The sequence below is a fragment of the Sarcophilus harrisii genome, chromosome 1 (genome assembly GCF_902635505.1).
Source record: "Sarcophilus harrisii chromosome 1, mSarHar1.11, whole genome shotgun sequence".
In the NCBI taxonomy this organism is placed as follows: domain Eukaryota; kingdom Metazoa; phylum Chordata; class Mammalia; order Dasyuromorphia; family Dasyuridae; genus Sarcophilus; species Sarcophilus harrisii.
The window spans coordinates 709,801,670-710,083,198 of NC_045426.1; the positions used below are offsets into that span (position 1 = coordinate 709,801,670).

A 281,529-nucleotide genomic window follows, 5' to 3' on the forward strand; every position below is an offset into this window, starting at 1 on the left:
TCCTGATCTGTAAAATGGGGGCTGGGGGGCTGGATCCGATGCCTTCGGCATCTAAACCTCGGATTCAGGGAACAGTCACAGCCTCAGAGTCCCGTTGTCCCTTGCCCTGGTCATTCTGCACCTGCAGTGTTGGGAAAGAAATGAAGGGAAGGGGATTTTTTTTTTTTTTAAATAAAGTGCCTATTTTGTGCCAAGCACTGTGCTTGCATTTGTTATTTTTTAAAACCAAATGTAATCTCATTTGATTGACTCTGCAAGATAGGAGCTATTATTCTTCCCATTCTACAGCTGAGAACATTGAGGCAAAGGGAAGTTAAGTGTTGGATTTACTGGGGTTCTCCACCAGGGTGCCATGTTCTAGCAAGGATGTGTATGAATTGGAGAGAGGCCAAAAGAGGGGAACTAAGTCAACAGAGGGCCCTGAATCCATGACACGGGGCGGGAGGTTCAACTGAAGGAAACAGAAGACTCAGGGGCCCATGGGAGCTGTCCTTGGGAGGAGGGCTCAGCCTGGTTCTCAGAGGTTCTCAGGCAGAACCAGGTGCTGTTCAGAGCCACAGGGACCAGTTTAGCCAGCGTCCGGAGACAGTCTGAGAACTCTGCCCATCACCTTCCTCAGGAGATCACCCTAAGTCTCCTTCCCAGGCCGGGAATACAACTTTTCCACGTGGGTTCAAGACTTCCCCTGCTCGGGAGCAGGATGGCACGGGGCTCACAGGCAAGGAGTTCAAATTCTGCCTTAGCTGTGTGACTTTAAGCAAGTCACTCAATCACCAGTTTGCTCGCCAGAAAAATGGGACAGATTTGCAAGCACTAATGAATACACTTGTTCAATGACATTCAATAAGCAATTATTAAGCGCCTTCTGTGTGCCAAGGACTCCATCTGGGGATACAAAAATAAGCTAAATCAGCCTGGTAATTTACTGTTTATGGAGTTGTGTGTGTTTAGAAACACTAAGAACATAATATGGAGAGCTGAAAGTTATCTAACATTTGTAGAGTTCTTAATGGAATAAACGTCACGATGTAAGGAAAGAGCACAAAAGAAAACAAAGAAAGAGATGGAGAAAGCTTTCTGATAGGAGCAACCGCATAAGATGAGCCTTGCGGGAAACAGGATTTTCTGAGGTGGGGAGAATGAAGTGAAGCATCACAGCAGCGGGGCACTGCCCAGGCAGACGCACGGAAGGGGGAGGTGAAGTGTTGAGTTCAAGGAACAGCAAAAGGAGACCATGGCAGAGCGATGTGCGGTACCCAGGCTGGCGCCAGACCGGGAAGGGTCTCAAATGCCACTGCCTCGATGTGGTGGGTCCTGGTGGTGAGAGGGGCCGCTGGGGGTTTCGAGCCAGAGAGTGACCTGGCCAGTCCCTATTTTCCGAAGATTGTGTCGGCAGCTTTGACGAGGGAAGACACTGGAAGCGGGGGGCTCCGATTCCGAGGAATGAGAAGTTGGACTGGAGTGGCTGTGCTAAGAGTGGACAGGAAACAGATGGGGGAGGGGATGGCTTGTCCTCCAGGTGTCCTTAATTCTATTAAATGAGGACGTCATTACTAGACATGTGACCCTGGGCAAGTCACTTTATCTCTGCACTTCTGTTTCCAAAATTGTGTAAAAAAAAAAAAAAAAAAAAAAAAGATCAGGGTAACGATAGTAGCTCTCTCCCAGGATTCTTGTGAAGATCAAATGTGACATTTGTAAAATAACCAGTACAATGGCTGGTGTGCAGTAAGTGTCTGTGGCCGGATTTGAACTCAAGGTCCCCCTAACTTCAGGCGCGGCCTCCGTCCCCTGGGACCTACTGCCTCCAGACCCGGTGGCCAATGCTAGGGAGACGGGGGAGCTGGAGAGGAGTTGAGGGGGTTTTTTACTACAATGTGGGGAGACACCTTAGAGTGAGGCCCAGTGAATTAATCAGGGAAGATGGGGGGGGGGGTTCTGAGCTGGCCATGGTGGCTGGGAGCTGTCCATCCCCGTGGAGACGCCCCCCAAGCACTGGATTTTCAGGGCCAAGGGTAGGAGTCAGAGGTCAGGGAGGGGCTGCAGAGGGAGGAGGACCTGAGCCGGGGAGGGGAGGGGATGTGAAGAAAGAGGGCTTGGAGAGACCAGGGAGGGAGCCAGGCCCAGAGATGCAGGGGACATCCTCGGAGAGGGGGGAGGGGGCCCTTCTGCTCTCTGAACAAGCTCGGAAACATGCTCAGGGGCAAGGCTTTCTCTTCCCGGAGAGCAGTTAAGGGACTCGTCCAGGGGCACACGGCGAGGGTTAAGCAAGGGGGTGGAAAGTTCTGCAGCAAATTCTCCATCCGTTGTCCCACGTTGCCTCTCCTAGTACAGATGGATAACTCCAAGGGAGGCAGGGAGAGATAGACAGAGACGAAAACAGACACAGAGAGAGGAGAGGGAAGGAGGGAGGGAGACAAGAGACAGAGACAGACAGAGACAGCGACAGGAGAGAGAGAAGAGAGACAGAAACAGACAGAGGAGAGAAGAGGAAAGGGGGGAGAGGGAGACAGAGACACAAAAGAAGGGAGAAGCAGACAGAGAGGGAGGGAGAGGGAGAGACAGAGACAAAGAGATATGCGGAGACAGAGACTGACTAACAGAGAAATGGAGAGAGACAGGATAGACAGAGACTGATAGGAAGAGGGAGAGACAGTGAGACGGAGAGAAGGAGGGGTGAGGAGGGAGGAGGAGAAAAAGAGGGAGGAGAGAGAAAAGTGATTTGAACAGAAAAGGCAATTAAGAGAAATAAGCTTAATAAGGAAAGGAAAATGGCTTTGAGGCTGTTGGGAGCAGAGGGTCACTCAGTCTCCCTTTCCCTTCCACCTTCTTCCCTGCTCCAGTGCCAAATCTTCCTCTCTACCCCCCCTTCCTCATCCTCTCCTTATCTCCCTTCCTCTTCCTTTTCCGCCCGTCTCCTTTCTCCATCCCTTCCCCTCCTGTTTCCCTTTCTGTTCTCTGCACTCATAGGGAACAATGTAAGTGAAGGCGCAGAGGCATTCTGGGCCAGACTGAATAGAACACGTTGGCCAGAATATAGATTATGTGCAGGGGAGTAGTGGAGACCAGGATGGGAAATAATAATAATAATAATAATAATAATACATTTATGTAATACTTTGAACTTTGATTTGACTCACACAGCCCTGCAAGGCAGGTGCTGTTATTTCCATCTTACAGTTGAGGAAACTGAGGCAGATGAGTTCATTGACTTTCCCAGCATCACTGAGGGAATCTTTCTGACTCCAGCACTCTATTATTACACACTTGGTTGGGGACCGATCATAGAGAGTTGCATTAGCTGGATTAACCCAGCTGTCCTTCAGAGGACGGGTTAGGAAGACTCCCAGAAGGCAAAGCTACGGTGTGTCCCAAACAACAGACAAGGGGAGGTTAGGAGAAGGACCCGGCTCAGGGCAAAACAGAATGAGTTTTGTTTTGGATCCATTGAGTTTGAGTCGATCGTGGGAAATCCAGGCGAAGACGTCCAGCAGCCAGTCAGGTGGAGATGTGAGGCTGGTGGAGCTTAGGAGAGAGAAAGGGGCCAGAGATCTGAGACAGAAAGAGGGAGTGGGGGCGGGACAGGAATGGCGACCATAAGAGGAAGTTGAGAAGACTGTAATGTTTGTGTCTACTGCCCAGGCTGTTTGCTGGGGTTCTTGACTATACTTTATTCAATCAATGAACACTCATTAAACCCTTACCATGAGCCAGGTCTTGTTCTAGGAACTACTAATATGCAGAATGGCTGCAGAAGTTTTATTCTAATGAGAGGAGAACATAAACCAAGAGTGCCTGGGCAGAAAAGATATATGTAGTCTGAATATTCGATATATACATATATGAATGTATATATGTCTGTACAAATGTACTATTTTCACCTTATTTTCTTATATTTTTTTCTCGTGATTTTTTCCTTTTGTTCTGATTTTTCTTTCCTATCATGATTCATAGGAAATATGTAAAAAAAAAGAATACACACATAAAACCAAAAAATGGTTTTATATGTAACCAGGGAAAATAAGAAAAAAAAAAAAAAGATATATGTGGGACAAACTGGAGGAGAGGACCTTCATGAATTGGATTTAAAACTAGAATATCTGGGTTCAAATCCCAATTCTATCCCTTACTATCTGTGTGATCTTGGGTAGGTCATTTCCTTTCCATGAGCCTCCATTCCCTGTTCCAACATTAGACCTTTCCTGCCCTTTTCCTTTTTCCATGCTATCTTTTATCTATCACCCATCTCACTACTTAAATCAACTTTAAAATAATATTTTGTCCCTTTTCACATTGCTAACCCTAAAAAAAAATTGCATCAAAGAAATAAATTGAAACAACTCAACACATTGGCCATGGCTTCCTCCTCCTCCACCTCTCTGATGAGGGGCTTCACTATCAGAACTCAAAGTCGTGACTGGTGACGATGCTGATCATAGTTCTGACGTCTTGATGACGTGCTCTTCTTTTGAACATTAGTGTGATGAATGTGTCGATTATTTGATTGATCCTGCTTATTTTGCTCCACATCAGTTCATTTGTGGTTCTCTGGATACTTTGTAGTTTGCCGTGTGAGGGCGTGCTAGGATAGTTGATCACCTTTATAAATCACGATTTGTTCAGCCATCCTCCAACAGGTGGGTGCTCACTCTCCTTCCAGCCCTTTTCCATTGTAAAAAGTGTTTAATATATTTGCATATATGAGATCTTTTTTTTTTTTTTTTTTGCACTCTTTGGGGCAATTGGTCTGACTGTGTCAGAGGATGAATACTGTTGAGTGCCTTATTTGAACATTATTCCAAATTGTTTTCCAAGATGCTTGGATCAACTCCCTATTCCACCACCTGTGAGTTAGTCCGCCCATCTTCCCCCTTCTCCAACATTGAACTCTTTCATTTTTTGTCACTTTTCCTAATTTCATGGGAACCCTGTAGAATGTCAGAGTAATTTTAAATTGAATTGATCTTAAAAAAAAAAAATAAACCCTAGCCATCTGAAGTGTTCTTTTACATGGTTGTTGACATTTCGTATTTCTTCTTTTTTTATTATAGCTTTATATTGACAGAACACATACCTGGGTAATTTTCCACATTGACTCTTGCAAAACCTTCTGTTCCAATTTTTCCCCTCCTTACCCTGCCCCCTCCCCTAGATGGCAGGTAGTCCCATACATGTTAAATATGTTAAAATATATGTTAAATACAATATCATATTTCTTCTTTTGAGAAATGCCTGTTGAAATCATTTGATAGCTTACCTATTAGGGTTAAAGTAACTCTCCCCACAGAACTGTAACTAGTGTGGGATGAATGAATAGGGCTTTGCCTCAGGAGGCCAACGTCTGAAAGAGGAAGTGGGCTTCCTCTCCTGGTAGACCATTTTCTTCATCTTTAGTCTTCCATTAGCCTAAAGTGACCATGGTGCACTTCTGCTAAGAAAGGAGGCAGCACAACCTTCACAGCTGTGAATGTGGAGAGGAAGGGCCCTTGGGGAAATGTGACCACTAGGTACTTTCCTTCCAGCCCTTATGAACCTATGGGCCTAGTCTCAAGCTCCGAGGTGGGGGATAAGCTTGATTCCAGTTAAGAGATGCTTCCTCCTATCTCCACATCGATGTTTGTACAGGTTCCAGGCAGCTTGCTGCACTAACAGGATACACGGTGAAATCAGGGGTCTCCAACGCCTGTGTGTGTTTTGGAAATGGAGATGGGTCATTTTCTGGCAATTGGTGGCAAAGGGACCACCTGGGGCTCACTGAGAACTCGCTAGGATTTATAACCTGACGTTTCCAGCCAGCGTGTGTTGGGGCATTTTGTGGGACAAAGGCTATCCAACAAAAATGATTCCCTGTCCCTAAAAACACAATGTGAGTGGCCGGTTTATTCCATGGCAGGGTCCCCGTGTTCCTTCACAAAATGTCCCATGCCAAAATAGGAAATAATGAAAATGTGGAAAAACCACTTCATGTCCTGACACATCCTATCCGTATCAGGTGTGAAAGTAAATGTGGGGAGTAACCGGGGGAGGGTGCAGCAGGGTGGAGACGGGAGTTTTAGGGGAGAGGTTATTTAAAGAGATAGTTTATTGGAAAATGGATGAGTTAATTTAGGACTAGAGAAGAACAAGTCAAATCAACAAGCTTCTATTATTGGGGGACATTGGGGAGTGGCGGAGACAGAGTGAAGGATATAAAGAAGGGGCTTTGCCCTTCAGGAGTTCATGGACTGACTAATGTGGGGCACAGAATACAGATGACTCTATAAACTATAGCCAGGACGAATCAGGAGATACTCAACAGATGAAAGGGGATAAAAGGCTTCTTATAAAAGGGGATTTTTGCTAGGACATGAAGGAAGCCGGGGAAGGCAGGAGATGGAGATGAGACGAGGAGAGAGAGCGTTCCTGGCAGGGGGCACCGCCAGAGAAAAATGCCTGGAGTCTGGAGATGGAGTGTCTAGTGTGAGACATCGCCAGGACTGAAGAATACTTAGGGGTGAGTAAAGTTTAATAAGATTGGTAAGGGAGGGAGGGAATAAGTTATGAAGAATTTTGAAAGCCAAATAGAGAATAATCTATTTGATCCTGGAAGTGATAGGGAGCCTTTGGAGTTTATTGAGTGAGGGAGGTGACACGGTCAAACCTGTGGTGAACTGATCCGACCATCCTGGAGAACAATTTGGAACCATGCCCAGAGCACTATAAAACTGTGTATACCCTTAGACTCAGCAGTGCTGCTAATGGGTCTATGCTCTAAAAAAAAGGGGAAGGATGTACACAAATATTTATAGCAGCTCTTTTTGTGGTGGCAGAGGATTGTGGGGATGCCCACCAACGGTTAAAATCTCTCCTACAACTCTTGCGCACTAGATGGAGAAATGGAGACTGGGAATATTCCACTTAGATCCTTGTGAACAGGTAGAATGGCCAGTCTCAGAGATTAGCCACCGATGGTTTCACATCAGATTGGAAAGTCTCCCCTGAGGTGCCCCAGAGATCTGTCCCATTTACCTTTTTGTCCACAACTTGAATAAATTCATAGAAGGCACGTCCATCCAATCCGTAGACACAAAGTGGGAGGAATCGTTATTCCAGGGGATGAAGGAGGTTAGAATGTGAGGGGGCAAAAGGCTGATTGGGACAGAGAGCTCTAGGATGGTTTGAGGCAGGAGAGTGTCAGAGGGGTCAAGGAAGGCTTTGAAAAGGGGGAGCCTGAGCTAGGCTCTAAAGGGCAGAGCAGGTTGGGACAGAGGAAGACCTCACGGAACATGAGAAAGACTTGTCTCAAGAGTTGGAAGAACTGGATTTTAATCACAGAATAATAGAAACTGGAAGAGGCATTGGAGGCCATCTGCTTCAGCCTCTCATTTTACAGATGAGGAAACTGAGACCTCTGCAGGTGTGACTAGAAATGCTCTCACTTGGGAGTGAAGGTGGTGTTTGGGGAAGAAACAGCATCAGTTATGGTCTGACCAGGGGTTCACTGCCATCAGGGGAGTGGGTGATCTGGCCCTCACCCTCTAGTGGGTTGAACAGTAAGAAAGGGCATGCTGGGGAATGATAATTGGGCGTGGCAGTCCAGATCCAAGTGTCCCCCCAAACATGTTGTTGCCTTGAGGTGAAGACCCGATCTTACACCCTAGTTATGGATGTGAAAATGATCTTTGTGTTTTCTATCTTGTCGAGTCATATATAGGACCACAGACTTAGAAATGAATGGGACCTTAGAGGTCAATGGGTCCAAGCCCTTTCTTTTATAGTTCAGGAACTGGAAGTCCAGGGTGAGAAGCTTGCCTAAGGTCACATAGGGAGGAAGTAGCAAAGTCTAGACTCAGACCAGGGTCTTCTGCTCATGGCTTCAGCCCTCTTCCTATGACCTCAAGATATTTTCTATTTGGGAAGAAAATGCCAACTTTGCATTATGATGATCCATTAAAGGTTTGAGAAACACAATTTGTGTGTAATTACTTTGTTAATCATGCTAGGAGAAAATTAATAAAAAGGTCAGGGACATTCTCGATGGCCAAAGACCCCTCATGAACCCACTCAAGATCTATATGCCTTTGGAAGAATGGGTATTTTTGAGGGTGGCAATCAACTCGGATTAACAGTGAATCAGGATGAATGAGGGGTTGGGGTGTGTGACTGAGCGCTCTTACTCCCAGACCACCCCCAGCCTGGACAATCTGGGCAATGGATCTACTCCCACTCAAGCCTGAATAGAACACAAAGGGTCAGAATTACCTCAGATGAAATTTTGTAAGGTTCTCTAATTGGGCGGCTCCTGGGGATCGGGGCAATCTCAGGCATCAACAATGTCCTTCAGTTCAAAGTCCTGAACAATTTAGAGGTTTCTGAAGAAGTCCTGGTCCTAATTCAGTTATTGAGTCATAATATACAAATAATCGTTTCTCTTATTATGGAAACGTGAGTCACTCTTTTTATTGTTTTCCATCACATCCACCTTCTTCTTGTTCTCTTTCCTCTCTGATCTCTCTTGTCAATCTTCTTTGATCATCACCCAAGTCCTGCCTCCCAAGGACTTTGTCATGGACCCACTTCTTCCTCTACTCTGTCTTTGTGGATCTCATCAAAACCCACTGAATCTCAGCTTTATATATTCTCCTTATAGACTCCCCCAGATGTACTCTCCCAGCACTCATCAGACCCGATAGGCTGCATTTCCAGAAGGGCTGAGGCTCCTCAGATTCTTAGTTTTCAGGTTCTGTCCATTCCTAACACTGCAGCTCATGGCCCCGACCAATCAGCTCTTGCTGGATAGGTAGTTCAGGTACTTGGGTGCACGAGAATTAGCACCTCTGGTGTAAGGACTGCATAGGGGGGAGGAGAAAAGGAGTAGAATGGTGTGGGAGGGGGTCAGATTTCCAAGTGGCATTTCCAAGAGGCAGCAGAAGTATGGAGTCCATCCAACAACATTGGATTTAATCAAAAAATATTTGGGCTAAAACCTTCTGTTATTTGTGGCTGCCCAATTTTGAGCAAATTCAGTCTTTCCCCAGCCTCAGTTTCCTTCTGTGTAGAATGAGGGTATCAGACTAGGTAGTTTTAAAGTTCCAAATCCTATGTTCCTCTGACTCCTTTCTGTGGCTTGAGATATTTCTATCTTGTTTTAATTTGTAATTAATAACAAATTTATAATTTTCTTTTTTTCTAAATTTCTTTTTCTTTTTCTAAATTTAATTTTTTAATTTAATTTTTACCTCGAGAAATTCCCCTATACTCTTCTCTCTCCACACACACAAACACACACACATACCATCCATATACACATTCACACACGTACATGCACGATTTAAAAAAGAGACTATAAAAACGGCCAAACGGCCTTTTGCCCGGGACAACAAAGAGTCGGCGATCCACTTAGTGCATGTCCCGTCTCAGCTTGGGAAACTCCCTCCCTGCTCGGAAAGTTGTTGGCTCTCCCCCCTTGGCCATCTCTCTTCGATGAGACCTTGCTCTTGGGCCTTTGTTACTTCAGGATGGGAGGAAAGATCCTGGCTTCCAGGGGGAAGATCGTCTTGGCGTTTTGGCAGAGTTCAGTCTATCGGCCTTGGATACTCCCCTTCAGGCAAGGCTCAAGGTCTGTGTTAAGAAGGTCCCTCAATCATCCTCCAGGAGCAGAATGGGTGGACGGATGGACTTCTGGGAGGAATGCATCTGAAATCACAGGGCCTCCAAGCTGGAAGGTCCAGCCCTTCCCTGACCAAGAGTCCCTTCACTACCACCCCCTACCACTGGCCAGCCAGCTTCTGCCTGAAGCCCATTAGTGAGGGAGAGCTCACTGCCTCCGAGGATAGCCCACCCTACTCTTGGATAGTTTTGTAAATAAGTCCCTTCCTCCACCTCCCTCAAGCTTAAATGTGACTGTAACTAACTCCTACCCATTCTTCCATGATCTCCCAACTCCAAGCCTTTGCTCAGTGTTCATTTCCACTTCCTGACTTGCCAAGCTCTTTTCAAGCCTCTCCTGAAATCCTGCTTTCTGTAGGCAGCTTTCCCCACTCCTTCCCCACCCCCCTTAATTCTAGAGCCTTTCCTCTAGCTAATCGCTGATTAATCCTGTCTATATCTTGTTTATACTGAGTTACTTGCCCATTCTCTTCTGATGAGATTTCCAACCTCTCTTTACAGCTGCACTAACAGGCACATAGTAGGTGCTTACTGCTTGTTGATATGGTTTGAATTTAACAGATAATCTCATTTGGGTCTAAAACTTCAGGTGATCCTCAAAGGGAATGCATGATCTCAGGCCCTTTGAGACCCTCACTGGCTCTGCTTGGAAGCTCTCCCAATTCATCAGGATCTCTCCTCAAAGGAGGCACCCAGACCTGAAACGGGCAACGATAACATCATGGCGGAACCTTCCTGGATATCACTGCTCCCGGTCCAGTGGGATGAATTGTGGGACGTCAGCCCTTGTTATTGTTTAAGTCAGTTGGATTCCAGACAATACAAAATGAATTCGTTTACATTTCGAAGGTTATCTCTAGCACCAGAAGGGCCAGAAATCTCCTGGGTGGAGGGAGGTGGTGAGAGGGCCCGGGGGTAGCCGGGGCTGGGAGAACCCTGGGAGTCGGCAGCTTTGGAGATTTCTCACACAGATGGATTTCTGTTCGCCCCAAATGCCTTTCTGGACCTGTCCCCCACGGTTTTAAGTTCAGTATTTTCTCGGGATGGGGACGAGCGATCTGAATGAGACGGAGAGGTTATTTTAGTCCTTATTGAAAGGGACAGCAGCCGGAAGGAAACGGAAGACTGGGCTTTTTCCTGATTTGCTAAGAGACAAAAGGATGAGAGGATACCTACCTCTTTGTAGATGTTTGCCAAGATCGTTTTCCCCCCCTAGAGAAATGACTGTTCTCATTTATCTCAAACTTTTAAAAACCGAGAACATTCGTGATACATAATTAAATCGGGATCAAGATAATTAACCGCATCATCTTGGAGGGGAAGATTTACAGGAATCTTATAAGTTCATTCATTCATTTGTTCAAATATTGACAGATTACCTAACTGTGATCGCTCTCTCCTTTGGTTCTTCATGCTCAGGAACGATTTCCCACTGGTCCATAGCCACATATGTCCTGCTCCTCACCGTGTGCACGCGGAACAAGCCCAGTTAATTCCATTTGTCCTGACCTGGAATGCCCCTTTCCTCTTCCATCCGCCGGACAGAAGCAAACCTGTCTTTCAAGTCCCATCTCCTCCATAAAGTCTCCCCGTCCTGCTCTCACCCTAATCCCCAGAAGTCCGTCAATATTTATCAAGCTCTATAAGCCCCATAGTATCAAAAGTCAATCCCTGAACTCAAGAGGCTTATATTTTAAAGGGGAAGACAAGAAAAGGGAGCAGAGAGGGTTTCCGCTTGTGAGTAGGATGAAATCCGGAGCTGTGAAGCCTGGTGGAAAATGGGGACGATGACATCTTTCAATGGAGCTTCTGGGGGGAGCCGTCTGCTCCCCAATCAGAGGGAGGGGCCCTGAGGTAGAGGGGACAAGTTTATTCCAAGTGTGGAATTGTGGGAAGAATTCTGATGCAGACAGGAAGAGTCTGTGGCTTTGACAAGGCTAAAACACACAAATTATGCCTCAGTTTCTTCATCTGTAAAATGGCAGTTGTACTTAGGCTCCCTATCATCTATTTGTAGTGTTGAGAACTGAATGTGACCTTAGAGATCATCATTAATCACCCTACGTTACAAAGGAGGAAACTGAGGCATTTTACAAAGGAGGAAACCACCTTGCCCTTGCCTAACCCTTTCAATGATTGCCTTGGTGATTATATGACTTAATGTGCCAAGATAGATTTATATTCCTCTCTTCCCTCTCCCTCCCAGATTAAGTAAACAAGTGAGAAGTTCCTTCCTGGTTTCCGGACTTCGGAAAGAAGGAGGCCGGGCCCTAAACTTCCCAGATACCTTTGGGCCAGGGCCACTGGCCCCTCAGTGGAGGGACTGGTGGGGGGTGGGGTGGGCAGGGCACCGCTCAGCACTGGGAGGCACCACTGCGGAGCAGCAAGAGATGTAGAGGAATTCAACACTGGCCATTTAAAAAAATGGTATTTGTTTGAGGGTCACTTTGGAAATTGCCCCAATATACTTTGCACAGATGAGTTGGAGGCCTCCTGTCACTGGACTCTGATGACTGGAGGAGTGAAGCTGGTGAGTTTTTAGTCAGATGCACCCCCCCCCCCTTCTCTTTCCTCTCTTCTTTCTCTCTTAAATTTTATTTAATTTTTAAAAGCTTTTTATTTTCAAAACATGGGCCTAGATCATATTCAACATTAGCCCTTGCAAAACTTGTGTCCAAATATTTCTCCCTCCCTTCCTCCCCACCCTCTCCCCTAAATGGCAAGTAACCCAATATAGGTTCACCATGTGCAACTCTTCTAGACAGATTTCCACAATCATGCTGCACAAGAAAAATCAGCTCAGAAAGGGAGAAAATGAAAAAGAAAAGAAAATGCAAGGAAACAACAAAGAGTGAAAACCTGATGTGCTCCACACTCAGTCCCCACAGTCTCCCTCTGGGTGCCGGCGGCGCTCTCCATCACAGCACCATCGGAACTGGCCCGACTCACCTCGCTGTGGAAAGGAGCCAGGCCTATGGGGATTGATCATTGTATCATCTTCTTGTTGCCGGGTGCCATGTTCTGGTTCTGCTCACTTCCCTCAGCATCAGTTCACGTCAGTCTCTCCAGGTCTCTCTGAAATCAGCCTGCTTATGTTTCTTTTTTTTTCTTTCTTTCTTTTTTTTTAATTAAATGATCATTTCCTAGAGAAAATCATATTCCATCACGTTCTACCTCACACCTTATGCAGCCGTTCCCCGGCTGATGGGCGTCGCTCACTTCCCAGTTTCTTGTCACTACAAAAAGGGTTTGCATGAGGGTCCTTTTTCCCTTTTTTAGGATCTTTGCCATCCTCCCTTTTTTCTCTCCCCTCCTTCCCTTTTCCTCTTCTTCCTTGTTCTCCATCCCTCCTTTCTCCTCTCTCTCCAGCATTTATTATGCACTACATGCCGGGCCCTGAGCTAAACTCTGGGGATGCCAAGGAAAAGTAAACCGGGCTCGCGGTCTTGGAGCTTCCACTCTTTTAAAACATTAAAAAAAACTCTGCCCTTGTCAAATACCCACCAAGGTGGGGGGTGGGCAAAGAGGCCTGAGGACGGTGGTGAACTGGCCAACTGCCTAGAGCTGGCTGTCCTTACACAGACCATCCCCCCGGAGCCTCTGGGCCTTCCCCGGAGTCCCCGACCTCATCCCGGTTCTCTCCTGCATGTCTCCGCATCTCTGGCCTCAGAGACAAAGGGGCTGAGGCTCCAGACCTGGAGGTGACCACCTGGCCCTGGGCTTCCCATCTCCTGCTGACTCAGTGCAGGCCCTGGGCGTGAGGGGTGGATACCTGCTCCAGTGGAGGGGCTAAGAGGCTGCGGAGGGCCAGCGAGATGGGGGACGGTGCAGACCATTTCGGGTCAGGGGTTTGCACCCTTGTGGCTCCGTTTCCCATCACTTTGGGCACTTCCTCACCCCCCTCTCCCCGCGGCTGTGGGTAAAACACCCTCACCCCGCTCCTAGCCTCAGTTTCCCCAGCCGTTGGGTGAGGGGCTGGGCTAGCGGCCTGTCCCCTCCCCCCAGCTCCAGGCTCTGGGGGTGACTTCTGGGAGCAGGATGCAAGGGCGGGGTGGGGGCTCCGGGCATGCGAGGGGCGAGGGAGGGGCACGGGAGGCGCTGAGCGGGACGAGGGGAATGGGGGGGGCGAGGGTTGGCGGGGCCCTAGGGCGGAACCACCCCGGGACAGCCGTGCGCTCCGCCGAGGCGGGGCGAGGCCGGGCGGCACGTGACAGGTTCTGGCGCCCGGGCGCCGCAGGGGCCGGAGCCGGGGCCGGAGCCGGCGCTAGGCCGGCGCGTGCCCGATCGCTGTGGGGAGCGTGCGCGTGCGCGCTGCGAGGGCCGGTCCGGGGAAGCCGGCCCGGGTGCGCGCGGTGCTCTGTGGGAAGTTGGAGGAGCGGGCGGGCGGAGGGAGGCGCGGACTCCGGAGCCGCCGCCCCCTGAGGAGCCGCAGCGCAGCGGAGGACTGAGGTGAGCTCAGGAGGGCCGGCGAGGGCGGCGTGGCGAGGCCCGGGCGGGCGCCGCCGTCCGGGGGGGGGGGGGGGGGGGGGGGGGGGGAGGGGGGGGGGGGGGGGGGGGGGGGGGGGGGGGGGGGGGGGGGCGGGGGGGGGGGGGGGGGGGGGGGGGGGGGGGGGGGGGGGGGGGGGGCTGCCGCCTGTGGGACGGGGGTCCGGGCGCTCGCTGCACCCCGGGAGCTCCCCGCCCCTCCGCTCCCGGGTCCCGGCGGGGCGGGGCTCCGAGCGCCAGGTGAGCGCGAGGACGCACGAGGGCGGGGAGGGGGGCACGGCCCGGGCAAAGGCGCGGCGGGCGGCTCCGGGGGAACGGGCGCGGCGAGCGGGCGGCTCGGAGCGGGGCCGGGACGAGGCCGCCCGTCCTCTCCTTGTCCCAGACGCGCGCCTCACAGGCTGCCTCCGGCTGCGGGCTCCCGTGCCCAGCTGGGTGCCCACCTCCCCCCTCCTTCCTCCCTGCTCCGCCCCCCTTTTGGTAACGTCTGGAGTGGGCAGGGGCCGGGGGTCCTTTCTCCCACATCCTTGGACCCCTTGCCCCACTCGCTGCCCTCGTGGGTGGAAAAGGAGACTCGGGAAGCGCAGCTGGGAGCCGCCCGTGCCTGTCACCCTGGGGAGCCACTGACTCACGGAGTCCTGGCATCAGGAGCATCCCCTGGGAAGGGGCGGGGGGAGGGGGCCCCTCCCCCTCTCCTTGGCCCCTGAGGGTCCCATGAGCAAACCTCAGCCCCAGAGCGGGGCAGGCCCTGGCCGTCTGAGGGGAGCCGCCCCCCTCGGTGCTTCTCCTGGGCTCGGTTTCCCTCTGTCTTAGAGAAAGAGTGATCAGGGGTGGCAGGCTCAGCTGTCTGGTGGCTCCTCACTTTAGTTAGGGGGAAACTGAGGGGCATCAGTGACCCCAGGGTCATGCAGGCAGGGATGGCAAAGGTGAGATTTGAAGTCTGGTTGTCCCAAGAAACCTTCCATAGAGTGTTTGTCTTTGGGTAAAAAGAACTGGCCAGATGACTGTTCTTTTTGAACCGTCTTGTTCTTGGCCTCGTTAATAAAGTGATTAAGTTGCTGAAAAAAATAAAATATGGTAAAATGAGAGGGTTTGACTGGGGTCTCTGTGGTCCTTTCTATCCTTCCCTCCCGCCCTCTCTCCTTCCTTCCTTCCTTCCTTCCTTCCTTCCTTCCTTCCTTCCTTCCTTCCTTCCTTCCTCCCTCCCTCCCTCCCTCCCTCCTTCCTTCCTTCCTTCCTTCCTTCCTTCCTTGGGTTCAATGACTTGCCCAGGGTCACACAGCTAGGAGGTGTTAAGTGTCTGAGGTCAAATTTGAACTCGGGTTCTCCTGACTTCAGGGCTGGTACTCTCTATTCACTGCACCCCCCAGCTCCTTCCATTTCTAAAGCTCTTGGGCTGTGGCCACTGTGCCGTAGTGCCCTTAACCCTCCTCTGCCTGGGCCAATAATGTCATTCCAGCGTTTCCCCTCTGGCTACAAACAAGCTTGGGTCTCCCCAGGCCTGTGTCCAGTCCCCCCCCCCTCCAAATTCTGTCCTCAACTCCTGCCTCTGCTGAGATCTCCCCCAAAGCCGCCGGCCCGCCGCTCTGCACACAGCCAGTGCCTAATAAGTGTTTGGGGAGCAGTGCGAGCAGTGCCCACGGAAAGCCCAGGCCCGCAGGGGCTCGGCACAGCCGGGCGTGGTGGAAGCGCCGAGGAAGCCTTACCTTCCTCCCCCGGGCGCCCTTTGTGCCAGTCAGCTGTTGTCTCAATCTTCCCTTATCAAGATGTGGCCTGGACACACCCACGTCCCCATTCTGCCGCTGACCAAATCCGATTTCTCTTTAAAAACAATTTTGTTTCCAGCCTCTCCGTTTACATCAGCACCTCCATTTCCAAGTGCGCCCTTCCCCCCTTCTCAGATTCTTGTCGTTCAGTCACGTCTGTGGCCCCATTTGGTGTTTTCTGGGCAGAGATGCTAGAGGGGTTGGCTCATTTTACAGATGAGGAAACTGAGGCAGGCAGGGTGAAGTGACTTGCTCAGGATCACGTGGGCTATATCCCTTGGCTCCTTTTCCCTACAGAGCCTGGGGGAGGAAAGAGCTTCCAGGCCCATAGGGCAGGTCCTTCCTGGGTCAGAATCCTTTCTTTAGCACCTGGACATGTGGTGTCTGGTGTGGATGGGGACCCGGCATGGATGGGCATAGGGAGGTGCCAGCATGAACCCCAGGCTGGTTCATCTGACTTCTCCATGGCTCTCATCAGTAGCTGTACATCTCGTCGAGCCCTTCTTGTTCTGTCCTCTGGGGCAAAGAAAACAAAAGACGGGACCACAGCATCCTTCTCCACCCGTTACATCCCTCTCAGAAAGAAAAGGAAGAGAAGCTTTTTGCCCAGGCTGGGCGGCTTCTTGGTGGCCGTCTCCTCTCTGTGTACCCGGCGGCCCGTCATCTCTCACCATCCTCTCGAGGATTTCCCCGGAGAATCACTGGCTCGGTGTTTTCCCTTTTTTCAAAATTGGGGCATCTGACCCCCAGGCTAGAGGTCCTGCCTCTTCTCCTCCAGGGTCTTTTCAGTGCGTGGTAGTGGCTTGCCATCACATCGGCTCCATTTCAGTAGCCCAGGGTATGGTTCATCCAGGCCAGAGAAATATGAATTTATTAATCAGGCATTTTACAAGCAAGTCACTGAGGGCAGCACAGAGACAAAAAGGGAAATAGTCCCTTCTCTGAAGAAATGTTATTTTTTTAAAATCCCTAATTAAAAAATTAAAACTTTTTTTTGCAGTTGCATGACAAAGGTTTTAACATTTGGTTTTAAATTTGTGAGTTCCAAATTCTCTCCCTCCTTCGTCCTCTCTCCCTCCACCTCCCTGAGGGGGTGAGCCATCCGATGTCGATTATAGGTGTGCAATCACGCCAAACAGATTGTGAAAGAAAATGCAAACAAACAAACAAACAAAAAAAACCCATGAAAAATGGAAAATAGCACATTTCAATCTGCATTGAGATTTTCTCAATTCTTCCTAGGGAGGTGGATGGCCATGTTTCACCAGGAGTTCTTTGCAATCTTCATTGCGTTGCAGACTTAACTCATTCATGGTCGATCACTTGTCGATGATGCCGATATATAATATTCTCCTGGGCCGATGATACCGTGTATAACATTCTCCTGGGCTGATGCAGTGTATAAAACAGTCTTCTGTGCTGATACAGTGTGAACATTGTCAGGCTAATGATACAGTGTATAAAATTCTCCTGGGCTGATAGTGTGTAACGTTGTCCTGGGGCGATACATTGTTTAAAACACTCTTCTGTGCCGATACAGTATATAACAGTGTCCCGGGATGATACAGAGTATAACACTCCTGGGCCGATACAGTGTATAACACCCTTCTGTGCTGATACAGTGTATAATATTGTCCCAGGATGATACAGAGTATAACACCGCTGGGCCCATATAGTATATGACATTCTCCTGGACCAATACAGTGTGTGACACTCTCCTGGTTCTGCTCACTTCAGTTCATCATGCAAGTCCTTCCATCACAGCATTACGCCCCGGCTTGTTCACTGTTCCCCAGTCGATGGGCCTCCCCTCGATTTCCAGTTCTTTGTTACCACAAAAAGAGCTGTTGTAAACGTTTTTGTACAAGTAGGTCCTTTAACTTTTTTGGGTTCTCTTTGGGATACAGACCTAGAAGTGGTGTTGATGGGTCAAAGGTCATGCACAGTGCCAAAGTCTTCTTTGCACACAGTTTCAAATTGCTTTCTAGAAAGGTTGAAGCTAGAGATTCTAAGAGTTAGAGGGGAAGAGTCATGGACGGGGAGGCTTGTTTAACTGGGCAGTCAGTTGTGTTGGGGAGTATCGTGTAATGGGTCTGGGAAAGAGAGTGGAGGCCAAAGGGTGAAGACCTTCAAATGCTGAATGGAAGAGGTTAGGTCCCGGAATGATGGGGAGACTTTGTGTGTCTGAGCGACAGGACCAGACTTGGCTTTAGGAGAATCACTTGGGGGGCCTATGTGGGGGAGGCCTTGGAGAGCTTAGAGGCCAAAGACACGGGAGGAAGCAGGAGGTGGAGAGGGTGTGGGAGCATGGACTCGGGCATTTTGTGGGTTTGCTTTGTATAGATTTGTTTGCTTGCTGTCTCCCCCTTTAAATTGTAAGCTTCTTGAGGGCAGGGACTGTGGCTTTTGTATCCTAGTGCTTTGTAGTGGCATAGAAAGTCCTTAATAAATCTTGATTAATGAATGAATGAATGTACTTTGGGCTGAGTTTCAGCCCAGTGCTGGGATACTAAAGAAAGGAAGCCTCAGCCTCTTCTTGTGGGGAATTTGGAGTCTCCTGTGCCTCCTGAGTTTGGCTGATGGGACGTTGGAGGTGAGTGAGTGAGGAGGAAAGGACAGAGCTGAGATTGTTGACCTGGGAGCCTGAGGGATGGCAGTGCCAATTAAATGAAGTGGTAGAAAGGGCGCCACAGGGCAGTCTGGGCTGGGGGAGAGCACTAGGGTTTGAGCTGGCCTGGAGCATCACAAATCCTGAGAGCATCCAAGATGGTAAAAGGCCTCATGTAATATTCTCTCTAAATTGTAATCTTCTAGGGGAGCAGGTTTCTTGGGGGGCTTCTGAGGGCAGCCTTCCTTTCAGTTCAGTAATCACCCCAAACGCAGCCAGGGATTAAGGTCCAAATCCTTTATTGTCTCTTTCCAAGTCTTGGCTCCTTTCCTGGGGCCCTGTTAGCTTTCTGAGAGCCCTCTCTCTCCTTGGTTCTGAGAGCTTGAGCTCCCGCCTGCCTTCTCTGGCTTCTGAATCTCCCAGTCTGAATCCTGGCTGAAGCTTCTCCCTTATATGCCCCACACTGAGCTTACACCAATCATTATATCACTAGGAAACCATTACTTCTTGTAGGATTAAATCGATGCTAAACTAGATTTGACCATTATCTCCTCACTTCCACTTAGTAGCTTGTTTCAAGTTCTGGCCCATCACATCTCCTTGGAGGATTAAATCAATCCTACTGAACCATGCTAAGTTAGATAACTCTTGTCTCTATCAATCCCACTGACTTAGCACCTTGTTTCAAGTTCTGGCCCATAATAGCCTCAGGTTCACGTCCTAGGAGCATCAGGTGAAGAACCTGGGGCTGTTTCTCCTGGAGAAGAGATTTTTGTGGGGACAGATGCGGCTTCATGTTCTTCTAAGGCCGTCATCCTGGGCAGGAGGGCTTCGACTTGGTCATCTTAGTGCCTGAGGACAGAATTAGGAGGGAGAGGCAGAAGTTCCACAGAGGCAGATCTGGGCTCCCTTTGAGGAAAAACTCCCTGGCCAGAGGAGGTGGCCACGAGGAGAGGGGGTTGCTGGGGGAAGTGGGGAATTCTTTCCTGGAGATTTTTCAGTCCAAGGCCGGTGGTCAGGTGGAGCCTGCGGCTCTGGTCCTTTCAAGGCACAAAGGCATCATTTAGATGTCACTGCATGACCCTTCCTTCCCCGTGCAGTTTCTGACTTGGCCTTAATTTCCATGGCCCCCTAGAGATAGGAGCACACCTTTGGGATCCTGGAGTGGCGGGAACTTGGCCAGGATTGGACCCCAGCAGGAACAGGCTAATAAACAGTGAGTGTCATGGAGCTGCCTTCAATTGCCACAAAACTGGTTCCCTGCAAGTTGGCATCCCTTCACTGTACCGGACGTACAGCAGAAGCACATGGGCCAGACAAGCCAACCTCCCTCAGTCCCCTACCCTGACTGTCTGCCCTCCTGGAGTTCACTGCCCTCGGCCTTCACCCTGGGAGGCCCCCCTGCCACTGCTGCTGGAGATCCAGAGAAGGGCAGGGGTGGGAAGAGCCGCCCCACACAGACGTCCATATGATTAAGCCCCTCCTGTATGCTGGGCACCAGGCTAAATGCCTAACAGACAGGCTTGCCTTCTCACGACAGCCCGGGAGATCCCGTGATTAGTGCTGCGCCCATTTTACACATGAGGCAGTTGAGGCAGACAGAGGAAGTAGCTGGCTCAGGGTACCCGGCTAGGAAGTGTCTGAGGCTGCTTTTGACCTCGGGGCCACTGGGTCTAGGCCCATGTTTTACACGCTAGTCCTTGGCGCAGTCGGATGGGTCGGCATCAGGAGCTGGTGGGACTTTGACCAGTGGAATTGCTGCTCCAGAGAGGCCTGCCATGAGGGCCCCGGGCCCGTCCTTTGACCTGCCGCCGAAATCTCGATGTGTTGTCTCCCCCGGCAGCCTGTGGGCTCCTCGAAGGCCGGTCTGGCTTTTCTGTTTGTCTGCTCGGAAAGATGCTGAATAAATGCCTCCGTCGTTCTGTCATTCGTTCAGTCAGGGCGACGAGGGGCAGGAGGGTGTTTTAGAAAGGACGTGAATCTTGGGTACCGAGGAAAGCATCTCCGGGTGGTTTGGTTTGCCACCTCCCCTCCCCCCTCCCAGAACTGCAGGCCCCACAGGTAGGCCCTGACTCCCCCACAGCACCAGCTGTTCTGTAACTATGGGCGAGCCTCTTTCTTCCTTTGTTCCCCTGTGTGCCACTGAGGGCTTTGTCTTTCTCTGTCTGCGGGCAGTGATAAATGTCTGTTATGTGCCAGGCCCTGGCTGAGGCTCCGGGGTCACCAAGTCATAGTGAGATAATGGCAGCCTTCTGCAAGCTTTTGTCCTTGGGTCGGGTGGGGTGGGGATGGGGAATAAGCATATATCCAGACTCTAAATACAGGCGGTGTACAAAATAAACCCCGAGCCATTTGTGGATAAGCCCTAAGCAGCAGCAGCCTGGGAAATCAGCAAAGACGCATATTTCTAACACTGAGAAATCATGTGGCTGGAAAAAGAAGATGGGAGGGGATGATGAGGAAAAGGCTCTAGAATTAAGGAGGGGTGGCCATCGTGTTCCAGCCTGTCCTGGAGACATGGAAGGAGGCCTTCAGCATGTGGGCGGACCCTTGCTACTGAACAGGGTGGGGGAAGGGCATAGACACGTCCCCCAGGACAGGCTTTGTTGGAAGAACCCAAATCAGTGAACACAGATTCCCTGGAGCCTTTGGGTACAGCTTAAAAAGGGCATCGCCAAGTGTCAAGTGCTTTGGAAATCCACCTGGTTTGGTCTCATTGAAAGGGGAACAAATAGAAGATGCAACCGGACAAACCAGTTTGGGAAAGAACGTTTTCTTTCTTCTGAAAGAGAATCAGTTGAGCCCAAACGCAGGTTACTGTTGTTCTAAGAAATGCATACTTAGCCCCCGGCGTTATTATCTTGTCACATCCCCTTTTTGTAAAGAATGATGAGCTTGGGATCCATCGGCATCGCAATTACCAGGAACGTCAAAGAACTCTGCCTAAAGCATCTTTCTGAATATGGTATCTCCACAGAACATGTAAAGGGTCATATAACAAATGGGAGTCAGTGTTCAGTGACTGTAATATTAAACGTTGGCCACGTGCGAGAAGGGGAGCTAGGCACGGGATGCCAGATCCATGCCAGATCGGCAGCCTCCTTATTCTTCCTTCTTAACGTGGCAGCCCTCCGCTGTGATCGGCTCACACCCAGGGTGCAGGTCACAGTCCCTGCTGCTGACCCAGCTGGGGGAAGGAAGAATGGCCTCTGGAAGGGGACGTTGGGGTTCTTGGCAGGTATAAATGAGGTGGTTTGTGGCTAAGAGAGTATCGGCAGACAGGCAGAATTTCTCGTTCTTCCAAACACTTCGGTGTCTTTTAGTCATCTCACACTTGATCTGTGTTTGTTATCTGAGTGCCTGTTTTATGGGTCTAATTGGCCCATAAGCTTTTCTGGGCTTGAGTTTTCCTTTTGTTTGAATCTCTTGAGTTCCTCTCCTGGACCTGCCCAGGGTTCCATATCAAAGTGATGCTTTAGGAACATTGGTCAACTAACCCTGGAGTGGGCTTGCTCACCCCCAAGGTTGCTTTAGGTGGCTCTTGTCTTGTGATGGTTATTCTTCCCACCTGCTCCTCTAGGGAAGGAATTGGCAAAAACCAACCAACTTATGGGCACGGCACACGCACTATTCCAAACCCATAAGCCCTCACTTCTGCAGTGAAGGATGTTTCTCCACTTGGTCTTGCTTTAGTTTGCTGCGCCTGATACTTTTGCTTAGTCAGCTGTGGAACGGCCTTTGCATGTATCTCATTTAGCGGTATGAACTTGAACAAATTTCTTTCATTTCCTAGATCTTAGTTTTCTTTCCTGTTGGATGGACCTGATAATATATGTCTCTTCACTGGCTTGATGTGAACATTGTCTTTTCGGAATTCTAAACTCTATAGCATTGTTATCCTAATTACTTTAAGGCCTCTTGACCTCTCAGAATTGACAGACAGAGTCAGTTTTTGGAACTATTACCTTATCCCCCTCCCTCCTTTCTTCCCTCCTTTCCTCCCTTCCTTTCTTTCTTCCATCCTTCCATCCAGCCTTCCTTTCTCTCTCTCTTTATTTCCTTTTTAAAAATTTCCACGTCATGTTGTAAAAGAATAAGAAAAAAGGGGAAACCACGAGGAAGAAAAAAACAACAAAAGTGGAAATAATCCGCTTTGATCTGCATCAATGCTCCATAATTCTTTCTCCAGATGTGCTCAGCATTTTTCATCCTGAGTCTTTTAGAATTGTCTTAGATTCTTCGAGTGCTGAGAAGAGCAAGTCTATCAAAGGTGATCGGCCATAGGATGTTGCTGCTCCTCCATACAGTGTTTTCTTGGTTCTGTTCACTTCACTTTGCATCAGTTCATGTAAATCTTCCCAGGTTTTTCTGAAGTCCGCCTGCTCATCATTTCTTATAGAGTAATAGTATTTTATTATGTTCATACATGTTGAGCCGTTCCCCAATTTCCGTTGCTTTCCCAATTTTTTATGATCTCTTTGGGATACAGGCCTGGCAGAGATATTGCTGGGTCAAGGGGCTGCACAGTTTGGGGCATAGTTTTTGGAGTGATTTTCAAAAATGTCTTCTCCTTCCCTCCCCCATTCTTTCCTCCCTTGAAATACTTTCTGTTGGGGCCATCCTCGGACATTTTCCATAATTGGTTTTGATTTGTGGTAGATGACATTAGGAAAATCCCACACTGGCCCTGAGAAGTTTACTTCTTGTATCCTGAAGGAAATGACCCATGTTCCTTCCTCCCTGATTTATTGGATGGGCTAGTTCAGAATAGTGGGTGATACGATGACAAGCTGCAGCCTTTGTGTTTGCGTAAGTGGGAGCTGTAATTAGCGTTGGGTTTTCTTCTCCAGAGGCCAATCAGATGATGAGTTAAGATAAGATTCCCTTGAGGGGAGGGGCCGTGGCAGTTTAGCACGTGTGGTAGCAGCTGAAGAGAAAACCCTCCATGTCATCCTGATGGCATGTGGAGTGCAGGGAAAACACTCGTAAAAAACCCCTTTTGGCTCTGAAATGTGGAATTGTAAATGAATTCTTGCCTGTGCCCTACTTGGAAGCGCCCCTTGTTGTGGGAGTGACCCTGGAGGCTAGGCCAGTGGAGTGCCAGCCCCACTGGTTCTACCAAGCCGGACCTGGCCGCTCCAGGTGATCAGCTACAGAGCCGCTCGGCCAGTGTGGAAGAGCTCCTCCCCCCATGAGGCCCATTGGCAGGTGGCCACATGGACTCGGGAACAGACCCTCCCAAGGGTCAGAGGGCCTGGGAGATGTGGGGATGCAAGAAGCAGGCAGAGAGCGCCCAGTGCTGCTGAAGGCCCCCGTTCTTTGGTTCCCCTCACCATGTGTCAGGTGTGTCTGGGCACATTTGGGGATAGCCTTGTCTCCAGGTGAGGTTTTCAGCAGTGGGAGCTGATCCCGTGAGTGTGTCCCCCTGCTCACCGTCCTTCCCGCGGTCAGAGCCTTTCCCAACTGCCCTCACACGTCGCCCCTAATGCACTGACCCCGGTGTGTCTGCACGTTTCATATTCGAGCACCAGTGTCTGTTAGATGGTAAGCTTCAGGAAGGCAGGAGTTGTGCATTATCGAACGGTGGTGACTTTCCAATAGAGTGTTCCATATACACTGGGGGGTTAATAAGTCATGAATACCATTCGAGGGAGATCTGCTTTTTCTTCTGTTTATCAGTGACGCGGTGGAGCTTAGGGGATGGGAGCTGGCTTTCTAAATGGGATCCCAAAGTCTGAGTACTGTGACTGCTGAGGTGGCAGCTCATTATGGTCCTGAACAGCTTTCTAAGACTAAGAGCTCTGGATCTGCACAGGGGGAAAGCGTTTTCATCCCAGGTGTTTTCTTCACAAATGAAATCATCCTTCCCCTTCACAAAAAGTTCCCACCTGATAAGTCCTGCGACATTTTTATTTATCCCACTGCCTCTCTTCTCTCTGGAAAACAGATGCTGTTTTGTTTTCCATTGGATTGAGGGCGCTGAACGCAGTGGCGCCCCACGACAAGGGCGCGGGCTTCGGGCACAGTGGGATTGGCTGTCATTGCCACCAGCCGGCTCTCGCTTTTAGTCCGGCTTTGCAGGGGGACTGATAATAGAGCCCAGGGGGAGGTTTCTGGTCCGGGAAGGTCGCACGGGTGGTTCAGCCAACTGGGTCACCGAATGAGGTGAATTTCTTCGTGATTGTTTCATATCGGGAAGGGTGTGACAATGCCTAATGAGAAACCGGGCCAGGAGCCAAATAACTTTACCACCTGAAATGTGAGGTAATTCCTTAGAAATACCATTCCTGGAGCTTTTCCTATCCGGTACTTTGTGAAACTGAATATGTAGGAAAACAAAGATGGGTAGCTGTGTGTAAAGCTGCCATGTGGGGGCCGTTTTGGCTCCTGTGCCCTCTCGACACCTGGAATCTGGAGAAGGCGAATCCCTCCTTTCGACACAGATGCACGTAGATTTCCTTTGGCTTTTTTGTCTTCCTGCCTAACCCTTTTTCTGTTTCAAATTTTCAGTCACTGCGTGTGTTTTCTGGGGTCCTCAGAACTGAACATGAGTCCTTACTTATCTCACCAATAAGTGATTCCTTATTCCTTTTGCCTCCAGAAATTCTGCGGGGACTGATCGCCATTTATCCGAAGATCTTACAGCATATGCTTTTTTGGCACCTGATAAATGCCCAGCCAATTGAATCTCGGCTCCTCCAAGCCAACGAGCGGTTTTTCCTTATTGATTGTGTGATCTCTTCGAGGTTCTGGGGGTCCAAAGGTAGAAAGGAAGCAGCTGAGCCTTAAAGGGCATACTGAGACACACTCAGCCCTTGCCCTCGGAGTGTAATAGAAAGTAAGACACAAACCCAGGCTGCTGTTAGGTGGGAATTGTCCATGTTAGCTCAGCATAAAGGCTAAGAAAGGTCCAAACAAGTGCCAGTTGGTGATCACTGTCTGCCTTGGGCTGGGCTGGGCTGCTGATGGGTCAGGCTTCCTGCCCTCCCAGCTCAACTCTGCTCCGTGCTCCTGGCAGCCTTACCCCAACATGGAACCTCTCTCCTCGGCCCCCTTCCAGCATGGAACATCTCTGCTTGGCCCTCCTGATCGCAGCCTGGTGCCATTTCTAGTGTTGGGCATGCTGGGCAAAGATTGTGCCCGTGTGCCAGCTCTCCTTTCTCTATTGTCTTCTTGAGAGCCTGGGTGAGGACAAAACTATATTAGGGCATTTCTACCCTAGCATTTAGCACACTTTCTGGCACGTAATAGGTACTTTACAAATGCTACCTGTGTGTCTGTATGTCTCTTGTGAGTTCAGGCCACTTCCCAGGTCACCTGCAATGGCACGTCCTTCCCAGATAGATTTATTTTGAAGCAAGAACGCTAGAGAGGTCTTAGTCCAGCTGCCTCCCACTTTCAGCTGAGGAAAGCGAGACCTAGAGAGAAGGGAGGAGTCCAGCTCTGCTGGCTCGGGAAGCCAACTCTTTCCCGATGCTCAATACCCCAGGGAATGACCGTTAGCCTTTGAAAACGAGGACTCCATCCCAGGATATTTGTCATGAGAGGTCTTCGTGTACCCACAATCGAGTGATTCACCGAGCTTTGCCCGAGCCCAGGAAGCTTGATTAATTGCAGGAAGCTAGGATCCTCATTGGATGAGACCAGGTGGGAGGCTGTGTCATCCCTTAGTTCAGGAAGTCTAACTCACAGGGACCGGGAATAGGAATGAGGCCCCCTTCTCCCTCCCCAGCCTTACCCCAGTCATATGATCTCTATATCCAGTGATTTTCCCACTTTGCTTATTGGACGGGCGGGCGGCTTGTCACCCTCGGTTGCCTTGGCTTTGTGAACTTCCGGGGCCGGCCAGCTGGTGACTTGCTTAGGAGCGCTCCCCTAGACTCAGTTCTTGGCCATCTCCAGGCTCTTACCTTTTGATCATGTGCAGTCTCCCCGCTGACATCCTGAGTTGGGAAGAGCAGAGGATGGAGGCGATTGCCCCATGCTTGTCTGCCAGGCTCCTTCCCTTGCCTCCTCCTCGCCCCGAGGAATCGCTAGTTCCCTCCCTGTGCTCCAGGTTCCCTCCCTGGGTTGTACCCAGCGGGTAGTCTCGCATCCTTTCCTGGAGAGCCTGGTTCGGACCAGGAAGACTCTGCCTCCCGTTCAGTCCTGGTGGATCCAACTAATGTGCCTGCCCGGGGCTCTGAGTATTAGGCCGTGCAGAGCCTCTCTTCTCTCCTCACTCCTGCTTCCTTTCCCCTTCCCCCTTATTTGCCCTTTCTCTGGCTGCACGAGCAAGAAAGCCACAGGAGGCTGGAGGGCTCCTTGAGGAGGCGCAGGCCTGAAACTTGGAAAGGCCGTCAAGCATGTAATGAATAATTTAAAAGCACTTACTGCGTGCTAGGCCTGGTGCTTGGCACCCGGGGGGGGGTGGGGAAGAAGGAGCGAACTTCCAGTTGGCAGATGAGCCAGGGGCACATACTCACCATACAAATTGGAGGGAGGCGAAAGGCCACGCGGGGGTCGGAGGTCGTGCTTCCCCTTCCTTTTTACAGTCTACTCTCCCTTAAGTGGGGCCAGTTGTTGGGGACATTGTGGAGGAAATTTGTGTTGGGTGTGGACAGAGTGGGGCTGGAGCTGGGGGGAGGTCTCCAAGGTTCTCCCAAATCCACACAGACTGTGGTGGGGGGAAGGATCCCCCTCTAGCAAGGGTCGGCTTCAACGTCAATCACAAGAGGGACCATATTTATTCTGCTCAGTCGAGGAAAGTTTCAGGATTTCAGCTCAGTAGAAGGCCAAGACCTAATAGCTTCTGTCAGAGGGGTTCATCAGCTGGAGAGAACAGCTGCAGGAGCTGAAGTTCTGAGGCGAAGCCCATAGGTTCTGCCCCAAATGTACTGTCCCTCCGATTTGTAACAAACCTGGCGTGGGACGTGGCTTGCCCTCTCCCGAGTGGCCCTTTGGGGTCTCGGCAGCTTCCAGAGAAGTGACGGGAGGTCTTTCCCCTGGTCTGGGGTCCGTCACGGTCACTGACGGGAACTAGGCCTTCAGTCCTTGCTTTTGCTGGAGCGTCCTCCATCCAGCTTTGCTCCCAAGCCCAGTGGCATCACTGGCTGTGCCCTTTTGGTCTTCCCTTGGTCTGTTGGTGTTCCTGTCCAGTAGCAGTGGAGGGTGCTGCCCTCTGACCGCGGCCTGGCGCCATTTCTAGCGTTGGACACGGTGGGCAAAGAGTGCGCCCGTGTGCCACGGAGCTGTTGTTGAGGACAGTAGGGAGCAGCTCCTGCTGGGCTCCCAGGTGGAGGGGGGCCCAGGCTTGGCCACCCACCCTCCCATGTCTTTAAGCCATTGATGTGCTTGAGGACTGAGCTTGGGAGTTTGAGGTGTCCACAGGGAGCTCCTGGTTGTCGCCGCTTTTCCTTAGTGGGCTTTGCTGATTTCAGCAGTTGGGCAGCGCGGGGGAAGGAGGCCGAGGTCCCGGGCTCTGCGCACGTATCGGCTTCCTTTTCCATTTCTGTCTCTGCAGCGTCCCTGTTTTCTAATTGAGTCTCTATTCTGGGGAGCTACAATGGGGCACAATGGGGCTCAGGCAGACCTGAGTTCAAATGCAGCCTCAGATCTTTACTAGCCACAAGGTCCTTAAACTCTCTCTGTTTCCTCATCTATAAAATGGGGACATAATAGTGCGGGTGTCTTAGGGGTAATGGCTAGAAAGTGCAAACAGACCTTAGGCTGCTCTTAAACACTAGCTTGTGTTAATAATAAATGTTGTTGCTGCTTATTTGGTAAATGAAATGTAAACCAGTCTGTTAGCTGGTGTTTCTATGTGCCGGGCACTATGCCAGCCTCTGGAGGCTCAAAGAATGGCAAAAACCAGACCTTCTTGGAGCAGGGGTGAGTGAGGAGCTGAGGGTGGGCAAGCGGGGGGATGGAGGAAGCCTTGACAGTAACAGGGAGACTTGGATGAGGAGCTTTGGGGGAAAGATGAGGCTTTTGGACCTTAAGATTCCTTCAGGAATCCACTTGGAGATGTGAGCCTGGGGCCCGGAGACCTGAGAATCATCAGCCACGGGCGCCGATGAGATCCCCATGAGGCATCTGACTCTCAGGTTTATCTGAAAAGTTTTGAGTTCCAGGTTCTGTCCTTCCCTCCCTAAGGCGGGAACCCATCAGATAGAGGCTATCCCTGCGCCATCATGTCAGACATTTGCCTTGCTCAGCATCCAGACTCCAGTGGGTCTGTCAGGAAACAGCATTAGTGCGGGAGTCTGAAGGGAGAAGAGGAGGGGGCCCAGGGCGGAGCCCAAGGGGAGACCCAGCAAAGGGGCACAGGAGAGATAGGAGAGGGAGTCCTTAGCACCTAGAGAGGAAGGCTGATTGCCAGGGTTCAAGGCTGTAGCCAGGCTGAGGGTGGACAAGAGGGTGGGACAGAAATGCACAACTGTCAAGGTGAGCCTCCTGCTAGTCTTCTCTCTCCACAAGGGCAGGGCTGTGGCTGAGGAGCTGGAAAGGACTTAACCAGGGCTTTGGAGTCCTAGGATGTCCGTTCAAAGTCTGTTTCTGGTGCGTGCTCCAAATCTGCCCTGAACAGTTCACGAGCACATCTGTGAAAGGAGGGACTTGGGCTGTGGGGCTTCCCAGGTCTCCCGGCTCGCGGTCGGTGATCTTCTGCCAGCGTGAGCAGCAGGATGGCTTACCGGACAGAAGCCTGGCCCCTGCTTCAGACACGTACCATTTGTGACCCATGGCTACAGGCAGCCAGTAACGCTCCCGAGTGACTCCGGAACCAGATTAAAACATTGCTGGGAAATATTTCACCAAATAAATGCAAGAAAACTAACATTGCATTTTAAAAATCAGGCCACGTGTGACCCCTAGGAATCCTTAGGGCCTGAAGGCGCAAAGTTGTGCCCTACGTTGGGAGAGGGAGTTCTCCAGAGTCATGAAATTGTCAGCCTGGTCCCCAGTCCTGCCCGCCAGCACAGATGTGGAGCTGTCCCTGCAGTGGCTACATCCCGTTCGCTCTAGGGATGCTGTCTTCACGCTGCTGCTTCTGGGATGCTCAGTTGTATGGATTGTTTACATTGTGGCTGATTGAGAATAGAGAGGCTCTGGACAAAGGAGCAGGAAGGCCTCTTAGGATACAGGCACAGGTGTCCTAAGAAAGCATTTCCTCCCTTTGCTGGCCAGTAGCTGAATTGTCAGAAAAAGAGTCCGGCTTACAGATGTTCTTCCTTTTTCATTTCCTGTCCCTGTTTTTTGTAGCTTTTGGGTTTTTTTGGGAGGGGCAGGTGGCAGAGAAGGCCCTTTCCCTGATCCTTTAACATGTAGCATCCAGTTGTGATTTGGATTTGTGGAAAGGGGAGGACCCTCTGCCGTTCACTGATGGCAGCTGCTTGGGAAAGCAGATGTTCCAGGGTTCTAGGAAATAACTCCGAGTAGTTGAATCTCGCTTTTCTTCCTCCACCCCCTTCATTATTGGGGGGGGGGGGAGGCGGAGTGGGAGCAATTCTCCTGGGTGATACGGTAGATGATACCGAGAAGAAAGGTCCGTCTTTTATTCCGGATGGATTCTCCATCCTCCTCCATGCTTGAGGTCCTTGGGTGGAATGGGTGGGAAGCAACAATTTGGCTTTGGAGGTGACTCATGATTTTTCTCTTCCAGAACCCAAAGCTCAGAAGTGACTCAACATGTCCCAGTCGGGCGATAAAAAGGTAAAGTATTTTTGTTTTGTAGGTGAATGCTTGGAAAGGGCATTCTGTCACTGCAAGGAAAGGGCTTGTCTAGAGAAATTCACCACTAACCTCACTAATTCTGTGAGGTCACGGTGATTCTGATGACAAAACATAGAACTTTATGATGTATGTTAAGTCTCCAGGCTATTAGAGTGATGGAGTTTCTTTTTTTCTTTAGCAAGTAGAGTTGGTGTAGACTGGAAGATGGGGAAGATTAGGGAAAACATTTCTTGTAGACGTTTCTCCAAGAGAATGAAGGAAGCCTGGCGGTTTTTAATGAATTGATTATCTGTGTATATTGATAGCCTCACACCTCTATTTGCTATTTTCACTAATAAAGCATCCAGCTCTGTGCTCTCAGGCTGGAAGCTTCCTGTCCCTATTGTTTCTGCGGGTATTCCACAGGGGGGTGCAGGACCTCTTCAGTCTGAATTGGAGGAGGCAGTGCAGGAAGACGGGGCTTCACATTCTGGCCCTGATGCTCAGGGGGCAAGTGACTGGGAGCAGGCCTTTGACCCTTTCTCAGAGTCTCCTCCTCTGTGACATGAAGCTTCTCATTGCCTTGCCTCCCTCAGAGAATTGATTAAGGTGACCTTGATCCAAGGGAGAAATGTGAATCACCATTCAGCTTACGGCCGCTTACCTTTGTGTGTCTACCCGTTGGGACTCGGACCAGCGGACTGCGGCTTATCAGTCGTTAGAGACGACCTGGCTTCATGAAGCTGGCCCTTTTTATATGCAGTTTAATCACTTGAACCTCAGCAGATCTGTGATCCTTTTAAAGCCCGCTCTCCTCCACTTGGTTCCTCGTTCTTGTGGACAAAGGGCGGCTTCGGTCACATCTTCTCTCCTCAAATTGCCTTCATTTGCTCAGGATCTGGAGGCTGTGGCCCCGAGAGGTTCACCTTCCAGCTGGGGCAGCAGCCCAGTCCCTGAGGGTTCCTGCCTTCCTGGCTCCGCCCTCCTGGCTGTCTCTCATGAGAGATTCTTGTAACCCCAGATCTTACACCTTCACTTTTTGCAGGTGGACCCCGCAAGTGCTGCGGAGGGTTTAGATCGGGGCACCATGCATTTATCTCCTGGGAGGAGGTTGGCAGGATCCCCTTACCCGCTCACTGTTCTGGCTCCTTCACATCCAGCCATCCATGTCCTAGCGCTCTCCTTCCTGGGTCTTGCCAGCCTCCCTCTGCCCTCCCATTGTGCCTCCGGGGGACGTTCTGGGCCGAGAAGGGCGGGAGGCGGCTGTCGCTCCCTGCCACGGCCAGCCCTCCCTTCTCTGGGATGTGGTGCCTGCACTTGCTGGCTCCCTCAAAGCTTTTTCATGATGTCCTACTACACTGTATGAATTTGAGAATTCTGTGGCTGGCGTCCACATGCCCCCAGATTCTGTTTCTCCAGTGGCTCTCCAGGCCATGTAGTGGTGGGATGAGTCGTGGTTGGCAAATGGAGCAGGGAGAGCTGGGGGTGGGCACTGAGGTGACTGGGGGAGGGCAGAGCCTTGGAAAGGCTGGCAGGGGAGGGTGGGCACAAGGTGAGCAGACAGGTGAGGCCCCTGGGCCGGAGCTTACACCCCGCCCCCTCCGAGGGGCCCGGGCTTGGCGGGGGGGGGGTGCCCACTCACATGGCACGAGGACCATTGTGACAGTCCCCCTCATCCCTGACCTCCGTGTGCCGGCGCATCGTGTCCTCCTAATTAATTTAGAACCTTCTTTTCCAGCTTCCTTCGGAGACGGCGGGCTACGTGGGATTTGCTAATCTGCCCAACCAGGTGCACAGGAAGTCTGTCAAGAAGGGGTTTGAATTCACCCTCATGGTGGTTGGTGAGCAGCCTTCTTTATTGTGACTCCAGGGGCCTTCGGCTTTAAGTGAGAGTGAAAGTGCTCACTTGGGTTCTGTCCTAATTAGAACGAAACTTAACGGGAGACTTGATAGTGTCAGGGGGACTTTCCTGACACTGCTGAGCTGGGGCCTGTTTCCTCGAGGTCTGGCCTTCCAGACCACGCCTTTGCTCAAATGACACTTAGCCTGGGGCCTCTTACTGGTCCAGAAACAAGTGTCGAAAAGCCTTAGTCATGTGTTAGGCCTTTGCTAAGGAGAAAGGATGGGGGGGGAGGCAGTGGCTGCCCTCAGGATGGGGGAGAGCATGTGCACACCCAGAATTCTAGGGGCCTCAGGGAAGGAGTGTGATGGTGGCTTGGGGGACGGCACAGACCCTGAGTGGGGGAGGTGAGGGCGGCCTCGGTCTGGGGGCCAGGGAGACCTTGGCCTGGGGGCCAGAGTGACCTCGGCCTGGGGGCCAGAGTGACCTCAGCCTGGGGGTCAGGGCGATCTTGGTCTGGGGGCCAGGGTGACCTTGGCCTGGGAGTCAGGGCGATCTTGGTCTGGGGGCCAGGGTGACCTCAGCCTGGGGGCCAGAGTGACCTCATCCTGGGGGTCAGGGCGATCTTGGTCTGGTTGCCAGGCAGTGCAAACAGCGGGAGGTGAGAGATCACAGCAAATATGCAGATCCGGGGGCTCGTCTGACTTTCGTCTCCACCGAGCGTCTCCCTTCCTGCATGTGGTGGGTTGGGGGTGACTGGTGCCACGTGGAGAGGCTCTGGGGACGCTTCACATGGAGAGGTTGTGGCTGGTTCTCCGAGGGCCATCCTGACTGACAGGGAAGGCATGTATCTGTCTGCTGTGAGGTGGGTCTCTCAGAGGGGTCCGGGAAAAGGGGCTGTGGGAAATCTCAGAAGGGAGAGGGCGGGCTGCATGGGGGAGGCGCCATCGAGGGGAACCTTGCCTGGAGGAGGCAGTTGGGGAGGGGGCCTTTATTCCAGGTGTGAGAGAGCAGAGGTAGAGAGATGGGCTGGGAACAGAGAGAAGGGGGGAATAGCTTGACTGGGAGCCTGAAGATGGGGAAGAGACTGGGGGAGGGAGGGCTGGTGTGCGGTTACTTGAGGAAGGTCTCAAATGTCAGGGCCGGGAGGGGACATGGCAGAGGAGGAAGCCTGTGGTGACAGAGCAGGTCTTGCAGAGGAGGTGCTGGAGCAGAGAGAGGGGACAGGCGGGAGGCCTGGACGTCCCCGGAGAGCCAGGCCCGGGCCTATATGCCAGCTGCGTCCTGTGGACGTGGGGGCACGTGGAGAAGCCTCTTGGGGGGGGGGGGGGAGCCTGAGCCGGCCTGAGGCCTTCCAGGCGGAAGAGTCTGGACACGGAGCCCCCCGGGGGAGCAGCTGCTAGTTCTTTTGTCTGGGAGGCCTTGCTTTGGAGAGATGGGCAAAAATGGCCCATTCCCAGTTCTGACAAACAGGCTGGGGGTCCCGGGGCGGTCTCGCTTCTGGGGTGTGGGGAAGTGGGGGCGGCTCCAGGAGCAACAGACGTGCTTCCTCTGCCCCACACAGGCTCCAGAGGCGGATTCCAGACATACTTTGGGCCAAATTGGGGGGTGAGCTCAGCCCCGGGCCCGGGGAACCAGTGCCCGCCCTGTTCCCTAGAGAAAGTGAACCACCTTCTGGTGGGTGAGGGCACCTCGGGGGGCTCAGGCAGGGAGGAGAGCAGACAGCAGGACCCAGGGCAGAGTGGGCCGGGCAGAGAGCCCCGTGTCTGGGCAGTGAGCTCCATGTCCGGGCAGTGAGTCCCATGTCCGGGCAGTGAGCTCCGTGTCCGGGCAGTGAGCCCCGTGTCTGGGCAGTGAGCTCCGTGTCCGGGCAGTGAGTCCCATGTCCGGGCAGTGAGCTCCGTGTCCGGGCAGTGAGCTCCGTGTCCGGGCAGTGAGCCCCGTGTCCCGGCAGTGAGCCCCGTGTCAATGAGCTCCATGTCCGGGCAGAGAGCTCCGTGTCCCTGGGGGCTCCCAGGTGGGGAAGGTACAGAGGGAGTTCCCGCTCAGGCCTGGCCCATGGAGCCCCCCCTCTGAGGTCCCTCCCGGCTCCGGGGGTCTGGGATCTGTTTGTACCTTGTCCTGAATCGGAGGAAGTCTGTGGCCAGTTTGTGCGAGGTGGTTTATAAAAAGCAATCAAAGCTGGGGTTTGATTTCCTGCTGGGCAGAGCGGGGCAGGGCAGACTTCAAAGCCGGCGGGGAGGGCGCACGTGAGAGATGGGGCCTCTGCCTGTGCTGGAACAGGGGGACTCCCCTCCCCCGGCCCAGGAGCCCCTCCCCGAGCTTTGGAGGGCGCAGCAGGGGCCAGTGGGCCTGGGGGTGGGCGCTTTGATCTCCTCCCTCGGTGCCGGGAAGGCCCTCTGTTGTTTCCCTGGGGCAGGGCTGGGGGGGCACACGGGGGTCACTCTGGCCGGAGCAGTGCCCTGAAGTGCTGCTTTTACTTCCAGGTGAATCCGGCTTGGGAAAATCCACCTTGATCAACAGCCTGTTCTTGACGGATCTGTACCCGGAACGCTACATTCCTGGCGCTGCAGGTACGTGGGGGGCACGAGGGGAGGGTGGGGTGGGGCGGGGCTGAGCCCTTCCCGGGGGCCCGCTGAGCTGGCCGCTAGTCAGCCCCGGTCCCCACGTGTGCCTGCGTGTGTGTCTGGTGTGTGTGCGTGAGTGTGAGTGTGTGTGTGTGCGTGTGAGTGTGAGTGTGTGTGTGAGTGTTGAGTGTGAGTGTGTGTGTGTGTGTGTGTGTGCGCGCGCGAGCTCTGGGGGACGGCCCCACTGCGGGCAGAGGCTCCTGGCAGAGCCCAGTGGGCACCGTCGGGGGAGCCCCTTGGGAGTGCGCAGAACCCCAGGAAGCCCTTCCCTCAGGATGTAGCCCAGAGGACACACCTTCGGCCTTTTTTTTTTTTTTTTTTACAATCCACTAAGTGTCTGAGGCTGGACTTGGAACTCAGGTCCTGCTGTGCTCCCTGGTCCCCCATGTCCTCTGCTCTTGAGGAGCTGGCAAGACCCCCCCCTTCCCCTGGTGGTCTGCTGGGAAAGGCTGGGTGGGGCCTACAAAGGGGGCGTGTCTGGGTGGGCTTCCTGCAGCGGCTGAGCAGCGCGGCCCCTGCTCCTGGAGCACTGGCCGACCCTCGCCCTCGGTCCCCTGCTTCGCCGCCTCTTGTCATACTCCCGTCCCCACTGAGCAGCCAGTACACCCGGGTCACCAGGGTGTGTGGTAGAGGGGGGGCCTTGGAGGCTGTAAGACCTGAATTCAAATCCTGACTCAGACCGTGCTGGATGACCAAGCACTGATCTTCCCCTCTCTGGGCCTCAGTTTCCCCATCTGTTTACAGATTGGCGAGGATCCAGTGCTCACGGAGCACTCTGCACCCTTTAAGAAACCTTGTCCCTGCGGGGATCAGTGGGGCTGTCGGGGTCAGTCCCCAGGTGCCGTCGGCCCCCGGAGGCTCTTCCAGCTCAGCCGGCCTGGGGGCCCGGACTCACTTCAGGGGCCCCCTTGTTGCCTGGCAGCTTTTGGCCCGCACTCCCTCGAAGCGCCGGCTGCTGAGGCTCTGGGGCCGGGGCCCACCCCTGGGGCTCTGCCTGGGCCTGCGGGGAGGGGCTCTTAGCCAGCCCCTTTGTCTTGGCCAGGAAGCGAGACTTGACCTGTTTTCATTTCAGAAAAAATTGAGAGAACGGTTGAGATCGAAGCATCCACGGTGGAGATCGAGGAGCGAGGAGTGAAACTCCGGCTGACGGTGGTCGACACGCCGGGATATGGAGACGCCATTAACAGTCAAGACTGGTACGTGGGCTTGGGCTTGGTGGGCGCCAGTCCTGGCTGCAGAGAAGTCCCAGAGGGGAGACCGGCTTCCCCGGGGCAGAGGGCGCTGGCTTGGAGGCGTGGGCTCGGCAGCTCATGGCCCACCTCGGACTGCCTCTGCCCGCCTCTGCCCGCCTCTGCCCGCAGGACGCTCGCGCCCCGAGGGGAGTCTCTCTCCCAAGCAGATCACTCTCCTTCCGCCAAATGGGCAAGCCCGGCCATGGTGCCTAACAAGTGAAGGGGTGAAGAACAATTGCTGATGAAAATGGAGGTTCAGGGCTCCTCTTTCAGGGGGCTGCCTTCGGATCGTCCTCCCTGGGGCTCGCCAGGGGCTGTGGGGGCTGCCGGCCTGCAGGCCCTGCGGCGCTCAAGAGAGAGTGGGGCCGGGTTAGATTGGCCAGTCAGACAAGCTGCTCTGAGCTTTTATCAAGTGCCCACTATATGCCAGGTGTAGTGCTGGGGGTATAGGGACAGAAATGGAGCAGGCCCTGCTCTGCAGGAGCACATGCACACACACACTCGCACACACACACACACACACACTCATACTCACACTCACACAGACTCACACTCACATACACATTTACACTCACACAGACTCACACTCACACACGCTCACACACACAATCACACTCACACAGACTCACACTCACATACACACTCACACTCACAGAGACACACACAGACTCACACTCACACACACATGCTCACACGCACACACGCTCACTCACATTCACACTCGCACACATACACACTCATACCCACTGCATAGCGTCCGGCCCAGAGCAGCCTTGGCAGGGAAGGCATGAGCAGTCCGTGGGCTGGCCGAGGCCTCCCGTGCCAGGGGCACCTGCGCTCAGTCCGTCAGGAAGCAAGGGGCTCCCAGAGGGAGAGGAGAGGGGGTGGCCAGCGTGTAATAACAGGGAACGGCGGCTTCCGTGTGCCAGGCACGGCGACCCCCACTTGATGTTCCCAGCCCCCTGAGGGGGGCTCTCCCTGTGTCCATTATACAGATGAGGAAAGGAGACACACCGTGGGGGGGAGATGGCTTGCTAGGGTCTCACGGCTGGTAAGCGTCAGACTCCCGGCCTGGTGCTCTGTGCCACAAGCTGCCCAGCACAGGAATTAGTCGTTGATCCCAGAGAAGGACCTAGAGACCCAGAGCTCCCTGGCCTTGACCCCTGCTGAGTAGGGGAGGGCCATGGTCAGCCTTGTACCGTGACCGCTGGGGAGGGGCCGGGTCAAACAGGGAGTCCGTGGACCGGCTCCGTGAAGGTGATGGAGTCAAGGAGAGGCCCAGGGCCGTCTCCACCGCAGTAGGAAAGCCTGGAGGGACATCCTGGGGCCTTGGGGTGCGGCCAGTGAGGGCTGGACAAGCCCGGCCCTGAGGGTGACGACCGGCGCTTCTGCAGCTGCTCCCAGCAGGCCTCAGGGCGGGCAGGGCAGTATTGCGTCTGAGGACCTCAGGCCTTGGGCCCCTCGTGCGGAAGGACTGGAGCCAGCTCCTTGTGGCCTCTCACTGCTCCCTGTCATCTTAGAGCCGGGGGGGCTGCCAGGAGGGTGGCCTTTGGAAGCAGGGAGTGACTGCGTCGGAGAGCTTTGAGTTTGAGGGAAGGGAGAGGAGGGCACAGGATGGTGCTGCTCGCCTGGCACCCGGCTGTGTCGCCGGCCTACGGGCCACTAGTTGCCATCTCAGGCGGCTCCCCTCCTGCTGAAGGGGCTGACCCGGATTATTTCCCCTTAACGAGGGTGGCAGTTGGCCTGGGTACTTTAATTTCCGTTTGGAAAGCAAGTCCCTGAGCCAGTTGCACCCGGATGGGCAGATTCCCCACGTGCTGGGCCGTCCCTTCAGGCAGGAATGGCCCGGGAGGGCCGGAGCCCGGCCTGGGCCTGCAGTGTCAGCACTGGGAGCGCGTCCAAGGGTGGGTGGGCCCGTGACCTCTCTGCCTCTCTGTTTACCGCGGCTGCTTCCTCTGAAGCAGATGTCTGCGCTGGAGGAGAGGGGCTGGGCAGGAAAGTGTGGGGAGGGTCAAGGGGAAGGGCAGCCTGTGGCTCTGGGGGGTCCGAGCAGCGCGCCTGCTTCCCCGCGCCTTTGTCCTGGGCCTCCCGGCGCCTTGAGCCACCAGTGCCGTGCTGAGTGGGGCCCGACAAGGCCGTAGCAGCGACCCGAGAGCCCCTTCTCTAAGTGCCCCTGCAGGTCCCCAGCCTTCGGGGGTGGCGGGAGGGGAGAAGGCTCTCGGGGCTGACCGGGACCCTATGAGCCACGGGACCCTATGAGCCACGGCACCCCTGCTTAGCGGCAGCTGTTGGGGCTGTGCCTCTGAGCCCCCTAGAACTGTGGGAATAAGAGGGTGTCTCTCAGGTCTGGTTTGTGTCGTCAGGGCCCCGGGCCGAGCTTCCCCCTCAGCGGGGACTTAGCGGGGTTCTCGCAGGCGGTCAGCGGCCGTGATCGTCGGGGCCTCAGTCGCTCTTGTTTTTTGTTGGGAAGTTTAACTCCTGCAAGTGCGTCCCCATCACTGCTCTCCCCTCCCCCTCTCAGCATCCCGTGTGTCAGCATCACTTTGCTCCTGGTACGGCTGGGACAAGGACGCCCTTGTTTCCTCGTCTCTGGTCCTCTAGAAGGGGCACTCGTGGCCCCAGCTCTGCGCTGGCCGCCCTCTCCTCTGCGTGTCGGACACCTGGGGCGAGGAGAGCTGACCTCCGAGGACCCATCTGTGCTCCTGCAGTGAAGGCGCCTCCCATCACCCACCCTGGGAGCACTCCCCCTGTACTGTCTGTGCTCCTGCAGGGAGGGCTTGTCCCATCACCCGCCCTGGGAGCACTCCCCTTGTGTTTCCCCGTGTCCATCCGTGTTTCTGCAGTGAGGGCACATCTTGTCACCCACCCAGGAGCACTTCTCCCTCCTCAGCACTCCTCCCTGTGTCTGTCCGTGCTCCTGCAGTAAGGGCACATCTTGTCACCCGCCCTGTGGAGCACTCCCCCACGGACCCATCTGTGCTCCTGCAGTGCGGGCTGTCCCGTCACCCGCCCTGGGAGCACCAGCTGTCTCTCTCCTCCCATCTACTAGGGTGTCAGGCAGGCGGTGATGGGCTTCCCAAGGCTGGGCCTGGGCTGACGGTCAGTCAGCAAGCACTTATTAAGTGCCTAGTCCTGCTTGGCCCTGAGCTAAGCAGTGGGAAAGTAAATGCAGGCAAAGAGAAAGCCAGTCCCTGCCCTCGAGGAGCCTCCGTTCTAATGGGGAGATGGAGCAGAAAGGGGCTGGGGGCCCCCTTCAGTGGTGCTTCCCAGAGGTTGAGGCCCAGGGGCTGCGGTGACTTCCGTGGTGTGAGTTCTAGGGGAGGAGGGGAAGTCTGCAGGAGGGCCTAGGGCCGGGCTGTTCCCCCAGGCCGACCCAGAACACACGGAGGGCCCCTTGCCTCCATTGGGAGAGGGCACAGGTTGGTGGGGGGCTGCTTGTTGCCAGGTTGTTCGTGGCTTCTCACTGAACCCCCTTCTCTCCTAGTGGCCTGGCCTGCATGTGGCCACCTCTCGGGAGAAGGACCCGGTGTTCTTTAAAGCACCCAAACTTAGGGCAGCTTCCAGGGGAGGAGGGGGTCAGCATGGCGCAGATGAGCCAGGGGCCTGGTGGGTCTCCCCCAGCTCTGGGAAGGCTGAGCAGCAGCGCGCTTGGGAGGAGAATCCCCGGGGAGGCGTTTCATTGGCCCCCGGAGCTGGATGCTTTGTGGCCTGCGATTGTTGCCGCTTAGTGAACGATGGGATCCCTTGGTGGCCCTTTTCTTTCAGTGGGATAGTCCCGTTCTTCTCTGAAGTCCCTCCTTCCAGGCTCTGGTGCCACCCATACCTACCCACCATGCGCCTCCATGCGCCTCCCCCGCCCACCAGGTGCCGTCCGGCTCTCGCTCTGAGTGGCCGTGCTGCTGCGGAGCGCCCCGGGAGATGCCCACACTGAAAAGATGGCTCTGTCTTCGGGGGCCAGCCTTTGTATCCCCCTCAGCTGCGGGCCCAGCCCCAGGGTCCGTCTGAGACATCCCTCCTGTCATCTCTGTCACCTCCCTACCTCCCCAAATCCTCAGCACTTTGGTCTACTGGAGAATAAATTACAGCTAAATCAGAATTGTTTTTTAAAAACCCCAGTGGGTGCTTCATGTTAACTGAAGAGCTGAGCTTTTGCGGGGCTGATGCTGGTCATTTCGAGCTGGCCCTCCCTGGGTCTGACCCTCCTGGGCTTGACCCCCACTGGGGTGGACCTTCCCTGCAGCACAGCCTCCTTCTCTGGGCAGGAGAGGGGCTTAATCAGTGCTGATTGCATAGGGAGTGCCTGGGGCATCCCTATTTTACAGATGAGGAAACTGAGGCTGGAGAGGAGATGGCAGGGACTCGCAGCCAGTCACTCCACCTCTCAGTCTCGGACTCTTCCTGTGTGTGATGGGCGCAGTGACCAGCTCCTCTCGGGACAAGCGTGACGGCACCGGGCCAGGGTACTGAGGCTCCTGCCTCTGAGCCCGGCTCCGCCTTTGTGAGCCCGTCTGCGTCCGGGATTCTGCCGCAGCTGCCCTTTGACCTCCCTGTCAGAGGCCTGTGGGACCTGACGTGATAGGGTGCTTGTCAGTCAGAGCTGGTCCGCTTTCCCCCCAGGGTGTTGTCTCGGCACGAAGCTGATCTCTCTCTCCCCACGAGGCGCCCGCCTGGTTACTCCCCTGCAGCCCAGTGGTGGTAGGAGGCTCTGACCAAGGGGCAGCGCACCAGTTCAGCAGCTGATGGGGAAGCGTGGGCCGTGGATTTTTAATCCTGGGCCTGTGGCTCCATGATGCTGTGCAAATGGAAGCAATTTGGGGCCTTTTTTCCTCCAATATTTTTGTTTCCCTTTCACCCCAGAATTATGACCCCCATTTTATGGATGAGAATTAGAGAATTATTCCTTTGGGGGCTGATATTTTTCTCCTCTCACCCACAGCTTCAAAACTATCATTTACTACATCGATAATCAGTTTGAACGGTACCTTCATGACGAGAGTGGGTTGAACAGGCGCCATATTGTGGACAACCGTGTCCACTGCTGCTTTTATTTCATCTCCCCTTTTGGTCACGGGTAAGTACGGATGGCGGAGACTTTGATCAGAGGCATTTCCTGGATTTAGTTTCCCAGCTGCCCCCTCCCCCTGTCCTCCCCTCCCCCCCCCCCCCCACCCCCGCCCCAAAGAATGCAGAGGCATACCCTTCTTTTCGAGAACTAGGTCATTGCAGCCCCCTGCGGCTGGCTCAAAAGCATCCTTGGGATCAGTGCCGCCTTCTGTTTGGCTGCATTCTTGGAGGAATTTGATTTCACTCTAGAGCGGGCATTGAATTATTGCTGGAATGGATGAAAATTGACAGGAAATGGGCAGTTCCTCCCAGAATCCTTTTGGGCGCGACTTAACCATCTGAATGAATGCTTGTTGCCACCACGTGCATTTTTCTCCTTGGTGGCGGCCTTGAGAATGGCCCTCTCTGCTTCTGACTTTGTTAGAGCCGGGTGTCCCTCACTGACCAAACCGCTGACATCAGTTCTTGGGTCCCTTCCAGGCTGAAGCCCTTGGATGTGGAGTTCATGAGAGCACTTCACAGCAAAGTGAACATTGTGCCAGTGATTGCCAAGGCAGACACCCTGACGCTGAAGGAGCGTGAGAGGCTGAAGCACAGGGTAGGTGGCGCGTGTGGGAAGCTGCAGGCCCGCGGCCAGCCTGGGAGCCGGAACCATCAGCAATGGCCAGGCGGGCGCTTGGTGTGATTAAGAGAAGATTTTAGAAATTAATGCAGGATCACTCATAGGGAAAGTTTTATAATGAGGCCACTGTGGGACTGAGTCGGACCCAGCTCTTTTTCAGATGCACGAAAGATGTAGGAGTTTAATGATCCATTTAAAGAATTGCCGGGTTGTTGGATCAGTGTCTCATTGGCCATTTTGATGGAAAGCCTTCATGTTGGAATTGATTCTTTTCAAATTGTCGATGGTGAACTCCACGTCCACTTTTTAAATTCAGTAACATGTCAAGAAAAATTTTAGCATTCATTTTTACAAGATTTTGAGTTCCAAATATCCCCTCTCTTCTTCCAAAGAAGGCAGCTCGTTTGATCTAGTTTGTACTTGTGCTGTCATGTAAAACATGTTTCCATGTTAGTCATAGTTGTGAAAGAAGTGACAGAAAAAGGGGAAAAGACCATGAGAAAGATCAAAGTAAGTGAGAAAAAAACTGCTTCGATCTGCATTGCAAGGCCGTCAGTTCTCTACCTGATTGTGGAGAGTGTTTTCCTTTGTGCGTCCTTTGTACTTGTCTTGGGTCACCCTGTGACTGAGAAGAGTTGAGTCAGTCACGGTTGAGTCATGTGTGGCATCGTTGATCCTGTAGACGGTGGTTTCCTGATTCTGCTCACGTCACTTTGCGGCAGTTCGTATCCGGGTCCATTTCTTCATTTTGACTTTGTGTGGTGGAGGTGGCCCGGAGGTTGGGAGGATTGGAATGGGGAGGAAGGGTTTCCCGGGCCTCAGACGTGTGTGAGTAAAGGGTCGGCAGCAGGGGACCTGGGTCTGACGCTTTGTTGCGCAACACATTGGGCGGGAATCTCGGCTCGTCTCGGCCCGAGTTTCCTTCTGTGGCAGTTGGATGTGACGCTACGTTACAGACTACCTCATGAAGGAGCTGGGGATAAAGAATCTAAAGCGCGACAGAAATAGAAGATATTAACGTAATAACATTGCTCGAAGGCTCTTTTTTACAAAAATCTTTACAGGAAATAATCTGTTACAATCAGTTTCCTTCCCCGTTCACATCAATCCTTCGTGATGCCTTAATTAGGCTGCTAGACATCCTGGTGGATGGAGCTCTGGATGAGGAGTCAGGAAAATCCAAGGTCCGGTCTTGCCTCTGGCACTCTGTGGCCCTGTGACCCCGGGCCAGTCTTTTACCTTTTACCTTTCAGCATCTGACCTTTCTCAGATCCAGTGTCTTTATTTGTAGAACATTATCTCACTTACAGGCTTGTTGTGAGTTAATAAGCATAGAGGGCTTTGCTCACTCTCTCTCGTGATTATTAATATCTCATTGTAAACTATCGTTAGATAAATTTTTACCTGATAATTTGTTATTTAAGTTATAGAGCTCCCAGGGGTCACTGGTAGACTATCTACACTTTGCATCTGTGACACCTCCCATCTGCAGCAGCCCCCAGCTCTCCTAATCTGAAGTGCCCCTGCCACCCTTCCCAGAGTCACAATTCACTAGAGAAAACAGACGCTCGGAGGGCTGGAGGCACATGGCAGGTCCTCTTTACTTCTGCCATCTTTAGAGGCCTTACTTTCCCTTGCTAACTCAACTTAGGCAGAGTTGGGCACCCCAACTCCTTACAAAATGGGAGTGGGCTTTCCTGTCATACCCACAAATGCTGTGGGACTGCTCCCCCCCATGATAATGATCCCCTCCAGACTCGCCTGCCCATTCTGTATGACTCTTTCTGTTCATTTCCTACTGGGGCCTTCCTCCATTTCCCTTGACATCACTTATGTGCTGTAGACTATACAGACCTTACTCTGCACAGATGGCTGCCCGTCTCTTTGGATTACACATCTCCTTGATGGATCCCTTGTCTCTATCGTTAGCTATAAAAACATTTTTGATTCAGTACCATTGCCTTATGGGTAAAAGGTCTTAACGTGGGATTTGGAAACTTGTTTTTTAAATGTTTTGATAACTATTTCAATAGAATTGGTTTCTTTAGTAATCCTGTGTATTTTATGTATTGGCAAACGTGATTCTGAGAAGGGGCTCGTGGGTTTCTCCAGATTCTCAAGGGAGTCTAGCCCTACAGAGATGAAGAAGTCCTGCTTTATGGGAAAACCGGGAAACTAGACAAGTCCAATTTATACCAAGATCAGCTCAAATGGGTCCATGGTTTAGACATGATGATCATATAAACAAATTAGAGAGGAGCACGGGGAAAATGACCTGTCAGATCTATAAATAAGAGAAGAGTTTATTTATTTCTTCTTTTTTAAAAAATTTAAATTTAGTTTTTCATTTTCCAGCTTATGGTCAAGTAAGAGTTAAGATCATGGGAGGTAAAATGGACAATTTAGATAGTGTGTAATTAACGAGTTTTTGCACAAACAATACAAATGGTGCCAAAATTAGGAAGGAAATGGGACACGGGGAAAAAAAAATTTATAGCAAGCTTCTGATAAAGGCCTCATTTCTCAAATGTATAGGAAACTGAGCCAAATTTATAAAAAATGGGACATTTCCTAATCATGTGGTCAAAGGACACAGACACCTTTCAGAAGAAATCAAAACTATCTGCAATTCTATTAAAAAAAAAGCTCTAAATCATTGTTGATTAGGGAAATGCAAATTAAAACAACTCTTATACCCATCAGACATGACAGCAAAGGAAAATGAGAAATACTGAAGGAGATGTGGGGAAATGGACATGGATGCACTGTGGAGGGAGCGTCCTGGCTGGAGGGCAAAGGTAACGTGTAAGGGCACACCTCGGTCTGTAGGTTGGAGTACATTCCAAAAGCCGAGGTATACCTGAGAAGAGGGAGCTCAGAAACATGACTGGGAAAGGACCAGCTGCAAAGGCCGCTCTCTTATTTGTGACACTTTGGTGGGTCCTGAGGAGGGTCACTCTTGCTTCCACTGGAGTTGCTCTAGATGACAAGGTGTGGAGGGGCTGCCCAGGTCAAGAGTGCTGCGATCCTTATAAGAGCCTTCTCTAAGATCTGTTTCAGGCAAGACTAGAATTCTTGTCTTGATAAGATAAGGCCTGGTGAGGCCCTAAAGGATGCTTCGCTTAAGATCAGTGAAATGGGGGCATTTTTTCCTCAACCAAAATTAAAAAAAAACCCAAAAAACTAGCTTTTCTTTTTTTCTTCCTTTGCATCTTACTCTTTTTTCAAAATAAGTTATTAACGCCTTTTGTTTTTACATCATCTACATTTCCCACTGTGTTCCGCCTCTCATCCTTTCCCAAAGAACCATCCTTTATAATAAAAAACCTAAAGAGGGGGAAAAGTTGAGGAAAAAGAAACTGCCTCTGGAAGAGCTCAGGAGGAGGAGAGCTGCATCTGACTCCTGTGGTCTCTGCTTTGGGGCCAGACCCGGGGTTTGGCAGCCTCTGGCTCGGCTCTGGTGGTGTTACTGTTCCCATTTCTGTAGGGGCCGGAGTTGTGGCCACGGTTTGTCCCGGCTCCGCTTACTTCACTTTGTATCAGTTCCCAGCGAGCTTTTCCATCCTCCTCCACACGGTTTCTGGCAGCTCTCCGTGCCACGGTGTGTTTAGCCATTCCCCGGGCAAAGGGCCTCTGCCTTGTTTCTAGGCCTTGGCTGCAGCCAAGAGTGTTGCTGTGAGCGTTGGGGGCCCAGAGGCCTTTCTTGTTCTCGCTCTCTTGCTGAGATACCTGCCTTGCCTCCACGTCTTACCGGTTAACGTTGTGCTTGGAGAGCGCGCTGACGTTAGCACCGGACGTGGATTTTCTGCTCTAAGGCGCCATTCTCTCCCTACAGGTCAGCCTTTCAGTACCGACAAGTCGTCAGAAGCTTTGAGCAGGGCATCCTGTCATGAACGGGTGCGTCTCCTAGTGAAATGCCACTTAGTCCTGCCCTTTGATGTCTCATGCCGTTGGCACCCATTCAGTTTCAGTTCTAAATAGAAAAAAAGGAAGATGAATTTAATGTCAGGGATCTGACCCAGCACCAGGGTCCTGCAGGGAGCCTCTTGGGGTACAGGGGAGGCCACCATTTTCTGCAGGGGTCTGATCCTTGAGCCACAGCCCAGGTCATGGGGCCGATGGACACCGAGGGCTGTGACATTGAGCTCCTTCCTGTCGGCTGAAGGAGTGGGAAGGAGGGGAGCCCTCTCTGTCCTTGGGCCGCGGTGACCCATTTGGGTGAGGAAAGACGTGTGTTAGGTCGTTCCAAGCGTCCGTTGCTTCGTGGAGGAGTGTGTCAAGTCGTTCCAAGAAAGCCGCGGGCGTGTTTTCCCTGGGGAAATGACTGTATATTATTCCAGCTCCCAGCGTCTCGGTGAGAAGGTGACTAATCAACTGTGAGAGCCGAGGTCTTGGCCGCCATGATCACAGGCCTGATAGGTTTTAGAAGTCGCTGCCATTTGGCGGCCAATCTGAGGCCGGGACTTTTTGTTTTGATTTTTCAGAGCAGGCATCGAGTTCTTGAGAAGGAAGCCAGGCCCGGGGCCGTTCCTGTTTGGCCTTGCTGGTCCGGCGAGCCCTTTCCCCCGACCTCCCCCCACTCGAATGGGAAGCTCGGGAGGAAGCCCGCCCGCAGGCATGACTTCATGAGAGGGAGCGGGCACTGGGTGTTGGCGTGAGTCCTTTCTTGTTCACGTTTCCCAGGGGAAGCTAATCTTCAGAAACACAGAACCTCTGGAGACCAATAAAGCGGACGCGAGGAGAAGCAAAAGGGTTTCATTGTTGAACCATGAAATAGAGTTTGTTTTTATTGCTTCTCTTTTATCCTTCAGGAAGGCCCGGGCTTGAACAGCTGCGATGTGTTGTTATCTCGCACCCCTGCCTTTGCCTTTCCCTCCATTGTTTCTGCTCCTTTTTATCCCGGCCACTGCTGACAAGTCAAATGGGCTTCGTGTTTCATGTGCTCACCTCCTGTTCCCTCAGAGACAGCAGCACTGCCGAGTGAGCATCCCCCCGAGGATGGCGGCGGCCTGGGTCTGAGCTTTGTGTCCCTTCCCAGCTGGCTCTCTGGTGTCTGAGAGAAAGGGCTCCGCTTTCCTGCTTGGGTATTCTTTAGGTGTGTTCTGAGATAGAGGTTTCTTGAGCTGAAAAGCAGCCTGGGAGAGCATCTGGTCCAACTCTTTGTCTTTCGGCACTAACTGTTGTCCAGGAAAATGACTGTTTGTTCTCTATCTCTGCCCCCTTTGTGCCCTGGGTAGCTTTTGCCCTCATCTTTCTTTTTTTGTTTTTTTTTGTTTTTTTCATTTTCTTGAAAGTTTTCTTTTTTTTTTTTTTTTTTCTTTTCTTTTCTTTTATTTAATAGCCTTTTATTTACAGGTTATATGTATAGGTAACTTTCCAGCATTGACAATTGCCAAACTTCTTGTTCCAATTTTTCCCCTCTTTCCCCCCATCCCCTCCCCTAGAGGGCAGGATGACCAGTAGATGTTAAATATATTAAAATATAAATTAGATACACAATAAGTCTACATGACCAAACTGTTCATTTTGCTGTAGAAAAAGAATCAGACTCTGAAATATTGTACAATTAGCCTGTGAAGGAAATCAAAGATGCAGGTGGGCAAAAATATAGGGATTGTTGCCCTCATCTTTCACAAACTCCCAAGGACCTTCCCCTTGGACTTCGGTGGGCTGCACTGTGACTCACAGGATGCCCAGTGATATTTGTCACAGGCATTTAGTGGCTGGTTTCTCCCTTCTTCCAGCCATGTGTGTCCATGTAGCTTTCCCCACTTCTTGTGCTCAGACCCCGGTTGGTAACTGGCTACCTCCCATGGGTGCTCCTTGGGGGCCTGTGCCTTGCCTCCTTTGAGGCTGCTCCTGGTGCTTAGTCTCCGTGCCATCCACAATGTCTCCCTTATGTCTAATCAAAGCTGTTCATGGCCAAAAGGAGGCTACTGGATGCTTCAGTGAATGGAGCACTTGGCCTGCAAGACATGAGCTCAAATCTGCCTTCAGAGCCTGACTAGCTGTGTGGTCCCGAGCAACTCAAGTAACCCTTAATCCCCTGGAGAAGGAAATGGTCAACTACTCCATAGGCTTTGCCAAGAAAACCCCATGGATAGCATTGGTGTGCTATGGTCCACCAGGTTGTGAAGGATCATTCACTCAGAAGGACTGAGTCCCACCACCACCAGGTGGTTATCCAAGACGGTTGTTTACGTCTTGGTCGGGCTCATCTATGATAAAACCTCAAGAATTGTTTTGTTTGACTGTTTATTCTTGTCCCGAGGGTTTTCTTTTTCTTTTCCCAGTAAAGGGAGGATAGGAGAAAGGAAGAAGAAACTTTCAATAAAAAATTAAAAAAAAAATATTGCTAAGAAAGAAAAATGAACACTTAGGAAATGACCCTTGCTAATGTGGGCCAGTTGGAGGGAGAGCTAGTGCAAATCTTTGTTCTTTTCATCTGAGTAAGTAAACATTTTCAAGAAAAGAATTATTTTTAATTTCAAGAAGCACTTATTAAATGTGTAGTATGGGCAGCCCCGTGCTCATTAATGAGGACATGCAGACAAAAAAGAAATATTTACGCTGTCTAAGAAGCTTACATTAAGGATAGGAGTGTCTATATTTGAGGTAGAACATGTCGATAGAGAATCAAAAGCAAACTTCTTTTTGTACAGCAAAATAATGTTTTGGTCATGTATACTTATTGTGTATCTAAGTTATATTTTAATATATTTAACATCTACTGGTCATCCTGCCATCTAGGGGAGGGGGTGGGGGGGGGTAAGAGGTGAAAAATTGGAACAAGAGGTTTGGCAATTGTTAATGCTGTAAAGTTACCCATGTATATATCCTGTAAATTAAAGGCTATTAAATTAAAAAAAAAAAAAAAAAAAAGAATCAAAAGCAAACTATCTTGGGTCATTTCCAAATTGGGAAGGCAGGACTGGGAATCAAGGAATATGTCAGAATGCTAGGGCAAAAAAAAGCAAGAGGTGGGAGCTTTGATCTAGCAATGTCTCTACTGGTTTTTATCCCAAAGGGAGCATAAAAGACAGAAAAGGGCCTACATGTGCTAAATGTTTGTAGCAGCTCTTTTTGTAGTGGCAAAGAACTGGAAACTGAGGGGATGCTCCTCACTTGGACAGGGCTGAATAAGTCATGGCATATGAATGTGATGGAATATTATTATTCTATAAGAATTGATGAGCAGCTGATTTCAGAAAAGCCTAGAAAGACTTCCACAAACTGGTGCTAAATGAAGTGAGTAGAACCAGGAGAACGTTGTACACAGCAACGAGAATTTGTGATGATCAAGTCTGATAGATGTGACGCTTTTCAACAGTGAGGGGATTCAAGGCAGTTCCAATTGACTTGGGATGGAAAGTGCCATCTGCATCCAGAAGGAGAGCCATGGAAGCTGAATATGGATCAAAGTATAGCATTTTCACCTTTTAGAAGGATTGTTTGCTTGGGGGGGCTTTTTTTTCCTTTCTCAGGTCTTTTTCTCCTTTGATCTTTTTTTCTTGTACAGCTGACAACTACAGAAATATATTTAAAAGAATTGCACATATTTAATCTGTAAAAGATTGCTTACTGTTTTAGGGAGGGAGAAAATTTTGGAGCATCAAGTTTTACAAAAATGAAAAATAAATACTGTTGGAAAAAAAATCAGGAGGTGGGCCTCTGAGTAGGCCAGATTGGATGAAATATAAAGTGTGAAGGTGAGTGATATGGCACTTATGACAGGCTGGAGCCTTTAAAGTCAGGTAAAGGATTATTTTGTGTTTGCTTCTAGAGGTGACAGGGAGCCATTGAAGCTTCTTGAGGAGGGGAATAATATGAACAGCTAAATATTTTAGGAATATCACTTTGACACTCGTGTAGAATGGAGAGAGGCCTTGGTTAGGAAGTGATGAAGGTCAGATTTAGGATGCTCGTGTTGTGAATGGAGAGAAGGGGAGGTGGCAGGTAGAGACAAATATGGAAACAGAATTGACAAGACTTATTGGAATAGAAATTGTGTGTGTGAAGGAGAGTGAGAAGTTGAGGGTAACCCACATTGTGGACCTGGGTGAGTGGCAGGGTCATGGTGGTCATAATGAAAATACAAATTCACATGAGTCTTTGAGATTTCCTCTGTGGACATTCTGTCCTCATCTGAGTTTGTGTTTTGCTCTTTCCTGTCACCATAGTAGCTTTCTGCGGTCAAGGGTCTTTTTTGTTTCTTGTTCATTTTCTTTCTTTCTTTTTTTTTTTTTTTTAAACTTTTAAGGTCGAGCTCTGCTCCTGAGCTAAGAAGTCCCAACCTTTCTTTGAAGCTCTGAGCTACGCCTTTGAGCACAGAGGCCCCTTGTGTTTGTGTGTGTGTGGGGGTAGTTTTGCCTACTCTTTTCAGGAAACAGTCTGGTTTCCCACAGTTTGCCTTCTGAGCTGGAACTAGGACTTCCCCCACTGTTTTACTCCTCTACTGAGCCAGGACTGAGGGTCTTAGTTGCTGATTTGCTGTGATTAAGACCCTGTCACTGGCTTTTCCACAATTTATCTGAGCTGGGCCGAGCATCTTTTTCACCCCAGTGAGACTGACCTTTCCTGAAGTTTTTTCAGTCCATCTTGAGCTGGAGAGCGGTTTCGTTCCATCAGATTCTATTCAAAGGTTTGGTTTCATGTGGTTTTTGAGGAATGGTCATAATAAAAATAGCAAATTTAGGGAGGGGGTGGATTTGAGGAGAAAAATAATGAATTTGTTTTGGATATGTTGAGCTTGAATATCTCAAAAGATAAAATATAAAAAAAAATCTAATGTTTAAAAAAAGCATAAAATTCATTTATGTGCCTTAACTCATTTCCCTGATCATGCCGGATAAGTAGGGACTCGGCCAGGCACTTCTGATGTCTCCATATGGTAAACCCAAGCTTTCCCAGGCTGATAATAGGGGCTGGGGCAGACTCTCCTCACCTCTCCGTGGTAGCCCAGGCTCTCCCTGATAGGACCCAATATAGCCTCTCCTCACCTCTCCAAGGTAGGCCAGACTGTGCCTGATTAGGGGCTGGTGCAGCCTCTCCTCACCTCTCCATGGCAGACCAGGTCACCCTTGGCAAGGGCTGGGCCTTTCTCTGGGTCCTCTCTTGGAACTGGCCGCATAAGTCATGGTATACGAATGTAATGGAATATTATTATTCTATAAGAATTGAAGATTCATTTCCACAGCCTCTCCTGCTGTGCAGCACTTGAGTCTCGGCCCCTTTGTAGTCTTCAGCCGTAGGCCAGTGTTTCTTTGGGGGTGAGAGAGCCTTGGCAGGAGGTGACCTTGGGGCCGGCTTCCAAGCCCTCACCGGTGCTGTCTGTCTCTGCTGCTCTGTCATGATGCCATTTCTCTTTCTCCTCCCCTGTAGATCCTCGATGAAATCTCTGAACATGGCATTCGCATTTATCACTTGCCCGATGCAGACTCTGATGAAGATGAGGAGTTCAAAGAACAAACCAGAGACCTGAAGGTGGGTTTGTCTTTGACTCTTGCTGGGGGTTTTTGTGGACTGTATTTACCAGCTTCTACTTGACCAAATCATGGCTGTGAATCGAGGGCTTTTATTCTTTGAAGACCTGGTTCGGGAAGAAAATGGATGAATTCATGGTAAAATCCATAGGCTTTTATGGCGTGGCATGAGCAGGTGTGGCGTGGCTTGTCTTGTTCCCCCGTTGGGAGCCCAGGAGAGGTTTAGAAGACAATCACTATTTCTAGGGGCCTCAGATCCTGGCTCTGCCATTTCTTTCTTGGATGAAGTCAGACAGGTGATTACCTGCTACGGGCCTTACTTTTGCTCATCTGTAAACCGAAGGTTCACTGAAAGTTCTTTGGACTTGACTTTGTGCTTCTCTTGTGAGAAGCACAAAAAACTCAATGTGGTAGCACAGTTTCAGGATTATTATCCTCATTTCATATTAAGGAAACGGAGACTCAGAAATCTAGAATTGGAAGGGACAGTGTCCTCTTCGATAGAATCAAAATTCCCAAGAAGTTAAATGGAGACAAGTTAAGTGGGAATTTGTGCCCAGCGTCTCCACAGGGCTGTCCTCAGTATCTTGTCCTTGGGACTTTGTGATGGCGGCAGCAGCAGGTCGAGCCTCCCTCTCTTTCATCAGCTCCCCTGTGTTTGGTGCCACTTTTGTGAATTAGTTCTCCCAGAGGCACTTGTGCCCCAGGGATATTCAGTAGCCAAGATTTTGGACTGTACACAGGACCAAAAGAGAAGAAAAGTTAAAAAAACCCCAACTTGCCCATGCCAGGTGATTCTGACTCGTTTCCCAGGAGTGGAGGCGAGTGCTCTCAGGGCATTCTGTCCTGTTGCAGGTCTGGCCTCTGGGATTAAGCAGAGGCCTGAATTGTTGAGTGGGGAGCAGGGAAGTAACATGGCAGATTATCTGATCCCCAAACCCTAAATGCACTTCAAAGCCTCTCCTGGTGGTGTTTTCTCAGCCCTCCTCTGGCCCACCAGCTCAGACCCCAAGGGGGCTGATTACAGGGAGGCCCTGCACTGACCTTATAGAGTTTGCTCCATGAATACGAACAATTTATTATCGGTACTGTTGGGCTCTGTATGCGTCCATTTGTGAATGATGATGACAGGTAACCTGTGGAGGGGAATAGCAATTCATTCTGATAATCCCATTGATAAAAATAAGGATGGTCATAACCTGATTTGTATGAGAGGCAGCCTCAGAGAGAGAGCCCTGGGTTCAAGCACCACTGCAGAGTGGGCCTTCTGACCCCCAGCAGCACTTGGAGAAGAACGAGCAAAGCCATTGGTGGTCAGCATTGGCAAAGTGTTTCCTTACTGGGCATTTCCTGCACTAAGGTAGCCATAGGTCAGAACCAAAACACCCCGCCACCCGGATAGCACTTGGGAAATTTTTTTAATAATATTTTTTCAATTATATATAAAAACATTTGTTAATATTTATTTTTTAAAAATTTGAGTTCCAGGTTTTCTCCTCTTCCTTCTCCTGATAAGGCAAGCAGTTGGATAGAGACCCCAAAGTGCAAAGTGTATTTCCATATTAGCCATGTTGTGAAAGGAAAAAACAGACTAAACCACCCCCCCCCCAAAAAAAAACCCAAGAAAAATAAGGAAAGTTTAGAAAGTATGCTCCAATCCACATTCAGATGGTCAGTTCTTTCTCTGAAGGCTGATGGCATTTTTCATCAAAAGTCCTTTGATCATTGTATTGATCAGAACATCTACAACATTCTCCTGGTTCTGCTCACTTCACTCTGCATCAGTTCATGTAAGTCTGTTCAGATCTTTCCTGCTCATCATTTGTTATAGCACCGGCGTGTTCTGTCACAGTCACATACCACTGCTTGTGCAGCCATTCCCCAAGACATGGGGAATAATGTCTGTTTTACTCCTCTACTGAGCCAGGACTGAGGGTCTTAGTTGCTGATTTGCTGTGATTAAGACCCTGTCACTGGCTTTTCTACAATTTATCTATTATCCACAATCTAATCTGAAATCTGATTGATTTCTAATTCTTGGCCACCGGCCAAAGAGCTGCTAGACATAGTTTTATAAATCTAGGTCCTTTTCCTTTTGATTTTTTAAATCTCTTTGGGATATAGACCTAGTAGGGGTATTACTTTGTCAAGGGGTGTGCCCAGTTTTATGACTCTTTGGGCACAGTCGCAAATTGTTCTCCATAATGGTCGCATCAGTTCACAACTCCCCAAACAGGGCATTAGTGTCTGAATTTTTCCCCATTTTCTCTAGCATTTGCCATTTTCCCTTTCTGTCTTGATGTGATGGTAGTATGTAAGAGTTGTTTTAATTTGCATTTCTCTATTCATTGATTTAGAGCAGGGGTCCTTAAACTTTTTAAATAGGGGCCAGTTCACTGTCCCTCAGACTGTTGGAGGGCCAGACTAGAGTAAAAACAAAAACTTTGTTTTGTGGGCCTTTAAATAAAGAAACTTCATAGCCCTGAGTGAGGGGGATAATCATCCTCAGCTGCTGCATCTGGCCCACAGGCTGTAATTTGAGGACCCCTGATTTTTAGAGCATGTTTTCATATGATTATATATGTATGTATGGCTATCTATAGCTTTGATTTCTTCTGAAAACTGCCCGTCCATATCCTTGGATCATTTGTCAGTCGGGAAATGAGTTATTTTCTTATACCTCTGACACAGTTCTTTGGGAAAGGCCTTATTTCTCAAATATACAAAGAAACTTGCTATAAAAATTGTTCCCTCTGGCCTCCCACCACCCAGTTTTCTGCTTTCCTTCTAATCTTGGCTGCATGGATTGGCTGGGAAATTTCAGAGCACTTTAACAAACATTATTGGATGTGACGATTGTTGGAACCCCCCCACTCCTCCAGAAGCAGTGGTTATCCATGAGCACCAGCTCACAGATTAGGCAGCTGAGGCTCAGTGAGCGTGGCTACTCACTCAGTGAAGGGCGCAGGCTGAGAAGGGAGCCAGTCCCTCCTGATTGGTTGACTAGAACACTCCCCATGGCACTGGGGCCTATTTTCCTGAAGCTGGGCCATAATAAAGAAAGGCTCATTCAGAAACCCACGGCGTATTTGGAGTGAAGGTTTGAAAACACCGAGCATAATATTGACGCATGTGTACTGCAGAAACTTGTGGGGAGCCAGAACTGGGAGCAGGGTGTTCCTGCAGGAGAGAAGGACCCACTGGGCCAGTGGAGAGTGTTTCTCTGCACAAGCAGATCCAGGGGGACAATGAGCGCCTCTCATCCTGTTGAAATCCAGTTTTTAGGCTTGGTTTTTGTTCTCTGGGCCTCAGAGGTCACCAGGCTCACTAGTGCTTTTCTCTAGCTGGGATTCATTGGAGCCACTGAGATTGGATGACCCAATTTCCCAAGGTCCTTTGCTAATGGCTGGTTGTGGGCGGTGTGGATGGAGTGACCTGGCTTTGGCTGTTTCCCAAGACCTCCTCCTTTCCACTTAGCTCTGATACCAGCGTGGCTGTGAAGCTGGAAGGGGAGTAGAGCCCCAGAGCCAAACATCAGCCAGGATGCCCTTCTGGGCAGCAGGGGCAGGAAGGATGAGGTCAAGAGTGACCCCCGGGAGGCTCCTGCTCTCATTCCCTTACATCAGGTAGAGCTGACTGCCTCGTACAAGATTCGCTCCTTCCTTTTCAATCTTGGCCATGGCCCTTCCCTAGTGCCTGAGGGGTTCTCTAAGGACCCTGCTGGCTCTCAGTCCCTTCAGCCTGTGATCAAAGCGGGGCAGCTTTTGTGCCTTGCTTCCTGTGCCCTTCTGTCCATCCCTGTGGAGGGTTCGGCCGCCGGGCCAGAGCCTTCTCTGCATCTGCCACGGGAGTCCCCTCTCCTGGCCTAGTCGGGTCTGCACTGAGCAACAGCACTTCTGTGCAGCCTCCCGGCCGGCTTGGCCTCCACTGCTTCCTGGCTTCTCCCAAGCCCAGCTCAGTTCTCTCTCGGCTCTTGATCCCAGTGGTTCTGCCCTCTCTGGGACTTTGCCTTTATTCTTCCCCTTCTCTTGCTCACAGCTTCAGTCTCTATCAGCCGACTTCCCTCTTCTGCCTACAAGCCTTGGGTTACTGCTTACTGTGTGCCAAGTGCTGTGCCAGGCCCTGAGGGCGCTAGTGCAGGAGCAAGAGCATCCCTGCCTCCCAGCAACTTAGTCAGTCAGGTGATCTCAGAAAAGTAAATGAGGAGGGATGAGAGAGAGAGAGAGAAAGAGAGAGAGAGAGAGAGAGAGAGAGAGAGAGAGAGGTGTATATTTGCACACTCAGTTGGGTATAGAAACCTATTGTATTCAAGGGGGAAATAGGATGGCAAGTGGATAAGAGAAAGAAAGGGGGAGAATAAAAGGAAGGATAAATTAAAGGAGGCAGTAATCAAAAGCAAAACAGACTTTTCAGGAGGGATAGGATAAACTGAAGAAAATGGCTTGCTTTAAGGTAATACACATTTAGTAATCTGTGCCTCAAAGAGAGCAAAGAAAAACGTTTTGAGCAGCCCTTTCTGTGAGGGCCAAGAATTGGAAATGGGAGATGCTCATAAATTGGCATAATGGCCAAATAAGTGGTGGCATATATTTGTGATAGAATATTGTCATGCTATAAGACATGACAAAGGGGATGGTTTCAGAAAATCCGGGGAAGACTCATATGAGCTGATGCAAAGGGAAGTGAGCAGAACCAGAAGTACATTGTACATAGTAACAGCAACATTGTAAGATGATCCACTATGAGTCTCAGCTGCTCTGATCAATACAGTGGTTCAAGACTTCTGAGGACTCGTGATGAAAAGTGCTGTCCACCTTCAGAGAGAAAACTAATGAACTCCAAGAGCCCATTGAAGTATAATTTTCTCTATTTTCGCATTAGAGCTAACATGGAATTATATTTTGCATGATTTCATCTATCATATTGTTTGCCTTCTCAATGAGTAGGAAAAGGGTAGGATGGAGAGAATTTAGAACTCAGAACAAAAAAAAAGTTTAAAATAAATCAATAATATTTAAAAAAATAAAATTAAACAACTCCTCAGTATTTTATGGCGTGCACTAAAAGTCTCCTTCACCGAGAAGTGTCCGGACTTCACCAGCCTCACCGCCCAAGGGGTCTCCAAGAGGTTAAGACTGTTAGATTAGCCCGTTTGTCTCACTCTCGTTTGTATATAGTTGTTTTCTGTTGTTTCCCTTCAAAATTGTAAACTCCAGGAGGGTGGCGACCGCTTTTTCCTCTCTGTGTTCCTAGCTTAGCCCGGTGCCTGGCACACAGTAAGCACTTAAAATGCCTTTCAGCTTAGCCACGTCCTTCCTAAAACGTGGTGCCTTGAATGGAACACCGTGGTGCTGCTTTGGTATGCCCAGGGCACCGGCCAGAAGCCCCGTCACCTCCTTATTCCTGGAAGCTGTGCCCCAGATGGCATCAGCCGTGGCCTTGCGAGCTCCCACCCAGCCCTGCCTTCCCATTGTGTGCTGGGAAAGGTCCTTCTTTCTGACTCTCTTTCTCAGTCTCCTTTGGACTAGTTGCCCCGGCCCTTAGCATACAGTAGGCACTACATAATGCTTGTTGGCTTTTTGGTGTGTTGGATCCTCTTAGTCTCTGTCTTTGACAAACCTCTGTCTTGGGTCCTTTTTGTTTCTTTTTTACATTTGCTCTCTTGGCAATCTTAGGATCTCTCATAGGAAGCTTTTTGACCTATGTATAATTTGTCACCTTCATATGTATAACTCCCCCATTCAAATATTCCTCCTGAAATCTAGGCTATTTTCTAGCTATATCTATATCTGTCTGTCTGTCTATTTATCCATCCACTTATCTATCTGCCTACCTACTTGCCCACCTACCTGTCTATTTATCAGTCTGTCTGTTTAGCTATTAATCTGTCTGTCTGTTTCTTTATCCATCCATCCATCTGTGTGTCCATCCGTCCATCCGTCTATCTATCTATCTAACCATCTGTCCTTGGGCTGAACTACCTGGATTTCCTCCTAGAATTTTAAATGCAACACGAGCAAAACAAAAACAATTTCCCACTTTTTAAAGTGGGCTCTTTGTCGTTATTGATCATGATAATAGTTCCCATTTGTAGAGTACTTTAAGCTTTGTGAAGTTCTTTATAAATATCTCACTTTATCCTTGCAACTCTCATGATGTGGGTGCTGTTATCAGCCCCATTTTACAGGGAAGGAAACTGAGGCAAACAGTGCGATGACTTGGCCAGAGTCAGAAAGTATTTGGAAGTGTCTGAGCCCATTTGTGCTTCCTCTGTGCTTCCATTTCTTCTGAGGAGATTTCGTACCAGTCCCTCAGCTTCAGGCAGGGTAGAAGGATCCTTCTGGCTTTGCTGCCCCTTCTCCCGGAGGCCCTTGCCATCTCTGGCACATCCCTCGTGTCCTCCCCCGGCCGGCCCTTGGCGCTGCTGCAGCAGCATCTTCAGAGGCCTCTGGCCTCTTCTGCCCTCGCTCAGTGGCTGAAGCATCTTCTCCCGGCCCAGGTTGGTCGGCACCTCTCTGCCCGGGAGCCTGCAGAGGAGCCCTCTGGCCTTAGGGTCAGTCACAGGGCCCCCTCCCATCAGTCTGATCCTGGCCCATGTTCCACACTTCAGAAGCCGAGCGCTGTCATGGGCCTTGGTTCGGATCTTGCCTTTGGACACTTCCTTCCTGGGTGGCCTTGGATAAGGCACTTCTCTGTGCCTCAGTTTGCTCATCTGTAAAAGGGGGTTGGACTCAGTTCCTTCTGCCTGCAACTCATTTCCTGTTGGCATCCTTTCTGAGGCTGCACTTTCTGTTTCTGCATCCTTTCAGTGGCTGCTCCCGGGCCTGTGGTGCGCCCTTGGCCCCTTTGTGTAACTGGGGCCCCATCCCTGCCTTCCTCACTCCCGCCCTTCCCCAGAACATTCTTGGCCTTCTCACTCTCCTGCCCAGCAGCCACTTTGGGGCTGCTTAGCTTCGCCTTCTGTTCAAGGGAACATGAGCTCCTCGAGGACAGGGACCAGTTTCCTTCTTGCCTACCCAGGGCCTGCACTCTTTGAACCAAAAAAGATGGCAGCCGGTTACAGGTAGCGAGTTCTGGGCTCCATTCCCAGCCCTGCCACTCGCGCCTCTCAAGGCCCTGAGCTCCTGCATCCTCTTCTCTACGATGAGGGGACCGAGGCTCCGTCCAGCCCTGAATCTGACCAGCTCGTGGAAGGGCCACGGTTTCCCAGTCCGGTCTTCCGGCCTCTCATCTTGCTCACCGTCTAGCTGGAGCCGTGTGTCCCGAGTTCTTTGACTGGAGCCGTGTGTCCCGAGTGCACTGGCTGCCTTCCCCTTATGGGGTTCTCCCCATAATATTTTTTTGTTGTTGTTCATTCATTTCAGTCACGTCCAGCTCCTTATGATCTCAGATGGGATTTTCTTGGCAGAGACCCTAGAGGGGTTGGCCATTTTCTTCACCAGCTCATTTTACAGATGAGGAGCTGGAGGCAAGCAGGGTGACGTGACTTGTCCAGGGTCACACAGCTAATAGGGTCTGAGGCCCGATGCGAACTCCGGAAGACGAGTTTTCTGGACTGCAGGCCTGGCACCCTGTCCGTTAGGGCGTCATCTATGATCCCCATCCTACAATTTAATGACAGGAAACTGTTATTCTGCCATTTCCCTTGGCTATTCATCCCCGACACTCCTTACTCACTTGGGTTCTGGCATATGGATTTTCACTGGGCTTTCCTGACGATACTTTCCTCTATTAAAATTGTTGTTATAGTATCTGCAAGCTCCTGTACTGCCTAATCTTTTTCTATTTTAAAATCGAAATTTATTCATGTAAATTCTAAGTAACTCACATTTTACAGTTGAAATTTACCAAAGGATCTCTTAACATTGGTGGATTTTGAGTCCAAAGACCTGTCCTCTAACCCTGGCTGAGCCGCCTGCTATCTGTGTGACTTGGGCCTTCCCAGGACTTCATTTTCATGTTCTGCAAAGAGGCTCCATCAGGGTGTCAGGCACGCAGCCTGTGGCCCCCAACATCCCTGAGTGTGGCCTGAGCCACATGAAAATATCCGTGGGAGATATTTAACACAATGGCTAATGCTTAAAACAAGTCAGTAGGTGGGGCTCTGGCAGGGATCCTCACCGGTGATTTAGTGACCCCATTTCTAGTAGACTCTGACCTCACTGGGTCATCGATCTCTTAGGTCCAATCTGACCGAAGCCTTTAAACCCACAGTGGTTCAGATACGCCCGGCGCAGATGCCCCCGAGAACTGATCTGGATTTTCTCTTCTTTCAGGCCAGCATTCCGTTTGCTGTCATTGGCTCTAACCAACTCATTGAGGTCAAAGGGAAAAAGATCCGGGGCCGCCTGTACCCTTGGGGGGTGGTAGAGGTGGAGAATCCGGAACACAACGACTTCCTAAAGCTGCGCACTATGTTGGTGTAAGTAAGATGGCCCCTAAGGCGAGTTGGGTTTTTGGGGGGGAACGTTTTCTTTGAGGGGCCTTTGAAACATTAGGTCTCCCTTTTTTTGTGTGATGTCTTGTGGGTGTTTTTCCTTCTACATGCGTAAGATAGAAAGTCACTTAATTATAGGAAGGAGGAGTAAGTCCTGACAAGCCAGTTGCAGGCTCCTAGGAGGGCAGCCGGGCTGGGGTTTCCCGTGATCCAGCGTTATTGTTGGGGGTCCCCGCTGGTGGTTGCCAAAGTTTTGTTCTTCCGAGTGGAAGAAGGTGCCCAGAAAGGCACCGAAGAAGGAAGCAGTGGGTGAGGGGGGACCGAGGGGAGCATCAAAAAAAATTTTTAATAGCATTTCATTTTTTCTAATTATATGTAAAGATAATTTTCAAAATTCATTTTTCGAAAGCTTTTGAGTTCCAATTTCCCCCCTCCCCAAGAAGGCAAGCCGTCCGATTTTGGTTATACACGTGCAGGTCGGTAAAATGTATTTCCACATTAGTCAGAAGTAGAAACAGAACCAAAGGAAAAACACAAAAAAGCCCAAAAAGCAAAGGGAGTCTGTTTGCTCTGCATCGGGACCCTTCTTTCTCTGGATGGGGAGGGCGCGTTCCATGAGGAGTCCTTGGGAATTGTGGGGAGGCCTCCCTCTGAGAGGGAGAAGGCCTTTCCCAGCATTGCCTGCTAAGAGACGGGAGTATGGACGAACTTTGGGGGTCTGTGTCTATGTGTAAGGAGGCTTCATTAACTAAGTCTAGCAGGCCCAGGGGGTGGCGCCAGCGGGAGAGGCCCCCGGACCTGGGCCCCTCTTGGGACCTTGGTTTCCTCTTCTGGACGAGGTGGGGGCCCAGGGGAGATGGTCCACCCGCTGTTGGGTGCCCCCGGGCTCTGAAAGGGCTCTGATTCCGGGAAGGCCGCAATCGTGGGCAGAAGGGGAGATGCCCCCGAAGGTCACCTCTGTTGGTCTGGCTCTGCTTCCACCTGCCCCAGGAGAAAGGCTGGGAGTCCTTGTCCAGGAGGGAGCACACCCAGCACTTCTGGGAAGCACATTGTGACCCTCTGCTGCCCTCTCGTGGTGGCCCGAGGACGCGCCAGCTGCGGTTACCGACAGAACCTGACAATGGTTGAGGAGCCCTGAGGTCCTCCCTTTACAGAAGGGGAAACTAAGGCACCGGGAGGGGGAGGAACCAGCATCGGGATGTGATTCCGGTGCTCTGCTCACTGCTGCAGGGAGCACTGGATGGGGGAGCACTGGGATGGGGGAGCACTAGGATGTGATGCTGCCTGTGTGTCTGTCTGAAAGTGAGGACTTTGGGCAGCTTCAGGCCACGATCTCTTCTGAACTGGAACCCCCGACTCTCCTCCCGAGCCGGGCTTCGTGGTGGGTGTGGCAATGAGATATCAGCACGTGCTCTTTTTCAGGGGGAAAATCACAGTGCTCTACACTCAGTAGGTGCCTAATAATGTGTGAATTTGTCGAAAGCCCACATGGACGTGCCCAGGCCGTCCCAGAACTCTCTGTGAGACGTTTGTCTGGGCCCGTTGCAGGGGACAATAATAACTCGCTTCTCTCGGGCTTTGAGGTTTTTAAAGGGCTTTCCTCAGGCTGTTAGGAGACAGGTAGAGGAAGAATTATTGTCCGCATTTGGCAGAGGAGCGGGCAAAGTTCAAGCGAGGTAATTCCTGCCCATGGCTGCATCGCCTGCCAGCACGGGCAGAGCCGGGGAAAGTCCATGCAGGGGCCCCCATGGGGGGCTCCCTGTGACACCACCGGTGAGGGAGGACTCCCCGTCAGTCACCGAGCGCTGCCCCGGCTGCCGGGAGCCTGAGGGACTTGAAAGCCCTTTCGGTCTCCTCACGTACAACGTGCGGCGGTGGGAGCCGGGAGCCTGCGGGCTGGGGTCGCGGCCATTCTCCTGACCAGCTGAAGTGTCAGGGCCGCGATGGCCAGAAGGGGCCGGTACCGGGTGCCAGTCACCGAGCGAGCTGAGGCTGGCAGGGTCATGAGAGGCGCCTTAAGGAACTTTAACGCACCCTTGGTGGGAAGAGAGAGCCAGGAGCCCCGGGGACAGTGCAGAGAGAGAGCGGCTCCGACGGGGCCCTGAGAGGGGGCCGCCCTTGCTTGCTGGTGCAGCCTCCGGGAGGCTGTCAGGGAGGCACGATGAGCTGAATAGCCCTTAGGGCTCCTTCCAGCGATATGGGCTGTGCCTGTGGATACGGCCCTTGGGCAAGAGACGGGCTGGCATCTCCGCTTTCTCCCAGAGGCCTTGGGACGGCTCATGGTTAGCAGAGGGAAATCCCCCATCTCTAAGTCCTGGCAGGGCTGCTCCCCTCCGAAGTTAGCTTGGTGACTCAGCGCGGGGATCTCCGTTTGCTGGCCCCAGGATGAGGGGCTCCGGGGGGTGTTCTGGGGTGAGAGCTCACGAGCCCTTTCAGGGCTGATCGTCTGCTTTTGGCGGCAGCTTTTTACCCAGCTCTCCCCTGACTCCAGGGACCGGGACCGCAGCGGTCACACCCCGTGGGTCTCAGCAGATGGGCCGGGCCATGACCTGTCGGTGAGAGGGGAATATCCAGGCCAAGATCCCCTCAGGGAGTGGGTGGGTGAGGATAATTGGTGGCTGAAGGGGGCGCTGTGGCATCCCTGCACCTTGGGCATCCCCCAGAGGTGCCCCCTGTGCCCGGGGCATCACCAGGGGCTGAGGCCGATGTTGCTGCAGCCCTGCCTTACGTGCAAGTGAAGCACAACAGCTCCGGGAGTCCCTGGGGAGGAGCCGCCGGAGAGGCTCATAACCTGGGCCTGTGGGGGGGGAAGGGCTTCAAGGAGACCTCCTTGCTTTAGCCTTTTGCAAGGGCGAGGGTGGATGGGCCCGTGCCCTGGAGTAGCCGAGACCTCGGCAGGACTTGGCGGGAATGCTCCCCGCAGCAGTGCAGCCTCAGCCAGGACTGCCACCTGATCCCCTCCCCCATGCTGACCCGGCCGGACTGGGCCAAGGGCCCGATGGAGGAAAGACGTTTGTGGGCCCCAGAGCTGACCCAGCTTCCACAGCCTTCCCAGCTCCCGGGCCCTAGGACCCGGCTTCCTGCCCCTTCTCCCTCCTCCCAGCTCCACGTCCCAGCCCAGCCACTGCTTCAAGCCCAGCAACCAAGGCCGGGGCCGGGCTTTCAGACAAAAGAGTCCTTGAGAGGCCCCTCGGGTGGTAGGAGGGCGAGGGACCGGAGACGGGCACACGGCCGCCCCCATCACTTTCAGGAAAATGACCTTGGACTGGCGATGACTGTGTGGGCAGAGAGACGGGCGCACCTGAGGGATGCTGGGAGGAGGGGCAGGGCAGAGCGGACGGCCCGGCTGGGGCGGCCCTGGGGTTTCCAGTGCCCTCCATGGCAACAGCACAGCTGGGGGAGGACCAGGAGGGGTCTGATGGGTGTCACCTCAGGTAGGCCTGGGTCCCCTCACACTGGCTTAGACAATGACCAGCTCGCATTGTCTGTGTTGTTTTGGCTTTTTTCCCCTTTCCCAATGACATTTTCATGGTCCGGGGGCGACTTGAGTGTGTCGGACTCCCGGCCCTCCCCTGCCCCCGGCACCGCGGCCCTGCCTGGACGCCCTCCCCCGGGCGGCCGGGCCCAGCCCTTGGCCCCCTCTCCGCGGGTTGGCGAGTGCCACGTTCCCCGTTGTGGGCAGCAGGCGGGACTTGGCCGAAGGGGCGCGGCCGTTCCGAACGGCATCGGAGAGACGGGGCCAGTTACCGACCTGCCCGTGCCCTGTGACCCACCGCTCACAGGGGCCCCCGAGGGACCAACCCAAGGCCGAGGTCCCTGAGCCCCCGCAGGGAGCCCTCGCATTAGGAAAGCGAGGGGAGCCAGGACGCCACTAGGTGGTGCCAGAGGGCCTGGAGCACGGGCTCCCCAGGAGGAGGACCCGGGTTCAAATCCAGCCTGAGACATTTACGGCTGCCTGAGCCTTTGCCCGGGAGGTCCCTCCATGTAAAATGGGGGTGATGATGGCCCTTCCCTCCCTGGGCCGTGAGGAGCCAATGGGGTGATGACTGTGCCGCCCTTGGGCCCTGTGGGCAGCAGGAGCTCCCCCCCCGACCTGGAAAGTGGCGGAGGAGGGTGGGACGTCTGTGCAGAGAGCAATGAGAGGGGAGGGGATCAGAGAAACGGGGACCTGCGACCCGAGGCAGCCGCGGGGCGAGGAGGACTCAGTGGTGGGACGGGAAGATCGGCCACCAGAAACTCTGATCACCGAAGGGAGCCGGCACAGTCCGCAGATATTCTCTCTCGGGCTCTTGCTGACCACCCCGGAGGGAAGGCGCCGTTGTGGTCCCCATTTCACAGACAAGGAGACTGAGGCAGATGGTGGTGAAGCGGCGTGCCCAGGGTCACGTGGCTGGGAACGCGGCCCCCCCGGCTCCGGGCCCGGCGCCGTCTCCTACTGATCTCCTGGACTGTGAGAACCAGAGAAGGCCCTGGTGGTGAAGCCCCCTCTCCCCCCAGAGATGGAGGCTGTGGGGGTCTGTACTCAGCCATGGGCCGACACCTTCTGGTCTTGCTTAAGTGCCTCTCCTTGTCACAGTGTAGTTTGGGCTGAGGTGAGTTGACGAGAGGACTCGATGGCCGGGCAGCGGCGCCCAGAAAATCCGGGTCTGTTTGGTTTTTGGGAGGTGACAGTTGGGGGAGAAATCTAGACTGCAGCTTCGCCTCTCGCCGATTACACTCCCCATCTCTGAACCTCAGTTTCCTCATCTGTAAATTGGGCGCAGTGATCTCTGCGGCCCCCTGGCTCCCGGCTGGGACGAGGAGCTGGGTTTGAAGCCCTCGGCACAGCTGGAAGGGCTCTGTAGCTAGAGGTCCCTCACCTGTGTTTTGTTTTGTTTTTAAATCCAACTTTACTTCCAGGTCTGAATTTCCTCCCTCTCTTCCCCACCCTGAGAAAAACCAGATTATCAGAAATGTGGACATTTAGGACATTCTGCCCAGTCAGGCGTTTATTGAACCCCTCCTGTGTGCCGGGCTGTGCTTGGCCCGGGGCGGGATGCTCGTCAGCTTCCCGAACTGGAAGAGGATTGGGGAGACCGTGGCTTGGTTGGCAGGAAATCCGGTTCCGATGCCACTCGTCAGTCAGTGTCCGGGCCAGGCCGGGGTGGGCATTTTTGCCCCGGTGATGGTGCCCGGTGTGGGGTGGGCACCGTGGGACGGAGAGAGCATCGGGAGCGGCGGCAGGGACGGGCTGGGGCGGACTTAGGGGAAAAGCGTCCTGACGCGGCCTGTGCTGCGGACTCTCCTTAGGACGCACATGCAGGATCTCCAAGAGGTGACCCAGGACCTGCACTATGAGAACTTCCGCTCAGAGAGGCTGAAGCGGAGCGGCGGGTGAGTGTGCCAGGGCTGGGGCAGGGGCGGGGCTGGGGGCGCTGGGCAGAGCCCTGGCCCAAGGCGGCAACTGCTCTCCCGGCTCCTTCGGCCTCTGCGGGGCTGGGTTTTCCCTCCGGGCCCTGGTATCTCCTCTCTGGCCCTAAGCTCGCTGGTCCTTCTGCTCCGTTCTGGCCCCGAAGAACTTCCCCCAAGGACGCCGAGTTTAGGAGATTCTCTTCTGTGCTATTGGGGAGCCCTTTCTGCCTCAGCTTGCTAAGTTTGACATTTTTGTTTGATTTTTAGCAAATCTACACTTGAAAAGCAAAAGAAACTCCCATTTCTATAAAGCTTTAAAGTTTACAAATTATTTTCCTGGGACTTGGACAGGGTAGGAATCATTATTCCTATTTACTCACGGGGAAACCGAGGTCCCAAGAAGAAAGCCGTGTGGTCCCAACCGGGCAGTGTGAGAGCAGGGATTTGGACTCGGGGCCTGGGCAGCTCGGTGCACTTCCTCCTGTAAGGAGTTGAATGAAATTCTTGGCAGGGTCACCTCCCCCCCCCCATCTTCTCCCTGTTTTCCCTTATAAAGAAGCCCCTGGAGGAAGGAGCCGGTCCCAGGAGCACCGAAGGCCAGCTTCATTTGGCAGGGAACAGGCTGGGGCAGGGGAGGAGGGAGAGGGCCTCCTCTGTGAGGCTCCTGGCTGTGTCTGACCAGGCCGGGCCCTTGTGTCTTTCAGGCCAGATGGGGAGGAGGTGGTGGACAAGGATCGGATCCTCCAGCAGAAGGAGGCTGAGGTAAGGATGCTGCAGCCCACCTGCAGCCCCCCGACTCCCGGCTCTGGGGACGTGGCTCGGCTGAAGGGAAACAAGGCGGTTTCTAGGTCTGCCTTCTCAAGGATGGGGATTGTTATAAACTCGGCAGAGAGGAGGCTGCAGGCCTGGGCCGGGCCTTGGGACCCCTTGTCCCCGTCAGCCAGGTGCCCCTCCCAGGACTCCTCCCTCGGTCCTCCTTCCTGGGGATCCCAAGCAGAGGGGCCTGGTCCTCTCCGTGCTCCCAGGAGGCCCCGAGGGGCCGCGGCAGGGCCGAGGAGGGTGCTTTTGGTTAACGAGCACCTCAAGGTGAGGAAGGCGCAGAAAGTCACCCCCGTGTTACTCCCCAGCATGGGAGACTGTGTGCATTTGGGGTCCAGATAAACACACTCTTGTGTGCCCATCCCTGCACCCTCACGCACATGTGCACGCGCGCTCTTTCCATGATGTCTCTCAGCATAAACACCCCGTGGGCAGCCCCTCCCCCGGGCCTAGGACGCCTGCCCCCCATACCCCCCATAAGGCTGTTCGGATGCGCTTCTCTCCCTGGGGCAGCAGCTGCTTTGGGCCTGTGTGTCCTTGGCCTGGCCTGGTGCCCCCCCGGGGGGGTGCTTAGTCAGTGCTTGTGGAGCTGACGTTTCCCTGGGGGGGGGCCCTCACTCAGGAGAGGCTTCTGTCCATCTGAACCGAACCTGTCCCACGTGTGGGGCTCAGGGTGTGGCCCCGGTGAGTGGGCCCAGGGTGGACCCTGGCATGGGGACCCATAACCTCCTCGAGGGGGTGCAGGTCATGCCCCCACAAACCTTCCCATCGTGTGCTCTCGGTGCTGGGGGACCTCGGAGATAATCCACCCCCTGACCTTTGATGGAGAGCGACACTTGGTGTCCGGCCTTGGGTCCCACAGAGTAAGTGGCAGGGCTGGGCTCGCAGCCACTCCCCGGACCATGCCTGGGCTTGTTCCCACTGAAGCACCTGCCCCTGGCCCTGGCCCTGGAGCATTTTCATCCTTCTGTCCAGGCGAGCACTGGGCCCCTAGCCAGGAAGAGGAGCTCAGTGTGTCCTGGGACACTTCCCAGCTGTGTGACCCTGTAGTTCACTAACGTGCCGCCTGCCTCGGTTTCCTCACCTGTAAAATGGGGACAAGCTCTTCCCTCCCAGGGTGCTTGTGAGATTTCTGAGGCACCTGGCACGGTGCTTGGCACACAGTAGGCATTGTATACTCTCTTCCTTATTCATCTTGCTGGAGACGCTCTTCTCTTCCCTGGGCTTTGGGCAGGTTACCAGGTAGCTCTGGGGCCGTTCTTCTTCTGTCTCTTCCTTTTATGATCTTGCACTTGTACATGTCCCTGAGATTTTTTTTAATAATACCTTTTTATTTTCAAAATATTTGCAAAGATAGTTTCCAACATTCACCCTCGTGCTACATAAAACCTCGTGCTACAATTTTTTTCCTCCCTCCCTTCCCCCACTCCCTCCCCTAGACGGCGAGGGATCCGCTATATGTCAAACGTACAATTCTTCTGTACATATTCCCACACTTATCCCACTGCACAGAAAAGTCAGATCAGAAAGGAACAAAATGAGAAAGAAAAAAAGGCAGCAAGCGACAGCAAAAAGGGTGAGATGCTGTTTTTGGCATCCATAGCCAGTCCCCACAATCTTCCAGTGCCTGATGCTCTCTCCATCCCAGGTCTCTTGGGATTGCCTGAATCTCCTCATTGTTGAAAAGAGCCACGTCCGTCAGAGTTGACCATCACATAGTCTTGCTGTTGCTGTGTAGGTCCTGGCTCTGCTCATTTCTTTTTTGTTTGTTTGTTTGTTTTTGCTGAGGCAGTTGGGGTTAAAGTGTCTGAGGGCAGATTTGCACTCAGGGCCTCCTGACTTCAGGGCTGGTGCTCTACCCCCTGCGCCCCCTGGCTGCCCTGGTCCTGCTCACTTCCCTCAGCATCAGTTCATGTCAGTCTCTCCAGGACTCTCTGAAACCATCCTGTTGGTCATTTCTTACAGAACAATAATATTCCATAATATTCATATACCACAGTTTATTCAGCCATTCCCCAGCTGATGGGCATCCCCTCAGTTTCCAGTTTCTTGCCACCACAAACAGGGCTGCCACAGACATGTTTCCCCACGTGGGTCCCTTTCCCTCCTTTGAGATCCCTCTGGGATACAGGCCCAGCAGAGCCACTGTAGGATCAGGGGGACGCACAGTTTGAGAGCCCCCGAGGCCTCTGACACGGTTCTCCCCTGCTGCTCGTTGTTGGTCTCCGGCCGTGTACACACACGCCCTCTGTGCAGCTTTCCCTCGCTTTGGCTCACCTACCATTGGGGTTCTTCTGAGGTCGCGGTATCCATGATTCGTAGCCACGGAGCCTCCCAGCCAGAACGTGGGTGATCGTTAGAGGGGCTTTTGTGGCTGGGAACAGATTGAGATACTTAAAAGTCCTACCTGGTTTTCCACATACAGCCCGGCCCCTTCCCTTCTCCTCGGTTCTGGGCCCTGCTCATTGTCCCTCTGCAGCTGTGTCCCTGTGAGGGTTCCACATAATAATAAATTGTTTTCAGATTGACTCCGAAATGGAACACAATTCCTGCTTGGAATCTAGCAGCCCCTTTCATTCTTTGTCGGTTCTCGATGTTGTGTTTCTCTGGCGTGGAGCCCTACGAGACGGACGTGTGCTCCTGGGGGCTGTCTGTCCCTTTACATACTTTGCTGGTGGGTGGTCTCTTGGAGAAAGTGTACTAAAGCAGGCGGCCGGTCTCCCCTCAGGGTGCCGCGGGAGGTCTGGAGCCCCTCATCCCCTCCTGCCATTTTTCCTCTGGCTGTCACCACCATGAGAAGTCTGGAGCGTGACCCCCCCCCCCCACCCCAGCCACTTCCCACGGTCCTGACTGCCATCCTCCAGTGGACTGGACTGATGCTGTTCTGTAGGAACACAGGGGTTACCCGCTAACACCTCACTTGTGCTGATGCAGCCCCATCCAGGCCTGGCCCAAACTACATTGATTTTCCTTTTTGTCTAATTGTAAGTTTATTTATTTTGATACATATTTTTTATGAATCATGTTGGGAGAGAAAAATCAGAGCAAAAGGGAAACCACGAGAGAGGAAAAACAAACAAACAAACAAAAAAGAAGTGAACATAGTATATGTTGACTTATATGCAGTTTCCTTCAATCTTTTTCTGGATACAGAAGGCATTTTCTGTCCAAAGTCTTTTGGGATTGCCTTGGATCACGGAACCACTGAGAAGAATCACTTCTTTCATCGTTGATTATTGCACGATCTTCTCGTTGCCGTGTGCAATGTTTTCCTGGTTCTGTGTACTTCCCTCGGCATCAGTTCATCGAAATCTGTCCAGGCCTTTCTATAATCAGCCTGTTCATCATTTTTTATAGAACAATAATATCCCGTAACATTCACAGGCCAGAACTTATTCAGCCATTCCCCAGCTGACGGGCATCCACTCGGTTTCCAATTCTTTGCTACCACAAAAAGAGCTGCTACAAACATTTTTGCCCATAGAGGTCCTTTCCCCTCCTTTGTGATTTCTTTGGGATACAGACCCAGTAATGAGCCAAACTACCTTGAGAGCTTGCCGGGGCTCTCAGGATATTCTGTAAAAAGCACCTGTCGGGATGCAGGATCTGGGCGGTTATGGAGAGTCAGGTCCTTGTTTCTGAAGTTCTGTGGTTCTGAACAGTGAATGTCTGTCTGGGATGGAAAAATGGGCTAAACCTGCTAGGGTGTCAGCTTGGGCCGAGAGATTATTGTCACTTGCCTTTTCTGTATGTGGCAGCAAGGAGCTAGGCCAGAGAACTGCAGCTTGGTCCTGTTGGCTTGGACACGTGGCTTTTCCCGGTGGAGCCCCCTCGTCCCTGGGGCTGATTGACAATAACATATCCTCTGGCTAGGGCTCTGTCATCTATTGGTAATCTCACTAGCTAGGTCTCTAGTATTTACAGGCAGTAACAATAGCTAGGGCTCTATCAGCTGTTGGTAGTAAAGGCATCTCACTTAGCTAGAGCTCTAGCATCCATGGGCAGTAATGTCTCCTGTAGCTAGGGCTCTATCATCTATTGGCAGTAACAGCATCTCCCCTAGCGAGGGCTCTAGCATCCATGGGTATCTGTGTCTCCCGTTTCTGGTGTGTACGCTTTGCTTTTGGCGATTTGTGTGTGTGAGGTGCGTGCCATGTCCCCATGTTGGCAGAACATCGGGTTGGAAAGGGCAGCTGGCCCGGGCTCTGCCCCAGCATCTCTGTAACCAGGACAAAGCCTTCTCAGCCACCTGCACTCTGAGTTGGCGATTGTGGCCTAGCCCCTGCCTCACAGGGAGAGGATGAGCAGAGCCCTTAGGGAGCCGGAAAGTCCTGGGTGAGGGAGTCGGGCTGCAGGGGGCTGCCTTGGGGGCAAATCAGGGCCTCCTTGGGCCTCTTCTGTCCACCCTTGGTCTCCTCTCAGTTCACGGTGGAAGAGTCGCTTCTTCCAAGTGACATCGTGCTGTTGTGCCAATGGTGACTCCATCCCTTATTCTCCACTTTGACTCCGCCATCGTCCGCCACCGTCCCATCTCTTTTCATGATACATTTTATGGACAATATCCTTTATTCTGATCTTTCTGCGCAATTCCTTATCTCTTCTGTGTTACCGCCATTAAAGATAAGAAACAGTAAGAATGAGGGTGACAATTATCTCCTAGCTATGAGATACATGACCTCTGAGACTCAACTTTTTCATCTTTAAAATGGACTGTTATCCGTGCACTACCTCCCAACGTATGGCAAAGTCCTACAAGGCTCCTTGAAAGTCATCCCAAGAGAGCTGTGTGATCCTGCCAGTATCGAGAAGGGACCAGGAAGTGGATGCCCCCCAAAGGCCCTTGTCACGGTCACGGAGACTGTCCAGTGCCAGTGAGATCCCCTCCAGGTGCCCTTGTTCTGATTTCGAGCCTGCCCGGTGAGATCCCTGATTATGTTTAAAAGGGCAGCCTCGTTCTCCACCCGGGAAAAATCAAGTGGATGAAAAGGACCTGAGAAGTACCTGGGCTCCGATAGGCTGTCGGAGCAACCGAAGGAGGGCGTCTCTCGGTCTGTATCCCGGGCCCAAGGTTCGAGAATTAACAGCTTTGTCGTAATTGCTCATTTGAGAGTGCAAACATTTAATTCGGAAGGAGAAAGGAGCTTCCAAAGTAGCAAAGAGGAGCTGCCCAAGCCCCAGGGGGAAGGAGATTGGGAACCGTTGGCCTTGTCCTCTCAGAGGAGACAGATGGAGGAAGGAGCCTGGACCCGGAGTCTGGCCTTTTGTTTGCTCATCCTGACTCGGGCTTGGAGCGTGACCCAAAATGGGCGAGCTTCCTTATGGGTTCGAGTCCGAGGTGAAGGTTAACTTATCAAAATTAACTGGGGAAAGTGTTGAGAGAGGGGATGGCTGAGACAGCAGGCTCTGGGCCACACCTGGAGAAGGCTGCCAGCTAGTGCTGCTGATAAACAGGGGAGAGATTTCTGGGGGAGGGGCGTGCCTAAGATCGGTAGACTAGGAAGACTCCGTTTTGTGTTTGCTTAGAGTCCCTTGGAATGGCACGCCCCCCCCCCCCCCCCCCCCCCCCCCCCGCCCTGGACATGGGTCACAGTGTGAGTTGGGATTCTGGGGTCCCCTAGTTTCCCCAGCAGCCTTGAGGTCCCACTCTCAGAGTCGGGGAGTCGGGGAAGGTGGGCCTGTGGGAATGGCGTCCCCCGGCTGAGCCCCATCTCCCGACCTGCCCAGGGCCCATGACAGACGTTTTGGGGCTTGAGATCTTGTGTGGTATGTGGGGTGGGGCGGGGAGGAAATGGGCCCGCATTCCTTGGCTTGGGCCAAGAAAATAAACAGCCGATTCCCTTCTGTTCTGTGTTCCGGCCAGTCTGGACGCTCCACCTCCTAGCTACGGCTCCACGGGGTTTGCGTAACTCCAGGGAGGATTTGGGTTTGGGGGGGAGCCAGAGACCGTCATTGTCAGAGCATCACCTCCGCTTTTTCCCCTCCAAGACCCCGTCTGTGCCACTTGGTGGCGTCCGTCCCCGTCTCAGCTCCTCAGAGGGGACACGTTGTGGGGGCTCCCCTGACCGTGGGACTGGTCGTAGGTGGGAGAGGAGGTGGGGGGGTGCAGAGACCACTGTCCTGGGGCCCAGAGGGAGCCTCCTGCTGCTGACAGTAGCCACCGCTCGCAGCCGGCAATAATCTTTCTTTCAAAGTGATCTCTTGGCGGTCTTCCCTTCCCCCCGTGACCCTGGGGAAGGAGCCTGAAAAGTGGGGAAAATCTTGTGCCGGGCCCAAAATGCCCAGAACACAGTGGAAGTAGCGGTCGATAGTGGATCGCCGGCACCCAGTGTGTTAGGGAGGAACGTCTCCAGCCGGGTGCTGTAAGGGGGCCAAACGGGCCGGGTCACGGAATTTGGGAAGGCTGGAGGTGGAGAAAGATGCCAGGTCATACAGAGTGGGAGATGCCAAGCAGAAGAATCGCTCCCTGCCGGCTCTGATGCCCGAGGCTGTTGGGAGTGACCTGGCTCTGTGGGCATTTGAGGAATGCACTTGGGAGACGGTGTGGAGAACTTGGAGGTCATAGGGGCACAGCAGCCAGGAGGCCGGGGCATGGCGGGGGCTGGGAGGGGGAGAGAAAGGAGAGTGACAGGAGGCAAAAATAGCCCGATTTGGCAGCTGGGATCAGGGACACTGCCCGTGGTGTCTGTGCCTTGGCTTCCTGAAGCAAGGGGCTGCCCAAGGGAGCCCCTTCCAGTCTGGGCCCTAGAGAGCAGCCCTTCTCTTTGTGTTTTGCTCTATTTCCCTTGGATGATCTTCGGGTATCACAGTATCAACTCTTCCTGCCGTCCAGTTTTCTCTGATCGTTCTGTTTATCTGTAATGTAGGAACTACCTAGAACTAAAACTGGTGGATTGGGAACAGAGTGGAACTAGAACCCCCTTCCCTAGGCTCGGGCTGCGGTTCGCATCATCATGGACCGAGTCTGAGGTCCATTTAAATCCCTGGCTCTTTTTCAAAAATACTCGTCTGGCCGTACCTGCATCTTCTGCAGCTGCTTTTTTGAGCCAAAATGTGGAACTTTGCTTTTTTAATGTCAAATTGTAGTCAGCAGTCAGCCAACATTTACTAAGTGCCCAACAGTCAGCGATTATTAAGCGTCTACTGTGTGCCAGGCAGTCCACAAGCCAGGACCTGCCCTTAAGGAGATGCCAGTCTAATGAGGGACAGTGCTTGCCAGCACATGGGTGCAAAGTAAGCGCTCTGCCAGAGGAATGATCAGCACGGGGAAGGTGCTGAGGCCCCAGAATTGGGGGGGGGGATTTAATGGAAGTCAGTAGGCAGAACCAAGGAGGAGGAGAAATGTGGGAGAGGCCAGAAGTGCCCGGGGCTGAAGGGTCCTGGTCATGGAACAGCCGGGAGGCCAATGAGTGAGGGGTGGGAGGGGCTGCACAAGGGAGGCTTTGGAGGCAACAGGAGCATTTTGTGTTTGATCCTGGGAGCCATGAGGAGTGTGTGTGTGTGTGTGTGTGTGTGTGTGTGTGTGTGAGAGAGAGAGAGAAAGAGAGGTCGGGATGACGCAGTCACATCTGAGCTTTGGGAGGGTCACTTGGTGGCTGAATGAGGCCAGCTGACGTTGGGGAGAGACTGAAGGCCTGCCCATGGGTGGGCTGTGAAGGGATGCTGGTACAAGTGTGGGCGGTGTCAGAGGGGGCGGGGGCTGTAGTGGTCAGGCCTTGGTAACAGCTTATTGAGGAGGGGGGGAGTCCACAGCGACCCCTTGGTAGTGAGCCTGAGGGACTGGAGGGAGGCTGCCTCTGCAATAAGGGAAGTGTGTGTGTGTGTGTGGGGGGGGGGGGGGGGAGAATGGCTCCGTTTTGGACACAATGACCTATTGGTCCACACTTGGACCTCCGGCTGCAGATGTTGGAAAGGTGGTGGGGCGGGGTGCAAGGTTGGTGGTGGGCAGAGAAATTGGGGGCAGAAGAGGTCAGACTGTCTGCAGAGATGGTAACAAAGTTCCAGCCGCTGCTGAGAGGAGAGGAGGGCCCAGGCAAAGCCCTTGCAGAGGGCAGCCCAGAGGAGGAGGATCCCACGGAAGGAGGCTCAGGGGGGGGGGAAGAGAGCGTCTGGGAGGGAGGCTCCCGAGTCTGACGCCCCCGTTCCCGCCAACCAGCCCTCCACACTTGGGTTGTCGGGAAATGCAACAACCGTACGGCTGTCCTTCATCAGAGCCTCTGACTCAAAAGAGACATGACTTAGACCGGGAGTTGCTCACTTATGTTTATAACAGACTTTGCTCACTTATGTCTATAACAGACTTTGCTCACTATAACGGGCCTTGCTCACTGTAGCACTTGCATTCAGCTGGGGACGGCTGCTCGGGGGCAGATTCCCCAGACACACCAAAGTAAGCAGTCATTTGGGCCAGGGAGGCTGCTAACAGCTGGCTCTGATGGACTCAAGTGGGAAGCCCCACCTGCACGGGGCCTTGGATGGCCTGGTTCTCTGAGAAGTGCAGGGGAGGAGAGCGTTCCAGGCGTGGGAGAGGGACACTAATATCCGGGGAAATTCTAGAGGAAGCAGTTCGGTCTGACTGGTGCTTGACACAGGAAACCAGTCTACAAAGAGATGGGAGCCAAACTGCCAAGGGCTTTAGATGCCCCAAAGAGAAATTGTATTTTTCCCGAGCGGAGAGGTGCAAGCTTCTGGGAGGAGAGTCCAGCTCTGTGTTCTGGGAAGCCCACTTTGGTGAGGGTCTGGTGTAGGCGCTCGAAGAGACAGTAAGTTTGGGGGCCATTTCTGAAAAACAATTCGGAACTGCACCCGAAAAATTGGGCGTGCCCTTTGACCCAGTGGTCCTGATATTTGGTCTATACCTGAAAGAGATCAGAGAAAGATTTAAAAGTACATTTATAGCACTTTTTTTCTTCTAATTTTATTTTATTTTTTATTATAGCTTTTTATTTACAAGACATTTGCATGAGTAATTTTTCAGCATTGACCCTTGTAAAACCTTCTGTTCCAACTTTTCCCCTCCTTTCCCCCACCCCCTCCCCTAGATGGCAGGTAGTCCCATACATGTTAAATATGTTAAAGTATATGTTAAATACAATATATGGATAGATATTTATACGGTTATCTCACTGCACAAGAAAAATCAGATTTAGAAAGAAGGTAAAAATGACCTGGGGAAGAAAATCAAAACTGCAAGTGGACAATAACAGAAGGAGGAAATGCTATGTTGGGATCCACACTCATTTCCCAGAGTTCTTTCGCTGGGGGTAGCTGGTTCTCTTCATTACTGAACAATTAGAACTGATTTGGATCCTCTCAGTGTTGAAGAGCCACGTCCGTTAGGATTGATCATCATATAGTCTTGTTGTCATCTATAATGATCTCCTGGTTGTTCTCATTTCCCTCAGCATCAGTTCGTGTAAGTCTCTCCAGGCTTCTCTGAAATCATCCTGTTGGTCATTTCTTACTGAACAATAATATTCCATAACATTCATGTACCCTCACTTATTCCGCCATTCCCCAACTGCTGGGCAGCTACTCAGTTTCCAGTTTCTGGCCACCACAAACAGAGCAGCCACAAACATTTCTGCCCATGTGGGTCCCTTTCCCTCCTTTAAAGTCTCTTTGGGATATGGGCCCAGTAGGAACACCATATAGCACCTTTTTATGGTGCAGAGAACTGGAAACTAGGGGAGTGCCCATCAACGGGGAACGGCAGAACAAGTTGTGGTATAATATTGGATCAGAACCCTGTTGTGCTGCAGGAAATGGTGAGTGGGAGGGCTTCGGAGACCCCAGCACAAAGTGGAACGAGAGAACCAGGAGAATCATGTCTACAAGCATGTAAACTCAGTCAGTTCTGAAAGACTGGGGAGTCTCATCAACACAGCGAGCAACCATGATTTCAAAGCACTCATGATATCAAATGCTTCCACCTCCAGATGGAGAAGTGAGAGAATCAGTGTATCCTGAAGCATATTTTTTCCTTCTTTTCCTTTCTCTTTTCTTGTCTTTCTCTTCTCCAAGTCCGATTTTGCAGCGGGCGTTGTTTTCCTTGCTTTCTTGAGGAGGGAGAGGGAGGGAGTACTAGAGGGATTGCAGGCCTTGGGAATCTCATGTTAGAGTTAACTCTGTGGCGGACCCAGTTGCATGATCGCGTGACTTTATCTGCATTTCTGAGTGCTCGGATTAGATAGAAGGTGGTCACTGAAGGTGATTCAGGTTTGGGACTTAGGAAGAGAGGCCCATGGAGGGCGGGGGGAGACTCCAGGGAAGAAGCCCAAGTCCAAATAAGGAACTGACTCTCAATTGTGTCAAGATTCTTACAGACAAGAAGGTGACTTCAAACCACCGCTTATGCCCTGGGAAAAGCCAAGGAGGGGCAGGGTGTTTGGAGGCTGTGGGGAGGTTACAGGATGATTGTAGGAAGAAGGACCAGGGAGCTATGGAAGGATAGGGAGTGATGGACACAGAGGCATTTCCTCATTGAGGACTTGGAGCTGTTGTAGGTAATGACAAAGATCAAGGCCTTGATCATCCCTTTGGGCAACAGAGTGGGAGGGAGGCCATGCTAGGCAAACTAGGTGACCAGGGTGCTCCTAAAGATGGGGTGGAGATGGGAACAGCGTGAGCCACAGACTTCATTAGCTTAGTGACCCGTAGTTACCTGCTGCCAGGTGCCAGAGACAGCAGTGGGACTGGATGCCCTTGACCTCTAGGGAGAAAAGCTGCTGGGAGATAGCATTGGGGGGAGTACCTGGAAGGGGCCGTGAAAAACCAGGCTGGAGGGGAACAGAGGCAGGGGGGCTGGTCTTTGTCTTCTTGGGGGACCGGGTTTCTGTGAGCACAAAGTGATGGAGAATGAAAGGAAGAGGCGGGGGGGGGGGGGGAGGGAGAGAGACAGAGAGAGAATGTGAGTATGCGTGTGTGTGTGTGTGCGCGCACGCACATGTACATTGTTATAGATGTCTTTCAAAGAGCTAAAAGATACTGGGTGTTACAGCGACTGATGGGTAGTGCCGTGTCCCATGCCGAGAAGCTTCTAAGAATGTGTCCTATTTGAGGGGAAAACCTTGGATTGGGGGGTTGGGAGGCTCGCTCTAGAGTAACTGGATTTCTCAGAACAAAAATCTCCTTGGTCCCAGGGGAGGGATCCCGATATTCCCCAGGAAGAAGCGCTGACCTAATTGGCATCAGTGCTTGAGCGGGAGCCTGGATGTGCCGTTGAGAAAGGCCTCAAGAGTCAGGGATCCTGACCCTCCCAAACTGAACGTCCAGAGACTGATGGGAACTGGTGGGTCGGCGGCAAATGTTTTCCTAGGAGTTCAGCTCTCATGGGCTTCCTTCAGCCAGGCTCGTGGCCACAGTGGCGCAGCAACAGTTAAAAACTTGGGGAAAATATAGTATTTCCAGTGCCAATATACGCGGTAAAGAAACCAGTGACACATTTCTTTTCTGGATGGAAGGGCCTCTGTCGGGGCTGGGGAATGGCTCGGACTCAGATGTATTTTTCTTGGCTTTAATTAACAGGATTAGTTGCACCCTTTGTCATTTTTGGTATTGAAGGTATTTTTAACACACACAGTGAGTATCGTGGGAACATCCTGAAGTTCCCGGCATGTCTGTGGTCCAAGATCAGCCCTTTTTCCCACCATCCCCCAGCCTTCCTTTTCAGAGGCTAAAGCACTTGATTGGGGTCTGCCTATTTTTGTCCACTTGTGTTTAAAATTAAAACCTAGATAAAGCTGGAAAAAGTCAGTGTTCAGTTACAGTTCCCCTTTCCGTGGTTCGGTTATCAGCTGTCTTGAATAACTGTGTTAGCTAGAGAGGGCGATGACAGGGATAGGGGGCTATTGACCACAGCACGGGAATGGTGTCATTCACCAGAGAAAGTCTAGTGAGAGACAAGGAAAAAGGGGGATCTTCCCAGGAGCCCAGAAAGACCCTTCTTTCTGGGGGGAGGGGCGTTCTCCTCGGGAAAGCACCCGATTTGCTCCTTCTTTAATGAGGGTTCCTCAGTTTTATGAGGAATACATTATATCTGGAATTATTATCATTAATAACAATTAACTCTAGCAAAGATGAGATGACAGTAATGGAGAGGATGATGATGAGAATGCAGAAAACTTTGGGGCTTTATAAGGATTCTACAAAAATCATCCCCCTTGAGTCTTATAATACCGTGAACTTGTAGTGAAAGTGTCATTATCCCTATTTTATAGGTAAAGTAAGTGAAGTCCATAAAACTGTGTATATCCTTTGATCAGCACTGTCTCTACTATAATCCCAAAGAGATCATAAAGAAGGAAAAACCCACATGTGCAAAAATGTCTGTGGCGGCCCTTTTTGTGGTGGCAAGGAACTGGAATGTGAGCGGATGCCCAGCGGTGCGAGAATGGCTGAATTGTGGTATATGAATGTGAGGGGATATTATTGTTCTGTAAGAAACAACCAGCAGGAGGATTTCAGAGAGGCCTGGAGAGACTGACAGGAACTGATGCTGAGGGAAGGGAACAGGACCAGGAGATCATTGTACACAGCAATAACAAGATTATTCGATGATCGATTCCGATGGACGTGGCTCTATTCTACAATGTGATGATTTAGGCCAGTGCCAATGATCTCCTCCAGGCCGAGGAGAGAGCTGACTGCACCCAGGGAGGACTATGGGAGCTGAGTGTGGATCACAACAGAGCATTTTCACGCTTGTAGTTTGCTTGCATTTTGTTTTCTTTTTCCTTTTTTTCCTTTTTTCTTGTACAGCATGATAAATGTGGGAATATATGTAGAAGAATCACACATGTTTAACCTATATTGGATCACTTGCTATCTAGGGGAGGGGAGATGGGGAGAGAGGGGGGAAAAAATCTGTCATAACGTTTTGTGAGGGTGAATGTTGGAAACTATCCATATGTGTATTTTGAAAATTAAAAAAAAAAAACTTGTTAAAAAAAAGAAAAGAAATGGAAGAAACAGAAGCCCCCAAAGGTAGTATTGGGATCCAAATTTAGGTCAGAGAATTCTAGGATTAGTGGTAGAAGAGGTTTGAGCGCTCACACCCATTGAATCCTTTCATTTCACAAATGACAGGAGGGAACAAGTATATATTAAGCACCTACTATGTGCTGGGTACTCTGCCAAGTGCTTCACAGACATGTCATTTGGTCCATACAACCTCCTGGGAGGTGGGTGCGAGGAGGACTCCCATTCTGTGGAGGAGGGAACAGAGACAGAGCTGCACGCAGCTCAACATGTCTGAGGCTCAACTATTCCTGCCTCTGAGCCCAGCGCTCAGAGCCTCTGGGGATGAGGACTGAGCAACCCCTGGAATCTTGGATCTTCAGGTAGAAGGACCTCAAGCCCAGAGGGGAAGGTCCTGCCTAAGGTCACCCAGGTGGTGACAGGACTTGAATCCCCAGGGCTCTCTCCAGAGCAGTCCTCGTCCCCCTGCACCATTCCACCCTGACAGGGCAGGTTTCTTCTTTAATGGAAGAGTCTTTTACTTGCCTAGGGCTGGCACCCACTGCCCAGGAGGTGTGGACAGATCTCCCATTCATCCAATTCACCCTTGGTCTGAAGCAGAGGCGAGGCTAGAAGACCTGGCAGGGGTCCAAACTCTGGGCAGCAAGGAATCCACTCTAGTGCAAAGTGGAGGGGGAGGAGGATAAGCCCAGAGAGGGAAGATGGAGCCAGATCTTGGAGGCTTTTCTATGTCTGGGGAGTGTGTGTTTTATCCCAGGACAACTGGGAGACATGGAAGTTACTTGAGCAGAGGAATAGCATGGGTCAGAACTGGGTTTTCGGAACACTAGTTCTGTACTTGTGTGGAGAGAAAAGGGAAGAATCTGGATGCCAGGAGACCAATTATATGGCTGTTGTTCAGTTGGGGGAAGTCACTAAGCTGTGATCCCTCATTCCTACTTACTCCCCCCCACCTTGCCCTCCACGTAAAAGCTTTTTCTTGCCTCTTCTATGTGAGATAATTTACACCTGCTTTTCCCTTTCTCCCAGTGTATCCCTTTCTCACCTCCATAATTTCATTTTTAAAGATAATATTCCTTCATATTCAATTCATACCTATGTACTCTATATATATTCCTTCTGTCTTAATAGTAAGGTCCCATGCAAACAATTTAACCTTATTAAGTCCCTTCTGATTTCCCTTTCCTGTTTCCCTTTTTATGTTTCTCTTGAGTCTTGTATTTAAAAGTCAGATTTTCTATTCATCTCTGGTCTTTTGATCAAGAATGTTTGTCCATTTTGCTTGAAATGCCCGTCTTCTCTTTTGAAGGATTATATTCAGTTTTTCTGACTCTTGGTTGTAATCCTAGTTCCTTTGAGCTCTGGAATCCCCCAGAAGCTTTATAATAGAAGCTGCTAAATCTTGTTATTCTGACATTGGCTCCATGATAACTTGAATTGGTTCTTTCTGGCTACTTGTAATATTTTCTCCTTGACCTGAGAGCTCTGGAATTTGATGCTGATCTTCCTGGAATACTTTCAAGAGTTGACTTGTGGATTCTTTCAATTTCTATTTTCCTCTGATTCTAGAGTATCAGGGCAGTTTTCCTTCATAATTTCTTTTTTCTTTTTTTTAATAGTAGCTTTTTATTTTCAAAATACATGCAAAAATAGTTTTCAACATTTACCTTTGCAAAACCTTGTGTTTCAGATTTTTCTCCCTCCCTTTTCCCCACTCCCCTCCCTAGATAGCAAGTAATTGAGTTAAACATGGGCAATTCTTCTATATGTATTTTCACATTGATCTTGCTGTGCAAGAAAAATCAGATCAAAAAGGAAAAGAAATGAGAGCAAAAAAACAAAGCAAGCAAACAACAATCAAAGGTGAAAATCCTGTGCTTTGATCCACATTCATTCTCCATGATGCAGACAGCTCTCTCCATCACACGTCTTTTGGAATTAGGCTGAATGACCTCATTGTTGAAAAGAGCCATGTCCATCAGAATTGATCATCATATAGTACTGTTGTTGAAGTATATAATGATCTCCTGGTTCTGCTTATTTCACTCAGCATTGGTTCAAGTCTCTCCAGGCCTTTCTGAAATCATCTTGCTGGTTGTTTCTTAAAGAAAAAGAATATTCCATCACATTCATAGACCATAACTTATTAACCAATCCCCAACTGATGAGCAGCCTCTCAGTTTCCAGTTCCTTGCCACTACAAACATCCTTCATAATTTCTTGAAAGATAATATCTAGTTTCTTTTTTTGATCATGGCTTTCAGGTAGTCCAATAAGTCTTACATTCTCTCTTCTAGATCTAGGTCAGTTGTTTTTTCCTGTTTTTAAAAACATTCTTGGGGCAGCTAAGTGGCACAGTGGATAGAGCACCAGCCCTGAAGTCAGGAAGACCTGAGTTCAAATCTGGCCTCAGATACTTAACACTTCTTAGACCTTGTGCAAGTCACTTAACTCCAGCTGCCTCAATTAAAAAAAAAAAAAAAACAACAGCAACAAAAATTTTAAAAATTATTATTATCATATTTATATTATTATTTTCAACATTATTTTTCATAAGATTCTGATTTCTATTCAGTTGTTTTTCCAATGAGATATTTTATATTTTTTCCTATTTTTCATTCTTTTGGTTTTGTTTGATTGCTTCTTAATTTCTGAGTCATTTACTCAATTCTAATTTTTAAGGAATGATTTTCTTCTGAGCATTTTTTGTACTTCCTTTTCCATTTACCCAATTCTACTTTTTAAAGAGTTTTATTTTCCTTCAGTGCATTTTTTTGTACCTCTTTTTCTATTTAGCCAATTCTCCTTTTTTTATTTTTTACAGCATTCTTCTCATTGGCTTTTTTTTTTGTATTTCCTTTACCATTTGACATCCCTCATTTCTCTTCCCAATTTTTCCTCCATTTCTATTACTTAATTTTCAGAAAATGTTTTGAACTCTTCCAATTGATGTATTTTTTTGAGGCTTTGGATGTAGGAGCTTTGACTTTGTTATCTTCTTCTGAGCGTGTTTTTTTTTAACTTTTCACCATAGTTTCTTTTTTCCTTCCTTCCTTCCTTCCTTCCTTCCTTCCTTCCTTCCTTCCTTCCTTCCTTCCTTCCTCCTCCCTCCCTCCCTCCCTTCCTTCCTTCCTTCCTCCCTTCCTCCCTCCCTCCCTCCCTTCCTTCCTTCCTTCCCTCCTTCCTTCCTTCCTTCCTTCCTTCCTCCCTCCCTCCCTCCCTCTTCCTCCCTCCCTTCCTCCCTCCCTTCCTCCCTCCCTTCCTTCCTTCCTTCCTTCCTTCCTTCCTTCCTTCCTTCCTTCCTTCCTTCCTTCCTTCCTTCCTTCCCTCCTTCCCTCCTTCCCTCCTTCCCTCCTTCCCTCCTTCCCTCCCCAGGGTCACAGAGATAGAAGTGTCTGAGGGCAAATTTACACTCAGGTCTTCCTGACTTCAGGGCTGGTGCTCTATCCCCTGAGCCACTTAGCTGCCCCACCATAGTTACTTTTTATGGTCAGAATTTTTTTCTGTTGTTTGCTCATTTTCCCAGCCTTTTACTTGATTTTTTAAAATCTCGTTATTAAAGTAGGACTCTGTTTCCATGGTAGAAAGAATTTTCTACCCCCAACTTCAGAATTTTTGTGTAACTGTTTTCAGAGATACTTCTAGGGACTTTTCAATTTTCAGTTCTTCCAAGACCGTACGATCTAAGGAGCGCTGTTTACTACTTTTCTGCCCTGCAACTGTGAGGAGGGTTCTCTCCACTGTGGCCACAAGCTCTGGTGTGTTAGTGCTCCTCCTCACCCTGCAGTCTCCTTCTGAGCACTTGTTCAACCATCTCACCATTATCTGTGGGCTGAGAGTTCCAAAAACAGTTTTTGCCACTGATGCTGCTGATTTAGTGGTTCCCAAGGCCTGCTTCTGTTTGCTGGGGCCAGGCTGTGCTGGTGCAGTTTGGGCTGGACTCTATGCCACTCTCACCCTGATGTGATGAACTTTTTCCTGCCAACCTTCTAAATTTCTTGGGCTAGAAAATTGTTTTACTCAGTCTTTTTATGGATTTTGCTGCTCTAGAATTTGTTTAGAATCATTAACTAAAAGTATTTGGAGACATTTGGGGGAGAGCGCAAGCAAATCCTTGCCTTTACTCCATCATCTTGGCTCTGCCCTTTCCAAGCTGTGTTTTTTAATCTCAACTGGGCTCTCACCACAGCAAGGCAAACCTTTTGTTCCTGCCTAATCGATTCTCTGTTTCACTCTGGTCCTTCAGAGCAGGGGCCTTACAAACCTTCTTTTCTCTCCAGCCTCCCACTGAATTCCTGTCCCCTTAAACCCTTCCCATCTCCTCCTTTCTCTTTTACTGTGGCAACCAACATCAAGAGACTCCTTTTTGCCTCCTTTTGTATTTCTAGAGCTAACTCAGTATCTGGGTCAAAAGTTATGGACATTTTCATTCAAATTGCTTTTCTGAGCTGGTTGTACTGTTCGGCAGCTCCGCTGACAATGTATCAGTGTGCTTTATCTTCCCCCAACTCCTCCAACTTGACTAGTCTCATGATTTTTCTTCTTGAAGAAACCTGACTCATACTAGCTATTTAATAGCTGTTTATTGATTGAATGAAATATCTATGAAAAACAGCAGAAATAAGGGTCAGTTTACACAGATTGAGAGAATGCTTTGTTCTCGGAATTCTCAAAAAGTTGAAGGGTTATCATTATAGTATCTTATATATAGTTATATAATTAATTTTTTTTTTTAATGATAGAGAAGTCGTGTGGGAGGCAGGGAGATCCTAGTCTTTTTTCCTCCCAATCCCGGATGGTCTCTAGACCTGTGGCAGATTCTTCTCCTGCCAGAGGGGCACCATTTTCTCAGTGAAGTGCAAGGGGAGACCCTCATTTGAGGGGATCGGAGGAGAGAAGAGGCTGGGCTGTATTTGAGAGATGGTGAGTGGGTCTTGACTTTAGCTGCAACCTGGGGGCTGAGAGATAGTGAGGAGAGAGAAGGGGACCTAGATTGTGAGCCTGGAGGATTGGGAGAAAGCTGTCGTTTGCCATAGTAAGAAAGAAGGAGGTAGGAAGGGAAATCATTGGTCACTTCGGAGAGAGCAGTTCCAGTGGAGTGGCGATGTCAGAAGCCAGATGTCAGGAGTTAAGCAGAGGACAGGTGGAGGCCCCTCTTGTAGATGTCTTTCAGCCTTTACAAAGAGTTTAGTGACAAAGGGCAGGAGGATGTATGAAGATAGGGAGGTGGAAGGTGACTGAGGATTTGTTTGGAATCTCAGAAACAGAATCAGGACTAAAATTGTCCCAGCATCCCACAGTGCTTTCCTCGCCCAGTGTGGGGAGGAGTTGCAGCTATTGTTCCATTTACAAATATTAGGCAATTGAGGCTCGGAGGAAGTGACTTACATATGGGGCAAAAAGCTGCAAGTGTCAGCTAAGATTTTCAATACAATTGATCCAAGAAATATTTATTAAATACCGACTGTGTGTGAGAAACCAGACTGAGTACTGGAGATACAAAGGCAAAAAAGGAAAACAGCTTTTGTTTTCAAGAAGCTTACATTCGTACAAGAAGGTTAGAGCATGTAAGGAGGTGGATATGATATGTCCTAAGGAGTGAAGGGTACAACAGGTGCTTTGGGCCTCATGCAGTCTATGTGCACTTCTACCAGATCCTTCTCGTGTATCACTTGCTAATCAGGTTATCTAGGTTTGTGTCCCATCCCCCAACCTGTCCTTGTATGTAGTTGTTTTTATGTTATTTCCCCCTTACACTATGACTTCTTGAGCAGGGTCTACCTTTGCCTCTTTTTAAATTATGCCTTTAGAAACTAAGATCTGTTTCTAGATCTTAGCTCAATACCTGGATCAAAAGTCATGGACATTTTAGTTAGTTTTGGTCAAATTGCTTTTCAACGTGGTTGTGCAGTTCAGTAGCTCCACCAACAATGTATCAGTGTGCTTTATCTTCCCACAGCTCTTCCAACTTGACTAGTCTTATGATTATTCTTTTTGATCAATCTGTACAACCTCAGTGGTTTTGGTTAGCATTTCTCTCATTGGTGATTTGGAGTATTCGTTGATGTGCTGGGTAATAGTTTACAATTCTTTTGAGATGTCTTGTGCTTATCTACTAGAGAATGGTTTTTTAATTTTCAAATTTTTCTTTTTATTATTATGAACTTGACACAGATCAACAAACATGAATATCTCCCTGGGCAAAGGGCAGCAAAAGCAGATTGCTTGTGGTCCCATGAATCTCTGATGTACATAAATTTTGTTTGACGTGCTTCGGGCTTTGCGGAGTAGCTGCCAGCACGACCCGCTTGTCTGTGGGACTGAGTTCTTTGGGAACTCTCTACATCTCCTGCTGTTGCATAATTTTGTTCACAGCAGGGACTTAATAAATGTTTCCAAAATTTAGATAGTCATTGGAAGTCTCTGGTGAAGGGAGAAGGGTAGCCCTTTGAAGGCTCTGGGGGCCAAGCAGGGAAGCAGTGTTTGCTTCTGCAAGTTTATAGGATAGAAAAAGGGTCCTCTCAAGCTGGTAAAGAAGCACGGAGGCTGCTCTGCCAGGAGGAGAAGCTCGATTGAGCTGAGTTGCACAAACACCGATTATCTTCTGCTGTTGCTTGTCCCAAGCGCACACACGGATATTTTTGGCAGCCTTCCCTTGGATGCTAAGAGCTGCTATGCTCCCGATTCCTGCTCCCTTGGGATGAGAATCTCAGCCGAGCGTGGGTCTCATGTATCTCTGGAGCGTGATTTGGGTCGGGCTGGGCCCTTGGTTCTCACTGCTCGGGCTGGCAGCCTCTACCTGGGAGAGGAAGTGGAGCCTCGCCCGCCTCGCGGGGACCTGTCTTGAAGGGCTTCCAAGTGATAACAAATCATGAATCATGCTGACAGGCGGGCGCTTCTTCCCGGAGGCCTTCATGATTGTGCTTTTCTTCTCTGAAAAAAGCCATTAATCCTCTTTCAGCAGAACTCTGAGCACGAGCAGCAAGAGCAGAAAACCTGGGCTGAGCTCCGTGCTCTGCCGCTTACCGACCCCCCTCCCCAGAATCTGAGCGCCATTTTCTCATCAGTAACATTCTGAGTTTGAAGCAGTTGGTCCTTCCAGTTCTAGCAGTCTTAATACTGTCATCTGAGTTTGGGTTTTTATATTGGAAGCTTTTCAATTCCAATTCGCCCTATTTCAGGCCCCTGTCAGGATAACCTTTTGTAATACAGCTGTTTTAATATTTGTCCCCCGCTCAGAAAGCTTCCCCGGCTCCCAGCTGCCGTTAAGTCCATGGGCTGCTTTTCCCCCGGCGTTCCAAGGCCCTCGCCCTGTGCCACCAAACCTTTGTCTGTTGAGTCTCAGACTTGGGAGGGAACCTCAGTGGCCTTAAGACTCTCCCCGCCTGAACAGGGATGCCTTCCACCACATCCCCAGCATGGGCTTTGCAGCCCCATCTTGGAGACCTGGTTTCCCCGGTGAATGAGAGCAGGAAAGACCAATGGCCACCGTTTTAGGAGAGAAGAGAAGGCTCTGATTGAGGGATGGAGCTTAGCCCAAGTCCCATGATGCCCCGTGTGAGAGGCGGGCATCCCACCCAGTCCTGCGGGTTTCCCTCCAGCCATCTCTCCGTCCGTGGTTCTCTCTGTCCTTGTGGCTTTCCCGTCTGTGTCTTCGCACAGTGTGTTCTGAATTCCTGGAAGGGCCTCTCTTTGCCCATTTAAATGCTGAATTCCTGTTGAACCTTTGAGACCAAACTCAACTCAACTGGGCATCCTGTCCATGAAGCCTTTCCCGCTGCCCTCAGGCCCTCCCGGCAGGCCATGCTGTGCGTCGGAGTTACCTGTGTCTTGTCCCACAGCTGGCTTGTAAGCTCCAGGGACGCAGGGGCCACGAGTCACTTCAATGGGATCTCTCTGCCAGCACTTAAAACAATCCCTGGGCCACGGAAGTGTGCCATAGGCTCGTAATCACACGTAAGACTGCAAAGAGTTGCTGAGCTGTCTGGACAGTAGATGGGGAGGGAGTTACATGGAATAGCACTGCCCTGGAGCTAGCTGGTGGTGCTGATGCCCCTAAAAGAGTTGATTTGGTGATTCCCTGCTCGTGGAACTTACTTGGTGGCTGGTGGAGCCATCCCACTAAACAGTGGTTCTCAAAGTATGGTCTAGAGAATCCTGGGGATCTTTGAAACCCTTTTAGAGGGTCTACAAATTCAAAAATAGTTTTTATTTTCAATAGGGTAAATGTCTATAAATATAATCCAGATAAACAAAAAGCTTTGGAGAGGTCCTCAACCATTTTTAATAGGATAAAGATACTGAAAACAAAAGTTTGAGAACCACTGCAAAGCATGAAACCACAACAATCGTCCCGTGTTTCAGTGGGGGCTGTCTGTGGGAGCTCCTCGCTGCTGAGCCCCTGTTAGATGAAAAAGGAGCCCTCCTCTCCAACAGTTCCCATCTCTGAGGGAGCCTCCTTCTGAGCATAATGTCCTTCTTGATAACATTTCCATCTTCATCACGCTGCAAGAAAAATCAGGTCAAAAGGAGAAAAAAAATGAGAAAGAAGGAAAAAAAAATCAAATAAACAACAAAAAGTTAAAATTCCTAGGCTTTGATCCACATTCGGTCTCCATCTCAGGATGCAGATGGCACTTTCCAGCCCACGTCTAATGGAACTGCCCCAAACTTTAGCCTCCTTCTGGCCTTCCTCATGGCAAATTAATCTCCTTAAAATAGCTGTCTGGTTGGGCAATTTGTCCTGGTTAGAGCTCCCAGAACCCTCAGGGTGAAGCCTCAGCCCTTTGGGGTCACATTCTTGCCTTTTCTGAGTCTAGTTCCAAGAGCTCTCTCAAGTTCCCATCTCCGTACCCCTCTAAACAGCCCCTCTGTAGCCCCCTGGGGCTCCCCATCCTTGCAAGCTCAAACCCTCGGCTCTCTCATTTCTCTGCCTTTCCTAAGGCTTCTTGCCCCGCCTGGATTGTGTTTCCCTTTCTTCGTTGCCTCATGAGATCCCGCCCGTATCTCAAAGCCCACCTCAGCCCTGCTTTGCCCCCGAGCCCAGCCGGAGCAAGCTCCCTGTTTGTGCATAGGCGCCTTATCTGTCCGACCAGTTTCTACACCCAGAGACTGTTCAGTTTACAAATATTTATTTCCCTGTAAGAGCAAAGCAAAGTGGAGGCTGTGGAGGAGCTGGGAGCCGAGATTAGACACCGAGATAGGGCCCGGCCCTCGGGGAGCCAAGAAAAAGCCAGAGAAATGCCGAGAATTAGGATGTGCTCTCTTACGTAATCAGGGAGGTGCAAGGCAAGGAACTTAATGAGGTCCTAGGGGCTTTCTGCCGAGGAAGCGTTTTTTGTCTGGCTCTAAAAATAGCTGGACCCGGAGACAGACGGAAAGGCCAGAGGTGGGAGGGCTCGGGCCAGTGTGGGGAGAGGCAGGCGGGAGGCGGGAGGGGGTTGGAGCGGTCGCCAGGGCCAGGTCGGAGCAGGTCTCACCTTGGAGCAAGCTCTTGGGCCCAACACATAGTAGGTCTTCAGCAGAGATTTGCTGAATAAAGCAGAGCTCCTTTTGAAAGGTTCCTTTGACCCGCTGCCTTTTCCTTGCCACCATCTTATTTCTTTTAGTTCTTAAGTTCATCAACTGAATATTCCTGCCCATTGTCTGGCCCATTTCTCGCTTGATTTGTCCAGCCTGGCTTCTGTCCCCGGCGGCTCCTCTGACTGCCCACTTTTCAGTTGGAAGTAACCTCAAGTCTCCAGGCATTTTTATGTGTGCCCCACACTGTGATAGGTGCCCGGGGAAGACAGGAAGGGGGAAAACAGCAGCCCCAGCCCCCCGATCCTTGCTCTCGGGGAGTTCACAGTCCATGATGGTGGACAAGCTTCAGTCAGAGAAAGTGGGCGAACTGGCAGAGGGAAGGCAGTGGCAGTGAGGGGGCCGGGAAGGCTTCCCGGAGGAGGCGGTGACATGTAGAGGGAGAAGAGAAGCTGGAGGGGTGACCTGGGGTGGGACTGGAGGGTCTCCTAAGCTCCTCCTGGCTTTGGAACCACTACCTTCGAATTAACCCCATACAAAGCCTAGAAATGAACCCATCCTCTTTGTTTGTTTTTTTAAAATGTTATTTAACAAGTAAGTCAGGAAAATGTTCTTCCAAATGTTCTTTTTATTACTATGGGGCTGCTCTCACCCACTCTCTGAGGGCCCCGGGTTCTCCAGTGTGCCAAGGAACCTCGGGGATCCTGCGGGTTCTCCAGCACTGAGGGACCTCGGGGAGTCAGTCTTTGCCACCAGCACCATCTGTATCTCCCCATTTTTAAGGGCCCCAATTCCATGTGACTGTTTAATGTCAACTTAACTTTGACAGTGTGACTTCCAAGCTATGGTGAGAACAAAAGTACTTTGGGGGCATCATCCTGGACCACCTGGGTCTCTGGGAAGGGGAGAAGGAGGAGGCTCTCAGCTGAGCTCAGTGTGGACCCAGTCTGCACCCCTCGTGTTCAGGTTCTGGTGACCCCATCGAGGTGCCTCCTCCATCCGTCCTCATCCTCCTTAGAGCTCTGTGGCCATTGTTTCCTCATGAACTTGGTGGTTCCTAGAAGGGAGCTTCACTGGCCCGACTGCTTGCCCAAGGGGCCCAGGGGGCCCAGAGGTGAAGAGCCCCTAGAACAGGACCTTTGCTTGCCCTGTCCAGGAGCAGGGTTCAGCTGCTTAGCAGTCTGCTGTTCCCACTCCCACCCTCCCAGAGGGGGACCAGAGCTCCCAGCATCCTCTAGACAGAGCTGTGAATTGGGGGTTGGGTCATTTGCTTATTATCATGAGTGAACGGGGGGGGGGGGGGGGCACCAAGCCTGATGATGCTCGAGGACCTGCTCTACTCTCAGAGCTGGGAGCCAGAGTTCGGGTTGGTTTGGACACTAGCTCTTGCACGGATGCTTTGTTCTGTGTAACCCCGGAGGCCCTGGGGAATCGCAGAACCAGTTTATTCCAGCTGCTCTCTTTTGTTTGAGGAGAGGCTGGGGCCCCGAAGCCACCGGGGGATTTGTCGAAGGTCTCAGAGCAAATTAGACCTGGGTTTTGTGATGGAGACGTGAGCGTGGGGCTCCAAGCGAGGGTTCCAGCCCGGGCCTCAGTCCAGTCCAGGGGGGGGGGCGGGATCTGAGGGCCCATAGGTCCCACGGAGCAGCAGAACTCCCTGGGGGCTCATTTCAAGCATCCCCAGGATTCTCCTCACACATGTCTTGGTTACCATGACAAGTCCCCCTGATGGGCCCAGCAGGCCAGGCTTGTCCCGGGGATGGCTGCTGCTCCACAAGTGGCATTAAAGGCTTTTTTGGAAAAGGAGACGGGCAGATGGTCATGTAGTGGGAATCAGAGGCAGCAGATGGCATCCCTGAGGGTTGCCCTGGCACTCCCGAGAGCGGGCGCCAGCATTCTGGGAGAATTCTTTGTGTCGCGCTTTTGGAAAGAGGCAAACCAGAACTTTATGGGATAAGGGCAAGTGGAGGCGTGGCCGGCTGTGGGGCATTCCTCATCCAGCCAAGGGGCTCCATCGCCAGCTCCATGAGCTGTGCCCGCGGCCCTGAGAGGGCGGCAGGGGGAGGCCGTCGGTCAGCGGGGTGCTCACGGCGCGTCCAGCTTCCCAGCAAAGAAAGAAGGTGGGACAGAGTCTGGAAGCCCAAGTGTGTGGGGGCTGATGGGAGACAAAAGCAGCCCCTCTGCCCTTAGGGTCAGGGGATTGTGGAGCCCGAGTGGCATGTCCGTGTCCCTAGCAGCCTCCAGGGAGCCGAGAGCTGAAGAGCCTTTCACAAGACTTCCCTTCAAGTACTTCAGTCTCTGAGTGCTCCCATTTCCCTTTGTGCTGATCTCATCCTTTTCTGTTACAGCTCCGAAGGATGCAGGAGATGATTGCGCAGATGCAGGCCCAGATGCGGATGAAGCCTGGGGATGAGTGAGAGCCTCTGGGACGGCAGCACGAGGTAGCTGGCTTTTCCCCTCTGCCTCCTTCTCCTCTTCCTCTTCCAACGCCTCCTCCTCCTCCTCTTCCTCCTCTTTTTATTTGTCGCCAAGTTGGGAGTGCCAGAGCTTTCTGATTATTGAACCAGGGGTTTGCTCTCCATCCTGCACTTGTGAAAAAGAAAGATTCTCAGTGATAGAGTATCCAGCAGGCAGGACTTTGCTTTCTATAAATGCTTCCAAACAAAGCAAATTTCTCAAGTCTGGGCTTGGCGGCGCTCGAAAAGGGAGCGCCCTCGTGCGTCTGAATCCTGGGGTGCTGGTGTGTGGCGGGGGCTGGGAAGTGCAGGAAGCCCCCGAAACAGGCCCTGACCTGGAGGCCCCCACCGCGGAGTGTGTGAGGACTAGAAAGAGAAAAAATGGGTACAAGGTGTTCGTAGCTGCACGTCAGGAATGGTGACCTGTGACTCCACTGGCCAAAAATAGGAGAGGACAAGGGACAGACCCCAGGGAGGGGATCTGGGAGCTGCTCAGGGAAGCAAGGGAGACTGAGGTGAGGGCGGGTGAAAACTAACCCCGCCCACATTGCAGCCCGAGTCCAAAGGGTCTCGAGAGGGAGCTTCAGTTCTCGGGTAAATGTCTGGCCTTGGTTGTCACGACCAACACACACGTCCTCTGGTCGAGCGCCGTCACCGAGCCCCCCTGGGCGTGAGCTAGACAGGTGCTCGGGTAGCAGCCCGCTTATCCCTCTCCCCCCCCCCCCAGCTGTGGGCCAGAGCTCTCTGCAGCTGGCACTGCCCACTCATGGGCCGCTCCCAGCCTCAGACAATGTGGGAAGTTTGGTGAGAGCCCAGGAGGGAAAAGAGCAGAACGGGCTTCGTTGTGCCCCCTTGGGCACAACTGGGGTCTTTCCTACAGACTAATTGTGTAGAACAGAAAGTCACAGAGATTGAAGGGGCGTCGCTGTTGGCAGCGCGTTAGCTTCCTTTTATTTTAAAAATGTAGAGTTGGTTGTTCATGCGGCAATTTTTCTGTGAAGTCACTTCAGACCCTTGGCGGGATTCCACGTCCCACCCTCCGCAGGCACAGCTCCGGCCTAACAAGGTGGTGGAGCCAGCGAGGAGCTCCGGCCCCAGACCTGCTGCCCCCGTCCCTCACTCGGCTCCTGCTTGGGAGCACTCTGCTAGCATCGGGGAGGCTTGGGCCCCCATGGGGTGACCTTCAGGGGACATGGGGGAACACTACAAATAATATTGATAGACGGATAAGTGGACAAAATGGAGAGCAGAGCCTTGCCGAGAACATTCGAGGAGGGTCCTCCCCTGCCCATTTCATGTGTCCCCGGAGGGCAGAAGTAAGAGAGAAGCCAAATAATCTGGCTCCGTGGTTTCCAGGTAAAAGCACCTGGTGAGCTCTAGAACCAGCTTCTATTTTTAATATGCCCCAGGCCAGTAGGAAGATTGCAGGCGGTGCTGGGTGCAAAGCTCTCTGGACCCTGTCGAGGCTCCCCTGTAGCCGTGAATGACAGAGTCTCGGCTGGCATGGTGGTGACGCCCGGTGATTGCTTTCCTTGCTCCCCAGGACCCCACTCTCGGAGGCCAGGCTTCTGGCATGTTCTTGCTCACTAAGGGATAATGGCCTGGTACCCAGAACTATCCATTCCCACGGCCAACACAGAGCGGAGGAAGCTGGCCCACGTTTGGGCCTACGGCTTATGGGGCAGCCTCCCCACCGGTGGGCATTCTGGGGTAGCCGGGGCTCCAAAGGACAGGGCGCAGGGGGTGTGATTGTGCCTGGGAAGTGGTACGGTGCTGTGCTAGTCCCCCATCGCTCTCTCAAACTGGGCCTCCTAATGGTGGGCTGCCAGTCAGGGCGCCGTGCTGGGAATACAGACACCAGCTGTCCTCAAGGACATGGGCCGAGGCAGAGAAAGGAAGCCGGAAAGGGTGAGTGGTCTCCCAGAAGTACCCCGAGCGGGGTGGAAACGGGACTGACCTGGACGTCCTCCTGAAAGGGACATTGTGAGGACCAGTGGCGGGAGGGAGGGGCTGCAGGGGGATGGGGGGGGTCAGGTCCGGCCCGGCACAGCAGGAAGCCCTTCTCTAAGCTGGAGGACCCTCATCCTCTTGTCTCCTTGGCCTGAATCTCATTTGCATCAAAGACCTGGGTACTGAGGGGAGGGAGTAGGAAGGCAGAACCCAGGGCTGAGACTGCCCCCCCCCCCCAGCTGCTGTCGGGCTTCCTCTGCAGCCTTCAGCTCCTCTGCCACCTTGGCCACCCAGAGGGGTGGGAAACCCACTGCCCACCCTGGCTGCCCACGAATCGTTTGCTAAGCAGAGCAGCCCCTGGCTCAGGCTTCCTAGGGGACGGTGGCCGGAGGCCTTGAGGTAATCCTGCTGAGGGCAGGGCCTGAACCACTCCTGTCGTTGTGTCACTGGCCCAGGGCAGGGCCTCCCGAGGTGAGGGAGCAGTCAGAATGTCTAAGCTTCCCATCATCCCTCACTGATAGTCACAGTAGCTTGTTGCTGCTCCTCCTTCCATCGCTTTGTGCCACTGATGGCACGTGCACATGGCGCCTCTGTACTTGGACAAGTCATGGCTGCTCGTTAGGCTTGTTTCCCCTCCATAAAATGAGCGAGTTGGGCTCCCTGCTTCTGAGCCCATTCTGGGCCCCCATGGGGGCTGCTGAGCCCGGGCTCATGTGTGCGGTCGCCTGGTGCTCTCGTCCCCACTTCCCGGCACTTGGCGCACGTCTCCCCTCCGCTTTGCAGACTTTTCCCCACTTGTCCCTTTAGTGGCACCTGGGTGCTCTGTCATGGGGAGAGAGGGCAGTCTCGCCAGCCACACCCAGGACTCTGAGGTTGTCCCCCATTTTCTGCTGGTTCAGATAAAGTCACCGGCTTTCATTTTGGACACATCAGTCCCTTTTTCTCTCAGTGTCACCCTTAGGATTTAGCGAGAGCACCAAGATTGCTCAGTGACAGGATCCATTTCCCCACAGCCCGGCCGGGATAAAATTTTTACATATTCAGCCAATTCTAAGTTTAAGAAATGTTTTCATTTCTCTAGAGGAATGATGGAAGCAAAGAAAGGTGATCAAATTTAGTTTGGGCCTTCTCTCTGCTGCCATGAGTATCCCTGAGTCCTCAGGCTTTGAATATGTTTTTTGGTTGTTTAAATTAAAAAAAAAAAATTAATTTCAATAGTATTTTATTTTTTCCAATTACATGTAAAGATAGATTTTAACATTTGCTTTTGTAAGATTTTGAGATCCATTTTTTTTCTCCCTTCCAAACAGCAAGAAATCTAAATTGGGTTATATGTGTACAATCAATTTTAACTTATTTCCATATGAGTCACGTTGGGAAACAAAAATCAGAAAAGTGAAAAATCACACAAAAAAAGAAAAAACAAAACAAAAAAGGTGAAAATACTATGTTTTGATTCACATTCAGTCTCCATAGTTCTCTCTCTGGATAAGTGTGCCATTTTCCATCCCAACTCTGTTAAAATCGTCTTGGATCGCTGAGAAGAACCATTGATCATCACATCATTTTGTTGTTGCTGCGTACATTATTCTCTTGGTTCTGCTCACTTCACTCAGCATCAGCTCGTGTAGGTCTCTCCAGGTTTCTTATAGGACAATAGTTATGTTCAGATACATTCGTGCACCATAACTTATTCTGAACATCCTTGATAGCTACCAATTTAATTTCTGTATTAGCTGCTACGTGTTTCCCAGGAGTTTCAATAATGTGCCGTCCATTTCCCAGCTCTTGGGCATCTGAGGTGGTCTTTGGTGCACATCAGATGACCTGCGCCTCGCTGGGTGGCGTTCAGCATCCGGGTGACTTGGGCGCACGTTCCTGGTCACGTTGGGCGGCCCGCGGACGCCTCGGTGCTGGCGACTCACCTGGGCCATCTGAAGATGTTCCCTTCCCCACATCAGCCTCCTGAGGCCCAGGCCCTGATGAATGTCCCTTAAGCAAACAGTCCCATGCCCACACGAAGAGCAGGCCACATTCTTTCACAGAAGGAGGCGTGGGAAATTCCTATATTCTTGCCCGTCTTCTCTCTAGGAAAGAATACGTCTGTCCGGCAGCCAGTTTCCTGGCTCCGAAGGGCTTATTGTGTGTCACCAATTTCCGAATAGGGCCTGATTCGAGGACTTGTTCTTTTTCTGCCCTACACTTAAAATTTTGTTTAAAAAATTGGTTCTCAATTTTATGACCAGAGAAACAAGAAGAAATCCCATAAGCTTTTCTGTGCTTCTGTTTCTCCCTGGTTGTGTTGTCAATGTTGGGTTCTTCTGGAATGTAAATCCTGATCAGATGGATTCTCTTCTGCCAGACGACCTTGGGACAGTTGCCTACATTCCTGCTGGGAAGTGGAAGTGTTCTGTAGCTTCCTCTCGGACCCTCCTTCGGGCCTTGGCCTGCCATCCTGGGGCTCGACTGACATCCCACTTCATCCCACAGACATTTGCAGGCCAGGGGAAGCTCTTTGGATTATTTTTCCTCTTGGGGATAGATGGAGTGACTTCCCGTTAGGATTTGTGATGAGAACCCTTATTTCTCTAACACTTTGGAGTTCCCAGTGGCTGTTTTCCCAACAAGCCCGTAGAGTAAAATATACGAGTATTATTTCCATTTTTTGTTATTTAGTCATTCTCAGTTGTGTGCGACTCAGTGACCCCATTTGGGATTTTCTTTCTTTTTCTTTTTCCTTTTCTTTTTTTTGATAATAGCTTTTTCTTTTCTTTTTAAAAATTCTTATTATTTTTTATTACAGCTTTTTATTTTCAAGACTCATGTGTGGGCAATCCCTCAACACTGATCCTTGCAAAATTTTGTGTTCCATATTCTTCCCTCCACCCCCTCCCCGAGACAGCAAGCAATCCAACACATCAAACATATTTTAAAAAATGTTTAAATCTAATAAATCTGATGTTTGTGTACATATTTGTACAGTTATCTTGGTGCATAAGAAAAATCAGATCAAAAAGGGGAAAAATGAGAAAGAAAATAAAATACAAGCAAACAACAACAAAAAGAGTGAAAACACTATGTTGTGATCCACACTCGGTTCCCACAGGCCTCTCACAAGTGCAGACGGCTCTCTCCATCACAAGACCTTTGGAAGTGGCCTGAATCCTCATGTCCATTAGAAATGATCACTGTATAATCTGGTTGCTGTGTACAGTATTCTCCTGGTTCTGCTCACTTCCCTCAGCATCAGGTCCTGTCAGTCTTTCCAAGCCTCTCTGAAATCCTCCTGCTGATCGTTTCTTACAGAACAATAATATTTCATCACATTCATATACCAGAACTTATCCAGCCATTCCCCAACTGGTGGGCCACCTTCCTCTCTGATCTCATTCCCCTCTGAGCTCATGACACAAGGCTTACCCCTCGTGTTTATGTATTGTAGTTGTTTTCAAACATCTTTTCTTCCCTTGTATTATAAATCCCAGGCAGCCAGGGGCTGTCTTACTAAAACAGTTTACCTGTCTAGTGCCTAGCAACGTGTTGTACACAATAGGTGCTTAATAAATATTTATTGAATTGAAAAATATGGCACATCTGAACCTCTGGCTTGTGGCTAACAGTGACATCAATGCTGCTCTCTCTGTCTCTGAAATTTGGGATGGCCAGAAAGCTGGGATCCCTCTAAGCTCCAGGCGCTCCAAGAGGGGTAGCAGAACCACGAGGGTCGTAGGATTTGGGGTTGTCCTGACCTTCTCCAAACACCTTCTTTTACAGAAGGAGAAATTGAGGCACAGAGAGGGAAGCCATTTATCCTGGGCCATATGGGCTTTGAGTAGCAGAGCCAGAATTAGAACCGACCAACTTCTTTGACTCCAAAACCAGTCCTCTTTTTGGAGAAATGAATGGCCATGTTCCATCGGTACCTCCAATCAATCGGTGTCCTGAACCATTCTCTGCGTAGTTTCCTTAACTTATGAGATGTCACCAAATCCCAGGGATAGAGATTTCCAGTGTCCGTGTTATTGTGTTGGTTTGAATTTGAATTCTGCTATTTGGGGTGTTGCTCACCTTTACGTTATGTGTTATTTTGAAAAGGTTTTTCTGAGTTTCTCAAATTCATTGTTTCTTATTCATTCCTTTAGTGAGCATCTGTGCCAGACATTGAACCACATTCTGGGGAGCCAAAAAAAGCCCTGCCTTGAGGGAGTTTACAGTGGGGCCAGGGAGATAATCCAGACCCAGATTAGAGAAGTAAGACCCTCAAAGTAAATACAAAATCATGGACTGGAGGGACTCCGGAAGACCTTGTTCTTGGCCTGAACTTTGCCAGGAAGTTCAGAAGCCCCCGAGCCAGAGGTGAGGACGGCTGCTGTCCATCCCTGGCCCACAGAGATTTGACTCATTCAAAGGCACTGGGCAGGAGTTAGAATTTTGTGGCAGAGCAATAAGAAACTCAGTCTGTCTGTCAGGACTCATGTGGGCAAGGGAGAATAACATGTGGCGAACCGTGGAAGTTCGGGGAAAGGTTTCAGTGCCTTGACAGAGTGGATGTTTTATGCTGGGGGCAGCGGGCAGCAACGTAGGCAGGCCCGAGCTGGAGGAAGATCCATTTGGCAGCTGTGCGGGCAGAGGGTGGATTGGATGGAGGGAGGCCAGTTAGAAAAAACCCAGTGCTGGGAGTAAAAAAGAAAAGGGGTTTCTCACAGCACAGTCATCTGTTTCCCTTCTGTCTCGGAGGCTGGCTCTGGTGGGTTTTTCTAGCACAAATGGTGTGGCTGTGGACCCTTTGGAGCACGTGAGACCTTTGCTTCATCTCTGGCATGGGGTCAATGCCTGCTGTTAACATTGCAGGATCAGGGGGGATGAGTCACTTTTCTCCCCATTTCCAAACGTTACGCGCTGGTGAGACAAGTTCACAGCTCTGCCAGCCGAGGGGAACGCCAGCGTGAATGGCAGCCTTGTTTCTCGTTCCTGCTCCGAGAGGAGACCTCTTGTTTGTCTCCCCGGCACCAGTGACCATGTAAAGTAGTCCAGAACCAAGGACAGATCCTGGGGGGCCGCTCCCCTGGCAGCCTCCTCCTGAGCCCGAGCCATCTGGCTGCTGCTTCTCCAGGGCCAGCCAATCGGCCTGTTTTGCGTCTCCCCCCATCTCTTCTTTCCCACAAAAATAGCTTTAATTAACAACAATTTACAAAGTGCTGAAAGGCTGTAAATTGGGTCTACTGCGGTCCTTCCATCCGCCATCTTATTGCCCTCTGTGAAAGGGAACAAGGAGAGACCAGTAGGACAAGGGCTTCACCAAGCTGCTTTGGCTCCCTAGGATCCTTATTCCTTTAATAAGAAGGAATAAACAAACTTAATACCACAGCTTGGAGATTCAATTCCTTCCTTTTTTTTTTTTTTTTTTTTTTTTTTTTTTTTTTTTTTTAAATGAGGACTTGTCCATTTTCTACACCCAATTTTAGAGTCCTGGCAATAGCTCGGTGGCCATATTGGCCAGTTTTTCCAGCCTCTCCGGGATGTCTGTCCGGGTGAGCGAACTGAACTCACCAAGGGCGGCCAGATGTTATCTTGTCTCCTTCCCTCCCTTCTTGTCTCACCTTCACTTTCCCCCAAATTCCCGGGAGTCCAGACTCAATCAGAGCTACCATTTGGAATGACAAGAGTCACCCATGAATCCTTCTGGAGAGATGGAACCCTGTCAGATCTCTCATTTGCCTCTACAGGTGTGCCCAGTACTGAGGCTTCACACTCTGGTCTGCCTCTGCCCGCCGCACACCTGGTCACTGTTCTCTGAGCCATTTTCAGGACCAAACCTTGCTGTGCCCGTTGCTGCTGAACTCTGAAACTTTCTTGTCTTTTCTATTTGTATCCACAGTCCTTAGCACAGGGATTAGCACATAATAAGCCTATAATATGCTTTTTAATTTTATTTCTTCATTTTTGATCAGTCATTTCAACAATTTTTGGGAGACATTAGAAATTGAAGGAAAAAAAGAGTCATCACCCTCCCGAGCACAGTTTGTCTTTGATCTTCCTCTTTTTGCCAACATCACCTTTTAATTTGAATTGTTTTTAGGTTATACTCATAATACATTCAGTTTTTACATATTTCCATATGGATCGTGTTGGGAGAGGAAAATCAGAGCAAAAGGAAAAAACCACAAACAAAAAAAAAGGGGAAAAAAGGTGAAAATCGCATGTGTCGAACCCCATTTAGTCTCCATAGTTCTCTGTAAGGATGTGGATGGCATTTTCCATCCAAAGTCTCTTGGAATTGCCTTGGATCACCATATTGACCTTTAGCTTATTCTAAGCTTTAGTTCTCATCATGTTGCAGGACTATGTCACATTTAAATTGTCATCTTGCTGACAAGTCTTAAGTCAGTCAGTCACTAAGCATTTATTATGTGCTTACTGTATGTCAGACACCATGCTAACTGCTGGGAATACCAAGCCAGACGAAAACCAGTCCCTTCCTTTAGGTAGTTTACATTCTGATGGAGGAGATCTTGTAAATAAGTAGGGACATAGAAGATGTAAACAGAGCAGATGAAGGTCATCTAGAGCTGGGAGACTGGTGAGGGAGGGGCCCAGAAGGCCTCCTGTGGAAGCTGGGCTTGGGGCTGAGTCTGGAGGAAGCCAGGAAACAAGGCGGTGGATGGGTTTTATCTGGTTTACCTTTCCAAAACTGCTACCCCACCCCCCCTCCCCGCCCCATTGCAGTGATACCAGTCAGTCTCTTGGCCAGATCCCTGAGGCTGTGGGGTCTGTTCCTGGCCCGCTTTTATAGCACCAGTAAATTATGGAAATGGTCCTTTTGGCTGGTTCTGCCCCTCAGGTTGTTGTAAGGAGACTGCTGGGTAAACTGTAGGCCAGTGCAGAAATAGGATGTGGATTAACCTCATTATTGGTGGTGTTTATTATTTTTACACAACATCCTGCTTGTCCCTGGGGGAATCGCCCCTCTGGGCTTCAGAGAGAGCTAGGTTATCTACCAGGAATGGCCCAGCAGGGACCACCTACGTTTGTAGTGCTGGAAGACTGACTGTGAGGAGTCTGCCCTTGGTGTGACAAAGCTGTGACCAGTAGTGAGACTGGAGTCATGTCCCAGGGACTGCATCCAGTGGTCACCTTTCAGCCCTGTGAGTGAAATGGTCCAAGATTGGCTGCCCTGTTTTATAGACAGGGAGACTGTAGTGGAGAGCACGGAAAGGATTTGCTCGCGAGGCCTGTCAGAGCCGGGATTGGAATCCAACCATCTGGCTCCCAGCAGCACCTCTTGGGAACATCTAGTATGTTGTAGGTATGTGAGTGAAAAGTGGACGGTGCAGGCCGATTGCCTCCCCTATAAAATGGAAACTAGCAGAAGGCCTTCCCCGCAGTGAATATTCTGAGAGTAAACGAGTGATTGTCCCTCATGACTGTCATAGGGTTCAGATGAGGTGACGCACTCGTGAGACCCCTTTGTTAAAGGGCCTCTGTACAAATTGATGTTCATACTAAGGGCCCCGTCTTCATCATCATCATCGGCAACAAGGGCTTCCCAGGAAAGGATGGAGATGTAGATGATGGCTACATCTGACAAGGGCACACAAGGGCTGGTGTCTCAGACTTGGGGTGCAAACAATCTTTGGCCCACACAGGGATGGGGACGGGGACAGGGACAGGGATGGGGACGGGGACGGGACAGGACAGGTTCTAGCCAGCAGTGCACGTGAGGACATTTAGTGCTCTGCAGACTCATTCCAGGCTGTGAGTGACATGGCTTCTAGTGATGATGGCGTGTTATAGGCTACATAGATCAGGGGCCAGGGCAGAGGGGCCGCTGGGGGAAGAGGGGGTCTTTTAATGTCCTAGCCTTGGTTCCCTCCTCTCTAAAATGAAGGATATAGATTAGGTAAGCTCTCGGAGCCCTCCCAGCTTCAAGTTCTTTGCCCCTGGGTCTCGTCCAAGCCTTGGACTTAGCCCTAGAGTGGCAGAGCCCAGACTGGGCCCTGGATCTTGGGCGTCCCGCCCTCCTTTTCCTTTCTCCTGTGCCTGCAGAGGAGTCGGCAGATCGGCACTGGAAGGCCGTTTGTTTCCTTTCCCTGCTTCCTCCTAACTTACGAGGGAGTTTTTCAAGGGAAAACACAAAGTGTGGGTTTCTCAGACAGCCTTAGAGCTGAATGATTTTTACAAGATTTATGGAGTCGTTATGACAACCAGAGCTGTCGAGCTGTGGCTGGTGCCCGGGAGCTGTGATGAATGACGTCAGGCTTGGGACAGAGGGATTGTGCCAAGACCCAGACTGGGGCAGCCGATGTGGGCTTCCCGGAGGCTGAGCCCAGAGCCAGAGCCCGGAGGCAGAGCCTGGAGCCAGAGTCCAGAGGCAGAGCCTGGAGCCAGAGCCCGGAGACAGACCCCAGGAGCCCAAATGGGCTCATGGAGGCCAGCAAGGCTGGTGACATTTCTGGACCTCTTTATGGTGCAGAAAGGACTTGGTCCCCTTTGGTCTTCACAAGTAACACTTGGAGGCATGTGGTATTTATAGATGAGGAACCTGGAGCTCTGAGGGGGTGTCCATGTCCATAATTATGCTGCCAGTAAGTGCTTGAGGCAGAATTTGAACCCGAGTCCTTTTCCTGATTCCCAAATCCAGAATCCCTAAAATTCCCCTTCATTTCATCCAGTAGTGGTGAGGGTCTGCCATTAACAGGATACTGGGCTTGGAACTGGACCTACAAACATGAAAAGTAACCGGGGCAACGTGATACATATAAATGTGATGGGATGGGAACAAAGGGAATATTGTTGGGTCACAGGATTTTTAATTTATCTGATTTTTTGGCGTGAAAGGGAATTTAGAGTTTATCTAATCAACCCTCCTGAGACCAGGAGAGGTTACCAAAGCCACCTGGGCAGCAGAGTTTCAGGTCAGTGACCATAGGAAAGCTTGAGAGGATCAAGATCTCTTTGGGTTGGAGAGAACAGGGAGTGGACCAAAGTTGAATACTAGAAGAATACAGAGATTTCCACAAGCAGAGACAAAGAGAAGTGCTGTGGAGTGTGGCTGGCAAGACTTCGGAGCTGAGAAAGGATGGAGCAGGGTCCCAGGACAAAAGTCTAGTCCAGCTTATATACCACAGTATGTAATAAGACTGGACTTTCCAGTCTTATTATGAGCATTAAAAAAGATAAGTGTTCTTAGAGAGTGTAAGACCTGGCTCTGATTATTGGGACAAAGCAATGAAAGATTGTCAAAGAAGAGAAGTAAAAAGCAATAACATGAAAGCCTGTTATTCATTCAAGCCAAAGATATTGAGCTCAAAGATGGGATGCAGAGAGTCCATTTAAAGATTAAAGTTGTCCCAGAAAAGAAAAACACAATGAGCCAAAAACCCCAAACACATAAAGCAAGAAATTATACGAGAAAGCTCTTTCAGCTTTCTGGACACAGAAAACAGGAAAAAGACAAAGCCAGACCCGTGCTGCAAACTGCAGGATGCTTTGTGGTTAAACCGAACAATTCCAGCGACAAACGACAAGTTCTGCAGCAATCGGGAGAGTCACCCTCATAAACGGGGGAAAGGAAATTCAAATGACACAAGACTATTCTGCAACTGCCAGAGTCCTCAGGAAGGAATGGAGTAATGTGTTCCCAAGAGCAGAGGAATTCAAAATGCAGCTCAAGATGACCTCCCTACAAAGCTGTGCTAACCATTAAGGGAAAAGGTACTTTTAAAAAGAGGCTTTCAAAAAGCTTTCCAAGAAAGAAAGTTAGAGCTCAAAGAATTACTTAATATTCAAATTAATATTTGAACAGAAGTACGAGAAAGATAAACACAGCAACCAAGGACCATCACAACAAAACAGAGCAATAGCAGAGAAATCTTTCAGAAACGACTTTCTAAAAGTACATAAAGAGACAAGGGTAAAAGCAGAAGTCCCCTAAAGATGATGATGGAGAAATAACCCTGAAACACCATGCTCTACACTTCACAACACCCTGTCTACAGGGGAAATCCTTATTTTTATAGTACTACATTTCAGAATGGAAGGGTCCTTTATTATTATTTACTATAGTTCTGGAAATGTTGGCAATAGCAGTAAGACAAGAAAAGGAAATTAAAGGAAGAAGGTAGGTAAAAAAGGAGATAAAATTTAGGGTTAGCAAAATCCAAAATAAGAAGAAAGGAAAATCTCGTTGCAAATAATTACAAAATATGTAAAATACTAGTTTATCAGTCTATCAAAGCACACAAAATGGTTGTTTAGATTCAATTACAAACAACAGCTTAAATAAATTGCTACTGATCTGGGAATATACAATGCTCATGGTTGGGTTGTACCAATATAATAATAATAACAGTTCTATCAAAGTTAGTTTACACTTTTTTTTTTAATTATAGCTTTTATTGACAGAACATCTGCATGGGTAATTTTTACAATATCATCTCTTGCACTCACTTCTGTTCCAACTTTTCCCTTCCCTCCCTCCACCCCCTCCCCTAGATGTCAAGCAATCTTATACATGTTATAGTTTACACTTTTAATGCTATACCAAATTTTCATTTTATTTAACTGAAATGAATTCATTTTAAAAAACTGGTTAGAAATGAAAAAAAAATTAGAGAAGTGCGGGCATAACATTTTCAGGCTTCAAATTATATTATAAACCAACAATCATCAAAATCATTTGTTATTCATATAAAAAGAGAGAAATAGATCAATAGAACTCAGTAATCCAGTACCTAATAAGGCAGACAACATTATTTAGGAAAGAATTGCCTTTTTGATAAAAACAGATTTTATACCTCTCACAGTTATATGATATATTCTTAACTGAAAAAGAGAATCACAAAAAATAAAATAGGTATCTTTGATTATAGAAAACTGACACAAAATTAATACAGCTGGGGTAAGAAGGGAAGTGGTTGAATAGGAAAAAACATTTTGTGGCAAATTTCTCTGATTAGAGTTTATCTTAAGGTATGTGAACAATACATCCATATCCAGGTGTACATTATATGGATGATATAATTAATAGAGTATACAACTAGGTATGTTACAAGAAACCATTCTTCAGTCAATAAATGCTAAAAGGATATGCACAGTAAGATGACAAAAGAAGGATGGCAAACTATTAACAAACATGTGAAAGGACACACTAACTCACTAATAATGAAAGAAAAACAAATTAAAACAACCCAGAGGTTTCAAGTTGGCACAGTTAACAATAGCATTTATATAACACCTCCAGATTTGCAACACTCTTTACAAATATCTCGTTTGAGCCTCCCAATAACCCTGGTTTGTTGCTGTTCTTAATTCCATTTTACAGATGAGGGAACTAAAACAGTTACTTAACTTGCCTAGGACCACACAGCTATTAAGTGACTAAAGTCAGATTTTTACCTCAAGCCTTTCTGATCCCAGGTTTACTGATGGATGGATCCACTGTACCGCCCCGCTGCCTCAAAAGAAGAAAAGTTGTCAAAAAGATGATTAAAAAAAGGAAATGGTCAATGTTAGAGGGACTGTAGGAAGATAAACATTGCATTGTTACTGGAGCTGTGAATCAGTGCAGCCATCTTGGAAAGCAGTTTGGAATTCTGCAAATAAAATGATTAAAATATTCATACCTTTTGACCCAGAAAATCAATACTAGGCTTGTCCCCCAAATCAGTCATTGATAAGAAAAAAATCCCTATATCCTGGAGATAGTTGCGTGAATTGATGCTAAGTGAAGTGAGTAGAAGCAAGAGAACAGTGTACACAACAACAACCAGATTATATGATGATCAACTCTGGTGGACATGGCTCTTTTCAACAATGAGGTGATTCAGGCCAGTTCCAATGGTCCTGTGATGGAGAGAGCCGCCTGCACCGATGTGGGGACTGAGTGTGGATCAAAGCAGAGGATTTTCACCTTTGTTGTTGTTATTTGCTTGTTTTTTGTTTTCTTTCTTTTATCTGATTTTTCTTGTGCAGAATAATAAATGTGGAAATAAGTATAGAAGAATCGCACATTTAACATATCATTGGATTATTTGCTCTCTAGAGTAGGGAGTGGAGAAAAGGGAGAGAGGAAAAATTTGGAAAACAAGGTTTTGCAAGGGTGAATGTTGAAAACTATCTTTGCATAGATTTTGAAAATAAAAAGCCATTATTTGCATTTTTTTAAAAAATCCCTGTAGACCCCTATACACTCCTTCTTCTCCCTCTCTTTCTCTCTCTCTTTATTTTTTTCTCTCTCACACATACACATCAATTCTTTTTGTGATGGCAAAGACTTGGAAGCAGAATAAATCACCATCATTTCTCCCATTCAATTGTAAGTTCCTGGAGGGCAGGGGCTGAATTTTTGCTTTTTTATGTATCCTCAGTGCTTACCACAGTGCCTTAACCAAAATGGCACTTAATAAATGTTTATCGTTTGATTGGGGAAAGAGTTAACAAATTGTAATGCATGAAGGTTAGGAAATATTTCTGTGCTATAATAAATTGATGAATATAGAGAAGCATGGAAAGAGCTCCACAGACTACTGCAGGTTGAAGTAAACAGAGCCCCAAAATAATATACACAATGACTACAACATTGTAAATGGGGGAAAAAAAACAACCACAGAAATAAAGTGAATGTTGCAAAATTATGAAGACCAAGCAAGGCTTGAGAGATGAGAAGATGCCTTTGCCCAACACTTTTCAGCAAGGGGAAGTCCATGAGTATTGTACATGTGCAATGGCACATATTTTCAGAATTTTTGGATGTAATTATCAGTTTGCTGATTTCTTCCCTGTTATAGGCCAGAACTTGAAATAAGGTGCTAAGTCACTGGGATTGATAAAGATAATGCGTATGTACTTGGTTCACACCTTTAAGAGAGTTCACACATTAGTTCACACTTTTAAGAGATCATATATAAGGAGGAGCTCCCTCAAGCTAACTGGGGACTTTGGGAGATTCACAAGTCAGAAGCCCAGAAGCCCACTCTCTGGGAGGCGGAGTCAATTCATTCCAACTTCCATCTTTGTGCTGGTTGGAGATTTTGGATTTGGAGGAAGCTAAAGGCAGAAGCTGGAAGAGACAAAGGACTAGCGGCAAGAGCTCCTGGAACCAAGGAGAGAAATAGACCCTAAGAAAGCTAACTGGGCTATATTGGAAGAGACAATAAAGGATTGGATTTGCTGCATTTGAGGTGATTATTACTCTGAACTGAAACTAAGGCTGCCTCCAGAAGCTCCCCAAGAAACCTGCCCCTGCCCCCAGAGAACATTATAATTTAGAGAAGAGAACATTACATTTTGGCGACTGAACGTGGGACAGACACAATCCTGATTTCAGTGGAAAAGTCCTCAACCCAGAAATTAGGGTGAGTACAAAAATAAACAAGGAAACTTTGTTAAAGGGCTAAAATAGTATTTCAGCTAAAATGGGACAGATGTTTAGAAAACAGCCTTCTGTTTCTCTTCACACACACACACCCCCCCCCCCCCCTTTTGTTTTCCTTTTGGCCTTAAAAATATTATTTGCTGAATCAGATGACTCTCTGTGAAGAATACTGAGGAAAGTTCAATTTTAAAAAAAGACACAGGGGACAGCTAAATGGCGCAGTGGATAGAGCACCAGCCCTGAAATCAGGAGGACCTGAGTTCAAATCTGGCCTCAGACACGTAACACTTCCTGGCTGTGTGACCTGGGTAAGTCACTTAATCCCAATTGCTTCAGCAAAAAAAAAAAAAGACATAACCAATTTTTTAAAAAATCAACCTGGTTCTAAACAATACAGAACTGTGAGTTCAGATCCCTTCTCTTCAGGATCCTTCAAGGCAGGCCGGCCTAGAGACGGGTAGCTGACCTTTAAACCAGAAACATCTTGGTTCTGGGTCACCTCTGGCACACCTGGGCCAGAGCAACACTGTGTAACACTGGAAAAATAATTTATCTTCTGAGGGTGTTTGGCAGCCCTCTTAGATCAGACACTGCAGAGGACACGTCAACCTGCATTGGGAAAGACTTTCTTCACCTGGGAATTGCCTGTAACAATTAAGTCCCAGGTCTGGGCCCCGTTCCTTGCTTAGTAGCACCTTCCGTCCCTGGAGCATTCTAGGGTTGTTGGACACTCCCTGTCCCCCCCACCCCCAGCAAGGCAGAATGCAATGTTCTCCTCTTCACACTTGGCAGAGCCAAGAGAGAGCCTTGGGTATGGTGTGAGGGGCCATGAGGAGGCCGGGAGCCAGGCCCGGCCTCCCTGCCCCGATGGTCCCATTGCTGCACCTCCCTGGAGCTGGGTGCGATGTAGGGACTATTCTGCAGGGCAGAAACCTGGTCTTGCTGAGGGTTGCACAGATCACAAGCAGACTGTGACCCCAGCCCTGCAGTCACTCCATCAGGGACAAGTGTATGTACTTACAAAATAGGAAGCTGCGATGAAAGTTTGGGAAAGTAAAAACTCTGAGACTCAGGGGCAGCTTTCTTGAGAGAGACAGTGCCCAAGATCCCGCCGCCTCTGATTGAGGAGATGGCAGAGCTAATCCCCGGGAGAGCTGCCAGGCCCTTGGCAGGGGAAATGGCTCGGAGAACAAGCTCCTTTTCCCAGGGCATGTTGTAGGGGCAAAGGTCACGGGTCTGGCTAATTATGCATTCCCTCTTGGACCTTGAGTGTTTTTCCTCAAGCTTTGCTCCCTGTCCCAATTAAAGCTGCTCTAAGGCTGGGAAAAGAACCTCGGCTAAAGACTGAGCCCGTACTAGGAGCCTGTCCTTGGCCCCCTCCCATTCACCCTGGTACATGGCAGAGGGGCTGGCTCTCCCCCTGACTCAGCCTTTTCTGGGGTCCCACAACCAGTGAAGCCAGCCTCACCTCCTCGGACTGCAGGTCTGGGCCTAATGGCGCCCTCCGCTCATCTGGGAAAAGGAAGTTGGCCAAGTACAGCGGACCCCCAGCAGCTGTCGGGTGACAAGCCTGGCTCATCACCAGATGATTGGTCACTGGGTCTTAGTGCTTTAAAACGATGGCGAGCCGTGAATCAGATAAAAATACCAACTGGCCCCGGGCCCTGGGCACTCTCCCACATCCCTGGGGATGACCGAGGAGTGAGAAAAGGCAGAGGGCCAAGATTCCCCCTTGTCAGACGACAAACGTGAGTCTCATTGTCCGACTCTTAAGTGTGTGAACCTTTTTGTACTCCCCGGTCAGTAGTTACTCTCTGAGAGGACCTGAACCCATCCCTGGCCTTATTGCAAAGGAAAGCAGAACTTGCAAAGCAGTTAGTTTGTGAAAGAATCCTCGCCGCTCCTCTCCCAGGAAGCCCATAGAGGCTCTGGCTCCATTGCCTGCTCCAAGGAAACGAAAAGACTACTTTTGCAGGACTCTCGGTCATCTTGCCTGGCCATGCGCCCAGCAGACATAAGCGGATAGGCCGCCGTGTACGGGCAGCATCGGCTTTGGGGGATGAAGAAGGGCAGAAATCCTGGGAAGACCCCACTGAAATCCCCCCAAGTGAGCTAGCTTAGGCCTGTGTGCTCAGGAACCCATGTGGAAGGGGAAGAGGCCTGGAAAAATGCAGGAAAACTCACATCGGGTGGGAACGAAGGGGACCTGGGGGCCGAGGAGTTTCAGTTCTGTCTGCCGTGGCTTAATGACAGAGTAAGCAGCCGATGGTGGCAGGCGCCAGGACGGAACAACGTGACAATGAGATTTGATTGATTCTGACTTAAACAGGAAACGGGGAAAGCCATCCCAGAATCCATTGTGTGGGTGCAGTCAGAGCCTCACTGGGTGGTACAGGTACCTGAAGAGGGAAGAAGTCTGAAGCATTTGCAGTGGAGGATGGCTCAGGTTATAGAACATAAACTTGCAGCGGACCCAGTCGGCATCGATCCACAGCTCCCCCATTGGCATCCGGCCGATAAGGATGCGGGAGCAGAGAAGTTGGTCAGGGGGGCTAATTCAGGACAAGGAGGGATACAGCAAGAGCGGCCTGCAAAGGGTTTGTGAACTGCTTTCTCCAGCAGGCCTCATCTTCCAACCTCCCAACTGCAGCTCCTTGGGATATAAAAGAGCCCATGGGACTTAGTGGCAAATGCCCACAATCTCTGTCATTGCTGCCCTGGGAGGGGCTGACGGGCCACAAGCTCTGGAGTGCTGAAGCCAGCAGACATACAGAGAGGCAACATGGTTAGGGTGGGGGTCTGGAGACCCGGACTGACTCTCGGCTGTAGCACAGACAAACCGTGTGGCCCTGGACAAGTCCTCTTCTCTGAGCAACAGTTTTCTTATCAAAGTGTAAACTGATGAATTTATGAGACTTCAAGGAACAATAAAACAAAAGCAAAAAAGTTAAAAAATAGAAGAAAATGCAAAATGTCTCATTGGAAAAAAAAAAAAAACTGATCTGGAAAATAGATCCAGGAAAGATAACGTAAGATTTATTTGAAATCTGAAAGCCAAGATAAAAAAAAAAAAAAAAAAGAGCCTAGACATTATCATTCAAGACATTATTCTAGAATCAAAGGATAAAAGAGAAATGGAAAAACTCTACTTATCGTCTTTGGGAAAGAGATCCCAAAATGAAAACTCCCAGGAATATCACAGCCAATTCCAGGTCTCCCAGATCGAGGAGAAGGTATTGCAAGCAGCCAGAAAGAAACAATTCAAATATCGTGGATCCACAGTCAGGATAATACCAGAATTAGCAGCTTTTATAGTGAAGGATCTGAGAGATCTGAGAAGGCAATAAAGCTAGAATTACAACCAAAAACCATCTAGCAAAACAGCAGAACGGTCCTTCAGGGAGGAGACATCGATATTTAATGAAATAGAGGAGACCAGAGCTGAATAGAAATTTGATTTTCAAGCATGAAACTCGAGAGAAGCATAAAAAAGTAAACAGGAAAGAGAAAATCCTGAGGGATTCAGTAAGAGGAAACTGTTTCCTTTTCTCTGTGGGGAAAAGGATACTTGTAACTTGTAAAAACTTTCTCATATTGAGGCAGTTAGAAGGAGTATGCGAATGATGAGAAGACTAAAAACAGATTACAGGTGAAAAAGAGGATTGTATTGTGAGAAGGGGTGAGGGAGATGTAGAACAGGGTAAAAAGGTGTGAACGTTTTCAGTGAGGTGGAAGATGAGGAAGGTGGGCAGGGGAGTGGTGTATGAACCTCACTCTTAGCGGGATTGCCTCAAAGAGGGAATAACCTGCACGCTCAGTTCAGAATAGAAATTGATCCTACCCTACAGGAAAGCAGGGTCATGAAAGTGATAGAAGAGAGGGCAGATCAAGGGAGATGAAAGTCAGAAGCAAAACAAACACTTTTGAGGATGGACAATGAAAGGAGAGAGAGTGGCTAAATGAAGAAAATTAGGATAGAGGGAAACACATGGTCATCATAAGTGCGAGAAAAACTTACATCAGGTTTCTCTGATAAAGACCTCATTTCTCAAATATCTAGAGAACCGAGTCGATATAAAAGTAAATCGGTCCCCAAGTGATAAATAATCACAGGATATGAAGAGGCGATTCATCTGTAGTCATATGAGTAGAGAAATTCAAATTAAAGCATCTCTGAGCTTCTACCCTATACAGATCAGCTTGACTAATATTGACTATAAATTGACAGAAAAGCAACATGATAAATGTTGGGGGATTGTGAGAAAATGGCCTTCACCAGCAGTGGGTGTGACTGTTACGGAATATTGTTGGGTTATAAGAAACGATAAGCAGGAAAAACCTGGAAAGACTTATTTGAATTGACACAAAGTGAAATGTGCAGAGCCAGGAAAACATTGTCCATGGGAACAGCAATATTTTATGTCGTTGTATTATGAATGATTTAGCTGTTCTCAGCAATGATCCAAGGTAGTTCAAAGGACTTATGATGAAAAATGCTCATAAATCACCCTCTGATGGGACTTCTACACCTATTCTGTCATTTATTTATTTGTTTGTTTGTTTGTTTGTTTTTGCTGAGGCAATTGGGGTCAAGTGATTCACCTAGGGTCACAAAGCTAGGAAGTGTAAAGTGTCTGAGATCAGATTTGAACTCAGATCCTCCTGACTTCAGGGCTGGTGCTCTATCCACTGCGCCCCTAGCTGCCCCTATTCCATTAAAAAAAAAAGCCCCACGGTGAAGAAGAGAGACTTCTTTTGGTCATGATAATATAAAGACGGGAGAACTAAAGGTGATGGAAGTAATTTTTACTAATGAAACTTGTTTTCTCATTCAAACCCGACTTGCAATGGAGATAAATGTGTTTCACTGGCCCAGGAGACCCTCCCCGTGTGACTCCTTTGAAAACCTTTGAGCTACAATCAAGGAAAGACTTGGAAAGTAGTAATAATAGCATCAGTGAGGATGACAAGCACTTTAAAATACCTCATTTGGTCTTCAGCTTCAGAAGGAAGGGCTCTTATTAGTCCCATTTTCCAAGAGAAACAACTGAGGCAGGGAGTGTTAAGTGACTTGCCCAGGATCATGTCTCGGCACTGTAGGACCACTGAGCCTGATAGACTTCATGTGCGATGGGATGTGGGGTTTCACAAAGAGGGGTCGGGACTTTGTGAACTTAGTACCAGTCTTGACAAACAAGGGATTGTGGCAAAAGAACCCAGGCCTGCTCAGGGAGGGTTTTCGGTCTGGAGAGTTTAACGCGGGGAGCTCATCGGGATGTCACTGCCTTTAATTGTTTCCCTTCTCTGGGCTCCTGACCCACCCGTGCCCACCACCCGCCATGGAGCTTCTCCTCGGTCAGGGCCAGTGGAGTGAATGGAGGAGACAAGCCGTGCTGACTTCAGAGATCTGTGATTTCCTTGAGTTCTGCAGTCCCCCCCCTCCCTGCACGAGCTGCCTTTGTCCTGCTCTTAGCCCGGCGGGCCCGGTCCGTGGTCCTCAGCAGGCTCCAGAGCTTGGCTTTTACCAGCATTGATCGGCTGGATCCATGCCGGGGTGGATCACGTGAGGGATGTAGGGAAGCTTGGGAGGAGGGAACCCAGAGAAGGCCCCGGGCCTCAGTGAGGCGCTTGTCCTGCTTTGCCCGACTCGCCCGGGCGGCTTTCTAGGTCAGCGCGTTTCCCATCGGCTGGTCTCGTCTCTGGCTCGTCTGCGGCTCGTTTGCAGCCTCCGGCTTTCACTGAGAAACTAAGTACATTTTGCTTTGTCATTGAGGCATGATGGGAGAATCACCCCCGAGTCAGCTCGTGGTGGGACGTTTTCTGAGTTCTCAGGCCACCTTGTGCTTTTGAAAAGCAGCAAGTCAGGGAGGGTCCTTCCCTTTGGGCGCGCTCTGCTCTGGCTGGTGGCAGGCAGGGGAGAAAGCCCCTGGAGTCGCTTAGAAGGCCCAGCCTGGAGGAAGTTTGGGTCGTTGGTGAGCAGGTACGGGGCGGCCTCCCTCCTCAGTGATCCTGTGCAGGGGCACCTCCCATACGGGGAGCTGGAGTCACTGCTTGGATCCCGGGGTCTCCTGGCCTACGGGGGCAGCTTGGGAGCTGCAGTTGTGGGGAAAACGGCCCAATCGATGGGATTACAACCTGACTGAGCATGTGCAGTTCTGTACATTTTTAGAAAATAGAATCCTAATCCAAATTGTAAAAGGCGACATAAACTCGAAACAATATTTAATTCCATTGTCCACAGAGAGCCGGCCCCCTGCTACAGAAGGGCCATGATGGGTCCTGCGTGTTGGGAGGATCATTAGGAAGTTGTAATAGTGCAGGCGCTATTGAATTGTCCCCCTTTCTCAGAGGAGGGCCTGCTGGGGGGGAGGGGCTCCCCGTGAGGTCAGAAGTGCACTAAGCCATGGAGTCACAGAGTCACGGGGAGGGGCAGTGGTTGGGGGAAGGCGCGCATCTGTGACCGGGGTGGGGTGGGGCAGGGGGCAGCTTGTGAAGGGCCCTGAGTGTGAGGAGAGGGAGCTCTGACCCGTGGGCTCTCGGGAACTTCTGGTGCCCTGGTTGGGCTTCCTAGTAGGGAGTGCAGCACTTCTCTGCCCGGGGGGAATCCCAGTCTCACTCTGAGTAGGACCTTCCAGGCTGAGCCAGGTTCACTCCCAGGCTCCCCGTAAAAGGGTCCTCATCATCCCATGAAATGCTCGGTGCTCCTCCACTGCGGGGCAAGGCTAATGACTCCTGCACGTGGTGGCCCCGGGTCCTCCCTGGGAAGGGCGGCCCCCCCCATGTGCCCCCCCCTCCCCCCCCCCCCCCCCGTGGCTCCTGTCCCGCAGGGACATCCATGGCTTTCCTGAGCAGCCTTTGTCTCCTTTCTCTGTCTTCTCTTCCTGCAGGTCCGGACGCTGCCTTTGGAAATGGCACATGCTCTGGGAGGCGTTAATAGTGCTAGTCACCCAGCAGATGCCACCTCCCGACGGAGCCGCCGGACGAGCCAGGGAGCATGGCCCATCCTGGGGATCCTCTAACCAAAAAGCAAGCTACTAAAGCGCAGCCCGTGCCGCCTCCTTCCTCTGCCCTTTGCTAACCGCTGTCACGCTTTCTCTAACGGAACTCTCGCTCCCTCCTTGTGGAGCTTCTTTTCTCAGAAGCCCTGACTCACTCTGCACCAGCTCCTGGCTTTATGGTAAACTCATAGGAAAACAGGCTCCGTGCCCACGCTGCTCGTTCCCGAGGGAGCCGGGCCCCCTCGGGCCTTCCACGGCGGGTTCCCCGCCCGCTCCATCCCACACTTCCATTCCTGATGTTTTCCCACAAACAAATGGACAGATCCAAAAGCGCGTAGAGATATGTGGATAGAGATCGACAGAAATATCCGCTGTGTCCTTCCGCCCGTCTGGGGCCAGCGTTCCCTCCCTCAGACCTGGGACGCTGGGCCCAGCTGGGAGTGCGAGGCAGGCTGGCTCCCAGCGCTGCCCCTAGTGCCTTGGGTGTAAACCCTCGGGGGTGGGCATGCTGCCCACCTCACCCTGGTGCCTTCTTTCCCTCAGGATGCCTTCTCACTCGGCCAACTCTTTCTAGGAACGGTGCTGCCTGAGCTGCCCTGGGGCCGGCCTCCCCTTGCCCACCTGCAGACGTTTCGGGGATCTTGTCTTAAAAACCTCCCCGGGGACCACACACTAGTCTTGCCACGGGTTTATGAGTTAAGCCGACCTCCCACTCCCTCAGTCACAGGCCCACTGCCCTTCTGCCATTTCCTCTTCCTCCCCCCACTCTCCCTGACCTGGGAAACAGGCAGTGCCCGCACATCCCTGCCGAAGGAACCAGGGCCCCCTCCCACAATGAGCCGGACCAGGCCTTCAACCCTCGGGGAGTCGGGGGAGCGGAGGAACTCCTGCTTCCTGGGAGCATATCCGCCCCGGGTTGTTTGGGGCCTGTTGTTGCAGATGGTCTGAGCCCAGGGCGGGCCGGCTTTGTGCCCTCCTGCTTTCCCGCTCCTTCTTCCGCCTTTCCTTCAGTGCTCTGGCCTAGGACGGTACTTGGACGATTCCCCAGGCAGGGGCCCGCGGTACGTGTCGTGCCATGGGAATGCCGTGGTGCTCTAACCCCGACTTGCGTGTAACCAGGCCCGCCTCCTGCCTCTTGTGACTCTGCGGAATATACTTAACTTCATTAAAAAGTTGCTGGCTCACGGTGCATCTGCTGCTTCTGTCTGTGTCTTCCTTGGCTTCCTTTTCCGTGTGTAGGTCTCCCACTGGTCAGCAGCCCACTCAGACCTCCAGCTCTTTGAGGACCAGGGCTGGCAAGGACTCCGTGCCATTGATGGTAGGGGACGGGGAGAAGGGACTCCATTATCCAAGTTCCCTTTCTCCAGCATTAATGAAGCATCGTCTGTGTCCTGAGCAAGAGAGCGCACAGAGAAAACCGTAGACGCTCCTGCCCCCAGAGAGCTTCCCTTCTACCAGAGAGAGGTACAGGAAAGGCCACTTACCTATAGGAAAGACAAACTATACAGTCACTGGGGGGGAGTAAGTGCCCCAAACTGGGGGCGTCCATCAACAAAGTTTTATTGAGCACCTACTGTGTGCAAGGAGATACAGAGAAAATACGTAACAACCTGTCTCTGAGGAGCTTCTTGGGGGAGCGTCTACAGGTGGGGGCACCTGAGAGAGAGAAGGACGGGCGTTTGATGGGGCGGGGATTTGGGGGGTTAGACTTAAATCTTGTAGAAAGTCACGGAAACCGAGGGGCGGAGAGGAAGGAGGGGGCAGAACATCCAGAGTGGAGATGCGGGGTAGTGGGGGCTACTGGGGCTGAGATCCACACCTGAGATGGCGTGCCAGGGGAAGGGGGCAGCCAGGGGACCAGTCACTGGAGGAGGGAGGTGTGGCAAAGGCCGTGAGTGCCAGCTCTGGAAGGTCGTCAATGCCTGCCAGTAATAGGGGCCACCCGAGGGCGCTGGGTTGGTCTGATGTGGTCAGACTGTTTTAGAAAATCCCTCTGGCAGCTGAAAGGGGCACGGATCACAGTGGGCAGGGCCCGGAAGGCCGGGGACCCATTAGTCAGCAGCTGCAGGACGCGGAGAGAGACATCAAGAGGACAGGGAGGTTCAGAGGGCCTGTTGAGGCCGGAATGTCAAGGATTCTGGAAAGCTCAGAACTGGGGCTCAGGAGAGACACAATGCATGGATGTGGCGTGATCAGGAGCCACTGGCAATGACCCCACAGGAACTGATGAGATCACCAATAAAGGGAAGCCCCAAGAGAGGGTCCAATGTAGCAGAGCTGGGGGGGGGGGACACTGCGGCTACTGGGCCCAATGGGGCTGGTGTGGGCCCATCCAGGCTAGCAGGCCCATCCAGGGCTGGGGGGGGGGGGCAGGGACACCTGGAGCTAGTGGGTCCATCTGGGGCTAGACGGCAGCATGTGCACAAAGAAATGGCTAAAGAGTCTCAAGAAGGGTCCGGACAGATGGGAGGAGAACCAGAAAAGAGCAAGAAAGGAAAGAACCCAGGAGGAAGCTGACCAACGGGGTCAAAGACTGCAGGAAGGTTAGGAGGGAAGATTGAGAAAAGATCATCAGAAATGACAGTTAGTTGTTCTCTAAGTGTAGTTAAGAGGGGAGCAATTCCAGTTAAATGGTTAGATTGCAGAAGACTTAGAGCCGGAAGACAGATAATGAGGGCCCCAGCTGACAACATGACTTTTTCAGAGTTTAGCCACAGAAAGGGAGTTTCTCTCTCTCTCTCTCTCTCTCTCTCTCTCTCTCTCTCTCTCTCTGTCTCTCTCCTCTCCCTCCCTCCTTTCCTTCCTTCCTTCCTTCCTTCCTTCCTTCCTTCCTTCCTTCCTTCCTTCCTTCCTTCCTTCCTTCTCTCCCTTCCTTCTCTCCCTTCCTTCCTTTTCTTTCTTTCTAAAAGCTTTTTATTTTCAAAATGTATACATGAATAATTTGTTACCATTGACCCTTGCACATCCTTGCGTTTCAGATTTTCTCCTCTTCCCCCCATGCCCTCCTCTAGATGACAAGCAATCCAATAGATGTTAAACATGTTAAACTAGATGTGAAATCCAATATATGTACACATATCTATACAGTTATCTTGCTGCACAAGAAAAATCAGATCAAAAAGAAAATGAGAAAGAAAACAAAACACAAGCGAACAACAGAGAAAGTGAGAACGCTCTGTTGTGCTCCACCCTCAGTTCCCACAGTCCTCCTTCTGGGTGCAGAGGGCTCTCCTCCTCACAGAACAAATGAAACTGGCCTGAATCACCCAGCAGTTGCCGAGAGCCCCATCCATCACCAATGACCATCCCATCATCTTGTTGCCGTGTACACGGATCTCCTGGTCCTGCTCGCTTCCCTCAGCCTTGGCTCGCGTCAGTCTCTCCCAGCCTCTAAATGAACGTTTTTGAGAAGGAAGAAGGTGGGACGGACACTTGCAGGTGTCAGGGTGGGATCCAGGAGAAAGGGAGAAGGAAGAGAAAAGGTGGAATGGGGGCGATTTGTGGAGAAACTGGGAGGAAGACGGTGCTCGTGGGGAGGGAAGGGCTGGCCTTGACAGGGCAGGGCCACCTCTTCACCCAAGACAAGAATGAGTAACGTTCCGGGGGGAGAGACGTCAGATGGCGGGAGACTGGGGGTCTTAGCCCACGGCCTAATTTTTCTTTCCTTTGGAGAACTAGGAGATGAGAGCTTTCTTCAGTGGAGAAGCTGCCGGGGGGAGATGTTAGGGGAGGTTGAAGGGGAGAATAGCAGGTTCTGAACAGCAACTGGAACAACTACTTAATTGGGCGGGGAAGAAGGTGACCTTGATTTACCTAATTCCTTCCAGAACCTGGAAGAATGGGAGAAGTTACTGAGGGGGTAGAAGCCTGGCAAGGTGCAACTGGGGGAGGACAAGGGGCAAGAGTGCAATACTGTAAATTAAATGCATTCACCACGGATCAAGATAGGAAAAGGGTTTTGGTTTTTTTGTGTGATTCAATAATTTTTTTATTAAAGCTTTCTATTTTTAAAACAAATGCAAGGATAATTTTTCAACATTGACCCTTGCAAAATCCTGTGTTCCAACCCCACCCCCCTTCCCCCACCAATACATGTTAAACGGGAAAAGGTTTTCAAGAAGACTTGTCCGCTGTTGTGACCTGGGTGCTCTTTTGGGGATGGGCTTGAGGGCCTGGCCCACCTCCACGTGCAGCCTCTTTATCCCATGCCACACAGCTCTCTCGGGCCAAGCAGAGTGTCCACCCGCCGCCCCTCCTAAATTCTTACAATCCACCTCTTGTCATTGAGGGCCCGGCCATTCTGTCACAAGATTTGAAACCTGGGTGGTCCTCGTTTTTCTCCTCTTCCTCACCTCCCGAATTTCACCTGTCTCACCTCCATGTCCTTCTCTCCACTGAGTTCAGGTCCTCTCCCCTGCACATCACAGCAGCCTCCTAATTGACCTCCCGGTCTCTGATCTTTTCCCAGCCCTCGTAGCTGTCACCCTGAAATTCCCAAAGACCAAGTCTGACCATCCGGCTCCCCCAATCTAAACACAGTTCTCTTTTCCTCTGGGAAAACACAAGGCACAAACTTCTGGGCCGGACATTCGGAGCCATCCACGGTCTTTCCCTCCAGACCTTTCACATGAATCCCCTGCCCACACTGTACAAACCGAGCCACTTGCCAACCCCTAGGCTCGTCTCATCTCCCGCCTCCACTCCCGGGAAGCTCTCCTTCCTCATCTCCGCCCTTCTGGATTCCTAGTTACCTCCAGACTTGGCTCGGAGGATTGTGAGCTCACAGGTGCAGGGAGCACCGGATCCAAGCCAGAAAGCTTAAATTATTTGTTCAAAGGAACACAGAAAAAGGTGAGATTTGTACCCAGTTTTCTGACTCCTCCCCCAGCTCCCCCCTCCTGGTCTCCCCAGCTTCTACCTCAGCAATCATCTTCTATCCACTCTGCTTCCACCTTGCTATACCCCCCTCACCGCATTAGATTGGGACTCCTTGAAGGAAGGAGCTCTCTTCGTACCCCCAGTGTTTAGCACCATGCCTGGCATACAGTCAGTGTTTAATAGATGCGACTACATGCTTAACAGATGCTTGAGTTTTTGGTTTATATCACATCAGTTTCCCTCCATCTCCTTTTCCGCCTCTTTGAGAACCATCCCCCAGAACACGGCCACTTCCTAAGTGCTTTCTGGCTGACTCATTTTCCCAAGAACTGATACTGTTTTCTTGGAAAAGCCAATTTTTCTGTGTAAGCCCCATAACGTTTCTGGACGGGAGGGACTCTTCATTGCAAAGGAATGGAAAGTGGGCTGGCCACCTGACTGTGTGGAGGCCGAGGGGGTGGAGGAGCTTTGGGGGCTTGTGGGGATGGGGCCAGAGGTCAAAGGCAAGAGGTCATTGAGGAACACAAAGCCACCTCGATCCCCGAGAGCCCCTGAAGCCCCCGAGGGGCCCTAAGTGGCCGTGACCATAAGGGGTCTGCGCCCAGTGGGTCGGTCTTGTAGACGGAGTTGACCACAGAGCAGTGCGAGATGGAGGAGCTTGTGGTTCAGGCTGCAATGATTCCAAAGGGAGACAGGCTCTGGCTTAACGGAGGTGGCTTTTCCTACGGAAACCGCAGCGAAGGACGCTGGGCCCGAGAAGGGAACGTTTTTGAGAAGGAAGAAGGTGGGACGGACAGGGGTCGGAAAGGCCAGCAGAGGGATCACCCAGGAGTCGGAAACTCCAGTTTCCGAAAAGGCAGAATCAGGCATTGTAGAAGGGAAAAGCAGCGAATAACCAGAGACGCCCAAATGTGGAGCTGACTTCCTTGGAAGTAATGATCTCCCCATGGCCAGGGATGCGCAGGACGAGGCTGCTCGCTGCACGGGTTACAGTTACATGGTCATTGTTCAGATAGCTCTGGGCTGCAGGTGGCACCGGGAAGCAACCATTTCTAAACTTCCTGCCCAACAGCACATTAAAAGCAGGGCTGCCAGGGAGCCAGGTGGCACAGTGGCCAGAGCACCAGCCCTGAAGTCAGGAGGATCTGAGCTCAAATCTGGCCTTAGACACTTAACACTTCCTGGCTGTGGGACCCTGGGCAAGTCACTTAACCCCAACTGCCTCAGGGAAAAAAAAAAGCAGAGTTGCTTCATTTCAGGAATGGAAGGAAAAGAAAAAGCCAGGGTCCCAATGGAGCCACATCATTCCAAGAGCAGCCATCGGGGAAACTGGTGAGAGGTCTAATCCACCAGAGAAAATGGCTCAGTAACAAGGGAGATTATTTAAAGGCTGGGACCCTTAAAGCAAAGGGTTCAAACTCGCCCTGGGCTTGTTTTAGGCAAGATGCACTACAATCAATCAGTAATCACTTACTAAGCGCCTACTGTGTGCCAGGCACTGTGCTAAGCACCAGGGATACAAAAAGAGACAAATCAGTCCCTGGCTTCTAGGAGTTTATCTTAGGAAGACAACATGGATACATATTCGATTCAATTCAATAAACATTTATTAAGTACCTACTATGTGCCAGCCCTAGGAAACAAAAAGAGACAAGACAGTCCCTGTCTTCTAGAAGCTTAGAGTCTAATGGGGGAGAGTGCGTGCAGACAAGCACGTACAGAGCATGTTTTGCATAGGTTAAATAGGAGACAATTGAAAGGAGACTCCCAGGCGTTCCCACTGGCAAATGGTCCTGTTCTGGAGCTGTGTGAGCCCCAGGATATTATTAAGGCTTCTCAGCAATATCAACAACCTATCAGCAGGCGTTTATTGAGTACCTACCATGTGCCAGGTAGTGTACCACACCGCACACAAATGGATTAAATATACACCAGGGCTATTCTCCCAGAAACACAGGCACCTTGTTTGGTGATAAATCACACAGTGTGACAAACTCCAAGGAGTTACCGTCCCAAGGGAACCCAAAGTCCACGGGGGATCCAAAGGATGGTTCGGGATCCAAAGGACCATGGGGGATCCAAAGGACAGCTCAGGATCCAAAGGACTGCAGCAGGCTGCATGTTGAGTTTGAGCAGATGGGGCTTTTGGCCAGTGATGACCTTTGAGCAAGAGGTTGTAGAAAGGACCAAAACGCAGGAAGGATCCATGACTGCCTCACTGGAGCTGGGGAGGGGGAGGAGCCCCTCCCAGCAGCTCACCACACAGCAAAGACTCATGGGAGAAAGTGGAAAGAATTATGGGAAACCCAGTCGTTCCGGGGTCACTCATCTGGTGATGGCCCTCGAGGAGCCTCCAGTCCGGCGGGGAGGGTCCGCACGGCAAGGACTGTCTCCACAAGCTTGAGGAAGGCAAAGGACGCGGAAAGCACGAGGAGGGCCTGGCTCTCAGTGGGAGGGGTGGGAGGGGACCCTGGGAAAAAAGCAATCCCTGAGCTGGTCCTGAAGGAAGAGGGGGATCTCTCAGAAAAGGCCACAGAGGGCACCGGGCCACCCTGCCCCAAACCTTCCCTCTGAGCCCTCCAGGACACTTCCCCTCCTTCCAGGAGCCGTTAAGCTTCCACTTTGTGTTCCTAGTGCAGGCATTTTTCAGGCCTGTCTACTCCTCCTGGCCCCATTTGGGGTTTTCTTGGCAGTGATTTGCCATTTCTTTCTTCAGCTCTTTTGACATATAAGGAAACTGAGGCACACGGGGTGAAGGGCCTGGGCCAGACAGCTTCTGATATCTGGAGACACTGATCATACCCGTGAAATCTTTAACCCAGACCAACCGGCCCCAGTCCCTTCATCTGTTCCTTCTGACACAGATTGGAAGGTTCTGCCTCATTCTAGGACTTCTCCTCAGGAGAACTCAGTGCACTGGGAAGAAAAAAGAAATGAGCCTTTTAGCCAGCAAAGGAGCCTTCCCTAAATGTGGTATCTTCTCTGACAGCCAGCCGGTGCTTTGCATTCAGCAGGTGCCTACTAAATGTTGGTTGGGTTTTAACAACACCACTGGGCCAGACATGGGAGACAAGCCTATCCCAGCAGTTGAGCTCCACAATGATAATCACAGGGTCCTATTTCCAGAGCTGGAAGAGCTCCTATAATCCACCCCTTGTTTTTTTGTTTTTTCCCTAGGCAATTGGGATTAAGTGACTTGCCCAGGGTCACACAGCTAGGAAATGTTAAGTATCTGAGACCAGATTTGAACTCAGGTCCTTCTGACTTCAGGGTGGGTCCTCTATGGGCCACCTAGCTGCCCCCACTCCTTGTTTTTTAACTGAGACCCAGAGAAGGAAAGGGACTTGACCAATGTAACACAGTGGTTAGTGTCCTGATGGGATCACCGGTCAGACTTTGGGGTCTGGTATCTGTATGAGGTGTGATGGGATATTAAGATCAGACCCTGCCCCAAGGACCTGCTCGTCTAGCTGGAGAGGAGATGGATAAATGAGAAGGGGACAGTGCTGGGGTCAGCTGGGAGCACCAGGAAGTTCAGACTCTGCAACCGGGCTGGAGGAGTCTGGGAAGGCTGGGATGGATGGGATTTGGGGGGGGGGTGGCTGAGAAGCAGAGAGCTATCCTACCCAGTGGAGTAATAACAGGAAAGTGGAGGTGAGAATGCAGCCCAAAGGGCTGCTGGGAGCTGGTGTAGAATGGAAGCTCGTTGAGAGCAGCTTTTTGTCCTCTACTAATCACGTGTGTTTCTTTGCATTGGTGGAGGGAATGATGGGTCCTGGAACAGTGAGATTAGTAACAATTATTCCCATGAGTGATGAAGATTTCAGGAGCGGGTGCCCCCGATGAGGGAGCTGCTGTCAGGGCTGTGACGATTGTTGGTGGACCCGGCCTGTGTGGAGCTGACAAGGAGCCGGTGAGCCTGTCCTGTCCTTCCAGTTCATCGAATCACAGGATCTCCCAAGTGCAAGGGAACTCCCTGGCCAGCTGGTCCAACCTGTACCTGAGCAAGAACTCCCAGAACTTGCTATGTTGGGTTAACGTGAGCCTTCCAAGGGTGGGGACCCAGCAGCAGAAGCAGTGCGGCCCAGGGGGCAGAGGGCTGGAGTCAGGAGCACCGAGTTCCAATTGAGCCCTAGCCGTGCACTAACTGGTGACCCTGAGACACTCACTCATGTGTGACCGTTAATTACCCTGGTGACCTCATTTTTTATATCTATAAAGTTGGGATAATAACAGTACTTACCAGCCAGGGTGGTTGTGAGGAGCAAATGAGATAATGTTTATATAATGCTTTTCAAATTTTATAGCTCTGTCTCTGTCTGTCTCTTTGTCTCTGTTTCTCTGTCTCTTCTCTGTCTCTCTATGTCTCTCTGTCTCTGTCTCTCTCTCTCTCCCCCTCCCTTCTCTCTTCTCCCCCCCCCCTTTTTCTCTATATAGGTGCATTGTTGTTATTGCTGTTCAGTCATTCAGTTGTGTCCAACTCTTTATGACCCTGTGGTCCGCAGCCCACCAGCCCCTTCTAGCCTCCCTACCTTCCTCGAATTGTGTTTGTTTCTTCCTTGATCCTCTCTCTCCCCCTCATCTTCCACCATCCCCTTGTCCTTTTCCCTTTAGTCTCTATCATCCGGGCTTTTCCAATAAGTAAGTCCGATAAGTCCCATCTTCTCCCCATGTGGCCAAAGAATTTCCGCTCCAGCACCAGTATTTGACCTGCCAGGGGATAGCCCGGATTCATTAAGTAGTGACTCATAGACATATACAGACACAGGAACTGTTTTTATTCTTCTTCCCTCCACTAATAGAGACTTTAGCATGAATAATTCTTATTCTTGACTTTGCATGTGATTCCACCCAACACGCTGAAGTCCTTCCTCCTTTTCTTTTAAAATCTGGGGCAACAGAAATATTCACTACTACTACTGCTACTACTGCTGCTGCTATTACTACTGCTACTGCTACTAGTAATTTTACTACTTTACTAGTAATGTTACTGTTACTACTACTGCTACTACTGCTGCTGCTACTGCTGCTACTACTGTTACTGTTACTACTATTGCTGCTGCTACTACTACTACTACTACTACTGTTACTGTTACTACTACTGCTACTGCTGCTGTGGCTACTGCTACTACTGTTATTACTACTGCTACTACTGTTACTGTTACTACTACTGCTACTACTGTTACTGTTACTACCACTGCTACTGCTACTACTGTTACTACTAGATGTTTTAAAGTTTGTAGATCACTTTATATTCTTTATCTCATTTGATTCTCACAATTCTGTGAGGCAAGAACCACAGATATTATTCTCATTCCACAGATAGAGAAACTGAGGATCAGGGAGGTATACGTAGCTCATTTCCTCCCGTGGTTCTTGGATAACATTTGCCCAGTGAGCATTTGCAGTTAAACTTATGTTTGCATCCTTGGATCCTTTTCTTTTTACTTTTTCATGATCATGTGGAAAGACAAAGGTCTTTATGGATTCAAGGCCATTTGATCTGTTTTGTGCGACCCAAAAATAACCACCCCCATATCCTTCCTCAGGGGGGAAAGCCAGAAGTGGAAATGTTTGTACCCAACGCAACTAACAACAAGCTAGGGATGCTCTGGGGCACCTTTCCTAACCCCATTTCCTTTCCCTCGTTGGTGGGCTAAGTCCCCAGATACTGACCTTATCCACTCAAGTTCTAGGGTTGACCCCAAGGGACTGGAGGGAAGAGGGTACATTATCTTTCTAATGCAATAGCTCCCAAGCCCCCATCGGTGTGCGGCCCTCATTTTCGGCTGAGACCAGTCAGCCAGATGATTAGCTTTTAGAAGATATTCGTGAAAGTGATACAGCAGAAACGTCGTTTTCTCCTTTTTTACTTCATGGTTTTTCTTTTTCGTTCTGCTTCTTTTTTTTACAACATGAAAACCTGTTTGCCGTGGCTGCACGCGTATACCCTGTGTCAGAATGCTTGGTTTCTTGGGGAGGCGGGAAGGGAGGAGAAAAGTTTGGAACTCAAAACAACGAATGTAATTGGAAAAATACAATTCTGTTTTAAAAGAAAAACTAAAGTAATATGGTAAGAATAGTTGGTACCCAACATTCCCCCCCTCCCAAAAAAAAAGTCTGGGACACAGTCTTCCGTGAACATATAGGAGTCATTTCCAAGGCGGGATTGGGCACAAGCTCAGAGATCTCATATGGCTGGAATGTCCCGGATCCGAGAAATCCTTTTGTTGGAGTCCCTTAGTCTGGGTTGTAGATATGGAGTCTGTCCTTGCCTGTGACAGCCCGTCTCGGGCTCCGTTTGGAGCCCATCTGGTCTCTGTTCTGGGTGCAAACATCTATGGTCATCTCTGCTGTTCTGGGGATGCTGCTGGGGTCAGGACAGCCATGAAAAAAATGGAAATCATCTGGTCCCCTGGAGGCCTTTGTCCAAAGGGGGTGGGGGTGGGCGGGAGACCGAGGTGTCGGCCGGAGTGAGCTTTCTCCTCCAGAGATCCCTCCTCGGGGACTTGACTCTTACTCTAAGCCGCTGGACGTTGGAATCTTGGACTCCAGATCTGCCCCCTGAGTGCTCCCAAATCCCTTCCCCGGAACAAACTTTTCCTCTTTTATGTAGTTGAAGTACTGGAATTGTTCGGGCCTTTTCCCACACTAGTTCACACTTGGTTCAGTGGAGGCCGAATGCCTCTGACTGACTCAGTCCGGCCCCATCGCAAGGCCCATAACTGAATTTTCCGAGCCCTGCGAGGGACCAAGCAGACCAGGCCCTCCCAACAGCCCTGTGGGTTACAGGTTATACAGGGATCGCCAGCCTCCTTTATAGATGAAGAAATGGAGGCTCAGAGAGGTAAGTGACTTGACCAAAGTCACTCTGGGAGGAAGCTCTCACCGATGCACTTTATGGTCTTAAATAGGCGCCGGCAGCCCCAATCCCATCTTTGTCGGACTTAATCTGTGCAGGGAAATACAAGTCTAAGTCCTTGAGAAGCATAAGTCCTGCTAGGGAGCAGCAGGGGGAGGGGGGAGTGAGGAACGACTGGGGGGGGGGGGGCAGCGCTCAGGGCAGGAGCTTCGCCAGATGCCAGGTTGCCAGCGAGAACCCCTGGCCTGGGCCCTGCTGCCCGAGGGTCTCAACTTTCCTCCAGGGTAGAACAGTAAAGGTCATAGAACCTAGACCCGGGAGGGCCCTTAGAACATGGAATTTGAAAGCTGAGAGGGCTGGAGACCCTTTTGAAAAAGGGGGAAACTGAGGCCCAGCCCGCATTAGCAGAGGCGGCCCCTCCCCCGCCGCTGATTCTGTCTTTAGGAATCTCGGGAAAGGGCCTGGCGGCCGCGGGTCCAAGTGACAGCCCCTCGCGGCCCACGGGGCGCGGGCGGGGGCCGCGGGCGGGTCTCGCGCGTGGAGGCGGGGCGTGGGGAGCCTTGCGTGGGCGGTGCCGTGGTTAGGCGTGGGCTGGGGGGGGGGAGGGCGGGGCCGGAGCTGGGCCCGCTGATTGGCGGCGGCGGCGGAGCTGGCTCCCTCTCGGCTGCCGCCCAGCTCCGCGCTCCCTCATCTGTCTGGCCCTGCATCCGCCGCCGCCGCCGCCGCCGCCGCTCCCCTCGGCTCCCCTCGGCTCCCCTCGGCCCCCGGCTCGGCCCGGGCCCCCTCCCCTTCCCGCCGCCGCCATGAGCACCAGCCTCCGCTACAAGAGCAAGCTGGTGAACCCAGGTGAGCCCGGGCCGCCTCCCGGCCGCTCTGCTCTGCCCTCCATCCCTGCCTGTGGCCCTCCGGCCGTGCCCCTTCCCTGCAGCTCTGCCCCCTCCCTCCCCCCTCCCCGCCTCCATCCCTGCCTGTGGCCCTCCGGCCGTGCCCCTTCCCTGCAGCTCTGCCCCCTCCCTCCCCCCTCCCCGCCTCCATCCCTGCCTGTGGCCCTCCGGCCGTGCCCCCTCCCTGCCCCCTCCCCGCCTCCATCCCTGCCTGTGGCCCTCCGGCCGTGCCCCCTCCCTGCCCCCTCCCCGCCTCCATCCCTGCCACTCTGCCCCCTCCCCGCCCCCTCCCTGCCCCCCCCCGCCTCCATCCCTGCCTGTGGCCCTCCGGCCGTGCCCCTTCCCTGCAGCTCTGCCCCTCCTCCCCCTCCCCGCCTCCATCCCTGCCTGTGGCCCTCCGGCCGTGCCCCTCCCTGCCCCTCCCGCCTCCATCCCTGCCCTCTGCCCCTCCCGCCCCTCCCTGCCCCCTCCCCGCCTCCATCCCTGCCTGTGGCCCTCCGGCCGTGCCCCCTCCCTGCCTCCATCTCCTCCTCCATCCCTGCCTGGTTTGGCGCTCACGGCATCTCTATTTCTCTTCATCTCTGCCCCCTGGCGCCGCCTCGGACCCGGACCCGACCCGACCCCGGCCGCAGTGGAGGAGAAGCAGGTACGTGGGGCCGCCGCCCGTCCCCGCGTCGCCCGCGCCATTCCCCGGGGGCCGCCGCCGCCGCCGCCGCGCCCTCCTGACATCAGCCCAGATGGGGAGGCAGGGAGCGTCCGGGCCGGCTAGCCGAGCGCCAGCTGCGCGCAGGGACCGGCCTCCCAGCCGGGCCCCGGGCCTGCCCTCGAGCTCCGGGCCAGATGTGGAAGGGGCTGCCCCCCTCCCGGCGGCTCCGGGAAGGGCCGGGAGGGAAGATGCTGTGCTCTCCGGCCCGGCCCCTCCCCCAGCGGCCTGCCCTGCCCCCTCTGGCTTCCACCCAGCTCTGTGTGTTTTATGCATATTGTGTGGGGGAGGGGCCACGGACCCGGTCCTCGGCAGCTTTGGTCCCCGACTCGCCGGGGAACCACGCTGCCCCCCCCCCCCATCAGGGGGCTTCTCCGGCCCTTCCTGCGGTACCAGGGCTTGGGATGCCGGGGGCGCCGCCTCTGCCCCTCCCGCCCCCACCGTAACCTCCCAACCTCCTCCTCGGCGGGCAGGACCCGCTTCTCTCCATCCTTGTGTCACTGGGAACGGGGGCGCCCGGGTTCCTTTCTGCCCCTCCTCTCGGACTCCTGCCGGGCTCTGACCTATCACAGGGTGGGCGGCGGGTGGCCAGGGCCGGGCGCAGATGGGAGGAGGCCTGACTTTCCTTCTCCGGGACTCACACCCCCAGCCCCGGGGGGCTTTCCCCTTTCCAGGACATCGGGGCCTTAGAATCAGACCAACTCTAAGGTGGGGGGGGTCCTGGCTTCTTTGGGGGGGGCAGAGGCCCAAGCTGGGCCGGACTTCCTTGCGGGGATGAAGCTGGGGGGAGGCCGGAGGCCGGGGCCGGCTCGCGGAGCCCCCGGTGCCCAGAGCGTGTCCCAGGGAGGCTCGTCTCCCATCCACCCCAGGGCTTGGCCCTCTGCGCTTGAGGGAGGGAACGGACCCTTCTCTTTGTTCATTCAGAAAAAAAAGGGGCCTCCGAAGCAGAGGCTGACACCTCAGCTCTCCCCCTCCCTGGTTGTGTGATCCTGGGCGAGTCATTTCTAGACGCCCGTTTGCCCCCAGTTATCCCTTCTGTAAAAGGGAGATGACAGTCCTTGTCCCCCTCTCTTAAGGGGATTAGGAGGAAAGCGCTTTGGTGTTTGTCAGTCTTAGAAAGCTACACAAATGGGAGCTGAATTGATGTTGGTTCGGGCCGTTCCGGCGAGCTCTGTGTGCGCGTGCTTAATCTGCCTTTGACACATGGGGAAACTGAGGTCTCTTCGGCTGAGGGACTTGCAGAAGTTTGTGTCTGCAGAGTCAGGAGCAGAAACCCCAGTGGAGGGAAGGGGTCTAGCACCTGTGGGGATCTGTGCCTTTCCCAGCAGGCCAGTGGAGTCCTCTGCTCGGGTGGTAACCGTGGGGCCCCTGGAGGATGGGGATGGGAGGGAGAACTGCCCACCCAAAGAGCATTGCGCGGGGGGAGTCCTGCCAGATCTCTCTCCCTCCCCCCTTCCTCGCCAGCTTTTGTTCCCGGCTTGGGCAGCCAGGTAGACAGTTGTCTCGGTGCCTTGGGGCCCGTTGGGGTGGAGCAGCAGGACCCAGGAGTCCCGGCTCCTGGGCACGGAGGAGGGGAGTGTCTCAGTGGAGCCATTCAACGTCAGGAGCGCAGGGAGGGATGGAGTGAGGGCGTGCCCCTCGGAGGCTGCCAGCCCTGGGCTTCTCCCGGCGTGGGGGCACGCCCCACGGCCGCTCCCCTGGCGGACCGTGGGAGCCGGAGCCGAGCCCGGGGCTCCAACAGGAGCTTGGAAGGTGCGGGAAGCCAGGCTGGGGAGGGGCTCCCCGAGGCTGGGCGGGAGGAGCCCCAAACCTGCCTGTGATGGGCGGAGAGAACAAAGCCCTGGGCTTGCGGACTGGAGGGGGGGGGGGAGGAGGGACCATTGTTTGGGTGAGAGAAAGCGCTGTGCTGGGGTTGGGGGGGGGACACCTCTCAATGGGCTTGTCCGATCCCGTTGTCTCGGCGGGTGTCGCTTCGCCAGCTCCGCTCCCTCCCCTCTCTTCCCCGACCTCGAGCCCTCCTCCCAGGCCGCCAGGGACGTAAACCGAGCGGTTGCTTCGGTCTTCGACTAGGGAGAGGCTCGGCAGCCGGCGTCCTTCCTGCTCGCACCCTTTGTATCTGGTGCAAGGCTTCATGGGGCCGAGCCGCGGAGGCAGATGGTCGCAGCTGGAAGGGCTGTAAAAGCTCCCCACGGTCGTGTCTCCCCACACCCTCCCTCTTCTCCGCTCGTTCCTCATTCCCTGATCTCCTTCCAGGCTGAGGAACAGAGGAGCCCAGGGCCCAGTCTCTGCCCGGGACAGCTCGGGGTATGCCGGGCTGGAAGGGGCAGTGCATTTCTGACACTTCCTAGCTGAGTGAACTCCATCCACTTGCCTCAATTTCCTCCATTGTAAAATGGGGATGATACAAGCACCCGAACCTCCGAGAGGCTGGGAAGTTTAAATAAATTTGTAAAGCATTTAGCACTGTACTGGCACATAGTAGGCACTTAATAAATACTTGTTACCTTCCCTCTGAGGAAAGTTAGACAGGCTTCAGAAAGGGAGGGAGTGGATGGGAATCCTCTCTGGGACTCGGGGCCATATTCCCATTTCTCAATGTTCTCATCTATAAAATGAGGGGATTAGCTCACAGCTGTAGTCCTAGTCTACTAATGGAGCGAAATTTGAACCCAGGGCCAAAGTCTGGTGGTAAGCTCGCAGAGGCGAGCCCTCCATCAGTTTTGGACAATTATAATGGGTTTTTTAATCCATTATATGTTAATAGATGGTTAAACCAACATAGTTGGGTTTTTAAGTGCCTTGGGATCCCAATGGTCCCCTTACCACACACACCTGGAGCACAGCCTCCTGAGGACTACAGTGGCCTTTCATGAGTCACCTGGTATTTATTAAGCACCAGCTGTGTGCCCAGCAGTCTGGAGTCTTCACTGCCACCTAGAGATGATAGCCAAGAATATCCTTGCCTCATTTTCCCCAGCTGGTCTAACGAAGGGCAAGGGAAGTGAAGGAGGCTGGGAGAAGATCAGGGAGGAAGTGTCATCTGGGGAGGGCTCACTCCCCTTCTCCAGCCAGGACATGAGTCTTTTTTTTTTTTTTCCCTGAGTGACTTGCCCAGGGTCACACAGCTGGGAAGTGTTAAATGTCTGAGATCACTTTTGAACTCGGGTCCTCCTGACTTCAGGGCTGGGGCTTTATCCACTGAGCCACCTAGCAGCCCCTTTAAGAAGGATGCTAGGGTGGAGCCATCTGGGTACTCCCTTCCTTCTCCCTGCCTCTTCATCACCTGCAGGGATCCCTGGGGGCCTTCCCCCTCTCTCCATGTGGGGGGCAGGCTAGCTCTCAGTTTGAATAATGGAAGGAGACCTCTGAACTCTAGCTGGAGGGATCGGGGGCTTGTTAGGAGACACTGGGAGGCAGTTTGGGACGGCGGCAAGGCGTTGGCCCAGAATCAGAGGACCTGGCCTGGAAACCCACCTTCGACCATATTATGCGTGTCCTCTCTTGGAGCCTCAGTTTCTTTATCTGTAAAGTAGAATTGGACTGAATAGCCTCCCAAGCTCCTGGAAACTATGCTTGAGACCACACAAGCCTGGGGTGGCCTGGGCTAGAGGCTGAACCCCGAGGCCGAGGCCGACAGAGAGGGGGCCTGCTTCCCAGAGAGGGGGTCTCCCATCCCACCCGACTCCAGCCTCCTACAGAGGAGGAGGCCGGGGCCAGGACCTCAGTCTCTTGAGGCACCCGACTAACAGTCGTAAAATACAGTTTTAACCAGATGACAGAAGGCAGTGTGGTACAGTGTAAAGTGGTGCCTTCAGAATTTGAGGGTTGCCTTCGAATCTCGGCTCTGCCCGACCATGGACAGGCAGCGGACCTCTGGAAAACGAAGAGCTTGGGGAGCCCAGAAGCCATTGAGCACCTACTATGTGCTTGTCCCTGGGCTGAGCCTTGGGGGGAACATTTCCTCCTCCGGCTGTGATCCGCTGGCCCTTCGCAGGCCTCCCAGCCGCAGGAGTCATCGGGGTTAAATCCCGATGGGGTGGCTCTTGGCCTCCGCTGCCTCGTTTTGCAGGATTTTGTTTTGCCTTCTGTGAAAAAGAGACACATTCATAGTCTTGGTGCGGGGGAGGGGAGAGTTGGGGGACTGGGCTGGGAGAGGAGGCTGTGGGGAGGGGAGGCTGTGGAATGAAGGGTGGGAAAATGGCCTGGCAGCTCCAGGTGGGGCCTGGGAAGGCAGGCGTGGAACTGGAGGAAGTCTGGCCACATGAAACAGGGAAGTGAAGCTGTGGGAAGGGGGAGGGGGGGGTGCTTAGCTCCAATTCATCCTGTCTCTATTGATACCAGGTACTTCTGGAAGCGGGGAGAGGAGGTCCTGGCCTGCAGACTCTAGCACATAGTAGGTGCTTAGTCACTGCTGTTTGATTGACTGACTGATCTCCCCCAGTGAGGGGCTCCTTATGGGGTTCAAGGACCCAGGCCTCCAAACCACAGCACACAGAAGGTGCTTAGTCACTGCTATTTGACTGGCTGGCTGATCTCCAGTCCCCAGTGAGGCTCCTTGTGGGGTTAGAAGCCCCTGGCTTCCAGACAGGGAGCCTCTGGGATCACCTGTGAGGAACCCTGCTTATAGGCTAGTGCCTTCCACACAGTTAAGAGCTTAAGAGATGTTTGCTGGTTAATTGGCTCTCTGGGTCACTGCCTCCATGTCAGAAATAACCTGGCCAAAAACACATGGCTCTCAAGTCAGAATCCCGTAATTAGGAAGGAGTCTAGTCTAGTCTGACCCCCAACGTGCAGCTGGTGGTGACGGGGAGCTCAGCCCTGGGCATTTTCCCTCAAGCCAGAATCTCCCTCCTTGGAGCCTCCCAGAGTTGACTGGGTGGCAAGGAAGGCCTGGATCTGGGGCCTTAGATGCCACATCCACAGCATGCTGCAGTCCTGGGGAAGGAACCTGGCGAATCCGGGGTTTGAGTCCAAGGTAATATGTTGGTCAGGGCAGGTGCACAGGGCAGGTTCTTTGGCAGGTCTGGCTCTGAGTCTCCCCCATGGGTTGCTCTAGGATTGGTTCCAGGGCCCGCCTGTTACTCCTCCCTACCCCTGCCTTTTGCCCCACATGTACCTCCATTGGTTCCGGTAAGGAAGGGCACTCTGCTGATACAGATCTCTTTCACTCTGCAATTGGTGGTTTTTGAGAACTGCCTCCGGGCCCAGAGGCTCGGGGGCCTCCCGGGATAGGAAGCAGGATTCGAGCAGGGCTGGTGCCCACCTGGGCCTCTGTGTATAGAACCCTGCTCTGGGTTCTGTTAAGGGTTCTGGTAAGGATTGGGGGCACTAAGCCCAGCCCCCCCCCCCCCGGGCCGGCCCCTTCCTGGGCTACCTGGCAAGAGAGAGATAGAGACAGAGGCAGAGACTGAGACAGACGGTGGGGGTGAGGGAGACAGCCTTGTCGGCCCTGTGGGTGGCTCGGTGGTAGCGGTGGAAGAGAGAGGGTGCTCCCTTTGCTTCCCGGAGGGGACTTTCTTGCTCAGCCCTTTGGCTGCCGCTGGCCCCACGTGTCCAAAAAGAGAGCCCGGGGGTCGCCGGCGTTCAGGGGTGTGGAGGGGACCAAGGGCTGTGGAGAGAGGCAGGTCCTCAGGGGTGGCCGCTGTTCCCTCCTCACGCGCCCGTCCTTACCCTGGTGTCCTGCTCCCCTTGGTGTGGGGGGGGCCTGGCTGGACAGCAGAAACTCGCTGCCAGCTGCCCGTGGTTCCTGGCACCCACCCAGAGCCGTCTGCCCACACAAGGAGGCCAATTCTTGCCATGGCCCCGAGTTTGGGGCAAAGTCGGGGGCGGCAGTGAGGCCGTGGAAATGGCGTCACCAGCCAGCTCTGAGGTGGGGCCGTGCCCGCTGTGGGGAGCTGGGAGTGACTGGGCTCCCGCCCTGCTCCTGCTCATCCACGAGGCCGCTCTGGTTGGCTTATGGCCCGAGGTCAGCCTGGAGAGAGATCTCTGCCGGAGCACCTGCCCAGGAATCGGCCCGTGGCCCTGTGCTCCCAAGGGGACCGGCCCATGGCCCTGTGCTCCCAAGGGAATTGGCCCTGTGCTCTGAGAGGATCAACCTGTGGCCTTGCGTTCCCATGGGGATCAGCCCGTGGCTTCACATTTCTGTGGCCCCGTCACGGGATCGGCCCGTGACTCTGTGCTCCCATGGGGATCAGCCCATGGCCCCATGCTCCCATGGGGACAGGCCCTTTGTTCCTGAGCATTTTCTCAATGGCTCCGAGGCACCAGTGGCCAGCGGGTCACAGTAACCATGGCTGGGAGGGAGCCCTCACAGGGGGCGACACTCGGCCCTAAGGTTCTGGCCGCTGGGGTCAAATCAGATGAGGCAAAGGCTTGACAGGAAGAGAAGGTCCTGCACTTGGGCTTAGGATCGACCACTCAGACCTAGAACCCTGGGGAAAAACACCAAGAGAGAGAAAGAAAGAGCCTGCCTGGAGGGAGAGGAGTGAGGAAGATCCCTGGGGTCTTAGTGCATTTCAAATCAAGCCTGAATGGCCATGGGATGGACTAAGAAATGGCCAGCAGGGGGGTGATGAGCCCCGGCACCTGCCCCGGTCCGGCCACCCCTGGTGCACCGAGTGCCGCATTTCAGGGGACCCCGGCCTTCTCCGTCGCTCCCAGACATCCCAGAGACTACTGATGAGCTGGGTCTGAGAGCCCAGAGATGGTCAGGACGGCCAAGTCTGCCTTGTGCCAGCCGGAGACTGGGGCTAATGACCTCAAGGAGGAAAGGACTTGAGGGAGAAATGCACATTGGCTGTAAGTATAGGGAGGCTGCCTCCATCCTGTGGTAGAGGTCCCGGCCTCGTCTATTTGGTCCCAGAGGAAGAACTGTGGAGCAGTAGGCGAATGGCGGGCTGGTGTGGGACCATCCGGGCTGATCATGGGTTAGTGTGGGACTGTCCAGGCGGATGGTGGGTTAGTGTGGGACCGTCCGGGCTGATTGTGGGCTGGTACGAAGCCGTGCGGGCAGATTGTGGGCTGGTGCGAAGCCGTGCGGGCAGATTGTGGGCTGGTGCGGGATCGTCCGGCTGATCGCGGGCTGGCGTGGGGCCGTCTAAGAAAGCCGGGCTAGCTGGCGGGACCTTCCAGCTTCATGCGTACTGTTAGACTAGGGAAGGGTCCTGGGAGGCGGCTATTGGCAGCTCTGGCTTCCCGGCACCTACAGCCATTCTGAGTCTGTAAGAGGCTGGGGGCGTCATGAGGTTCTTGCTAGAATCATGGGAGGACAGCTCGGACTCTGGGAATCTCCCAGAAGCCCCGGGGGATGTCTCCGCCAGCCTGACCGGGCTGACCCCTTCCCCATCTTGGCAGTGGAACGGGCCCTGGGCCGAGGCTTTCTGGGTTTCCGGCCTGTAATCTGGGGCCGTCCCCTTCCTACTTTCAGGCGTCGGCCCCCAGGCTCCCGAGCTGGGAGTCACTCCCCGGAGAGGTGAGGGCTGTGCTTTTTTAGTGTTTAGATGGGCGACCGTGTGAGTGACAAAGGGCGGCTCCAGTTTGGGGTGCCTCGGGCCGGGCAAGGCGTCGGGGAGCCGGGGCCACTTTCCCTCTGCACCCTCTTTTCCCCAGGTGTGGGGCTGCTCCCCTGAACAGTAAGGCAGCCGGAGCAGAAACAACGGTAGTGATGGGGGCAGGGTCCCCTATTAAACCCCCAGAGCCAAAGCTCAGCTTGAGACTCTCCTGGTGACTGATGGAGGAACAGACTCATCAGCCGGGAGCCCCTGGTACCCCCCGGGAGTGCGTGCGAGAGCGCAGCTCTTCTGCCTCAGACGGAGCTGCTTCTAATCCAGACTTGGGCCCCTCTGGCCCCCCCTTCCCTAAGCCCTCCCCCTCCCCCTTCTCCTCCCTCCCCTCAGCTGAAGCCCTCCCCTTTCTTCCCCTTCCTCACTCCCCCCCCCCTTGGAGCCCCCCCTCCCCTTCCCGGTTCCCTTGGCTCCCTCTGGCAGAAGCGACTGTTTGGGGAACGCTGTGTCTACACTGGAAAGTTCTGGGTGGATGTTTCCATTCTCTCCTTTGGGCTCCTTTTCCAGCCCTGAGGGTGGCTGGGGGGGGGGGGAGGCTGGAGGAGAGCCTGGAGGGAGATTCTCCCTCATCCCCCCCCCCACTGGGGTAAGGGGGTAGAGACTCCCTGCCCCTCTCCCCCCCCCCCCAGCGCCTGCATCCCTCCAGCCGGACTACCTGGGGAGGGCCCGAAGGCCGCCGGGAGCTCCAGGTGGGGGAGGGGGGCCCCAGCGCCCCGGGCCGCCTTCCCTGAGCCTCAGTATCCCCCAGGTGTCCGGCGGCTCCTCGCTCCTGCCGGGGGAGGAGCTAACTGTGCAGGGGGCGGGGCCGCAGCCCTGAGAGATGCCTTGTCCCCATCCCCCTCCCGCTCGGCGCCCCCCCTCCCTCCCCCCCCAGCCAGGAGGCCACCTGGGCCGCGGCTCGGAACAGACGGCTGCTGTTCCCCCTCGGCCCGGGGTGCGGAAAGTTGGGGTGGGGGTGGGGGGGCCGCTCAATGGACCTTTCTTCTCGGCCACCCCCTCCCCCTCCCCTGCAGGCCCTGTGTAAACAGGGGAGCTGGGCGGGGGCCAGGGCTCCTTCCCGGCCCCCCCACTTCCCCCGGCCTTTGGACACTGCGGCCCTTTGCGGCTCCGCGGTGGGGGAGGGGGCGGCCGCGGCTTCTGAGACGTCGCCCAGTCTGTGACTGTTTCCAGAGGAAGTTTCCGTCGGGGCTGGAGCCCGGCGCTGTGTCTGGGGGGGAGGGGGCCGGAGCAAATATGATCTCATTTGATCTTCCCCCCCCCCCCCCCCCCCCCGCCTCCCTGCCCGGTCCCTCCCGGTCCGTGTGGGCTGCCTCACGGTCCCCAGGGAGGGGCTGCTGATGGGGGAGGGGGCTGGGCGGGGGGAGAGGGGAGGCCCAGGCAGATGGAGGCCAGGGAGCATTAGAAGGTGACTGATCCCGGAGGAGCCTTAGAGCTGGCCGGGCCCTGAAGGACCAGGGATGGGACAGGGGATGTCGGGGCTGGGAGGGGCCTTAGAACGGGGGATGTCGGGGCTGGGAAGGAGCTTGGAGTGCGGAGTGGGAAGGAGCGGTCAGAGCTGGAGCTTGTCAAGCCCCTCCGACCCTTCGGTTCCCCAGCGGATTCTGTGCCCAGAGAGGGAGGGAGGAGGCCGGGCGCTGCTGTCAGACTTCCCGGCTTCCCCCGCGGCCTCTCGCCCTGTTTTAGAGACCTCGATTTCTCGGGTTCCCCCCCCCCAACGGGGGAGCGTCCTCGAACCCAGGCTCTGGGGAATCCTCAGCCCCGTAGGTGACAGACCCCCCGGCATTAATTAGCAGCAGTTGCGCTGGAGCCTTGCGTGTCTCCCGTCCCCCAGAAGCCAAACTGAAAGGTACCCCCCATTCAGCCCCTCCCCCATGGCTGTGCCCCTCCCCCCCTTTGGGGGGCGGTTGTGGGGTACAAGGGAAGGTGCTACAGCGTTTGGAATCGGGGAGAGTCAGGCTCGGGTCCTTCCCTATTCAGGGCCTCAGTTTCCTCTTTGTAAAATCAGGGGATGGACAAGACGGCCTAGGAGGTCTCTCTTCTAGCTCTCTGATCCGGCTCTGTGAGGGTCTTCTCCCCCCACATACAGATACATGCACACGCACGCGCACACTCACATGGGACACGTGCCCCCCCCCCCCCCCCCCATCTCCAGTTCTGTCTCCAGAACCAGGGGGACCACGCAGAGCCTGGATCCATCCGCGGTTCCGTGGCTCCCCCTGGTGGTGGAAGGCAGCATTGCGCGCATGGCCCAAATTCGCTCCCTGCGCTTTTAGCCCTGGGGACTTTAGGGGAAGGCCTGGAACCCCCGGGAGGGGAGGGGGGGGAGGGGGCCTGGAACCCGGGGCGGCCTGGAACCCCGGGGGCGGCCTGGGACCCCGGCCTGCCTCTGGACCCGGGTCTCCTTTCGTGGATCTGGGTCCAAGTCCAGACAGAGGCTGCCACAGGATATGACTGGATCTCCCGCCAGAAGCCCTGGTAGCCCTGCCCTGGGACTCCCCTCAGGTTACAGCCGGGGAAACTGAGGCAGGGAGAGGAAGCCCCTTTTCCTGAGGTCGCATAAGTGAGCTGAGATTTGAAAGTGAGCAGGCCTTCTGGGCGACCTGGTAGAGTGGCTCCAGAATCCTCGGTTCTGCCCTCGTTCTTTCCCTTCCTTCCTTTTTTAAAATTAAAATTTGCGTTTTCCCCTCTAACTTTCCGAACCGAGACTGTAAACAAGCTCCTTCCTCTGGCCCAGCCGCCCTCTCTCTGAAAGGCCGGGCCGGGTGGGATGCTCTTAAGGCCCCTGCCGCCTCCTGCCTGGTGTAGAGGCAACAACAACAACAACAATAACAGTAATAATAATCTAGGAACTCCCTTAAGGCTGCCCTCCTCTTCTTATCCCCCTTTTACAGATGAGGAAACTGAGGTAAGCGACTGGAGCAGGGTTAACAGCTGGTTAGTGCCCAGGCTGGATTTGAATCCAGGCCTTCATGGTGCTTCACCTTCCTGCTTTGGCCCCCTCCTCGTGCCTCGGTTTCCTTTTCTGGAGAAAGGACAGGTTGGATTAGGTAAATTCCCTCTGAACCTTTTATGGGAGCCAGACCCGCCTCCAGCTGCACTCCGGCCTCAGTTTCTCCTTCCTCCAGGACCCAATGTGGCCAGAGGTGGGGAGGAGGCGCATTTAACCGCCTCCCCCTTCGAACCTCCCGGTTCTCAGTCATTTTGTTCCTTCCCTGCAGGTCCTTCCTCAGCAGAACTTAGGGAGTGAATGGGGGCCGGGGGCCCCACCCCTCAGGGTTACCCTTGCTACTCGGGGCTCCCCCCTCCCCATACCCCAGAACAGTCCGGCGTTCCCGGCACCCTCGGATTCCAAGCCGGCCCCCCCGGCTCCCCCTCCCAGCCCCCAGGCTTCCTTGCTGGCTGGCTTTAGGAAAGGCAGCTGGAGCCTCGGTTTTCTCATCTGATGAGTGGGTTTATCAGCACGCGTCCTCCACGCCCCAGTGCTTTGTGGCCATGGAGCCCTTGTCGTCCCTTAGCTTTAGGAAGTTCTCCTTTTCAGGGGAGAAGAGTGGGCCCCGAGAAGGAGCGCCTCTTGCCCAAGTTGGGACAGGGAAAGGGAGCTGACCTTGGCGTGGCCTCCTGGGAGCAGGCAGCCGGCCCCCAAACGCTGCCCCCCCCCTCCCCCAGGCCCGGCTGGAATGGCATCGGAACCTTGGAACACCAACTTTCTGGACTTGGAAAGCACCTGGAGGGGCGTGGGCCCATTTCCCTGACTTTACAGGGGAAGCCGAGGCTCCGAGGAGGGTCCCTCAGGGGTCAAGCACCTGGGGCGGGCAGTGGGGCCCGGACCCCTGGGGGCGCTACCCGTGAGGGTTCAGCCCCCCTCACCCCCAGCCAGGAGCCCCTCCCCCAGCACCCGGGACCGGTCGGCGGCTCCTGCCCCGGGCCCCGCTCTCAGGCCCGCCTCCCCGCCTGCCCAGAGGGGCCTGGGACTTTGGTTTCGGGACTCGGTCCTCATCCCTTCCTCCTGGGTTGCTGGGGGCGGGGCCCTAACCACTGTGGTGGGGGCGATGGGGAGGGGTGGAAACCTGGCTATGATCATTTGGGGGCGGGGCGGATAAGAGAGCCACAAGCTGAGCACTGGGGGGGGGGGGGCAGCAAGGCAGACAGACAGACAGACGGGCAGAACTTGGATACTCCCCAGGGCCGGCCTCGACCGGGGCCTCCCCAGCGAGGGGGGGATGCCCTGGGAGCCGATTCCACGACCTTTGCGGTTTTGTGGGCCAAAACCCAAATCCCCCCGGCCTCCCCCGGGCGAGCTTCCCTCCCCGGCCTGGGCACCTAGAAGCTCCATGCTGTTCGGAGCCACCCTTTGTTGCTGGCCCGGACATGGGGGGGCCCGAGGGGTGGGAGAAACGATGAAGATGAAGATGATGATGGAGGTTCAGCCGGAGCCAGACCTTAAAAGATGGGGAGGGTGGGGGGCGGTAATAAAACTTTAATGCCTGCTGTGCCAGGCACTTCATGCTGGGGATACGGAGGAAGGGAAGAGATGGTCCCCTCCCCCCAGCAGCAACTGCCATGGTCCAGGCGGGACGTGACGGAGCATTAATGGGGCCACCCTGGGGGGCAGGGGCTTTCAAGAGATGCTACAAACAAAGAGGGTCAGGACACGATTGGGGGAAAGCGAGGCCGGGGGCAAAGGCGGGGCCCGGGCTGGGGGGATTCGGGCGGGGGGGTTCGGGGCAGGACCCCAGGCCCGGGGGAAGATGCGGGGCGGGGGTCCCCGGGGCTGGGTGTGGGACGATGGAGGGAAGAGGGGGGTCGGGGCCGCGGACCCCATGGGAAAAGGGGAAAGGGGGAAAGGGAAAGGGAGAAAGGGAAAGGGGGAAGTTAGGGAACCGTCCGGAAAAAGACAAAAAGGGGGGGAAGGGGGAATGGGGGCCCCGGGCAAAAGGTGGGGCGTCCGGCGCGAAAACCGGAAAAGGGAAAAGGGGGAAGGAGAGGCCAAGAAAACAGAGGGGAAAAGGACCGACCCGACAGAAAAGGGGGGGAACCAAGGGGGGGAAGGAAAAGGCAAAAACCAAAAGGGGGGGAACGGTCGGGGGGGGGAGGGGGGCTTTGGGGCAGGGGTCCCCCCAGGGGAAATTTGGGGGCAGGGAAGGCCCAAGCCCGGGCCCCCGGGGGGGGGGGGCGGGGCCACCCGGGGGGGGCCCTGGGCCCCCCCCCTGGGCCCTACCCCGGCCCGCCGGATCCCCGGGCCGGGCCGCCGCCTTTTCCCCCCCACCGCAGGGGGCCTTTGGAGCAAGGCCCGCCTGGGCCCCCGGGCCAGCCCTGGGGGGGAAGGCCCCCGGGCGGGAGGGCCCCGGGCCCCGGGCCCAACCGCCCCCGGGGCCCAAGCCGCCCCCGGGCCCTCCGACCCCCCGCCTGGGCCCCTGACCCCCCTGGGCCGGGCAGCCCCGGGCGGGGCCCCGGCCGGGCGGGGCCGCTGGGTGGCCCCGGGGGGGGGGGAGGAGGCAGCCCCGCCGTCGGGGAGGGCCTGGGGGGCCGGGGCCCCACCGCCGGAAGGGGGGCCAGCGGGGGCCTGGGAGGGCCATGGCCCCGGGCCAAGACCCCTCCGGACCCTGCCCTCCCACCCGGGCCAGGGGAGGCGCCCCTGGGCGGCCCGGGGCGGGGGGGGGGGGGGCCCCGGGCCCCGTGGGGGTTTGGCGGCCCTGGGGGAGGGTTGGCCCCCGGGGGGCAGGGAGGGCACCCCCAGCTTGGGGGGGGGGCGGGCCGGGGTGTGGCCGGGGGCCCGGGGGGGCCCCCCTTCCGGCCCCGACCCTTTCCCCCTTCCCCGGGGCCAGGGGAAAGGAAATTGGGCCCCCCCGGGGGGGTGGGAAACGGGGCCGGGCCCCCCGGGGGTGCCTGGGTTTCCCCTGGGGAGGGCCCCGGGGGTGGGGGAGCCCAGGGAGGGAGCTGAGCCTCCAGGAGCCTGGCAGGAGGTGGGGGCGGGGCTGGCCCTCACGCTGCACAGGGCTCCAGGAGGAGAAGGCAGAGCGGGCCTGGCCAGGCCGGACCGGGCGCCGTCTGGGCTCCGAGTCCCCCCCGGCCGGTCCCCGGGCAGCAGCAGAGATGGCCTGGCTCCAGAGTCGGGACTAGGGTTCCTTCCAGTTCCGGCTATGGAACTCCCAGGGTGACCTTGAACATTTAGCCCCTTGGGGCCTCAGTTTCCCTCTCTGTAAAAGGAGGGGGAGGGGCGTTCAGGCTTCACGTCAGGCCCCCCAGCCCTCCAGTCCCTTCTGTTCCACTCTCGGGCTCCCCGGAGACTCGGTTCCCGGGCAAGAAGGTGACGAAGGGCATCGGGTGCCAGGCTGAGAAGTTGGCATTTGAATCCTGGGGCAGGGGGAGTGCGGGGCTGTGGTGGGGCCCAGGCTGATGCCCTAGAAAGATAACTGGCAGTTAGATGGGGGTTGGAGGCAAGGAGGCCCCCAAGGAGGCCAGAGGCCGGAGCTCTAGTCCAGGCCAGAGGTTATAGGAGGTTACAGGAACTCAAGCAAAGCCTGTGGCCTCTGAGGGGAGAAGGGCCAGAGCCTTGGTCCCAACCCCAGACGCTGTACGGGGCCCAGGGGGGTTATGGCTGCTGTAGGGTTAGGACCGACAGTAACATGACTGGGGGGGAGCGCTCCCCACCCAGCTGGGGGAAGACTGACGGCCCCCAAGGCCCCTCCCGGCCCCCAGAGGGGCCCCGAGCCGCAGGCTGGCTTCCGGTCGGGGGCCTGGGTTCAGATCTCAGGAGGGAGGCAGAGACTGCGAGGGGTGGCCCTCAGCGGGGTGGGGGGATGGGGTCCCGCTGGCCCCGTCTCCATGGGAACAAAGCCCATGGGGGCCCCGGTGGGGGCAAGTGGGTCCTGGGAGCTGACCCCCTCCCTGGGAGAATCTGGCCCAGCTCTGGGCCGGGGAGCACCAGGTAAATGGGTCTGATTAACCCATCGATGGACGTTGTGGGGGGGGGGCACTGACCCCAGCCCCCCGGGGGGCCCTAACCTGGTCCAGCTAGTGCGGCAGCCAGCGGGGGGAGGGAGGGATGGGGAGGCCCCATCCCGAGGAGGAAGGGGGGCCAGTGGGCCCCTCCCCCCTCCAAGCCCAGGGTGTCCCAGCAGGCGTGGGCCGGGCTCGGGCCGGCCCAGCTGGCCTCCTTTCTATATATATCGCTCCCGTCCCGGCTTCTCCCACGCGGAACTGGAGCGGAGGCCGGGACAGGCGCTCTCCTGCCCACCAGCACCCGGCGGCAGCTGCTCCCAGGAGCCGGGACACTCGGCAGCGAGTGCAAGTGCCCACACGTACCCCGCTGGGGAGGGGGCCGAGGGCTGGTTTCTGCCACCACCACCCCCCCCCCCCGGCTCGGGCTGGGCGGCCCCCGGACGCCTCTGGGGTCACTCTGGCCGTAGCCTCTCCTCGTCTCTCCTCGTCCCTCCTCGTCCCTCCTCGTCCCCACTTGTCCCCGCGGCCCTTGGGGGCCTTTCCCCACTGGAAGCTCCGTGAGGGCGGGCCCGGGACAGCGGCCTTCCCCTCCCCTGCTCCCTCCCGGGGGGCTCCAGTGGGCCAGGAGGCCAGAGCCCAGAGGCCAGAGCTGGGGGGTCAGAGGATCCCGGCCTCTCCCCTGGCCTCCTTGAGAGCCAACTGCGCATGTGGCAGATCCGTCGGCTACCACTGAGTCTGGGGAACTGGGGACCAGAGAGAATCCTTTCTCCGGGTCACAGGCAGTGGGCTTGTCTTAGGGTTCAGGGCCCGCCCTCGGGCAGGGCGGCCCCTGGGGCTGTCAGAGCTTGGCCCCCGGGGAGCCTTTTTGGGGACACGCCCTCTTGGGGACCACTTGGGGACCACCATGGCTAGAGCACCTGGGCCTACAGGTCAAAGTTCAGATTCGATCCGGGACACCAAGTAGTCGTGTGATCCTAGGCAAAGCCCTTCATCACTGCCTGCCTCAGTTTCCCCATTGCTGAATGGGGGTCCTCGTATCACCCCCTCCCGGGTTTCTGGGGAGTTTGAAAGAAATAACGTTTGCAAAATCGATTCCAATAAAGATTCCACGATCTAAGGCCCCCGGGAAGCCACTTTGCACCCCCCGCAATTTCTGCTTTTAAGGCATTGAGACCATTTGTGGAATTGTCTCATTTGTTCCTGGAGCCGCCGCGCGGGAGGGACAGAGGAGGAGCCCGGGCGGGCAGGACTTGCCTGGGGTGGCCCAGTGGGGGAGGGGGGGGCGGGATTGGAACCCGGGCCCGGACTCTGAGCGGCCCCCAGACCTCACCCGCCGCCCCCGTGCTCTGCGCCCTCCAGGACCATGACAAGCAGTACGTGGGCTTTGCCACGCTGCCCAACCAGGTGCACCGCAAGTCAGTGAAGAAGGGATTCGACTTCACGCTCATGGTCGCGGGTGAGCAGTGCCCAGCTTGGCTGGTGATCCTTCCCCGGGGGGCAGGAGTCCCTTCTGCCCCAGTCCCGGCCCCACCACATGGATGGGGGAGGGGGTGTGTGACAGTCTGGTGGGGGAGGGGGCAGTGTGGTGGTCTGGGGGAGGGGGGAGTGTGGCAGTCTGGTGGGGGAGGGGGGAGTGTGGCAGTCCCATTAGTGGACAGGGAAAAGTGTGGGGGGATGTGGGCCGAGAGAACAGGAGCTCCAAGAAGGAAGATACAAAGTAGCAGCTGGGGGTGGCTGGGAGGCTCACTCCCCTCCCGGGGGCATCCTGGGCCCGCTCCCCGGGCCGCCCTCCCCCGGCCGAGTGGGCATCCGGCCCATGGCCGCCGGCCCCTGCCCTGCTCCTGGGAAGGCCGCCCGTGGCCGTGGCCTCGGCCTCCGCCTTGGGCCTCCCTTTGGCTCAGCCTCCAGCACCCCCCGTCCTCCCTGGTGACTGTGCCCTCCTTGCTGTGCATTAGGGGAGTCGGGCCTGGGGAAGTCGACCCTGGTAAACAGCCTGTTCCTGACGGATCTCTACAAGGACCGGAAGCTGCTCAATGCGGAGGGTGAGTCCCCACTCCCCAGGGACCCGGCTCTCGGGGGCCGCCGCCCGCTCCGGGGCCGCCCTTCACACACTTGGCACCCTTGCTACGGGAGCTACGGGGGGTGGGGGGGCTTTAGCTCATAGAATGTCAAGTGGAGAAGGGAGCAGCCTGTGTTACAGATGGGGAAACTGAGGGAGAGGAGGGAGCAGCCTCATGGTCAGTGAGTCAGGGGCCCAGCCCAGAGCCTGACCCTCCCCCCATCCTTGCCTTGTGCCCCCCTTTGCCGCCCAATCACCGGGCATGGGGTCACCCCTGGAGGCAGAAGGAACAAGAAGTGGGCCCTTGGCCAGAGTGGATTTCCCTCCCCTTGGACCCCCCCCCCCCAACTGAGGAGCACTGGCCTGGGTCCCTAGGAGCAAGAAACCTTTGACCTCCAGCAGAGCGAGAGTCCCCTCCCCCAGGCCTGGCCCCGAGTCCTTTCCACTGCCCAGGCAGCAATCACTGCCCTTTGTGAGCCTCAGCTCTGGCGGCTGAAAATCCCCTTGGCCAGGCCGGGAGCCCCGGGGGCTCTGACTCGGACCCTCGGCCAAGAGGCTGGGTTAGGCCAGAGGGAAACGGCCCCTGAAGGAGGGAGGGAGGCCCCGGCATGGAGCTCAGCAGGTGGGGGGGGGCGCATCTTGCGAGGGGCTCAGAGGCCCCATGACCCTTCCAGCCCATTCAGCCCTGGCCACAGGCGCCTCTGAGGACCTCAGCAAGGTCAGCGGGCATCCCCGCCCTTCCCTTGGCCAGCCAGGCCATCCCCTTGTAGGGCCCGGCCTCCGGGCCCTCCCCACCAGCTGGGCCACTCTGTGACCGCGGGCCCTTGGCTTTCTCAGAGAGAATCAACCAAACAGTGGAGATCCTGAAGCACACAGTGGACATCGAGGAGAAGGGCGTGAAGCTGAAGCTGACCATTGTGGACACGCCGGGCTTTGGGGATGCCGTCAACAACACCCAGTGGTGAGTGGGCGGGGCCTGGGGAGGAGGGCCCGAGAGCCCGGGCCCGGAGCCGGGAAGGCCCGAATTCAAATGCCGCCTCGGCCTTTCCCCAGCTGGAAGCCCATCACGGACTACGTGGACCAGCAGTTCGAGCAGTACTTCCGAGACGAGAGCGGCCTCAACCGCAAGAACATCCAGGACAACCGAGTCCACTGCTGCCTCTACTTCATTTCTCCCTTCGGGCACGGGTGGGTGAGCAGAGCGGGCGGGCCAGCGTGGGGGGTGGACACGTGTGGGGGTGAGCACCATGGGCGATAGGAAGGGGCTGCCCGGCTCTGCCTCCCTGGGAGAGAGAAGGGAGAGCCCTGTCACGGGAGGGACGACGGGGCCGGGGGCTTCTGGGGCCAGTCCGGAGAGGGCAGAAGCTGGGGCCAGGCTCAGTAATCCTCGAGAGAAGCCCCCGGCCCTCCTGGCTGTGTGGCTCATCCGAATTGTGGGTCCTCTGGGCCAAACCAGCCCAACGGCCCCCTCTGCCCCGCAGCCTCCCACGGAAGGCTTGGCGTCTCTCGGGGCGGCCCGGCCCACTTTGGTCCAGCTCTGGGGCAGAGGGTTTTGTGGACTCCAAACCTAAATTTGTCTCTTTGTTACTTTCTCCAATGAACGAACTAACAAATGAAAACATAAACGAAGCGGGGACTGGGCAAGCCCTCCTGGGGGCCCCTTGTGCAGATGAGGGAGGGCCGTGATAAGCCAGAAGTGCCCTCCTGGAGGCTGAGAGGATGGGGAAGGGCAGAGGCCGATCACAGGAGGGTTAGCCAGAGCAGCTGCAGAAAGATGAGAGTTTGGGGGGTGTTGGGTGGAGCAGGGGCCGGGCCGGTGTCGGGGAGCTGCTGGGAATTGGTCCCCAGACTTGGGATTGGGACAAACCTTCCCCCACCTGCCCCCCCGGAAGTGGAAGGGGCTGTCCCCAGAGGTTCTGGGCCTTCACTTCCTGGAGCACTTCCCACAGAGGCCGGACGCCCACTTTGTTGGACCTGCCGTAGAGGACGGTGCGGTTCCGATACGGGTTGGACCAGAGGTCACGTTTGGTCCGGTTTGGCCGCTCCCCGGGCCTCGGTTGCCCTGCCGCCTCTCACAGCTCGCTGTCGTCCTAGGTTGCGGCCCGTGGACGTGGAGTTCATGAAGGCCCTTCACGAGAAAGTGAACATCGTCCCCCTCATTGCCAAAGCCGACTGCCTGGTCCCGGGAGAGATCCGAAAGCTGAAGGAGCGGGTGAGGTCCCCTGGCCCCCCTGCCTGAGGGTCCCAGAAAGTGGGGTCAAGGGCTGGGAAGGGAGGGGGCCTAGGGGAGGGCCGGCCTCGTGGGATGCAGCTCTGAGTTCAGGGTCTGCCCTAGATCCGGGAAGAGATCGACAAGTTTGGGATTAAGGTCTACCAGTTCCCAGAGTGTGACTCGGATGAGGATGAGGAGTTCAAGCAGCAGGACCGAGAGTTAAAGGTAAGAGGCCGGCTGGCCCTCGCTCTCTGGGCCCGGCTCCCCTGGCCCTCATGCTCTGGGCCCGGCTCCCCTGGTCCCCGCTCGGCGCTCTCGCTGCTCTTCCTGACCCACGGGGTCGGCCTCCTTCCCGGCCTGGCCTGGCCATCTCACCGGCGTGGCCGAATTTTTAGGGGCCATGGCCCAGGGCAGAGCTGGTCTGTCCCCCCTTCCCATCTGTCTGTCCCCTGGCCCTTCCTTCGGGGGGATCCCCGGGGGAGCAAGGAAGAGAGCCCCTCAGAGTCTCCTGTCAGAGAGGGGGTCCCCGCTCCATCTCCAACCCCCAGGGCCCTCCTTCCCAGGGCCTGCCTGCCTAACTTGGGCCAGTGTCCCGTCCTGGAGTCGGGCCTCGGGCCCTGCCGGCGCCACTTTCCAGGCAGGGCAGAGGTCGGGAGGGGGCTGGCTGGCAAAGCTCCCCGAGGGGCTGGGAGGGTGCCCACCTGTGCCACTGTGTGCGGCCAGGGCCCCAGGGGAAGAGATCAGCATGGAGGGCCTTGAAGGGTGGGGGCCGCTGGGAGCCATGAGGGCTGGGACCGAAGCTGGGCTCGAGACCCTGGTGGGTCTCGAGGGGGAAAGAAGACCACATTTGGAACCGAAACAGCCGGCCTCATGCCTCAGGTGCCCCTTGTGACCCTGGGCCTCAGTTTCCCCAACTGCAGAATGGGGGTGGGGTGGGCCCAGTGGCCTCGAAGGGCCTCCCAGCTCTTTCCCGAGACCTTGGTGAGGATCGGCAGAGAGGTGGCACCGAGCGCAGCTACCGCAGGGCAGGGAGCGTCGGGCCCCCCTCATTGCCCTCTGTCCCTTCAGGAGAGCGCCCCCTTTGCTGTCATAGGCAGCAACACCGTGGTGGAGGCCAAGGGCCAGCGCGTCCGGGGACGGCTCTATCCCTGGGGCATCGTGGAAGGTGACTCTGCTGGGGGCTGCTGAGGCCGGCAGCTGCTGGAGGCCGGGCCCAGGGAGGCCGGGCTAGGGAGGTTGGGACCAGGGAGGCGGGGACAAGGAGCTTGGAACAGGGAGGCTGGGACCAGGAGGCCAGGGCCAAGGAGGCCGGGACAGGGAGGCCGGACCAGGGAGGCCGGGCTAGGGAGGCTGGGATAGGCAGGCCAGGACCAGGGAGGTCAGGACAGGGAGGCCGGGACCAGGGAGGCCGGGACAGGGAGCTTGGACCAGGGAGGCCGGGACAGGGAGGCCGGGCTAGGGAGGCTGGGATAGGCAGGCCGGGACCAGGGAGGTCAGGACAGGGAGGCCGGGACCAGGAGGCCAGGGTCTGCTGGAACCAGGAAGGCTGGGGCCAGGGAGGCCAGGGCCAAAGAGGCTGGGCCAGGGAGGCTGGACCAGGGAGGCCGGGCCAGGGAGGCCAGGACAGCGACCTTCTGGGCCCTCGAGCAGTTTGCCCCTAGTTTGGCCTCATCGCCAAAATAAATCACGAGCCTCCTGTCCTCAGAGACCCCTCTTGGGAAGCTGACGAGCCCCTTCATACGAGAGTGTCAATGGCAGCTTCCTGTACGGCGGCCCAGCCTAGCAGAAATTTTCATTTGGGGGCGGGGGGTAACCCAAGGCAGAAGGAGGCCTTTTAATTACCCCCTACCCAATCTACCCAGCTCCCCTGGTGGTGACCCCGGGGCACAGAATGTCAAAGCCAAGAGAGCACAGAACAGGGGATGGCAGACGGAGGGACCTTAGAACTGGGGATGGCACAAGGAGGGACCTTAGAACTGGGGATGGCACAGGGAGGGGATTAGAACTGGGGATGGCACAGGGAGGGACCTTAGAACTGGGGATGGCACAGGGAGGGACCTTAGAACTGGGATGGCACAGGAGGAGTTAGAACTGGGATGGCACAGGAGGGACCTTAGAACTGGGGATGGCACAGGGAGGGACCTTAGAACTGGGGATGGCACAGGGAGGGACCTTAGAACTGGGGATGGCACAGGGAGGGACCTTAGAACTGGGGATGGCACAGGGAGGGACCTTAGAACTGGGGATGGCACAGGGAGGGACCTTAGAACTGGGGATGGCAGACGGAGGGACCTTAGAACTGGGGATGGCACAGGGAGGGACCTTAGAACTGGGGATGGCAGACGGAGGGACCTTAGAACTGGGATGGCACAGGAGGGATTAGAACTGGGGATGGCACAGGGAGGGACCTTAGAACTGGGGATGGCAGAGGGAGGGACCTTAGAACTGGGGATGGCACAGGGAGGAGATTAGAACTGGGGATGGCACAGGGAGGGACCTTAGAACTGGGGATGGACAGGGAGGGACCTAGAACTGGGGATGGCAGATGGAGGGACCTAGGAACTGGGATGGCACAGGGAGGGACCTTAGAACTGGGGATGGCAGATGGAGGGACCTTAGAACTGGGGATGGCACAGGGAGAGGATTAGAACTGGGGATGGCACAGGGAGGGCTTCCGAGCAGAGCCGAGCCCTTCATTTCACAAAGGAGGCCCAGAGTGGGCCAGGGCGGCCCAGAGCCTTGCGGCCTGTGGCCAGTGTGTCCGGGCGGGGCGGACTTCCCGGGAGGGGGCAGGGTGGGCAGCGGCAGAGAGGCCCCGAGGCCCAGCGCCCCCTCTTCCCGGCAGTGGAGAACCAGGCTCACTGCGACTTCGTGAAGCTCCGGAACATGCTGATCCGGACGCACATGCACGACCTGAAGGACGTGACCTGCGATGTGCACTACGAGAACTACCGGGCGCACTGCATTCAGCAGATGACCAGGTGGGGGCCAGGGGCGGGGTGGCCCGAGCGGGGGCGGGGCGGGAAGGCTTCCCAGCAGCCTCTGCTTGAAGTCATTTAATGGCCCAGACCTCGGGCCCTCCCAAGGCGGGGGCCGCTGTTCCGGCTCTGGACGGCTTCCTCCAGGGGCACAACTGTCTTGTCTAAACTTCCTTCCTCTTCCAATGACCTGTTCAGGGCCCCGCACACAGCAGGTGCTTAATAAATGTTGGCCAAAAGGAACTGAATCATGTTGAGCAAAGTAGAGCCCGAGGCAGGAGACCTGGGGCCCGCTCCCTTCTCCCTCCCCGGCTTGGCCAGTGTTTCCCAGCTCCCCCCGAGCCAGGGCAGCCACAGGGAGCTGCGGGACCGGATTCGGGGGTGCTGAGGAAGTGTGGGACGGGAAAGAAACTGAGGCGAGAGCCCGACCCAGCAGAGATGGGGGCCCCAGCCTGGCTGTAGAGCAGCCTCCCCTCTCCTGGCTGTGGGAGATGGGATATGAGCAGAGGCTGGGAGGCAAGAGCCAACCAGCGAGAGAGAGACAGAGATAGAAAGGAAAGGGAGAGACAGAAAGGGACAGACCCAGAGAGACAAAGAGATAGGGAGCCAGGCTGACCCCCTCCCCACTCCGTCTGTAGCAAACTGACCCAGGACAGCCGCATCGAGAGCCCCATCCCCATCCTGCCCGTGCCCACCCCAGACACAGAGACGGAGAAGCTGATCAAGATGAAGGATGAGGAGGTAAGGCCCATGAGCCTGGGCCCCCCTTGGGCCTGCGCCAGACTCTGTCCTGCTCTCTCTGGGGAGGGAGGCCATGGGGACCGCTGGGGGGTCGGGGGGGCCGGGGAGGCTGTGGGGAGGCAAGGGGTGGCTGGGAAGGCCAGGGGGGCCAGGGGGGTTGGGGAGAACAGGGGGACCTGGGGGGTCGGGTAGGACAGGGGGGCCGGGATGCTTGGGGAGGTCTCGGCGGCCTCCCTCCATCCCCACCTCCCCCCCCACCCCCCCAGCTCAGGCGGATGCAGGAGATGCTGCAGAAGATGAAACAGCAGATGCAGGACCAGTGATGCAGGCGCAGTCCCTCGTCCGGCTCCCCACGTGGGGGTGAGGAGGCCCGGCCCTCCTCACTGCCCGGGGGCTCCCCCAGGAGGGACCCCCTCACCAGACCCCTAATTTATTCTCAGCCCGTGCCGGCCCCCAGCAGGGCCAGGTGCCCCCGTGTGACTCAGGCCTCCCGGACTAGCCCCCCCCCCCCCAGGCTTGGGTGGTGAGGACCGGGACTGGGCTCAGCCCACCCCTCCCCCATCGGGGGCCTCGCCAGCCCTGCCCCGGCCCCAGCTCTTTGTGCCTCCCCAGCCTCGTAAGGACCAAGGCCCTCTCCCGGGCCCCACTCCCCGTCAGCCTGGCCTGAGGCTCCCTGCAGACCTGGGGGCTGGGGCGGTCAGGCCCCCCCTTCCTTCCTCCTGGGGTCCCCTTCTCCCCCCTGCTGGGAAGGGGGGGGACTATGGTGCAGGCAGATAAGGGCTATGTGGCTCCCTTCCCCCCCTCCCCCCGCCAGCCCTGCCCATCCGGGGACGGGAAAAGCCAGAGGACTTCTAGGGACATGGGACTTACTGCCAGAAGCCGCCTTGAGGCCCCGGGGGTGTCCGGGCCCCTCATTCACAAATGAGTCCTTGGCGCACAGAGAGCTGGGCCTGGAGCCGGGAAGACCTGAATTCAAATACTGCTGCAGAAACTCCCCAGCTGGGTGACTTTGGACAAGTCTCTTAACCTCGTCCTACCTCAGTTTCCTTAACTGTAAAATGGGGAAAGTGATAACACCCCCTGTTGTTGGGAGGTTCGTGAATCATATTTATGAACCTAAAAGCACTAGAGAAATGCTAGCTGGTATTGTTACAGATGGGGAAACTGAGGCTCAGAGACAGAGGGATCATAGGTACAGGAAGCAGGATTTGAATCCAGGTCATCTTGCTCCACATCCTCCTCCCATGGACCCCACCCCCCATCAGCACCTCGGCCCAGAGCCCCGTCCCCAGCACTCACGCTCACGGCTTGGCTTCTGCCCATCTGAGGCTCAGGTCGGGGACGCCTGGGAGGGTGGGGGCAGCAGGAGCCCCCGAATCCTCCCTCTGGCAGCTTCCAGGGCTCTTTCCATGCTGAGCCTCCCGGGCTCCTTGGGCCTCTGGCTCTCCCCTAGATGGGGTAGCCTGGGAGGCCAGAGGGAGAGAGGGGGGAGATTGTCCACCAGGCCAGCCCTCCATGACCCTGCCAGCCCCCCATCTGACCCTGGCCAGCCCCCTATGACCCTGCCAGCCCCCCATGACCCCAGCCAGCCCCCCATCTGACCCCGGCTCAGTTGCCGCTGTGTGTGGAGGGAAGAGGCCATTCCTAGATGGGCAGAAGATGCAGGAGCATCCCTGATCCCTGCGGCCCATCCCCCATGGGATCCCGGGGTCTCTGACCTAGCTGAGCCCTTCCCCCACCACAATCTGCTTCTGACCCAGGGCTCTGAAGCCTTCCTAGAGAGGGGGCCCAGCAGTGCCCGGTCCCTGACTCTCCAGCCCACCCTGGCTCAGTCATCCCTCCCCAGCTCAGTCACCTCTCCCCCCCCCGGCTCAGTCACCCCGCGTTGCATCCCAAGCCCTCCTGGCTCTGGCTGGTTTCCCAGACCCCTCTGGTTCAGGGCCCAGGCTGCCCCTGGAAGGGGGTCCCAGGCGGGCGGCTCCCCATTCTCCAGGCCAGGTCCTGCATGTCCCTCAGCCTCTGGGGCAGTTTCTCTCTCTCTCTCCCCCCTCCTGCTCAGGCCCCTCCCCACCCCCCACTTTGGACTCGTGGCCCGGTTCCTGGTCTTTGTACAGTGCTCTCTGTCCCCTCCCCTTTGGAAATGGAGCCTTTTTGTTAGTAACGTTCTGGCTTGTGGCTGTTTCCTGAGGATGCTGGGAGAGGAACGATGCGACCGAGCTCCCGCCTTGTCCTGTGTGCTCCCTTGTGGCGGCTGGACCTGGGGGGAGGGGGCCAGGAAACCCCTTACCCGGCCCTGCTGACTCAGCTCCCCTATCTCCCCTAGCAGCCTCCCCGGCCGGCTCTCGGGGCCCCCAGGCTCTCCAGGGACCCCCGGCCCCCGCCCGCACATTTCCCAGGGGCCCTTGAGCTGAGATGCCTGCTCCCTCTCGCCTCGGGGCCTGGGACCCTCACTCATTTAGCGAATAGCCGTCCGGGGCCAGAATCCATCGCCGGCCCCGCTGGGCGTCCCCTGAGCACAGGGAGCTCATTACCTGGCAGGAGCCCGTTCCACTGGGGGATAATCACTTGGTACCTTTCCCTGACCTGAGCGGATCCTGCCCCGCCCATCACTTCCCTCGCTGCTGCCCCTGACTCCTGGGGCCCAGCAGAGCAAGCCCGGTCTGAAGGGCTCCCCGGTGCCCCCGGCCCAACACCCCCCCTGCTTCCTCAAAGGACGAAGAAGGGCTTCTGGGTCCTGGGGTGTGAGGGCTTTCTCCCACGGGACGGCCCTGCCGGGGCCAGTCCTGCGGTCCGCAGTCTTCCCATTTCTCAGATGCCTCAGGGAGGCAGAGCTGCAGGACATGACATTCGGCCAGAAAGGGGAGGACCCGGCCCACCCCGGGCCTCCGGCCCCCCCCCCAGTCCATGCTGTCCCCATGACACCCTCGAGCCCCAACCCGGTCCCGGCTGCTTCCTCCATGGGGAAGCTCTGACTGTGCTTTCCTATGGTGCTCCCTGAGAGCTTAGCTGGGGGGCCTCGGGGTGCATCTCCCTGGAGTCCCCCTTTTAGAGAGGTGGAAACTGAGGCTCGGGGAGCTCAAGCTCAGGGCCACGTAGAGCAGCTCTCAGCCTCCTAGGTGAGAACTGGAAGGAACTCGACCCCCTCCCACTCAGGGGGGAAACTGAGGTCCAGAGAGGTCACCTTGGGTCATAGATTTAGAAGGGGAAGAATCCTCAGAGACCATTTCTTCTAATGTGGGAAACTGAGGCCCAGAGTGGCAGGTCCAGCTTTTGTACCTTCCCCCTAAGTTTCCATTGAACTTGCATTCATTGAGACCCCCGGATCTTTTTCACAAATTGGCTCTGGGCTTCCGTTGAGCCTCAGTTTCCCAGTTCTGGCTTGCCTCTTCCTCTCCTCCCCCCAAGCCCCAAGGGCTGCCCCCTCTTTCCTGTGGGCCGGTGGGAGGGGCGGGCCCGGCCTTATCTGGAACTTCCTTACTGGGGCCGGCCCCGGAGGCCTCAGTGGGGGAGGCCAGCCTGCCCAAGCCCCGTCATCTTCCATCTCTGCCCTGCCAGCCAAGGCCATGGGCTCTGGTGAGTCTGGCCTAGGCCGGGATGGGAGGGATTAGGGAGGGGTCGGGGGGGGGGGCTCCAGGTCTGGGACCCCGGGCTGGGGAGGGGGAGGGGAAGGGCCCTGTCTTCGGCAGTGGGGGTCTCCTCCCTACCGGACCCCTCCCCCGCTAGCCCTCGGCTGGCCTCAAAGAACAGCCTCCGGGGCACGGCTGTGGACCCTCGGGGACCTCGCCCCGACCCCTCCCAGCCCCGACCCCCTGGTCCCGGGGCCCCGCACTCAGGCCAGGCCGGGGGCCCCCAATGTTCCCACCCCTCAGTCTGACAGAAGAGGGAGCTGAGGCTCAGGGAGAAATGGTGCGGGGCAGCCGAAGCCCCCCCATCCGGCCAAGGAGACCGCACTGGAGGTGGGGAAGGCAGGGCACAGATGGGGAAACTGAGTCTGGAAGAGGGGGGTTGCATTGCGGGTAGCCTCTCAGGCAGGCTCGGGCAGAAACCCGCCTTTAGGTTTCTCCCTAACTGTCCCTCGAGGCCCAGCACCTCCCCCCAGGGTCTGGGACCCCCCCCCCCCCCCCGCCCTCCTACCACGAGAGCCGAGGGGCAGCCGGCATCCAGCAGGTGCTTAATAAAAGCTTCCGGCGTTGAGGTGAATGGTGTAAGGAGGGACACAGGGAGAGGCCTTGAGGGCCTGTGGGTTCGAATCCAAATTCGGCCACTGATTGGCCTTCCCCTTTTGGGTCTCAGTTTCCTCAGCTGTAAAACGGGAGCGAGGGGGCTCTCCGGGTCCCCTCTAGCCTTTGGTTCTGGCTTCTAAAGGTCCTTTCCTTTCTCCTCCGTGACACAGGAGGAGACAGGGACGGAGGCTTAGGGAAGGCCCGCCCAAGGTCGGCTCCCCGTCCATGAAGCAGCTCGCTCGGGTCAGGGGTCTGGCTGGGGCTGGGCGGGGCCTGTGGGGGCCCCCCCCCCTACTTCTGACTTTGGGGTGTGGGCGGGGCCGGGCTGGGGTCTGGCTGGTTCTGGGCGGGACTGGGCGTGCCCCCCCCCCATCACGGGCTCTCCGGTTCCAGGGCTGCTGCTGGTGCCCCTGGCCGCGGGCCTCCTGCTGCTGGCCGGGGCGCCCCGGGTCCCGGCGTGCCCCGCGCGCTGCCGCTGCGCCGGGGGCCTGGTGGACTGCGGGGGGCTGCAGCTGACGGCGGCCGGGCTGCCCAGGGCCTTCCCGCCGGGCACCACGGAGATCACGCTCCAGGGCAACAACCTGAGCAGCCTGCCCGCGGGGCTCTTCGACGGGCTGCCGGGCCTGCGCCGGGCGCACCTGGCCGCCAACCCGTGGCGCTGCGACTGCGAGCTGCTCTACCTGCGCGCCTGGCTCGGGGCGCAGCAGGACCGCCGGCCCTACCTGGACCTGCGCTGCGCGGGGCCCCCGCCCCTCCGGGACCGGCTGCTGCTCTACCTGGGCCCCGAGGAGCTGCGTGCGGCCTGCGGCTGGGGGGGCTGCAGCCAGGCGCTGGGTGTGCAGCTGGCCCTCCTCGGGCTGCTGCTGCTGCACGCGCTGCTGCTGCTGCTGCTGCTGCGCCGGCTCTGGCGCTACCGGGCGCTGGCCAGGGAGGCCCAGCTCCGGGGTGGGGCTGCTGGACCCCCGGCCCCGGGACCCCACCCAAAGGGGGAGGGCCGGGCCCCAGCCGTGTCCCGGCCCCGGCCCAGCCCCCTGACCCGGCCGGGCCCCTTCAGGCCCCCCGCCCAGTGCCCCGGCCCAGCCCCTGACTAGGGGCCTGAAGGGCCACCTCCTCCCCATGTCCCTGCGGCCCCTTGGGGCTGGGCTCCCCCTGGGCAAAAGGCCCCACCTCCCCCTTCCCCCCCAACCCCGGGTAATGATCCCCACTGGGGAAAGGGGAGGCCCCCCACCCCGGTGCCCACCCCCCAGCTGTCCCCGGGTTCTGTCCCCGACTTTCCCTGGGGGAAGATGCAGGATTGTGCCCTTCCGAAGCCTCACCTCTGCCCCTCCCCTGCCTCCCCCCCAGGGGCTCTCTTTCCCCCAGCCTTCCCCAAGGGCTGGGGCCCCGTGGGCCCAACAGGCACTAATTGTCGGGGCCTGGGGGTGCCCCGAGGTCCCAAGGGCCAAGGGAGGCACCTGGGGAGATGGAGGGGGGCCGGGGCCAAAGGCCAAGGGACCCCAGGGGAAGGGGCCCGCCCGGCCCCGCCCGGGGGAGCCTTCTAGCATGTTCTGGAACTGTCCATGGCCGGGCCCAGCGGCCCCCCATCATGTGATTCTGGGACGGCCACCGTTCTGGTGATGGAGGTTCCGGGGGAGCCTCTAGCGGCCCCTGTCGGCCTTCCCGGGCCTGGGACTCGGCCGCCCTGTCCCCCAAAACCAAAGTTAACCCTTCTGTCCCTGGGGCAGGTCTTGGACCAAGGGGGCCTGGGCGCCTGCTGGATGGGAGAACCCATGTCATAAGTTCCTCAGACCAGGCCCCAGCAGGCCGAGGGGCCCCAAAGACCCCAAGAAGAGCTTTTCCCAAAATGGGAGGCAAATTTGGGGCCTTTGCCAGATCTGGGCCTGGGCCCCCCGTCCCCACCTGGAACACAGTGGCAAGGTTGGGGGAGGGGGGGGAGAACTTCCAGAAGGAAGTGTGGGTTGTGGGGAGGGCCTCCATGGGCCCTGGGGAGGCCATGGGCAGGACGAAAAAATGGGCCCCACTTCCCCGCCTTTTGGGGTCTGATTTCTTGAAACAAGGGTGTTGGGGGATGAAGGGAGTGGGGGCATCAAAAAATACGCCCCAGGTTTGAGGGACTGTTTTCTGGGAGGGAGGGGGAGGGGGGGGTGTTGGGCCGGTTGGGGAGGCTCCAACGGTGCCGTTGCCCTCCTCCTCCCACCTCTGGGTCCTAAGGGAGAAGGCAATAGCTTGGAAGCCCCGAGGGCCAGGGACGAGGGGAGCAAAAGGCCGGCCAGGGGAAAAACCAAGGGGGTTCGCCCCATTCACCCGCCAGGGCTGTTTTCAGGGAAGCGGCAGGGCAGGGTGCCTTGGTGCGGGGCCCTGGGCCGGGCCGTTTACCTTTGGTCCGCCCGAAGGTTGTACAATCCACTTCCTTGGGGGCCCCCTCCCCCCCCCGGGGGAGGGGGGGTTCTGAGGTCCCCCCATGGCCCCTTCGGGGAGTGTCCCGGGCTCCTCCACACGGGTGCCTGACAGAGAAGGCCCTGGGAGTTTGGGGACTGATCCAGCAGCTGGGGGGGGGGGAGGGGAGAGAGACAGGACAGAGAGGAAGGGGGGGAGAGAGACACAGAGACAGAGACAGAGACAGACAGAGAGATGCACACAGACACAAGCTGAAACTTATTCATCTCCAAAGCCCCATCACCCTTGTAAGTCCCGAGCCCTCCTGGAGCCCGGCCCCAGTTTCCCCGTTACTGCGCCCTCGGGAGCTTGTGCTCTGTGAGAATTGTGCTTGGAGCCTGCACCGAGACGTGCATTCATTCACCCCCCCCACACACCCCCTGCGAGCTTTAAGAGCCTACTGTGCGCCAGGCCTTGCGCCAGCTCTGGAGACAGGACGAGAAGGAGGCGCCACGGCACAGGGGGAAGAAATCGCGGCAGAAATACCCGCAGCAATGCACCGTCACTTCTAGAGGAAGAAGCTGGGGGGGGGGGGTCAGGGGTGGGGATGGAAGGCCATGGGGGCAGCGCCCACGTCGGGCTGAAAGCTACCAGTCTGGAAGGCGCCCGGGCCAAGGCCTGGAGGCAGGAGTTCGTTCGGGAGCACGAGGACCACGCTCTGGAGTGGAGCCCGCCGCGGGGCCGCCCAGGCAGGAACCTCAGAGCCGGGGGCTGAGCCCGGGCCTCTGGCCCCGGCGCTCATGAATACTTAGGGCGGTGCCGAGGGTGAGCTTTATTGCCACAAGTCCGGAAGGGAGCAGAGTCATCGGCCCATTTTACAGACGAGGAGACCAAGGGCTGCGGGGGCCAGCCGGTCACTCAGCGGCCCGGGCCAGGCCGAGGCCGGACTCGGGCTTCCCGGTTCCCGAGAGCATCGAATTTCGGAGCTGGGAAGGTTCTTGGAGATGGTTAAAGCCGGTTCTGCCGGACAGATGGGAACCCTGGGACTAAGGGACGGGTGAGGGGCGGGAGAGTCAGACCTGGGCCTCCCGGCCGGTGGCTCAGCCGAGGCGGGACCCTGGGCCCTGGGACTGGGGGGGGCTGGATCTAGGGAGGCCTCCAAGGCCTGATGGGAAACCGCTTTGGAGAGGTGAGGGCTGGGCCCCAGTCTGGCTCTCACAGTGGGGGCCCCAAAGCAGCCTCTCCCGGGCCTCCCTCAGGAGCCGGCTCCAGAAGGGGCAGGGGGAGGGCCCGGGTGAAAGCCGATGCTTGCAGCTCCGTGGAGGGCCGGCAGAGGGCAGCCGCGGGCCGGCCAGCCGCCCTGGGCGCCTGCAGAGAGGGAGGCCAGGCCTCGTGGGGGTGGGCTGGGGGACGCGCTGGGGGCCCCCTCACTGACACACTGGGAGCCCGCCCCGGGATTCCTGCCCCGCTCCCTCGCGACATGACTACAAAGAAGGACTGTTGTCACGTGGCCCAAACCTGAGGGGCATCTGAGGCAGGGAAGGGAGACCGGCGCCCCCCCTCCCATGTCCCAAGCCAAGCCTTTCTGCCCGGTGGGGGCCGGCGATTCTCGGGGGGGGGTCTCTGGTCCCCAGCAGGGCGGCCTGGGGCTCGGCCTCCTGCCGGCAGCAGGGCAGAGAAATTAGGCCTTGGGGCCTTGGCAGAGGAGGAGGAGAAGGAAATGGGGAGAGGGGAGTATATTCCAGATGCCCCAGCGACTGCCTTGGAATCGGAGTTAAAGGTCACAGGGTAGGGGCTGTCATTGACACGTTCTAAAATCTTGGGCTTGAGCGGGTTCCCTTCCCTTCAACGGGCCTCAGTTTCCTCATCTGTAAAATGGGCCTTTAAGGCTAAAGGGCTTTAAGTGCAGGAAGGAAGGAACGAGCATTTATTAAGCGCCTACCATGTTCAGGTCTCGTAGAAGTGCTTTACAAATAGTATCTCATTTATTATTATTATTTCTGGTTATATATTTTTTAAAAACCCATTTCCTCATGGATCATGTTGGGAGATAAAAACCAGAGCAAAAGGGAAAAACCACGAGAGAGGGAAAAAAGGGGGCCCGGCCCGCGTGGGGCTACGTTGAGCCCTCTCTGGATGCGACGGCCTTTCTGTGCAAAGCCTCTCGGGAGGATCCCAGACCGCTGAGAAGCGCCGGCCCTTCCCGCTGCGCCCTCCCGCCGCCGCGTACGGGGCATTCCGGGCCCTGCTTGTTCCCTCAGTCCGTGCCCGTTCCAGGCCTTTCTGTAACCAGCGCGGTCACCGTTTTTTATACAACAGCAACAGGCCGTTACTCCCTCTCCCAGCCCTTGTTCGGCCTCCCCAGCAGGGGCCCCTCCTTTTCCACTTCTCTGCCCCAGCCAAAGGGCTGCTCCGACAGGTGCCGCTGGGGAGGGTGAAGGGGAGCGAGGCAGGTTAGTCCTGGGCCTTCTCTCCGGTGCCCCCCGAGCCGGGCTCCAGGCCCTCGTGTCTGACCTTTCCCGGCCGGAGCCAGCCCTTATGATGATACAAAGAAAAAGAGGAAGAACAGTCAGCGGGTCCCACAGAGCGCGCCCTGCTCCGCACCCATAGCCCCCCGCCTCCGGGAGCCGCCTCTGGCATTAAAGCACCGCAAGGTTCCTCTGGCTGCTCGTTGCCCTGTTTGTGCCATGTTTTCGGGCCTAAGACTCGAGTTCACGTTTAGGGGGGGTGAGACATTGCACTCCTGTCACCTGCTGCAGAACCGGGCCCGGCACGTTCTGGGGACTGATCTCGGTGCCCTCAGCCAGACTCTCCCTGTGGGGCCGGGGCTGGGGCAGACTCAGGACCGTCTGGAACCTGCGCCAGCTAAGGCGGGTTCAGAGCCTTCCGGGGCCTGCACTCCATCCCGGCAGGCACTGGAGAAGGACCCTGGGGGCGGAGCTGTCTTTTCTACCTGTCCCACGATTCCAAGGACTGGGGGAGATCCCCACCGCCAAATCTCCAGGACAAGGATCATGCCCATTTTACTGATAAAGAAACTGAGGCTCCAAGAGAGGGAAGGGCTTCCCTGGAATTACGGGCTGAAGCAGTGAGCGGCAGAGCGGCCGCCAACGTCAGGGGCTCGGGGACCCTTGGAAAGGGGGCCCAGGCAGGGCCGGGGGGTGGATTCGTTCCTGTGGCTGTGGGGAGGGATTCACCCGGAGATTTAAGGATGAGAGACCCTCAGAGCTAGAATAAGGGATGTCAGAGCAGGGAGGGAATCTCAGGGAATGTCAGAGCTGGGGGATCCTAGAACACAAAATGCCATGGGTGGGAGAGAAGGTCCCCGAGTTCCTCTCTGGCAAGAGCCCTCGGGGGGCAGAACATGGGCCGGCTGACCTGGGACGGGCCTTGGAGCCGCGCTGCCTGCTACCCCAGAGCCCGGTAACCTTGGAAGGGCCCTTAGGCCGCTTCCACGCCTGGGATGGGGCCCCCTGGCCTCCGTGGTCCCTCACAGCTCCCAAAAACACAGCCCACATGGAACGGTCAGACCTAGAAGGAGCGTTGGAGGACCAGGCCCTCTTATCTTCCAGGCAGAGAAACTGAGGCCCAGACAGCAGACTTTCTGGTCTGAGGAGGAAGGGTGGGGGATGGGGCTGTCCCCAGGCCCAGGATGCTCCTCTTGGGTGGGGGATGGGGCTGCCCCCCCCAGGATGCCGGGGCTGCCCTCTGAGGGGGGGGCGCCCCCCGTGTCCGGCCGGGGTGATCCTCCGCTGACCCTCCGGGCCGTGGCGCGGCTGACACGCGCTTTGTCCGCACAAGATGGATGGCCCGGAGCTCATCCTCACGGGGCCGGCCCATTGTCCCGCAGAGGCCGTGATCGCTATCTCTCCGGGGCCCAGAGGCCTGACAGGCCCGGCCCCACATCCCGTCCTTTGTACCTGGCCCAGGTGACGGCTTCCGGAGCATTAGGGGCCTCGAGTGGGCCGGAGGAGCCCCCTCCCCCTTAGACAAACACAGCCCGGGGCCGGGGTCGGAGGCTCGGGCCCTGCCCCCCAGCTTCCTGCCTCCCCGCCCCCGCTCCCCGTTCTCCCACCGAGCACCCCACGCCCGCTCCAGGCCCGGGAGCTTTGCTGGACAGCAGGGACATCGAGGGTCCCGCCCTCCCTTTCCGGCTGTGTGAGCTTGGACGAGTCCCTATTTTCGCAGCCAATGCTCCCATGAAGCTCCAAAGCCCCTGCCCCACTGGAGGCTCCTTTGTCACAGCCCCACGAGGTCGGTCCCTTGTACCTGAGAACGTCCATTTTACAGACAAGGAAACCAAGGCCTCAGGTCTCCCTGGGTTCTTCCCACTGAGCTGCCCAGCCCCGTCTGCACACGGGCTCTGGGAGGGAGGCAGAAAGTGCACTTTTCTCCCTGTTTCTTAGGCCAAACAAGTGCCCATCCATGGCACGCAGCAGGTGGAGGGTCTCGAATTCAGAGACTGGTGAGTCCGCTCCCCGACTTTGCAGATGAGAAACTGAGGCAGACAGAGGCCGCATGAATAGGAAGGGTCTCGGGTGGGATCTGAGCTCAGCCTCTCTCTGCCACACTCTCTGCCAGACGCTGGAAGACATTCAGGGCCGGGGAAGGAAGCAGGGCCGCGTGCTCCCCAGGCATCTAATAAATGCTTATCAGGAGACTGAAGCTCGCCACAGCCGGTGAGAGGGGAACTACAGCCCAGAAGCCCCATTTTACAGGGGAGGAAATGAGGCTTAGAAAGGGGGGAGCAGCCGGAGGCAGGGCGGGACTCGGCCTCTGCCTGCCTCTGCCCCTCTCTGTGGAGTCTAGGAGCCGGGAGCTCCAGGTCCAAGACAGCCTCTGTCAGGTTTCTGCCCCACCCCAGGGATCCAGGGGCCAGGGGCTTGGGAGTTTCGTGGCCCTCCTTGCTCCCACAGCTCGCCCCCAGATCCCAACCTCCACCACCAACTTAGCCTGTGAGGGGTCAAGTCAATAAGCAGTGTTTGAGCACCTGCTGTGTACCAGACACTGTGCTCAGGGTTGGGGGCACAGAGAAAGGCAAACACGGTCCCTGCTCTCAAGGGCCTTACATGCATTGATTGAGCACCTGCTGTGCACAGGCACTGTGCTTATGGCCAGGAGGCTCTCAGGGAGCTCAGAGGCTTGTGGGGGACACAGACCGCAAGGGGCTCTGTACAAACAGGATATGGACAGGATGGATCGGAGATAACCTGGAGCCCCTGATGCTCATGTTTGCAGGGACGGGGGGCAGGACCCGCTTCAGAGCGGGGGTCAGCACTGCTTGCCTAACCATGGAAGGGCCTTCCGTGCCAGGTGGTGAGCTCCCTATCAATGGAAGCGTGTAAGAAGAGGGGGCAGGGGAGCTGGGGCTCCAGCTCTGGAGCTCTGATATTAGGGACTAGCTCAGGGTAAGCTGGGTTTTTGCCCCCAGCCCCAGGTCCTGAGCCTCTCTGGGAGGGCTGCTGGCCTTTTGACCCAGCGCTGACCCTTCCCCTGCCCTCCCCCGCTCCCCAAGGGGCCCGGCCTTCCCTCTTAGGAGGGCAGTGAAGCGAGCCCGGGGAGGAGGGTCCCGCCTCAGTGCACCCGAATGGGGCGGGCGTGCTTCTGGGATGCCTCAGGGAGGGCGTGAGTGCGGCCCTGCTGGGGCACCCCCATCCTGGAGGGCTCTGGGGGACTCCATTTGCCAGGAAGGACCTGCTGGGAACCCTGCAGCCAGAAAGCAGAAGGAGAACCCCACCTTCTCCCCTTGTCCGGGGCCTCAGTCTGCCCATCCACAAAATGGGAGGTTGGGACTCGGGATGTTTCCTGGGCCCTGCGTCCTGGCCGGGGCCACCTTTCAGGGAAGCTGTCTCCAGATGGGGAAGGAACCAGCTGTTTTTTTTTTTTTCTTTTTTTTAAATAGCTTTTTATTTACAAGATATATGCATGGGTAATTTTACAGCATTGACAGTTGCCAAACCTTTTGTTCCAATTTTTCCCCTCCTTCCTCCCACCCCCTCCCCCAGATGGCAGGTTGACCAGTAGATGTTAAATATATTAAAGTATAAATTAGATACACAACAAGTATACATGAGCAAACAGTTATTTCGTTGTACAGAAAGAATCGGGCTCTGAAATAGCGTACAATTAGCCCATGAAGGAAATCAAAAATGCAGGCGACAAAACTAGAGGGTTTGGGAATTCAATGTAATGGTTCTTAGTCATCTCCCAGAGTTCTTTCGCTGGGCGTAGCTGGTTCAGTTCATTCCTGCTCTATTGGAGCTGATTTGGTTCATCTTGTTGCTGAGGATGGCCAGGTCCATCAGAATTGATCATCATATAGTGTCGTTGTTGAAGTATATAATGATCTCTTGGCCCTGCACGTTTCACTCAGCATCAGTTCCTGTCAATCTCTCCAGGCCTTTCTGAAATCCTCCTGCTGGTCATTTCTTACTGAACAATAATATTCCATAATATTCATAGACCACAGTTTATTCAGCCATTCTCCAACTGATGGGCAGCCTCTCAGTTTCCAGTTTCTGGCCACTACAAAGAGGGCTGCCACAGACATTCATGCACATACAGGTCCCTTTCCCTTCTTTAAAATCTCTTTGGGATATAAGCCCAGTAGAAACAATGCTGGATCAAAGGGGATGCACAGTGTGATAACTTTTTGAGCACAGTTCCCAATTGCTCTCCAGAATGGCTGGATGTGTTCACAATTCTACCAACAACGTATCAGTGTCCCTGTTTTCCCACATCCCCTGCAACATTCTGCATTATCTTTCCCTGTCATTCTAGCCAGTCTGAGAGGTGTGTAGTGGTATCTCAGAGTTGTCTTAATTTTCATTTCTCTGATTAATAATGACTTGGAGCATCTTTTCATATGGCTAGAAATAGTTTCAATTTCTTCGTCTGAGAATTGTCTGTTCATATTCTTTGACTATCGATTGGAGAATGGCTTGATTTCTTATAAATTAGAGTCAATTCTCTCTATATTTTGGAAATGAGGCCTTTATCAGAACCTTTGATTGTAAAAATGTTTTCCCAGTTTATTGCTTCCCTTCTAATCTTGTCTGCATTCGTTTTGTTTGTACAAAAACCTTTCAATTTGATATAATCAAAATGTTCTATTTTGTAGTCAACAGTGATCTCTAGTTCTTCTTTGGTCATAAATTCCTTCCTCTTCCATAGGCCTGAGAGGTAAATTATCCTATGTTCTTTCAATTTATTTATAATGTCATTCTTTATGCCTAAATCATGGATCCATTTTGACTTTATCTTGGTGTACGGTGTTAAGTGTGGCTCGATGCCTAGTTTCTGCCATACTAGTTTTCAATTTTCCCAGCAATTTTTGTCAAAGAGTGAGTTCTTATCCCAAAAGCTGGGGTCTCTGAGTTTGTCGAACACTAGATTGCTATAGTTATTGACAGTTTTGTCCTTTGAACGTAACCTATTCCACTGATCGACTAATCTATTTCTTAGCCAATACCAGATGGTTTTGGTAACTGCTGCTCTATAATATAATTTTAGACCTGGTATTAACTAGGCCACCTTCATTTGATTTTTTTTCTTTAATTCCCTTGAAATTCTTGATCTTTTGTTTTTCCACATGAACTTTGTTGTTATTTTTTTACGTCATTAAAATAGTTTTTTGGGAGTCTGGTATAGTGCTAAACAAATAGATTAGTTTAGGTAGTATTGTCATCTTTATTATATTTGCTCGCCCTATCCAAGAGCATTTGATATTTTTCCAGTTGGTTAGATCAGACTTAATTTGTATGGAAAGTGTTTTGTAGTTTTGCTCATAAAGTTTCTGATTTTCCCTTGGCAGATAGATTCCTAAGTATTTTATACAATCAGTAGTTACTTTAAATGGAATTTCTCTTTGTAACTCTGATTGTTGGGTTTTGTTAGTGATATATAAGAATGCTGATGACTTACGTGGGTTTATTTTGTATCCTGCAACTTTGCTGAAGGTGTGGATTGTTTCTCATAACTTTTGAGTAGAATCTCTGGGGTTCTCTAAGTATACCATTATATCATCAGCAAAGAGTGATAATTTGGTTTCCTCATTGCCTACTCTTATTCCTTTAATCTCTTTCTCAACTCTTATTGCCAAAGCTAGCATTTCTAATACAATATTGAATAATAACGGTGATGGGGGCAACCTTGTTTCACTCCTGATCTTATTGGGAATGGTTACAGTTTGTCCCCATTGCATATGATGCTTACTGATGGTTTTAAATAGATGCTACTGATTATTTTAAGGAAAAGTCCATTTATTCCTATACTCTCAAGTGTTTTTAATAGGAATGGATGTTGGATTTTATCAAGTGCTTTTTCTTCATCTATTGAGATGATCATATGGATTTTGTTAATTTGGTTATTAATATGGCCAATTACACTGATAGTTTTCCTAATATTGAACCAGCCCTGCATTCTTGGTATGAATCCTACTTGGTCATAGTGTATTATCCTGGGGATGATGTTCTGTAATCTTTTTGCTAACATCTTATTTAAGATTTTAGCATCAATATTCATTAGGGAATTTGGTCTATAATTTTCTTTCTCTGTTTTCACCCTACCTGGTTTGGGTATCAGTACCATGTCTGTGTCGTAAAAGGAGTTTGGTAGGACTCCTTCAATCCCTATTTCTTCATATAGTTTATATAGCATTGGAGTTAATTATTCTTTAAATGTTTAGTAGAATTCACATGTAAATCCATCTGGTCCTGGGGATTTTTTTTTAGGAAGTTGGTTCATAGCTTGTTCTATTTCTTTTTCTGAAATGGGACTATTCAAGCAATTTACTTCCTCCTCTGTTAATCTGGGAAGCCTATATTTTGGGAGGTAGTCATCCATTTTGCTTAGGTTATCAAATTTATTGGCATAAAGTTGGGCAAAGTAACCCCTTATTATTTCTTTAATTTCCTCTTCATTGGTGGAAAGTTCTCTCTTTTCATTTGTAAGATTAACAATTTGATTTTCCTCTTTCCTTTTTTTAATCAGATTTACCAAAGGCTTATCTATTTTATTGTTTTTTTTCATAGAACCAACTCTTAGTTTTATTTATTAGTTCGATAGCTTTTTTACTTTCAATATTATTAATTTCCCCTTTTTAATTTTAGAATTTCAAATTTAGTATTTGATTGGGGGTTTTTAATTTGGTCTTTTTCTAGCTTTTTTAATTACAAGCCCAATCCATTGATCTTCTCTTTCTCTATTTTATTCAAGTAAGCCTCTAAGGAGATAAAATTTCCCTTTATTACCGCTTTGGCTGCATCCCACACATTTTGGTATGATGTCTCACCGTTGTCATTATCTTGAGTGAAGTTATTAATTGTGTCTATAATTTGCTGTTTCACCCAATCATTCTTTAAGATGAGATTATTTAGTTTCCAATTACTTTTCGGGACCAGCTGTTTCCACGGCGGTCCCTTCTCTTCATGCTGAGAGCGCAGAGACCACAGCTCTCTTGATCAAGAATCCTCTGTGGCTCCCTACTGCCAATCTTACCCTGACCGTCCCAATCTGGGCCCACCCACTATTCCCAGACTGAAGGAGGGTCATCCCTGGGGAAGGTGTGAGCTACAAAAGGGCGGGAGGCCGGGGTGGGGTGGGGTCGGGGTGGGGGGTAGCCGGGCCGGGGGGAGCGGGGGCCTGAGAGAGCCTGCCTGGGGGAGCCAGGCTGCATCATCCCAGAGAGAAGCAGATGTGGGAGGGGGAGGACGCCGAGCGGTTGGAGCTCTGGGCCTGGCATCGGGAGCTCAAGCCCATCCTCAGACGATCACTAGCTGGGTCGGCCTGCCTCAGTTTATCCACTTACACAACCGGGACCCCAATAGCGTCCACTCGGCAGGGCTGTGAGCTGCTGAGCGCGGTCCCGGGCAGATGCGCTGGCGGTGGGGAGCACCAGTGGGGCTCCAACCCCTCCCACCCCCGCCAGGAGCAGGGGGTGCATCCAGAGGGAGCCCCCAAGGACCGCGCCCCTGGCGGGGGGAGGGCAGAGAGAGCCTGGGGGTAGGGCCAGAATTTGTCTTCCATCACTCCGCCAAAAGCATTTATTAAGCGCCGGTTGTGTACCATTCCCTGCAGGATAAGCAGCCCGGGCAGCGCTGGGGGCGGGGGGGGGGGAAGAGGAGCCGGGGGTCCCAGGTGCCCAGGCGCGGGCCGGGGCTGCCAAAGGCTTCTGGCCACCGGGGCCCGCCATGTGTGGGGGGTGGGTGGGTGGGTGGGGGATAAAGCATCCCCCGGTCCCTGCTCTCCAGGAGCCCCAAGTAGCCCTTCGCCGCTCGGGCCTCAGTTTCCCCCTCTGCAGAATGGGGATGTACGCACTGGTCTCCCAGGGCCCTCCCAGCGCGGGGGAAACCCCAGCATCCCGCTCTGGGGCTCCTGAGCCCTGCAAGGCCTCCGATGTCCACCGGAGGGCGCACGGAGCCCACAGAAAGAGCTCGGCCCGAGAGCTCCTGGAGGAAGCAGCAAGAGCCGGGGCGGGGCTGGGGAGCGAGGGGAGGGCCCAGGTCTGGGCCCCGCCCCCAGGGGATTGGCCCCGCCCCCGGCCCTTTCCCTCCTTAGCCCAGTGAGTGGTACCTAAGCCCCTCCGGCCCCCCCCAGCCCCGCCCCCACCTGTCCCATCCCCAGCCTCTGTCCCCAATCATGGGGGGCGGGGAGGCCCTGCCCCTCCCCCATCCCCGGGCCGGAGGGGCAGCGGGAGAGAGCCCCCTCCCGCCGGGCAGGTCCGGAGCCCGCCTGGCCCCTGCTGACCCCCAGGCTCGGGCGGAAGGGGGCGGCTCCCAGAGAATCAGACACAGGCTAATTAGTCCTGGGCAAACAAACAGCTGGAGGGGCGGCCGGGCTGGGGCTGCGTCCTTAGGGGTCGGCACATGCCCGGCCCAAGGTCACCTGGAGGGGGGTGGGGGGGGGGCCAGCAGAAGCAGCCTCCCCCCCCCATCCGACTCCAGGCCCACTTCTGGCCCTCAGAGGAGGCAAAGGGCCCTCTGGGGGCCCCGAGGAGAAAGGACCGGGAGAGGGGCCCCTGACCCGGGCCGGGCCCCCCAGAGAGCCAGGAAAAAGCCCGAAGTGCTGGGTTCAAATCCTGCCTCAGACACCTGCTGGCTCAGCAGAGTCCCTTAAGCACCCCGGGCCTCGGTTTACTCTTTTGTAAAATGGGCCGGGCTCGCAGCGCAAAATCTCTGGCCTTCTAGTGTCCTGTGCGGGGCCGGCCCCATGGGGCTGGTGTGGGGCTGGGTGCCTCGAGGCCCCACAAGCTTGGGGCCAGGCCCTGGTCTCCGTGCTGGGGGGGGGGGGCGGCTTCTGTCCTGGTCTCTGCCTCTGTCTGTGTCTCTGTGTGTCTGTCCCTATGGGTCTCTGTCTCTGTCTGTCTCTGTTTCTGTCTCTTTTTCTCTCCGTCTCTGTCTCTCTCTGTCTCTGTCTCTGTTTCTGTCTCTTTTTCTCTCCGTCTCTCACTGTCTCTATCTTTTTATCTCTCTATCAATCGTCTCTGTCTGTGTCCCTCACTCTCTCTCTCACTCCCTGTGTTTCTGTCTCTGTCTCTCACTGTCTCTGTGTCTCTCTCCTGCCCTTCCTTTATGGAAGGTCACACTGACCACCCTGGAGCCCAGGAAACCTGGGCCCGAGGCCCCCAGGCGCCCCTTGACCTTCGGCCCTTCCTCTCTGGGCTGGTCCTGCTCTGGCCTCTCGGAAGCTGGGCCCGCAGGCTGAGCCCCAAGTGAGAGTGACCCCCCCGGGTCACCAGGGGTTTTGCCCCCCCCCCGGCCTCCAGACCCTTCCCCGGCGGGCCCAGCTCTGCAGATGACATGGCCTCCCCTCCCCATAGTGAGGCATCGGCTCCTAGAGGGAGCAAGGGAAACCGGGGGGGGGGGGGCGGCGCGTCAGCCTTGGGGCTGGCTTCTTGGACCCGGGCCTCGGGCTCCCAGCCCAGTCTCTCACCGGCCCCAGTTGGGGGTATGAGCCCCGCCCCCAGCTCCGGAGTCAGAGGGCCTAGATTTGAATCCCGCCCTCCCCCCCAAGCCAGGCTCCTCATCCGGAAAGGGGATGGGCCTGGGAGGGCAGCCGTGGCCACAGGACCCCCGACCCACAAGGCACCGCGAGCTCTGGGCCGGGGCCCTCCGGCTGACCAAGAGCCCCCGCCCGTCCTCTCAGCTCCTCGGAGGCCGGACTGCGGGCAAGGGGGGCGCCCGGGCCCCTCCCTCCCCAGCAGCCCCGGAGCAGCGGCGAGCGCAGGCCCTGAGAGAAGGGCTCTGTCATCGGGCCCCGGGTGGGGGCCCGGCAGGTGGCCCCGCCGAGCGCTGACAGGGAGCCGTCAGTGACACAGGAAAGGGAGGCCCGGCCGGGGCGGGGGAGGGGGCGGACATGTGGTCAAACAGGCTTCTCTGAAGGGCCAGATGAAAGGAGGGAGCCAGAGGCTGCCGGCCCCCGCTCGGAGCCACTCACTGTGGATGGGGGAGGGGCCCCCGCTCAGAGCCGCTCTCCAGCCTCTGTATTAGATGGGGGGAGGAAGGGACCCCCCCTCAGTTGGCAAAGCTCCCCTGGGCTCAGCCCTCTTCCCTCAGACTCTGCATCTTCTCCCTCTGCCGTGACCCCCAGTCCCCATTTTTGCAGGTTTCAAGGCTCCCCAAATTCCGTATTCCCAGCACCTCCGTTAAGCAGGGAGTCCAGGTAGCACAAATCTTTCTGAGGAAGAAACTGAGGGTCAGAGGAAACCCCTTCTGCATGAGTCAGCCCATCCGGGGAGTCCCAGAGAGGGCCAAAAGGCTCCAGCAGAGCCAACAACCTCTCGTGCCCCCCTTGTGGACAAGTCGGGGGCTGGACAAGAGTGGGTGGATTCGGAACTGGCTGAGCCCGAACCTGAGGCCCAGAACACACACACCTGAGGCTGGGGCTGGGACTCTTTTCTTATTATTTATTTGCTGAGACCACTAGGGTTAAGTGACCTGCCCAGGGTCACACAGCCAGGAAGTATAAAGTGTCTGAGGCCGGATTTGAACTCAGGTCCTCCTGACTTTGAGGCTGGGGCTCTATCCCCTGTGCCACCGAGCTGCCCCTGGGGGCTGTGACCCTTAGCAGCGACTGCTGGCTCCACTTTGGGCTCAGGAGGAAGTCTCTGGTCGCTCAGACTCCCGCTATCTGCGCCCTCTGTGGAGGCCAGAGCCGCTGTTCCGTTCCCTGTGACAAGGCCAGGGGGTCCGGGAAAGGGGAGCCAGGAGCTGGCCCGGTTCAGGCCGACTTGAACAAGATAAATGTAAAGTACGACTGAGAGGGCCCAAAAACCAGCCTGACAAAGCCAATGGCTTGGGCCAAATACATAGAGACGAGGCTAGCCCGCGGGCTAGCCTGCAAGCCGAGGGGAGCCGAGGGTAGCCGAGGGTAGGGCTCCGTGGCAGCAGTGTTCCTTGCTTGATGGAAGAATCAATCTGTGATCTGGGCGCGCTGGGGCTCCCCGGAGGTGAAGGTCTCGCTGTCCCCCGTCCACATCCGGATCTGGAGCCGTGCGCTCACTTTGGGGCTTGGGGGATAAACTGATGGGATCTGGAGGGAGCTGCCCCATCACGGGGGGAGGAGGGCGGGCGGAGGCACGGAGGTTCTGGGGAGGCTCAGGGAGAAGATTTCTGCCTTTAAGCATCTGAAGCATTGCGGGCCAGAGGGTTCCGCTGGTTCTGATGGGCCCAGAACCGGGACAGCATGTGAGGGGAAGGAGGAAGGGGCAGGGAAGAGGGAGGGGAGAGTCTGCCGAAAAACCTTCCTAATAATGGGAGCCGTCTCAGCATGGGATGGTTCCCCCAAAGTAGCGAGCTCCCCTCATTGAAAGTCTTCAAGCAGAGGCTGGCCTCCCATTTGCCGGACTCCACAGAAGGGCGTCTTGGTCAGGGGTGGCTGGGACTCCGTGGCCTTTGAGGCCTTTTACCTTTCAACTCTGAAATTTAGTTCAGACGTTATAGACCAGCAGCAGCCCTGAGGTCGGGAGGACCCGAGTTCAAATCCGGCCTCAGACACTTAACTCTTCCTGACTGTGAGACCCTGGCCGGGTCACTTAACCCCAAATGCTTCAGGGACCAAAAAAAGCTATAGACCCTGCAACAGACTGACATGCTCAGGGGGCTGCTGGTAAATGTTTTAACAACTGCCTTTCCAGAGGCAGGAACCCATTCCCAACACGCTTTAGAGTTGGACTCACATCAGTGACATTTTCTCTATCACCTTCTTCAGCCTAGACAAGGTACAAACCCTGATGGGTAACATGGCCAATTTCCCAGATGTCCACACTCATGCTCAAAATTTAACAACCGGCTCCCTGAGCAGCTCCAGTCCCTGTCAGGTGGGCAGCTTCCTAGTCTGCCTGGGGGCGGCCCGGTCTCCAAGGGCCACAGGACCCCGAGCTGGGGCTGGAAGGGACCCCGGTACCGGGGGAGGGAGCAAAGAGCTTTGCCGGAGTCACTGGGAGGCTTAAGGACCTCAGAGCCGGGACTCCCCCCGGCAGGGCCTCTGTGGGCTCCCTGACAACGGCTCTGAGTTGGGCTGGAAAGGGCCGGACAGGCCTCCGTTAAGGAGGGAAGGAAGACATGTCCCGGCGATTGCTCGTTCCCGGGGATGAGGGAGAGCACGAGGCCGGAGAGGAATCAGGCCGGGGAGAGGGGGAGAAAGGCGGCGGTGGGACGCCGGGGACCTGGGGAAGGCACGGAGCGCGCGGGCCCGGGAACTGCACGGGGGAGCCGGGGAGGTGGGCAGGGGGGAGGGGGCTCTGGGGAAGGGGCGCGGGCCCAGGCTGGCGAGGGGCACAGCCTCCCCTCGGCCCCCGGCCGGGGGGGCCCGGCCCAGACTGAGGAATAACATCGGCTTGTGTGGGGGCTCGGTGTCGTGGGGGCCATAGCTCAGCCTGACGGCCGCCCACCCCCAGCGCTTCCGATGGGAAAACAGCCCAGCGGGTGATAAATCACCCTCCGGCTGCCTGGGCCCCGGCCCTGGGCTGGAGGGGGCTGCGGCTGACTGAGACGGGGCAGGGCTGAGCCGACTCCGAGGGAGGAGGGGGCTCCCTGAGACAGGGGGACACTGGGAAGCAGCCCCCCCAAAGCCTCGCTGAGAACCAGGAGCTGACATTGCCTGACAGGCAAGCCCCATTTTACAGCTGAGCAAACTGAGGCCTGGAGAGGGGAAGGGACCTGGCCAGGGTCACACAGCAGTCACAAGGGACAGAGAGGATTGAAGCCAGGGGCTCTGACCAGCCCCAGTGTTCTTTCCACTGCCCCAGAGACACAGGGTTCTGATTCATGGGAACTCACAGAGGGGGAAACCAAGTCAGACACAGAGTTTTCTGCTAGAGTATAGGTGAGAGAGCAGCAGGGAGAGAGGATCAGGGCCCTGTGTATCTGGGTGTTGTCTGGGGGGATAGAGGGGGGGGAAGGACTCACTGGTCCCTTGGGGGCCCGGCCTAAGGAAGGAGGGAGAGATGAGAGAAAGAGACAAAGAAATGAAGAGAGACAAACAGATGGAGAGAGAAGGAGGAGGAGAAGGAGGAGGAGGAGGAGGAGGAGGAGGAGGAGGAGGAGGAGGAGGAAGAAGAAGAAGAAGAAGAAGAAGAAGAAGAAGAAGAAGAAGAAGAAGAAGAAGAAGAAGAAGAAGAAGAAGAAGAAGAAAGAAGAAAGAAGAGAAAGGGGGAAGAGAGAGAAAGAGAGACAGACATACAGCAAGAAAGGGAGACAAACAGACAAGCTAAGAGGGGGAGAGACGAGAGACGGGGGGAAAGGACAGAGGAGGAGGGAGGGCAGGAGGCCCCCGGTGCTTTCCAGCTCATATCTCCTGGTCTCACCAAGCCGTCATAAATCAGCAGGCGAGGCCCTGGGGCCTTTCAGCCAAGCCGTGTGCATGTGTGTGTAATTGTGGGCCTCTGTGTCTGGGCACACGTGGGTGTCCCTCCTTGGGTGTGATCTTGTCCGGTCCGTGTCTGTCAGGCGTGGCCGAGGGGGCCTGGGTCTCCCGATCAGGGTGGGGGTCAGGGTGGGAGACGGGTCCGGCCCCCCGCGCTCGGACTGCCCCAGAAGCCCGCCGACCCGGCTTGGGCCCTGGCCCCGGGCCACATGTGGAACCACAGAGAGCCGTGGAGAGTGACGGGCCGCCCCCACTCCCTGCCTCCTCGGGGCCTCACGTCTCCCTCTATTCCCCTCGAGGAGCCGGGCCATGAATCAGCCTGGAAGCCCCCGCTCTTTCAGCTCATAATCATTCCTGCAGCTCCGAGAAGTTTCCTGGTTGGCTTACTGAGATTAATACGAGCCTTTCCTCCCGAGAGCTCCTGTCCGGCTCCTTCCAGCTCCCACCCCAGCCTGGCTCCCAGGCTCCCCACATTCCATGACAGGATAGGAGTCAGCGGGAAAGAATGGGGGGGGGGCTCGGGGCAGTCATCCTGCAGACCCAGGTGGGGCCGGAGGGGCGGCTGCAAACTCACCCAGACTTCACAGGGGACTGGTCCAGGGAGTCACTGCTCACTCGGCTGAATTAAGAAACCAGGATTTGGGAGGTCACAGGATCATCCATTGATTTAAAGCTGGAAAGAGCCTCTCTAGTCCAGCTGAGGAAACGGAGACCTATAGGGGGCTTTTAGGTGATTTGCTCAAGGTCACCCTGCCAGGAAGTGTCAAATTTGACAACCTGACTCCAAAGCCCACTATGCCCCACACTGGCCTCTGGGTCTTTGGTCCTGTAGCTTCCCCGCCCGGTCAGACCACACGGGGAAGATCAGGCTCTTCTTGGCCGTTGCTTTGTTTGGGAAGGCCAAAGATAATCTGGAGGGGCCCTAAATGAATTAGATGAATATTCACAAAAATATAAATTTCCCAGATTTATAGAAGAGGGAAATAGAATACTTAAATAATCCTATTTGGAAAAAGAAACTGAACAAGCTATCCGGAAGCTCCCTAAGACAAAATTCCCAAGACCAGATGGATTCACATGCGAATTCTAAAGAATAATACGATAGAAATTCTTTGAAAAACTAGGGAAAGAAGGATCCCTATGAAATTCCTTCTGTGACACAAATATGGCGCCGATCCCTAAACCAGGAAGAGCAAAAGCAGAAAAAGAAAATTTCCCAGATGAATTCTGTTGCTAAAATTGCCAATGAAACACCAACAAAGAGACTACAGTAATATATCACAAAGATCATATATCATAGCCAAGTGGGATCATACACTATAGCAAGGTTGGTTCAATATTGGGGGAACTGTCAGCATAATTGACCAGATCAGTAAGAAAACCAATAGAAATCATATGATCATCTCAACAGATGAAGAAAAAGCTTTTGACAAAATATAGTACCCCCAAAAGAACAGAAGAATAAATGGAGCTTTCCTTAAAATGATCAGTAGTATTTATCTCAGACCATCAGCAGAATTATCTGTAATGGGAATAAGCTAGAAGCCTTCCCACTAAAATGAGGGGTGAAGGAAGCAAGGATGTCCATTATCATCACTATTATTCAATATTGTACTTGAAATGTTAAGTATAACAAGGGGAGGAGAAAAAGAAATTGAGGGAATTAGAATAGACAGTGGGGAAATTAAACTATCTTTGCAGACGATGTGTTGTTATATTTGGAGAATCCTGGAGAATTAATTGAAAAGTTATTTGACCATCTGTAGAGGGATCTGGGGAAGGTGACCAGGACAGGGAAGGAAGCGGAACACATGACATGCAAGGATCATTTGAAGTTCATGGGAACATGGAGGAGGAGCAGATCCAGGGGGAATGAAAAATCTGTCTTCAAGCATTTGAAGGCCATCATCGAGAAGAGCAATTAGCCTTGTTCTTCCTGGCCCCAGAAGGCAGGGCTAGACCCAGTGGGTTGAAGTTGTAATAGACTTGACGTGAGGGAAAATTTCCCAATAAGAAAAGCTGTTGAGAAAGAGGATTCTGGGAAGATGGCAGAGTGGGTCAGTAAATTTTAAATCCTCCAGATTTCCCCCACAAACAGAACAAATTTGGGCCTCAGGACAAATACAGATTGGTGAAAAATCAAGAAGATTTGGGGCAAAACAGGAGTTCTCCTGGTGCAACCTGAGAAGATCTGAAGCAAGAGCCCTGACTGGGGACTAACCCGTGTGAAGTGCAAAACATATCTGGAACAGCTCTGCAGAAACACTGAGTAGGGAGCCCCGGGATGAGTTGGGATTGTCCGGAGCCTCAGCAGGAACCACAGGACTGCATGTGGAGTCAGGGGCCTGAGTCCAGAAAGATCGAGGGGACCTTGCCTAATCAGGCCCACCTGTGTGCAGAGACGGGACCCTGGGAGAGAAGGAACCAGCACACCGGGAGTGCAGAAGCAAAAGGGGAGGGACATTGCTGGCTGTGGGTACTTGCAGGACTGGGGACCTCTTGGTTTGGGGTTCCAGGTCAGAAATGAAATGAAAAGTGGAGGCGCCATCCGCCCCACCCCACTATTAGAGGTGCTTACGTTAATACTTCTCATTTTAAAAAATGAAATGGCAAAGAACTTAACCATAGAAACTAACTATGGGAATAGCAAAACCCGGGGTTCATCTTCAGAGAAGACACTGAAGTAAAAAAAAAGCTTCTTTTATTCCAAAGAATAATATTAAATGGCTCCTTGCCCAGAGAGGATTTCTAGAAGAACTCAAAAAAGACTTTACAAATCAGATGAGAGACATTAAGGAAAAACTAAAAGAACTAAAAATAAAAATCATCCAAAAAAAACAAGATTATGGGAAAAAATGTTAGCCAACTAGAAAAGAAGATACAGAATCTTAAAGAAGAAACTGTTCTTATACAAGAACTGTTTATTGGATTACTTGCTGTAATCTTGCAGTCTGGGGAAAGAGGTGGGAGGAAGGAAGGGAGAAACAATTTGGAACACAAGGTTTTACAAGGGTGAATCTTGAAAACTATGCATATATTTTGAAGAGAAAAAAGAAAGAAAAGAAAGAAAAAAGAGAACGGGATGTGAAACATCTTACAGGAAAAACAATAGATCTGGAAAACAGATCAAGAAAGGAAAATTTAAGAATAATTGGGCTATCTGAAAGCTGTGACCACAAAAAGAACCTTGATACAATAATGCAAGAAATAATCCAAGAAAATTGTCCTGGCTTGATAGAACAGGAGGGGAAAGTAGAAATAGAAAAAAATTCACTGATCACCATCTCAAAGAGATTCTTTGTGGAAAACACATAGGAATGTTATTGCCAAATTTCAAAACCCCCATATCAAAGAGAAAATTTGGGGGGAAAAAACAAGCAAAAAACAAGTGTGCTGGAGCTGCAATGAGAATTGTACAGGACTTATCAGTGGTCACAATAAAGGACCACAGGTCCTGGAATGATATATACTAGCCATTAAAAGAACTGGACCTGCAACCAAAAATATCATAACCAGCAAAATTATCCCTAATACTGAATGAAAAAATGGACATTCAATAAATTTGCAGATTTTCAAGACTTTCTTTCAACTAAATCCAAACTCAATAGAAAATTTAACATGTAAGAGCCAATATCAAAGATCAATTTCAAGGAACTTAACATGGACAAATTGTTTATGTTTTTTACATGGAAATGTATACCATATGTTTTAAGATTGACATCAATAATTGGGGAGCTCAAAAGAGAGATTTATACAAATGAGGTGCAGAGGAAGAATAGACACAGAGGCATTAGAAGGGGAAGGAGAGCTCAGAGTTCTAAAAACCTACTCACATCAGGAATGGATTAAGTAGGCAACACGATATATATATATACCATGAAGGGTATATCACCCTCCAAAATCTATAGTGATAAGGAGGGGAGGATAGGTGGAGAGAGAAGTAAAGAGTAGAGAAAGAAGACAAGGGAGGGATCCATGGTTGGTTGAGATTAAGCAATAGCAAGGCAAGTTAAGGAACAGAATTAAAGCAGAAGAGTTAGCAGGGGTAGATAAGAAGAAATACACAAGCACAGTAATATGTGTGTATATGTAAATATATGTGTGTGTGTAGATATGTATGCATGTCACTCTGTGTATATGTGTATGTAGATATATGTGTGTGGGTCTGTGGCTGGGTGTGAATATATATGTATAGGTGTGTGTGTGTGTGTGTGTGTGTGTGTGTGTATACATCTATTAAATATAAATGTGCTTAACTATAGCCTGTTTGGGGGAGGTGAGAGGGATGAAAGGGTTTGGGGGAATAAAGTTTAAAAAGTGCCCAGCGGAGAACAATCTACAAGGAAGCAAAGAAAAGATTGAAACTCATGACTATAACTTCTTCTATTATTATATGTGCTTTCTTGAAGTAGAAATTTATTGTTATATACCTTGAATTTTCCCCGATGTTCTCCTAGGCACATGACAATGTTCTGTTTTGTTTTCCTTTACTGTCTTTCTTTTTTCTATTTTTTTTTAAATAAACAGAAACAAAAAAATTAAAAAGAAGATGAGCTGTCTCCAAGTGGGATGGGCTGGTTGGGCAGGTGGTGGGCTCCCTGTGCTTGGAGGTCTTAGAGGCTGAATGAGTCCTAGGAGATTGATTCAGGTTCAGAAACGACAGCTTCTGAAGGCCCTCCCAACTCGGATCCTTGTGGGACTCCACTGGAGAGCTCTAAGTTAACATCAAACCGTGACTTTGGGGATATAATGATCTCATTGCTGTGTTAATTGTTGCAACCAGGTTGGCGCTTTGTGATTGCTGCCTCCTCCTCTGGCAGCATCCCAGCCGTCCCTCTAAGAAGCGGAGCTCCCGATGACCAGGAAAGCGAATTTCAGGTCAGTGACCTCTTTTTGTAGATGCCCTTTCACTTCTCTTTGGGAGAAACTAAGCCAGGATGTGCCCATCTCTCCTCCTCTGGCACCATTCCCCTCAGTCCTCGGCAGCCAGCTGTTGCTTCTTTCAGTCTCCTGAGACAGAATTGGTGGCTGGATCTCACACTGTGCTTGGGGTTGGGAAGATGGACGCTGACCTTGACAGAGAGGACTGTGGGTCTCCCATGTGGGCAATCTTATGTATAGGTCTTGTTCCCTTATATCTTGGGTTATAAGTTACTTGGCAACCAGGCAGCACAGTGGATAGGGCCTGAGGTCAGGACAAAAGTTCAAATCTGCCCCAGAATCTTACTAGATGGGTAACCTCTGGCTAACTCCATTTGCCTCAGTTTTCTCAATTGTAAAATGTAGATAACAGCATCTCCCTCGGGGGGTTATTGTGAAGATTAAATGAGATAATAGTTGTAAAGTGTTTTGCAATACCTAAAGTTCTTCGTAAATAGTAGCTATTATTATCATTAGTGTTAGTGCCATGTGTGAATTCAGTATCTGAGAATCTGAACTCTTGGCCATGGTCCCCCAGCTCCTTCCCCTCCTCCTTTATCACCGGACCCTGAAAGGGCATGGCCCCAATCAGGAGATACCTATGATTCCTATCTCCCGTTTCCAGAACCCCGGGGCTCCTACTTGTCTCTCTCTGCCCTTCCCCTGCTTCCTGCCTTCAGGAAGCCCCAAACCACCTAATCCTATTGCCCTTCCCTTCTCTACTCATCCTTTTCATGCTCTGGGTCCCATCTCAGTTCGTAGCAAATGTCCCTTTGTCACTTATTTCTTTTTTTCACATTCTTTCCATCCGGTAATCATGAAAACCAGAATCTCTCCAGAAGGCCCTGGGCCGGGTCGCCAGGAGGAGAAGCAGCCTCACTTCCCACTGCCCCTTCCAGAATTTTCCTCCATCACCACCACTTACACACCATCTCTTTGCCGAGACTGTTTTACCCTCCACATCTTCACCTGTATTTTCATTTACTCTTGTCTCTGAGGTAGAGAGGACACTTCTTGTTCCTCTCCACTCAATCTTATTTTTTCTCCCTTGGCCCATCTCTCCCATCTCTCTTCCTTCCTTCCCTCCCTCTTTTCATTTCCTTCCTTTCTTTCTTTCTCTTTATTCCTTCCTTCTTTCTTTCTATCTCTTTCTTTCTCTGTCTTTTTCTTTCCTTCTTTCTCTCTCTCTGCTTCTCTTTCTTTTTTCCTTCCTTCCTCCTTCCCTCCCTTTCTTTTTTTTTCCTTCTTTCATTCTCTCTCTCTCTTTTCTTCTTTCTTTCTTTTTCCTTCCTTCCTCCCTCCCTTTCTTTTTCTTTCTTTGTCTCTTTCTTTCCTTCTTTCTCTGTTTCTCTTTATTTTTCTTCCTTCCTTCCTTCCTTCTCTCTTCTCTCTCTGTTCTCTCTGTTTCTCTTTCTTTTTTCCTTCCTTCCTCCCTTTGTTGTGCTTCCACACTTCTTTGTGCTCTCTAGTCTCAAGCAGAGTCACAGATGGGGGTGACGCTCAGAGAACATAGATTTACAACTAGAAGAAAACCATCAAATGCAACCTCCTCACTTTGCAAATAGGTAAACTGAGGCACAAAAAGGCTCAGATATTTGCTCACACAGCTAAGTGCCCGAGACAGGATCCGGACTGGCTCCTCCTGACTCCTTGTCCATGGATTTATCTCATGCCACTCCTAGCTGCCTCAAGGTCTCACAGTTCAGGACGGATAGGTACCAAGAACCCACCTCTAACACCTTTTTACCGACTTGTCTATTTCTGCACTTCAGTGTTGGAGCACAGACAGCACAGAGAGACCAAGATACTTGTCTTGGGTCACACAGCAGACCCAGGAGGCCGAGGGCCCCGGCCTGGTGTTCCTAGAATGGAGTCAATAGCAGCAGAGAGATAGCACTCCCCTGGAGAGAGAGAGAGGCGGTCATAGGAGGCCACCCGCTTGTCCCTTTCCTCGATTCCTCTTCCATATCCCTCTCCCTCCTCTTCCTCCTCCATCCTCATATCCCTCCCTTGCTTTGACTTCTCCTCTTTCCTCTTTCTCTTCTTCCTTCCCTTTCTCCTTCCTCCTTTTCTCTTCCCTCTTCTCCTCCTCTTCCTTCATCCTCCTCTCCTCTTCCTCCTTACCCATAATTGTATTTACACAGCCCCCTAACATTTACAAAGTCCTTTACAAACATCTCATTTGATCCTCCAGTTTGATCCCAACCTTGGGAGGAACGATGCCTTTATCATACCCATCTTACAGATAGAGAAATTGAGGCCGATGTGAAATGATTTATCCTACCTGGAAAGGCAAAATTTGAACTCGGGTCTGCCCAGTTCCACCTCCAGCACTCTTTCATCTCCTCATGTATCTGCTGCATTCTGTGCCTAAATTTCTTCTTCCCTCTCCTTCCTCCTCTTCCTCCCCCTCCAGTGACTCAGTTCACCTTTGTTGTGCTCATCTTTGTCCAGAGTCTCTGGGTGCCCCCACTGATGTCCTTGGCAACAGGTAGAACCAGACGGCATCCAGATTTGGGGAGGGGGTGGGAGGTGGACTCAGTTGTGGAGAAGAGCCAGATGGGGCAGATGCTCCAAGATTGGGGAATGGGAGGCAGGTGCTGGCGGGGGGAGGGGGCGAGGTCGGGGAGCAGGCAGATTCCCCAGGTACCCCTTGTGCTCTCTGGCTGCCCCCTCCTCCAGCTGGATCCTGGAACCACAGGCTTTGGTGGGGATGAAACTTGGAGACAATCTCCCAACAAATAAGGAAACTGAGGCCAGAATGGGAACATGAACCTGCGTGTCTATTTCTGGTCTTTCTTCCAGGTCCTGTTTGGGCAGCTGGGTGAGAAGGGCTGTCTGGGGGATTTCTGGGAATCCCCGTCCCAGGCCCTGCATGCACAGGCCCCGGCTAGGTGGGGTAACCCCGGCTCTGCCTCTGACATCAGAGGAGTATCTAAGCTCTGGCCTCAGTTTCCTTTTGATGCAGTAGGGATTCTAAGTCTGCCTCTCCTGCCCTTAAAGCTTCCAAGGCTCTGGCCTCAGTTTCCCTTTGTTGTAGTGGGGATTCTAAGTCTGCCTCTGACTCTCTCCTGGCTGGTATACATGGGGAGAGGAAGGCTTTGATCCCAACCACTCAGACCTCATGCCCTAAGGAGTCAGACTCAGGGACTCAAGGCCTGCAAGGAGAGCGAGCCCGTGCAGCCAGCGCCCCTCCCCACTAGCCCAGTGACTCCCGGCACTGCTCCCGCTCCCTTGCAGCATTTGAAGGCAGAAGTAGCAGGGGCGACGTTCAGGCTCCGTTAAGTTTGTCTGGCTCTTGCTCTCCTCCTCTGAAACACGGGCCTAGCTCAAACTTCTGAGCCCCGTGGGATTATTGCAAAGGGCAGAACGTGCATTTGGACCTGAGTTCAAATCCCAGCCCTTTTTTTTGCCTATATGACCATGATAAGTTCCTTCTCTCCTTGGTGACTCAATTTCCTTATCCGTAAAAATAAGATATATATTGTAGGTGACCCAAGGCCTTTCTAGCTCTAACTTTTAAGGCACTATTTAAATACAAGCTCATTATTAAATGATTTCCTCCCAAGATGCTACAGGAACTTGCTCCTCTCTAGATACAAACCTCCCAATGACTCCCCAACTCCACGTCAAGCTAAGTCTACATGTGTGCATACACATAGGTGTTCTGACTTCAAATCTGATGTCTTTGACAAGCAGAGACCACAGCCAGGCCCTAGAAAACAGGCCGACTGTTCTGTGGGTCTCCTGGGATCCACAGGCTCCTTGTTGTTGAGTCATTATACATGATTCTGATCGTTGCTCTTTAGAACTTGAATTTTTTCTTTCTGGTTACTTGCAGTATTTTTTTCTTTAATCTAGAAGCTCTGGATTTGGGCCATAATGGGAGTTTTCATTTTGGAGTTTCTTTTGGGTGATAGCCAATCGATTTCCATTTTGTCCCATAGTTCGAAGAGATCTGGGCATTTTCCTTTATGATTTCTATTTTTGGTCCCAGATTGCAAGTGATTTAGTCATTCTTAAATTTTCTCTCCATGATCTGTTTTCCAGGAAAATTGTTTTTGCCAAGATATCTTACATTTTTGCTTTTCTAGTCTTTTGACTTTAATATTTCTAGTTGTCTTATAGAATCATTAATTTCCATTTGGTCCGTTCTTATTTTCAGGGCGGTATTTTTTAGGATTTTTTTTTTTGGCTTGAGTTAAAGTGTTAATTCCTTTTACAATTCTTTCTTTTATAGCTCTCATTTCTTTCTCAATTTCTTTTCTGTTTCGTGCTCTTATTTCATCTGTAAAAACATTTCTAAATTTGAAAAATACTCTTGCTTCATGACTTCTTGGAATTTTAGTAAGTCTTGTGAGCAGGCTGTGTTTTTTTCTGAGACTTTGCTTGTAGAATTTTCAGAATCATTCTCTTCTTCTAGGTTTGTGTCTTAAGTGCCCCTGTCACCCTAACAGTTTTTAGTGACCTACTTCTGTCCCTTAATAGCTCTTTGTGGCATGGTTCTTTTTTTTTTTTTTAATTACTCATTCTCCCAGCCATCTTTCTGAGTTTGGGACAATATTAGAGCCCCTGGCTCTGTGAACTTCTGGTGGGAAGGGCTGGCTTTTGTTCTTTCATACGGTTTCAGTGTTTGTCACAAATTAAGCTCTTTGGAGCAGTTAGGTGGCTCAGTGGATAGAGCCCCAGCCCTGAAGTCAGGAGGACCTGAGTTCAAATCTGATCTCAAACACTTAACACCTCCTAGCTGTGTGACCCTGGGCAAGTCACTTAACCACAATTACCTCAGCCAAAAAAAAAAAAAAAATTCAGCTCTTCATAATTACTTATTATGGATGCTTGATACCGGAGGATAAGGATGATAATAAAGAAGCAGTGATTTGCAGTAATTATAGGGCTGAGCTTGGAGAAAGGAAGACAAGTTCAGATTCTTCTTCAGACATTTATGAGCTGTATTACCCCCAGGAAGTCACCTTCCTCATCTACAAATGTGGGAATTAGCCTCTGGTTGTTCAGTTTTCAGGGTGAGCGTCCGCCCCTCAGGAACGGCCTGAGCTATAAAAAAGAGCAGGAGTTGGGATTTCTCTCGGCTTTTTTGTTTCAATTAGCCATTGGTTTCTTTGGAAAATATCTGTTTCTCTAGACTTAGGAAAGTGTCCGTCATTTGGGTTCTACGTAAAGCCGGGCAGGCCGCGGCATTTTGATTTGGGAGGACCGCCGGCTCCGCAGCCGCCGCATCACTAGCTTGTTTTTAAAAAGATTCCGAGAGGAAAAACACTCTGTCCCAAGTTACCCGGCAAGCCAAGCAGGCCCGTGGGAGATCCCGGGGCGGGGGTGGGGTGGGGGGGCTTCACTATTTACAGACAGGGATGGGGCCTGTCTTTCCCCAGGTTTTGGAGAGTCCCAAGGCAGGCTGGGTGGGCCTGGGGAGGGCAAAGCATGGGGGAGGGTTGGAATCCTAGAAGTGTCCCCGGATGCTACAGAGTCCCTGGGCCACCTGGCCCGGGCCTGGGCCCTTCAACTCCCGGCAGTGGAGGCCAGAGAAGTTGGGTGGCCTGGGCCAGAGCCCAGACTCTGTCCCTGGGTGACATGGAGCCTGTGGCCTCCCTTCCTGGGCCTGGGGCCTGGGCCCTTCAGCTCCCCGTGGCGGGGGCCAGGCCTGGAAGTTAGGAGGCCTGAGCGGGAGCCCAGACTCTGCCCCTGGGTGACATGGGGCCCGTGGCTTCCCTTCCCGGGCCCGGGTTCCCTCGCCCGCCACGCTCGTCCGGGGCTGGGCGATTCCCGGGGGCCCCTGATTGGTGGGGGGTGACTCCTGGGGACATCGGGCCCTCGTGCCTTTGCCCCCTCCCGGCCTCAGGGCTGCCTGGGATCCTGGCCCGGCGTCTCCCTTCCCCCTCCCAGCCCCGCTGGGGGCCTGCCTGTCATTCCCAGAGGCTTGGCCCAGCCTTTGTTAAAGCGTGTCAGACAAATTGAGGGGATCCAGGCTCCTGACAGACAGACATTCACCGTGAAATTGCCCCAGGCGAGGGGGGGGCAGATTAGGAGAGGAAGGGGGAGAGAGGTGGGGCCTCCCCCTCCCCCCGCTTAATGGAGCTTCACAGCAACAGGTGCCTTTGAGAGGCCCCAGTTGTGCTGGGATCTCACCCCCAGCCTGCACTGGGAACCGGGATGCCGGGGTCCCGGAGTCATGGGAGTGTTGTATGGGGGGGCTGCCCCTCATCCGGGGGCCCTTGGGAAAGGCCGGAGCGGCCGGGCCCAGGTGGGGGCTTGGGGTGGCCTGGGTCTCTGCCCTCATTTGCCTCTGGGAGGGAGCTCGGCCCCACAAGGACCTCTGGGGGCAGAGCAGGGAGGGCCTCCCCCTCATCCCCCAGGGATCCCCACCAAGATCATCCGGCCTCCGGCCGAAGACCCCAGGGGCAGCGACCACCCCCCTCAGGCAGGGCATCATGGGATATGATTCAGGACTCCCAGCCCCCGGGCTCTCCCGACTTTCCTGGCTTCAGCTTTCCTTAGTGGTCCCCAAACTGTCTCTCTCAGAACTGAGGCAAACACTCCAGCTGCCGGCTCGTCAGGACAGAACTGGGCAGGGGGGAGCGGGGGTTCCCTGCCCTAGTCTTGGGGACTCTGCCCGGGCTTGTGGTCCACTTGAACACTCAGATCATATGCTATGATGTAGCAAGTGTCTCTCCATGCAGCCCCCATCTCATACTTGTGAAGTTATTTTTGTGCTCAAATGAGAGTTTAGATTCATCCCTACTGTGTGGGTGTGTATATATATATATATATATATTGCCGATTTGGTCAGGGTTAAGTGACTTGCCCAGGGTCACACAGCCAGGAAGTGTTAAGTGTCTGGGACCAGATTTGCACTTGGGCCCTCCTGACTCCAGGGCTGGGGCTCTGCCCACCGCGCCCCCGGCCACCCCTGAATATCTTCTTAGAAGTGGCTGGATTAGCTCTCCCCTGTCCCAAAGCCCTCTGGGTCCTCCCTCTGTGATCCTCTCCCGCACATGTGGTGAGCCTGCTGTCTCTGCTTGTAGCCAAGTTACCGATGATGTTAAACGTCACGGAGCCACGGAGCTGGGTATGAAGTGGGGCGAGGTCCCATAGCCTCACACTCCAGTGGGGGCCACGCCCCCTTCTGTTCTAGGAGACCCCCAAGCTGGGGACCAGCAGCCCTTGCGCCTCCCGGGTCCTTGTCCCTCCCTCCCAATCTGGTCCTCGCCCTCCCCCTGCCCAGAGACCCGGCCAGAGACCCCGGCCAGAACGCCTTCCGGACGGCATGAGTGTGTTTGGGGGGAGGGGCTAGTCCCGACGGGGTGTCTCTGGGATCCCTGGCCCACGGGCCCTCCTCCAGCCAGGTTCTATAAGCCTCTGAAAGCGGGGTGGCTGGGCTGGGCCCAGGGCTGTTGGGATTGGGCAGGTTCCCCAGGCCGGGCTGGTGGGGAAGCCCAGTAGCTTGGGCTGGGGCTGGGGGTAGGGCTTGGCTGGGCTGGGGCCGAGCAGGCAGGATGGCCAGGCCCGCTGCGGCTGAAGGGCCCAGTGTCCTGTGCCCGGGGTGGGCTGTGGGGGAGCAGCCTTAAATCTATTTGCGGAGGCCCAGAGCCATCCATCAACAGGGCCACGAGGCCCAGGTGAGGCGCCTCCCGCGGCGGGCCTGTCGGCGTGTGGAAGGGCCGGGTAAATGTTAGTGAAGGAGGCAGATTTATGGCCCCGGCTCCCCCGGGCTCCTTAATAGCAGCCCTGCGTGAGGAGGGGTCAGCGGGTCAGGGAGGAGCTGCTGGCTGGGAAGCTGGGCGGCCCCGAGCGCCTGAGGCGGCTCCCCCACCCCCCCTCCTGACCCTGACCGTGGGGTCTCTGACAGCTCGGTGGGAGCCTTGGGCTTGACCAGGCTTCGGATCCCGGCTCTGCTGCGGCCTCCTGGGCGACCCCCAGCCCCCCTCTCAGCCCAGCCCCGGCCCTGGTTCTGACCCGGGCTCCTGAGTCCCAGGCGTCCCCCGGCCTCCGAGCCCGGGCCTCTCGGAGGTTCTGCCGCACCGGGGCTGGTGGGAGGGGGCGCCCGGGGGAGCGGAAGGCAATGTCCGGGGAATTGGGGGGTGCTCCAGAGCATGGGGGCCGCAGAGAGACCCCATCCGGCTCCTGCCAGACTCCGGTGTGGCGCGGGCTGGGGGGGCCTGAACTACTGGGTAGAGCGTGAGGCTTGAATCCCAGAAAACCTGAGTTCAAATCCTGTCTCCCTCACTGGCAGGCCGACCCAATGGCCCCCGAATCGGCTTTGCTTGGAGCCCCAGGTGGGAGTGACCCCTGCTCCCCAACTCCTGGCCTGCAGCAGAGGAGCCAGCTGGGACTGCGTCCTGAGCGGGGCCATGGGGGGGGGGTCCGAGCGAGGGGGGCGGCGGCCGGGGGACAGCCCCAAGCCCGACATCCTTTCCATCTGAACCCACTCATCTGACAGCTGGAGAAACTGAGGCTTGAGAAAGTGCTCTGAGGGAGGACTCCAACCGAGACTCCTCAGTAAAGGCCCGAGCCTTTCCCCGACTGGCAGGAAATGTGCTGAAGGTCATTGGACCCGCCTCGGTGTGTCCGCTGGTGGGCCTGGGGACCGTCCTGTCGAGCCCGTCCCCCCCTTTCCTCTCCTCCTTCTGTCTCTCTGTCTCTGTCTCTCTCTTCCTCTCTCTGTCTCTCTGTCGTTTCTCTTTCTCCCTCTCCTCTGTCTCTCTCCTCTCTTTCTCTTCCTCTGTCTCTGTCTCTGTCTCTGTTTCTTTATGTGTGTGAGTGTGAGTGTGTGCCACGGGGAGAGCTGCCCCCCTCTCTGTGTTAGGAGTCGCCCCCCCCACCCCCGCCGCGGCCCCTTGCATGTGTCCCCGGGTGTGTTTTCTCTCTCCCGCCGCTCGGAGAGCTCGTAAATCCCGGAACTGCTGACACATTTTATCCCTTCGGTGACTGAGGGTGTGAATTTATGGCCGGTGCTTCCCCGGCTCAGCCACAGCCAAACAGAGACTTTCCACCAGCAGCCGGAGCCCAGGTCTCCGTGGGGGGGGGGGTGTGGGGGCCGCGGGCTCTCCCAGGGGCTGCTGGGCTGGGCCCCTTTGGTGGATGAGGATCCTGAGGGTCCAGAGGGAGACTTGTCCAGGATGGCCCGTCCGGGGCTGATGTCAGAGCCAGAATTTCTGAGAGCGAAGCTTTCTTCAGCACAGGATGTTGCCAGTGGTGACGGCGACGGTGTGGGCAGTGGCTGTGGGCAGGGCGGGGGTGGTGGTGAGGGGTAGTCATGGGACCGTGGTGAGGACGGTCACGGTCACGGTCGTGGCAATGACGGTGGGCAGGGCGGGGATGGGGATGCCGGGGACGGTGGTTATGATGGTCATGGTCACAGTCACGGTGGTGGCACTAATTGATGGTGGTCACGGTGACATGGTGATGGTGACGGTGGCCGTGGCGCTCACGGTGACGTTTGTGGAGAGGCTGGGGGAAGGGGAGGAACGGCCACGGCGGCCCAGGAGCAGGCGGTGACCTCACAGCGGGCGGTGGCGATGACACTGGCTCACGGTGAAGGCGATGGGGGTGTCCGTGAGGTCGGCCACGCGGGGGAGGCCACGGCCCAGGAAGGATGAGGGAGCCTGGGTTTGGGCTCAGAGCTCGAGGGGCTCTTGTGTCGCCTTGTTTGGCCTCCTCAGTCTGCGCTTACAGAGAGCGGGGACCGGGGTGTTCGGGCACCTTGCCCGGGACCGCAGGGAGCCCCCGACCGGCCTTCCTGACCCCAGGCTCGGGACTCCCCTCCCTACACCCTCCTGCTCCTGAAGAGATGGGACGGCCTGTCCGGTCACACGGGACATAAACTGGGACCCTGTGACTCCACACCCAGCGTCCCTTCCTCCATAGAAGGAGAACGCAGCTCTTAGGGCAGCTCCCAGTTACTCCGTCTTTGTTAATGGAGACTGCATGGATTTTGAGCAAAGGTCCTGGGTTCAAATTCAAGCCACGGGGTCTTAGTTTCCTCAAACATACCGTGGGGCTAAGGCGGTTCCCAAACTAGGAACTGCCCCAAATGGGAGCTAATCTGTGAGTGAGGAAGGGTCTCGAGGTGCGTCCGAACCAGTGAGGAAACAAGGGGAGGCCTCCAGGGTCTCCCATGTGGCGCGTCAGGAAGAGCACAGGAAGGGCCGGCTCGGGAAGAAGGAAGAGACTTTTCTTCCTGGTCCCGGAGGGCAGAACCAGAATGAATGTTTAAGGACTTAGTTCCAACCCTAAGTAGAACGGGCCGCCCCAAAGGTAGTGAGCTCCCCGTCACTGGAGCTCCCCAGGCGGGAGACCGCGTGACCAAGTGCCTGCGATCTTGTGGAAGGGATCCAGGGCAGCTCGGGCTGGAAGCTGCCCTCAGGCCTCCTTCCCGTTGCACATACTGGGTACTTACCCAGTGCCCAGAGCCAGAGGGGGCCGGTGTGAGGGGTATAAATCCCCCCGGCCCTGAGAGTCGGACACCAGGGATGACCAAACGCCAAGACGGCTCCTTCCACCCACACACTCTCCCTCTGTGATAACACCAGCTCCCACTGAAGCTAACCCAGGTGGGCCAGAGGCAGAGCTAACCTGGATTATGGAGTGAGAGAGAAAGCTCTGTGTCTGGTTCCCTCTCATTTTATGCCGTTATTTCCAGAGGTGTGAGGTTTCCAGAGCCTTTTCTTCCCAAGCAAGCAGGGAATGGGGGGGGGGGAGGAGGGGGGGGAGGGTGAAGGTGATAAAGAGCCTGGGGGGAGAATTTTCTGTCTATCTATAGATGAGAAAACAGAGGGTCAGAGAGGTCCTCCCAGAGTCACACAGTAAGAAGGAAACTCTCGTTTCTCAGACCTTGTCCAGCTTTGACCTTCCCCTTGGAAACCCAGGATTTCCCCTGGAACCAAGCTGGTTCCCTTCTCCAGCCCAGACCCAGACCCCCCAACTTCCTGAGCATCTTTTCTCCCCTCACAACGTGTCTCTCTCTTTGTTAGGGCTCCGTGAAAACAAGCGACGCCTTATTTGTAGGTGTCCCCAGCATAGTGCAGCGCCCAACGTATAAGTGCTTCAGAACTGCCGGCTCGGTCTCTCTATCATCTAGCCCTCTCTACCTCTCTCCTTTTATCTAAGCTCTCTCTCCATCCATCCATCCGCCCCTCCATTTATTCATTCACTCATATACACATTCATCTATATTTTCTATCCATCCATCTACTCATCCAGCCCTCCACCACATCCATCCATCATCCATCCATCTACCTATCTATCCACTCATTTATCTATATCTATGACATCTGTCTATCCTTCCATCTACTCACCCAGCCCTCTATTCCATCTCTCTCTATCCATCCATTTATCTAAATTAGATCCATCCATCCATCCATCCTTCTATCCATCCAGTGGTCTACCCTATTCATCCATCTCTCTCTCTCCTATTCATCCCTCCAAACCTTTATCCCTAACCCATCCATACATAGACACAACTATTCATCCATCCGCCATCTATGTCTCTGTCTATTCATGTATTCATCTTTCTATCCATCCATCCACCCCTCCACCGATCTGTCCTTCCATCCATCCATCTACCCCTCTATCTATTCATCTATAACATCTATCTGTGCATCCATCTACCCACCCAATCTCTGCCCCAATCATCCATCCATCCATCCTTTTAAGCTATCTCTAGCCATCCATCGATTTCTCTATGGATCTTTCTATTTCTCTAGCCATCGATCTCTCTACCTTCCATCCTTCAACCTCCATCTTATCCAGTTTTCCTGGAAGTTTCAGGCGCCTTCCGGGAGGGAAGGAAACAGTCTTGGCCACCCGGCTCTAGCTTGAGTGGGTGGAAACAAACTAGCTGAGCAGCCCCGATCCGGGGCGGTTCCCCCCTTTCCGGTCAGCCCAGCCTAGAGTCCCGGGAGTTGAGGGATGAGGGCCAAGCTGCTCACTCTGGGTCTAGGGTTTTCTGAGGCTGGAGCTGACACCGGTCTCAGGCTTTGTGCCTTTTATCCCTTGGAGGCAACTAGTCTCACAATAGAGCTTGGGGTCCAGAGTCAGGAAGGCTTCCCTGAGGTCAGACCCTTCCTAGCTACATGACTTCGGGCAAGACATTTCCCCTCTACCTGCCTCAGTTTACTAAATGGGGATAATGGTAGCATCTACCTTCAGTTTTGTTGTGAGGAGCAAATGAGGCGATATTTCTTTATTAAATTGTTTTATGTTTCTGGTCTTACATATAGTAACTTTTTAATAGACGTTTCTTTATGAAACATGTTGGTAAAGAAAAATTCAGAAAAAGAGGAAAAACCATGAGAGAGAGAGAAAAAAAAAACAGAAAAAAGGGAACGTAGCATAAACTGATCTACGTTTGGTCTGGATGCAGATGGCGTTTTCCATCCAAAGTTTATTGGGATTGCTTTGGGTCACCGAAGGCTGAGAAGAACCGAGTCTTTCAGAGTTGATCATGCAATGATCTTGTTGTTACTTATTCCCGATTCTGCTCGTTTCCCGTGGCATCAGTTCACGTCCATCTTCCTAAAATCATTGTCCATCCTTTTTTATAGAACAAGAATCTTCCTTCACCTTCATGTACCACCACTCGTTCAGCCCTTCCCCAGTGAGGGCATCCACTCCTTTTCCAGTTCCTTGCCACCCCAAAAGAGCTGCTGTATTTTTGCACCTGTGGGTCCTCTTCCCTCCTTTATGATTCCTTGGGGTACAGACCCAGTGATGGAGCTGTTGGGTCAAAGGGTATTCAGAGCTTGATGGCCCCTTGGGCAGAGCCCCAAATTGATGCGGCGATATTTCTAAAATACAGAGCACTGGCTATGCAGTACATACACAGGCACTGTATGCCTGGCATACAGTTAGTGTCTAATGAATGCTTATTTTCTTTTTTCTTCCCTGCACCCACTTTTTCTACTAGCCACCACCGAGGCCCAGCCTGTGCGCCAGCTGAGGGTGAGGAGAATGGTTGGGGGCTGGTGGGGAGCTATCTGGGGGCAGAAGCAATGGGGGTCATTATCTCACAGAGTCGAAGAGGGGCTTCTTTGTAGGGAAGGAGATTCAGGGAGGGCTTCCGCTTTCGGATCATCAGGATGGGTTTGGGAAAATTCACGGGGCTTTTTGAAGCACTGGGGGACTTGGGGGGGCCTTGGGAGCTTGGGGAATGCAACTGGGGGAGCTTGGGGGGTGTCTTGGAGAGGACAAGTTTGGGGAGCCCTCCCGGGTGGCTTCTTTCTCCCGGGAGCCTGGGGGAGCCAGGGGGCCGGTTCCTCCACGTTCTGTGTTGTGACAGAAGATTAGGGGGATAAAGGCAAGTCTGGTCTCGCACTGAGCTCCCTGCCTGTCAGGAGGGTGGGAAGCCCGGCACCCACAATTAGGGGAGGGGCTGCTCTCTGCCTCCCGGAGCTGGGGGGATGGGGGATTGGGACTCGGGCTGGGGGACTTGGGGGTTGGGGGCTCAGGGTCGGGGACTTGGGGGCTGGGGGTTTGGGACTCGGTACTCGGCGGCTGTCAGCTCCCTCTCCCCACGCCTGCTGCCCCCGTCTCCGGCCCTGGCTCTCTCCCAGCCTCTGGGGGTCTCTGGTTCTGTGTCCCTGCTTTCTCTCCTGCTCTCCGCCCGCCGCCTCTCCCTTTGGGTCTCTCTGTCTCTGTCTCACGTGGCCGTCCGTGTCTCTGTCTCTGCGTCTCCTCCCCTCCCCCTCCCCTTCCCTCCCTGCCCCTCCCTCCCGCCTGGCCTGTCAAACATGTCAGGATGAAGAATGGGTTTGCTCCCGTTTGCTGCTCCCCGCGGCCTCAGTTCCTGCTCATTAGGAAAGCTGACACTGTTTGCCTTCCCGCCCGGAGGGGGAGCCGCCCCCCCAGTCACAGCCCATTTCTCCCCGGCCTCCCGCCCACCCCCACCCCGGCCCCGGCTCCTGGCGTGGGGGGAAGGGAGTCTGAGCCCCAGGGCCCCCAGAAACCTCTGCTGCCTCCCTCCCTCTGTGTCTGAGAGTGAGTGTGAGTGTGTGATTGTGTGTGTGATTGTGAGTGAGTGTGTAATTGTGTATGTGATTGTGAGTGTATATGATTGTGAGTGTGCCTGTGAGTGAGTGTGTGATTGTGAGTGTGATTGTGTGTGATTGTATGTTATTGTGAGTGTGTGTGATTGTGTATGTGTGATTGTGCGATTGTATGTTATTGTGAGTGTGTGATTGTGCATGTGTGATTGTGTGTATGATTGTGAGTGTGTGTATGATTGTGAGTGTGATTGTGTGTGTGATTGTATGTTATTGAGTGTGATTGTGAGTGTGCCTGTGAGTGTGTGATTGTGCGTGTGTGTACTTTTGAGTGCATGCGCCCAGGTGTGTACGACTGTGAGTGTGTGTGTGTCTGTGGGAGTCTGTACCTCTGAGTGTGTGGGGGGGTAGGGACGGGGATGGATCGGGACTCCGGGCCTTGGCCTCTGTTCCCACCTAGAACCTGCTAGAACGGAGGCCGTTCTCTGGACTTTGGCCTCCGGGCTGGAGCCCGCCGTCCTCTGCTCCAAGCCGTGGGCTCTGGGCCCGGGGCTTTGGACTCTGGGTTCTAGGCTGGGGTTCTGGCCTCGTGGTGCTCGGGTCCCACAGCTGGGCAGCATCAGGCCCCTTGGGTAACTTCACAAAGGTCAGTCCTTCACTCAAAAATGTGTTTGTGATTCCGGCGGGCAGCGGGCAGATAACGGCCGGGCAGTGACGGATCAGAAGGGGGAGGGGGTGGCCTCTCGGGCCCACTCCCATTATCCCCCTCTGGCCTGACACGGCTCAGCTGGTTCGACTTTGTCGAGGGGCTGGGTGCCAATCACGCCCCCGCCCCGTGCCCTCCCCCCCTTCTGCCTTGTCCCTGCTACGGCCACATCTGGCGGCTGAGCCCCTGCCGGGGGCCCCGGGGGAGTCATTCCGGGGTCTCGGGGACCGGGATGAGATAACGGCCAGAACCCCCGTCACCATCCCCGTTGAGTTTCCAACGTTTAGTTTTTCCATCAAAACGACAATTTTATCTCACGTAGCAACAGTAACATCGCCACTAGCATCCCCGCAGTGCCTCACGGAGGCGAATGTCTTATCCTCCCGGGGATCCTGGGAGATGGGGGCTCTTATTGCCCCCATTTTACAGATGAGGAGACTGAGGCAGGCGGCCATCCTGTAGCTCGGCAGCTCACCCAGCTACCCAGTGTCTTCTGGATTTCACTGCCTCAAAAGAGTTGGCCAGGATGACGATGAACAATACAGAGCATTTTAGCATCAATAGCGCTGACCCACTGGCGGCTTTCCGGGCCTTTTATGGCCATTATCTCATTGAGCTTTCCAGCCATCAGTGAGATGGGCATAAAAATGCTCCATTGTACAGACTCAGAACCAGAAGATGGACTAGTCCATCATGGCCCATCTGGAAGCTGCAGAACAGAATTTGAACCCAGGACTCATGTCTTTATTTGAACCTCAGCATTAGCTCCATTTTACAGAAGAGAAAAATCAAGGCTCCTAAAGGCCGTTAGGACTCCCTAGAGGGATAACCACAACAATTAGCATTTATATAGCGCCCGCCATGTGCTGTGCACTGTGCTAAGCACTTTACAACGATCCTCTCTGATCCTCACAAGCCCTCAGAGGTAAGGTGCTGTTATCCCCATTTCACAGACAAGATAATTGAGGCTTTCCCAAGGTCACCCAGCTAGGAAGTGGGAACTCAAGGTCTCGGTGACTGGAGTCAGCCCTACGCTCCAAGGTGGGATTCAAAGGAGTCAGAACTCTGATTCTGGAGCCCCTTTTACAGATAAGGAAACTGAGGCTTGGAACATGGCCTGCACATAACTTCCCCCTGTGTCTGGAGAAGCCGCTGCCTTTCCCAGCCTCTGGGAGTTGGAGGACGGGGGAGGAGGGAGAGCGGGGGCCCCTCACTATCAGGGCCCCGGTAGCCGGGCCAGGCATGTGGTCATCATCAAGGGGAATTTTTGACTCTTGTCCCCGCTCGAGGCCTCCCCGTGCCCCCTGCTCATCCATTATTTCTACTGTCTCTCTGAGCTGCCAGGGAATGAGGAGGAGCAGACCTGGAGATGAAAGGGCTCTGCCCCCACCCTCCCCCCACTTCCAGCCCCCAGCTCATTTCCATGAGTGGGCTTAGTACCATCTGTGGGGGAGGGCCGGGGGGATGGGGCTGAGGGGAGCCAGGGGAGCCTCTGGGGGCCTTTCCCCCAGCCCCTCGTCAAAAAGTCTCCTCACATCCCCAAGGGAGGAAACCACGAGATTGTAAATCTGCTCCAAGCCCCCAGTGCCCCTCCCCGGGCTCAGCTCCAGAGTGGGGGAGATGGGGCCAAGAGGACCCCAAAAGAGGTCAGCCCAGCCTTTATTTCCGCTTTGGACTGATTCTAGGCTGCTGAGGCTGGAGGGAGAGCGAGCTGGATTTGAGCAAAACCATTTACCGTCATTCTCAGGGCAAAGATGGAGAGAGGGGGCTAGATGTGGCTAAGCGGGGGATTCCGACCCAAAGACGGATGATTGGGGGGCAGCTGGGAAGACTCCCGGGGACCTGGCTCTTCTGGCCATGGCCTGGTGAACATTCGGGCTTTTTCTCAGTGACTTGGCTAGTGGTGTAGACAGACGGACAGACGGACGGACAGACAGACAGACAGACAGATGGATAGATAGATAGATAGATGAAAGGATAAATGGATGGATGGATGGATGGTTGGATAGACAGACAGATAGATGAGGGAATGAATGAATGAATAGAAAGATAGATAAGTAAATGAATGAATAAATAAATAAACAGATAGATAGATGAATGGATAAATAAATCGATAGATGGAAGGATGGATGAATGGATGATTGGATGGATAGATAGATAGACAGACAAATGGACAGATAGATGAATGGATGAATGGATAGATGGGATGGATGGATGGATAGACAGACAGATAGATGGATCGATAAATAAATGGATAGATGGAAGGATGGTTGGATACACAGACAGACAGATAGATAGATGAGTGAATGAATGAATGAATGACTAGAAAGATACTAAGTAAATGAATGAATAAATAAAAAATAGACAGACAGACAGATAGATAGATGGATAAATAAATCGATAAATGGAAGGATGGATGGATGGATAGATAGATACAGACAGCAGACAGATGGATGAATAGATAGATGGATAGACAGACAGACACACAGACACAGACAGATCAACAGACAGACAGATAGATAGAGAGATAGACAGATGATGGGTGGATAGATAGATATTCAATGAATTTGCAAACGACACAAAGCTGAGAGGGAGAGATTGGTAAAAATCAGGATCTCAAAAGACTTGAGAAGTGAGGGGGTTGTGTGGCATCTAAGGAGATAACATTTCATTGGGGAAAATAGAAAGTTTTACACTTGGGGTCAAAAAGTCAATTTCCAAGTCAACAAAGTAGCTGTTCTATGAATGTAGAATTTCAGAGCTGGAAGGGACTTTTGAATCCGGACCCTCAGATCTGGAAGAAGCTTAGAACAGGGAACATGGGGCATCAGTGAGGGATCATAGAGTCTGAGAATTCATGATGCTTACGGTCTAATGGGCTCACAAACATGGACAGCTAAGAAGGGATCGGAGGAACAGGCTGGCAGCACTGGGCATGGTTAGCCTGGGGTTTCGGCACAGGGAGAGAACCAGGGGAGGGGAAGGGGACTGGGAAATCTATGCTTGATGTTGGGAAGACAAAGACATCAGGAAGGCTTCCTGGAGGAAGTAGGCTGAGCTGGGCTCTAAAGAATGGTGGGGATTCTGAGGGAGGGAAGAAAGGAGGGAAGAGAGAGCAGTGGGGAAGGAGGAAGAAAGAGGAGGGAGGAGAAAGGGGGAGAAGGGAGAAAGGATCTGAGGCGGGGAGAAGTTCCTCCCAGCCCTTTACCCAGCCCTCTCTTTGGCATGTGTCCCCCTCTCCCTTATTATCCTTTTTACAGATAAAGAAACTGAGACTCAAAGAAATAAGATGATTTTTCTACAATCACAGAAGCAGCCTCAGGGGAAACTGAGGTGCAGAGAATGGTCTCCTGTCCGGTAGAGTGGGCTCTCATGACAGAGTGGGGACAAGGACCAGATGTCCCCGGCTCTTTCCCTTCCCTTCTAATGCCCCATGACTTGCTGCCCTTCCCCCAATCCTAGCCACCCCCCCCCAAAGCCTGCTCCAAGTTCATGTCCCCAAATTCCCATCAGTCTTGGCCCGGGTGGCAACTTGTAAGCGGAAAGTTCCTCAGAGAACAGAACATCAGAGCTGGGAGAGACTTAAGAATGCCGAGCCAAGAGCTCCTGGCTGGTCCCAGATGTGCAGGGACAGATGGAGGGGATGGAAGGGCAGGGGCAAGGCTGGGTTAAGCAGCCACCCCGGGAGCTCGCCTCCCCCTCCTCTTCCCCCTTCGCCTCCTCCCCCCGTCCCCTGGGAACTCGCCCCAGCCCCCTCCTCTCCCAGAAAATCCCCACTCAACTCAGTATCATATTTGCAAGAATTAACTTTGTTGAAATAAAAATTGGTCTTGGTATTAGCTGAACCATGTCGGTTTTCTCAGGGATCCCAGGAAACAAAAAAATCAAATCAAATCCACGTTGTCCCCGACAGTGGGAAAGGATTTTGACTCTTTGTTCCCATGGCGGGGCCCTGGGCCGATGGGCCTGTCGTTGTAAACGGGCTGCTCTGTCCTGGCTGCTCTGGCCCGGTTGCTCTGGCCCAGCTAAGGCGGCCTGGGTCCTCCTGCCCGTGGAATCCAAAGGCGGTCTCTCCCACGGCTTTGGACACGTGCCCCCGGCTCCCTCAGCTTCAGAGATCTCCTGCTGTCCCGGTTCTCCTCCTCCTCCATCCCCGGCAGCTTAGCTTTTCCGGCCCCTACAAGTGGGCACTCTGGGCCTCAGCCCACCCAAAGCCTCCCAAACTCCCCGTTCCTTTCCTACCTCTGGAGATCTGCACGGGCTTTCCTCAGACACCCCCATCTCAGAATCTTCCTCTTCTTTCAAGGCCCAACTTAGGGTCACCTTCCCCCTGCAGCCGTTATCGTGGTTTCTTCTTGAATACTCTGCCAAGCGCTTTGGGCCCCCCTCTATCAATCCACGGCTCCCTGCTTTTCTGGGCACTTATCGCTCATTGTCAGCTTCTTGAGGGCAGGAACTGTCAGGGACAACTTCCCTTGTGTATCAGCCACAGAACCTTCCGTAGAGTCGATGCTTGTTGAATGAGCCAACATTGACGTGAGCCTCCCTCTGGTTATGGTCCCTTTCCTCGAGCACATGATGAGATTCCCAGAGAAGGATCCGTCTTGAAGGATCACCCGCCCTAGAACTCTTTGAACTTCCACCATTGGCTTATGGGATTCAAGCTGGAAGTGACCACTGACAAAAGGATGTCCAAGATGGAAGGATGAAGGGAGCATTTATTAAGCTGATGGTGGGGCTGTTCAGGAGAGAACCCAGATCTGGGTCTCCCTGGTTGCCAGAACCTCAGCCTGAGCATGCCCAGTGAGAACAGAGCCTTAGTGAGGAATTCCCTGTTCTGAGGCATTCCTTGTTCTAAGGCCCCTCCAGGCTCTGACATTCCCTGTTCTAAGCCCTTTTCAAGTTCTTATATTCCCTTTTCTAAGCCCTTTCCAGACTCTGGCATTCCCTATTATAAGGTCCCTTCCAACTCTGACATTCCCTGTTCTAGCTCTGATAAGCTAGGGTTCTATGTCTGAGTCCCTCTCTATTATAGGCAGATAACCATAGCCACATAAAACGAGATGTCAGAGCATCTGGGGAGAAAGTAGGAGACAAAAAATCCGCCTATTTCACCAGATGTTTGCTGTCTTTGGGGGTCTTTTCTTCCCCGTGACATCACTCTTCTGAAAGGAAGGCCAAACCGTTCTGGCTGCATCTCCCCAGCCTCCTTTGAAGCCAGGGATCCAGAATTGCTTTGAGCCCTGGATGGATCCACGCCTGATTTCCTTAGATTCTTCCTTCCGTGTCCGGTGGTGGGTAGGGCAGGATGGGGAAGGCCACGCTTCCAGAGAGGGAGCTCAGCCACATCCGGCTGAGCAAGGTGGGCTTCCAGACTGGGGCCACTGGCTGGCTGTCATCGGGGGGACCAGCTTGGGAAGGGGAGAGCGTGAAGGTCAGGGTGCAGACATGGGCAAGAGTGTCTCCAAAGGGGATGTCGCTGCTTGGGTACAGGGAGGGAACCCTCCACATCAGGAAACCTCGGCAGGAAGATTCTATGAAATCGTAGCTCAAGCACTGACTGGTTATCCAGTGGGCTCAGGTACCCTGCGAATCCTCTGATTCTCTGGCGCTCCAGCGCACCTTTCCAACTCTGATATTCCCCATTTCAGGATCCCTCCCAGCTCCAAGTCTCCCTGTTCAGGAGCGGAGTGCCGCCCACCTCCTGGTGTTTATGAGTTTGAGTTTCCAGAGCTGGGCCGGGACCCCAAGAAGCCGCCGGGGGACCCAGACACTGCCGCTGTGTTGCTCCAGCAGCCCCACACCAACAAGGGTCCCCGTGTCTAAGGCAGGGAAGAATTCATTGAGTAAACAGCCTTAAGGTTTCCATGGTCCCTTAAGCCCATTTTATTGTGTTTTAACATCTATAAAAACGGCCTGTTTCACACTCTTCCAAGCAGAATAGGAGCTTTGCTGAAGGTTCCTTCTTCTCCAAACATCTGGGGGCATCCAGAGGCCAGCCGCACCCACCCCCAGGCTCTGCCACACGTGGGCTGCTCCCGGGCTTCCATCAGACTGAAATCCTTTCAGTAGCAGAGATCATCAAAGGTCAGCTGCTCTAGCCTTCTCATTTCACAAAAGGGGAAACTGAGTCTCAAAGGGGGGAGGGGCTTGCCTAAGGTCACACAGGCAGTAAGGGGCAGATCCGAGAGGTGATCTGACTCTGATTTCACCATCCTCCACAAGCCCTCCCTGCCAACATAACATGTCCCCCTTCCCCTCTCCCCCAGCTTCTCCCCACAGCTAGAAACCAATGCCCCATTACTTACAGGTCAAAGGCTGAGCCAGAGAGATTTGCTAGGTGTGAATTCATGGATGCTGACCCAGCTGGGCTGGAGTTTGAGGCTAAGGGCAGGATGGGAACCTGAATCAGGGGATTTAAAGAACCAGAGAACCTCAGATCGCAAGGGACATCACAAGCATCTAGTCCATCCTATAGCTGAACGCTATCTCCAGCGAGCCATTAGCCAGTCTTCACTTGAACACCTCTAAGGATGGAGAACTCACTCACCACTAAAAGTGGCACGAGGCAGATTGCTAAGAAAATTTTTTAATGTATTGAGATGAAATCTGCCTCTAGATTCCATCCACTGCTACTTGAAGCAGAGTGTGAGGAGGTAAGCCCTGGCACTGGGGAGGTAAAGGAAGAGCCTAGATGAGGTCATTGAGTCTGCAAAGAGAAAAGAAAAGGCCATTGGGGCCATAGGCAGAAGAGGAGCCTCATGGGAACACAGGATCCTAGAGGCTCAGGGATGCGAGGGGCCTTAGAACAGAGGACAATGGAAAACAGGTGGGGGGGGGCAAGATGGCAGAGTAAAGGCAGACACTCACCTGCGCTCTCCCTAATTCCCATGCAAACGACTTTAAAATAATGCCCCAAATGAATGTGGCAGAACCCACAAAAGGGTAGGGTGAAAGAATTTGCCAAGCCAAGACAATTTCGAAGGTAGCAGAAAAGGTCTGGTGCACCAGGGTGAGAGTGAAATTCAGTCCAATGAAGGTCTTGGGGGGACCGAATCTGGAGCATCCAGAACTCTCAGCTTACAGATGGCGAAGGGATCAGAAGGAAATTACAAAAAACCCTTTGCTGCCCATGCTCTTACATGGCTCCAGGTCAAGGAAAAGGACCAGCAGGAATGGGGACCATAGTTCCAGGGTGGAAAAAAGTGCTTGTGGTTACTCACAATCAGGAGGGCAGTGATCACATCTATCTCAGAATTAGTACTGAAAATAGCAGCACAAAATCCTAAAGCTTAGGACAGTGCCCCCTTTACCCTCAGGGCCAACCCTAACTTTCATGTAAAGTTAGAAGTCAAAAAATAGACTGAAAAAAGAGCAGACAATAAAAAATAACCTGAGCATAAAAGCTACTAAAAGTGACAGGAAAGCTCAAAATACAAATTCAAAAGACAACAATAGCAAAATGACTGCAAGCAGAACTTTGAAGAAAAATATGAATTGGTCTCAGGACCAAAAAGAATTCGTGGGAGAGTTCAAAAAAGATTTTGAAAATCAAGAGAGAGAGAGAGAGAGAGAGAAGAAAAACTGGGGAAAGAAATAAGGGAAATGTAAGAAAAATCATGAAAAAAGGAGTCAACATCTTAGTAAAAAGTATTGAAGGAAAAAAATAATACTTTACAAAAACAGAACAGGGCAAATAGGATAAAAAGAGATACACAAAGCCAGTAAAGAGAAAAACTCCTTAAAAAGCAGAATTAGACAATGGGAAAGGATGTATGAAAACTCACAGATGAAAAGAACTTCTTAAAAAGCAGAATTGGAAGGTAATGAGACAAAAAAAGTCAAATCAAAAGAATAAAAAAGTAGAAGAAACTGTAAAATATCTCATTGGACAAACTACTGATCTGGAAAATTGATCAAAGAGATGATTTAAGAATTATTGGATTATCTAAAAGCTATGAAAAAAGAGCATAATAATTTTTAAAAATTAAGGGGTGAGAAAGAAGGATGCACTGGAAGAAGGGGGAAGGAAGAGGTAGGATGGATAGATTATTTTACCTAAATAAGGTGCACAAGGAAGAACTCTTACAGTGGAGGGGAAGATGTGGGTGGTGGCAGACAATGCCCGTCAGTTGGAGAATGGCTGAATAAGTGACGGTATATGAATGTTATGGAATATTATTGTTCTGTAAGAAAGGATCGGCAGGATGATTTCAGAGAGGCCTGGAGAGACTTCTATGAACTGATGCTGAGTAAAGTGAGTAGAACCAAGAGAATATTATACACCCCAATAACAAGATTATATGATGATCAGTTCTGATGGCCATGGCTCTTTTCAACAATGACATGATTTGGGCCAATTCCAGTAGACCTGAGATGGAGAGAACCATCTGCACCCAGAGAGAGACTATGGGGACTGACTGTGGATGACAACATAGTATTTTCATTTTTTTGTTGTTTGATTGCTTTTTTTTCTCATTTTCTTTCCTTTTTGATCTGATTTTTCTTGTGCAATATAATAATTGTGGAAATTCGTATAGAAGAATCACACATGTTTAACATATATTGGATTACTTGTCATCTGGGGAGGGTGAGGGGAAGGGAAGGGGAAAAAAATTCAGAACACAAAGTTTTGTAAGGGCGAATGTTGAAAACTATATGTGCATATGTTTTTAAAATAAAAGGCTTTAAGAAGAAAAAGAGATTCTCAATTTTTTCTTGTTTGATTTGATTTTTCTTTTGTAGTACAATAATTGTATAAATATGTATGCATATATTGGATTTAACATATATTTCTGCCATATGTTTAACATATATTGGACTACTTGACATCTTGGGGAGGGGCTGGGGGAAGGGGGATTGGAACACAAGGTTTTGCAAGGGTTAATGTTGAAAAATTATCCATGCATATATTTTGAAAATAAAAAGATTTAATAAAAAAAAAAGAAAGACATTAAAATTTTTTTAAATGGCTGCTAAAGAGAATAATATACACATTCATTTGGGGATAGAAATCTATCTTACCCCACAGAAGTAAAAGGGGAAAGGAGAAAAGAATAAAAGAAGTGCCGAGAGAATTGAGACATTGGGGAGGCAATGGATCAGAAGCAAAATACTTTTGGGGAGGGACATGATACAAGAAGGAAGAGGAAGTGAAGGGTAAATAGGGAGAAATTAGGACGGAGGGAAATACATAACTGGTAATCCTTACTGTAAAGAAACAATTTACTGAAAGTGTCTCTGATAAAGGCCTGACTTCTCAAATATACAGAGAACTGAGTTAAATTTTTAAAAATATAAATCATTCCCCAATTGGTAAATAGTCAAAGGATCTGAATACATATTCAGATGAGGAAACCAAAGCTACCTAAAATCATATGAAAAAATGCTCTAAGTCATTATTGATTAGAGGAATGCAAATTTAAACAACTCTGAGATATTCGGATTGGCTGATATAGTAGAAAAGGAAAATGATCAATGTCGGAGAAGAAATCGGGACACTTGTGCAATACTGTTGGTAGAGTTGTGAACTGATCCAATCATTACGGATTTCAGTTTGAAACTATGACCAAAGGGCCACCAAATTGCTCATATCCTTTGATTCAGTCATACCATTACTTGGTCTGGATTTTAAAGATCTCAAAGTAAAAATAAGCAAAAAACAAACAAACAAAAAACCAAAAAGGACCCTCATGTATAAAAATATTTATCATGGCTCTTTTCCTAGTGGCAAAGAAACTGAGGGGATGCCCAGCAACTGGGTGATGATTGAACAAGTTGATTTTGATGAACTACAATCGTGTTATGAGAAATGAGTCCGACATGGCTTCCGAAATACCCGGGAAGACTTGTACGAGCCCATTCAAGGGGAAGTGAGCAGAACCAGGAGAACACCGGACACGGTAACAGCATCGTACTGTGATCAGTTGTGACTGACTTAGCTCTTCTCCGTAATCCGGAGATCCGGGACAATTCCGAAGGACTCGGGACAACAGCTGCTCTCCCCTCCAGAGAAAGAGCTGAAGCGGTCTTAATGCACATTGAAGCCCGCCTCTATTTTGAGTCTGTGGCTTTTTTTATAACATAACTAACATGGAATTATGTTTTGCATGACTGCACACGTATAACTTACAGCAAATCACTTGCCTTCCCAATCTAGAGTGGGGGGAGAGGAAGAGGGGGAATATGGAACTCAAAATTGTTTTTAAATGTAATTAGAAAAAAATACGCTAAAATGAGGACCCGGTCCGACTCTGACAAGATGTTTGCTGATTGGTTGGTGTGTGTTGGTATTTTACTGAACCCTGGCATTTAAAAAAATATGTCAGAAAATATCAGGGCTGGGAAGGACCTGAGAACAGGGGAGGTCAGGGCTGGGAGGGGCCTTAGAGATCACCTAGTCCAGTCTTTCATTTTACAGAAGAGGAAACTGAGGCACAGAGAAGGGAAAGTTACTTTCCCTTTGGATACTTGATGGGTACATGGCAGAAATCTGGAATTAGAACCTAGAACTGCAGACCCTCCAGTGCTTCCCCCTGCACCAAAGCTTGTCCCTCAAGGTTTCTGAGTCCCTGGAGAGGGGATTGGCAAGTGAGACGGGAAGGAGATGACACCCAGGGCCCTTTAATGTTTTTGAAGCATTTTCAGTTCATTATCTCATTGGAGGCCGCCAGCCTCCATTGGAAGCAGGTTCGGTCCTATTTTATGGATAAGGAAACAGTCAAAAAAGCAAAGAGGCTCGTCCTTGGTCTCACAGCCAGTACCAGAAGCAGGCTTTGACCAGTGGCCCCAGACCCAGAGTTCCATCTGCTCTGCCAGGGACCTGCGTTCGAATCCTGTCTCAGACACTTCCTAGCTTGGTGATCCCGGACAAGTCGTTGAATTTCCCTGGCCGCCAGCCCCTAGTCCATGAAGTGGAGGCGGCAGGAGGGTTTCTGGGAGGATCCCGTGCAGACGGTACAGATCTCCAAGTGTCAGCTATGGCTGTCGCTGCTGTGAAGGTGAGCCGGGTTCAGGGTCCGCAGTCCTGGGTGCCAGCCCAGCTCTGCCCCAGCCCGGGGCCCTCTGGCCCTGCTCTCCCTCTGTCTGGCTGCAGCCTGGGTGGGCCGGAGCAGGGGGGGCCGGGGAAGGGGTGTGGGTTCCCGTCCTGCACTGAGCCCCCCACCTCCCACCGGCCAGGCTGTCCTCACGGCTCTCAGCCTCATCTATTCACATTTCAAAGCCTGTGTCTCAGTGGAAACTGAGAGGCCGCAGGCCTGAGAGCTCCTGGGGAGGAGAGAGATGGGTCCTGGGAACCACGGCTGGGGGCAGGGCAGGCTTGGGAACAGAAGCAAGGAGGGAATGGGAGACAGGGCCTGAGAAACCATTAGTCAGGAGGGAGGCCGGGGGGCCGGGGGGCCACCTGTTCAGTCCCTCTCATCTCCAATTCCCAGCTAGGGGCTTTCGCAGAGCTAAAAAAAACAAAACCACGAGCTAGGAGGCTGCTCGGCCCCTGGGGTCCGCTCCCCAGACAGGCTGGTGGGAGGCAGGGCCTCCCTGAGCTCCCGGGACCCAGAAAGTGCTAGGCTTGGGCTTCTGGAAGGGTCCAAACCCCACCCAAACCAGGACACCCGAGACCATACACACAACAAGGGGCCCTTCTGCTTCGGGGGGGCTTGAAGAGGCCTCTGGAATTAAATGTAAAGTCTTAGACTTGGGTTCAAAAAATCAATCTCACACATCCAAGATGGGGGAGCTGAGCCGGAGCACATCTGAGGAAGATCCAAGGGTTTAAGGGGATTTCAGGCTCCACAGGGGTCAGCAGCTAATCTGGGGCTGTGTAAACAGAGAGGACGGAGCGGGGGCTGCCTCGGTGCGCGACTGAGCCCCCCATCCCTGGGGGTCTCCGAGCAGAGGCCGGCTGAGCGCCCGACGGGGGCTGGGCTGGACTAGCCGCCCTCTGAGGTCCCTCACGCCCCTGAGGTCCGGGCTCCCACGAAGCCGAGCCGGGCTGCCCACCATCTGCAGCCCGCACCAGTTGTCTGGGATAATGTCATAAACTTGTCTTTCCTGGGAATGTGTCTTTATCGGGGCCCGGGGGAGGGGGCTCCATTCCTCCATCCCTGAGCACAAACTTGTTCCTGCGGAGCCGGGCCTGCAAACACCCACAGGCCTGGGGAACTTGATATTTTAAGACTTAAAACAAATGTTTCAGGATCTTGATCCCTGGCCCACTGTGGGACTCAGGGGGTGGGTGAGAGGGGGATGGGTGAGAGGAAAGCCTCGAACCCCAGCATCCTCACTCCCACCCGACGGAACAGAAAGCCCGGAGCTCCGGGGGAGTGGAAAAAGGATATCTTCTGGCCCCTCCTCTTACCGAGGGGGAAACTGAGGTCCGGACGGCGGGATGCCCAAGATCACACTGCTGGCACAGGGCAATGGATCGATAAATCAGCGTTACCGAGTGCCCACGTTGTGCCAAGCACTGTGCCTGGCACTGGGACACGAAGATGGACATGAATTGGGGGGAAACATTTATTATCATGTTATTAATATTTATTATTATTATTAGCAAGCTCTGCATTAAGGGTAGAGACACTAGAGGGCTTTGCCATTTGCTTCTCCAGCTCATTTTACATCTGAGAAAACTGAGGCAGGCAAGGTTAAGTGACTTGACCAGAGTCCCCCACCTGGGAAGTCCAAGCTGAGGCTGGATTTAAACTCAGACCCTCCGACTGGAGGCCCGTGCTCTCTGCACTGCCCCGCCCAGCTTCCCTGCTTCCCAGCCTTGTGTTAAGCTACGGGAATACAGACAGAAGAATGGGGAGTCCCTCCCCCCACCCAGCTGGGGGAGGGACGGCTCATCCATGGCCTGTTGGCCGGGAACGACTGTTTTGGTCGGCGACGATGGTGGAGGAGGGCACCGGACAGTTGGACCTGCCCTTCCCGGGAATGGTCGCCCGATGCCGCCCAGAACTAGGGCTGGCCAAGGTCCTGGCTAAGCAAGGTGTGGAGGAGGCTGGTGGAGCGAGCCGGGGGAGGAGAGCTCTAGGTTGGAGCTGGTGGGGCTGGGGCACGTGGAGGGGGTGGATACCGGCTGGCATGAAGGTGGCTGGGAAAGTGGAGCCTCCCCGGAAGGGCACCTCTCTCTGGTTTGCAGCTCCCCTCCCTCCAAACCCAGAGGGACCACCCGGCTATGGGAGAGGAGTGGGGGGGTGGGTGGGAGGGGAACATGAGATATCCCAGCTGCCCCTGGGGCCTTTGACTGCCCCACCCTGTGTCTGAGAGGCTAAGGGAAATCCACCCATTACCTGCCATCTGTGGTCCAGCTGAGGCAGGAGATGGAGACGGGGCCCCTGTGAGCAGGTGGGCAGGAGCCACAGCGGGGCAGAAGAAGGACTCAGTGACTGATGATGGCCCACTCTCTGCTGCCTGGGGGGAGTCTCAGTTTCCCTTTCTGTAAAATTCAAAGGGGGATTGGATGATCCCTCGAGTGCCCACCTTGAATCTCCCATTATTATGATGAGCCTGAGACAAGATCATTTATCCAGAAGCAACGGCTCCTCCTCAGTGGCCCGAGCACTTCCCAGAACTCTGTCTGCTCTGGGAGGGAAAAGAGGAGAGTCGGAAGTGACCCTCTGAGGTCGCCTGCTCTTGGAATTGCAGAACCCGGAATGGGGCTTGCTATAGTGGGAAGGCTGGGAAGGTTCCAATCTTGCCTTAAACAATAGCTGTGTGGTCCTGGACAAGTCACACACTGCCTTAGAGTTTCGACTGTCTCATCTGGAAAATGAAAGGACCAGCTTCCATGCCCCCTAGCCTGGGATGTTAGAGGTCCTCTTGAACACTCTCTTCCCACCCCCACAGCACTGATGGAAGGCCTCTGGTGGGGGGAGCCTACCGTCTCTGAGGGGCGCCTGCTGCAGCATGGGATAGCCCTGAAGATTTGAGAGTTTGTCTTCTTTGTGACTTGGACCCGTGGCTCTGGATTCTGCCTGGGCGGGGCCACCCAGACAAGCTGCTACCCCCTGCTCACCTCTCCCAAACCGTTTCTCCACAGAGACACCAGTTCCGGCCAAACCCTGGCCCTGATCCTCGTCCCTGAACCCGTACCTCGTCCCTGAACCCGTCCCTCGTCCCTGAATCCATCCCGGGAGCCACAGGTTCTGAAGGTGAGTGCTGACCTTATCTTGCCTGCCCGGGTCTTAGGCGGCCTCTGGACCATGCTCCCCCATTAGAAGGGAAACTCCCGGAGGGAGGGGGGGTATCTAGGTCGCTTCTATTTGAATCTCTGGCACTTAGCGCAGTATCCGGCACAAAGTAAGCATTTGGTAAGTGTTTGGTCTGTCAATCTGTCTGTCAGTCAGTCTGTCTGTCTGTCTGTCTGCCTATCTCTATCTAGATATCTACAGTCAGGTGGTTCAATGGATAGAGCACTGGACCAGGAGCTAAGAAACTGCTTTTAGTCGTCTCAAGTATGATCGACTCTTTGTGACCTCACTTGAGGTTTTCTTGGCAGACATGCCGGACTGATTTGCCATTTCTTTCTCCAAGTCACCCTACAGATGAGGAAACTGAGGCAAACAGGGTGAAGTGACTTGCCCGTGGTCACACAGCTAGTAAATGTCAGAGGAGGATTTGAACACAGACATACCAGGCTTTGTGCTATGGCAGAAACAGAGCTGACATTTACATAACACTGAAGAGTTTGGGAAGTTTTTGAATCCTTGGAGTGTCACCACAATCCTATGTCACCCCATTTTACAGATGAAGAAATTGAGACTCCAGGAACGTAAGGGGCTGTTCTAAAGACACACAGCCAGTCAATGGCAGAGGGGGATTTTGAAGTCAGGAAGTGAGGAGTGTGGTCCAAACTCTAGGTCTGGAGTTTCAGGACTTGAACCTGAATCCTTATTTGATAATTCTCTACCTGTACGGCCTTGGTGAGTCATTGATCTCTCACCCTCAGCAGCTTATCTGGAAAGAGAGGCTTTTTCCCATCATAATGCTAGCATTCCAAGTGATGAATTCTAGCGTCCCGAGTGACACACTCTGATCCACTCCAGCATCCCAAGATCTACTCTGATACTCTAGCATCCCAACTGACATGTTGTAGCATCCCAAGTGACACACTCTAGCATCCCAAGTGACACATTGATGCACTCTAGCATCTCAAATGGTGCACTCTGATACACTCTAGCATCCTAAGTAATATACTTTGATACACTCTAGTGTTATGGGAGACTCTAGTCTCAGCCAGGAGTCAGTTGGGGAGATTGAGAAGCCAGGATTCAGTCGGGCAGAACGAAGAATGCAGAGGGAGCTGGAGCCTGAAGCTGGAAGAGACAAAGGACTAGCAGCAAGAGCTCTCGGAACCAACGAGAGAGATAGGCCGCTAAGAAAGCTAACCAGGCCCAAGGAAGGAGACAATAAAGGACTGGACTTTAACTCCTGGCTGCACTGGAGGTGATTATTACTCAGAACTGAAACGAAGGCTGCCTCCAGAAGCTCCCCAAGAAACCTGCTCCCAGAGAACATTATAATTTAGAAAACACGACACTCTGATACTCTCGCATCCCAAGTGACACAGCTCTGACACACTTCTCCAAACCCCAATCCCTCCAAAGAGGAGCTGAGCAGCATCTGGGGCCTGCCCGGGCCCAGGACCCAGCATTGTCCTCTGCTGCCCGGGGCTGGAGGCCGGTAGGAGGTTCATCTGCCCGAGCTGTACTTGCCATCCCAAGGAAGCCAGGAACTTTGGAGGGATGAGGAGGAAGGGATGACCTCCTGCCAGGACATTCTCCCTCGCTTCCCTCCTCGGGACACCAGCTACCGAGCCCACTGAGGCCACTGCCCGCTGGGTGGTGCTGTCCCTCTGTGTCCCCCACCTCCCTAAGAGCCCTCTCCCTCCCTGCCCCCTCACCACAGGCGGGCAGGGCCCCGGGAGGAGCCCATCCATCAAACTGAGAGCCGGCTTTGAGCTACAGAGCCCCAGTGGGTCCTTGGAGCTGGGAATAATCCCTGTGCAAAGGCCTGGAACGTGATCCCTTTCAAAAGCATGTGTAGGAAATCAGGGCAGCTCCCTGGGGAAAAGCCCCCAGCCCAGGCCAGGCTGAGAAGGCCCAGGTGGCTTTGGCATCTCTGCCTCTCCCCTGCCCTGCCCTGCTCTGCCCCAGGCTCCCTCCCCAGCAGCAGTGACCCGCGCCCACCGGGGACTCCGGGACCTGGAATTGGAGCCCCCGGCCCAGTTCACCTCACCACAGTGGGCTCTGGCTCTTCTTCCTCCACCCATGTCCCCCTAGACAGATCCTCCCGAGCCTTCAAGGCCATCTCAGCCTCTGAGCTGACTCTGTCCACAGGAAGGTTGGGGGGGGGGAGTTGGAGTCCCAAGGTGATTGACTAGCAGACCAAGATTCAAATCCTGGTTCTGCTACTTCCTAAAGGTGTGTGGCTAGACTTCGGTTTCCTTCTCTGAACAAGAACCTTCCAGTTCTGACAATCCATCCACAATTCTCCTCCCAGATTTCCACCCTGTCTTCTGCCGCTGTGCCCTGTGCATGTCTGGTCCTCGAGGGCAGGGAGAAGCCCTAGAACAAGCCATCTTAGCTTCCTCCTGGACCTTTGACTTCCTGAAGGCAGGGACTTCCTCTTCTTCAAACCCAGAGGTCTCTGGTGCTCAGCCCCGGGGCTCTGTACACAGTAGGATGTTCAGAAATGCTTGTAGAGGGGCAGCTACATGGCACAGGGCCTGGATTCAGGAGGACCCAAGTTCAATTCTGGCCCCAGACACTTACTTTCCTGGCTGTGTGACCCTAGGCAAGTCACTTAACCCCAACTACCTAGAACAAAAAAAAAATTGCTTGTAGAAGCTGGAGGCAAAGGTGCTTGGGCTGGATCCCTCAACTCAGGGTCATAGAGGGCGACGTCCAGATGCTTCGGGACTTTTATAAAACGGAGGGGGATGAAGCACAGGTGATGTCTATCAGATTTATAGATGACCCCAAACCCAGAGGTCCGAGGCAGGACCTGACCGGCCAGAGCTAAGCTGAGCAGAAGAAGGGAGAGTTGGGTGTGGACAAATGGAAACTGACACTCAGGGTCAAAAAATCAATTTCACAAGAGCTCGTGCTCCACCCCCTTCCCCAAGGATTTTTAAAGCAATTGCCATGTGCTACATCAGTGTAGGTGCTGAGAATCCGGAGCCAAAATGGAAGCAGAAGCTTATGTTCTCTTGGGGAGGAAGCGATATATACACAGAAAGCTAAATACATAGTATGTATACATGTATTGTTTAACATATACTTTAACATATTTAACATGTATGGGACTACCTGCCAGCTAGGGGAGAGGATGGGGGAAGGGAGGGGAGAAGATGGAACAGAAGGTTTTGCAAGGGTCAGTATTGAAAAATTATCCTTGTATATATTGTAAATAAAAAGCTATAAAAAATTAAAAAGAAAGAAAGCTAAAATTATAAAATAATTTTTGGTTAACAATTGGAGAAATCAAGGTAGGAGGAAGTGATATTTGAACTGAGCTTAGAAGAAAGCTGGAGACACAACTTGGAGGTGAGGAGGAGTATGTTCCTGATATTAAGGACAGTTTGTACAAAGATATAGTTCTGAGTGCCGGAGCGGATACTCCTGGGGTATCTTCCGAGGCTCCCTAGTTCTGAGGTGCCGGGGCAGGCACTCCCAGGGTATCATCTGAGGCCCCCAGCTCTGAGAAGCCGGGGCCTGGATTCAGGGAGCAGGGCCACGTCCATCTGGGAAGAGTTCTAAAACAGAGCAGGGAATGAGCCGGCCGTCAGGGAGGGCATCCTCCCAGTAGCTCAAGAGTCCTTTCCAGAGGCCTTCCATACTTACAAAGTATCTTCCTCTCATCACTCTGGGGAGATCGAGAGGACGGCCATTATCCCTATTGATTGGGAACGGGAAGAAGCCTCGGAGACCACTTAGTTTACATTTCTCTTTAGATAGTGGGGAAACTGATCTGGAATTAGCCAGAGACAGAGCTGAGATTTGAACCTAGAACCCATCAGTCTAGAACCAGCACTCCGCACGGTGCCATGCTGCCTGCCTCCTGGTCATCTAGGGAAGAGAAGGGACCCCACGGCTGATGTCTGTTTGGGGTGCCTGGAGACTGGGCTCTGGTACAGTTCCATGTAAAACTCCAATTACTTGTTTTCTACATGGACTGAGAACAAAAGACTAGATGCTGTGGATTTGTGGTTCTCATGAAAGCCAGGGTTCTGGGCAGCTTGGGAATCTCCAGGGAGGTCATCCATGGGAGGTAGTTTGAGTCAGTCTCTGCTAGAGCCAACTCTGGTGTTCCCAGTAGAAGTTAAAAGGACAAAGCACTGAGGGCAGGGCCGGTGAGACATCCGCTAAGGGCCTCCAAGCAGTGAGGCACTCTGGGTGGTCCCATTTGAGGTTTTTGGACCAGAGTGGCTTGCCATTTCCTTCTCCATCCCATTTGACAGATGAGGAAATTGAGGCAGGCAGGGTGGAGTGACTTATCCAGGATCACACAACTAATAAGTCTCTGAGACCAGAGTGGAGACGCATGTTCCTGACTCTAAGCCTTCTGCTCTGTGTGCCATTGACACCCTCTAGCTGCCCTGCAATCCAACCAGGGAGGTACTTTGGGAATGGAGGAAAACCCACAATGTCCCTTGACCTCAGGGTGTTTACATTCTGACTAGAGGGGAGACTGCAGGGAAAGAGAAGAGAGATGTGGAGTCCTGGAGCCCACGGCCAGAGACCAACCTGCCTCAATTTCTCCAGGTTGCTCTCAGCCCCTTAAATTCAGAACTAGAACCACAGCTGATGCCAACTCTGTCCTCAGTCCTCAGAAAGCCCAAAGGGTCTTAGGCATCCATATTGGCCAGGGACCCTGCTGTTCTTGGTCCACCTTTGCCTTGGGATCGTGGCCTCTTGGGAAGCCTGGAAGGTCCGGCTTTGGCCCCTGGCCAGCCTGGGGCTGGTGCGAGATGGGAAAGAAGCGTTGCCTGGGATTTCTCAAAGGCGGAGAAGGCTACGGCCCAGTGCCCTCGCCCCTTCCGAGCGCCTCTCCCAAGGCAGGCACGGGGGAAGATAGGAGGCTTCCGCGCTGGGGTGGAGGTTTGCTGCGGTATCCCCCCATCACACGCGCTCACCTTTGAAACCAAGGAAGGAAAAAGTGAGTCATTTTTCCTACTTGGCAATCCCCTGCTCCGAGCCCAAGTCTTAATGGGGAACCAAGGGGCCCCCTCCTCATGTTCCCAGGCCAGGCAGGCCCGGCCCTGCCCTCCTCCAGGTACAAGAGGCCCTGATGATAGGGATAATAATAATAGCTACTTCCAGAGAACATAGCACTTTGCAAAACCTTTCCCTCCTGAAAATCCTGTAAAAGGCAGAGTTTAAAAATTAGCCCCATTTTTCAGATGAGAAAACTGAAGCTAAGTGTCAACTGGTGGGAGTCCCAGAACTGGCCCGCCCAGGCCTCTACTCATCACTGATGTTAAGCCCGGATCTCTTTCAGTGAGACCTATTTCAGAGGACAACTCCTCTGGGGAAGCTTCGTGGACCTCTCCCCACCCTGAATTTCTCTGACCTCTCTATCCTAACCCCAACTTGTCACATTTAATAATCGCCTCAGCCCAGGGCTGAGGCGATTACAAGCAGCCTATTCCTATCAGGCTCTAGTCGGTCTTTCCAGAATGGCTTCATTTTTATTCCTCTTCGTGCAGGGCTGGTCTGGCTCGCTGGCCAGCTCCAGGACATGACATCCCATATCCCACCTCTGTGCTTTTGTACAGGCGCCTGCTCCCCCAAGCCTGGAACGCCCTTTCTTTTCTCTCTGCCTCTGACAATCTTCAGTATTTTTCCAAGGCTCAGATTATACTGCTTCATAAACCAGGCAGGTCCCAATCCCTTCTCATACCCCCAAAATGCCTTCAAATAATAGTTTGTGTCTTCTTATCAGTCTGCGTGCAGGCGTCTGTCTCCCCAAGAGCACTTAATTTTCTCAAAAATGGAGGCTGATTTCTTTTCATCCCGACATCCCTAGTTTAACACATTGCCCTGCATATAACAGGTGATTAATAAATGTTGAATTGTTGAATGAATATTGATTAGAGTCTGTTCTGTCTGGGTCCCAGTGCTGGAGGGGAGGGGGAGACATAAGATCTTCATGACGAAAGGCAATTCCCTTCCCCTCCCAGATGCTTCCTCCTTCATCAAGAGGAGTGGCTGGAATGAAGGATCTCTGTGCTTAAGTCCGTCTCCGACTCCCATGATCTTATAAAAATCACCTAATTCCTGCTCTCAAGAAACTCCCAAATCTGGGGAGCTCCCCAGCTTGCAAGGTGAACCCCCAGGCCAAGTTGTCTCAGCTCAAGGTCCTCTGTGGGTCTGCCTTCCCTCAAAACCACCACTCAAGAGCCCCCATCAATGCGTTTGCCTTTATTAATCAGGCAGAAGCGCATAGCTGGTTAAAAAGCAGGGGCATTTAATGAAGCAACAGGAAGAAGCAATAAGGCATTCCCCCCATTAATCTGGGGTCATTATATCACAGATACACAGACCTTCAGAGTGGCCACACATTGGGAACGCCCACGGACAGACACGTACGTAATGGATGCGTATGCCTGGGTACATGCTTAAAAGGGCCCCCCCACAGGGAACTTGTGTGGGTAAGGCAAACATGTGGAGGGGTGATCCGTACCTGCGACAAAACAGAATGGCCGATGACTGTCCTGGCCGGACCCAGGCTTCCAGTTCTCAATACTGTGTAGTGTCTGCCAGACACACGACTTTGGCCTGGTACTGACTAGCTAGCATTCCTGGTCCCGGCTCCACTGAGTTACGAGGTTGTAGAGTTCCAGGGAACTCCCCGGGAAGAGGGAAAAGGGGGAGCCTTTTTCTTATAAGAAAAATAGATTCTACCTCGCTTTTTCAGTCTAAAGACCGGAGGCCTTTTATGGATCCCTGAGAAAACAGAGAACACCGAGACACCTGCCCATGGGACACTGGGAAAAAGTAAAAAACCCTTTCTGGCTTGTTTTTTTCTTTTAAGAAATGTTGTTTTGTTTCATTTAGAATCTTGACTTGGTGTATGAAAAAATGCTCTAAATCACTGCTGATCAGAGAGATGCAAATCAAGACAACTCTGAGATCCCACTACACACCTGTCAGCTTGGCTAGATGACATGGAAAGATAATGCGGAATGTTGGAGGGGATGTGGGAAAAGTGGGACACTGATACTTTGTTGGTGGAGTTGCGAATACATCCAGCCTTTCTAGAGAGCAATTTCAAATTATGCTCAAAGGGCTATAAAATGGGGCATCCCCTTTGCCGCAGCAGTGTCTCTACAAAAAGATCTTAAAGGAAGGAAAGGGACCCACATGTGCAAAACTGTTTGTGGCAGCCCTTTATTTCCAGAAACTGGAAATTGAGTGGATGCCCATCAGTTGGAAAATGGCTAAATAAATTGTGGTATATGAATATTATGGGATATTATTGTTCTGTAAGAAAGGACCAGCAGGATGAATACAGAGAGGCCTGGAGAGACTGACAGGAACTGATGCTGAGGGAAGGGAGCAGAACCAGATCTTGTACACGGCAACAAGATTATATCACAATCAACTCTGATGGACAGGGCTCTTTTCAACAATGAGGTGATTTGGGCAATCCCAATAGACCTGGGATGGAGAGCACCGTCTGCACCCAGAGAGAGGCTGTGGAAACTGAGTATGGATCACAACTCAGTATTTTTACCTTTTTGTTGTCGTTTGCTCACTTTTTGTTTTCTCATTTTTTTTCCTTTTTTGATCTGATTTTTCATGTGCAGCACGATAATTATAGAAATATGTATGGAAGAATTGCATATTTAACATATCATTGGATTATTTGCTCTCTAGAGTAGGGAGTGGAGGGAAGAGAGGGAGCAAAATTGGAACACAAGCTTTTGCAAGGTGAATGCTGAAAACTATCTTTGCATGTATTTTGAAAATAAAAAACTATTATTGAAAAAAAAACGAATTTTGACCTGGAAAAGCCCATTCTCACGTGTGCTTGGTACCACCCACACTCAGGTTTCTCCCAATCACTAACTGGTGTGAGGTAGAAAGCAGAAAATTCCTCCCAGATGCTTTAAGGAGATTGCCTAAGACTTAGGGTTTTCCAGAGTCCCTGGCACATAGTAGGTATTCAACAAATGGATATTGCCTGAATCCATGATGAAAAGTCTTCACCTTGGGTAACGAGCTCCCCGGAACCCAGGATGAGACCATTCCCACTGAGCTAGGGCCCACTTCTGAACTCTATTTCGACATCACTGGGATGTGGGTCTCCGTCAAAGGCCGTTCCTTAGAGATGGGAAGTTCTTGGGGCTTCCCATTTAATTTCTAGTAGCTAAATCATACTTAGTCATCATTCATGTGAAAGCCTCTAGCAAACTGCAAAGGATTCTGGGGTTCAGGCACCCCTAATTTCTTAATTCAAAAAACATAAGTGGAAGGGGGAAAGTCCTGGAAACACAATATGTGTGCATGTGACTTTTCTAGCTTTGAGTTCAAGCCCACCCTTACATATATGTTTAGAGTATGTTGAGAGCCAAGGAAAGGGCCCAGTAAGGACACATCTGAACGGGAGAGGAGCACCTTCAGGTGGGAGAATCATGACAGAGAGCACACCTGGGTGTAGAGCCAAATGAGAAGCAAGGACATCTTACACGTGGGAAGATACTTTGTGCAAAGATGCAGAGGTGGGAAATGGCAGGAGAAGTCTGGGGCACATGTAACATCTAGTTTAGCTGGCATATAGAATAGGTAAACAGCAGTCATTCAAAATAAAATAAATAGGAGCAAATCAACTAATATACAAGAATTTATTCAGCATTCAGCATATAACTTTCCCTCAGGGACTTTGCTTTCTTTCTTTTCTTTTTTCCCTGTGGCAATTGTGGTTAAGTGACTTGCCCAGGGTCACACAGCTAGGAAGTGTTAAGTGTCTGAGGCCACATTTAAACTCAGGTCCTCCTGACTTCAGGGTTGGTGTTCTATCCACCAAACCAACTAACTGCCCCCTGGGACTTTGCTTTCTAAGAGGGCACCAGATTATATATATATATATATATATAAAATCCAAATTATAATATATATGTGCATATATATATATATATATATATATATATATATATATATATATAAAATCCAGATTATACATCTGTGTGTGTGTGTGCGTGTGTGTGTATGTATATATAATCTGGATTTTATGCTGGTAGTAGCAGGAAGGACCTGAAGCTTATTTGTACATTTGCTGTATTCTCCTGATTCAAATCAGCCCCTACACTGGTTTTTATTTTGTATCTCCAGGATTAAACTAAGGCTCTCATATCCCACAAATGCATTTTGCAGTGGCTTTGATTCCCAGGCCCACAGATTAGATTTAGAGCAAGAAAACAGTGCATTTCACCCGCTCAGTTTACATATGAGAAATCTGTGGTCATCCCAGCTCTCCACAGCTGGCTTTACCCTCTTCAAACACTCTCCCTGCCCATCCCACTTCCCTTCTTAGCTCGCCTTCACCTGGGGCCATACGCTGGGGGATGATGAAAACTCCCAGAACTCCATGTGATTAGTGGCTTTAAGACTATCATTTATTTGTGAATAATATTCACAGTGTTACCATTTTGCCGTCATCTTCACCCCAGTTGCCACTGCCCATGCTCGGGCCCCACTGACTGCTCCCTTAGACGCCCCCCCCCCCAGCTCTAAAGCTATCCTAGCCCTTTGTTGGGCTCTCTGAAATTCCTGTTCTATAGGTAAGAGACTGTAATTCACCTTAAATGTTTTGCTTTCTCACTCCCTCCATCTTCTGTGTCTCACTGAGACCTGGCTCCCCTCTGACACGGATTCACCGGCCACTTTCCTAGCCCTGGATGTGCCCATTCCTCTGTTGTTCTCCCCTGCCCCCCTCGCTGGTCATGGCGGGAGAGGGAATGGACCCTGGCTGCTTCCAGGCTCTCTCTACCACCGTTGTCATCAAGGCGCAGGTGAGACTTTATTTGGTTCCTCTCTTACTTAGTTGAGATTCTGGTGGCTTCTCTCTCCAGACCTTTCTTCGAAAGGAGTCCAGTGTCTGGCTCCTGCTCTCTCTCCTTCCCAACTCTGACCCTCAGGCTAGAGATGCGATACATCGAGCCTTTCTCAAGTGCCCAGTTCCTCAGCTTGCCCGTGGCTCGTGACCTTCTCCTCCACCTTCCTTCGGCTCCAGCCAGGGCAGTTTACCCCCTTGATCTGGCCACTAATATCCCAGTTCCAGGTTCCCAAATGGCCCTGACCACAGTCTGTTGTCCTTCTACCCCACTGTGAGTCTTACACCCCAATCCCTGCTCTCCGGCCTCCCTGTGGCCTCCGATCCTCCACCCTGGCTCTTTCCCAGGCCTCCTCCCCTGCACTGGCCACCCTCTCCTCCCTTCTCCATCTTGACCCCTTGGTGAACCACTGTTTTCATCTCTCAAGGCCCCTGCCTCCTTATCCCCTCAAAGACCTCGGCCTCCCCACGCCCAGCCTTGGATTACTCTCACCATCTGCTGTCTGTGCTCCCACTCACCTGCTGCTGGGCTAAGCTGGAGAAAATCACCAGACCGTGCTGACCGCGCCGTTCCGAGTTTGGGTTACATAATCTGGCCGGGCCCTCTCTGTGCAAAGCAGCCCTTTCATATCCCCCTAATCGATTCACTATCCCCTTCTCCACAGGGCCTTGGCCAAGCTCTGTTTATCCCGCCTCAGATCAGGGAGAACTCCCCTCCACCCACCCTTGCCGGCAAAATCCTTGCTTTGTATTTCACTGGAAAGAAAGCGAGGCCCTTCCCCGAGAGCCCCCCCCTCCCGCCTCCCCGCTTCATCTCCCGGCACCCAGAGCCTCTGCCACCATCTCCTCCTCCCCCTGGCCCATATGGAGCTGGTTCTTTTCCTGCCTAGGCAAAGCCCTCCACATGTACAAGTGATGCCGCAACCTTCCTTCCTTGTAGATTGACTCTCCATCTTTCCTGGCCCCTCCATTATCCCTAGCCCCTCCATCATCTCCAGCTTCTCCATCATCCCTGATCCCTCCATCATCCCCAGCCTCTCCATCATCCCCGGCCCTTCCATCATCCCCGGCCCCTCCATCAGCCCTGGCTCCTCCATCTTCTCCCATCTCCCCTAAAATGTACCCATGTGTCCCTCATCCTCAAACAATGCTCTTGGGGGGATTCCCCTAGCTTGCACTCCATCCCTCTCCTCCTTTTGTGGCTAAGCTTTAGGAGAAAGCTGTCTGTCACGGCTGCCTCAACTTCCCCTTTTCTCACTCTCTTCTTAACTCCCCACAGGCTGCTTTCTGACTTCATCATGCAACCATGATCATGCTGAGGGATTCCCAGCTAACACCTTCCCCGGGAGCCTGTTCCGCCCCTAGAATGGAGCCCCGGACTTTTGACTTGTACCTCCAGGACTCTCCTTGGAGGGCGGGGGGACTCAAGGGCCCAGCCCAGACTCCAGTTTTGCTCCCTTGGCAAGACTGCTGGGAAGTTGGAAGGCCACGGCCTGGACATGGGTGTGGATGGGGCGATTAGAACTTAACCCCCTGAAACAGGACCCGAGTGGGGGGCGGCGGGCCCAGGGGCTGCCCTGGGAGCCCAGCAGGCTAAGTCCGTCCAGATGCTCGCAGGCAGCGCTCTCAGGCACCCCTCGAGCGGACGGGACCAGCAAAGCCGGGGGATCAGCCTGGCTGAGGGCAGATCCCGGGCCCAGCCGCTCCCTCAGCTGAGCCACACCCAGGCCAGGGCCCTGCTCAAAGGCCTGAGCCTCCAGCCAGATTCCTGCCCAAATTGGAGACCTCGTAAAACCTGAGGCTGAAACCTTAGTCTGGCCCTCAGCTGTCAGGCCGGGCCCGGGAGAGCCTCGCGATGGCAACTCTCACCCCACCCTCCTGCTCCAAGAGGCCCGGGCTCAAGCACCTTCTTACTGACGTGTCCGGGGCAGCTCGTGGGACCCTGGGGGCAGCTCAAGGGGCCATTGGGGCAGCTAATAGGGTCATGAGGGCAGCTCATGGGGCCATTGGGGACAGCCATGGGGGCAGCTCACGGGGCCATCAGGGCAGCTCAAGGGGCCATTGGAGACAGCCATGGGGGCAGCTCATGGGGCCATGGGGGCAGCTCACGGGGTCTCTGGGGGGTAGCTCATGGGGCCATGGGGGCAGCTCACAGGGCCATTAGGGACAGCCATGGGGGCAGCTCACAGGGCCATGGGGGCAGCCCATGAGGCCATCAGGGACAGTTCATGAGGCCTTCAGGCACCTTTGGGACCAGCCCGGATCCTGGGCCTCTGCCACCCCAAGGGCCTTCCCTCTGCGCCTCCGCTTCCGTACAACAAGAGGTTTGGACCCAATACCACCAGAGAGCCTCCGGCTTCCTCCTCTGCAGCTCTTTGAAACCTGGCCAGGAAGGGGGGGACTTGCCTCTACCTGTGCAGAGCCAGGTGATTCCCCCAGTCCCACAGAGCCCCGGTAGCTAGGCTGGCCCCTGGCCAGGGCCTTGTCCCAGCATGCATTGCCTGCCTGCTCGGGGGCTGCCCAGGGCAGGGGGCTGCACTGCTTGGCCCCCGCCCCAGTGTGGCGTGGAGCTCTGGGTGGCCCGAACTGTCCCGGAGGAGCCCCCGGGCTGGAGATGAAGAAGGGGGCCTTCCTCAGAGACATCACCCACCAGCCTCATTCGGCAAGTGGTGAAGTTTAGGTCTAGAGAGGGGCTGGGACGAGCACCAGGGGAGGACCCCAGCCAGGCTGGAACGGGCAGACATTAGGACAGAAAAGCAGTGCAGAGCGAGCTCCTGGGGTCCAGAGGAAGTCCAGGTTCTTCCCGCCCACTCCCCACTGGCCCAGGGCCAGGGCCCCCCTACCATCCTTTGGCTCCATCAGGGTAAGGAGCTGGATCCACTTCCCACCTTCTTTTCCAAAACCCGTTCCTGTCTCAGACCACTCAGCCCTCTGGGGGCCACTGAGAACACAGACCCTATTTCCCCCGATCCTCCTCTGCCCTGGGGTGGAGATGTACTTCCCTGCCTTTTGCCCAGCGAGACGATCGGGTCTGAATTTTCAAAAGGAGAGAACAGGGAGCTTTGGAGAAATAGCGGAGGATGGCGGTTTGGACTTGGGGGGGAGGAGAGAGCTCCCCATCAGAGGGGTCCGAGCAGCAGCCCCTTCCCAGAGGAGCCCTTGCCCTCTGGGGGGTGCTCTCAGTGGTCCCTTGCATCTCGGTCAGTGTTGGCATTCGAAGCTTGCGCTAATTAGAGAAGCCCGAGACAGGCCGCGAGAGCCCCCGCACAGGGCTGCCCCCCCCCCGTTACCTCCGTGCAGGAAGTGTTGGGGGGTGGCGGTCTCTGCCCAGCAGAAACATCTGTCTCACAATGGCCGGTCCACTCCAGCGCAGAGACAGCAAGGGGCCCGCCAGTGGAAGCTAGGGGGTCTCCCAACTCGACGGCATCGGTCCCTCCCGTGGGAGCGGCTTCCGGGAACCACAAGGGCCGTTTGAGGACCTCCAGGAACGGGAGGCTCGGCTTGTGGGGGCAGCCCCGCCACCTGGGGGCAGCTCTGGAGCCCTGGAAGTTCGGGGTTCTCCGGAGCTGAGGTCGGCCAGCCCCCAACTTCTCCTCAGCTCTAATTCTGCCTCTGGGGCCCGGGAGAACAAGTCTAATCCTTGTTCCACTTGACAAGCTTCTGATACGTGAAGACAGCTAGCGTGTCCCTCTAAGCCAAAGGATCATTGGATTTACCACAGGAAGGGGCCCAAAGCGGGGGGAACCTCTGCACGTCACAGAAAGGAAACTGAGGCCCAGGGAGCCACGGGGACTCACGCAGGCGGGGAGGAGCACGGCCAGATCGGAACTCGGGCCCTTGGCCCAGAGAAAAGGCTCTCCCAGTCCCCCGAGCCTCTCAGTCTTGTCCAGAACTGCCTCCCCACTCCACAGGCCAGGGTGAGCTGGGGGGCTCGCCTCCCACAGTGCCTGGACATGTGCCCCTATCTGGGCGTCTCTCCCTGCCCATGGGGACAGAACCCGCTGACCTGGGCGGAGGAGGGCCAGGGCTGCAGGAGGTGGGCCGGGCCTGGGATCTGGCTGGCGAGCTGCCTGCCCCTCCCCCTCTCTACCCCCCTAAACCCAGCTGGGGACTCTGGGCAGGTGCTTGGGTCTCAAGTCCCTCAGGTTCCCTGCCTGCTCTGGGGGGTGGTGAAGGGGGAAGGGAGTGCAGAAGTGAGGGGGGGTTGCTGAGGAGGGGCCCACAGTGAGAGGAATGAGGATTCCCCACAGGTCAGTGTATATGGTTCCAATTCTTCAAGGCCCGCCCACCCTCACACAGCTGGGACAGGACTGACCAAAGGGGGGTGCTAAGCTTGATTCCCACCCCAGCCTCAATCTAAGTAACTGGCCAGCACCCCACCGCTGCCCCTGCCCCCCTTCCCAGAATCCTCTGGTTCGCTCTGGCTTGGCTCCCTGCTCAGCTGGTCCAAGGGCTCTGTGGCCAGGCTTCTGGCCACGTCTGGGGGCCGTCTGCCGTTGTCCAAAGGGGCCGGGTCGGGCCTGACCGAGGGGCTGGAAATACCTCTGGCTCCGTTGCTGTCATAACGCAGGCGGGTGATGGATGGCCCTCCTGGCCCGGCCCGGCCCCTGGCTCCGGGGTTTCCCGCCCTCCAAGGCTCGGGACAGCGAGTGACTGAAGCCAGAAGGGTCTTGTGTCATCCAGCTCTCACGGAGCCAGACCCCTTTGGGGGACTCGCAGCCGTGGGGCACGACAGGGGGAGGCTGTTCTACGCCGCACCAGAAAGGTCCGCTGTTGTCTCTGTCTGCCCACTACTGTTATCGCCAAGATCACCAGACACGGCTGCCCCATGCTCACGGGACAGTCTTCCCCACGCTCACAGGACTGTCCTCCACACACTCACAGGACTGTCCTCCCCACGCTCATGGGATAATCCTCCCCACACTCATGGGACAGCCCTCCCCACACTCACAGGACAGTCCTCCCCACATTCACGAGACAGTCCTCCCCATGCTCCCAGACAGATCCTCCCCACACTCACTGGATATGTCCTCCCCATGCTCACAGGGCACATCCTCTCCCACTTTGCACAGCCGATGGAGGCCCCGTGGCCCCTCCATTATCTCCCACCTGTTCCCACACCTTCACCCCCTTGGGACTTTCCCTCTTCTTGTGTCTAGTCTAAGCTGTGCAAGCTTCTCAGGGCTCCGTCTGCAGCCTCCGGAGATGGGGAACCCTCCTCTTCTCCAAAGCTGGCCCTCTGCCTGCCCCTTCCAGCTCGTCCCTCTCCCTTCTCTGGGACTTGTCCCACCATTTTGGCCCCCGGGGAGCCCCAGTCTTGGTTCTTCTGAGCCTCCCTCTGGTCCCCAGCAGCTCCTGACCTTCCCACCCACCGAGGGCCTGCTCTTGGATGCCCCTAGAGTTGCTGACCGCATCCTCGTGGGAGCCGAGGCTAGCCCTTCCCTCCTCTTCTCCTCTCCCTGGAGGCAGGGGCTTAGAACATGAACACGCCAACCTCGCTTTGTGGGTGACAGAGTGGGCGTGTCCCTGCGACCTCGGAGCCGCGGAATCCAGCCCCCCGGTCCGGCTTCTTGCCTTGTGTCCCAATGGGCTTTCTTCATCATTTCTTTCTTCTTCTTTTTTTAAATAGCCTTTTATTTACAGGTTATATGTATGGGTAACTTTACAGCATTAACAATTGCCAAACCTCTTGTTCCAATTTTTCACCTCTTACCCCCCACCCTCTCCCCCAGATGGCAGGATGACCAGTAGATGTTAAGTACATTAAAATATAAATTAGATACACAATAAGTATACATGACCAAACTGTTATTTTGCTGTACAAAAAGAATCAGACTCTGAAATTTGTACAATTAGCTTGTGATTTCTTCATCATTTCATCTGGGACATTCTCCCTTGGAAGAACCTAGGACCGAGCTCTCTTCCACTACCTAACTCAGGAGGCTGCTGCTCTAAAATCAGCCATCTCCTGCGCCTCCTTAGGAGATGTCCCTAGCCCCCAGAACCAGACTCTCCACCTGCCTCTGACCACTCAGCCTCTTCCCCTAGCTCGGTCCATTCATTTTTTTTCTCTCCTCCCTCTCTCCACAATGATCTCATTATTCTCCTCTCTCTTGACTAGCACCATTTTTCATTTCTGTTCTTGTATCCCCAGTACATTCCCCTGCACACAGTAGGTGCCTCATAAATGCTTATTGAATGATGACTGCTCCAATTTTACCTCTGTGTCCCCTCTTGCATATAATAGGTATCATAATCCATGCTACACTTGCTGACAGATTTATCAATCCAGAGCAGGCAGTTTCATTTTGGTCTCAACAGGACGGCCATCATTGCAATTCAGTTCAATAAATATTTGCTAAGCACCTACTGTGCGCCAGGCATTTTGCTGAACAATTTACAGCTTCACTGGCCTGGTGCCTCATCTTCCCGCTGAGACCTGGGCTTCCCTCTGGGTCCCCAGCTCTGACGGGTGATTTTCTGACCTATTTTGCCCGGACCTCCCAACCATCTGTGGGTGCAAGTACTCCCCTGTGCAAGTACCCTACTTCCTCCCGAGCCAGTCTGGGAGAAGCCCCCCAGTCTCTGAGCTCAAGGAGCCTCTGAGAGCAGCTCTTCTTTTGCGCCTCACTCCGAGGCCCATCTACATCTAAGCCGTCATCCAGGACATCCCGTTTCTTTGCGCAGATCTCAGCATTCAGATTTTCCTTAGAGAAGCCTGTCAGTTGGAGTGAGAGATCTAGCTTCCAGTCCTGGCTCCAAGTCTAGCTGGGGTTCCTGGGCAAGTCACTTTCCATTTCTGAACCTTATCTGTAAAATGGGCTTATAGAATTGTATGGGCTTCTCCATTTCATGTCTTCACTGAGCAGTTTGGGAGAAAGTACTTTGTAAACCTCAGAGCATTAAAGAAATGTAAATTGCTGCTATTAGGTAAGGAAGCCCCCTGGGTCCTCACCCCAGGGGCGACCTCAGACCAAGGTCTATTCTTTTAGTTTCTTTGCTTCTGGCAGCTTTTGCTGTATTGTGTTGCTAATTAGGCTCACACTAATTAAATCCAGGGCTTAAAGACTTTCAGTGGTCACTTACTACTGAAGGAGAAGGTAGAAACTCACTTGGATTTAAAACCTCCTACAATGTATCTCCTTTTTTAGTCTTGTTACATATTACTCCCCTTTAAAATACTCTACAATTCGACCACCATGAACTACTGCTTGTTCTTTGAATTTGGCTCCATCTTTCCCACCTCCATGTCTTTGTCTACAAGGGGCTCTTTCCTCAGCTCTGCCTCCTAGAATCCCTGCTTTTTTCAAGACATACTGGAAATGCCCTCTTCTAAGGTCTCAGCTCTGACATCTCCTGTTCTCAGGCCCCTCTCAGCCCTGACACCCCCAGTTCTAAGCTCCCTCCCAGCCCTGACGTCCCCTGTTCTAAGCCCCCTCCCGGCCCTGACATCCCTTGTTCTAAGTTCTCTCCCATCTCTGACATTTTATGATTTTTCCATGGGAGAGGAGCAATCAGGGAAGGCTTCCCAGAGGAGATGGTATTTGAGTGAACCCTTAAAGAATGGGTGGAAATTCTTCATGGGAAGAAGGTGAGGGAGGACATTCCAGATCTAGGTAATGTTCTAGGTACAGTTGCATTAAGGGAACAAGGAGCAGTGGAGTCTGTCTGAAGAACAGGGTGTAGGGGAGGGGGTGATGAAATCAGCTTAGATAAACTGGTGGCAGATTGTGGAGGGCCTTGATTGCCAGGATAAGAGTTTTAACTTTATTCAAAAGCAATAGAATAGATGAAAGGTTTTCAGCAGAGAAAGGACAGGAGCTGATTGGTGTGAAGGATGGCAATGGATTACAGAGACCGTGTCCGGAGGAAGGTCAGAGGATGGAGTGGAGGGCGGCCCTGTCTGTGACTTCTGATCAAAATAGATAGTAGTGAGCTCCCCGTCAAGGGAGGTCTTTAAGCAGAGGTTTCATGAACTAATCAGGAAACAATAAATCCTGTTTGGGGAGTTTATAAAGCATTTCCCCCCTTGAAACCACCATATGATGGAGGCGGTGTCAGGGAGAAGGATCTGAGGCTCAAATATGGGTGGAACTTACCTGAGGTGGCACCTCTAGCACTTCTGAGGGCTGCCTCAGACAAGATGCCTTCTGGGAGAATCCTTTCTTTTTTTAATTTATTAAAGCTTTTTCTTTTCAAAACACATGAAAGGATAGTTGTCAACATTCACCCTTACAAAACCTCATGATCCAAGTTTTCCTCCTTCCCTCCCCACCCCCAGACAGCAGGTAATCCACTGTAGATCAAAGGTGTGCAATTCTTCTCTCTCTATTTCCACACTTACCACGCTGCACAAGAAAAATCAGACCAAAAAGGAAAAAATGAGAAAGAAAAAAAGCAAGCAAACGACAACTAAAAGAAGTGAAAATGCTGTGTTGTGATGCGCTCAGTCCCCACATGGGTGCAGACCGTTCTCTTCATCCTAACTCTATTGGAACTGGCCTAAATCCCCTCATTGTTGAAAAGAGCCACAATCCACCAGAGTTGGTCCTCATATAGTCTTGTTGTTGCCATGTATGTATGATGATCTCCTGGGTCCTGCTCACTTCCCTCAGCACCAGTTCCTGTAAGTGTCCCTGAAATCCTCCTGCTGCTCATTTCTTACAGAACAATAATACTCCATTACATTCATATATTTATTCAGCCATTCTCCAAAGGATGAGCGTCCCCTCAGTTTCCAGTTTCTTGCCACTACAGAAAGGGCTGCGATAAACATTTTTGCGCACCTGGATCTCTTTCAATGCTAGTTCTAGGATCCAAGGTCAATCCCTCAAGGATCTGATTTCATCATTCCACCAAAACAACCCGCCATCCCTTTAAAAAATGAATAAAGAAGTGTCTGAGAGGTCAAATAGATCACTCAAGGTCACCTGGCTCATAAAGGTCAAGGGCAAGATTTGAACCTGAGTTTCGCTGCCTCGAATTTCTCAGGTCTGTTGCTCTTGTTGCTGCCACCATTTCCCTGTCTGTGCCATAAGGGTTAAAAGAAACAAAAGCTGGCACCTGCCCGGGTCACTAAGTTCCTATTCTCATTTCCCAGCATCCCTCCTGGCCCTGGCTCTGAGAGTTTCGCCGAGATTTCAGCAGGGGAGGGGTGGGGCGGGTTCCCGGGGGTGGGGGAGGAAGGGGGGTGTTGGGCCTTGGGCTTTGTCCCAGGCTCGGGGTTCCTGCAGCTGTCCCCTGAGGACACGGTGTCTCTATTATCGCCACCACCCCACCCCGGCAGCAAACTGAGATGACCTCAGAATGTGTCGGCCCCCAGCCAGGCGCCCTGACCTTCCCCGCCGGGCCCCTGCACCTGGCCAGGGCTGACAGAGCTCTCTATTCCGGGGTCCCAGGCCCCAGCTGCCTTAGGGAGTTATATTTAGGAGGGAGCTGGGGGTGTCTCCGGGGCCAGCTGACCCCCTTGGCCCAGAGAGCCCTCCCTGTAAGCCTGGAGCGTGGGCTGGAGTCAGTGGCTGACATGGAATGGCCCGACTGGAAGGGACCTTGGAAGCCTGAGTTCTAATCCCTGCTCTGCCTCTTCCTACCTGGGGGGGGTCCTTTCTGAGGGGGAGTCCTTTCCCAGCGGGGGGGTCCTTTCCAAGGGGGGGGTCCCCACCCTCCACCTCCCACCCCTCTCTGTGTCTTCTGTAATATGAGATGTTTGGGCTACAGGACAGAGAGGGAAAGGGACTGACTTTGGTGTCGGAGGACTTGGAGTGAGCCGTGTCTTTGTGACCTTTTGCCCGTCGGGGGCCTCCATTGCTTCCTCCATAAAATGGCTGGACTCGACTTTTGGATCCTTTTGGATCCCTTCCCTCTCTAGACTTGGGATCCCAGCCCAACATCGCTAAGTTACAGAAAAGGAGACCAAGTCTCAAAGCCATCTGCAAAGGCCTCATGGTGAGTCACGGCAGGGAAAGGACAGTCCCAAAGGACCTTACCAGTCACCCAGCCCGGTCCCCTCATTTTGCAGCTAAGGAAACTGAGGCCCAGAGAGAACGATGGACCAGCACCCAGTGCTGGTGGCAGAATGGGATCATCCAAGTCCGATGCCCTGGTGGGACTGTCTCTCCTGAGCCTAGAGGGCCCGGGATGGCCGGGGGGGGGGGGAAGGCAGGGGGAGGCTGTGGGGGAGACCGGGCCTCACGCCTGGCCTGTAATTTATGGGACCTTGTGCTCCGAAAACTAATAAAACCAGTTTGAGCTTCCACTTGGCCGTGATTAATGAGGGGTCGCTCCATCATCCCTGCTCGGCTCAGCCTACACGAGGAGACAAAAATATACAGATTACGGGAGAAATCGGGAATTAACAAAACATCTGTTAAGGGAGCGAGGAATGTCCTGTCAGGACCCATCATAAATCAGGGCTCTCACCCCACCCACCGCTGCCCCCCCAACCGTCTCCCATCGGCTCCAAGGAGTTGCCCAAAGACTTGGGGGCTCCCTGGAGGAGGGGGCCCAGAGCAGGCCCTAGAGAGGGAAAGGGCAACTCCCGTGGCAAGAATCAGAAGGAGGCACCGATGGTTGACACTGTAGCCACCCCCAGGAACCTTGCCCTGGCCTTCCTGCCTCCCACTTTTCTGCGGGTCAATAAATAAAGAACGAATCAGCCTGCTGGAACAGAGAGAATTCTGGTCTTCGGCTTAAGGAGACCTGGATTCAAATCTTGCCTCTGAGAAATACTAGACAACATGGCCCCTTCCCCAGGAAGACTTGTCTGAATGGACCTGAGCTCTAGAGAAAGACGTAGCCTTCGGGCACTAGGCTAAGGCAAGGCTCCACTGGGTATTGCTTGACAGGGTATATTTGTTCCAGACTTGTTTTCTTTTCCTCTCCACTCTAATTGAAAGGCAGGAGAGAAAGAAAATATTTTTGCTAATGGACAACAATTAAATTAGAATTAGAGTCTTTGAAGGCAGGGACTGTGTCCCTTTTGTCTTTTTATCTCTAGCACCAAGTACCGTTCTTGGCACACGGTAGGCATTTAATGAATGTTTGTTGATTGACTGATTGATACGGCAAATAAAATCCTATCTCAAGAGCCAAGGAGCCCTTAGGAGTCTCTAAGTGCAACCTGGAGTTCTGCTGTTGGGAGATCACATTAAAAACAGCAGAGATGGGACTCGGACCCAGGTCTCCTGCCTCCTCCCCTTAAATGACTTTGCTGTTCTCAGTAGTACAATCATCCATGTTGACCCTGGAGGATTTATGATGAAAAATCTCATTCATACCCAGAGAAGGAAGTGATTGTGTCTGAATACAGATCGAAGCAGCCTCTCTTTTTCTCTTTTTAAAAGCTTAATTTTTCTGGAGGGTTTTTAATCTTCAATGGGGTAAAAGATCTGTTTTCTTTTGCAATTTGACTTTCATGGACATGTTTGGCATAATTTTCTTTGTTTCCTAATTGCGAGGGGGGATAAGGGAGGGAGCCTAGAACTCTAAATTTTTCAAAAGAAATATGAAAAAATTCTTTGGAATGGAACTGGGAAAACGATTAAATAAATGAATAAACAAAGAAATTTACCACTGTTTTCGCTCTGGAAGCGTCAGTTTATCAGCATTCTTCCTAAACTGCATCACCCAAAACTAGACTTGGTGCTCCAGTGGGGTCTGAGCAGGAATATCCCCTTCCGTGTCCCATATCCTGTGCTTTTCATCTCCAGGTAGGAAATTACTAGCTGAGACCTCTCCCTGTCGGTCCCCACTCCGAGAGCCTCTGGCCAAGTGGAGGACAAGGCCCATCGGACGGAACTCAGATCTCTGCCCATACTCCTGACTCTCAGGCTGCCCCTTCCCCCTTGTTCTGACAGGCAGTGTGGTGTAATGGGAAGTCCTCTGGGTTTAAAACAATAGAACACCCAGATCTGAAGCCTTTCTCGCCTTCCATTTCTTTGCTTGTTTGAAGACGTCAAAATCCCCTTTTCTGGACCAATTTTCGCCTCTGTAAGAGGCAGTTGGACTAATTGGTCCCTAAGGTATCTCCCTGTCTCCTCCCAGTTCTAAATCCCAGAAATCCCTCCCCCAAGTGATCATTCAGTCATTTAATCAATGTTTTTATGACCCACTGGTGGGTCAGAGGCTGTGGAAGCTAAAGAGACAAAGACAAAAAGGACAATCCTGTCCTTACATTCTACTGGGGGGAAAATAATATGTACACAGAAAGGTCCAACAGGGCAGAGAGTCAGAGAGGGACTCAGGCAGTAGGTGGGACTTTTGAGGGATTCTAACAGGTAGAGGTGAGGGAGGAGGGCACTCCTGCACAGGGGACAGGAAGTGGAACGACTGTCTAAAGGGTTAAAGAAAGTATGAATTTGGAAGGAAAAGTTGGACTCAGATGGTGACAAAAGCAGGAATTTCCATTTAGTTCCAGAGGCAATAGGGAGCCATTGGTTTCTCTTGAGCTGGAGTAGATCAGAGAAGAGAGACAGGGAAACCCATTTGGAGGTCGAATTTCTGCTACATTCGAAGGGAGCAGTAGACTCCAGCTTTTGGGGTCCAATCCAAGCAACTTGGCTGCTGAGTTGATGACTGTCCACTCTGCTGACATATTTGGCTCTTCCCAGCCCCCTGCCCTGAAAGTCTTGGGGTGCCCCTTTTCTTCACCAACACATTCACACAAGTTCAGGGGTTAATGGACAGTCACGAGTTCCCCCACCTTAAACTCCTTCAGTTTTTCTTTCCCAGTCAATTCCCTAAAATTTCTGTAGGAACAGAGAGGATGGTGGGAAGGGGAACTTCAGGGGCCACAGGTTGGCACATCCTGCCCCTAATTATCCCACACCAATTGTCCGCAAAGCCCTGGGGACCCCTGAAGTCTGAACAGGGGAGAAACAGCCTCTCCCCCAACATGATTCTGTAGAAGGGCAGGGACGAGACCTTACTCCTGCAAGGTTTCATTGGGGAGACACGGTCCAGTTGCCCCCGGGAGCTTCTGGTTAAGGAGCCCAGGGCCCGGGTCTGACAGGGAGCTGGCTTGTTCCTCCCGGAGCCCCCGGTCTAAGGCGGGAGGCAAAACTTGGTTTGTGGGAGACTGACAAGAAATGTAGCCGGGTGACCAGCATCATTGGCATCCCCTGTGTGCCGGGCCCCGGGACCACTTTATAGTTTACTAATAAGTTACAATTCAATTTTTAGTTCATTAAAATTCAATTTTTAAAAGGCAAAAGCACAACAAGCGCCGCCTTCTGGGGCCTGACTTTCTAATAGGCCACACAGCATGGGCATGTCTGTGCGGCCACAGAAGGGCTGCAGGGGGAAGTGGGGAGGGGGCCGTTACCAGGAAAAGCCCTCAGTCAGGGCCCCCCACTGAGCCCAGCCTCACAGAGACTCAGGATTCTGGCCTGAGGAAGGAGTTTCCAGGGGGGGGGGGTCCTTGCCGCTTCTCCAGGGCCGCCCTTTGGAGGGAAGGAGGCTCCGGGCTGGTTCCTGGGGAGGAGGCGTTGCCCCCAGCCTCTCACAGTTGGAAAGGGAGAGAGGGAGGCCCAGTCACTGCACCCCAGGGGCCCAGGCCGGGGCAGGTGAGACATTTCCAGCTGGGATGGACTTGACCCTTCTCGACAATGCGGCGGTTCCAGGCAATTCCAATAGGGGATGGGGAAGGCCGGTTCCTGCTAGAGAGGGAACCATGAAGACCAGACGTGGATGGAGCAGAGCACTGTCACCTTTGCTTGCTGGCTTCTTATTCCTCGTGATTTCCCCTTGCTCTGATTTTTCTAGAACAACATGACAAATATGGAAATGGGTTTAAAAGGATCATGACTTGTCTCAGACCACTTGCTCTCTTGGCCATGAAGATGGGGAGGGAAGGAGGGAGGGAGAAAAATGTGGAACAGAAAGTCGTGAAAAACAAATCTTGGAAACGATCTTTGGGAAAATAAAATACTCCTGCTTTTTCAAAAAAGAGATTTAGAGAACTGCCTGGGATACTCAAATCTTCCTACTCTCCAAAACTAGTTCTCTGTGTCTCTTTCTGTCTCTCTGTCTCTGTCTCTCTCTATCTCTGTCTCTGTCTCTTTCTCTGTGTGTCTGTTTTTGTCTTTCTCTGTGCATTTCTGTCTCTGTGTCTCTGTGTCTTTGTTTCTCTTTTTCTTCCTATCTGGCACTGTCTCTGTCTCTCCTCTATTTCTGACTCTGACTCTCTCCCTTTCTCTCTCTCTGTCTCTCTCTGTGTCTGTCTGTTTCTCTTCCCCTCCCTTCCTTTCTGTCTCTCTCTCCCCCTCCCTTCCTCTCTGTCTCTTTCTGTCTCTCTCTTTCTCTCTGTGTCTCAGTCTGTCTCTGTGTCTGTCGGTCTGTCTTTCTCCCGAGTTACCTTTGAGGGACTGTCCTGGTTTCTTTTCTTTGGTCCTCCTCCCCGCCCCCCCCCCCGCCCCAAGCTGCCCTCTAACCCCAGACAGACAACATCCTCTGTGGGGTGGGGCAGGATGTGGGAGGTCTGGGCTCCCCGGTGAGAAAGGAAAGCCTTCTGCCTAGGTACCCAGGGATGGTGCTCGGAGGGCAGAAGGGAGGAGAGGAGCGCGCCCTTTCGTTTCCTGCCCCGTGGTCCTCAGGGGGTGATAACAGGAAGGGGTCCAGCTGTCATTTCCTGGATTTCTGGGTCCATTTCCCACCAGTCCAGGGTGTGACTCACCCCATGACGGGGAGAGCCCCAGGCTTCCTGACCCTGGGATTTCCCTATTGCGGGGCCAGACACCTGGCCAGGAGAAGGAAGGGCCCCTGGTGTGCTGCTGGGACTACTGGAATCCCTCCAGCACCCCCCTCTACTTCCCTATGGGGGTGGGGGGACAATTCTAGGGGCAAGAAGCAAGGGACTGTGGGAACTGATTCTAGCCCCAGGGCACCCCCTCTGATAGCCTTGGAATAGGAACCAGGCAAACCTTTCCAAGACAAGAGCCCCCGACTGAGGCCCCCCCGGCTTGCTCTGTTTTACCTCTGGACTTTCAGCCCCCTGGCTCTCCCCCTCAGGCCCAGCCTCTGCTCCACCCCAGGCCCCCACTGGGGTCCCCAAACCTATGCCCTCCCAGAATGCTTTGCCTGCATCCTGCTCGGCTCCTATTCTCCAGCCTTTCCCTGGACCACGTCCCTGTGCTACATCCAGCCTTGGTAACTGGGACATTTAATGGGACCAATTAGAGCTTGGAAATGGCCAATGGAGGCTTGGCTTCTTGTTTTACCAGTTGTCCAGACTTTAGAAAGGGTTGGAGGAAGTGCATCTTAAAAGTGTGTCGTGTCCATTTTCTCCCACTCCCAGAGTTGGTTGTTAAGCATTTACTAGCTCACCCCTGTTCTCAGCTCTCCCTTCCTCTTGTTCCTACTCTCAGAGTGCAGAAGCCTGGGGCCCAGCGTCTGATCCACCCCCCCCCCTCCCTGTGGCCTCCCCTCCAGCCCAGCTCTAGACCTGCAGCCTCCAGCCTTTCCCCCCAGAGCCTTTGGGGGAGTCTGGGACTGTGGTGTCATAGGAGAGGGGCAGGGACTGGACCTGGGGTCTCGCTCCCAAAGAGAGGACTCTGCTCCCACTGGCCGTGGTCAGCCTCTCCTCCTAGAACGCTGCTCAGGGCACTGAGAAGTGCGATCCTTGTCTAGGGTGCTATTAGGGGTGGCCCCTCTCTGCCCATTCCATTCTCCTGCCTCCCTGGCACTTGTTTCTAGAAAGATCATGTGCCCATTTTACTGATCAGAAAAGAGGCTTAAGGGGAAATAAAAGAAAAACAGCCATTTATAGTTTTACATTAAAAATAGATATTATCATAATATAACAAAAATAAACAAAAGCTTTACATGCATCTTTTCATTTGAACCTCTCAACAATCCTCTGAAGTGGGTATTTGGGGCATTGTCAGCCTGTATATGAGGAAACTGAGTCTCCGGAGAGTTTATCCACTGGTCAGGGCCACAAGGGATGTGACCGAGCCCGGGGCAGCTGAGACTTGTGCCCCTTCCCGGTCTCCAGCAAAGGTTTACTCACAGGATCCCAGGACGAGATGGGGGAGGGGCTCAGAGACCATCTAGACCAATCTCTTCATTTTCCAGAATGGGGAAGCCGAGGGAGACCCTGAGAGGGACAAGAACTTGCCCAACACCAGACACCACAAGGTTGGGGCTGTGACAGGGGGTCCTCTGGCTGCAAATGGGACTGTACTTTGCCTAGGATGGTGCTTGGGCCCAGGCTGGGTACTGCGGGTAAGAGCACTCCTGATGGTATCTGGGAAAAATGGCCCCTGAGAGGAGGGGTGAGGGCACTGACTGGGCAAAGCCTTGGAGGGAAGAGATGCTCAAGGGGAGGAAGGCGGTGGGAAGCAAGGACTATGGGAGAGCTCAGAGCTGGGGGGGGGGTCTGATTCTGTCACTCATCAGCACGCCTTTATCCAATGCAGAATTAAAGCTTGGAAGGCGTCGGGCCCACCCAGATCCTCGGGCCTCCACTGGACGCCTCTGGATCAAGTTGACATCAAACCATAAGAACGAATGACTCTGTGGCTGAGTAAGTTATGGGATATGAATATAATGGAATATGGTTGCTCTGGGCTGATTTCAGAGAAGCCTGAAAAGACTTCCACCAACTGATGCTGAGTGAAGTGAGCAGAACCAGGAGAACGTTGTACACAGTAACAGTAAGATTGCGTGATGATCAGTTGTGATGGACGCTGCTCTTTTTTATTGTTATTATTATAGCTTTTTATTTACAGAACATATGCATGGGTAATTTTTCAACACTGACCCTTACAAAACCTTCTGTTCCAAATGTTCCCCTCCTTCCCCCACTCCCTCCCCCAGATGGCCAATATATGTTAAATATGTTAAAGTATATGTTATATTTAACATGTATTGGCCAACCTGCCATCTGGGGGAAGGGACTGGGGGAAGGAGGGGAAAAATTGGAACAAAAGGTTTGGCAATTGTCAATGCTGCAAAATTACCCATACATATAACCTGTAAATGAAAGGCTATAATAAAAAAATAAAGTATATGTTAAATCCAACATATGTATCCATATTTATACAATTATCTTGCTGCACAAGAAAAATGGGATCAAGGAAGAAAGAAGAAAAAAAACCTCAGAAGGAAAACATAATGCAAGCAGACAATAACAGATAGAGTGGAAATGTTGTGTTGTGGTCCACACCCAGTTCCTCTAGTTGTCTCTCTGGGTGTAGATGATTCTCTTCATTACGGAACAATTGGAACTGGTTTGAACCTTCTCTTTGTTGAAGAGGGCCGACGGCTCTTTTTAACCCTGGGGTGACACAAGGTAGTTCCAATAGACTTGGTTTGGAATGTGCCATTCATATCCAGAGAGACAACTATGAAGACTAAATGTGCATCAAAGGATAGTATTTTCACTTTTTTTATTGTTGTTTGCTTATTTTTTTTTCTTTATCGTTTTTTTTTTCCTTTTTGATCTTTTTTTTTTTTTTTTTTTTTTGCTCATGAAAATACCTTTGGAAGAACTGAACACATTTAACCTACATCAGATTGCTTGCTATATTGGGGAAGGGAGAGGGAGAAGAGAGGGAGATAAATTTGGAACACAAGATTTTGTGAAAGTGAATGTTGAAAAATATCTTTGCATGTATTTGAAAAAATAAAATACCATTAAAAAAATACTCTGACTTTGACAATTCAATCAGTTTTAAACCCACTTAAATGTCCTACTATCTGGCACCATCTCTCTATTTTGTCCACAAGGCAGTGGATAGAACCCTGGGTCCCGGTTCAGTAAGACCTAGTATGAGCAGCTTTGTAAAATGCTTTGTTGGAATCCAACGTGACCTGTAGCTCTCATAATCCCTTTAATAAAAATTTAAAAAACAGTCAGCAAGTATTTATTGAGCACCTCCTAGGTGCCAAGCACTATACCAAGCTCTAAGGACCCAAAGAAAGTCCCTCACATTAGAAAGTAAGGCTAAGCAGAGGTTCTTGATGGATCCATACTAGCTTTAGAATCACAGCTTCTTTTCTAGACAATCACTGGATCTTGTTAATAAGATGTTCTAGAATTTGTACCAAGTTCCCTGGTCAATAGTTTGTAGAATCTGTTCTCTTTCCTTTTTTTTTTTTTTTTTTTTTTAGAAAATCGGGCAATCACCTATCCTTCCTGAGTGTTTCCATCATTCTCCTTATCAACCATCTTCCAAATATCAGTGAGAATCATAGAAACGAAAGATAATTTCATTTAAGTAAATGACAAGAAAGAAGATAACAAATCAAAGCTTTGAGAGATGCAGCCAAAACAATCAGCCCTTAGGGAGATGGTCATATCTCTAATCCCTTTCATCAACAAGAGAGAAAGAAAGAGAACAGATCTACAAATTAGGCAAACAACAACAACAAAAACAAATGACAACTCCAGAAAATCAACTAATTAAAAAACTCCCGAGTGAGGACCAAAAGAGATATTCTGAATATCAAAAAGAGATCAATAAATAGTTACTCAGCAATCACTTCTGAGGGTTCCTTCAGTGGGAAGGTTTCTCCCTCCCCATCTCCTTATTTATTTTGAGTCTTGTTGGCCATCTTTCTTCTGATCTTTATATTGTGAAAGTCATTGAGAAAATGGAAATAAAGAGTCCAACCTCTTCACCTTCTGTCCACTAACTCCAAGGACTAACCACTGACAAATGGTTTGATTCCTCTTTTGATCCTTCTCATTTCTTCTCATAGTTTTGTTTTTTTTTTTTTTTTTTTTTTTTGGCCAAGTAGTTTCTCACTTGTTGAGAAGGGGTTGGGGTACATGTATATAATGTTGGGTTATATTTTTTTGTGTTATAATTTAATGAAATGATCTTTGTACAGCTGAGCACAGTGCCTAGAATGGTAGATTCGATATAAAGGCTTATTCCCTTCCCATCCTTTTCCTTGTAAGAAACAATTAATTTGAAGAACAGAGAAGCATAAGACGATTTCTACGAGCTGATGCAGACCCAGAATCAATAACCACAATGACTCTTAAGAATGTCATCACAAGGAATGAGAACAATAAAGCCACAGAAACCAGATGTTGGGAAATTTAATGCTCAAGCTTCCTCCCCCACCACACACACTCAAGACCCCCTCCCCCACTGGACAAGGCCAGGCTTTTCCCTTTTGTTGGTTAGTTTTGCTCAACTGGTTTTTCCTCTTCTTTTTTATTTTTAGCTATAAGGGATGGCTGGGTGGGAGAGGCGGAGGAAGAGCAGGATTGGGAAATACAAGTGCTGTAAAAACAAAAAGATGTTAGCAAAATTTATTATTTAAAAAACCCTGCTGTTTGTTGGAAGTCTTTTCCCCCGACACTTTGGGGAGACTGGGGCAGGAACAGAAAAGCAAGAAACAAGCATTTCTTAAGCGCCTACTGCGTGCCGGTTACTCTGATAAAAGCACTTTGCCCACGTCATTTCTTTTGAATCTCACAATAATCCTGTGAAGTTGGGGGTCCCTGTTACTCACTTGGGGAGACTGAGGCAGAGAGCTAGCAAGCATTGAAGGCTGGATTTATACCTCGTGGCTTCCAGGGCTGTATTCTCTGGGCTAGTAGGGAGTGGAAGGAAGCCCAGGGAAAAAAACTCCAGACTGGGCCGGGGGCTTTAAGGGAGCTGGAAGCCGGAGCTGGTGTGGAGGGGGAGGAACCCAGATCTGGGCATCCAAAGACCAGGCCCATCTCTGACCCTGGTGGACTGTGTGACTTTGAACAGAGGCCTTTTCCTCTGGGACCTCAGTTTCTTCCTCTGTAAAATGGATGGGTTAGATAGGACGATTTCTGAGGGGTCCAAATCCTGGGATCCCCTCCCTCCTTCCAGGGCCCTGCTTGGGGAAGGGGCACCCTTGGGCTGTCTGCAGCTCTCCCTGCCCTGGGGACAGCCATATTGTTTTCTCCAGCTGTTTCCCAAGCCAAGAAAGACACTCCAGACCTGGCCACTGCAGACGCTGCACCTGGGGACTCCAGCTGAAGAAAGTTTGTGTGTGTGTGTGTGTGTGTGTGTGTGTGTGTGTGTGGTGGCTTTAAATTGCCCAGGAAGTGGTCTGAGCTGCAGCTCAAGTCCCCAGGGCTGAGCTGGACCTGGGCTACAACAAGCTCTGACCTCGGGGTCAAGAGAACCCAGTGATGAAGTGAACGGTCCTTGGACTCGAGTTCAAATCCTCCTTAGCAGTCATTCTCTCCTTCCTCTTTCGGACCTTCCTCCTCAAGCCAGGGCGGCCCCCACTCCAAAGCACATCCTGTCTTCTCCGATCTGAGAAGCTGGAAATGACCTTGAGTAGAGTATCTTCCCATCTTACAGACAAGGAAACTGAGGCTCACAGAAGGAACTCTCCAGCTGCTTGTCCAGGCCATTGCCCTCCGTCCCCAATCTCTCCCTGCCATGCCACCAGAATGGTGGCAAGCCTCAAGGCAGGTAGCCAGTGCGCCCGGTGGGTGGAACGGGGGGGGGGGGCAGAGCCAGGAAGAGCCGAGTTTCTACACCTACAGTCTGTGCGACTCTGGTCCTCTCGGGACTTCTGTTTCTTCATCTGTAGAAGGAGTAGTTTGGACTCCGTGACTCCCAGGGTGCCATGTGGCCGGGGATCAGATGGCAGGGGGGGAGGTGAGGGTTCTCATTCTCCCCCCACACTGGTGCCTTCTCCCCGAGAGCCTCCCCCCTTCCCGCAGTGGGCAGCTCACACCCGTTATTCCCCAACTTGGTTGTCAGCCCCTTGAGGACTTCGTTTCTGGCCTTTCCTTGCATCTTTGCAGTTTATCCCGGCACTGGGTGCTTGTTGACTGACTTAAAGACTCATGTGGAAGAGAAGGGAACTAACACGTGGCAGAGGGATTTACATAAAGCAAATTTAATCTTGATTAAGAGAAAAAAATTTCTCTGACAATTTCAGTTATTCTTCTAATAATTTGAGATGAAGCAGCCAAGTGGCGCCGTGATTAGAGCCCCCCTGAAGTCAGGAGGACTCAAGTTCAAATCTGCCTCAGACACTTAACACTTCCTGGCTGTGTGACCCTGGGCAAGTCACTTAACCCCAACTGCCTTAGGGGGGAAAAAAAAACAATGTGAGGCAGTGGGCTCCCTGTCCTGGCAGGGCTGCTCAGGTGGTCAGCTTGGACTTGGACTAAGTGACTCTGCCCTCCGTCCCTGAGACCCCCTGGACAGTGGGGGGAGAGGGCACCTCAGGAGCAGGAAGCTCGATGGGCCTGCGGCCTCCCCGGAGAGTGCTGGGAGAATTCTGGCTTCACATGATTTTTTTCACCAACCTCCTCATCTGTCTTAGCAGTGTGGGCAAGAGCATTTTGGACAGCCTAGGAGCACTCTGGGAAATAAATCAAGGGGAGAATTTATGTTCCCGTCTCCTAGCTTTTCCTTTTCAATCAATCAAACTTTCTTTTTTTTTTTCCCCTTTAATTTCCCAAGCTTTCCTCCTGGAGACTTCTTGTGGCTCCGATCTTTGATACCTTCCTGGCTCCCCTCCCCCCCCCCTTCAGTTTTCATTTACAGATTGTTTTCTCCCATCAGATTGTAAACCCCTGGAGGGCAGGAATTAACACACTCTCTCTTTCTCTTTCTCTCTGTTTCCCTCTTTTTTCTCTGTCTCTGTTTTTCTCTCTTTCTCTCCGTCTCTGTCTTTGTTTCTTTTTCTATTTCTCTCTGTTTCTCTTTCAATTTCTCTCTTTTTTCTCTGTCTCTGTTTCTGTCTCTCTTTCTATCTCTGTCTTTCTCTCTTTGTTTCCCTCTTTTTTGTCTGTCTCTCCCTCTGTCTTTCTGTCTCTGTCTCTTTTTCTGTCTATCTCTGTTTCTCTGTCTTTCCCTCTTTTTTCTTTATCTCTGTTTCTTTTTCAGTTTCTCTCTTTTTTTCTCTGTCTCTGTCTCTCTCTCTCTGTGTCTCTGTCTCTCTCTTTCTCTCTGTGGCTCTGTCTGTCTCTGTCTCTCTGTCTCTGTCTCTCCCCCTCCCCCTAATATTTGTATCTTCAGTGCTCAGCACAGTGTCCGGCGCTTCGATGACCACCTGACCTCCCCAAGCCCCAGGTTTGGGTCCCGGGCGCCGCGCCGACCACAAGGAGGGAAAGGAAAGCTTGCCGGCTTTTAGGGTCCCGCGCTGGTGCCGCGGCCTGACATGAGGCGCTCTGTGTCCCGCTCCAGGGTGGGGAGAGGGGGGGAGGAGAGCCCCCTTTGCTTGGGTCCGGAGCAGGGAACAAGCTGCAGCGGACCCTCTTCCTGCTGCGTCCGGGACCAAGGTCCCGATGTACCCACAGCTTGGGCAGCAGGAACTGAAAGAACGGGAGAGGAAGGACTCCCCGGGATATGGCGTAAATGGGCCTCTAGATAGCGGGAGCCCCCCATAGAGAGAGCATCGTTACTCTCATATATACAAAACACATAAACTAATATAGGTGAGATAGTGTAGACACACTCACTATAGAGACTTCCCACGGCCAGTGTAGACGCAGCCCCAGCGGTGTGGACACGATGACAGTGACACTGTGGACAAGGCCAGTGTAGACGAGGTAAGGTCAGATAGCCTTGTAGACGCTGGCCCTGCGGAGGTCCGGCGCAGATGGGACGAGCACGGAGAGCCTTTGGGGCGACACTAGTGATGTGGCCGCAAGGGCTGTGACGAAGGCTCTTCCCTGAGTGAGGGCTCCTGGGGGGGGGGGCTGGTTCTCCTTTCTCTCTGTGGGAACATGGCACCCCAACAACCGGCCCTGAAAATGGCACAGAAATGGCAGCAGGAAACCAGGTGCCTGACACACCGGGAGTCTGAGATCCACAAGTACAACGAGGAAGTTCTGGAGAGAGAAAGCCGCCGTGGATGAGCCATGGAGTCCTATGGACCAGGCCCGGCTCTTCAGCCCAAGGCCCCCAAGTCCGCTGGCTCCAGGCCCGCACCGACGCACCAACCCCAAGGCCGCCGTTGACCCTGAGGTGGCTGCGGCCTCTGACCCAGGGGTCACTAAGTCAGCTGACCCCAAGGCCAAGGAGTCGGACACCGAGACCAAGTCCGGGCCTGAAGTCACCAAGTCCAAAGCTAAAGTTTTTGTTCCTCAGTCATGGCCAGTCACGGCTGATTCTTCACGTCCCCTTTGGGGGTTTTCTTAGCAAAGAACTGGAGCCACTTGCCCTTTCCTTCTCCAGCTCATTTTCCAGACAAGGAAACCGAGGCAGTCAGGGTCACTCAGTGTCTGAGGCTGGATTTGAATTCAGGGTCTCCCGACTCCAAGCCTGGGGTAGCTAGCTGCCCTAGGTTACCAGCCAGGGTTTTCCCATCTAACTCTAGGGTCCAAGCCATAGATTCAAGCCCAAAGCCGGGGTGCCCCAACCCCAAGACTGTCACATCCGAAGTCAAGGTTACTGGTCCTTCTCTCAGGCCAGCAACCCCAGGACGGCAAGGCCCAAAGCCCATAGGCCCCAGCAGGAAGGGGACCACAGCCAAAGCGCAAGCCCCAGGCCCGGGGGCTGAGAACGCCCTCCTGCACCTAGAAAATGGGGGTTTCACCCCCGAAGGGCCTGGTTAAACCAGAAACCACATTTTTCTGGACCAAGACATCAGATTGTTGTGTGCAAAATAAAGGGAGTCACAAGGAAAGAACAATTCAGCAGGTGGATGCTGCTGCAGAACCTTCCCCTCACCCACAGAGCCTGGGAAGCCGGAGAGTCATCCCCCCTCCCACTGGTTTCCTCCCTAACCCTGCACTTTGGGGAATGTGCCTATTATTACACCCATTTGCAGCTGAGGCAGCTGAGAAGAGGATTACGTTGCCAAAGGTTCGGGACTGGACCACTGGATCTTACCCCCAACTCGGCCGGGGAGCAGGAGGACGAGGACCGGGACCAGAATCTTCTTTCTACCAGATTCTTAACCCGGTCCTTCCTATTCTGCAAAACCAGGGGACTCGCTTTAATAAGTGTCTGCATCCAGGCGGGGGTGGGAGGGGGCTGGAAGAGGAGAGGGGCCAGGAGCAAGGGGGGGAGGGGAGGAAAGGCTGAGAAGCTGCGGAGGGGGAGGGTCCAACCCGACCCAGTGAGACCCACTGGGCCGATTCCCTCATAGCCTTCGCCCCTCGCCCAGGCCCGGCCCCCAGGGGCTCCCCAAGGCCTCGGGGCTGGCGGAGCCGGCTGGGGGACACCGGGTTCGAAGCCGTTCCCGACGCCCCCCCCCCCTTTGGGGGAAGCTTGTCTGGAGACGTCCTCATCGGCCCATTCAAAGTAGAAAGAGCCTAGAGCGTCCCGCGTTTCCATTTTATAGATGAGGAAACCGAGGCTCGGATTTTTCAACAAGCCAAAACCCTCCCACCAGAAGGAAAGGGCCGAGCTGCGAGCTGAGTCCGGGACTCGGCGCTCCCAGGCGCGGCTCCTGCCATTAGGCCCGGCTCGTCACTGAGCTGCCGGCCGGGGAGGGGGAGGGGAGGGGCCCCCTCCCAGGCTTGCGTGCTGGGTGGCCTGGCCCAGAGTCCCTAGGGCTCCTTACAGGTGGCGGGCAGACAGGGCCGGAGCCAAAGCGGGGGCCGCGCGGCCGCGGGGGGGGGGGCGCCCCCGCCCCCCGCATTCCAGCTGCGTCTGGGTGTCCGATTCTCCGCGCGCATTCCTGCGCGTGGGATCTGCCGGCTGGGGAATTTCTCCGCTCATTCATTTCGGGGGCAGGGGCGGGGGGGGGCGGGGACGGGGGCGAGGGGGCCGCCCGTGGGCCTATGAAAACAAAACAGTAAATAAATCAGCGGGGCCATTCGCGCTGGAGACCGACTGGTGTTTTCACACGCTGCCGGCCCGGCTAAAATAAATACCTGGCCGGCCTGGGGGGGGGGGAGGGACTGGGAGGGGGCGCCCGCGAGGATGGGACGCCGGCAGCCCGGCCCGGGGGCCTCTGGGAAACGGGGACCGGGGCGCTGGAGAGATGGGGAGGGGCGGGCCGCTGCCCCGGCCCCCCAACACACAGGGCCGCCCTCGGCGCAACCGGGCTGGCCGCTCTGTTTGTTTTTCCAGTTCGAGGGAGAGACGGGAGGGAAAAGAGCCCTGGACTGGGAGTGAGGAGAGCGGGGTTCGAATCCCAGCTCAGCCGTTAACTTGCCAAGTGACCTTAAGTAGGAGCCTCCTTCCCTCTCTGAGACCAGCCATGAAGTGAGGGAGGTGGGCTTGGGGTCAAAGTTCTCCTCCAGCCTTGACATTCCCACATTCTGTTTTGAGAATGCCCTAAATGGCCCTCCCCGCCCGGGACAATCTCTGTTCCAAGGTCCCCGCTCAGTCCCTCCCAGCCCTGACATCCCCTGTTCTAAGGCCAGTCCCCTCTCCGACATCCCCTGTTCTTAGATCCCCCCCCCCACAAACATCCCCTGTTCTAAAGCCCCTCCCAGCTGCCGTTCTGTAGCCCAGGGCCTCTCCCATTTGTGACGTTCTATGTATTGACAGCTATTTATGGACAAATATGGATTAGACACGTGCACACCTAGAATATAACTCACAATCTCAGAGCTGGAAGGGGTTCGGAGGCCATTTAGTCTAATAATCCAACACATAGTAATAAATTACAATCCTGCAACTGGGTGCAAAAAGTTATCTCCACAAGTGGAAGGTGGAAGGCCTGGTTGGACGGCAGTTGTTCTTTAAAAAAAACAAAACAACAACAACAAAAAACGATCTGGGGGTCTTAATAGACTGCAAGCTCCGAGTTAGCAGAATGATATGGCAGCCCAAACAGCTGATGTTGGGCTGCAATGAAAGGGAGCAGAGCTTCTTGGGATAGGGAAGCTGGGCTCCGGCTCACCTCTGTCCCGGCCAGATTCAGCTAGAGAACTGGCTTTAGTCCCAAGCATCAAGGCCCAAGAAAGGATAGGGTTGAGTAGGGAAATGTCCAGAGGGGAATGGGGAAGGTCCTGGAGTCCGTGGCAGAGGATCCAATGGACCAGCTGGGAATTTTCGCTGGGAGAAAGAAGGGGACTAGAGCTGTTACGTGGAGAAGGTCTGTGTGTCTCCCCGGCCCCAGAAAGCCATAAGCTGGGACGAGAAACTCCTAAGAGGCTGGCCCAGAGTGCAATGGGCTGTAGGTGCTGTCCAGAGAAGCTGGGATGGTATAAGGGTGAGTCTTCTGGGTCTGGGCTGCACCTGGTGCTTAGCACAGTATCTGGCACATGGGGAGCTCAGTACCTCTGGACAAGATGGCCTCTGAGGTCCCTTCCAATTCCTCCATGCTGTGATTTGGTGACATTTCCCTAATGTCTTGGGATTTCCAAAGCATTGTCCCGAGATGATCCTCTGAAAGATGATCCACGCAAGTATGAAACATCATCCCCATTTAACAGATTAGGAAACTGAGACCCAGGAGTTCCATCCAGGAAGGGTCAGAGTATTGACATTTGATGAGTCCTCTTTGGAGAAGACTATTTGTCAGCCTGTTAGAGCTGAAGGCAGCGGACAGAGAGCCAGAGAGATGTGGGTCTGAAGCCTGTCTTTGACAAGTATTGTCACATAACCTTTCAGTGCCCGAGGGGACTGTCTGTGATCAGGAAGGACACACATGTCAGTGACAGGGGAGCCCGTCAGCTGAGATTCCAAGCCCAGCCCAGGGCAACCAGACCGTGCTCCACGTGGGGCCTAAAAGCAAATTTGGTTAGGACTCGGCAAAGAGAGGAAAGGCGTCCCGGGGCCAGAACCAGTGAGCTGCTCCTCTCCCCCTTGGGTGCTGATTCTCTCCAGAGTTGAAGCTCAGACCCATTTTCTCCAGGGACCTCGTGGAGGTAAGGGCAGAATCTATCCCTTCTCGGGCTTTGTGTTTGCGACTGGCTCCTTGCCGTAGCTTCTCAGTAAATATCCTTTGGCAAAAACTGACTTATGGCTATGGTTTGTTTGATATCCAGGGAAATGGCAGATGGGGGTATGTGAGCAATACTTTTAGAAGCCGTAACCTCTCGGGGTCCCCTGGAAACTCAAGAGGAGCCTCCTTCTGGGGACCCAGGCCACCAGTGGGAATAGAAGAAAAGAAGGAAGCAAGGAAGGAAGAAAAGAAAAGAAAGGAAGGAAGGAAGGAAGGAAGGAAGGAAGGAAGGAAGGAAGGAAGGAAGGAAGGAAGAAAGAAAGAAAGAAAGAAAGAAAGAAAGAAAGAAAGAAAGAAAGAAAGAAAGAAAGAAAGAAAGGAAGGAAGGAAGGAAGGAAGGAAGGAAGGAAAGAAGGAAGGAAGGAAGGAAAGAAGAAAAGAAAGGAAGGAAAGGAAGGAAGAAAGGAAGAAAGAAAGAAAAGGAAGAAAAGAAAGAAAGAAAGAAAAAAGAAAAGAAAGAAAGAAGGAAAAGGAAGGAAGGAAGGGAGAGAAAAAGAAACTTAATGGGATAGATTCCATGTCTGCAATATGGTTCTGGAAGAGTCTACCATATTCAAAAGGGGAGCAGACTGCGTCGCCTTGCCTATTTTTCAAAGTGTTCTTGATGTGGTTGGTGTTTTTTTTTTTTTTTTTAACATTATAAATATTTACAGATTATTCCGACTTGGTGAGAGGTCTCTTATAGCAAAGTCCAGCAGTTGAGTAAAATTAATAATACAGTAACTTCACTTAAAAGTGCATCCGCAGCACCCCCTCACTTCTCTTTTTAAAAAAATTAACACAAATAAATTTTCTCTCCCTCCTTCCCCACATCATTTTAAAAAGAAAGAAAGAAAAACAAACTTCTTGTAACAAATATGCATAGTTAAGCAAAACAAATTCCCTCGATGTCTCTATTACAAGTAAAAAAAGGCTCCTTGGGCGGCCGGATTCATCACCTCTGTGTAACGGAGAGCCCTCATCCATCACCGATCCTCCGGAATCACGGACGGCGCTGTCCCGATCCGGGATCTCACAGCCCTCGGAGCTGTTTGTCTTGCGATGTTGTTGTCGCTGTATAAACTGTTCTCCCGGTTCTGCTCGTTTCGCTTTTCGTCGGTCTCTACAAGTCCTTGAAAAGAACATTTTCTGAGATCGATGTAAGCGTTTACATTGTGTTTCTGGCTTTGCTTCCTTGACACGAGTCAGCTCAGAGCAGTCTGACTTCGAGGTAAGCAAACAGAAAGGAGAAGCCGGCACAGAGCACGGGGTGACGGAGGGAGAGACAGAGGGGATTTTGTCGCGGGATTAGGCCGCAGATCCCTGGAACAGGAACTGATTGTTCCTTCCTCGGGGCTGGAGCAGAGAATGAAAGGAAATTGGGGCCTCCTCAGAGGTAACACCTTGTTACAATAATTAGCTCATTTAATGCTCGGCCCCTCCGGGCCCCAAGCTTCCCTTCTCTGCCGCTTCGGGGGACTCCCATAGAAATATAGCAGAGCACGACTGCTGGGAGCCCCCAGTGAGGAGAATTACTGACGTTTGGACCGAGCCTTGACTCCTAGATTAAGATCTAGACTCCTCATGCAGGAGATTAATTATTTAGCAATCTAGGTCTGGAAGAAGGGTAAAGCTGGGGAGAGCTACAGAGAAGGTGGGTGGCTCAGTGGTTAGGGTTGGATCTGGAGGCACAAGACCTGAATTCAGATCCCACTTCAGACACTAGGTCTGAATAATTCTGGGCAAGTCACTCAGTCTCTATTTACCATCATCCACTGGAGAAGGAACTCCCAAACCATTCCAGTTTCTTTGCCAAGGAAGTCCCTGGAATAGGGTGGTCCACGGTGTCACCGGGAGTCAGACGTGATTTAACTAGGAGAGCGAGCCCACTCTTCTGTGTGCCAGCCTGGAGAGGGAAGACAACCTCTCTTTAGGAAGAGAAAGACTCTGGGGGAAAGTCAGTCTGGAGAGGGGCCGAAGATCTCCCACAGGTCCCCATCCCTGGCCGGCCACCGGGGAGACTTCGGAAAGCTTGGGGGGAAGGTCTGAGCTGGGTGAGCTCAGTGACCTCGCTAGGGGAGCTCATTCACTGTTCCCTATGAAGACTTTCACTGATTTCTCGTTCTCTGTTTTGCTGTTGACTTGGAGAAATGGCTGTATTTGCTGATTGCTAAGTAAGCTCCTTGTGGGAAGGGGTCAAGCCCTGCTCGAGGCTCTCCTCCATTAAGTAGCTTGACCCTAAAGGCTCTTTCCCCAGACTAACAATATTGGAGGCAGCAGACAGATATAATCCTGGCCTGGCCTGGTCTCTCGGTCTTACTCTCCTGTTTTTCTTCTGCAGGAATCAAAGTCTCCATTGGAGAAGGGAAGACACTGATGACACAGTGTCTACACACTGCCCACCATCTATACATACATACACACACACACACACACACACACACACACACACACACATATATATATATATATATATATATATATATATATATATATATATATATAGAGAGAGAGAGAGAGAGAGAGAGAGAGAGAGACATAGAGACAGAGAGAGAGACAGAGACAGAGAGACAGAGACAGAGACAGAGACAAAGACAGAAAGAGAGAGAGACCTTTTCTTAGAACTTCTCTCAGTCCTTTAGGAGATGATTACAATTGGTTACATCAGCTTGGTGACATTTACTGGGCTCCTACTGGGTAGGAGATGGCCTCCTACCTATCTCCCTCCTCTGCCACATCTTAGTACTAGCTTCTCTTTTTCTCTCATCCCTTCTTCTTTTCTTTCTCCCTCCCTTCTTCCCTCCCTCCTTCCCCCTCATCCTCTTTTCCTCCCTTCCTTCCTTCCTTTTCCCCTCCCTCCTTATTTATCTTTCCTCTCTCCCACCTTCACTCTTTGCCTCTCTCCTTCCCATTCTTTTTTCCCTCTCTTCCCTCTCTCCTTCTCACCTTCCCTCTCTCCCCTTCTTCCTTCCTCCCTTTCCCCCTCCCTCCCTTCTTCTCTCCTTCACTCCATTCCTTTTTTCCTTTCCTTCCTCTATCTCCCCTTTCTTTTCTTCCTCCTTCCCATTCTTCCCTTCTTCCCTCTCTCCCTCCCTCCCTCCCTCCCCTTTTTCTCCCTCCCTTCCTTTCCTTTTCTCTCCGTGCTCTTCATTGCCAGACCCTGAAAATCTCTCTCAATTCCCAATCTCCAGTTTGGGGTTCCAGCCGCTCTACTCTCCGATTAAAGAGCTCCAGGGCATGACTAAGCTTCCTCCAGGAGCCACCGGTAGTTCATCCGAGGACTTTTCACACGTAATCTGCAGCCTTTGATTGATTGGTTGATTGAGATTTGTTCTCACCTTGTTAAGGTATCAGGGAATCTTATCACTGCCTTTAAGTGGGGTGCGGCGACTTGATTGATTTACTCAGTCAACACCCACCTATAAACTGATTTATTTGAGAGATTATAGAAGAGCAGCTTTCAAAGGGCTGAGAAGGAGGGATGGAGGGATCTCAGGGATGAAAATTCTCCGGTGGAAGTGAGCCCAGGACGGCTGGGAGAGAGCAAAGAAACTGCAGACACGAGGGGAACAACGCCAAGGAGAAAGGCGAAGGCTATTTCTCGGAAGGAACCGCTGCAAAGGCACAAAGAACTCTCTTTTTTTCGTTCCATTTTACTTTATTTTCAGGTCTGCATGCTCCACTCTCCCCTCCCCCATCCCCACCGAGAAAGCAAGAAAAACAAAACCCCTGCAAACATGCAGCGTCAAGCAAAACAGATTCCTGCCATAGCTTTCCCCCTCCCCCCTCCAATCCCAGGCTCCACCGAGGCCATCGCCGGCTGTGGGCAGCCAGGAGTCTGGCGACGTGGAGTTGCAGTTGGTCACTGTGTGGATCGGGGTCTCCGAGGCGGTCGGAGTTAGTTGTTTGTCTGTAATAATAGTAATCATGGTATCAGTGAGAGTGCTAGCTGACATTTCCCTAGCTCTCTGTGTTTGCAGTCAGTCACTGTGCTAAGCGCTTTATCATTATTGCTCCATTTGATCCTCAGAAATAATCCTGTTAAGGCAGGTGCTGTAATTATCCCGGTTTTACAGTTGAAGAAACTGAGGCAGATGAAATGAAACGGCTTGCCCAAGTTCCATGGGGAGTCCGGCAAAAGGTGTTCAATTCTTAACTTGCTTCTGTTTTCTAAGAAGAATGATCTTTATACAAGAAATGACAAACTATCCGAGAAATATAGTTGACATAGATTTAAAAAAGGAAAAAAAAAGAAATGAAAATAAAGAATGATCTTTATACAAGATATGACAAACTATCCGAGAAATGAAGTTGATATAGATTTTTTAAAAAAGAAAAGAAATTAAAGAATGATCTTTATACAAGAAATGAGAAACTATCAGATAAATATAGTTGATATAGATAAAAAAGAAAAAAGAAAATAAAGAATGATGTTAATACAAGAAATGACAAACTATCCGATACACGTAGCTGATATAGATTAAAAGAAAAAAGAAATGAAAACAAAGAATGATCTTTATACAAGAAATGACAAACTATCTGATACATGTAGTTGATAATAGATTAAAAAAAAAGAAATGCAAATAAAGAATGATCTTTATACAAGAAATGACAAACTATCCGATACATGTAGTTGATATAGATAAAATTTAAAAAAAAAGAAATGACAGAATGATAGTGACTAACAGGGGGTTCAGAAGTATGGAGACAACTTAGATGCCCTCCATGAATCAAAAGCCCCTGTCTTAAGGGAACTAGACACTTTTTTTTTTTTTTTTTGGGAACTACCACTCTTGAAAGAACTGGTAGGTGTCATGACTGAGCCCGGCACTAGTCAGATTGGGGAGATTGGGGAATAACCCAACAAGACCCTATGTGAATGTTTTAAAATGGGAAGAGAGCAGAGTCTCCCAATTATAGGCATTGAGTTTGACATATGGTTCATTAAAGGGATGGTTGGTGAAGATCTAGAAAGGGAAGAAGTGATAACAAAGAGCAAGTACAGGTCTTGCTAGACTAGCCGTATTTCCTTTTAGCTAGGGGTATTCGACTCATAAATTGGAGGGAATGCAGTCGATACAGTTTATTTAGATTGTCTTGGGTTATTCCTTTGAAAGACATCAAGACAAATAGACCAAGTTGATAACGTAATTAGGTGGAGTTCACTCATTGAAAAAGCAGCAAAACGAATAATTCAATATGAACACCAGAGGTCTCCAGAGAAGAGCCTCAGGAATTTGTTTTAAATAGGTGCTGCTTAGCATCTTCATTAGTGACTTGAATAAGCACCTACTGTGTACCGGGTGATTTTTTTTTTCCTGGTTACATATGTCCATTTGTGTTTGTTTTTTTTCTTTTAACATTTCCTTATGAATCATTTTGGGAAAAAAGATCAGAACAAAAAGGAAAAACCACAAGAGAAAAAAAAAAAACAGAAGGGGGGGGGAGGGGAGTGAATATAGCATGTCTTGATTTACATTCAGTCTCCTTAGTTCTTTCTCTGGATGCAGATGGCATTTTCCATCCAAAGTTTATTGGGATTGCCTTAGATCCCTGAACTGGTGAGAAGGAACAAGTCTTTCATGGCTGATCATCGCACACTCTTGCTGTTACTGTGTACAATTTAGTCTCGGTTCTGCTCATTTCACTCAGCATCAGTTTGTGTAAATCTTTCCAAGCTTTTCTAAAACCAGTCTATTCAATATTTTTTATAGAACTTTCATATTCCATAATTTATTTAGCCATTTCCCAGCTGACGGGCGTCTACTCATTTTCCACTTCTTTGCCCCCACAAAAAGAGCCGCTACAAACATTTTTGCACGTGTGAGTCCTTTCCCCTCCTTTATGATTTCCTTGGGATACAGACCCAGGAGTGGTACTGGGATGTTAAAAGGTATGCACAGTTCTATAGCCTTTGGGCATAGCTTGGTAGGATCATTTCACAACTCCACCAACAATGCACTAGTGTCTCCGTTTGCCCACATCCCCCCTCCTTTTGTCATTATAGCTTTTCCTGACATCTTCGCCAGTCTGAGAGGGGTGAGATGTGTACCAGGTGGCATATCCAGGAAGACAAAACCAGTTTCTGCTCTCAAGGAGCTCACAATTTAAGGGGGGGAGAGAATAGACAATCTATAATAGAACACTATGTTATTATATTCTATTATATATCATAATAATCACTATAATATATAGAATAATAGAATGTTATAATAATAGAATCAAATAATAGAATATAAAAGAATAAATGGCGACTAAGCCCAGATGGAAGGAAGGCACTGGCAGCAGGAACAGGCATTTTCTGTTCAAGGTAAAGAAAGACAGCTTGACGATTAGCAGGGTCCCCAAGTGGAATGGGCTGCTCTGGGAGGGAGAGACTTCCCCATGCATCCAAGCAGAGGCCGCTCACTTGGCCCAATCAGGATGTTGATTCAAGGTCCTTCTAGGTCTGTCCTCAGCGGTTGCCACTTGGATTAACCGGCTCCCCATGAGTGAAAGTGAAGGGAGGAGGAAGTTAGGAACAACGGACAAGAATAAGAAAGAAGGGGGGAGGGGAGTGGTCTTTGGGAGCTGCCCCAGGCTTGGCCATCTGCAGCCTTATGTGGCTTACTTGCATAAGAAATTTGCTCTCAGGACAATTCCTCTGGTCTTCAACATTGGGTTTCCTATCCAAAAGTGTCCTTGGGAAATCTCTGCTTTGGATGGTCTGAGCTATCAGAGACAAAGCAATAGTCACGAGGTAGGAGAAGTCCTGGTCTGAGAATACAGCTCCTTGCAGAGCAGGAGCACAAAATAATGGGGGGCCTCCCACCCTCTCTCCCTCAAGAGGCACTAAATGCCTTGAAGAGAATAAGATTTAGACAAGATGGAGGCAAGGCCGGGGAGAAAGGCAAGGCAGAGGAGGGAAGAGCGGGAACTCTCGTCCCCCACATCATTGAAGGAGCCCCCCAATCCATGTTCTGGTCTCCAGACCCTTCCCTCTAGAATCTGTTTCCTCCTCCCCCCAATAGAGTGTCCCATGACCAACAGAGCACTTATCACTTTCCCATTGAAGATGTTCGGGGGGGGGGGGACAAAGGGAGAAGGGATATAGGCAAACTGAGACACTCATGCATTGTTGGTGGAGTTGAGAAACGATCCAACTGAGCTATGCCCAAAGGGCTATAGAACTGTGCATACCCTTTAATCTAGCGGTATCCCTATACAGTGAAAATGTGCTGGATTGAGAGGCAGGGGTTGAATCCTGGCCTTTGTGACCTTACCTTTGTGGTAAATGACCTACCCTTTCTGCACTCTAATAATAATAATAATGATTTACATTCTGTTTACCATACGCCGATTTTTACAAACATTATCTTCTTTTGAGTGTTTCCAACAACCTTGCGAGACAGGTGCTATTATTATCTCTATTTTATGACTGAGGAATTGAGACACACAAGTTCAGCTGACTTGTCTAAGGTCACACAGCAGGTGTCCGAACCGGCGGGTTTAAGGTCCTCCAGCTCTAAATCTACAATCCAAGTGCAAGCAGGGCTTGAAACCACCCCTTGCCCTTTTTAGCTTGGATCTGTTAACTAGGTGACAACAGGTCCCAATTAATCAATCAACCAACCAATAAAAGAGGTTGGTCTGGGTGCAAAAGGCCTTTGAACTAGAGTGACAGAATGACATGTTCCAATTGGAGAAAAATCAATCGGCTAAATGCAGGAGAGCGGCCCTCGATCCAGGGATTAGCTCTAAATTACCAGGAGGATGAAGAAGGGAGAACTCTGGGGAGTGAGTGTGTCGCCCTCGCTGGCCCTCCTGAGAAAGGACCACTGGGTGGGGGGGGGGGGGGGGGGGGGGGGGGGGGGGGAGGAGAGAGCAAGTAGCTGACTCAGTAGAGAAAGACCCGGAAGCCACAGGAGGATGAACCTCTTCATCTTCCCATCAGTGTCCTAGGTAGCATCCCCAGGTCCAGGGACTGAGCCTGGACTCATGGTGCCCTGATTTCAGGTCTGAACTCAGACACTTATCGGTTGCAAGTCACTTCTCGAAGGTTTGCCCAATCTGTAAAATGAGCATCCATATAGTGCATACAGGCAAATGGGGCTCAGAAATCCTGGGTTCAGATCCTGACCCTGAGCGTAAGTCATTTTCCTCAGATTTCAAGATGCTCTCTGAGGTTTCTCCAGCTCTAAACCTGCCTCATTTTACAAAGAAGGAAATTGAGGACCTTAGAGGGCAGTCACCTTGTCGGGGGTCCCTTAGATGAGAAGGACCGGGCATCTCTAAGAACTCTCCCAACTCTGCATCTCTGACCCCAGAGATCCCCGATCCATCAATCAATCACTCCACATTTAAGCTCCTACTATGTGCTCTGCTCCATCAGTCACACCACAAACATTTAAGCTCCTACTGTGTGCCAGAGAATCCTGATCCATCAATCAGTCACTTCATATTTAAGGTCCTACTGTGTGCCCCGATCCATCAATGTGTCACTCCACAAATATTTAAGCTCCTACTGTGTGCCCTGATCTATCAATGTGTCACTCCACAAACATTTAAGCTCCTACTGTGTGCCAAGAGCTGGGAAAACCCCCTGTGCTTGCCTCCTTCCTCTTCTCTTGCAGGACGCCAGCCCTAGGACCCCGCGTTCCAGGATTGCCCTGTTCGGTGCCTGATGGACAGGCATCAGTCAGCGCTGCTGGGCCCCTCCTCTCTTCTCCCCGCTCTGTCCATCACCAGCCTGGGATGCCGGGGAAGTAACCAGATGTTTGTTTAACCAGCTCCGGGCCAAGGCTCAGCCCCCCCAGGCCGGTCCCCAGGGCGCGCGTCCCTGGCTGAAAGGATGGAAATGTGGATTCTTGCCCAGCCCCTGTAGGAGCAGAATGCCAGGGGGGCCAGGAAGGGGGGCTGAGAGGCCGGGGTGCAGCCAGCACTGAGGGGGGCCCAGATCTGACAACCAAGTGAGGAGGGGAGCGAGGGCAGCCTCACTCTGCAATCACGGGCTCCTCGGACGGGGCCTCACGGGCCCGGGAGGCGTGAGGGCCATGAGGGCCCTGGGGGCTCTGGAAGGAGAGCCCGCCAGACTAGTGGACTTGGGGTTCAGATTTGAGCCCGGGGAGATGGGCACAAATCCTGGCATTTCTACCCACTCCTTGAGATCATCTAACCTTGCTGGCCCTCAGTTTCCTTCTCTGTCATTTGAAACGATGAACTTTAGTACTAATTGGATCACAGATTTTGAGCAGGGCAGAACCTGAGATCTGGTCCAACCTTCTTTCTCATTTTACAGAGGGGGAAACTGAGGACCAGGGATGGGAGAGGACCTTCCCTGAGACACGCACGACAAACAGCTTGTGCCAGGGGCAGGAGGGGAAACATCTGCTGGGCATAATTTCTCTAGGCTTTAAAAATTCCAAGTCTAGCCGGATAAATTCTCTTGAATCCCTATGGGGATGGGAAGCTTACTCTTCCAAAAGCTATCTCATTCCACTGCTAAGTGTCACCTGTAGGGTCAGAAGATGAGAGCTGGGAGCGTCTCACAACAGGGGATGTTAGAGATGTGAGGGTCTTAGAACAGGGAATGTCACTGGAAGGGAACCTTAGAACAGGGGATGTCAGGATTGGGAGGAGCCTTAGAACAAGGGATGTTACCTGGGAGGGAATCTTAGAACAGGAAACTCAGAGCTTGGAGGGGCCTTAAAACAGGGGATGTCAGGGCTGAGAGGGGCTTTAGAATACATAGAACTTAATTTGCTTTTTATATCTCTGTGATCTTTTTTTAAATTTTTAATAGCTTTTTATTTACAAGTTAAATGCATAGGTAATTTTACAGCATCGACAATTGCCAAACCTCTTGGTCCAATTTTTCCCCTATTTCCCCCCACCCCCTCCCCTAGATGGCAGGATGACCAATACATGTTAAATATATTAAAGTATAAATTAGATACACAATAAGTATACATGAGCAAACCATTATTTTGCTGCACAAAAAGAATCAGACTCTGAAATAGTGTACAATTAGCCTGCGAAGGAAATCCAAAATGCAGGCGGACAAAAATAGAGGGATTGGGAATTCTATGTGGTGGTTCTTAGTCATCTCCCAGAGTTCTTTTGCGGGTGTAGCTGATTCAATTCATTATCGAACAAATGGAACTGATTTGGTTGATCTCATTGCTGAGGATGGCCAGCTCCATCAGAACTGGTCATCATATAGTATTGTTGTTGAAGTATATAACAATCTCCTGATTCTGCTCACTTCCCTCAGCATCAGCTCCTGTCAGTCTCTCCAGGCCTTTCTGAAATCCTCCTGCTGGTCTTAACTTACCGAACAATAATATTCCATAACATTCATATACACAATTTACTCAGCCATTCTCCAATTGATGGGCATCCACTCAGTTTCCAGTTTCTGGCCACTACAAACAGGGCAGCCACAAACATTTTGGCACATACAGGCCCCTTTCCCTTCTTTAGTGTCTCTTTGGGGTATAAGCCCAGTAGAAACACTGCTGGGTCAAAGGGTATGCACAGTTTGAGAACTTTTTGAGCATAGTTCCAGATTGCTCTCCAGAATGGCTGGATGTATTCACAATTGCATCAACAATGTATCAGTGTCCCAGTTTTCCCACATCCCCTCCAACATTCTGCATTATCTTTCCTTGTCATTCTACCCAATCTGACAGATGTGTAGTGGGATCTCAGGGTTGTCTTAATTTGCATTTCTCTCATTAATAATGACTTGGAGCATCTTTTCATATGGCTAGAAACAGTTTCAATTTCTTCGTCTGAGAATTGTCTGTTCATATCCTTTGACCATTGATCAATTGGAGAATGGCTTGATTTCTTATAAAGTAGAGTTAATTCTCTATATATTTTGGAAATGTATCTCTGTGATCTTGAACAAAATCCTTTCTTGGCCCTCTATTTCTCTAGCTGTTAAAAGAGGGAGTTTTAGATGATCACGGAGCTGAGTTGAACAATGTGTTTAGAGCTGAAAGTAGTCCTCGAAATCAGCAGGGCTTGAATTCAAATCCTGCCTTAGACACTCACCAGCGTAACCCTTGTTCGGCCTCAGTTTCCTCATCTGTATAAACGGGAATCATAACAACTCCTCCCTCAGAGGATAGTTCAGAGGACTGAGAGGCTGATTGCAGGGTACTCAGCCCACCTTAGAACATCTTAGACACGGCAGCAATTCTGACCTCTAAGGTCCCGGCTCTCTGTCCTCTGACCTTTGCTGGGCCAGACCTGTTTCCACGAAGGCCCCCGATCCCGGATCACTCAGCACCGAGGGCCGACGCCGAGTACCGGGCGGGCTCAGGTAGCCTCCATCGCTGCTCGCCAGGTGGGGGGTCTCTCTAGACCAGGGAACTCTAGCTGGTTGATCTCCCGTTCTGCTTCCTCCCCTCCCCCACTCCCCCAGGCTCAGCATCCTCCCTTCCCCCTTTCCACTCCTTCCCCCCACCCCCCACTCCCGCCCAGCTGATGGGACACGAGCGACTGCAGGAGGAAAGACTGCAAGGAAGGCCCTGAGTTTGAGGAAGACTCCCCGTGGAGATAAAGAAACCCTGAGAGAAGGAGGGGGCGGGGAAGAGCCAGGACTGGGGTGGGGGGGAAGGTGGGGAGGGGAAGGAAGACTCCCGGTGTTCTCCGAGAAATCGAGAGTGCGGAAAAGCCGCAAGGGAGAGCCCGGAGCGCCCGGGCTAGGCAGTCAGAAGGCCTGAGTTCAGGTCTCAGCTCTGACACTCCCAGCCATGCTTAGCAGGCAGCCCCTTCCCTGGCGAGCCTCAGTTTGCTCATCTGAATCCCATGAACCTTCGTGGGCAGCCGCTGGGTGGGGAGGGGTCCAGAGCCGGGGGTGCTAGGAGGGGGGGCAAAGTTTGGGTGAGACATGGCCCCGCCCTCGGGGAGCTGTCAGGCTGGTGGAGGACGGGACAAGAACCCAGGTGTCTCTGGGAATTCGGAGCCCCGCTCTGGCCCCACCTCAGACAGTCGCTAGCTGGGAACTGAATCGTGCTCCCCTGTGTCTCCCCCGCTGATTCCCTGCTAATGGCCGGCCCAGGTCTAGGGGAAGGGCCCTAGAGCCCCGCAGTTCTATAAGCCGCACTGCCTTGTGGGAGAGCTTTGGCTCTGAGGCCCCCTCCCCTGAAGGAAGGATTGGGGAGGGGAGTTTAGGGACTTCTTGGGAGACAGAGGGGACCAGGGAGCTTTGGGGTGGACCTATCGAGCAGAGGGAGGAGAGAAAGCCAAGGAGATGGGGTCACCTCTCACCCTTCAGGGCCCCCGACGGGAGAGGCTGTGAGCAAGAGTGAGGGCGACTGTGCCTGGGGAAGATCGGGGGCTGGAAGGGACCCCAGAGAACATCGGGTCAAATCCCCTCATTTAACAGATGAGGAAACTGAGTTAAGGAAGCTTGGGCAAACTGACTGACAGGCCAGGGCTTCTCTCCGCCCCCAGCTCCCCGGGCAATCTTGGGGAACACGCTTGGACCAGATGCTGCCCCGGAGAAAGCTGCAACCGGTCCCGCAGCTGCTCCCTTTCCAGATGTGACAGCTTGTTCACATCTGGAGATGCAAAGCTTGCTTCGTGCATCCCGGAAACCCCCCTGGGAAGGGTCTGGGCCCGGGGTGAGATCGGGGGCAGGGATCCCCGGGAAGAAGGGGCCCTAGGAGCCTACCCAGAGACTGGTCAACCCTCCAGCCCCCGGGGATGGGTGTGGGAGAGAGAGGAAGGCAGCCTCCGAGGGAGACTGCAGGGGAGGCGCTTGCATGTGGAAGGGAAAGTGGCTGGGTCCTGCTGCAGGTCTGGGAGCCTGAAGGTAAATGCGTGGGGGAGGGGATCAATCAGCGACTTCTAGGGGAAGGTGTGAGAGATCGAACACAGGGGTGGGGTGGGGGGTGGGGCAGGCCGGATATCAGAGGGAGAGGGATCCCAGAGTGCAATGAGTCTTTCTGTGAGGTGGTGAGCTCCCCATCACTAGGTCTTCAAGCAGAAGCTGCTGTGGCAGGGATTCCTTTCCTGAATGGACTGGATTACATGGTTGTCAAGGTTCTTTCGGTTCTGGAAATCCAGGGGTCTCTGTTTCTTCACACGGAAAAGAAGATAATGAATTACCAGGATCATTGTGAAGCTCAGATGCTTTTGTGCCATTATTAAAGCCTAAAAGGACAGTGCGCTTTGGGAGCCCCTGAGCATTCAAAGCGCTTTACAAACCTTTCCGCCCAATTGGCCGGGAGGAAGAGGAAGGTGAGGGTGATGAGCACGACTGGGATTCCTTTGCTCCAAGGATCTTCAATGACCATTTTCTTTTTTTAGTTTCTTTTTTTTATTATTTTATAGCTTTTTATTTACAAATATATGCATAGGTAATTTTTCAACATTGACAGTTGCAAATCCTTTTGTTCCAACTTTTTCCCTGCTTCCCTCCACCCCTTCCCCCAGATGGCAGAATGACCATTTTCTTATTCAAACTTACCAGGGCCAAAGCAGGGAAAGGGGAGAGAAGAAGGGAGAGGGCTTGAATGTCTCCAAACCATGAGCTTCTGCCAGACTGTGAGATCTCTGAAGGCAGGAGAGATATCCTCCCCCTTCTGTAGCACCCAGCCCAGGGCACTGCACACAGTAGGTGCTGAGTCCATATTTAAGTCAGATTGGTGTCAGATCTAGGTAGGAGCTCACAGGCATCCCTCCCCAGCTGTTACTGCTGCATCCCTCTCCAGTTGTTACTGCTGCATCCCTTCCTAGTTGTTAATGCTCTCTTTCTCTTCATATAATCATGTATCAATTTAACTGTGCACTCTTTCCCTCCCAGTAGAATATAAACTTCTTACTGATCCAACCATTCCAGGGAACGATTTGGAACTATGCCCAAAGGGCGAACAAATTGTGCAGACTCTTGGATCCAGCAATATTACTGTGAACTGGGTCTACACCCCAAAAAGAGGCCATAAAAGGGGGGAAAGGAGCTACATGTGCAAAAAATTATAGCACCTCTTTTTATGGTGGCAAAATATTGGAGATGCCCATCAACAGGGGATTGGCTGAACAAGCTGTGATATATGAATGTAATGGAATACTATTGGGCAATAAAAAATGATGAGCAGCAAGTGAGCAGAACCAGGAGATCATTGCACATGGCAACAACAAGATTATACGATGATCAATTCTGATGCACATGGCTCTTTTCAACAATGAGGTGATTCAAATCAGTTCCAATGATCTTGTGATGAAGAGAGCCATCTGCATCCAGAAAGAGACTGTGGGAACTGAGTGTGGATCACAACATAGCATCTTCACTCTCTCTGTTGTTATTTGCTTGCATTTTGTTTTCTTTCTCAGTTTTTTTCCTTTTTGATTCGATTTTTCTTGAGCAGCAAGATAACTAAAAATATGTGTACATATATTGGATTTAACATATATTTTAACAGCTTTAACATGCCTTGAACTATCTGCCATTTAGGGGAGGGAATGAGGGGGAGGGGAAATTTTGGACCAGAAGGCTTTGCAAGAGTCAGTGTTGAAAAATTACCCATGCATATGTTTTGTAAATAAAAAGCTTTAATTTAAAAATAAATTAATATCCATACAAAAGAAATGGTGAGCAACTAGATTTCAGGAAAACCTGTAAAGCCTTATCCTAACAGATTCAAAGTGAAATGAGCAGAACCAGAAAAACATTGTATCAGCAACTTTGTATGATGATCAACTATGAATGACTCAGAGCTTCCCAGAAATGCAGTGATCTAAGACAGACTCATGAAAGAAAGCAGTATCTATCACCAGATAAAGATCTGAATGCAAATGGAAACATCATTTTTCACTCGTTTTATTCTTTTTCATGATTTCCCCCCTTTAGATCTTCCTTCTTTCATAAGTGTGACTCATAATGCTGTGATGGCACATGAATAATCTATATCAGATTGCCTGCCATCTTAGGGAGAAAACTTGGGAACTCAAATTCTTGTAAAAATGAATGCTAAAAATTGACAAGTAATTGGGGATGGAAATAAAATACCACTAGAAGAGAAAAAGACATGAGCTCCTTATGGTCAGATTTGTGTCCCTGATATCTGGCACAGAGCCTGACACTAGTAGGTACTCAACAAATGCTATGGATTTGATTGGACCATACCCGTCAAGTGTCTCCGCTGCAATGTCCAGACACCTGGTCCTCCAACCTCCATCTGATCGTCTTCACGAGTGGGGAAACCCACTTGGTCTTGATGCAGCCCATTCTATTCTGAATCAGGCCGGATGGTTAGAACACCTTTCCTATGAGTGTGGACTGCTTGCATTTTTGTTTTTCTTCCCGGGTTATTTTTTCCTCCTGAATCCACTATTTCTTGTGCAACAAGAGAACTGTACAGATGTGTACACTTATATTGGATTTAAGATATACTATAACATATTTAACATGTATGAGACTGCCTGCCATCTAGGGGAGGGAGTGGGGGGAAGGAAAGGAAAAGTTGGAACAGAAGTGAGGGCAAGGGAGAATGTTGTAAAAAATTACCCAGGCATATGTTCTGCCAATAAAAAGTTATAATAAAAAAAAGAAATCACTTGACAGGAAAAAAAACAACCACATTTCCTAAGACAGTCATAGGCCCTATTTTGGAAGGCACCATTTTATCCAGCTCTCCCATGTTGCTGATGAGAAAACTTAGACTAGAAGCCCAGAGTCATCCAATCATGTCCCCTAGCTCCTGAGCCAACCTCTTGCCTGCCACATCACCCAGTGCCCTTAAAGATGATCTGAGGCACTCTTCCCCATTTTACAGATGTGGCAACTGAAGCACTTGGAAGGGAAGGGAATGCCGACCACCCAGTGCCCTTAAAGATGATCTGAGGCACTCTTCCCCATTTTACAGATGTGGCAACTGAGGCACTTGGAAGGGAAGGGAACGCCGGAGTGGCCATGGTGAGTGTGGCAGTCCTTGATTAGAATCCCAGGCCAAGGGTTTTCTACTCTGCATTCAGAGATGGCGGATTAGCTTGGGACCATAAGTAAACAGGCAGCTGCTGACACCACCCCCCCTTCAGCCCCGTGTTTGGTCAGCCCCCAACTGGAGCAGCTTCCCTTCCTTATCTGTTGTCTGTTGTTCTTTGCCAGCTGGGGGGAGAGTCTTGAGCTGTCTCCTTGAACACAAACTATGGGCAGAGGGAGGCGGAGGCTTTGATCTCGGAGGCTGACCCTCAGCTGTCAGCTCTGCCTCTGGGGGCTGGAGCCCTGAGCCCTAAACACCGAGGCCACAGGGCTGGCTTGGGACTGCCCCAAGCACCAGAGTCCTTCTGGGCCCAGAGAAGGAGACCAAGGGGCCAGAGGCCTTGCTCTGAGCCCCAGAGGGAGGACACGCCTGGGATCCCAAAGCCAGGCCGGGGACCAAGGTCCCAGGCTCGCCTTTCCGCTGCTCCGCCGGAACTCGGCACCTCATCCCCCAGTTCAGAATGATAAACTTTTAGAGGGGAGACTCGTGTAATGTTTTCTGTCTTTTATCCCCAGGCTCCCAGATATTATCCGGCATAAAAAAATAGATCACTAGATTGTTGGAATTGTTGGATTGAATTCATCCCAGGTCTGCCACGAGTGACCTTGGACGCGGCACGTCCCCCTCCGTCTCTCCCCCAGCCCTCACACACCATCCCCACAGTTTCTCCTCTTCTTCCTCCCAGGGACTGGCCAAAGGGATCTGCTTTCTCAGCGTCTCTCTCAGATTTCCTGCTTTTTCTGTTCTCTGACCTGTCAAACAATGGGGACATTTCTAAGGCTCTTGTGACATTGGGTCACTTTCCACCTACTCTAAATAAGCATTCCTAGACCTTAAATCTGAGGATGGGGATTGCCAAATGTGCAGGAAAGGGAATGGTTTTTGTTCCTTCTCCTCCTTCTCTTCCTCTTTCCCCTTCTTTTCCTCCTCCTCTTTCTTCTTCTCTTTCTCCTCTCCTTCTCCCCTCTCTCTCCTTCTCTTCCTTGTTTTTCTCCCCTCCTCTTCCTCCTCCTTCCTCTTCTTCTTCCTCTCCTCCTCCTCCTTTTCTAGAGCAGGACATAAGATCTTATCAGTGTCGATATCATAGATATTCAACAAAGGTTCCTGCACTGAATTTGAACTGAACCAGGATGGCCCAGAAGGCCATAATGAAATCGCCCGTGACCAACACTACCGATGGGATCTCGGACAATTTACTTCTCTCTGCGTGCCTCGGTTTCCTACTCTGAAAAACGAGGTGGCCGAATTTGACTGGATGGTCTCTGAGGCCCTTTCTGGTCCTTTAGCCTGGAAAAGAGGAGAACCCGCGGTGCCATGTTAGCTTGGTCCTAGTGGGCAGAACCCGGATGAATCTGGAGAGAGACCATTTTGATGTCAGGACCCCTCCCCCCCAACCACTGGAGCTGTCCAAAAGGGAGTTACCTGCGGGTAGCACCTCGCCCCCCAGCAGGAGAGACCCTCAGAGACCGCTGAGTCCAGCTCTCTCCTTTTACAGGGGCACCGCGCCCTCCATCTCCCACTTCTGCACCTTTGCCTTGCCCAGACTCCCCATTTTCTTTGTTCCAGATCTTGGAGGCCCCAGTTTCCTGCCAGCCCACTAATGGGGCCTTTCTGGCCACCTCCCTCTTTCCCTGGGGTTTTTTTTCTCCTTATTTTGTTTATATTTATATGTTTCCATGGTTGCCCTTGAAAGAAGTTAGAACATTGCTGAGGAAAGACACGAGTTCATTCATTTTCATGATGCGCTTGGTAGAATATCAGGAGCCGGAAAACCCGAGTTCAAATCCGACCTGGGACACTCACTAGGCGGCACTCCGCCCAGCCTGCCTCAGTTTCCTCGTTGGCAAAAGGAGTCGGGTTAAAGAAACGGCCGACTGCTCCGGTATTTTTGCCAAGAAAACCCCAGATGGGCTGACAACCTGAACAATTGTATCCCGATGCCTAGGAGAGTGCCAGACCCACAGCACAACCGGAGAAATCAAGCTGACTGTAGGGTCAGAGGCCGAAGTTCAATTCTCAGCTGGATGCTTATTGCCTGAGGGCCCTTCAGCACGTCACTCACTTCTCTGACCTCAGTTTCCTTTTTAGTCAAAGTTAGACTAGAAGGCCTCGGAGTCCCCACGGTCAGTCATCCCCTGCTCCGAGCCTCAGTTTTCCTCTCTGTAAAATGGGAGCCCCACTTCACGAGCTGGGAGGGGTGTCCTGGCAGTTGATTGGAGGCAGGGCAGGCGGTTGCCCTCGCCCTGGAGGGGGGGGGGGGGGGGAGATGGTGACAGGAGGGACCCAAAGGGAGGAAACGGAATCCCCCTGAGCTCTCAGCTTACAGCCCTCCCCCCTTTGGGGCCTTGGGCGGCAGAGCCAGGGAAACCTAATGCCCGCATCAGGCAAATGCTTTGGGAATTACTCGTTAGTTCCAAGGCTTAGGGCCCCTCTCGGAGCTGCGGGCTCGCTTGTCCCGGGTCCGGCTGGCCAGCCGCGGCCCCCTCCCCCCCACCCCCGAACTGTCATTGGCCCCAGCTGTTAGAGGACTGGGGGAGGGGAGGGGCGGGAGCGCCTCCCGAAAGAATGTGTGCGCGGGGCTGGGGGGAAGGGCGGGAGGGCTAGGGGCCCAGAGGCCCCCCGAGACCCGATCGCCTGTGTCCACCACCCCTCCCCCCACCAGCAGACCCCCATCCCGAACCTCCTCCCAGCAATCCTAGAGCCGCCCTTTGAAAGCCGCCTCTTCCGACTTGTGCCGGGGCATGGGTTCGAGTTCCGAGACCGCCTGTGTTACTTTAATCAAGCCACTTCCCTCCGGACTTCGGTTTCCTCCATTGAAGAACGAGGAGGTGACCTGCACACGTGATTCCCTCTGGGAGCAGCCTTTGTTCCCTCCAGCATAAAGGAAAGGTCTTGGATTTGGTCTCTGAGTCTTTCCAGCTCGCATCTTTTCTCTGTCCCGATTTCTCCTTTTCTGTGTCTCTGGGTCTTTCTATCTCTGTATGTTCTGTCCTCTGTCTCTGTTTCTTTCTCTCTGTTTCTGTCTCTCCTTTCTGTCTTTGTCTCTGTTTCTGTCTCTCCTTTCTATCTCTGTTTTTGTCTATCTCTGTTTCTCTTGTCTGCAGGAGAGTGCCTGGATCCACAGTCCACCTGCACAGCCCAATAACAAATTGAGGGGGGAAAGGCAGCTGGGAAGGGGGATTCACGCAATCAGCCCGTTTGGCTTAAAGATTCAATGCTTTACACCTGTGCTCTGGCCCCCACCTCAGCAAAGGATGAAGGGAGGAAGGGTGAACCCTTTTTCTTATCCCTTCTCTGGGGTCACGCTTGGCCATGATGATTCTCGCAGTGTGAGTTTCTTTTGTTATTCTTTTTATGTTGTTACAATCATTAAGTATCTGGTCTTGCAGGTTCCCTTTACTTTATTCTGCATCAGTTCATATGAGTCTTCCTACTCACCACTCATTGTGTCTTTTTAAATAATATTTTATTTTTTTCCGATTCCATGTAAAGAGAAATTTCTACATTCATTTTTTCAATTGTATTTTATTTTTCCAAATACATATGAAGATAATTTTCGACTTCATTTTTATGAGACTGTGTCCCACCTAAAACTGCATGTAGCAGAATTTTGTAGTTCACAGAGTATCAGCTTTTTTTTTCTTCTTTTCATATGGAAATGTTCTTGTTAAGGGGTTTTTAAGGTGTTTAATAAAAAAGAGAATTTAAAACTCTTTTTAAAAAAAGGACAAATCAATTGATTCCAGTGGTTTCTACCCTATAGGATATCTACTTCTGCAGTTGTGTAATTAAAGAGTTTTAACTTCAAAAGAAAAAAAACACCTTAGTGTTCTAAATTTTTTCCTTCTCTCTTACGTCCCCCCTCTCCAAGACAGCAAGCAATCTGATATAGATTACAAACATACAGTACTTTACACCTATTTCCATATTTTCCATAAAATTCATTTTTTAAAAAATGAGTTCCAAATTTTCTCTCTCCCTCCTTTCCTCCTGTCCTAAATGGGCAAGCAATTTGGTACAGATTTTATATATATATATATATATATATGCAATGATGTAAAACATTTCCATATTAGCCCCGATGTAAAAGACGAAACAGACCAAAAGAAAGACATGAAAAAGAAAAAGAAAAAAAGAAGGAGAAACAACTTCAATCTACATTCAGACTCCATCAGGTCTCCCTTGGGGAGTGCAGAGCATTTTTCATCATGAGTCCTTCAGAATTGCCTTGGATCATTGTATTGCCGAGAAGAGCTAAGTCATTTAGCACCGATCATCATACAATGTTGCTGTTACTGTATACGGTGTTCTCTTGGTTTTGCTCTCTTTGCTTTAAATCAGTTCAGGTAAATCTTTTCAGGTTTTCATTTCTTTTAGAACAATAATATTCCATCATATTCACGTACCACAATGTATTCAGTCGTTCCCCATTCGATGGCGTCCCCCTTAGTTTCCAATTCTTTACCATCATAAAAAGAGCCGCTATAAATATTATTGATATAAATATGTCCTTCCCCCCTCTTTTTAAAATCTCTTTGAGATACAGTTTTGTTGTACATTTTGCCCTTTGGCTGTAGTTCCAAACTACTCACGAGAATGGTCGGGTCAGTACTTTATCAGTAACTTAATTTTCTCACATCTCTTCCAACTTTGATCATTTTCTTTTTCTGTCCTATTAGCCAGTCTGATAGGTGTCAAGTGGTACCTTAGATTTGTTTTAACTTGCATTTCTCTAATCAATAATGATTTAAAGGTTTCTTTCATATGATTATGGATAACTTTGATGTCTTCATTTGAAAACTGTGTCTTCACATCATTTGACCATTTATCAGGTGGGGAATGATTTGATTTTATTCTTATAGATTAGAGTCATTTCTCCATATATTTGAGAAATGAGACCTTTATCAGAAGTACTTGCTGTAAGAATTATTTCCCAGTTCTCTGCTTCTCCCAGGGTGGGAGGCCTGCATTGTGAGGATCATGCATTATGAGGATGATGCTGCTGGGTTCATGCCAAGAGGGGCAGGCAGTGAGGATGTGTGGCAGAAGAAGAAAGGGAGCAGGGGCCGTCCTGGTGTGGAAAGGCCGTCCTGTGGAGTGGGACTGGCCCTAGAAAATGGAAGCAGGAGAGGAAGCTGCCGGAACTGTTTGGACTCCAGAGGAGCAAGTTCGCAACGATGAGAGGGGGCTTGAACGGGCTCTTGGCAGGAGTTAGAGGGATCCTCTCCCTCTGGGTCTCCAGGCTGGGTGTCAGAGATAACCTGAGGAACCTCCGGCCACCCTTGAAGCAGGTCAGTTTCTGGAAATAGGCCCCTGGGTACTCTCAGCCCCAGGGGAAGGCAGATGAGGGAGGACCTGCTGGGCCACAGGCTCTTCTTCAGGCTCAAATAGGGTCTAGGCCAGGAATCCTGACAGACCATGGATATCTGTCTACATCTGGGGGTCAGATGTTACCAAAATGGGGGGGGGCATCCAGGAGGGCCATCAGGCAGAGGAGGGGAGGTTCAGCCTGGAGAAGCAGGTAGGAGTGGGGGGGGGGAGCTAGTTGGCTTGACCATTGGGAGGACTCTCTGGGGAGAGGGATTGACCTGGATCTGCTGAGCCCCCGAGATCAGACCTGGGAGGGGGCTCAGAGATGGGGGAGGGGCAAATGTTGATTTCATGCAGGGAAACCGATGCTGATAGAGCTGCCCCAAGATGGAAGAAGTGAGCTTCTTTTCGATGTCGGTATTCAAGGGGAAATGACATTGATGGCTGCTGTCAGGGATGTCATTAAAGGGGCTCCTGAGGGAGATGGAAGATGGGGATTAGATTCTCTCCTAGGGTCCTTCCATGCTCAGAATCAACCCCAATGCCCCTGCCTTAGTTTCCTCATTTGTCAGAAACAGGGGAGGGTGCAGTCATTGTCCTGGTTCTCCTACCCGCCCCGCCCCCCCAGCGAACTGGAAATACCACAATTGTCTCTCCGGCGCGGGCAGTCCCAGCCATAAGTGGACACTAGGCCCCCTGGGGCCGGTGGCCCATTACCATATAAGGCTCCGCGACAGCCTGGCGCCCGCTCCTCCCATCAGCACCCGGTGTCCCTGAGCCCGGGTCCATTTCATCTTGGCAAAGACCCCGGGACAGGCCGCGCCTCTCAGGGAGGTGGGGGGCAGCAGTCGGGGCGTGGCTGGGGCTCAGCGTGGGGAGACCGGGCACTAGGAAAGGGCCAGCGGGGGAGGGGAGCGGGGGTCCATCCCAAGCTTCCTGGGGGTCCAGGAAGTGGGGGTGGGCGCTGTGGGCGGCCAGGCCTGGTCTAGGCGAGGGAAAGTGATCCACCTCCAGGCACAGCTGGCCCTAAGTGGCTCACTTAGGGGGATCAGGAGCACAGGCAGACTCCGCCTCCACCCGCCACCCACTTCGGCAGCAGGGGATCGGCCCCCCAGGGGCTCGCAGGCTTGGGGACTCCAAAGGGCCTTCCCTTCCGAGCTCGGATTGCGGCTCTCCCGCTCGCCACCCTTAGGACCTCAGGTCTATCCATTCCCCTCACTTGACCTCCTTGGGCCTCAGTTTCCTCCTGAAGCGAGGCAGGCCAGACCCGTTGAGCCTAACTAAATTGAGAGCTTCCAGCTGTAAACACCAGGCCCCTGTGAGCCCTTCTGGCCTCCCCAGAAACCTGGGTTTCATGGGGCTCGAGTGGGGAGGGGGCTGTGGGATCTTGGGTTAAATCTGTAAGGGACCTCGGGGTGCATTTAGTCCAACCTTGGCCTCATGTAAGTAAGAAAACTGAAGCCAGGGAGGGAAGGTCACTTAATCAGTGGCGGGGCTGCCTCCCAGACTCTCCTGTCCTTGAGGAACGGAGATCCAGATCAGGCTGTGTCCTGCTCAGAAAGCAGGGCCTTGGGACCCAGAAAGCCACGTGCCCCCCAAAGTCCCCAGCCCCGGTCCTCTCTCCCGCACTAACACCTCCCCAAGCCGCCAGATTCTCAGAATGCCCCAAGCACATTTGCCGGGCACTAAGGCCCTTCCCAGCTCCGACATTCCATGTCCTAAAGTCCCTCCCTTCTATGTCTGGAGTCCCTCGGATGCCCCGGTCCTGCTCCTGGCTCTGGCCAGTTAGGCAAGGCCGAGGGGCCTCAGTTTCCACTCTGAGAGACTAGTCCCCACAATCCCTTTCAGCTCCAACATTTTGGCACGCTGGGATAGCCCAGACCCCTTTCCAGTTGGAATGATGAATGATTCTAAGATCCCATGAGTCTCTGACTCCAAGGAGGAGGAGGAGGAAGAGGAGGAAGGCGGGAGGAAGGGAGGGAGGCCTGGTGCCCACGGCCCAGGCCCGGGCGCTGCTTTGGTCACTTCTGGCAAGAGCAGCTCCCAAGCTTCCCCCACTCCCCGTGATCGCTGACCCTGGGCCTCCTCCATTCAGTGAGGGTCTCAGCTCCCCTATCCGCACCCCCCTCCACCTCCCAGGCTGAGCGGAGATAGCCCATCACAGTCTCCGGCCTGACTTGACAGCTGTCAACACCAGACTGTTTATTTGTTCTCTGGGAATGGGGGGGGGGAGTGAATTTCCCTCCTGCCCCCCAAGGAGGGAGTAGGGAGGGGGATGACCAGGCCCGACTTCCCTGCAAAAGACAGTGAACCTCCTTGAGCCAGCTCTGGTTGCTAAGAAAGCAGGAAAGAGCCAGGCACTGAGGCCTAAGTGGGGGAGACATCCCCTCTGGCTCCAGCAGCCCACCCCTCCTCCCCCCAGGTCTCGCTTCTCGTATCTCCCTATATTCTCTTGTTTGAGAGCTCCATCATTTTCCACTCAAAAATATCTGCTACAGAGGTCCCCTCTGACCCCAGCCCTCTTCTCACATCGTATTTTCTCTTTAATCCACCAAATCAGAATAGCTGCTCCATTGGACTCTAGTTCCTTTGGGGGAGTGGAAAGAGCTAAGAATTTAGCTGAGAGACCTACTGATATCTCTTTGCTTTCTGTATAACCCTCTATGATTAGTGGGATTATAGGAGATAGACCTCAGAGCCCCCTTAGAACTTAGAACGACAGAGCTGATGGGACTTTGGAGCAAACGATACCAGATGATCACATTGGGAAGGGGCTAAAAAGACTTAGAGCAGCCCTTTTGTAGCAGCGGAACAATGGAAACAAAGTCATTCTCCATTAACTGGAGAAAGTCTAAACAAGTTGTGGTAAGAACCGAAGAAACAAAGAATATGATGAATACAGAGAAACTGGGAAGTTGTCTGCTAACTGATACAAAGTGAAATACACAGAGCTAGAAAAAGAGTAAACAATGAGCAAAACAATAACAACAGAACAATTGACATTGGGGCCTGGGGGAGTATAATAACCAGACTAGGAGTCAGACAAGACTTATTCAAAGACAACTCTCAGTTTTTCAGGGAGATGGGGGTGGGGTGGGGGTGGTAATAGGTGTAGAACAGGGAATATGTGGACAGATAGGTTGATGTGTTTGGTCAGTTTTACGGAACTGCTTTTCTTCTCCAACGATTGATCTGATCAACCTCATTTTAGGATACTCCTTTCTCATTTTATCTGATCCAACCGACCTTCTCCCTTCTTCACACATCACACTTCATCTTGTACCCCTTTGCCTTTTCATTGGCTGTCTCCCGTGCTTAGAAAAGGATCCCTTCTCACCTCTGACGAGTCCAAAGATTTCTTCAAATATTAGCAAAGAAATGCAGTAGGTATTTAAGCAATGCTGGTTGGAGAGCTGCGCTCGCTTTACTACTTCAAAATATCTGGAATTTTGAAGGGCAGTGAATAGAAAGGCAGCCCCAGAGTCCGAAGGATCTGCCTCTGACACATTTTGGCTGTGTCGCTCTGGACAAGTCACTTCTCTGGGCCTTAAATAACATGGTGAATCTATAGTCTCTCCAAAACTATAAAGGGCAATGTGGGTGCTGAGCTCTCGCTTATGCTTTTTTGACCTCAGTTTTCACATCTATAAAATGGGGATGATAATTGCAACATCTACCTCAAAAGGCAGGTGTGAGGAGCAGATGAGATAATAAAGTCTGCCCATCTTAAAGCATTGTAGACACAGTAGCTATTACCATTAAATTCTATTTGATTGTTGGCATTGGGAGAGGGATTTCCTCACTAGGAATTCAAATCATAGATCCAGTGCCTCCCTCAAGTGGAGAATTTATCTGGCTTCCCCCACAGCCTTCATTCCAGCCCATCCCCCCTTTAATAAGTAGGTCTATGAGTCCCACCCTTAGTTCCACCCCTAGCAACCAACACCAACATTTTGAGCCTGAGCGCAAAGCCTTTCTGGATTCCCAAGGCCTGCTCACTCTCGGAATCCTATATTAGCACCTTTGTACAGTTCCCCTCCAGGATAGCAAGGAGAGAACCTTGAGTTGAGGGGCAGCAGGAGGGGATCGGTGTCAGAACCACCTCCATAAAGAAATGGCTTTCCATTTCCTTCTCCAACCCATTTGACAGATGAGAAAACTGAGGCAAATGGGATTAAGTGACTTGCCCAGGGTCACACAGCTACAGTCAGTATCTGAGACTGGATTTGAATTCGGGAAGATGAAGATGAATCTTCCCAACACCAAGTCCAGTGCTTTATCCACTGTGGATCCTCCTAATGAACATGTAAATAAATGTCTGTGGCAGGATTCAAACTTAGGACTGTATAACTCCAGGAACTTTACCTTCCAGGAGAAAGCCCTGCCCCCAAGGAACTTAGAATCTGCTTCAGAAAACAAGAGTCCCCCACAAAACAATTAGAAAATTATGCAAGAGGGTGATATTATGGCAGGGAGAATGCTAAGTCCTGAAGGAATTCAAAGAGTCTGGTCTCAGTTTCCTCCTTTGTAAAAATGAGAATGTTCAAACTACACCTGAGTTCAAATCTTAGTCTCTGATACTTCCTATCAGTGTGATCCTGGACAAATCAACCTATTTCCTCATCCGTTAAATGGACATAATAATAACACCTATTGGGGCAGCTAGGTGGTGCAGTGGATAGAGCACCAGTCCCAAAGTCAGGAGGACCTGAGTTCAAATCTGGTGTCAGACACTTAACACTTCCTAGTTGTGTGACCCTGGACAAGTCACTTAACCCCAATTGCCTCAACAAAAAGAAAAAAAAGAATCTTTGTTCTAAGACACTCTCAGTCCTCACTTTTCCCTAAAATTCACCCAGGTGGGACATCCTAGGATTAATTTCCTCATCTGAAAATTGTCTCTTCGTGTCCTCTGACTTATTTACCAACTGGGGAATGGCTTGTATTCTTATAAATTTGACACCGTTCTTTATATATTTTAGAAATGAGTAGTTCTTCATCGGAAAAACTGGCTGTGAAGATCCCCCCGCCCCAGCCCCACTTTGAACTTCCCTTTTAATCTCGTTCCTGTCGGTTTTGTTTGTGCAAAACCTTTTTCATTTAATGTAACCAAAGTCTTTCGTGATGTTCTTTAGTTCTTCTTTGGTCATAAATCCCTCCCCTCTCCAAAGACCGGATAGATAAATTGTCGCTTCCTCTCCTAGTTTGTTTATGGTTTCGCCCTTTACGCCCAAATCACGTACCCATTTCCACCTTATCTTCGTCCGGGGAAATTTTTTATTTTTCATTTCAAATCCCCCCTTCTCCCCTCCCCCACCCATTGGGAAAGCAAGAAATACTCTTGATAGGAAGTGACCTAATATCATATGGAGCCTTAGAAATGCTAATGTGCTAATGAAGACCAGAAGAGAGGGACATCGGGAAATCTGGAAGAGACCTGGAGAAGGCCCGGCCCTGTGGGAAGGTGGCTGGGAAGAAAAATGAGGAGACGGAGAAGCTGTTGGGAAGGTGGGGAGGAAGGGAGAGGGCCAGGCTGCCCAACATCCTACGGCCGATTCCGACCTGGAATAAATTCAGCTCAATTTGACAATTTGGAATCACTCATTAAGTAATTTGTTATCGTTCAGTTGGGAAAATTTTTCTTTATTAAAGCTTTTTGTTTACAAAACCTATGCGTGGGTAATTTGTCAGCATTGGCCCTGGCAAAGGCTTCTGGTCCAAATTTTCCCCTCCTTCTCCCCACCCCCTCCCCCAGATGGCCAATACACGTTAAATATGTTAAAGTATAAGTTAAATCCAATATATGTATGCATATGTATACGGTTCTCTTGCTGCACAAGAAAAATCGGATCGAGAAGGAAAAAAAAGAAAAACTGGAAAAGAAAACAAAATGCAAACAAATAACAGCAGAGAGAGTGAGAATGCTGTGTTGTGGTCCACACTCAGTTCCCACAGTCCTCCCTCTGGGTGCAGATGGCTCTCTTCGTTACTGAACAATTGGAACTGGTTTGAATCATTTCATTATTGGAGAGAGCCGCGTCCATCAGAATTGGTCATCGTGTAGTCTTCTTGTCGTGTATAATGGTGATCTACTCTCTTGACAGACACTGAAGTGGTTTGCCATTTCCTTCTCCAGCTCATTTTACAGATGAGGAAACTGAGGGCAAATAGGGTAAAGTGATTGACCCAGGGTCACACGGCTGTTAAGTGTCTGAAACCAGATTTGAACTCAGGAAGGTGAGTGTTCTTGACTCCTGACCTGGTGATCTAACCCAGCTGCCCTGTCATTAAGGGATTCTCTAAGCCATACTCGGTGCTGGGCCCTGGAGAATGAATAATCTCTGTCTTCAATGAGTTTATAGTCTTATCCTGGGAGGAAGAGGCAGAGGATTTGAGCCACAGAAAGGGTCTAGGACTGGAGTCTTCCGTTCAGGCCCTGCTGCTCTGGTCTCTTTCCTCGGGCTCACCTCAGACACCGTCCGGTGACCTCCTGTGCTCCTCTCCAGAGCCAGCCTTTGACCGTTCTTGCTCCTCTGGTTGAGCTGGGGTGGGGATGGGGGTCACAAAACAACCCCGTGCTCTTGTTAGTCCGGCCAGTCAGGGGCCATGAACTGAGGTGTCCCACCGTCCATCCAGCTTCCTGATGAAGGCTCTCAATGGCAGGAGCACCCACTATCTTCTGCTCATTCTTGGATAAGCTCAAATTACAGACTAAGCCCAAATCGGCCTGCTCACAAGCTCCTCCCAGGACTCCTTCTTCCCCCTCCTCAAAGTCATTCTCTCCCTCCTCCCCTTCCAGGGCCCTGATTGCCCCCTCTTTCCCAGGAGTTTCTCCCAAGATGCTGGTTTCTTTCCCAGCACCTACATCTTTAGGGCTCTCTTGTTTCCTCCCTTTCCTCCCTGGTTCTCTTGTCCTCGTCCAGAGCAGTAAGAAGAACCAGACACTTGGAATCCCAAGCCCTGGGTTTGAGCTCTGAGTTACAGATCATTGTACCCATCTGTAAAATGGGAGCAAGACAGGGAGGAAGAGTGGGGATGGGGTAGGGGCAGTCTAAAAAAGGAGTTATTGTTATTCTGAATTCCTGCCCTTCAAAGCCCCTCTCCCTGGGCCGCGTCTCCTCCTTCCTGGGTCCCCTGGAGTCTAGCCTAGGTCCTTCCCCTCCACCGAGCAATCCCCAGTGTTTGGGGAGGGCCCCCCTGGGGGAGGGAGGGCCAGGCTCCCACATGGTTCCAGTCGGAAACATCTGGGATTCTTTCCAGCGGCTCAGCGGGAGTCCCAGGTCCAGGACATTTCAAGATGGCCCCTGCTGAGGAACAACAGAGTGGGGGACCGTCTCTGTGGGGCCGGAGGAGGGGAGGGCCCCGTGAAAATTCTTCAGTCATTTGACCCCCTCCTCCCTCCCGCCCCCTTTCCAAGAGACCTGAGTCCTCCTGGCTTCAGACGGCGGTCCCCACCCTCCCGGGGTGGGGGTGGGGGGCATGCGGGCTGCAGCCAGAATCGGGGAGGGGCTGTTATTGTCTCCCCCCATAGCCCCCATTTTACCAACGGTGAAACTGACCTGAAGTCAAAAGACTGGTTCAGAGTCAGGCGGCTGGTGAGGGTCAAAGGCAAGGCCGGCCCTTAGGTCCTCTGCCTCCGGCCCAGAGTTCTCTGCCGTCCGGCTGCCCCCACAAGGGACGCAGGCCACAGAACCCGGGAGCTCGGGACCCGGCCACCCTCTGCCCGCCTAAGAGGTCGGACACTATTTCTTCAGGTGTGATTTTCCAATATGGCGTCTTCCATGTGATAGAAACAGCCGTAAAGTCAAATAGCAGGAGTTTAATGGGAGAGGGGAGGAAGGACCTGAAGACCAGGGGCTGCTGACTCAGTTTCCTGCACCCAAATTTTCTCTAGAGAGGTTGGGAGGCTGGCCCTGCCCTCTGAGACCATCCCTCTCAATGGGAACCAGATGACCCTGGAAGGGGGGACTGACCCTCGTCCCCTTTGACCCCAAAGTAGGGGAAGGTGCCGAGGAAGAATTAACCACTCAAGAAGAGGGGAGATGGGGACCAGCAAGCTGAGCCCTAAAATCTCTGCCCGTGGGGAGAATTCCGCATCCGTTCGAGCATTACTGAGGACACGGTGGTCCGGGGGAGAGTCCCAGCTTGGAAGCCCAGAGAACCGGGGGCTAACTCTGCCTCTGTCAGCAGTGACCTTGGGCCTCAATTTACCCCTTTGTGAATGAGGGAGTTCCCCCCACCGTGGTCAGCCTGAAAGGAATACAGCCCCTTGTTCTCCTGCACTGGGCGTGGGAGCACATGTGGGAGCACGTGCCTGTGTGTCCCTGAGGGGGAAGGACAGACTGCAGGTGTCCATCTCCCCATCACTCATTCCCAAGCATCTGTTCCTCTCCGTCCCCCCAGCCCCCTCCCGGCTGAAGTGTTAAATCCCAGCATTGACCCCCCCCCCCAACCCCAGCCCAGAGGAGGGCCCTGATAGGGAGGGGAAGGGGAGGGAGGGAGGGACCGGCTAGTTTGGCCCCGGGAGAGATCCCTCCTGTCCCTCCTCTCCCCTCCCCCCTCCTGTCCCTCCTCTCCCCTCCCCACCTCTTGTCCCTCCCTCCCCTCCCCGCTCTGGCCCGAGAGGCAGGGGGTGTGAGTGAGCACTGACAGCAAGAATCTCAGCTCTCCTTCCTCAAGCCAAGGGCCTTCCATTACAAGGTCCCTGTGAGACAGGGGTCAGGGCCTAGTCGAGGGGCTGAGAAGGAAACTGAGGCTCAGGGAAAGTGATTTAAGGCCCTGTGTGACTGGGAGCCAGTCCCCTTCCCTCGCTGGGTGCTTCCTCATTGGGCCCAACATCCTTCTGGGATTTCATGAGCCTTTTTCAGGGTAACACAGAGATGGAGGCAGAGACTCAGGAGTGGAAAAGAAACACATGAGCAGCCATCTCATTCTACCCCTCCCACCTGACAGATGGGGAAACTGAGATTCAGAAAGGGAAGTGCCTCACCACATATTTATGTCAATTTGGTTGATGTGATTTTTCTGGGTCTCAGTTTCTTCATCTGCAAAATGGAAACAAAGTTTGTTCCCCCCCTCATCTGGGAGGGTTAGCACTTGGTGAATTCTGGGTGGAGGAAGGGACAGCACTGCAGCAGGTGACTATGAGGAGGGGAGACACAGTGGACCGAAAGGAGGAGCCCTTAGGTCCCTAAGGAGAACCTTAGGCTAAGATGTGTCTTTTGGGGGAAGAGGAAACAGAGGGCCCCCCTCACGTGTGTGTGTGGGGCAGCAAAGCCTTCACTGGTGGGCGCCGACACGGGAGGTCCAGGACCATACTCACGACAGACCAGAGCCCTGTTCGGTCTCCAGCCACCTCTAGAGCCCATCGGGGGGGGGCATTTTACCCCCCATCCCAAGGAGGTGACCAGCGGAACATTTCCAGCCTTGTCTCTCCCACCCCCAGGAGTCCGCCGGAGGAGAGAGCAGGGGGATATGTTTGTTTTTGAAATAACACGAGAGGCAAGGGGCCTCCTTGTCTCTTTAAATGTCCTGAGGCAGAGGGAGGTTGGGGGGTGGGGAGGGTTGGAGGCAGGCCTGGGAATTCCTAACCCAGGACTTCCCAGAATCCCCAAATGTCAGGGCTGCAGGGAGGCTCCGGACGGAGCATGTGAGAGCTGGGAGGGGCCTTGAAGTGGGGCCACGGCATCCCAGAAGCAGGGAGCCGGGGCTTGGAGGGACTTGGGGGGCAGCTCAGGCCAGCTCAGACCTAGGGGGGGCTTTCTGAAGGTCCTTCCCTCTGACACTGGATAGCACTTGGCCAGGGCACTTCCAGACAGTCTGACTGGACTCTTTCATTTTGGGGAAACTGAGGCCTAGAAGGGTTAAGGTTTGTACAAATTTGTGGTGGTGGTGTTGAGTTGTTGTCGGATTCTCCATGACCATATTTGGACTTTTCTTGGCAAAGATACTGAAATGGGGGGGGGGGCAGCTAGATGGTGCAGTGGATAGCTCATCAACCCTAAAGTCAAGAGCACCTGTGTTCAAATCTGGCCTCAGGGACTTAACACTTCCTAGCTGTGTGACCCTGGATGAGTCACTTAACCTCAATTGTCTCGCAAAAAAAAAAAAAAAGCAGATGGGGGGGAGGAGAAAATCTGAAACACAAGGCTATGCAAGAGTCAATGTTGTTAAATTATCTGTGCATATGTTTTGAAAATAAAAAGCACAAAAAAAGCAAAGATACTGGAATAGTTTGTTATTTCCTTCTCCAGTTCATTTTACAGATGAAGAAACTGAGGAAAAGAGGGTGAAGTGACTTGTCCAAGGTCACACAGCCAGTACATGTCTGAGGCTAGATTTGAACTTGGGAAGATGAGGTTTCCCAACTCCCGACCTGATGCTCCATCCAGCGCTCCACCTACTTTCCCCAGCACATGACAGAGGCAAACACCAGGTCGGATTTCCTGACTCTAGCTCTGTCCCTCCTCACATAATTAGTAATTTCTACATCAATCATCCTGGAGTGTAATTTAGCTTCCTAATATCCAGCTTCTCAATTCCAGGCCAAGTCACAGCACTTCTCTTCATGCAACATTTGCATAAAATCTTGGTCAGTTAATTGGTATCAGGGTTCAAGGAAGTCTATGGCAGAGGACCCCAGTGATCTGTGCTGTTCAACACTTTTACTAATGACAACAAGCAGAAGTAGAAGAGGAAGAGGAGGAGGAGGAGGAGGAGGAAGAGGAGGAGGAGGCAAGAAGGAAAAGAAAGAAAAAAGAAAGAGAAAGAAAAAGAAAAAAAGACAGAAAAAAGAAAAAGAAAAACAAAAGAAAAAAGAGAAAGAAAGAAAAAGAAAAAGAAAGAAAGAGAAAGAGAAAAAAGAAAGAGAAAGAAAGAAGGAGGAGGTGGAGGAGAGGAAGAAGAAGAAGAAGAAGGTTAACATTTACATGGCACTTACTACATGCCAAGCATTGAAACCCATTACAAATATGGCCTCATTTTATCTTCACCTTATTTTATATCTGAGAAAATGGAGGCAATGATGGCGTTTCAGTATATGGGAAGGGTACTGGAGCTTCACCATTTCCTCCTCCAGTGGATGAAAGCAAAGTGACTTGTCTAAGATCATACATCTAGGAAATACCAAAGGCTGCATTTGAACCCAAGTCTTCCTGCCTCCAGCCCCAGCACTGACTGGTGGAAGATACAAAGCCAGGATTGGCCAAAACGTTCGATGATAACAGAGGAGTCCAAGAGATGTAGGGAGCCCAGGAAGAGGGGGCAATTTGAGTCTTTTTAAAATTTAACGAGAATCAATGGAAAGTCTGGAGCTTGAGATCAGAAAGAAAACCTGCTTCACTTCTGGAGGACAGGGAAGCTCTGAATGAAGAATTCAGGTAAAAAAAAAAAAAGTTGGGGTGAAGATATTCACCATGATGGTGAAAGACACTAGTGTGGATCTGAATGTGTGTGAACATACTGACAAACTGTGATCCAGTCACTTTCCCTTTCTAAGCCTCAATTTCTCCATCTAAAAAGTGGGTATATTGGGGCAGCGAGGTGGTTCAGTAGATAGAGCATCAGCCCTGAAGTCAGGAGGACCTGAGCTCAAATTTGGTCTCAGACACTTAACACTTCCTAGCTGTGTGACCCTGGGCAAGTCACTTAATCCCAATTGCCTCGGAGGGGGAAAAAGTAGATATATGGGCATAGTAGTGTGTACTAGTTGGCTCAGCAAGTATCTGCTTCTATAAGCGTTAATGTGGTAGAGAAATGGAAGGAAGGTAGAACTGGATTGTGGCTCTCATTCAGAGCACATTAGGGTCTGCAAAACATCCTGTATGTATAATCTTTTTTTAAAAATTTTATTTCTTTTTATAGCTTTTTATTTACAAATTATATTCATGGGTAATTTTTCAGCATTGACAATCGCCAAACCTTTTGTTCCACTTTTCCCCTCCTTCCCCCCACCCCCTCCCCCAGATGGCAGGTTGACCAATACATGTTAAATATGTTAAAGTATAAGTTAAATACAATATATGTGTACATGTCCATTGTATGAGTAATCTTGCTAAGTTTTCATAATACTCCTCTAAAGTAGAAGACGTTATCCCCATTCTATAGATGGAAAAACCCAGACTCACAGAGATTCTGTAGCTCTACCAGGACGACACGGCTAACGTCAGAGGCCAGATGGAGGTCTTCAGGATCTCCATCTGGGGTTTTCCAGAAGTGGTTGACCATTGCCTTCTCCAGCTTATTTTGCAGATGAGGAAGCCAAGGCAAATGGGGTTAAGTGACTAGTTCAGGGTCACACGGCTAGTCAGTGTCTGAATTTGAACTCAAGTCCTTTTGACTCTAGATCGGGCACTCTATCCACTTCATCACTTAGCTGCTCGGTGACAATGATTATAGATAGATAGATCTAATGTATCTAGTGATTTTGCAAAGGTCTTTCACATTTCTGACCCCTTCTCCTCTGGTCAGTTTCCTCTTCCTGTCCACTATCACATCCCCGGAAGTCTCTCCTCCTCCCCTCCCCCCACTCCATGGCCAGGGCCAGGGGCTCTAGATAAACCTCTGGAGCAGGGAGGGAAGCAGGCAGGACCAGTCAAGTTTGGTGGAACCTCTTCTTTCTTTTATTTTTGTTTTGGGAGACGATGGGGGTTAAGTGACTTGCCAAGAGTCATTCGCTAGGAAGTGTTAAGTGTCTTGAGGCTGGATTTAAACTCAGGTGACCACGAGCATCTGCTTTCTGTAGCTTTGATATGGTAAAGACCTAGAAGGAAGGTAGGATTTTTTTTGGAAGAAGGTAAAATTTGATGGTGATTCACATTCAGAGCACGTTGGGGCTGCTGTTTTTCCTCCCTTCCACATTCATCCTCTTCCCCTCCTCCATCTACCTCTCCATTACCCCAGACTCAGACCACTTCAATCTATCACCCCTCCTTTCTCCCTTCTCCCCTCTTTTGTTCCCATCCCTAGTCCTCCTGCTCCTCCCCCCTTCTCCTTCCCCTCCTCCCCCAGGCCCTCTCCTGGGTCCTTCCCAAGTGTCCCTGCTCTTCTCTTCTCCTTTCTCTCAGTACCTGTCTCTCTATCAGTTGTGAAAAGGAGAGTGTCCCTGGAACAGGGGAGGGGGCTTGGAGCATGATGGGGGAAGAGAAAGCGTCTGTCCCAGAACCTGCAAAAGTGGGTGGTGCCGTGTGCACAAACGCTTGTGGTGGCAAGCAACTGGACACTGGCTGCCCCTCAGCTGGGGAATGGCTGAAAAAATTCGGGTATCTGAATGTTCTGGAATATTATTGTTCTGTAAGAAATGACCAGCAGGAGGATTTCAAGAGGCCTGGAGAGACTGACAGGAACTGATGCTGAGGGAAGTGAGCAGGACCAGGAGAACATTGTACGGGGCAACAACAAGACTAAACGACGATCAGTTCTGGGGGACGTGGCTCTTCAACAACGAGAGGATTCAAACCAGTTCCACTTGTGCAGTGCTGAAGAGAGCCATCACACCCAGAGAGACTGCGGGGAGCGAGTGGGGATCACCACAGAACATCCTCACTCGTTCTGTGGTCGTTTGCTTGCTTTTTATTTTGCTTCTCTCCTTTTTCTTGATTTGATTGGATCTTTCTGGTGCAGCACAGTAATTGTATAAACTCGTCTGCATAGACTGGCTTTCACATGCATTTCTACCATGTTTACCATGTACTGGACTAGTTGCCATCTAGGGGAGGGCGTGGGGGAAGGAGGGGAAATGGGAACACGAGGTTTGCCAGGGCTAACGTTGAAGAATCATCCACCAGTGTTTTGAAAAATAAAAGGCTTTAATAAAAAAAAAAAAAAAAAAGTGGGTAGGGAAGGGCAAGAGAACCCTCATCCCAGCCTGGGCCTCTGGCCATCTCTGGTGGGCGGAGCTTGGAGCCTTCCTTCTAAGACACAAGCTCCCTCCCCTTGGGCCTGGAGGACAAGGTTTCCTGCCATGAGATCAGTCTGTCTGGAAGTGGTGGCCCCCTTGGGCTCTCCAATCTGCTGGGGCTTTGCAGAGCCCTGCTCTGTCTAACTCTTCTCCTGCCTTTTCCTCTGGTCCTCAGTTTCCTCATCTGTACAATGGGTCTGCATGATATTTCTAGCAGGCCTTTGGGAAGGGAGAGAAAATGAGAAACTGCCCGCTGAGAAAAGGCCGGAGCTGGGGCAGGATACTCTGTGCTGTCAAAAGGACTGAAGGAGATGGTTTTAAAACCACCAGGGAGGAGACGTCTGAGCCCACGCATCGTGAACTGAGCAGCCCCAGGAGAGCGTTTTAGACAATAGCAACCATGCTGTCAGGCAGCTTCAAGGACTCGGGAACTCTGGTCAGCCCAGTTAGACGGCACAGTGACTAGAGACCGGAAGCCAGGAAGACCCGATTTCAAATTTAGCCTCAGACACTTCCTAGTCTTGTGACAACGGGCAAGTCCCTTAAGGGCTCCGTGCCTCAGTTTCCTTATCTATAAAATGGGGACAATAATAGCATTTACTTTCCAGAGTTGTCCTGAGGATCAAATGAGATATTTCCAAGGTTAAAGTGAATCACAATTCCAAAGAATTCAAAATGAAAGATTAGCTACTTCCTGATAGAAGACCCGGGGCACAGATTGCGAATCGGTTTTTGAACGTCTGCCCGGCCGGGGATTTGTTTTGCTTGACTTGTTTGTCACAAGAGCTCGTTTTTTCTTCCTTGGGCAGGGGCAGTGTGAGGGTGAGGTGGAAGGGAGGGAGAACGGATCTCTGAAAATCAAATCAAATTTTATTCAGAAGAAAATGTGGGCGTTGGACTGGCTGGCCTCCGCGCTCCCACAACCCCCGAGCTGGCAGACACGGGGACACAAGGGAACTAGGTCTGCCCAGGAAAGGCAGCCCGGGCAACCGAGCAGTGCCGAGAACCGAGCGGCCACGTGATCACCAGTCACTGATCCTTCTTAACGTAGGTGTGTGATGCTTCCCACTTCGTGCTATAGACCGAGACCCGGAAGCTAAGAGCCAGAGAGGATCTTAGAAGCCGGCCAGCCCAATGTCCCATTTTACTGAAGGGGAAACTGAGGCCAAGAGAAAAGAAACTTGCTCCAGATCACATGCGGAATAAGTTTCCGAGTCAGGGGTCGAATTCAGGTTCTTGGACTTCAAATGTTCTTTGACTGTCTTCCTGTCATGGATTGAACTCCGGGACAGCAATTTAAATTTAAGTAGCTCTGTGACAGCAATTTAAACTTCGAGTGCCTCCCTGTACGGAGATGCTTGGGAGTTTCTTGATGCGTGCATCAAGTGCCACACAGTAGGCACTTAATAAATGTTTGTTGATTGACGGAATGACTATACTAGACACTGCACGGACCTCAGAGACGTGCCTTCCGGGATACACAGGCAGACAGTGCGGGTCTGAGCGGGCAGACCCAATTCAGCTTCCCCTGGGCTACGACTGCCAGGGCAGCGGCTCGGTGTTCTCCCCCCCCCCCCCCCCCGCCCCCGCCTCGGGGCCCGGCGCAGCCAGGAGCTAATAGCCAGCGTTGTCTAAACCGGCCGAGAAGTGGACCAAAGGCCTGAGGCCGACGGGGTGGTGGAAAGTGGGAGTCTGGGGCAGGCGGGCGGAGGGGGAGCCCGCGGGACCCCGAGGCGAGACGAGATCATTGGAATAGCGCTGTGGAGGCTCCCGTGCTTCCTCCCCCCTCCCCCTGCACAGAAAGCTTGAAGGCAGAGCATGGGCCGGGGCCGGGGACCAGAGCCCGGCGTCCGAACTACGGAGTTAGAGCTGGAGGTCCAGGTGGAGGCCGTGGGTGCGGTCAGAGAAAGGGGTCCATAGCAGGGAGAGCAGACTAGAGAAGGGCGGGGGGAAATGCTGGCTCGCACACGGGCACAGAGATTGAGAGACATGCGGCGGGAGAGACCGGCAGAGGTGGAAGGAGAGACAGAAGGAGAGGCCGAGATAATGAGGGAGTAGAACAGGACGAAGAGAGAGTGCAGAGAGTGCAGGAGAAGAGAAAGAGGGACGGGAGACGGGCGGAAGGCAAAGAGCCAGAGGCCCAACGGAGGAAGCCGAGAGACAGAAAGGGAAGAGGAGCCCGAGGCCCAGGAATGGGGAGAGAAGGGGGTAAAGGCCAGAAAGGGAGGAGCGGGAGAGGCGCAGGAAGGCGGCGGGCGGGGGAAGGCGCGTTGGGCGCCCCCGGCCTCCTCAGGCCCCTGCCGGGGGCCCGTTGTCTAGGACAGGTTGGGGCGGCTTCGGGGGAGCGGAGGAGGCCACAGCTGAGCCTCCCTCCTCCCCGCCTGGCCCCGTCGGGTCTTCGGGCCTGGCCGCCTCCACAGCGCTCCCGCCCTGGCCCGGCCGCAAGGCGCTCCAGAGCCCGGGCTCCGCCGGTCCTCCCGCTCCGAAATTCCCGGCTCCGCCGGCCTCCTTCTCGTCCTCCCCGGCCCCCTCCAATTAGCCGCAGTGGACAGCACCCTTCCGGTGTAGACCCGGTCTCAGCTCGGAGCTATTGCAATTCCATCCCGTTCCGGCACCCGTCCTCCCTGTCCCCAAGGCCCCGCATTAATCCGGATCGTTAATCTGGACAATTAATCGGAACTGCCATCAGGGGCAGAGCTGGCCCGGGCCCGGGCCCGGGAGGGGGGCGGGGAATTGGGGGCGGGGGTGCCCTCCTCGCCCACGTCCCCTGGCAGGAGAGCAGTTAGAGGGCGCGGCGGCTGGCCCCCAACGGGCGCCGGGAGAGCCCTCCCAGAGCCGGCCTCCAGTTCGGGGGGATTTCTTGCCCCAAACTCTCCCCCGGATTAGCCAGAAACAGGCTCCAGGCCGCTCCCCACGCAGCCTCCGGGGCCTCCCGCGGCCCGCTGACGCCCCAGAAGCCCAGAGCGCTTCCCACGCGGGACCCCGACGAGTTAGGCAGAAGAGAGCTCTCCAAGCGAGGGGGTCTGTTCCGGGCGAGGGCCCACGATCATCGGTGCTGTGAACCCATCTATGCGGACTCCTTCCCGGCCAGGAAATCCGCTCGGGGAGAAGCGCCGTCAGGGCCTCGCTCGGGTCGGTATGCATTCGAAGGAGGGCCTCCCACTCTCCCCGCTCGCCCTGGCCTCGGCCTTCAGGGCTCTGTGGACTGGACGGCGGAGAATTTCCCACTGGGAAATTCGGGTTTAACGGAAAAATCAAATTCGATTCAACGAAAGCAGCTCGGGCGTCTGCCGGGGTCCTGTCGGGGGCCTGTCGGGGTCCAGGCGCCGTAATCCCAAGGAGCCGAGGTTCCTACAAGCTTTCTTAGGTCCTCCCGGGAATACTAGAGGTCACCCATCGCATTCACCTTCCGCTTTCTCGGAGGAGTCCGGTGTGGGTCCTGTAAGAAAGTGCAGATTCCGGGGTCTGAGTGGCCCGGTCAGGGTCCCAGCGCTCAGGCAGAGTCTCTGGGGAAGCCCCCAGACGCCCGGCTCTGGAGACCGGACTGCGCCTCCATCGCAGGCTCTCTGTTCCGCGCTGCGCGGGCTCCACCGTCAAAAACCTGAGTTCAAATGAGAATTCGGACACTTGTGAGACCCTGGGAAAGTCACTGAATTTCTTTCGGCCTCAATTTCCTCAGCTGTAAACTGGGCGCCTGCTTCGCAGAGTTGCTGGAAGCTTCCAACGAGATAATATTTGTAAAAAGGCGGAGCCCCGTGCCTAGCACACAGTAGGCAATTTCCCCCCTTTCTCGCTTCGCCGAGTGAGGAGCGAATGTGTCCGCGCACCTGGGTAGCGTGGGTAGGAGAGGCTGGGGAGGAAGGCTCGGAGCCCCAGAAGCCCGGCCCTCCCGCGCGCCAGCGTGGGCCTCGGGGCCGGCTCCCTCCCGGTGCCGCTCGGGGCCCCAGGTTCTCTCTCGGGAAAATGAGGGGCTGAGCGGAACTCGTTTATCTCGTCTTATCTGACCGTCTGTGATCACCAACGGGAGCGTGTGTGTGCGCGAGGCAGAGACAGAGACAGACGGAGACAGAGACAGAAAGACAGAGAAACAGACAGAGACAAACAGAGACAAAGAGCGAAACAGAGACAGACGGAGAGAGACAGAGAAATGGCGCGTGGGTGGTTGTGGACTGGGGCGTGCGCCCGGGACCGGGCGCATTACGGACGGAGACCAGGCTTTGGGTAATAAGCCAGGTTTCGGTTCGGGTGGCGCTCCCGACTTAGGAATCGCTTCCTTCCCACGGTCTCCTGGGGGTGGGGGGTGGGGGTGGGGAGGCAGAAGCGGGCAGGGCTTGTTCGCCTCGTTATTGTTTTGTGATTATTTTTTAGTCCAAGCCGGGGCTCCGAGAGCCGGGACGGGGGAAGGACTCGCTTTTCGTGGTCACACGTCCGAGGCGGGATTCGAATTCTCATCTCCTGCCTGCCCAGTCCAACAGCGGCTTTCCCATCGAGTGGTTTCTGTACGTGACTATATGGGGGGTGTGTGCGCGTGTGTGTGCGTGACAAGAGTTAGGAGAAAGTCCTGAGCGAGCTTCGTGGGTGAGGGGCGGGGGCCGAAGGATCCTAGAGCGGGACCTGC

The 281,529-nt window shown here is 52.7% G+C and overlaps 3 protein-coding genes and 1 long non-coding RNA gene across 7 annotated transcripts; 3 read left to right on the forward strand and 1 right to left on the reverse strand.

Annotated features, from left to right (window-relative positions):
* Positions 1-13,966: 13,966 nt before the first annotated feature.
* On the forward strand, positions 13,967-114,173 carry LOC100921588 (septin-2). Of its 3 annotated transcripts, XM_031948986.1 has the most exons (13): positions 13,967-14,097; positions 30,146-30,195; positions 31,934-32,036; positions 34,522-34,608; positions 35,735-35,858; positions 40,831-40,965; positions 41,439-41,556; positions 50,962-51,063; positions 59,339-59,484; positions 64,789-64,872; positions 65,595-65,652; positions 90,552-90,644; positions 112,872-114,173. In XM_031948986.1, the coding sequence occupies exons 2-12, from the start codon at positions 30,172-30,174 to the stop codon at positions 90,618-90,620; spliced, it is 1,050 nt and encodes a 349-aa protein (XP_031804846.1). In that variant the 5' UTR covers positions 13,967-14,097; positions 30,146-30,171; the 3' UTR covers positions 90,621-90,644; positions 112,872-114,173. The 3 variants fall into 3 exon arrangements, with proteins under 3 accessions (XP_031804846.1, XP_031804844.1, XP_031804845.1); XM_031948984.1 differs by lacking the exons at positions 13,967-14,097; positions 30,146-30,195 and adding an exon at positions 31,551-31,692; XM_031948985.1 differs by lacking the exons at positions 13,967-14,097; positions 30,146-30,195 and adding an exon at positions 31,551-31,680.
* Positions 65,181-68,657, reverse strand: LOC116420870. Its single transcript, XR_004231317.1, has 3 exons — positions 68,117-68,657; positions 66,794-67,013; positions 65,181-65,371 (listed from the first exon to the last, which is right to left on the reverse strand). It is a non-coding gene; the product is annotated as an uncharacterized LOC116420870 (long non-coding RNA).
* An 11,151-nt stretch (positions 114,174-125,324) lies between the features above and the next one.
* Positions 125,325-150,336, forward strand: SEPTIN5 (septin 5). 2 transcript variants are annotated; one of them, XM_031948987.1, is made up of 12 exons: positions 125,325-125,568; positions 126,239-126,252; positions 142,173-142,269; positions 142,769-142,855; positions 143,710-143,833; positions 143,926-144,060; positions 144,967-145,084; positions 145,208-145,309; positions 146,153-146,249; positions 147,930-148,065; positions 148,701-148,803; positions 149,070-150,336. In XM_031948987.1, exons 1-12 carry the CDS (start codon positions 125,526-125,528, stop codon positions 149,124-149,126), a joined length of 1,113 nt encoding a protein of 370 aa, XP_031804847.1. In that variant the 5' UTR covers positions 125,325-125,525; the 3' UTR covers positions 149,127-150,336. The 2 variants fall into 2 exon arrangements, with proteins under 2 accessions (XP_031804847.1, XP_031804848.1); XM_031948988.1 differs by lacking the exon at positions 126,239-126,252 and having other exon boundaries at positions 125,552-125,568.
* Positions 150,337-151,046: 710 nt separating this feature from the next.
* Positions 151,047-154,117, forward strand: GP1BB (glycoprotein Ib platelet subunit beta). The gene is made up of 2 exons (XM_031948989.1): positions 151,047-152,376; positions 153,420-154,117. Exons 1-2 carry the CDS (start codon positions 152,367-152,369, stop codon positions 154,115-154,117), a joined length of 708 nt encoding a protein of 235 aa, XP_031804849.1. The 5' UTR covers positions 151,047-152,366.
* The last annotated feature ends 127,412 nt before the right edge of the window (positions 154,118-281,529 follow it).

Bases quoted from the DNA above. Each gene is read 5' to 3' on its own strand.
- LOC100921588 (XM_031948984.1), top strand. From the start codon at position 31,558: ATGAATTTGAGAATTCTGTGGCTGGCGTCCACATGCCCCCAGATTCTG. The intron at 32,037-34,521 runs GTGAGCAGCCTT...TTTTACTTCCAG, and splicing joins ATTCACCCTCATGGTGGTTG to GTGAATCCGGCTTGGGAAAA. The intron at 35,859-40,830 runs GTACGTGGGCTT...TCTCACCCACAG, and splicing joins GCCATTAACAGTCAAGACTG to CTTCAAAACTATCATTTACT.
- SEPTIN5 (XM_031948987.1), top strand. From the start codon at position 125,526: ATGAGCACCAGCCTCCGCTACAAGAGCAAGCTGGTGAACCCAG. The intron at 143,834-143,925 runs GTGAGTGGGCGG...GCCTTTCCCCAG, and splicing joins GCCGTCAACAACACCCAGTG to CTGGAAGCCCATCACGGACT. The intron at 148,066-148,700 runs GTGGGGGCCAGG...CTCCGTCTGTAG, and splicing joins TGCATTCAGCAGATGACCAG to CAAACTGACCCAGGACAGCC.